Below are 238,745 nucleotides of genomic sequence, written 5' to 3'. Positions count from 1 at the left end.
GGTCACGACAACATCTATAGAATAATAAATAACTTAAAGGGGCAATGTATTCTCTTGCGCGCAGCGCATATTGCCAAGACTCAAATGTCTGACACTGTCTTGCCTCTGTAACAAATATCTTGTTGTCCGCGTAGGGAAAGCCCATGCAATATGGTTTTTATGTTTAAGCTATTAAAACTGCTTGGTCAAAGAACTACAATGTAGATACATTCTAAATCTCTAAATATACCTGTATGAAAGTTTCTAACGAGATCAATTTAGACAATTATAGATATGTTTTATGTATTACTGTACTGACGTCAAATTTAAGTTGTAATCTTTTTTGGGAAATTTACTGTTCATGAAACTTTTATCACTATGCATAGATGGCTTTAACCAGATTTTGGTACATTTGTTTTTAAGAATTTTAGTTTTTTTAATCCTTTTCAATTTTCTAACTAATTTGGCCTTTCAACCGTTTTGATAAGATCACCACTGATGGATGAGTCTGTGTACAAAATCATAAGCGTTGTATCCATCGAAACTTTTAACAGCAACTTGGCCAATGCAATTGATAGTGGACGTTTCGTTTCCATGGGTACATGTAAACCCAGCAGTCAGAACTCCTGAACTGGCATGAAATTTCAATTATACAACATTTTATGGGAATTAGCTGTTCATAATACTTTTAAATCACTCGAAATGCTACGGTTTTTCTACCATTAAAAAAAAAATTCCTTTCATATAATAATTAAAATTTTAAGCCTGGTATCTTTGATCAGCTTTATAGTTCTTAGAATTTATCAAAAGACGAAAACTGCGATCTTCTTTCACTCTACTATATACATAATTTAAATAGTCCTGTCACACAACATTACATCGCTGGGTCTGAAAACATCCTTTCGAAACCTTTTTTCCGATTGCACACACCTATTATACGGAGTATATATCTCCCAGTTGATACGATACTCCAGGGCTTGTATTTCCTATCATGATTTCCTTGAAAGAGGGTTGCTGCTCACAAGGAAGCTATTAAACCAAGATTTCCAAGTGGTGAAGTTGAAATCATCCCTTCGTAAATTTTACGGACGCAATCACGAGTTGGTTGGCCGTTACGGAATATCCGTTTCACAAATGATAGCGGATATGTTCCTAATGTCGTAACTACAATCGCGTCTCCTTTTCCCGAATGTGATCTACCGAATTAGACTTATTACCGGGTTTGTACTTACATGAGCAACACGACGGGTGCCACATGTGGAGCAGGATCTACTTACCCTTCCGGAGCACCTGAGATCGCCCCCAGTTTTTGGTGGGGTTCGTGTTGCTCAGTCTTTAGTTTTCTATGTTGTGTTGTGTGTACTATTGTTTGTCTATTTGTCTTTTTCTTTTTTAGCCATGGCGTTGTCAGTTTATTTTCGACTTATGAATTTGAATGTTCCTTTGGTATCTTTCGCTCCTCTTTTACGTCACCAATGTAAACTGAGCTTCTTAAATTATACCCTACAGGATGATGTAAATCAGATGTGGATGCTTAAACATTCCAAATATATGTTGCAGAACAATTACAATCAATATAATTCTCTCTTGGTTGTTCAAATATCTATACCCGCCCATCCTTTACGCTATCATTCATTATTCTGTATTTATTCAAGTCTGGTTAAAAAAATATGCTCAACTGTTTTTATGAACAAATAACTAACGTTAAAATACGTTCAATATATATATGTTTGTTTTAGTATTGAACAGAGCAAACTTTGCATGCACTTTGATTCCAATAAAACTTTTTTTTTTTAAACCGAAATCATCGAAAAATGATTTTTTTAAATTGAAAATATGTGTACTGTGTTAGTGGAAAGCCGGTACTCCACTTGTAATTCTTAAATCCGGATAGTTCTTTATTAATTGGAGGCCGAATTCATCATATAAAGGTTTCTCGAGAAGAATTAAAGAAATGTCATGTTCCACTGTTATGAACTTCCATACAACAGATATCATTATACTTGTAACAGGTTCTTATGAGAAAACCACATTGTCTACACCGGGACTCGAACCCGGGACCTTTGTGTTACAAGGCAGCGCTTAAACCGACTGAGCTGAGCTAAAGAAGTAATTCTTTAGCTCGACCGCTTATGGCTGACTAAGTATCTACTATTCAAGGGAAGCAGTCCAGTCGCATACTGAATAAATTTTAAACTGATGACTATTTGGATCGTTTCTATTCATTTTTGTTTTAATTAAGGGAAACTTTGAATAGGCTATGGTATTGAAAAATCGTATGATACCAGTTTCTGCAAGCATGTCACATGCTTATGCAGTTAACATTTTCATTATAATTTCAATAACAAATCGAACAGCCTTCCATTATCGAGTGTTATTCACATTATTGTTATTCCCCCTCCGTAGGCAATAGGGGTATTAAGTGTTACCCTTGACGTTCCGTCTTTCCGTCTATCCCATTTTCGTTTCCGCACTCTAACTTAAGTTTTACTCATCCAAATTTTATGAACTTCATATCCAATTCTATGAACCTCAACACGCAGACAGAGTTCGAATTTTGGTAGTGAGTCATTTACAGTTCTATATTTATGCCCCTTTTTAACTTGAAAAATTGCAAAGCTTGAGCGGGGGCATTCGTGTCCTCAGACACATTCTTCTTTTATTTTATTTAGTTTAACTGTATTGTACTTTTGAAATTTTCTATTGGAAGGATATTATGTATCCCTGTCCTCTGAAAACTATTTTCATTTCACAATATGGTAAGTATACCTTCAAACAATCGTTCACAGTTGCGAAACCCCATGTGGCTTGCAATCTCAGATGAAATTATTGAATCAAAATTATTCTTTCATTGTTATTTACTTTATATAATAGTATGACAATATTTGCTTTTTATTAACACAAAGTACAATAATAATGAGGAATAAAAACGGTTATCGATTTATTTTATTACTCAAAAGCAAACACGTGTTTCCTTCAGGACCAGTTTTTAACTTTTACTTGAACTTTTCGTTTTATTTTATTCTTTATTTGTATATTTATGTTGTCTTTGCTTCTTGATAATAGGCTTGCAAATTTGTTTAATTACTGAAGAGAAGTTTGATTATATGTGCTTTCTATGTGGGTTTACTTTGAGCAATTACATAGAGCAAAATGGTAACAGATATGCTTATCGATATCTATAGCATTGTTGTGACGTATCGACATTTTACGAACAAAAAAGAAAACATTGGCCGCCCCCTCCCCCCATTTTTTTTATTGACAAATCGGGAGGCTTTGTTGTGCTCGAGTCCCCAGTCGAACCCCTACCCGACCTGTCATTATTTTTCTCTCTCTTTTAAATCAGAAATGATATTAATATTTTTGAATTGCATAGTATAAAAACATTTTCCCATAAAATTATTTACCTACGAAAGCCTATTAGGGTCACAAAAAATATTTATCTCGTAATTACGAGATAAATATCTCGTAATTACGAGAAAACTATCGCGTAATTACAAGATAAAAAATGATTATCTCGTAATTACGCGATAGTTTTCTCGTAATTACGCGATAATTATCTCGTAATTACGCGATAGTTTTCTCGTAATTACGAGATATTTATCTCGTAATTACGAGATAAATAATTTTTTTGTGTGACACTAATAGGCTTTCGTATTCACCTATATACAATATAGATAAAAAAATCTTTACATGATAAGTTTATATAAAATTTAAAATATGATATGCGCGATGTAGCAGGCATAGTTGTCTCGTATACATTCATTTTTCGTTAACCCAGTCTGTATTGTTTTACAGACCATTCCCCCACCAAACAAGTTAGGCTTACAACTACATACACCGTTTTTGATTGGACGTTTAACAGACAACAGTCAACCGAGACCTATCGTGAACATCAATCATTATGAATAAAAGGCATACTTTTCAGGGACGATTTATTTGCCGGACACTTTGATATATTAGAGATCTGAATATTTAACTACTATAACACATCAATAATTTTTCATCTGTTATATTACAATTATATGTTTTATTGATCATTTATATATTTCTAAGTTGTGACACCCCCCCCCCCCCCCTCCAAATGGTGACTAGAGAATAGAATATGGCCACTTGGTCTTCTGAACATATAAATCAAATGTTTGCTGCTGGACGTTAAGCAACCAACAATCAATCCATCAGTTTAAGTTGTGATATTCTGAATACCTTTTGATTTTTTAATTGATTGTTGTTTGCTAAACGTCCAGTGGCAAATATTTCATAAATATCCAGACGGCAAAAGGAAGATAAATCTGAAAGAAATATGTACACATGCAAAGTGGGTCTACAAGGATGAAAGGTGAGATGTGTGAACTGGCACAGGTAGTTGAGGACATGTTGGAGAACTTTGCTTTGTAATGGGCTAACCGAACGGACCAGAAAAAGTTGTCAAAAGGATTCAAAATTTTGCAAAGGGCGTATCTTACGCAAAACATCAGATTATTATAACCGTCCCCATTAAGACAGGAGTTGCTGTGCATGAGTGTTTACACATCATTCTCAGCCAAAAGGATTTGTTCTTTAGTCCACCCACTGCCTCTCAACTCTCTTCCATTGACCGTTTTTCGTTCGGCCTTAATTTGAGCACCTCACCTACTCCAGACAAAGGTGTTTCTGGTTCCGCCTCTGATTGCCACATGAAAATAAAACTGTTTAAAAGGCATATCTAAAAAATGAGAAGCAGATAAAATTCTTACAGATAAAGAAAGAAAAGAAATAATTATAACACAATCTACATGTAAATACTTTTTCTGAATAATGCCAATAGAAAAATTAACACGAATATACATGAAATTCAGAAATTTCGAACTATGCCAATTAACGTGCATGTAGTAAGGTAACAAATTTATTATGTATACTGCAGCTAAAACACTTCCTGTTGTCTTTATCTCCCAAATATAGTAACAAAGTGATATTTCGTGCAATGTCGATTTCATGTCACGTTATTTTTCTTCACAATTTCGGGTTCGTTTAGGGGTGGAAATACGTTTTATTTTTTGTGTTAACATTTTCATAACTATAATTGAAATCATTTTCAGCTGCAGTATAAACACAATATTAGGTCAATGTCAGAAAAATATCAACGTTTTTGTATTCGGCACGAAACAGATAATAAAGGACTCCAGTTTCTGAGTCTAATACAGAAAAGTTGATATTTTTCTGGCAATGACCTAATATTGTATATATTTACGTTTGATATTTAAACTTCCATATGAGTTTATTTTAAATTTTGTGTAACTTGAGCTAGTAATTCCTGAAATAAATGTGTAAAATATCAAACTAGAAAATATTTGGTTTAACCATTTATATGTATACATTGTATGTGATTTAAAAACGCAAACGAGAGGCGAAAGATACCATAAGGATATTCAAACTCATAAGTCGAAAAAAAAACTGACAATGCCATGGCAAAAAAACGAAAAACGACAAAAAGACAAACATTACACGTACCACAACATAGAAAACTAAAAACTGTGCAAAACGAACCCCATTAAAAACCGGGGGTGATCTCAGGTGCTCCGGAAGGGTAAGTTATATCAAGTGATTAGACATCACGCAATAGCGGATAGGTAATTGACTCTCATCTAACCCTAAGACATCACCAAATTCTAGACCATCGGTCATGTAAAATTTCTAACCCTGAAAATTGACCGAATGTTAAATTTAAAAATTGAAACAATTTTTTACGACAAAGGATAGACGAGGCTGTTACCGGTATAAACAACACAAACATTGAAAAATAAAAAAAAACACAGAACAACACTAACTTAAAGTATTATAACTAAAACAAGAGTTACACGAGCCCTTTAAAACAAAACTAGGGGGATATCAGGTTCAAGAATGAAGAGGAAGAATGAGCAGGTTCTGCTCCCAATGTGGCACCCGTCGTGTTGCTCATGTAAATACAAACCCGATGAAAAGTCTAATTCGGTACGGCACATTCAAATTAAATTATTGAACTTTGACCAGGCTTTTTATTACTCGTGAATTGAGATGGAAGTATTGATTTTCATCCATTCGGCGCATACGCAGTTGTCTTATAGTTCCAGATTGATTACAAAAAATATAAATAACTATTTTTACATGCCGCATATTTCCCCAAAACAAATAGTTATTGCAAAGTAAAAAGAACCCAACTAGCTACAAGTGCATTTTACCGGTCTCTCCAACATTTTCACAAATCTAGACAATATCTTCAAAGAGCAGCATTACCGATTAGCAGGAATGTTATTTTGGTCCGTACACTTGTATTTTATTTTGTGAGTGTATTTGTCTTTTTCATTTGACTTTCTTCCTGACTTCAGAATAGCTGGTTTGGTACTTTCTACCTATGGGCTACATTGAAAATGAAAACGAACTGAAAAGGTAAATTTGTTATTAAACGATTATCTTTAAGGATTGAAATACAAAATTAATACATTAGCTTGTTATATTTCTTAATCTAGTTATAATCTTTCGAATTTAAAGTGCAGGCCGGTCACTTGTTACACTTTTGAGCTAGACAAAGAATAAAAATTAGGACATCATTTATTTTACTTCGCCAACTCAAAAAAAAAATCTAAATAAATTATCCTAGATATTTTATAAAGTGTAGAATATTTCTACCATATTGCCCTGCCAAATATTTACAAGTCGTGTTGAATGGTTAATGATGTCTAAAAGACTCTTGTCATAGTTGTTTTCTCGATAAATCAAAGTTAACGCATTGCTAGTAAGTCGTTTTTTTTTTTTAAATTTGTAGATTGAGGTTATTGTTACATTTTGTATGTTTTTCTTTTTCCATTTTTAATTTTTTTATCCGATTGTTATAAGGACAACGAGAACCGATCTCCCGTATGCACCCTAGGCGAGCAAGCTACCATGCATAAGGTCACCGATATGGTTTTACTTTTAAAAAAAGTCCTTTTTTTGCTTTTCAACATCCAGATATTACCTGGAATTTAATTAACCCAGAAACCGGCTTAACTATTAACAACAAATTTCACTATTGATTTAAGCTTCAGTTGTATTTCTATGAAATTCATCTATAACTACTACATTCTTTTTTATCGAGGTTAGGTTCTACCATGGTGTATTTAATCTAATTGTGTAATTAATTAACTCCTGAAAAATATCATGCAGATACAAATTTAACAGTAAAATAATTTATAACTTGTTTAACCAGTTATATGAACATGAACATATGTATGTCATCCAACATGCGAATCACCTTTCTTGTAAGGTGGTTAGGGATTGCTGGTGGTACAATGACTAGAACCAAAACCTTCATCACATATTTGAATTTTTTAGTAACCTAACGACACAATAAAATTAAGAGAAATCAATTACATGTATATGGTTTTTTTAATGAAGAGGAAGAGGAATTGTTTATACTGGTGAATGGTGATCCTAAAGAATGATTTAGTTTAAGCACCGACCATTCATCTTTTGTAAAGGCATTGGTTGCTTTCTCGGGACAAACAATTGTATATTTCTTTGATAACAAACTTTTTTCCTATTACAAACAGGAACAGAAAATATTTTCGAAACTCATTATCGCATTTTTCCCCCTTAATTTTCAACTATTTTTCCCCTTCACTTTTGAAAAAAAGAAATTCAGAATCATAAAATGTATTTAAGAAAAATAATATTGCCCCCACATAAAATGAATGGTTGCATGGTGACTTGTAGGATAAAATATTGTTTTAACCAATTGTAACTAAATTTATTTCCTTTCACTGAAATGTGTGAAAAAGAAATTGTTATGAAATAGATCTATTTAAAGTCGTGAAATAGGAAATAGTTCAATTAAGTTAAATGCCTTATGGTACTGTGAGTATTGAATATTTATATGTTTTTGTTTAATCCAGTACGGCACAAAAATCATGAAGAGATCGGTTTTATAACTGACCTATTTAAAAGTCCCACATATTGGCATATACATTGTATTTACCTATTTTCTGACCTGTTAATCATTGACAAAATATTTGGCACATATGCTCTACTTATTTATATGGTGTTTAAGTTCACCAAGATGTCAATATCGTGAAAAACGAATTAAGAGACTATATAAAATTAATTAGAAAACTTTGGGTTAGGCTGTTTAATTTTTGATATCTCTTAATTCGCAATATGACATTGGCAAAGATCGGCTTTACAGAAATCTATTTTCTGTGTCAATCTCCAACAGGCACGCTGAGAGCCAGATGTTTGAAAAGCAAAAGATCTATATGTTTAAATGCGAAAAATCCATACGTTTAAATGCAAAAGATCGGTATGCTTAATTCAAAACGATCAAAACAAATACTCAAGTTATGTTAGAAACAATGCAAATTTCCACATTTTAATTGCAAACTATAATTGCTTTCCTTTGATCGGCTTTTAATAGGCAGTCAGGACCAATTTCGTCTCCCTAATATTGTTTCGCATTGGGTTATACTTATATTTAATAAGTTATTATTTTTTCTCAAAATCACATTATCATAGATTCATAGGTGCAGCATTTTTGCGTTTTCCAACATTACAATGCCAAAATTTATAATAGATACCTAAAGATGACTAAAAACTAAAATTTTTAAACATTATGGCAACACTTGAGTAATACACAAAAATGCACAAGAGGACTCTGGAGTCGTAACAAAAATTAAATGGAACAATAATATGTAAATTGTCTTTAATATGATTTAATGTATTTTAGTTAAGAACAGTTTACATAAATATACATGTAACATGTGAAACAAATTGCAATATTTTCTTCAACAGGAATAATAATTCAGTTGTATTATCACCAATCACCAAATAATTACATACCATGTATGTTTCATTAGAATCCGTAATTATGATTGTCTGACAACAATCGTGAATACTCCAACATCGTATTGTTTTTCCGTATACAATACAACAGCTATGACTACACGTGCTATCCGTGACAATTATAAAACAATGCATAGAAATACCAACGAAAAGCTTGATATAACTCTTGATGTCATGGAACCAATGTCGTCTGCTTCTATTGCAACTTGCCAGGACATATACACATGTTTGTATATTATCAAGTACTGATATCGCTGACAACGTTAGAAATGAGTTCAGTTGCCGCTAGAGCAGCAACTAAGAAAAACGTAAAATCCAACATCCATTTTCGAGGAATATATCAAATTTCGCACAACGCAATCCTGGAGCTTTTGACGTTACGTCTACTAAGCAGCTTTTTCTTGGTTCTCAAATAGGATCAAGCCTGCATCAACCCTTCAACACCGATCCTAAAGCACTGTTCAGCGGCTTTAAGCCCAACTTTCGACAAGGAACAAACGTTGTCTGCTTTCTATTTCAACTTGCCAGGACACACTACCAAGTACTAATATTGCTGACAACGCCAAAGACGCAACCAAAATTAGTTTAGTTGCCGCGAAATCAGCAACTAAGAAACAACGTCAAAGCCAAACCCAATATTGGAAGAGTGCACCAAATTTCTACTAGGCAGCATTTTCTTGGCTGTCAAACAGGATTAGGCCTGAGTTTACCATTCAACACCGATCCTAGAGCACCATTCAACGGTTTTAAGCCCAGCTTTGGATAAGGAACCAACGTTATCAATTACTGTCCCTATTCAGCACAGCTTCAGAGAAGAAAGCATACCTAGCAACGTTCCCAGACTCTGGTGAGAAACACTGAACATATTGAGTATAATTAACATATCTTAAATGAACATTTCGAAACAGAGAAAAACACAAAATCAATAATTTCGGTCGAAAACAGACTGTGAAAGTCCGTTAACTTTTGACAGATGCACCGAAACATATAACGAATTTATAATTTATGTTATACTATTCGGTTATAGATTGAAATTTCTTGAGTTACCACAGAAAGATAAATTAGAGAATAAGTTTGTTAAATTATACTCCGAAAACCAAATTTTAGTTTGTATATCACAAATAAATGGCATGAAGCCAAATTTACAATCACTTGCATTTTCTATATTTCAAACATGTTTAGAACATAATATAGATTTATCTGTTTCCTGGGTACCTAGAAAGCTCATCGAGGAAGCAGAATGTATCATGGGTACCTAGAGAGCTGAACGAGGAAGCAGATTAGTTAACCTATTGACGTTTTGTTTTCTTTAAGACTTAATGACATTTGTTTGTGTATGTTGTCATTAGAAAAAGCTCGGGATTTGAGTGCTCTCATTGTTCAATAACGATAATATGGGATGTTGGGGCAAAGTGAAATTAGAATGCAAAAACAGTAAATTCGCCAATTTAGCGTTTTGTTTTCTTTGAAACTTAATGACATTTGTTTGTGTATGTTGTCATTAGAAAATGCTCGAAGTGTGAGTGCTCTCATTGTTCAATAACGATAATGGGAGATATTGAGGCAAAGTGAAGTTAGAGTGCGAAAAACAGCAAATTCGCCAATTTGGTGTTGTGTTTTCTTTAAAATTTAATGATTTGATTTTGATTTTTTGTGTTTTTAACGCCACTTTTAAGCACCGCTTTTGGGCTACTACGTGGCGGCCAGTTTTTATTGGTGGAGGAAGCCGGAGTGTCCGGAGAAAACCACCGACCTTCGATAGTATGTTGTCATCAGAGGTTGCTCGGGGTTCGAGTGCTCTCATTGTTCATTCATAATAATCGGGGATGTTGAGACATAGTAAACTGTTAGAGTCCAGAAACGGCAAATATGCCCCCCCCCCCCCCCCCCCCATTTATAAAGGAACATCATCATTATGAGCTCAAGAACGGTGAAAGTGATGCCGCCAAAATTTAAACTTAGCAAAAAAATTAAAAATTGATATTATGTTTATTCGTAAGAAATATGCATACGATCATTAATATTAACGTTTTATTCTCCTGGATAAATGATCAAAATAGATTTTTAAATCCGACTTTCGATTTTCGACATGACGCAATCTTGACAGCTTTCTCAGTACAAATTACCACGTGATATTTAAATACCACAAAGTCCCAAAAACAAGCATCACATACCAAAGTTTCATTCAGTTTCAAAATGATGTACATAGGTATATGGTAAAACTACTTTTATTCATTCCCTAGTGAATATCCCTAATTTGATAAATCAGCATGGCTTAATCAGTTATTGCCAGAGGTCGTGTAAAAGTGGCTCGTTCGGGTTTTCTAACGACTTCCCAACGACCTTACAAATTCAACATTACGCAATGTGGATAGCCATGCATCGCTTCTCGGCTGAGTGAACCAGTTGTGCACAGTTAAACTTTATAAAACATGCCATACCAAATGATGTCCGGTGTAATATACATGTACATCCTGTGTACAACTTTCTGTGTCTCATCCATTCAATCAATCCAGTCACGTCTCAGTCATTACAACTGAAAGGACGTGCTGGGTCAGCTCCACTTTACCCGCTATCTACGATGTTGGTTTACTGATGGATGGATCAACGACACACTACTTTCGTTGACAGAAACCAATCCAACGCTGTACAGTACGTTGCATAAACCTGATGTTTCGGGTAAATGGTCCGTAACACCCATTATAGGAGACATATTATGCCGACTAACGTCCGAGGGTCTGTATCGTAGGTGTTGGATAATGGACCGCCATTTCACAGTCTTACGACTTTGGTCCTGATAAAGCTTCCTGTCATCGTAATTACTATGTCCGAGACTCATCGACCAGTACTTCATCATCGTGGTTAGCGGGCTGCCAAGCTGACCAACCTGGCCCTGAAAGCAGCCGTTGTGAAGGCAGTAAACAACACCAAAATAGTCAACATACCAAAAAGATTTTACCAAAACCAAAATGGCGGCCGTCCTTTCCAACTTTCCATCGTCGCGCATGAAAATATTTAAACGCTCACCAAACGCCTTCGGGCACCGAGCCGACCGTGCGAGGGCTGTAAAGCCAGTCAAGGTCGTTAAACACTTCCATCATCATCAACTTTCTGTCTCGACTGACAGTAATATGCAAGATATGAAATCATACACATGAAATTGGGCGCATATCATTTAATTAGCACACTGTTTATGAACGACATGTTTAATGTTAAAGAAAGAAAATTATTTTTTTAATGAAATGAACCAGCTAAAAAAAGAGATGATATGAATATATATATATACATTTTCTTACGATTGAATTTGGAAAAAAATATAAAAAAGCTCGATATTAATAAATATTGACATTTTGAAAATCTTATGACAAATTTCGGTCAACATATCGATATTAACTGATATTTGACCTAAGAGCATAGAAACATATATATTTATCGCATTTATTACAGCTATTCATTTAAAAGTACAAAAACATTTTCATTTCCATTGTTAGATGAAGATCTATAAAATTTTAATCGTTCGAGGGCACCATGAAGCCAATTTGAAAGCTTGTTTTCTTTGCAATTGTTTAAGCATAATTAGTTATTTATAGTAGTCTCGGGCAAGGATTTGTATAGTACTATACCAATCCTTGTCTCAGGTTATTTACAAATAAATTTTTGGTTTTTAATGTGTGATAAATAAATTTAAAACATACAATCTCGATTCAAATTTTATTGTTAATCTCAATTATGTGACTAGCTGTGTGTCGAAATCTTCTTCACTTGAGGGACGGGGAACCCTCAGTACTTTCACTCTCAGAACTAGATATTTTTAGATATGATAGTATGAGACAATTCTAGCGGCCTTATACAAACTTGTTATAAAAAATACGCTCCAATCATATGAAAACAAAAATGTGAGTTAATCGGATGAACAAAATTGTCACCATTTGATCACGAATTGATTTCGTAAACAATTAGCTATAAATGAAATTTATTATAAAATAAGCTTGCTTATCTTATTGGAACTCATACCACATCTTCTTATATCTATTTGCTTATCGCTATTTTACGAAATTTTCCTTTGATCTTACTGACTGATAATTTCCTTTCTCTGCACAGTAGATTGATATGAAAAATTATCGGTAGAAACTAAGGGCGCACGTGCCGTTGTCAATGAATTAACAACGTCGTCATAGGTAAAATAGCGATAAACAGATTATCATTGGTCATCTCAATTCGATTGCTTTTCTCACTTTCGCCGTACCGGCTCAAGCGAGAAAATCAATCTCGTTGAGATGACCAACGATAATCTTTAAATCTATAATTTATTCTATAATTATTGAGATAAATATCGGCATTTTGCCAAAAAGAGTAGTCTTTTGATGGCTTATAAAAGAAGGACGCGTCAAAAGTTCAATACACAAAGATTCGAAATAATATTTAATTTTATTTTGTCTTTTGTTTTCGGTTCCATTTCAATTAGTCAATGTTGACCTAAGATAGTTTCTGAATTTGTTTTAACACCCTTAAGTCATATACATCAAGTATTTATACATGGCGATGTTTCAAATAATTCGATGAAGTTAGTGAAATGATAGAAGAAGTTGTATTTGATAATTATATAGAAAACTGGCAAAATAGAATATTGACACAAAATGTTGGTATAAATTACGGACTTACAAATTGTTAAAAGACAGTTATGGAAGTGAATTATATTTATCTAAAAATTTATCGTATAGATATAGAAGTGCATTTGCAAAATTTAGATGCGGAGTAGCTCCGTTGAGAATCGAAACAGGGCGGTATGAAAATAAAAATGTAGACGAAAGAGTGTGTTTTATGTGTAATGATAAAACAGAAGATGAAAAACATGTCATTTTATCATACCCGTTAAATGCAGATTTGCGTTTTTGTTTATATAGTGAAGCTATGAAGTATAATGTAGATTTTTATGATTTGTCTGAACAGATGATGATAAATTTGTGTATTGTTTTCAAAATATTAATTATTGTTATGACATGGTTGCCAAAACCTGCTTTAATATTTTAAGTAGAAGAAATACCTTTTTATATTCTTAATATAAAGTTATTTTAACAGTCGTATGTATTAAAATAGTTTTATATAGAATTCATTTTACAGTCTCTCATAATTCTTAATAGAATGGTACTTGTATTTTATATTTGTAAATTGTCTGTTTTATATTGTGTGTATATACTCTGTATGTACTGTATATTTATGTATTGCAAGTAGTGAGACTATAATAAAATATTGAATCTGAATCTGCACCAAATGATTATTTTTTTTTACTTCACATACATGTAACACATTTAATTTTAATACTAGGTCCCCGAGGTTAATTTAAATTGTTTTTTTCTCGTGCACGGTTTCGCAAATCTTCAACTTACCGATTTAACGGAAGTATTTAATAAAAATACATTTTATTTTTGGTATGAAATGACCTTTTCTCCGCATTATATAAACGATTTTATGTCCTTTCTACTCTTATCAAAACTCCGTTGTGCACAAAGGGGGTCATTTGCGGTGTTTAAGTTATTTTAATTTTTCTATTTTATTTTTAAATTAATAAATTATTTCTTTTCAACCTTTTCATATCGTTATTATAATAATATTGTTTATGTGAAAACACGTTTAATGTATAATCTTTTGGCAATGGAGCGTACTCAAATGATAATTAAATATTCCACGGCGAGCTATGCCCCCCCCCCCCCTTTTTCCCCGAAAAAAGACAATCTTTAAATATTTGTGTAATCTTTGTGTATTAAACTGGCACTTCTGTCTTATAATCCATCCGAGATGTTATCACACCTGGAACGGCTAATGCTTGAGGCTAAAATGCACTCAGGTGAAGATCAACAGAATAGATTTTCAGACAGTCGATTTTGAGAATAATACACATACTTACACAGGGGAAATTTTTGCTAGAATTAAAATTTCAGAATTGTGTGACACCACGGTATCAGTTATATATGTTTGTGTAACATATCCGTCAAAAAAAATATTTCGTAGAAAAACATTATAATACGATCCACTTTTAGCACATTTAACATATAAAATATCAGAAATTTATATGGGCCTTTACCATAGGAATTTTAACTAATAATGAATATAAAAAAGTTGTCCAGAAACGGCAAATATGCCATTTTCCCCATTTTTAAAAGGGACATAGCTCAAGAACGGTGAAAGTGACGCCACCAAAATTCGAACTTAATCTGTGCTTTGTGGTAATGAGCAATGTGCACATGTGTACATGTTTCATGACATTTGGTTATGGCAAAGTAAAGTTAGAGATCGGAAACTAAAAACCTAGAAATTTTTCCATTTATAAAGTGACATAACTCGAATTTTGTCTATGTACATGTAACATATAAAACAAATTACTATATTTTCTTCAACATCACTGTGAATTCAATTACAATATCATCAATGAAACTGAACTGTATTTTGTTCTCTCACTATTATTAAATTTGACAGAGTATGTTTTAAAGAAGAATTCATAACTTTATATGATATTATTTTCAGGGGATCATTTAATATAAGCAATGTAGCGTGTTTATGAGTCATTATCATTTATACCGTGTGATCTTATATTGCATGATGAGATCTCTGGAAAGAACCTATGCCGTATGAATGCAGCACAAGAATATAGAAATATGAACTCCAGCTACCTAATTAATCAGCTGTTTCACTAATTTTTGACCTGTTCGTGTATAGTATTTAAAAAAAAATCGTCACTTTTATTCATTTGAAATTTTTCCATTTATAAATAGACATAACTCGAGAACGATGAAAGTGACGCCACCCATATTCGAACTTGATCTGTGTTTAGTGGTTACTATCATTGCTCATTGTTGAAGGCCGTACGATGACCTATAGTAGCTAACTTCAACGTCATTTGGTCTCTGATGGAGAGTCACACCACATCTTCTTATTTCTATATTGTGTATATGTTTCATAGCATTTGGTTGAGGCAGAGTAAAGTTAGGTTGTGGAATAGTTTCCATTTAAAAGGGACAATGCTGGAGATCGACGAATAATATTGTGTACAATTTTAATAACATTTAATTGAGGGAAACAAAAATTAGAGAACGGAAAATAATTTCGGGATGGACGTACAGACGGACAAGGGTCACATTGAAAAACTATATGCCCTTTTGCCTGGTGGCGGGGACATACACATGTTTTTTTCGCCTTCCTGGACCACCGCTTCACTAGGCGTTAACGCATTTGCATTTGGTTGGTCATTTGATTTGAGTTGGTTTGCACCACCAATGCACCTCATTAACAGACATATTAAGCATATTATTCGTTGCAAAGCTTAATGTACGTTTTTTGGTACCAAAATGGATGTCTGCTTCCTTTTTGCCATCTTTAGAAGATAGCCATGGCAATTATTTACCATTATTGTCAATAATATTGAATACAAGAATCCGACAAAATGTTTAACTACTGCTTCTGACAAACACAGCATCTTTGCACTTTCACCATTTCAGAGTAATGTGATTGTTTTCAGAACAGACGCTTCCATTTATTGACTTCTTGTATAGGGCTCTTGTCATGAGCGTATAATGGCTTTTAAAGAAGGAAGGACTGTACTCCTAAAGGGAGGACTGTACGCTGTATCAGATGGATAAGTTATATGACGATGTATTGAGATCCATATATTTCGTACTAATGAACTTTTGTATATTATGTGATATTCTGAATATTGTGAAAACTGACATAAGTCAACTTTGAAACATATGGGTATTTTATAGTATTTGTATATTATACTATCTGTTTTAAAATGAATTAGGATATTATACTGTAAATTCAGAAATTATTGCGAGGTTTTTATTAATGTTAATAGTGCAACTGGGTGAGTATCTCAATATAATAATAAGAACTCTCATTCTCATATCTGATACATTGATCTCTATTCCAATTTTTCCTGATATCGCAATTATAATTTGAATCGCATTTTTGTCCATTCTTCAAAAACGCAATAATAAATGCACGCAACAATTTCTGAATTTACAGAAGATATATTTAATATAGTCTAAGACATAAATGTAATCACGCTCTCTTCTTTATCTAATGGGGCCCATAATTGGAAATAAAATATCTTATCTTATCTTATCTTATCTATCTTATCTAATCGTTATCATTCATTAATCTGATACATTTTACAGATACTGCAACATATCGATGTTACTGGAACGATGAAGAGAACTTCGGGAACCATATAGAATTTTCGAAGAGCGTTAAGATTTTACAGGATATTGTGAAAAGCTCGAAATCTCCTACAAACAACAAATATGACAATTATTTTTCTTAATTTCAGCACTAGTATTGAAAATTTTACATAATTTTTGTCTCTTACCAGCTGCAGTCTCCACAGCTGCTATGTTTTTGGGTGGTCTTATTCAACAATACGTCTCATTATCAGTTCAAGATGCATATTTTTATATATTTTTGTAGATTGTAGTATTTAAAATGGCATCACAAATTTTTCTCTAAAAATTAACTCTTGTTGTGATAATCTATTAACCCTAATTTTAGACAAAGGAAAGTTTATGTTATATCGGCCTTTGAGTAAAATTAAACAGTTTCATAATAGGACGTCAGTTATTACTTGCATCTTTTCTCTTCCGGTTTCTTTAGGTTTAGCTAATTGTCGCACATGCGCATGTCTGACCTTAAATAAATATCTTAAAGTAAAAATCCTTCAGAGTAAAACAGCTATTTAACATAGATGAAATTATGTGATCATTGGTAGGACTGGAAATAAAATCTGACTCAATAAGTACGTTTCCCTCGCGGTGTTGACGCCAGATTTAGATGAGTTTTTGTTCACAGCCATTAACTTTTAAATAATTTATAAACATCAGTATAGATCTAACAAATTGAAACCCTCATAGTACACCAGAGGAAGAGAAACACTTTTTTCTGCTCTCAACCAAATCGGTCTTGATAGTTCTAAGTTTGTATTGCATAGTTTGAGGTGCGACATGCAGCCGCCGCTAATATGAAGGTATCAGATAGAATTCTTAAAGTACACAAAGTGTCCTCGCTTTGGACATGTGACGTCCAAGATGTCAATTAATGGAGCATTTTGATGGTCGAGTAAAGTCAACTCTAAATCACTTCCAATGTCTGCGGTGGTCATTGTTTTCAGCAAAAACAATATCAAACCTTAGATCAAGATTCTGAATATTATAAAGTTGGTATTAAACAAATCGCAACTGATTTTTACAGTTTGTTCTTATGTTGTGCTGTTACACTACTGTCCCAGGTTAGGGGAAGGTTGAGCGCTCACAAACATGTTTAACCCCACGACATTCTTCACGTGTCTGTCTAAAGTCAGGAGCCTGTAGTTCATGGGTCTGTCATGATATTTTTAATTTTTTTTTTCGTAAACTGTTTTGTTATAAATAAGGCTGTTTGTTTTCTCGTTTGAATTGTCTCACGTTTTTCATGTCGGGACCTTTTATAGCCGACTATACGGTATTGATTTAACTCATTGTTGAAGGCCGTACGGTTGCCTATAATTGTTTTCATCCGCTTAATTTGAACTCAGGTGGATAGTTGTCTCATTGGCAATCATCCCACATCTCCTTATTTATATATTGATTACGTCAAATGTAGGTAACACGATACCACATGGCATATCCCCTTATTTTTAAAATGTTTGGCACACTGGTACTTTGAATCGAGTTACATCGGAGTATGAAATAAAAAAATGGGGGTCACCATTTTTGTTTTTTTTTTTGTAATTTTTATAAGAAAAAGTCAATTTTGGCGACAAATTTACATAGATATATAGGGAAAATGCATTTTTTTTTTTAGATTTTTCAATGGATGGCTATGTTCTTAGATACGGAGAAAGACTAAAAACTAACATAATATCCAGGACTGAATCCATGCATGTATAGAAACATATGTCACCATCCTTGTTTTTTAGATACATTGCTTCAAAGTTGACCAATACGCTTAGAATTTGGCAGAAAACGTGTGACGTTACTGAATACAGAATGACGTTAATTTTATTCAGAGGTATTGAACAAAAATTAACGGGATCTGAATGGTGTTTGTTATTTTATTTTCATTCCCCCTGTCGTAAATTTCCTAATAATTCAATAAAACAATCTACTGAGTTAATTTTATTTCGTCCTAACTGGTCCACTTTTAGCTTTTCAAAACTGAATATTCAACTTAACCCTACCAAACTTGACAATGGTGATGTCACCGATGTATCCATGCATAAATAAAATAAAGTGCTTCAAAACTTTCATTTGGTAAACAGTGATGTTGAAGTACAATTTGAATTGATTGATTAAATGTGGCTTAACGTCCATTGGCAAATATTTCATGCATTTTCATGACGATACAATACACTTTGAAATAGTTGTGTCTAAAAGATACATTTGATGCAGCCGTCAAACAGTCTGTTAGTTGTGAAAATTATAAAGAAAATCAACATCCTGATAAAATACTAAATATAGTATACTCTGCATGTTGTTAACGTGTGGTTTGTGTGCGTAGTTAGTCGGACAAACCTTGCAAACTGTATGCAAAATTTTAATTAAATAGACAAAGTTCAACATTCTGTCATTCGTGGAAAATTATTTAAAAAAAAGAATCCTGAGAATATATATTCACCCTCAATATAGGGAAAAAAAAACTCGGCGCAATATATTATCAGAATGCCAAATTCGGCAACCTGTCATAAAAACAAATAAAAATCTGACAAGATGCGCATCTTAAGTATATGTACTAACACCAGGTACATAATTTAAAAGTTTAAGCTTAAAAAACTGTAGTCCTAAGAAATCAGCCATATAAACCCTATATATCAAGTGCGGGACGGACTGTCGAAAGTACACGGGTAAAGCAATATGCTTCCAGCATTTTGTCAAGGGAGCAAAATATATATTAGCATATATGATGATGTTCTATTCTATAAATCATTTGGTGACAAAATATCTTTATGAATAAGCAGTTCATAGTGCAATGGTAATTGGGAGATCTCAAATGTAGCAACGTAAGCAAGCTAACATCTAAGTCATGTGGTCTTTGATGGAAAGTTGTCTCATTGGCAATCATACAACATCGCCTTATTTCATAATGGTTTGAGATTTCTCCTGAAATACAAGAAGTTTAAAGACTAACAAATACGTACTAGGAGACTGAAATATGTTCCTGTGAAAGTTAAAACCTGACTTTTGTTGTGAACATGTGATGTTATAATTTGATAGATTTAATACTTGCTATACTAATAAACTAATTAATTTTCCAATTCAAGGGATCAACAAATCTTTGCTAAAACTACAAATTAGCAGCAAATTAGTACTATTTCTAAACCGTACAATGAGCAACACAATTGGACAATTCGGTTATCCCGTAGTTATCATTATACTTCGATGAGGCACATGTATACCTTTGTTTTAACTTTTGAAAAAGCAGTTAAAATATATAATTCTTCTTTTAACATTTTCTTCTTCCTAATTTTACAATTGCATAGTTTGATATATTTTAAAAACAATTCTATTGAGTTTGAATCTTATGCATCTTTTGGGTTTTTAGATTTATCTTAAAAGTGACTGCTATAGCGTTGTGGCTGCCAAATATTCAATAAGTCAAATACACAAGGGGAAATAACTAATAACTCTCATATGGAGTCTTCGAATAACTTCGGTAAAAATTATTCCCGGCATCCTAAGGATGTAAAGAGCAATTATCAGAAACAAATTTTCAGATTGTTTTACGGTTGCAAAGGAGAAGCGGTTACAAGAAAAACAGTGTTGGGGAACGTAACTCCTACATAGAAAAAAATTCGGTTAAGCAGTGTCAGTTTCGAAAGCGTATAAACTGTAAAAACTGTTCGATATCATATACCAAATATCTAAGCGACATCTCGCGAAACAATAAAAACACCACAAAAAAAAAAAATACTGCAAAATTAGGCAGAAGAAAAAAAATAATAATCAGAAGAAAATCTATAGGTTTTTCCACTGAAAGGTGGAAAGGTGGAAAGACCTAATAATACTTGCGATTATACGTGATTCCGGATATGAAACTGTGAGAATTAAAAATCAATTTGAATTCAAGTAAATATGAATACCTATACAAAAAAATCATGTGCGCAGTTTAACTTTTGATATCAGACAAATACAGACAGTTTGTAAGATAAAGAACAAACACTCTGCATTTCGAAACAAAATAATGTTTATCATATGAAGAACCAATATTTCTTCAGTTCTCAATAAGAAATTATAGCTATACACAATAACATGAATGGTTTTTAGTTTCTTATTTGTAAAGAACCCTAGTAATATAAAAGTGCTATTCACAGTAAACCATGTCTTTGGTGGACCTGTCTTTAGTGATAATGAATTGAACTATGTATAAATAAGTGTTGAGTTGAGGTGATTCGTTATTGTATTGCATTTTCCCTTTAATTCATACATAATCAGTTTGTATTCTCATACAATTTAACCTAAATATTCTGTTACCTCGTTCCTCAATTTATATAGTTCGATTGATTATATTCTTAATCTGTGTATGTGTTCCTGACCTAGGAGGTTTATTCATCTTTAAACTGTATAAGAACTTCAAAATATCGTTATCATCGTTACCTATTCCCTTTCTTACACATATCTCGAACTGAACTGCAAGGTCATTACAGAACTAGAGAACATTTAAGGACAAACGTCATCTTGGACACAATTTGTGGCTAACCACAGATTGAGTTACATTAATTTCATTGTATTTGATGCCTTCAAATCGTCCATTACATATTTGAACTCTTCATCCGTGATATACTGGAAATTTCACTTTTATAATTGCAACTTTATTTCGCATTCAGTGGACTCTGCTATTATTTATATTTGACATTTCATACATTATAACATTAATTCAACACATTGTGAAATTGTATTTCATTTTGTATTTTCAGCTTATTACCATTTGTTAGATTGGTTCTTGATTAAAGTATCAGCACCTGATAGTCTTTTCTGCTTGAGCCCATTCGTCGGTTATAATTAATGGTCAGGCCATTACACTAAAAATGCACTGTTTTACATCTCAATAGACAGTTAACCACCAATGTGGGTCAAAACCTTATTTTGGTATATGATTAAGAAAGGCTACATATTTAACCGGTGTACAAAGTTCCAAGTTTGTGTGACCACAACTTCAGATTTAACTATAATGACTAAATCAATTGACCTGATAATGTATTATTTTCACTAACACTCTAATATTCTATGAACCATGCATTCGGGTTATTTATTAATCATAATGAACAGGTGTACTAAGTTCCAAGTTGAAGTTATTACAACTACATCATAAACAAGCTTTACCAAAACATATAACATGAGAATGTACTGTTTTCGCAGTCACATCTCCATGTTCAGTGAACCGTTAATTTGGAGTCAAAACCCTAATTTGACATACAATTGAGGAAGACAACATAACTAACATATGTACTAATATAAGTTGCAAGTGATATCAATACCTTACATGACCATAAAGTGTAACATGCTCAAGGATTGACGAACGAACAAATGAACGAGCTGATGCATGCACAGACCAGAAAACATAATGTCCCTGTACTATCATAACCGGAGCATAAAACAACCACAACATAGCAAAATTACCAGACATGTCACACTAGTAAGAGTTAAAGCAATAATTTGGCAAATACAAAAGCACTAACATATAATTACCAGCATTGAAAACAATTTATGTCAATAAAACGCAAAAGGCTCAGCGTGGTGTTGTCCCGGAATAACATGAACAATAGGTCAATAAGAAATAAAACGTCATCTTCATTTCATCCTTCTGTCTTCTTTTTCTTTACTTTTTGCCTCACGCATTACTTTTATTTCATTCCGGATAGCCTTACTAGTAGAAAACTGACATCTTGCATGAATTCCAAATATCGTCAGGCGCTGAATTCAATGAACGTCGTAAAACGTCAACAATGACACCTTTCACCATATTTTGACAATGTTACCTATTATGTTTTTTTTGTTCACGCATCGTTGTAAATATAACGGAATTTGATGCGACTGTCATACAAGTGAGAGGTTTAGCGCTATAAAACTAGGTTAAATCCACCATTTTCTACATTTGAAAATGCCTATACCAAGTCAGGAATATGACAGTTGTTGTCCATTCGTTTGATGTGTTTTATCATTTGATTTTGCCATTTGATTAGGGACTTTCCGTTTTGAATTTTTCTCGGAGTTCAGTATTTTTGTGATTTTACTTTTTTCCAAGACACAGTCTACATACCAGGCCGCGTTTTGAAAGTTCTCCTTCAGTTTCATATTAAGTTCTTCAGCCTGAGAAAAAATACACTGCTTACAGTTTATGCTAAATAAACATTTCTTGCACCAGAAGAATTTGTTCAACATGTATCCTGCTATTTCAAAGTAATCATCCTGAGAAATGTATTTATTATTACATAGCTTTTATATAGCGCCTATCTAATAAACATAATACTCTAAGCGCTTAACATATAAAACTGAAGGAAAATATTATCACAATGCATACAATAATAGCAAATATATATATATATATATGAACATAAGAATGAAACAGAAATTAAATAGAATAATGATGTAAATTAAAAGCATTGAAAGGGGAATTATATATCACAATGAATACCATAAAAACATATTAGAATATAACAGACAACCAAAATTAACTAAAATAATGATGAAAATTATAAGTATTTAATATACACAAGTAAAACCTATAAAAATTTGCATTAAAGGATTTATTCACTTAGCTAAGAGAAAATATAAGGTAGAAATTTAACCAGTAAAACACAGAGAAAAAATAAATAAAACAGTCTCTTAAATAAAAACTTTAAAACTAAAAATTAAAAATTTAAATAAAATAAAAATAAAAAAAAGGCCCTATCACTTAAACTGTTAGAATAATAAATAAATATCACAGGTCTTACACATCACAGTACGCCAGTCTAAAAATATGTGTCTTTAAACCTTTTTTAAAACGAGGAAGCGATTGTTCTTTCCGTAAATGAATTGGTAGGTCATTCCACAATGTAGCTCCAGCTCGGTCGAATCGCCTTTCACCGTATGTTTTAGTGCGGACATCTCTTGGTTTCGTTATGAGTCCTTCATTTTCTGACCGAAGTGTTCTAATAGTAATCTAAGTATTCTGCTCCAAAGTTACACATTTTTTTCCTATATAAACTAGTTGGTTTTTTTAAGAAACTGTGGTGTTCTGTGTTAAAGGGCTGTTCACCCTTCACAATAGTTTGTACGATGTTATCAATATCCGGCGTAAATATGACAGTGTGAAGTTCAAATTTGTTTTCGTTCATGGATTCAGTTCTGTAAGCCTCAATGACCTCGTGAAATATATATTGTCTGATCATACAGATCAGATGTCTGTGATGACCCCTGACAAGACGGCATTCTGATCTAGCATTTTCACGTATGAACAAACCATTGCTCCACACGACTTAGCATTCTGCTGTAAAGGGAATTTATTTGTAAACATGAGGTCTTCAATTTTCCAAACATTTCCAACGGAATTAAAGTTTTCAATGAGGTTTTTGTTGTTTAGAAAGATGCATAAGCAATTTAGAATTTCATCGGTTGGTTTATTTCCGAGTGTGTTAAAATGATAAATGAGTCTAGCTTTCGGAAAAATAACAGATAATAGCCAATGCTTTCTGTTTACATTCATGGTTAGAAAAACTGAGTTTTTGTCAAACCATGTATCTTTGTCCTCTGTTTTATTAGTTTTGCCAATTTCAATATTAGCTGCAAACCAGGATGCTGGAATCATCAGGGAATTGTCTACTTTCAGTGTCGAGAAGAACGCATCTGAACCCATCCATTAGATTAACATTACCATTTTCTAAATGCAAACTAAGATTATTGTCTGGTTCAATAAATGTGGTATCATCTATGATTTGGTAGTTCTTGATGGTATCCTCAACATCATCATGTTTGTCAGCAATGAGAAGTAAGTCCAGTATACATTGGTCAGCCACAGATTTAATCTTTTCCATTGTTACCTCGGTTACAATGTTGGCGGTTTCGATTTGAAGAATTTCAACCATTCTGTCTAAATAGGACTGTAAACATTGAACTTCTTTAAGAGTGAATTTAGAAATTATTTTAGAAAAACCATCAGGATGCAAAATGTCGGAATTGCCCTTAATTATTACGGTTTTTCCATACTTTAATATGCAATGCTTGATTTCCAATGAGCTTTCCTCTGTGCAAACTGGAATCTTTTGAGTTTGTCGTCGGTAATGCCTGATTTTAAAGGCATTAATTTCTGAAGGTTAAGGCAGTTGATGTGCGCTATATTTGTGGTAACATGTTAACAAGCCAAACAGTTTGTGTGTTTTAAAATGGATAATCCGTAATTGACTTCCATTAAAAAATGATAATTGCTTCATATATACGACAAAACAGAATTAGTCAGGCATTCAAATTGGTAACTGTCATTCAAGATGTGAACTTGGCCTATTGCCTATTCTATTAACCTGTATGCACGCCAGCTATGTGTAACAGTGCTTTCATTCATTTGTATCTGTTCCAGATGATTCAAAATCATTCTTGTTCTATTAAACACTGATACTCGAGACATTTTTCCTGGCATCAATAGTTAAGTTCCATCCCTTACATTCAATAAAGGCTATGATAAGATTTGGAGTATGTGAACGGCAAATATCTTCGTCTTGAGGATAACGTTCATATAGAAGCAAATTACTATCCGTTAAATGGTACGCTTCATGGTAAACTGAAAATTCATCATCGTTAATTACTATGGATGTTCCACCATCATACTTAAGAAATGTGTAATGACCGAAGCTTGGACTGCTGCCATGGTGAATAACAACGCCTGTCAGAGTATACAGGATGTCACCTCTTGGTTCTGTGAACTTCCCCAAGTTAATTAGATAATTGTTTCAAGTAATGGGTTTTCTGTTTTGACTGATCCGTTGTTCTTTATGCTGTACCTAATACGACATATTGACAGATCTGCTCGGAACTCAGAAATTGTTACATTTCTCAATGTTTTGTGGAGTCTTTACAGCAGCAAAATTCAATTTCCTCGGCTTCAAAATACCGATCTAGCAGTTCCTGAAAAATAAATATGAAAAGCACTTAAGATTGATTCGAACAAGTTGAAGAGTGTCTTTTTGCGCACTCATGATGCCTTGCAAAATTGATAAGGAAAAAGGGAACTTCATTCAGTTAAAAAAATGTTCCGGGTTTATCTGAGACATTAATAATAATATATGGTTTCTAAGTAAATTTCTGTTAAATAAGGGAAAAGAAAGAACCTTAGTGAGCGCGCTCACATACCCCATGTCCCCCATCTTCATTGAGGTAAATCAGATAACAAATGAAGGCGACAAGCACAATTCTATGACTTTTAGCTAAATCCCCCTCCGGTAAAGTGGTCCCCCTCAATAGATTTCTATTAAAATTAATCCATTCCAAGCTTTTTTTTATTACCAACATTTCATCCAAGTTCCACGTATCCCGACAAGCACAAATCTATGATATTTATCTAAGCCCCCCTCCGGATAAAGATGCCCCCCTCGATTGATTTTTATAAAAATCAATACCATCCAAGTTTTTATGGCTACCAACACTTCATCCAAGTTTCAAAGTAATCCGACAAAAAATGAAGGCGGTATCCAGGCGACAATAGCTAAGTTCCCCTCCAGATAAAGATGTCCCCCTCAATTAATTTCTATGAAAATCAATCCCATTCAAGCTTACATGGTTACCAACATTTCTTCCAAGATTCAAAGTTATCCGACAAAAAAATAAAGGCAGTATCCAGGCGACAAGCACAAATCTATGATTTTAAGCTAAATCCCCCTCCAGTAAAAGTTGTCCCCCTCAACGGAATTCTATAAAATATCAATCCCATCCAAGCTGTTATGGTTACCAACACTTCAAGTTTCAGAGTAATTCTACAAAAAATGAAGGCGGTATCCAAACGACAACATAGCAGTGATGACAGAAAGACGGACGGACGGACCAGTCAAAAACATTATACCCTTCGCAACTTAAATTGAAAATATGTTTATATGTACAATTAGCTTTTTTCAGGTTTGAAAAATTATCTTCCGGTTTCATCTAAAAAAATAATCAATCCTGAATCCTGAAATATATGGTTTGTAGAGACTTTTCTGAGAGAAAATCTGCCATTTCCAGATTACAGAAGGATACTTCTGTTGTTATCAGAACTCTCTAAATATCCTAATTCTAAAAATGGGTCAAAGACGCAATATTAATTTGCCGGATTGTTTTTGTAATGTTTGAATTAGGATCTTTAAATGAAAACTGTATGAGGAGATAATTACAAAAAAAATTACCCCGTTTATAAATTTTGCTGGAAATTAACCGCACAACATCAATATGAGTACAATCCTTCTGTAAAGTTTCAGAGATCTGGATTGAAAACTGTAGGAGGACTGAATTGATTACACAAAACTTAAACCCGCCTTAGTAAATTTGGATAAAAATGACTTCTTTCTTAAGTTTGCGGTAAAAAGACAGAGTTCCCAAGTCCGGAAAACTGGAAAAAAAAATTCAAACAATTCTATAGTAGCAGGTGCACAACTTCAACATATGTGCAAGCTTCCTGTAAAGTTTAATGTATCTGGGTTCAAAACTGTAGCAGGAAGTGATTACACAAAACTTGTACCCTCCTATCTAAAGTTTGCTGAACAATTACGAAGCTCCCAAGTCGGGAAAACTTTGAACATATATTTGACAAAATTCCAAAATAGTAGATGCACAACTTCAATATTATGTACAAGCTTCCTGTAAAGTTTCAGGGGTTGAAAACTGTAGGTAGAGTTGATTATAAAAAAACTTGTACCCAACCGTTCTTAAGTTTGCTTGAAAAGGAATAAGTCCGGAAAACTGAGAAAAAAATCTTCAAACAATTTTATAATACAAGGTGCAAAACTTTAACATATGTGCAAACTTCCTGTCAAGTTTCAGTGATCTGGGTTGAAAATTGTAAGAGAAGTTGATTACACAAATCGTGTACTCTCCTTTCTGAAGTTTGCTGAAAAGTCCTGAAAACTTAGAAAAATTTCTTTAAACACTTCCATCCTAGAAGGTGCACAACTTCGACATATGTGAAAGCTTCTATAAAAGTTTCATTGATCTGGGTTGAAAACTGTTGGAGTAGTTGATTACACAGAACTTGTATCGTCCTTTCTTCCGTTTGCTGAAAAATGACTAAGTTCCCAAGTCCGGATAACTGGGTAAAAAGTCTTAAAACAATTTCATAATAGCAGGTGCACATGTTCAATATATGTGCAAGCTTCCTGAAAAGTTTGGGGGATCTTGGTTGAAAACTGTAGGAGGAGTTACAAATTATTTCCTCACCACCAGCCGCACACCCGTCCATGATGTCCACCCGCCTGTCATCACCATACTATAGACCTGTTTTTGACTTCGAACTGGTAGTTGTCCGGTGTTAAACAGTATACAACCTTTCTTTGAAGCACATTTTCTTATTATAAGTTTATATCATGCCCTGAGATTATGCAATATTGTAAACTGATTCATTAAAATACCAATTTGCCTTATCGGTTCAAAGTAATTCATATTATGTCACATCATATCAACACGTTCTCATCCTGAATATGCAATGGACTGGCCAGAAGAAGCCATAATGGCATAATTCATTTTCATCTTTAAAAATTCGGTTTGGTTGCTATTTGTCGTCTACTTCCATTCACAGGAATTCATAATACATTTGTGACAAATTGGCAAGTAGATAGATGTAGACAAACTGTATACTTTTCCACTATTTCAAAGTCAGACAAATCATAAATTACGACGGTCAGTTTGATGTCTGACAATATTCATCAACAATCATCATTTAAGGTAGATCGGGTGTTTCCTCCATCTTGGATTGTAAAATAGCAGTACCCAAACGGTCTAATATGTTAAAGGTATATGCAAGGGTTTTAAGCATGATCTGCCTGCAATGTTTTTAAACATAGTGGCAGATCATGCTTAAAACCCTTTTAAACATCGAAAAAAAACAAGTGATTTATTGTATCATATAGACTGTTTTGGCAAATAACAAATATTTCTTTATGATGTATTATTTTTTCTAACTGAGCCATTAAGGGGAGATAACTCTGATAGAGTATTTTCATAAAGGATTGTTAAAGGAATTTCCATATTTTACATGTAGCTTTAAAACGAGTAGGTGAAACTTTTTTTTCTTTATATTTTCTGAAAGCACTGTATAAAAGCTATCTTCTCTTGTTTTTATTCAAAATTATATGAGTTAAGTTTCTTTCTATTCACAAAAAAGTATTTTTTCCATAGATAATCTATACAAAATTCTACATTTTTGCAGAAAGTGTAGGTGAATTTTATGTTTTTTTACATTTTTGACAAAAGCATAATTAAAACTACGTTTTGGCAAAGTATAAGAAAATTCTATGGATTTTGATTTATACAACCTTACATCTAATTTTTTATATATATATGTAAAAATGATATTAACAATCCGCCTCACATTGGAGTCCTATAACCAAATAAATATCCGTCATGAACATAAGAAACATAGGTCCCTTTTATTTAGTTCGCCAGACACAAAATGTCAAGGAAGCTTTTGAGTCCGTTTTCGAACCGACCCGAACGTCGTCGTACGTTAATTGTTGCAAAATATTCTCCTGTGAAACTTTTGGACCAATTAAAACTAAACTTGGGGTTTTTCAGTTAGTTTACAAAAATGACGAAAAATTATGAAAAATGTTTTTTAAAGGCCAGTAACTCCATTAAGGAGTCAATTGACATTCTTGGACATATTTGTATGTAAAAATTTGTTAAACATTTATTTCTGTTTACAGTTTATCTTTATCTGTAATAAGATTCAAGATGTTAATAATCATCAGTTTTATGTTTTTGGGAGTGATTACTCCTTATTCTGATTTTAACCTTTTTTAACATAATTTCCAAAACCATAGTAGATGCAGCTGACTTAGCATTCAAACTTTGGGCCTTTTCTTACTGGGCAAACGCTGTACTTCATATACTAAACATGTGTATTTTCAACGTGCTATATATAATAAGACATGGATTTGGTTGTTTTTTTTTCAAATTCGTTTTTTTGGGATGATAGTCTTGAAAAAAGGTGGTAAAGGTTTAGGCATTTTACATAATATGCATGTAGGTCACTGTAAAGCCTATACTGTAAGGCTAGTATTTCACACCATACGACCCATCCTAGACGCTTGAATAAAAAGGTATAACCCTCAATCAAGGTAAAAAACCTTACCCTTATGCCTACATCAGAAGGTATCGCTAACTGTATATCATTATACACTTGTTGGTCTCTATTTTGTGACGTTCCGCATACGGTACATACGTATGATTCGTTATCTTTAATATATGTATAAGAAAAGTTTGAAGACAATTATAAATTTAAAAATACACTTTAAAATCATCTGACAAAAGAACAAATTCCCGGATGTGCCTAGAAATATTTTTCGATTGGAATAGGGCATTATCAAATAGTAATTATGCATGACGTTCTTATATTTCTTATATTCAACAATCCTTGAATTTAAAACAGTTTGTAACAATTTAGAATACAAAAGCGCAGTAAAAAGTATGATAAGGCCTTTGAATTTGGAAACAAGTGTCTTAAATGTACATGCATATATCAAATACTAGTACTACTAGTATACATCAGATGCTCACAAGACATAAGTCTGTCAGACATCAATACATATTTTTATGAATTTTATCTTGCAAATTTACATTTTTCAATCAAACTTTCTCAATTAATGGTAAAGTTATAGAACCTGCTAAAATGTACAATTTTTATTTTTTGTGTGTATAATTTCTTTTTTAATCGTATATCATAGGTCAACAATGGTGCGCACTCTGTAAGAGAACGTCTGATCTTGCCGTTTGTCCTGCATGTTCTAACAACTTATGTCCACTATATCCTTAATATTACATTTGTCTAAATAAGACCAGTCCAGCTTAAGGTAGCACAATACAAAGATTTTTGTACTTCCCATCTCCAATATGTAATCACTTATTATGAAAAAAGTGGCAAAATTTCGGTCAGTTCACTTACACGAATTTAGCTTTGTCATCTCTGTAACTATACCGAAAATTTCAACGAAGTCTTAATCAACACAGTATGAGCTCCAAAAGGATTTCACAGATTTTCCCTATGATCATAAATCTCTAATTAGTGTAAACATCCTAACATCATAAGACTAGACAATGTTTGATTGTGTGTAAAATCTGAGACACCCTTTTGTAGATAATACTAGACCTAGAAACAACATATACTAAAATTATCCCTCTAGGAGTACCCATGTAGGAACTAATTTCAATTTTAAAACTAGGGTATTGGAGGTATAAAATCTTTGTATTGTGCTACCTTACGAGTAAGTTTCTGGTAGACAAAGCCAGCAAACTGTTTGTCATTTTCCCTTTTAATGTTCATGCTGGGACACGTACAGCTAATTTTTTTACGTATGAAACCACCGCAAAATCTTCAGATTCGTAGCTATTTACCATATATTTATTGAATTGTTACACGAAGACCTTTAGTGCCACATGTGGAGCAGGATCTGCTTACCCTTCCGTAGCACCTGGGGTTCGTGTTGCTTAGTCTTTGGTTTTCTATGTTGTGTCATCTGTACTATTATTTGTCTGTTTGTCTTTTTTTTTGCCATGGCGTTGTCAGTTTGTTTTCGATCTATGAGTTTGACTGTCCCTCTGGTATCTTTCGTCCCTCTTTTAGTGCAAATTGCGCCCTTGTACGTAAGTGTGGGTTAGCATACTATATATTCCAGATTTCAAGTATCTTGTTCGTACCGTTGTGACAATATTTGTTTCATTAATAAGTTTTACCTATTCTAATATATCTGTTTAAATACTGTAAACCGGAAAATTTTCGCGCCGTCTTTTTTTCGCGATTTTCCAACAAAATCTAGATTCGCGCCGTTTTGAATTCGCGATTTCCAGGTCGATGTCCTATATACGTTTTTTTCTTAAATAATTTGGAAACTGTACAGTGTTAATAAATGTATTTAAATCAAGTGATAAAAGCAATCAAAATTCCTTTTTGTCGGTTCACATTTAAAACTATTAGTCATGTTTGATTGTAAAAACACAATCACAATAAACAAAGAGGAATGACCTAATTAAGAGTGAATTAAATGCTGACAGAATTACTGCTTATTAGTTAATATTTTAATCTGATTGATCCGCGAAGCAACCGAAATGGGTAATCATTTTAAAATATAACTGTAACGATAGTTGTTTATTTAGCAATATCCGTAATGTCCACTTGGATTAATTACGACTATCATGAGATAAAGTTTTGATATCTAACACTGACTTTCCTTTAGAAATAAAGTTATGTTTTGCGGTATAGATCTGTCGTCTGTAAAACCGATATCTTAAATTAGCCATCTACATATCCTATTGACATACGTTCTTGTATGGTCTTCATATTCGTGTTTGGATTTCCGTGAAATATTCGCGGTCGTTTTATTTTCGCGTTTCAACTCTTACCGCGAAAATAGCGAAAATAAAACTGCCGCGAAAATTTCCCTGTTTACAGTAGGTTAATTACGTGAAATCTAATTGGTTACTTAATATGCTATTTTCCTTGGATAAAGTATGACTGGTACATCAATATTTAGAGTTATTGTCGTCATATATATTACACGAATGACAGAAGATATAAAGAATATATGAAGTTATCAGGAAGCCTCTCTGGCATTATCTGTAATATGGAAATTGTTATTGTACGTTTCTACATCTATGTCCATAACTATACACTATAGTCTGTAGAAAATAAATCAGATTTATTACATTTATATGAAACAGAATGAATGTATTCATTCCAACATCTTATCAAACACTTATGGTATATATTATCTCTTCATTTTAAAAATTCTGCAAATGGTCTTAAAATTTAACTATACCTTAATTAAACAGTCCTCTCCAAAGACATGAAAGACACATAAAATGTTCCATTCCCGTAGCAGTGAATTCGTATGCGTCATTTTGCTGTAAAAAATAGTGTCCATAAAGCGTATGCAGGTCATTCAGCGTTAACTAGATATGATTTGTAGTAATCTCTATTTCCTTTCGAATAATTCAAGTTAAACCATTGTCGTGACGTCAGCCTATTCATTTACCGTGGATTCTTTTTCTAGAATCAACGCTTCCTAAATCTGTCGCTGAAATGGACTCATCAAATTATATATAAATGTACATGTGACACAAGGGACACACAGGGCTTGTACCTTTATATATATATTCATAATAGGCAATCGTATAGTATAATTTGGTAGCCGCGAGGTTATCATAGTTAAGATCAATGTGTTAAAGAGTCAAGTTAAAGGTAGAGACTTGTCGGTTTAAGTTCGAATCCCTGTATTCTCTTTGTTGTCCCTATTCTTTATTTTTTTCCGTTTATTTTATTTTATTTTGTATGTAATTGTGGATATTTTTGTAGTAAAAACGTGTTTTCCCGTTCATTTTTGGATTTTTATTGGCTATTTTACATATTTGAAACCAAAATGATTACATTCAAATTCTCCATTTTTTTATAAATATAGTATGATTTCATCTGGTTTACTACATAATTTTCCAAATGTTTATTCGCAAATCCCTATGCAAGTAAATCATGATGTGCCTAGAATTAGGCTTCTTGCTAGAAATGTCGGTAACATACTTATTATATATACATGTACTAAGAAATAAGTTCGAATTTGTCTTATTTTGTAAATTCAGACGCATGAACGATTTAAAGACGGACGTGTTATTTTATATTTGTATTGATTTATTAATGCATCGTTGAGCATAATAACGTGGTTATTTAAACTCACTTACAATACCTTCTAATTAAGAAAAGGCTTTAATTTTGAAAAGAGATCAACACAATAGTTTAAGTTATAGATACAATGAATAAGCGTTGATTCATGAAAAACAAACCATTCGTCCTCCGGGCTCATGGTTTCTTTTTTAAGAATCAACGCTTATTCATTGTATCTATACTACAACACTTCTCAATTTCTCCTCATATGAAAGCTGGTGATTTAATTGTTGATTTACATTTCTCATGAACTTGGAATGGGTATAAAGCTGGACATCGGAGTTTAACCAGCAAGAGTTTCCAAGATTAATTAAGCCTGTTGTTGTACTTTACTGTACTCAGATAATCTAAATTTCGCTGGTCCCTTGCTTGAAATGTATAAATTTCATTAAGATACACACTATCCTTTAAACCAATTAATATGTTGGGAAACATAGCATCACTGACAAACAGCTTTGCTTACTGCCTTCTATTTCTTCTACCACCTTCTCATTCACATTTTCGATAACGTTTTCTTTCTCTGCATTTTTAGATTTCGTTTTTGCTTTTTTTGATACATCTAAATTGATTGTTGTCTTAGCGAATGTCTTAAGTGTTGATTCTTTTGGACATGTTTGGTATTTCCCAACAGTGTATTCTGCTGCTTTGAGGCCTTTTTCTTGTCCCATGCTTCCTTTATAGTTTTACTGCTCCGACCTTGTCTGGTAGTTTTTATGGACGTTAATTGCGAGTTGTTGAAAGGACACCATATGTTCTTTTAATCGGACAGAAAGTCCATCAAACCTGTCAAGGGGTTTACCATCTAGTTTAATATCTTTCAGGATTTGAAATCGTTTTTGAATGCTAGAATTTCCTCTCACAATGGAGGTTGGTAGGATCAATTTGGTATAAAGATCGGAAGTTCCATTTCTGGACAAGTCTCCAATCAGAATATTAGACCACAGCGGCAATGTTGGTATGAATTACTTCTGTATCTTTTCTTGAATGGTCTGTGAATATCTCCTGTTGATTGGCAAAGCTGTCATCTTAGAATCAGTGAGCTCTTCATTAAATTTACTTAAGATCTTTTCCCCAAAGGCTGCATTTTCGTTTTTTGTTGATCTCGTTGCGAAGTCTTCTTCTGTTTGTAGGTCTGGGTTTTGATTTTCCTCAAATAATAGTATGCTGGAATATTCTCCCGTGTAAATTGTGTCCGCGCTCATATCACTTAATGCAGCTGCATCTCTATCTAATTTATACATTCTCTTAAGAAGCAGTTCAAAGTGATGTATGACTTTCCTTTTCGCATATTTGCTAAGCAGAACACAATACATCGTATGCAATATCTCCTCTACATCAGCCAGGGTAGATGCATTCAATAGGATACTAAATAAGTACATACCAAACTCAAAGTTGGATTTGTAGTGCATTGATACAAGTTTTTTTAATGAGCCCATGATATGCGAAAGACAGGTATGGGGGAAGATTCCTCGTAAATCTCCTACTTTTGCTTTCCCAGTTACAATTCTATGAGCTCGGCTGCGAAAACTATTCAAATTTTCAGAATTAAATTCCAATAAGGCTGATTGTATGAATACCATGCTCCTATCACTTGTAACTTGGTAAGGAATGGCGGCATTGGCACGTCCAAATATTCGTTTTTCAGATCTTCTGAATTCGCCGTGCCAAAATTTAACAATCGGAGTGGAGTGGATAGAAGATACCATACTAGATACTTGAATCACTGGTTGACCAATCATGGGATTGGAGCATGCAAGTTCGTAATAGTAATATTTCCATTTATCTTCTCTGCTTCTTAGGACCTTTCCTGTGGCATCCCAATAGACTACACCATCTTTGGCCATGCCATGCCATATTCACATATGGTGGAAGTATGGAAATATGCTGTATAAACCCATGTATCTTTTTTCTTTCTATTTCTTGTAGTATAACCATACTTTCAAATTCATTCTTATCTAATTTGTTTGTATATCTGAACTCTAGATATTTCTTGCAGTGTTCTTGTTTTATTGCCAAAATTGGACAAATTCCCTGCTATTTTTACATCCATTGGTGTCTTCTTCATGTCTTCTAGGTAGTGCTTGAATGGTTTCTTCCCGGACTTGAATAGTTTATGCAGCTTTTGTCGTTGTTTTCCTCAAATAGGTCTGGCATGGTGTTTTGTTATTTGATGATTTACCTCAGGACTTATGGTGGCGTGCACAATTTTCTTGTCATTCATGTGAAACTGACATTTATTGTTACAATTAGTTATCTTGCATTAACCATACCTCTGAACAGTGGAAACTTCTTTGCTTTGGACTTGTGATTTGCTGTAGTTGTAACTTTATGCCATTTAAACATATATACACAATACGGATTCTTATGCCAATTGAAATGATGTGCTCCCATGTACCACTCTTAAAACATCTATTTTCTGTCCTTTGCAAAGACTATTCCAAACTGGACCACTTATAACTAGTGTTAGTTCGGAAGGACCGAATATCGAATACCAAAAATGTTAACCGGTTAACCGGACTTTTTTTTCAATTTTAATAGATTTGATATAAATGTGTATTGAAATCATTAAATAATTTTATTCTATATAAAAAATTATCGTCGTAGTAATTAATTTGACAGATCAATTGTCTAGTATATTGATTGTTATTGTTAATCCAAAACAACATAAAATTAATTAGAACTTAGACAACTTGTCTATCAGTTCGGGGCAAGATCTTAAGTAAACATAATAGTATATATGTTTTTTAAACAGTAACTTTAAATCAGTAATCCGATTAAATTTTACGATTTACTTCATTATTTTTGATCAAATATTGCGTACACCTACATCTGAATGTGCAACCTCCATCGTGCAAGGCTTTGTCATACTTTAAACGAAATGCCAACTAAAAAATTGTGAAATGCAAATCAACGTGAATGTAATTAATGTATACTTGATGGTAGGAGTGACAGGCTTAATCATTTCTAATTGAAACATTCCACATTATTTTCTGAGACATGAAAGAATCATCGGTTTCAGACATTTTCAATTCGACGAGATCAAGAAGGTTTTTTAGTGTTCAATCTAAGTTATTACAAACGCCATAGTAGATACGGTGTATTGGATTATTAAAAGTCATACTTCGCCAGGAATCCACACAGACAAGCCTTATAATGCCAAAGGACAAACTTCAATGTTCGTATTAAAAAAACGTACATTTGTAGGATACTATAAATATGGCCTTCAAACATCAACTTAAACTACTGGTTAATCGGTCGATCGATTATCCAAGTACCCGGTTAGGCAAAACTGTACGATTTGACAACACTACTTATAACAAAGGAACATACTGTAGGAACTTGTTTCTCAAAATAATTGTTTGGAACTGACATTCCTATGGTGCTATCTATTGTAGACTTACTTAAATTTTCAGGTTTTACAGAGGAATCAATAAAATTTTCTTCGTCCGTATTCCTATCAGAACTGTCACATTTCAAGTCAAAATTAACTGTCACTAATAATCTGTTATCTTTTTGAGGGTTATCTTTATCTTCCATCAACTCTGTGGTAGATAACACATCTGTCTCTGTTGCAGTGTCATCTTGATTTGTCTTGTGTCTGTCCTCCGTCTGCAAAACATATTATTTTGGAAAATTAATAGGGTACAGATTCTGTGTAGTAGCCGATGCTACACTTGAATCAGTCATTGCATGAAATATGGTATCGTCGAGCATTTAGTTGCCTCAAGCTTGCTTGTGGTACATGGGTCGATGCTTTCATTTACCGTTTCGTTCTGATCTTCTTCAAAAAGTTTTTTTCGCTGACTGTGTAGGCAATGAATGTGAAATAACTTTCTCTCCTTTATTGCTTTCATCTATAGATGCTCTATCATCAGATTCAAAGTCCGAGTTTACCTTATTTCGATCAGAAAAGTTGCTTGTCAAACATGGTTTGGTGCTTTCGTTTCCCGTTTCGTTCTGATCTTCTTCAAAACGTTTCGCTGATGTGTAGGCAATAAATGTAAAATCCCTTTATGTCCTTTATCGCTTTATTCTATAGATTCTCTATCATCAAATTCAAAGTCAACGTTTAACTTATTTCGATCCGAAAAGTTGCTTGTGTTATTTGTGCATCGTTATCATGAACTGGCGTCATATTATCTGTAATTTCTTTAATTCCTTGAAAATTGTTGTTTGGTCTTACCAACTCTATAAAAAATAAGTTGTTTTTGTTACTTAATCTTTATTTACATATTTTGTTTCAAAATGCTTCGCGTGATTTTTTTCAGTCCCAAAATTTCTTGCCCTTTTTAGATATCCCTTACTGTGTAGTGTACTACTCCTGGTACAAAAACAAATTGGTGCTAATGTTTCTGTACCAGATGCACATTTTAAAACCAATGTCTTTAAAATAATGCAAGATGCCCGTAATATGTATAACTTATTATATCAAAATTATGAAACTTCATCAGCTCTTACTCAAATAGGGTAAATTTTATTGAAAGGGAGATCTGAATTCATTTTGCAGCTTTAGATGTTCTCATTTTTAATAATGTCAACTGGACCAAAACAATAATTAAGCTTAGAGTAATGGCCAATTATTTGTATTTGGCACTAATAACATAAACGGCATATCGACAAAGCACATAAGAAAAATGAAAGACAAGAATACACAAAATGACAACAGCACAACAACACAATGGCGGGATGCATAAATACCGACCCCCGCTTAAAGAACATTACAAAAAATGGACTAAACAGTAAAGGTTAATAATTTGCAAAGACAAATAAAAGAACACTTTAACACGTAATTAAGATAATAAACAACGTCAGTACCTAATATCTATACTCCAAGACCATTAAGTATCATTTTTAAAGTTGATACGGAATGTTTATCAACAAGGTCTTGGTATCTTCCGATGATTTTTTTTTTAGAAAAAGGACGAGACGTTCTTTGACATAACCCTGGTGCATCAACCTTCTGCTCAGACACTGATGACGTTTTATAAAGTCTGAGTAGCAGCTGCAAGCTCTTGAATAACGAATGAGTTGGGAAATGAATATCTCATATGCAGGTGAAGTTGGTATATCGTTACTAAGGTGGGGGAAATTGATAGTTTCAAAATTAAAATCGTCTCGTTTGTCATAGATTATAGTACTGAGATGACCGCTTATGTCAAATTCGAGGTATAAGTCTAAAAATGAGGCGGAAGAAGTCTCTCATTATCTGTAATATGGAAATTGTAAATGTACGTTTAAACATCTATGACCATAACTATACACTATAGTCTGTAGAAAATAAATCAGATTTTTTACATATAAATGAAACAGAATGAATTTATTCATTTCAACTTCTTATCAAACACATATGGTACTACCTCTTCATTTAAAAAAATCTGCAAATTGTCTTAATATTTAACTATACCTTATTTAAACAGTCCTCTCCAAAAAGACCCATATAATGTGCAACTCCCGTAGCAGTGAATTCGTGTGCGTCATTTTGCTGTGAAGAATGGAGTCCATAAAGCGTATGCAGGTCATTCAGCGCTAACTAGATATGATTTTTCAGTAATCTCTATTTCCTTTCCGACCCTGTCAAATACTTCAAGAACACTTCTCAATTTCTCCTCATATGAAAGCTGGTGATTGAATTGTTCATTTACATTTCTCATGAACTTGGAATGGGTATAAAGCTGGACAATGGAGTTAAACCAGCAAGAGTTTCCAAGATTAGTTAAGCCTGTTCTTGTGTCTTTTACTGTACTCAGATAATCTAAATTTCGCTGGTCCCTTGCTTTAAATGTATAAATTTCATCAAGATACACACTATCATAAGATCTTTTCCCCAAAAACTGCAAATTCGTTTTTTGTTGATCTAGTTGCGAAGTCTTCTTCTGTTAGTAGTTCTGTGTTTTGATTTTCCTCAAATAATAGTATGCTGGAATATTCTCCCGTGTAGATTGTGTCTGCGCTCATATCACTTAATGCAGCTGCATCTCTACCTAATTTAGACATTCTATTAAGAAGCAGTTCAAAGTGATGTCTGAATTTCCTATTCACATATTTGCTAAGCACAACATAATACATCGCATGCAATATTTCCTACACACAAGCCAGGGTAGATGCATTCAATAGGATACTCAATAAGTACATACCAAACTCAAAGTTGGATTTGTAGTGCATTGATACAAGTTTTTTGAATGAGCCCATGACATGCGAAAGCCAGGTATGTGGAAAGATTCCTCGTAAATCTCCTACTTTAGCTTCCCCAGTTACAATTCTATGAGCTTGGCTGCAAAAAATATCCAAATTTTCAGAAATAAATTTCGACAAGGCTGATTGTAAGAATACTATGCTTCTATCACTTGTATCTTGGTGAGTAATGGCATGTCCAAATATTCGTTTTTCAGATCTTCTGAATTCGCCAAGCCAAAATATAACTATAGGAGTGGAGTGAATAGAAGATACCATACTAGATACTGGAATCACTGGTTGACCAATCACGGGATTTGAGCATGCAAGTTCGTGATAGTAATATTTCCATTTATCTTCTCTGCTTCTAGGGACCGTTCCTATGGCATCCCAATAGACTACACCATCTTTGGCCATGTCATGCCATATCCTCATATCATCTTCTGTCCAGTACATCACATATGGTGGAAGTATTGAAATATGCTGTATAAACCCATGTATCTTTTTTCCTTCTTTTTCTTGTACCATTTCACCAGATAGTTTAACCATACTTTCAAATTCATTCTTATCTAATTTGTTTGTATATCTGGACTTAGTGGCTATTTTTCATAGTGTTCTTGTTGTATTGCCAAAATTGGAGAAATTCCCTGCTGTTTTTACATCCTTTGGTGTCTTCTTCATTTCTTCTAGGTAGTGCTTGGATGGTTTCTTCCCGGACATGAATAGTTTATGCAGCTTTTGTCGTTGTTTTCCTCAAATAGGTCTGGCATGGTGTTTTGTTATTTGATGATTTACCTCAGGACTTATGGTGGCGTGCATAAAATTCTTGTCATCCCTGTGAAACTGACATTTATTGTTACAATTAGTAAATTTGCAAAAAAACCTTCACCCCTGAACAGTGGACACTTCTTTGCTATGGATTTGTGTTTTGCTATTGTAACTTTATGCCATTTAAACATATATACACAATACGGATTTATACTTTTTATGCCATTTGAAATGATGTGCTCCAATGTACCATTCTTAAAACATCTATTTTTCTGTCCTTTGCAAAGACTATTCTAAACTGGATCACTTATAACAAATGAACATGCAGTAGGAACTTCTTTCTCAAAATAATTGTTTGGAACTGACATTCCTATGGTGCTATCTATTGTAGACTTACTTGCATTTTCAGGTTTTACAGAGTCCGTATTCCTATCAGGACTGTCACATTTCAAGTCAAAATTAACTGTTACTAACAGTCTGTTATCTTTTTGAGGGTTATCTTTATCTTCTATCGACTATGTGGTAGACGACACATCTGTTTCTGTTGCAGTGTCATCGTGATTTGTCTAATGTATGTCCTTCGTCTGCAAAACATATTTGTTTTGAAAATTAATAGAGTACAGATTAAGTGTAGTAGCCGATGCTACACTTGATTCAGTCATTGCATGAAATATGGTATCGTCAATGCCTTTGGTTTCCTCAAGCTTGCATTTGATACATGAGTCGATGCTTTCATTTACCGTTTCGTTCTGGTCTTCTTCAAACAGTTTTTTCGATGATTGTGTAGACAATGAATGTGAAATCACTTTCTTTCCTTTATCGCTTTCTTCTTTATATTCTCTATCATCAGATTCAAAGTCAAAGTTTAACTTATTTCGATCCAAAAAGTTGATTGCAATACATGGGTCGATGCTTTCATTTCCCGTTTCGTTCTGATCTTCTTCAAAAAGTGTTTTCGCTGACCGTGTAGGCAATGAATGTGAAACAACTTTCTCTCCTTTGTCGCTTTCTTCTATAGATTCTCTATCATCAGATTCAAAGTCAGAGTTTATCTTATTTCGATCCGAAAAGTTGCTTGTGAAACATGGTTCGGTGCTTCAATTTCTCGTTTCGTTCTGATCTTCTTCAAAAGTTTCGCTGATTGTGTAGGCAATGAATGTAAAATCCCTTTATGTCCTTTATTGCTTTCTTCTATAGATTCTGTATTATCAAATTCAAAGTCAATGTTTAACTTATTTTGATTCGAAAAGTTACTTTTTATTTTGTGCATTGTTATCATGAACTGGCGTCAAATTATCTGTAATTTCTTTAATTCCTTGAAAATCGTTGTTTGGTCTTACCAACTCTATAAAAAAAATAAGTTGTTTTTTGTTACTTAAACTTTATTTCCATATGTTGTCTCAAAATGTTTCGCGTGATTTTGTTTAGTCCCAAATTTGTTTGCCCTTTTTAGATATCACTTACTGTATAGTGTACTACTCCTGGTACAAAAACAAATTGGTGCTAATGTTTCTGTACCAGATGCACTTTTTAAAACCAATGTCCTTAAAATAATGCAAGATGCCCATAATATTTAAAACTTATTATATCAAAAATATAAAACTTCATCAGCTCTTACTCAAATAGAGTAAATTTTATTTGAAGGGAGGTCTGAATTCAGTTTGCAGCTTTAGATGTTCTCATTTTTAATCGTTTCAACTGGACCAAAACACTAATTAAGCTTAAATTAATGGCCAATTATTTGTATTTGGCAGTAAAGGTGTACCCCTTGATTCCTATTTGATTGTTACAACATAAATAAAGTAACAAGTTGTAGAGTGTGCTGCTGATGTTTACCATCGCTTAACGTATACAAAAACAACAGAACGTTGTTGAGCAACAAATCTGAAAACGTAGGACTACGTATAGCAAGTTTCTGGTCAAGAAAGTTTTTGCTGAAGTTAAGTCACACCAACTTGAAACTTTGTATACATGTGTATCATTATGAGCTTCTTTTCTGTCAAATACCAAGTTATGGTCTTGACTCCAATTTCTTGGATAACTAATTTTACAATTGTATAGTTTGAAATTTTTTAAAAATAATTTGTTGAGTTTGAATCTTATGCATCTTTTGGGTGTTTAGATTTATCTTAAAAGTGGCTGCTAGCTTGAGCCTGGTATTATTGAGTCAGGGATTTCGTTACCACAAATTACTTAAAACCTTTACTAAATTCTTCCTTCCATAGATATAAAGATTTGGTTTTGAAGTTTGGTTGTACCTGTAGAAAACTTATTTCAAACGGGATAGCACATCCTAATTTTTACGGAGATTTTGTTTACCGAGCCCGGAAATTTAGATACGATCCGGAAAAACTTATCGATCCTTTAAATAAACTTATTTTAAAGGTTACCATTTCAACACTGTTATTAGATCTTTGAATATTGTTTTATGCCCCACCTAGGGGCATTATGTTTTTCGGTCTGTGCGTCCGTCTGTTCGTCCGTCCTGCTTCAGGTTAAAGTTTTTGGTCGAGGTAGTTTTTGATGAAGTTGAAGTCTAGTAAACTTGAAACTTAGTAAACATGTTCCCTATGATATGATCTTTCTAATTTTAAAGCCAAATTAGAGTTTTGACCTCTAATTTTACGGTCCACTGAACATAGAAAATGATAGTGCGAGTGGGGCATCCGTGTGCTATGGACACATTCTTGTTATTGGTATTTTAATTGATTTTGTTATTAGTAAATTAAAATCAAACTAAATGTTATTTGTATATACAGATGCACATTCATGGCGCTGCAATCTGTCGATACTTGTATCTTGGCATTGCACAAGGTCATGTTTTTCTCTGACTGTTAATGACGTCTTTACACTAAATCGACAATAACTGCGAGTACTCTCAGATCTGTAATTAGTGTTTTTTTGTTGTGGGGATATATAAGTACCCTGCCACGTCCACTCTGTGTTTTTGTTATATGCATTTCTGTTTGTATCCATCTGATGAGTTAAGCCTTTTTCAACTTATTTTTATAGTTAGTTCTTATGTTGTACTGTTACACCACTGTCCCAGGTTAGGGGGAAGTTTGGGCGTTCGCTAACATGTTTAACCCCGCCACATTCTGTATGTGCCTGTCCAAAGTCAGGATCCTGTTCTTCAGTGGTTGTCGTTTGTTTCTGTGTATCATATTTGTTTTTCGTTCATTATTTTGTACATAAATTAGGCCGTTAGTTTTCTCGTTTGAAGTGTTTTACATTTGTTTTTTCGGGGCCTTTTATAGCTGAATATACGGAATGGGTTTTGCTCATTGTTGAAGGCCATATGGTGACTTATAGTTGTTAATTTCTGTGTCATGTTGTCTCTTGTGGAGAGTTGTCTCATTGGCAATTATACCACATCTTCTTATTTTTATATACACAAAGAAATAACAATCTTTTTAATTTACATAAACACTCGTATACTTGTTGTCAAAACTCCGTAAAGACTGCGAATACTCTCGGGATTTTTTCGACGCCTATGTGAGCAATATGCCCATCCCCAAAAAGGCACCTTTGCTAATCGTCTGTGAGTCGTTTTGTCTCCCAACTTTGTGAAAAGGTGCGTTTTTATCAGCTGTACTTGTCAAACTCAAAACACCAAAAACACATCCATTCCAGAAGACCAAAGTTCAAATGTATATGAATCTAAAATCAAAATGATTTTAAGATCTCGCGCGACGCGTTGTGGGGGACAGAGGAATACCGGGCGTCCTTCCGTCCGTCCGTTTGTCCGTCTGGTCTTGTTACCTCTCTCACGTGTACAATTCTTGCCAGATTTTTATTGAACTGTTTTTTTTAATCATTTTGGTTTGGCCGTTTGAATAAAATAGGTTAATGAAAATATCTTTTAATAACTTGTTCGAAGCGCTTTTCTGGATTTACCTTCATCTAAGCATCTATCATTCATTTTATTGTAGGCTACAGGTTTTTAATGAATCGTTTAATTGTAAATTTCGAGAAAATAATTTATTTCAGAATGGAATTAAAAGAAAAAATTGTAACGGGATCAGAATGATTTAATTTTATTTCGTCCTAACCGAGTGCACATTTAGTGTTGACATCCCATATGTTTAAGCCTTTGTTAACTTTCTCCTTATTCCGATGTAGCTGTATAGGCTGTGCTTATAAGATTACAACGCTAGTAGTTTGTTTTAAACAAGCTTCCGAAACCATATCGGATTTCTGCTGTACAGTCCAATAAATTTCAAAGACTGTTTACACTTGAAATATAGGAAAAGTTGCATTAATTGTGGATCAATTTCTCGTATTTTCACACAATATCATGCGTTTCTATAATTTGGATTTCTACTTTCAAAACAAAATTTCATCTGGAAATGGCGTGCATCATTAATAAGAATGTACTGCCAAAAAAAAACCATCCCAGAATAAAGAGCTCTGTTTGTTATGCATAAGAACACATATAGATAAATCGTTCACATGCTTACTTATCATTAAAAACAGAACATTTAAAAAGTATATATTTAAATGTAAAGAATGAGAAGAAGAATTGGAGGAAGACGACGAAGCAATCAATGTCAAATAACGTATTGCATCAAATCCCTTGACACTCTGCATCTATGCAAAGTTACTATTGAAAATGTTTACTAAAAATAAAAGGTTAATTCATTATTTTTTCATTTCGCGACAAAAGTACAACCTACATGTATTGTGTCGTCAACCGCCAGAAACACGACGGAACCTGTTCCATTGACTGGTATCTATGCACGTTGTTCAATAACGTCAGGAACGATAACTCATAACGTAACGTCATTTGGTATCGTGTTACCTTAATTGTTTTTCTGACTATTACACTGCTTTAATGGCCTCTTGATAAAAAATAAAATGGTTGTCTCTTCGTAACACTTAGTATTTGCTTTAATAGCCTCTTGATAAAAAAATGAAACGGCTGTCTCTTCATAACACTAAGTACTTGCTATAATAGCCTCTTGACAAAATGTATAAAAATCGTTGTCCTCCTAATACCAAGTACGTAACAACCTAAGTACACGTAAGTACATGTACTTGTATATCGCTGAGATTCTTGCATGTTATTAATTTATCAATGACCGTATTTCATTATTTATATTCGCTTTTGTCATTCCAAATACTGTGAATCACAGTCTAAAATGTGTCAGGATGACAGTTCTACAGACTCCTAGAACAGTTCTCCTGACAGAGATCTCCACTGTGTTCAGGTAGGGATTTTAAAACAAAATCGCATGCATTTTCAATATGACGGGGGGGGGGGGGGGGATTAACAACCTTAACTACCCATTAGGGTCTTGCACGGTCGGTAAATTTTCAATATACTGTATCACCTGTTTTTAATTCTTTTCAAATTTCAGTCGATGTATTGGAAAATAATATTTCTAGTTGGAAGTTATATTCGACAGAAAATCTCAACATTGTTCCAGAATATCACAACCGATACCAGTCAATCTCAACCTGACATACTTTATAACATATTTAGCTTAATAAAATCATATTCGTAAAGAAATAGCAAAAAACTGTAACTATACGTTTATATTGACAAAGAAGAACACTTATACTACATATACTGATATATACGTTACGTGTTGATGAACTCATTGTCATTTTGTCAAAAACTCACTGAGCTAGTCGCACTTACCTGCGGGAGAAAAGTCATTCTGATGTCATTTCAAATCACATTGGTCCGAGTAATGAACAAGACAAGCTCTCATTCAGTTATCTATGGCATGACATTCTCCTATTTAACAAAATATTTACAGATTGACAATAAATTGATGAAAAGTCGACCTACCCTATTTATATTTTGGATATTTTGTACAAGAAAAGCTCAACAGGAAGTGCCAGTAAACTTTTTCTCGCTTAACAATTTGGTTGAGATTTGATGATTTACCAGGCATGTGTAATGAATTTTTCATTGAAAGGTTATGAATCTCAATATCATCCTTAATTTACAACATAAGGAATATTCGAACTAATTTTTAAGTATACATACATGTATCCTTTAACTTTACTTTCCGCTATAAAGATGATGTTCTCTCACTAAATAATTCGAAATTTGGTGACTATGTTGAACGCATCTATCCCATCGAACTAGAGATAAAGGATACAACAAATACAGTTAAGTCTGCCTCATATCTTGACTTACATCTAGAAATTGACAATGAGGGTCGGTTGAAAACAAAACTTTACGACAAATGAGATGATTTCAGCTTCCGAATTGTGAACTTTCCATTTCTATGAAACAACATTCCCGCAGCGCCTGCAAACGGAGTATATATCTCCCAATTGATACGATATTTCCGGGCTTGTATTTCCTTTCATGATTTCCTTGATAGAGGGTTGCTGCTCACAAGGAAGCTATTAAACCAAGAGTTCCAAATGGTGAAGTTGAAATCATCCCTTCGTAAATTTTACGGACGCCATTACGAGTTGGTTGACCGTTATGGAATATCCGTTTCACAGATGATAGCGGATATGTTCCTAATGTCGTAACTACAATCCCGTTCCCTTTTCACGAATGTGAGCTATCGAATTAGACTATTTACCGGGTTTTTACTAACATGCATGAGCAACACGACGGGTGCCACATGTGGAGTCGGATATGCTTACCCTTCCGGAACACCTGAGATCACTCCCAGTTTTGGTGGGGTTCGTGTTGCTTATTCTTTAGTTTTCTATGTTGTGTTTTGTGTACTATAGTTTGTCTGTTTGTCTGTTTCTTTTTTAGCCACGGCGTTGTCAGTTTATTTTCGATTTATGAGTTTGAATGTCCCTCTGGTATCTTTTGCCCCTCTTGTATACATTAAATATCTATAATCTACATCACGCTTTGCACTCCTAGTAATTTGTGGATATGCATTTGCAGAGATATAATGTATTAAAACAGAATGAATAAAATATATAAATTAAAAAAAAATGTGGATACATTGGATATTATCATTTTGTTTTGATTTACGTCCAATAGCCAATAATTAACAAAAAAGTCCCAATGACGGCAAATAAAAATTACAAATTTTTCATTACTTCCATTAGTGAACAGAAATCAGTAAATTAGCCTATAAAAGTTAAATGAAATTTTCAATAAACACACAAAGGAAACAACTAGATATAATTTGGTGAGTCTATTCGATCGACATATTTAAGAAGTGTGATTATAAAAAAAAGAACCCAGGATAATTGAACAGACTGCCGTAACAGTAATGGTTTGAAATAAAATAATAGTGATGTGCCTGCATGATAAGTAGAATTGTTGTCCTTTACGACAGGCAAAGACCATTGATATGCAAGTTCAAATTCAAATTAAAAAAAGTTTAATTTTAAGGATGTTCGCTACTCTGTTTCAAAATAACAAGCTATTTAAAAGACTGTTATAAATTGATAGTATATAAATAAAGGAACTAAAAAGGCAGAAAAAAATGAAGGCTCTATGTGCTTATTTTCGAGATATAAGCCATTGAAAATTTGGCGGGAAATAATTCTTTCTAGACTTTTCATACATTTGACAATGGCACCCTTTTTCTTTAAAAAAAATATGAAAAAATGACAAGGATTTCATTGCATTTTCAAATATGGCTTTTTACATATTTGTTTAGGGGCCAGCTGAAGGACGTCTCCGGGTGCGGGAGTTTCTCGCTGCATTGAAGACCCATTGGTGTCCTTCGGCTGTTGTCTGCTCTATGGTCGGGTTGTTGTCTCTTTGACACATTCCCCATTTCCATTCTCAATTTTATTTTAAACTATATGTAATAAAACTATGAAAAAAAAAGTAGGGGTTAGCGGGGAAATTGTTTTAATGGCACTACATGGATAAAACCAGAGGATTCCGAATATCTGGCAAAAATTCAAAAACAAGAGGAGCGAACATCCTTAAGTCGGCTAGTTAAATAACAATACAACATAAGCTCAAACATGTCTAACGAGTCTTTGAACCGACATACATAATAAATTATAGACATGCAAAGTATATACAGTGCTCGCAGGCACAATACAGGCCGTACAATAGTTTACACATACACGGTTATCACATTGAAAGGAGTAGTCAAGCAAAAAAGCACACAGAATTAAGCTAAGCACACGCATAATATAAACTAAAACTATAAGCTCTTGAAATAAGCAAAACTCACGAAGCAGAATAAACTAAAAAATAAACAAACAAAATAGGGTTTTTCAGATACGCTTCTGCAGTCTTCGTTTATAGATGAAAATGTTGCCAATATCTACAAACAACACAGGAACATGCTTTACCACTCTAGCACTGTCAAGAGCATGGACAATTGATTGAAATGTGAGCACCGTCTATATTCCTCGTTGGGAGAGTTACAGAGAACTGGAGCAGCATACCTAAAAGATTGTTAACCATGCCTTGTCGTTTTCTTTTGGGGACTTTGTAAGAGATCGGAGTATCTGAAATTATATATATATATATATATGGCTTGGATGATTATTAATCAAGTCGGATAAAACCGATGGGTGCAAATCATGTAAAATGTTGCAAGACTCCAGGGCCATGGTTCAAATCCTTCTTGGATGTAGGCTATGTATACCTGTATTAGCCTTGACTAAAGCTCTTCATATGTAGAGACATAATTACAATATACAAATCGTAATGCCCTTTCTTGAATTATTTTAATTTTCTTTGTGTTGTCAACAGAAAAAATGTTTAAAGACAGGGGATGAAAGTTAAAATTTGACAATATAAAAGTGTGAAAAATAGTAAGTCTACTTAATTACATAGATTCTTAGCAATTTTCTTCAAGATATATAGTTGTTGAACAGATTTTTCTTATGATTTTACATTGTAATATGGTTATACAAAGGCATCTATATCTATATCTACACGTAAAAGCTTGATAGTTTCCTCATAAGATCTATTACTATTTCCAATATTAAAAGAAGGAGATTTATCCGTTGTCTTTTAACCAACAGAAATAGCAAGGAATCTGTCGGGATTTGCTTGCATACAATTGAAATAAAAACAGTCAATTAAAGTATTGCTCTTAGATTATAAAACTGAAGTTAGTTCCTCATAATTTGGAGAATTGAAAGACAAACTATGTATTGTCGTCAGCATAGTTGTAAAAGTTACCCTTTTTAATAAAGTAAAATATATCGTTAATGAAAACATTATAAAGTAAAGGGCCTAATATTGATCCTTGGGGCACACCTTTTGGTATATTTGCCCAGCTACCAACAATACCTCCTATTTCTATCTGTTGTAATCTACTAGACAAATATAATAATAATTACTAAGTAGTGTCTCAAGTAGGCCATAGGAGAACAGTTTACAAATAGGAATACCATGTGGTAGGCAGATGTTTTCAGAGAAATCGGATAGCTGCTCTGCTAGCACTTTTTCAAAAACTTGAGAGGGGATGGGGAGAATGCTTTCAGGTCTGAAGTTAATTTTCACAAAAGGATCAGTCTTCTTAAAAAAATTGATAAATAAGGCATAAGGTTAAAAAATCTTTTTGCCTACAGCCATCATTGCATCTTTCTTGAAAATACATGTTTTCTAACGTGCGTTTTAGTTTATTAACATAGTTTCTTCAAACTTTTTCAAGTATGACAAGAAAAATGTGGTATATTTAGTTTCCACCGTAGTCACTGTCGATAATCTGAGTATGCAGAACATACTTGCAAGTTTAGAAATCTTTTGATCTCACAACCCTTAGAGTTTTCGAGGATAAACCAGTTCTAACAAGCGAATCCTCGCGGTTTCTTGGACTACGGAAAACTAGAATGGGGGATAAAAAAGTTATAAATGTTAGGAGCAAATCGGATCAATGGAAAGGGGCGATTCAAATCGTGCAGTGTTAATCACAGCAGCTGGATGTGTTGTTTCATGTTGAATGTAAACATGCGCAGCACCGTTTGTTGTGAATTCTTAATTTGCACGAATTTCCATGTTTTAGAATTATACAATGCTGAATCTATCCAAATATGGGATAGAGGGGCCCTGGCTTTAACTTTGTGAAGTGGCAGTCTCAGTTTGTTTTTGAGTTATCTTTCTTCATGAAGTCTTTGTGTAGATTTTATATTTATCAAATTACAAATACTGTGTATCTTCTACAGTGTAAAATTAGAATGTGGCAATTCACAATTTGCACGAAAGGTTGCTAAATATTTAATGGTTATAATGTGACATGGTTTTATATAATATAAAGTCAAATATTTCTACAAGCGTTGATCGGTTTTTAATTTTTAATTTGTATAAGGGAGCTACCATTTGATTTTTATGGGGGGGAGGCTAGGATGAAATTTGAAAAAAAATAGGCAGGACAGGATTTTGAGTAAAAAAAAAAAAAAGGCAGGATGACAATTTATGTAAAAAACTTAAGGATAAACTAAAAAAAAAAAAAGGCAGGACCGAATAGAGTGAAAAATAAAAAGGCAGGACAGAGATTACAACTAAAAAAAATGCAGGACAAAATTTTTCATTCTAGCCCCCCCCATAAAAATCAAATGGCAGCTCCCTAACGTTCAAGTTTTTTTGAAAATCAGCATAGATTAAGACGCCATTATACAACTTCATTCTGATAAAAGATATTTGTTATCCGTCGGAACAGCCGATTTTGCAAACGTGTATAAACGGCCATCGCAGCGACTATGAACGTAAGCCAGTGAGACATTCCTCTAAGTCGACATTTGCGACCCGACTGTTTATTACCATCATTTACCACAACATTGCATTGTCTATAGAGGAGATAACCACTCGGGAAAGATTTTAGAAAAGATAATTAAAAACGTTGGCACCCAATCGGATCAATGAAAAGGTGTTTTTTGAATCGTGCATTGCTAACCCCAGCACCTGACTGTGTTACTTTCATTTTGGGATGCATACATACGCAGCCTCGTCTATTGTAATTACTTAATTATGCCTGATTTTTTAGATTTCAGAATAATACAAGCGTTGTTCGAGATTTAATTTGTATTACTTTCAAGATTTAAAAAAAAAAGTAAAATCGATAAGACTCTAGATTACACCATATTGATGTAGAATATCTGCTATCCGAAATTTTTATTGATATTGTTTTTTATAGATTTTCTTTTTCTTTTTTTCTTTTTGGTGTTGTACCTTTTGAGGCGTTTTAAATATCTTAATTTAAGTCAATTTTTTCATATTACTGACGGTTAGAACTGGCCTGAACAGGTTGGGAACAACCCCTTAAATGAGGGACTGTCCCTCAGACAAGGGGTTCTTTCGCTGTTGTAGAAAAGAAAAAACATCGCCTTTTCTATTTTAAAGGTGGGACATTCATTATATTTGAAACAACTTTTCAAGAGGGGTCCTCTTATTTTCAATAATAAAGAAGATTAAAGTTATGAAGTTCCATGAATATTTCAAAATTCATGGACATGTTTTGTCAATATAATACCAGATAGAGATATTGTTCTTTGAGTTTCTGCAAATAATATAAATATGTGCCCTACTTATAAGTGGTTTAAAAAAAAATTATCACTTGAAATTTACCCCTCATAAAAGGGATAGGAATTACCTTAAGGGCTTGTTTCCAAAGTACTGAAGAGAAAGTATGATAAAGCCTCATTTTGGTCCGCTGAATTCGAAAATCAAAAAGGATTTTAAGTCTACCAAATATCATTCTTCAGATGTTCTTAAGACCATAGCCTGTGCGTCATCAGTATTCAATTTTTTAAAAAGAAATTTTGATACAAATGTATTTTACTAAGATATTAGTGTGTAAAATTACCTTTTGTGTGAAGCTGTTGCTCATATATATTTTGACCTAGAACTATCATAATACGTGAAATGGCAATTTTAAGTCAAAAAGGTAAATTTCGACATGTTTATGATGTCATAGTGACATCACACGGGACCTTCTTACACTAAAGTATCTAGACTATATTAACCTGTGCATTTATCACTTAAATTTCGGCGGAGGACATTTTAGCGAAAAAAAATCGGACGTTTTTAACGCCAAAGTATAGCCCAGAATAGCGCCAGATTGCTTACCCATTTTATCTTAGCTTAGTCTTTAGTTTTCTATGTTGTTTCATCTGTACTATTATTTGTCTATTTGTCTTTTTATTTTTGGCCATGGCGTTGTCAGTTTGTTTTCGATCTATGAGTTTGACTGTCCATATGGTATCTTTCGTCCCTCTTTTATCAAAGTAAGATTATCAATGTCTATTAAAGTGACAGAAATTTATTCCAAGCATAGTAAAATGATACATTTAGTATGATCAAGACAGCACAAGATAAAAAAAAATATCATGTCCATAATCATACAGCTCTTAATGTTATAAATGTTAAGTCAAAGGTTTGAGTGTCAATGTATGTCCCAGTAATCGTACGTTATTGGCTCTTGATGTACAATTAACCTCTACTTGTGACAGGAACTTTCCTTCTCTTTATCTTGTCGCGCAGATTCATCGATACTTCTTATTTTGATATATTCGATATGTTGTTATACAGTAAACGTAAACTGCTGGGTGACGTTAGCCATCAAATATACCACTTTTGGTTCCTTCGTTTGTTTCAGCAACAGTTATTACTATTATTGACCAAATTGCAAATAATATAAAAACTTAAACATAAGGCCAGCATAAATTACTGTTCACGGTTTTAGTATGCTGAGTTTAATTCATCCAGATAAGTTTTTTTGCTCAAATGGGCTGTCGGTAATACAGGTGAACGAAATAATCCGGCGCAAAAATGGGCTATAGTACCCGTCCACGTTCACTCTGTGTTTTTGGTTGATGTATTTCTATTTGTATCCATCTGATGAGTTACGCCTTTTTAAACTGATTTTTATAGTTTGTTCACATGTCGTACTGTTACACTACTGTCCCAGGTTAGATGGAGGGTTGGCGCCTTCAAACTAGTTTAACCCCGCATCATTCTGTATGTGCCTGTCCCAAGTCAGGAGCCTGTAATTCAGTGGTTGTCGTTTGTTGCTGTGTTACATATTTGTTTTTCGTTCATTATTTTGTACATAAATTAGGCCGTTAGTTTTCTCGTTTGAATTGTTTTACATTTAATTGTCATTTCGGGGCCTTTTATAGCTGACTATGCGGTATGGGCTTTGCTCATTGATGAAGGCCGTACGGTGACATATAGTTGTTAATTTCTGCGTCATTTGGTCTCTTGTGGAGAGTTGTCTCATTGGCAATCATACCACATCTTCTTTTTTATATATAGTGTCTGCGCTCAAATGTCCCTTAGAAGTAATAAATTTGTCGCTAAAATGTCCTGCGTCCATAAAAATTAGCATTATTTTGAAGGTTTGATAGTAACTGTTCAATCGGAGTCCTAGTGCATGAAATTGAAATGTTTAAATGAGACAACATTTTATACATAGTAATCTGGTGGGATTGACAACCAGGCTGAATCTAGCGTACAATAACTAGCGAACAATAAGGCGATATATCTAAAAACCGAAAAAATGAATAAGACAGCAACGGCCGTTAAATGAAAAATATTTAAAAAGGCAGAAATGGGGGTTGGCCTATTCCATGGCTTCTAGAGAAAAATAATGAGGGGTGTCACGAGGTATGACTATATAGGTCTTGTTGAGGAGAAGCAGGCACATCTTTTGCGCAAGGTATCGAAGGGCGCTATGTTAAAAAATCTGAAACTAGAGCTCAAAATTTGAAAAAAATTGTTAAAAACAGGCGGGTTGGCCTATTCCAAAGCTTCTAGAGAAAAAAAATGAGGGGTGTCACGGGGTATGACTATATAGGTCTTGTAGAGGAGAAACAGGCGCATCTTTTGCGCAAGGTATAAAAGGGCGCTATGTTTAAAAATCTGAAACTAGAGCTCAAAATTTGAAAAAAATTTGTTAAAAACGGGGGTTGGCCTATTCCATGGCTTCTAGAGAAAAATAATGAGGGGTGTCACGGGGTATGCCTATACAGGTCTTGTAGAGGAGAAACAGGCGCATCTTTTGCGGAAGGTATCGAAGGGTGCTATGTTCAAAAATCTGAAACTAGGGCTCAAAATTTGGAAAAAAAGATATAAACAGGGGGATTGGCCTATTCCATGGCTTCTAGAGAAAAATAATGAGGGGTGTCACGGGGTATGACTATATAGGTCTTGTAGACGAGAAACAGGCGCATCTTTTGCGCAAGGTATTGAAGGGCGCTATGTTCAAAAATCTGAAACTAGAGCTCAAAATTTGAAAAAAAATGTTAAAAACAGGGGTGTTGGCCTATTCCATGGCTTCTAGAGAAAAATAATGAGGGGTGTCACGGGGTATGTCTATACAGGTCTTGTAGAGGAGAAACAGGCGCATCTTTTGCGCAAGGTATCGAAGGGCGCTATGTTCAAAAATCTGAAACTAGGGGTCAAAATTTGGAAAAAAAAAGATAAAAACAGGGGTGTTGGCCTATTCTGTGGCTTCTAGAGAAAAATAATGAGGGGTGTCAAGGGGTATGTCTATATCGGTCTTGTAGAGGAGAAACAGGCGCATCTTTTGCGCAAGGTATCGAAGGGCGCTATGTTCAAACATCTGAAACTAGAGCTCAAAATTTGAAAAAAATTTGTTAAAAACAGGGGTGTTGGCCTATTCCATGGCTTCTAGAGAAAAATAATGAGGGGTGTCACGGGGTATGTCTATAAAGGTCTTGTAGAAGAGAAACAGGCGCATCTTTTGCGCAAGGTATCGAAGGGCGCTATGTTAAAAAATCTGAAACTAAGGCTCAAAATTTGGAAAAAAAAGATAAAAACAGGGGGGTTGGCCTATTCCATGGCTTCTAGAGAAAAATAATGAGGGGTGTCACGGGGTATGTCTATATAGGTCTTGTAGAGGAGAAACAGGCGCATATTTTGCGCAAGGTATCGAAGGGCGCTATGTTCAAAAATCTGAAACTAGAGCTCAAAATTTGAAAAAAAATGTTAAAAAAAGGGGGTTGGCCTATTCCATGGCTTCTAGAGAAAAATAATGATAGGTGTCACGGGGTATGTCTATAAAGGTCTTGTAGAGGAGAAACAGGCGCAAAGGTATCGAAGGGCGCTATGTTCAAAAATCTAAAACTAAGGCTCAAAATTTGAAAAAAAAGTTAAAAACAGGGGGGGTTGGCCTATTCCCTGGCTTCTAGGGGTATGACTAAATAGGTCTTGTAGAAGAGGAACAGGCGCATCGTTTGCGCAAGGTATAAAAGGGCGCTATGTTCAAAAATCTGAAACTAGGGCTCAAAATTTGGAAAAAAAAACAACAGGGGGATTGGCCTATTCCATGGCTTCTAGAGAAATATAATGAGGGGTGTCAAGGGGTATGTCTACACAGGTCTTGTAGAGGGGAAACAGGCGCATCTTTTGCGCAAGGTATCGAAGGGCGCTATGTTCAAAAATCTGAAACTAGGGCTCAAAATTTGGAAAAAAAAAGATATAAACAGGGGGATTGGCCTATTCCATGGCTTCTAGAGAAAAATAATGAGCGGTGTCACGGGGAATGTCTATATAGGTCTTGTAGAGGAGAAACAGGCGCAAAGGTATCGAAGGGCGCTATGTTCAAAAATCTGAAACTAGAGCTCAAAATTTGAAAAAAAAGTTAAAAACAGGGGGGTTGGCCTATTCCATGGCTTCCAGAGAAAAATAATGAGGGCTGTCACGGGGTATGACTAAACAGGTCTTGTAGAGGATAAACAGGCGCATCTTTTGCGCAAGGTATCAAAGGGCGCTATGTTCAAAAATCTGAAACTAGAGCTCCAAATTTGAAAAAAAAATTGTTAAAAACAGGGGGGTTGGCCTATTCCATGGCTTCTAGAGAAAAATAATGAGGGGTGTCACGGGGTATGACTATATAGGTCTTGTAGAGGAGAAACAGGCGCATCTTTTGCGCAAGCATTAAAGGGCGCTATGTTCAAAAATGTGAAACTATAATGAAGGGTGTCACGGGGTGTTACTATATACTAGTAGGTCTTGTAGAGGACAAACAGGTGCATCATTTGCGCAAAGTTTCGAGTGGCGCTAAGTTTAATTATATCTAAAGGAACTAAACTTTAGCTATGAATAAAGCCAACTGAAATGTCACATGAGAACGTAAAAACCGTGAAAAAAGACATATCAGAGTTACCAAAGACTAATTGTAAAAATTTATGGTCATATGAAAAGTCGAAATGAAAATCCAAAATCCCCCATTCGAATTATATAATAAAATAGCTTATGGACGTAAGACCGAACGGTGGCATATAGTTGTTAATGTCTGTGTCATTTTGGTCTCTTGTGGAGAGTTGTCTCATTAGTAATCAAACCACATCTTCTTATCTTTATATTTAAACCTTCTTAAGGAGACGATTGAGTACCTACGATGCGCGATCCGATACAACACAGATAAAATACAGATAAGAGGAAAGATGGTCTGTTGGCACCTTTGCTGAAATTTGTCGGAATGTCAATTGTTTGATGAAGTGGTGTTCTCGTTGCTGCTATAAATAAATAAAACATGGTAAACTAACTTGGATTCTATGGATAGGGAGGGATGATCATGGGTAGTTTCTGCGAAAACAGGAACATGAACGACAACCGTATCATCATTCTGAAAGCTCCGAGGTCCAGTTTGAATGCTGTAATGAAACGGTGAGTCATTCAAAACGTTAAAGACAGCACGTATGCAACCTAGTGCGACCAGATTAAAACGGATATAAAATGGATGAAGATAGAATATGATGCAGCAATCAAAGAAAATGAGAAACAAATAATGGACAAGGTGGGCAAGTGTGAATGTGTTTCTACCAACGGGGGAACACCAACACAAACTTAAATATCCAGAACCAATTGATTCGTGAACTTCATGAATATAAGATGGCAGAGGACCCGGTGATGAATGATTGGTATGCAAAGAAATAGGAAGAACAAGAAACTGTTCATAACCTTTACAGTCTTGGCGAATCGTCAAGAATATAAAGCTTCCTGAGAGGTTGTGACCCCATGTTTAATTGTTTGATCCAAGAATTCATTTCACAAAGAGATCATTTACATCACTCCGATTTCGCATTCGCAATACCTTATCGATGCGGTACGAGGTCTTCTGAAGTTCGGGAACCCTGTATCTCCTCATCGTTGAAATCGTGGGAATTGGTAAACACGCGGAATCGACCCTTTCTGTATGGGAGGCATGTCAGCATACAAGTTAGAGTACACATTTTTTCATATTCTTTATGACTTGCGGCCACATGAGTCATTTTGATCGATCTTTGTTTGGTGGTGTTTTTGTTGGTGAACGAGATCATCCAAAGTACCAATCATGCATGTGCGCGTAGAGTTGGCTTTAAAGTATTTGAACATCTTCTCCTTCATTGTGCGGTTCCAGCTGTCGACAACACTCGACTTTCCTCCATTCTGGCGGGATCGGTAGAGTAAATATTAACGTCGTGTTTTCGGCATAACACCTTGACCTCTTTGATGTAGAATATTGTAACCTAGGCCGTCCATAGTTTCATGAGAATGCGTGACTTAAAATGGTGACCTATAGCTGTTAATTTCTGTGTGATTAAGTCTATTGTGAAGAGTTGTCTCATTGGCAATCATACCACATCTTCTTTTTTATATTAAATACCGTTTAAAAAGCAACCTTGATCGTCACACCTTTCTTGGTCTTTGGGAGATACTAGGCAGTCGTATATGGAAAAAAAACATTGATGATGCTAAGAATTAACGTGAATTCTTTGTTCTTTTAAGAGAAATCAGTAGTACAAGTTTCATCTAAACCTACAACGATCACGCATCGTTTCTCGAATTTACGTCGAAGTGTTTTGTGTAACTCTTCCACTAATTCATCTGTCCAACGAACTTTTCTATTGGGACGCTCAGACCAAATTGTACTTTGGTGAAGATGAGGGGTCAAACGATGCCGCGTTTTGTCCTATTTCTCATTATTGGATTATTGCTAGTGTCCAGTTAACAATGCATGTTCTTGTCACTGATATAGTTGCGAGTTGTTGTATCCTTATGTTGAGCATCGACAGCTCATTTACACGGCTCGGTTCCACGTGGGTGACAAGGTTCGAATCACAAAGAAGAGAGGTACATTTCAGAAGGAATACACACCTTTCGGTGGACCAAAGAAGTGTATAAACAGCAGAGATCATGACGATACGCAGCTTGGGCGACTCTTTGATAGGTATAGACCAAGGTTATGGGGTTCTAACTGAATGTAATCGTTTATTCAGCTTAGTACCAGGTCCCGTGAAGTTGTGGCCCAAACGATGCATCTCCACCGGAGAGTTGTTATTCAGTTTGTTCATGAAACATCCACTGGTAGTACTCATGAAGTAGAATTTCCTTGATCCACCCCTCCGTCGTTGATCGTTGCTAGTTGTAAATTCGAAGCGACTGTTTGTCTCTGTATTCCTCTTACTCCTCAGACTGCCGTAAGACAAGGCTGCTAAACAACCTACTCCTCCGGTCGGGGTGTTTATGTTTCGATAGTTTGTACGTCTTTGGAAAATCTTGCATCTATCTCAACCTATCTATCAACTCCTGCAATAACACTGGGGAAGAGGTTCTCAAAAGACGACATAAGCAACCTCATGTCCGTTATTATATGGGTAAGTGTCCCACATCACTCATCGATGTCATTGACGTATTTTCTTAACCAAGGCAGCGTGGCAGCGTCGATGCGTTCGTCTTCGAATATACTCTCGGGGATTGACACCAACCATAAGATCTTGGTGATTTTTGCTGACTTGGTGCTGAGCAAGCAGAATCAGTGCGAAGACTTCTACGTCCGAGTTGGACGCAACAATGCCGACTGATTCTATCTCTGTCAAAACTACTTCAAACTCTTGCGCAAGACGATCCAACTTTGTGTGTCAAGATCTCTTTCAACAATAAAACAAGTATTTTCAAACACAATCACCGTGACCTATGTTCAGACCTAGCCTTCAAGGAGTTCAAAACCTTATGCAACATCTGCTGGTCTGGTCTGAGCCTTACGGGTTTGTCACCATCAAACGCTAAAGTTTGGTTTTTTCAAACGCTATCAAACACTAGACGATGTTTTCTAAAAGGCTTTCAAACTCTTAAGGGAGTTTTTACAAACGCTTTACATAATTGCCGAACCCAAGCAGTATGAAGCTCTTCACAGTAAGTTCCAGGATGAAAAGCACACCATCAAATCTAGCAACTTACATTAATGATAATAATAATAATAATATATTTATTTAGAGAGAGTAACTCATTTGGATTACACCAATTTTCAATAAGGCTCTCTTAATACAATAATAATTACATTTAAAAATAAACAATACAAATTCAATAATAATGATAAATAAAGATGCAATACAATTTAAATTCAATACACAATTATTATATTGCATTACAGTACACATATCATACACATATCATGGTAATGTTAAAAGTACATAGATTTGTAGTTATGCTTAAATTCTAATACTGTGTTTGATTTTTTAATTGTACATGTATTAGGAAGAGCATTCCAAACTTTTGGTCCATTATACGTGAAACTAGACTTATACAACTCTGTATTTGGTTTTGGAATTATAAAATTATTTGAAGACGAAAATCTCGTATTGTATTTTTGGTTTGCAGAAGCTGATGAAATAAGACTTGACAAATATTCTGGAGCTTAACCATTTTTTACCTTATACATTAGTAATGATTTATGATAATGTATTCTTTGTGTAATCGGAACAATGTTACATTCGGGAAATAATTCGCTAGAAGGTTTGGTGTAATCATGTTCGTCTAAAATTATTCTTGCTGTCTTTTTCTGTTTTAGTAAACTATCTAAAAGAAAGTTGTTGCAGTTTCCCCATATTGAACAACAATAATCTAAATGAGGTAAAACGTAAGCGTTATAAAACAGTTGTCTAGCTTTGTGATTCAAGTATTCCTTTATCCTTTTTAGTAAAGCTAAAGAAGAGTTGACTTTTTTTATTATATGATCATTATGAGAAGACCAAGAGAGAGATGCATCAACAAAAGTACCTATAACTTTTTCACATGTACGTTCTTTAATTTGTTGTCCATTTATGGCAATATTAATGTTTGCATATGATGTAACAGAAAGCTTCTGTTTAGAGCCAATACATATAGCTTTCGTTTTAGATACATTTACAGCCATTTTATTGTCATAACACCAGCGAAAAATATCTTATAAAAACGTATTAAGTTTTTGACTGATGCAACTTTTGTTTTGTCCAATGATTGATATAGTGCTATCATCAGCAAATAAATCAGTTTTATGATTAGGATTAGATAAAGGAAGATCATCTATAAAAATCAAAAACAACACAGGTCCTAAAACGGATCCTCGAGGTACACCGTTTTTTGTTTTTGTATGACTGAAAATGTATTTGAAATAGCTACCATTTGTTATCTGTCAGCCAAATATGATGTAAACCAACGTAGCGAAGTATAAGTAAATTTGTATTACTAGTAGTTTAATTTTTGAAGAAGCAGTTCATGATTGAGAAGATCAAAGGCTTTTGCTAGATCTAGACACACTGCCCCAACAAGATCGCCATCATCAATGGCTTTAAGAAATTTATCCAATAAAGCTGTTAACGCAGTTTGACAAGAATGGTTTGCGCGAAATCCTGACAGCATTCTATGCAATAAATTGTATTTATTAAGATAATTTACTAAGTGTGTCTTTACATGTTTCTCAAGGATTTTAGAAATGAATTGTAAAATTACCTTTGGTCTGTAATTAAACATCCTGTTTTGAACCTTTGTTCTTATAAACTGGTATGACTTTAGCCAGTTTAAATGAAGATGTAAAAATACATTTTTTAATACTTAAGTTAAAAATGTGACAAAGTGGTAGTGAAATAGCATGAGAAGACATCTTTAAAAACTTTGCACTTATGGTATCAAGACCTGTTGCTTTTGATTCATCTAGTGCTTTTAGTTGTAAAAACACAAAGTCATTACTCATAAGTGGTACAGAACAATACACGTTATCTGGTACATGACCCGATATGAAATCATCAAGTTTGTTAAAACAACAATGGTTGATGTTTGGATTTATATTAAGATTATCTGTGATATTTCTGAAATAAGCATTAAAACATCAGCAATACTTTTTGGATCTACAATTCGCTTTTTGTTACAATCATTTATGATTTTAATACTGGTATGATTGTCGGTTCTGCTGACAGTATGTAGGTGCTTCCATAATTTACTACTGTTGCCCTTTTTGTGTTCTATGATATTGGTATAATAATTTTGTTTTGAGTTTTCGATGAGATATTTGACTTTGTTTCTCCAGAGTCTATAACTATACATATCTTTTTTCTTATGATAAAAATTACGTTTTCTCATGCTATCTAGAATTTCATCATTCATCCACTCATTTTGATACAAACGTTTTACTCTCTTTTTTTAAGAGTGGAGCATGATGATTTAATTCTTCAGTAAAAATATACAAAAATGACAACAATGTTTCTTCGGGGTCATCAATTTCTAATACACTATCAAATGAACACTGTGATATGTGATTGATAAAATCATTTTCATCATGTTTAGTAGGCCTGTAGGTAATACATTCGTGTATATTCTTTTTCGATTTTAACCCTCTTTTGTGAGAAATGCATACTGGATAGTGGTCACTGATAGAGTACTTTGGAAAAGAAATAAAATGAGTACTATCGGGTTCATTAATATAAATATGGTCTTCCAAAGTGGAAGATGTTTTTGTGACTCGAGTGGGAACCGAGACTATTTGAGACAAGTTACAAATGTTTTTCAAATGGGACCATTTAGCTGGAATTTGCTCGACGCCAAATCAATATTAAATTCACCAAAAATAATTATTTCCTTATCTTCAATATTAACATTTGTCAACATTGATTCAAATTTTGAAATACACTGTGCATTACTATTTGGTGGTCTATATATGTAACCAAGTAAAATAGGTTTTTGATGAACATAAATAAGTTCGATCCAAATATACTCTATAGCATCCTTTTCCAAATCATATAGTCTAATTGTGGTTAACATGTTAGAAATATAAATAAAAAAATCACCCCCAGATTTTCCAATTCTGTCTTTTCTGTTTGTATCATAACCCTTAATATCTATTTCTTTATTTTGGACATAATTTGACAAAAATGTATCCATTTAAACACAACACATCTGTGTTAGATTTTGATAGCAAATATTCAATTTCAGAAAACTTTGGCAATATATGATTTATGTTTAAGTGACATATATTAAGTGACTTGCGTGGAAATATAAAAGGGTTTGTAAAAGGAGATGATTTTGAGTTAGATAATAGAATATATGTTGAAGTACATATATACAAAATAACAATACTGATAAAAGAGGGACGAAAGATACCAGAGGGACAGTCAAACTCATAGATCGAAAACAAACTGACAACGCCATGGCCAAAAATAAAAAGACAAACATAGAAAACTAAAGACTAAGCAACACGAACCCCACCAAAACCTTGGGGTGATCTCAGATGCTCCGGAAGGGAAAGCAGATCCTGCTCCACATGTGGCACCCGTCGTGTTGCTTATGTTATTACAAAGACGGTAAATAGTCTAATTCGGTAAGTCACATTCGTGAAAAGAGAAGGGTATTGTAGTTACCACACCAGGAACATATCCGATATCATCTGTGAAACGGTTATTCCATAACGGTCAACCAACTCTTGATGGCGTCCGTAAAATTTACGAAGGGATGATTTCAACTTCACCATTTGGAACTCTTGGTTTAATAGCTTCCTTGTGAGCAGCAATCCTCTATCAAGGAAATCATGATAGGAAACACAAGCCCGGGAATATCGTATCAATTTGGAGATATATACTCCGTATGCAGGCGCTGCTGATAAGATTTCCCAAAATGAAGTTACATTTTCTGGCAGTATAAAAATTATTGTGATCCGTTACCTCCAGTACGTTTGACTGAACACATTTTGTTGTTGAGTTGTTGTGTTGAATGGTATGAATCTCCTCCCGGTTGACCTCACCGATTGAAAATTTGATTGAGTTTCTGATGTACAATCTGACAAATTAAGCAAATGTTCAAGAATGAGATAATGTTATGGCTTAAGACTTTGGCTCCAGCAACATTTTTACGAACATGGTATGCAAATGATGTAAGATTAGGCTAGTCTCCATACAGAAAGTCTAAGGTATTGTCTAGAATTTCCAGATGCTGTTCCTCTAGTGATAAAAGACGGTTGTTGACATCAGAAATTGTACGGTTAGCTTGATAATGTGTTGGACTCGGTAGGATTGAGGAAATTTCCAGCTTAGTTCTGTCTTACTGTACAAATTTAATTTATATAGTCGTCAATGATAGCGTGAACAGAGTCTCCATCTGATACGTTGTTAGTGCCCAAATGAACAACAATGACATCTGCACAATCAAGTTTGCCTTCTGAGCTGTACTGAATGTCAATGTCTCTGATCCGTCCTCCTCGAATAGTCTTTACTTAGTGTTGATTTGGTCAGTTGACATTTTCCTTGGAGACATTCTTTTGAGTGTTGAACTTCCAACAAAAATAAGTTTTTCTTTTCACTAGAACGTAGAAAACGCAGATAACTAGAGTTTACTTCACTGTCTGTTTATTCTGAATTTAGTTGTGACCTTTGTCTTTCCATATAGGTATGATTTTGCGTATTATGGTGTTCCCCGCGGTTTGTCCTATTTAGAGAAATTGGCTTATTTGATCTGCTTAGTATTCCACTTTTAACAGCATACATGTATGTTCCAGGTGTAGTTTTATTTGTAGCAGAAATTTTGTGTTATTATTAGAATATGGCTTGACAAACAAGGTTGAGTCGTGATCTAAACAGTTTTTTAACCAGTCGTAAAAGGTCAAAAGAACAAAAATGCTTCTCAGACCACCAAGACGAATGAAGACCTCCTTGCAATCTTACCGCTACCTGCACTGCCTCCTCCACCTCCTGATTTGCAGATACATTACCTATCGAACCAGCTCAACGTGCTACCCTTGGACATCGTGCACAGGAGTACCCGGAATACCTACAACTCAGTATAACGAATGATACAGATATGGACTAAGATCTGAAAACAATGGTATTTACATCGGATATGCAACCTTTACCTTTGAAGGAGATAATATTTTTTGAATATGAATAGAGTACGATACAGAGGAACACTTGTATTGTTGGAACTCATGGTCAAGAAACGCCATGAAACATAAAACAAGAAGACTTAAATGCCTCTTTAGATATTGTGAAATCTACAAATGCAATGCAAAAATATTATGGCCCATAGTCCGGACCTAAATCAAACGTTTAGAAGTGCATCGTGTTGCATATGTACAAGAAAAATAAGTTTGGTGGTGGACGACGAACCGTTTTTATACCATCAGACTTTGGTCAGCTTCTAGGTCAACTGGACCTGTGCGTTGCCTCCTTTCGAGATGGAAACAATGGTGTAAGCAACGGGATCGTATCCATCCTCAACGCAATGAAGAAGCTTGTTATAATGGACAGCGGGAAGTACAAGCTAGCACATCGTAACATCTTATACATAAACATATAAACGTGGTAGGTGGGCGGGGCCTTTCTATTATTTGACCAATTAAGCCGGACGCATGTTCGCCTCCTCTGTCGTAAAGGCATTGGGTACTAAAGTCATGGGTGCTGTCACTAATGCAACCCTAAAAGGTGTTGAAAAGGGAGCTACTAAATCTGTTAACCATGTCGTTGACAGAGTGACCAGCTGAAAGAAAACAGCCGTACCCAACAAAACCCCTAAAACCAAGACTTCTCCGCAGCAAGCCCCTTTAAGAAAAACAATATTATCTCAGGAAGCGATATTGCAACTATTCGCTATTTCGTCCAGTGCTATACTAGTAAATACATAACAATGTCTGAAATACTTATCATCAAAGAAGGTATGTCGTTCGATGAAAATTTTCAGGATTACGAAATATTGTGAAAGTACTTCTATTCGTTGGATACCAATTTTCGTGATTTTCGTGGATGACTTTATCAACGTATTCAAGTGTTCAACGAACTATAAAGTGTTATCCAAATCAGGACATGGAAAGATGCTAATGTATGTTTGACTACATGGCCATAGATTTGGCCACATAATCTAGAGTTTACATCGAATATCAGCAACTTCCCATAACATTTTATCTTTAAAAACAAACCTAAACTGTACGATTTTTAACCTTTTAATTTTCATGAAAAAATAGTTTTGTTCGATGCAAGTCAGACTTCCGGTGATGATATGCGATGATGAAGTTTTAATTTTTTCTGTCCTCATAATTTGCATAGGAAAGAAATATAATTTCATATTGGGTTTGCTTTTTTATTTCATAAGAATTAATTCTACGATTAAAAAGTACTTTTGTAGCATTTTTTATGTTACCATTTTCTTTAAGTTACAAGTTTATTGCTCAATTAACACCTTTGATGATCGTTAATCTGATGAGCGTTCGATCTCGGGTTAATTAGTGTTGTCACTACTGATTACATATGTGCAACAAGTAGAATGTTTACTTTGCAATTACCTTACCAAGGTTATATGAATCAGCTTATTTTCGAAAACAATTATTGGATTAAAATTTGATGAATGTTGTCAGTTATGAAAGACGAACAAGTAAGTAAAAATCATTATAAAACAAAATACATGTATGATTAGTTCCCAAGACTCTTCGTTTCTGATGGCTTCAAAATGTTCACTCGGATTTTTTCTCAGAAAAGTAAAATCGATGAATTTAAGAACCCACGAAAATAAAACTTAACTTTGCTTAAACTACGACAATTGATGCCCACGAATAAAAAACTGTCACAGTGCATGAATACGAGCCTCATTCCGGAGCTCCCTTGAACAGTTCTGTCGCAGAGATACGAATTAACATTGAGAACCAAGATATGTTTGTCCATCTTGATGAGAGTTATCTTGATTAAAGGACAAATTTTAAAGAACGACGGCACGGTTGAAGCATATGCAGATCTTAAGACACTTGTAAATAATGGCACCATTTACCTTTCCAACAGTCTTGGTTACAGACTGTCAGGACACCGAAATGAACACGTGAATGATCAAGGTATAGATAGTACCATGTTGAGGCTGTTGACTTAACTTGACGACTTCGACTTGCGCTATTCGCAGGGTCTCAACCACTTTTGGTAAAAAGATTCGAGGCCGAAACCGTAGCCGACAACATTGGCTTTGCAGCTAGGCATGGTTACATCGTTATGAAACCTGCGAGCAAACCCTGTGTAAAGAACAGCGGCAGTCAGCAATATGGCAAAGATCGTCTTGAGTAAATTATCCTGGTGTTACTCGCGTTGTTCTCTTCGATAAAAAACAAATTGAAACAGTACAAAACAATCCAGAGCAAGAATAAACTCAACTGTGGTTTTCGCATGAAATAGTATAATTCCATAGTCGTTCCAAGAGTACACAATTCAGCTGGCAAGTTTTAGCCAAAAGCGGTTGAGAAAAACCTATATTGATCATCGTAGCCTTCCAAACCGACAAGTGTAATGACTAGACTCATAACGCAGCATTGGCGTTTGCGAAACATCCACGTCATCATCAACGAACAACGCTACCCAATCATGTACTTCAATGCTGCCTTAAACCTAGTGCAAAATATTTAGGTTGTATAAAGATGCAGCCAACTTTCGCAAGAAGTTCTTCAATATGGATCATCTCATCAGCAACAGTAAAATCAATCCTTTCGACTTGTCAGGCCTATATCCCTTGTGCGTCATCGATTTGATTCACCAGTCAGAGAAATTGAAAAAATCTGAGGATGACAATTAAATCAGAGCAGAATTCGAGCGCAATGTCCCAGCAAACACACAAACGTTTTGCAGTTCGAGTTTGACAGACAAAAGATGAATGTTGTGTTTAAAGTAAATAAATGGATAACGAGTTGTTATGACCAATCGTCGACAGCACATCTCCTGAACAAAGGTTTTTTTCATCGCGTCCGGTTATGACAAAATCGACACTCGGTTCAATCAACCCATTCACCTCAAAAGTGGAAAGAGTTACGAGATAGGTCTGGTAAAGTTGTAGACTTACTATTCTTTCCCAAACACTCATGCGGGGAAAAACAGCTTTCGTTTATTCGAACGATAAAAGTAACTCCTAGACGTTGATCTACTATTGCGTTGAACCCTGGTTTTTACACTATCGAAGACATCAACGACGTGTTGCGAAGACAACTACGACTCAACAAACACCCAAACAAAATCAACACCAATGCCAATCGAACTATGCTGAGTGCGACACTAACCTAATCACAACATTACATAGTGGACTTTAAAGTTGTCAAAAAACAGCTAAAACAAAACATGCAAAAGAAAGTTGGATTCTTACCCATGTTAATAGATTTAGCAATGAGAGCGCTTCCCGTGTTAGCGAAAACCGTACTACTGTGGATTCATTAGTTTTCGTGGGTTCCAATTTTCGTGGTTTGAGGAAACTTAGTATTTTCGTAGATATTTGATTTCGTTGTTTTACTAAGGTTTGCATACAGGCCTATACAATATTTGTAATTTGTTGAGCATTTCGATTCGTGGTTCACCTGTATCCACGAGATCAACAAAAATTGACATCCCACGAATGAATCCACAGTACCTGCCTTGGTTGGTTGGTTGGTTGGTTGGTTGGGGGGGGGGGGGGGGGGGGGGTTGATGAGTTGAGTGGTAAAGGAAGCGCTCTATCTTAAACATGGAGGTGATGTTTGCTGTGCAAATGCTCGTTGTAACGATCTGTACCTCATCCCAGGTAAATAATCTTCCATCTATGGAAATGGTCTGTACTCGAAACAAGGAAGACATCTCATTCTACGATGGTGAGGGGTTGATACAATTTCATAACAGTCCTTTTAAAAAGTTCCAGTATGCTCCTATAGAAGTTAAATGAATGATTGAAGTAGACACTGGATAGCAAACGTACCGAAAGGCTCGCATCCAATGCATCAAGCAAGAGCTTGGGACCTAGATTCATAAATACGTTATTAAAACCCTACAACAGACATAAAAAGGGTGTTTTCAACTGCATTTTGAACCTGTTCTGTTTTATAAGTCAATTGCAAAACTAGTACACTCAGCACAGCTGCAAGAGGAATATACGCCATCGCATGCATGCCTTCTTAGTTCGTAAACTGTCCTCAACCATATCGTAATGATTATGTTAACGGTGTTATAAAAACAAATCGACAAGAAAATAAAATAAATATACTGTTTACCTGGTTAGTACCTAGGTACTATATAGATCCAAGATCGAAGATACAGTCAGCAAGGATTTGGATAATAAGACATCAGCGAAACAGAATTAACAGCTTTTGTTAAAGGTTAGTTTTTTACTATGATAAAAAATAAAAACTGTGACAACTTTCGACTACATTTAGCAAGGATCTTCCTGCACATGTACCATAGTCCCCTCACTCAATATACCACTCCACTACGCTTTGATTTGCCACTTGTTTCAGGGTTCACACCAATTCATAGTCGTTGAAATCATACCCTCTTTGCGAGTACTGTATTCAATAGTTGAACACCTTATACTGCCGGCGTAGGTTTCAATTTCCCCTACCGCCCGATCTCTTTGCTCGGCCGACTGTACGCGCAAACATAATCTTCTCTCCTCCCCAGTCCAAAATCAACGTATACTTGCCACCATCCTTCACTCATTTTGGCAAACCCCTAACGTATAAAAGTACAACACATTAAGCTGATCCTAAACTAAAATACCACCGAATCTGTATCATGTGTATATGGGGACGACCATTCGATATTCGGTTTGGGGAGGAGGAGAGGGATTGTTTGCAGATTAAGTAGTCATTTCCATCTGTTGCTGCGCGTTCTTAATCTTTTTCGCTTTGCCGTTTGAAAATTTATTTTTACATTTGTACAAAACTATTTTCAAAATTTCGTATTGCAGAATATGCATTATGATCCTGTCTGGTGCAAGATTATTTATTTTCAGGTTCTTCCAAGGTCAGGATATTCATTTTCAAAATTAAACTGTCTCTCCCTCTCCCCTGAAAATCAATTGGCCGTCCCCTAAAACCATGGCGTTTTGAGAGGTGATTATGATTCTGTCAGTTATTTTCGTTTGATCAGAAACCAGTTTCCAACCTAGTAAGGTATAATGACACGCTTACTTCGGTTTGAAGAACAATCCTTTGGGGGGATTGGTGTCGGGAACTGTTGCAGAACATTTCTGTCTTATTTTTTTCAATGGCAGCCAATAATTTTCCTCCTTAATTCCGGACCTACCATTTTGCAGAACCTTCTTGATTTACTGTTGGTGATTACAACCCGAGGGTTGACTTGCATATAAATTTTGGCAATCCTAGACTCCGCCTTTCGACAGTTTACCCATCATGGTCGCTGTCTTTTATAAAAATGTTTTTCGTTTATTGTTGGTTTCTTTAATTTTTTCATTTGAATTATTTTACATTTTGTCATTTTTGGGCCGTAATACGTACGGTATGAGTTTTTGTTAATGTTGAAAACGGTATAGTGACCTAATGTTGCTTAAATTTACCACATTTGATCTCTGGTAGAAAATTGTCTCATTGGTAATCATACCACATCATCTAATTTTTATATTTGTGACCGTTTGGTAGAAATCAGGGGTGTAGAAATACACAGCAATGTCTTAACGGAATGTGGTTGTTAGAATTTGTGTTTTTTTTAGTAATAGAACCACGCTTCAAAGATCCATTCCAACAAGTCTTTCATTGGACATTATTGTCATTGATGGCTAAAATACATTACAAATGAAATTAAGCAGCATTTTATATTACAATGTTGATATGTGCATATCTGTCCATATATATATATATATGTGTATTTTAAAGATGAAAACATGAGAGGCATTACACTTTTATTTGTATATTTCAGCAAGCTCACTATTTCACTGCATCTGTCTGGTGTACCTCCACAACTACTATTAACTAGACATAAACTATAACATGGACAGGGTTTCAAATTTAAAAAAAAAATATTGAAGAACCAGTGGTCCATAGGGTCAAAACACCAAAAGCTTAAAGATCAACACAAATTTCAATTAACAAAAAGCTTTATAAATTTCGAGTCCTAGTTTCAGATTTTTTAACATAGCGCCACTCGAAACCTTGTGCAAACGATGCGCCTGTTTCTCCTATACGAAGACCTATATAGCCATACTCCGTGACATCCCTCATTATTTTTCTCTAGAAGCCATGGAATAGGCCAACCCCGCGACTTTTTCCTCAAATTTTTCAAATTTCGAGCCCTAGTTTCAGATTTTTTAACATAGCGCCACTCGAAACCTTGCGCAAACGATGCGCCTGTTTCTCTTCTACAAGACCTATATAGTCGTAAACCGTGACACCCATCATTATTTTTCTCTACAAGCCATGGAATAGGCCTACCCCCGGTTTTTTTCCCAATTTTTTCAAATTTCGACCCCTAGTTTCAGATTTTTTAACATAGCGCCCTTCGATACCTTGCGCAAAATATGCGCCTGTTTCTCTTCTACAAGACATATATATACATACCCCGTGACATCCCTCATTATTTTTCTCTAGAAGCCATGGAATAGGCCAATCCCCCTGTTTTTAACAATTTGTTTCCAAATTTTGAGCTCTAGTTTCAGATTTTTGAACATAGCTCCCTTCGATACCTTACGCAAAAGATGCGCCTGTTTCTCCTCTACAAGACCTTTATAGTCATTCACCGTGACACCCCTCATTATTTTTCTCTAGAAGCCATGGAATAGGCCAACCCCTTTGTTTTTAACAATTTTTTTCAAATTTTGAGCCCTAGTTTCAGATTTTTGAACATAGCACCCTTCGATACCTTGCGCAAAATATGCGCCTGTTTCTCCTCTACAAGACCTATATAGACATACCCCGTGACACTCTCATTTTTTTTCTCTAGAAGCCATGGAATAGGCCAACCCCCCTGTTTTTAACAATTTTTTTTTCAAATTTTGAGCTCTAGTTTCAGATTTTTGAACATAGCGCCCTTCGATACCTTGCGCAAAAGATCGCCTGTTTCTCTTCTACTAGACCTATATAGTCATACCTCGTGACACCCTTCATTATTTTTCTATAGAAGCCATGGAATAGGCCAACCCCCCTGTTTTTATCTTTTTTTTCCAAATTTTGAGCCCTAGTTTCAGATTTTGAACATAGCGCATTTCGATACCTTGCGCAAAAGATGCGACTCTTTCTCCTCTACAAGACCTATATAGACATACCCCGTGACACTCCTCGATATTTTCCTCTAGAAGCCATGGAATAGGCCAACCTCTCTGTTTTTGGCAAATTTTTTTCCAAATTTTGAGCTCTAGTTTCAGATTTTTGAACATAGCTCCCTTCGATACCTTACGCAAAAGATGCGCCTGTTTCTCCTCTACAAGACCTTTATAGTCATTCACCGTGACACCCCTCATTATTTTTCTCTAGAAGCCATGGAATAGGCCAACCCCTTTGTTTTTAACAATTTTTTTCAAATTTTGAGCCCTAGTTTCAGATTTTTGAACATAGCACCCTTCGATACCTTGCGCAAAATATGCGCCTGTTTCTCCTCTACAAGACCTATATAGACATACCCCGTGACACTCTCATTTTTTTTCTCTAGAAGCCATGGAATAGGCCAACCCCCCTGTTTTTAACAATTTTTTTTTCAAATTTTGAGCTCTAGTTTCAGATTTTTGAACATAGCGCCCTTCGATACCTTGCGCAAAAGATCGCCTGTTTCTCTTCTACTAGACCTATATAGTCATACCTCGTGACACCCTTCATTATTTTTCTATAGAAGCCATGGAATAGGCCAACCCCCCTGTTTTTATCTTTTTTTTCCAAATTTTGAGCCCTAGTTTCAGATTTTGAACATAGCGCATGTCGATACCTTGCGCAAAAGATGCGACTCTTTCTCCTCTACAAGACCTATATAGACATACCCCGTGACACTCCTCGATATTTTCCTCTAGAAGCCATGGAATAGGCCAACCTCTCTGTTTTTGGCAAAATTTTTTTCAAATTTTGAGCTCTAGTTTCAGATTTTTGAACAAAGCGCCCTTCAATACCTTGCGCAAAAGATGCGCTGGTTTCTCTTCTACAAGACCTATAAATTCATACCCCGTGACACCACTCATTATTTTTCTCTAGAAGCCATGGAATAGGCCAACCCCCCTGTTTTTATCTTTAGTTCCAAATTTTGAGCCTTAGTTTCAGATTTTTGAACATAGCGCCCTTCGATACCTTGCGCAAAAGATGCGCCTGTTTCTCTTCTACAAGACTTATATAGACATACCCCGTGACACCCCTCATTATTTTTCTCTAGAAGCCATGGAATAGGCCAACCCCCCTGTTTTTAACAATTTTTTTTTTAATTTTGAGCTCTAGTTTCTGATGTTTGAACATAGCGCCCTTCGATACCTTGCGCAAAAGATGCGCCTAATTCTCCTCTACAAGACCGATATAGACATACCCCTTGACACCCCTCATTATTTTTCTCTAGAAGCCATGGAATAGGCCAACCCCTTTGTTTTTAACAATTTTTTTCAAATTTTGAGCCCTAGTTTCAGATTTTTGAACATAGCGTCCTTCGATATCGTGCGCAAAATATGCGCCTGTTTCTCCTCTACTATATAGACATCCCCCGTGACACCCCTCATTATTTTTCTCTAGAATCCATGGAATAGGCCAACCCCCTTGTTTTTATCTTTTTTTTCCAAATTTTGAGCCCTAGTTTCAGATTTTTGAACATAGCGCCCTTCGATACCTTGCGCAAAAGATGCGCCTGTTTCTCCTCTACAAGACCTATATAAACATACCCCGTGACACTCCTCATTATTTTTCTCTAGAAGCCATGGAATAGGCCAACCCCCCTGTTTTTAACAATTTTTTTTCAAATTTTGAGCTCTAGTTTCAGATTTTTGAACCTAGCGCCCTTCGATACCTTACGCAAAAGATGCACCTGTTTCTCCTCTACAAGACCTATATAGTCATACCCCGTGACACCCCTCATTATTTTTCTCTAGAAGCCAGGGAATAGGCCAACACCTTGTTTTTATCTTTTTTTTTCCTAATTTTGAGCCCTAGTTTTAGATTTTTGAACATAGCGCCCTTCAATACCTTACGGAAAAGATGCGCCTGTTTCTCCTCTACTAGACCTATATAGTCATACTCCGTGACACCCCTCATTATTTTTCTCTAGAAACCATGGAATAGGCCAACCCCCCCTGTTTTTATCTTTTTTTTTTAATTTTGAGCCCTAGTTTCAGATTTTGAACATAGCGCCTTTCGATACCTTGCGCAAAAGATGCGCCTGTTTCTCCTCTACAAGACCTATATAGACATACCCCGTTACACCCCTCATTATTTTCCTCTAGAAGCCATGGAATAGGCCAACCACTCTGTTTTTAGCAAATTTTTTTTCAAATGTTGAGCTCTAGTTTCAGATTTTTGAACAAAGCGCCCTTCGATACCTTGCGCAAAAGATGCGCCTGTTTCTTCTCTACAAGACCTATATAGTCATACCCCGTGACACCACTCATTATTTTTCTCTAGAAGCCATGGAATAGGCCAACCCCCCTGTTTTTATCTTTTTTTTCCAAATTTTGAGCCCTAGTTTCAGATTTTTGAACATAGCGCACTTCGATACCTTGCGCAAAAGATGCGCCTGTTTCTCCTCTGCAAGACCTATATAGTCATACCCCGTGACACCACTCATTACTTTTCTCTAGAAGCCATGGAATAGGCCAACCCCCCTGTTTTTAACAATTTTTTTTCAAATTTTGAGCTCTAGTTTCAGATGTTTGAATAAAGCGCCCTTCGATACCTTGCGCAAAAGATGCGCCTGTTTCTACTCTACAAGACCTATATAGACATACCCCGTGACACTTCTAATTATTTTTCTCTAGAAGCCATGGAATAGGCCACCCAACCTGTTTTTAACAATTTTTTTCAAATTTTGAGCTCTAGTTTCAGATTTTTTAACAAAGCGCCCTTCGATACCTTGCGCAAAAGATGCGCCTGTTTCTCCTCTACAAGACCTATATAGACATACTCCGTGACACCCCTCATTATTTTTTTCTAGAAGCCATGGAATAGGCCAATCCCCCTGTTTTTAACAATTTTTTTTTCAAATTTTGAGCTCTACTTTCAGATGTTTGAACATAGCGCCCTTCGATACCTTGCGCAAAAGATGCGCCTGTTTCTCCTCTGCAAGACCTATATAGTCATTCCCCGTGACACTCCTCATTATTTTTCTCTAGAAGCCATGGAATAGGCAAACCCCCCTGTTTTTAACAATTTTTTTTCAAATTTTGAGCTCTAGTTTCAGATTTTTTAACATAGCGCCCTTCAATACCTTGCGCAAAAGATGCGCCTGTTTCTCCTCTACAAGACCTATATAGTCATACCCCGTGACACCCCTCATTATTTTTCTCTAGAAGCCATGGAATAGGCCAACCCCCCTGTTTTTATCTTTTTTTTCCAAATTTTGAGCCCTAGTTTCAGATTTTGAACATAGCGCCCTTCGATACCTTGCGCAAAAGATGCGCATTTTTCTCCTCTACAAGACCTATATACACATACCCCGTGACACCCCTCATTATTTTCCTCTAGAAGCCATGGAATAGGCCAACCCCCCTGTTTTTAACAATTTTTTTTCAAATTTTGAGCTCTAGTTTCAGATTTTTTAACATAGCGCCCTTCGATACCTTACGCAAAAGATGCACCTGTTTCTCCTCTACAAGACCTATATAGTCATACCCCGTGACACCACTCATTATTTTCCTCTAGAAGCCATGGAATAGGCCAACCACTCTGTTTTTAGCAATTTTTTTTTCAAATTTTGAGCTCTAGTTTCAGATTTTTCAACAAAGCGCCCTTCGATACCTTGTGCAAAAGATGCGCCTGTTTCTCTTCTACAAGACCTATATAGTCATACCCCGTGACACCACTCATTATTTTTCTCTAGAAGCCATGGAATAGGCCAACCCCCCTGTTTTTATCTTTTTTTTTCCAAATTTTGAGCCCAAATTTCAGATTTTTGAACATAGCGCCCTTCGATACCTTGCGCAAAAGATGCGCCTGTTTCTCCTCTGCAAGACCTATATAGTCATACCCTGTGACATCCCTCATTATTTTTCTCTAGAGGCCATGGAATAGGCCAACCCCCCTGTTTTTAACAATTTTTTTTCAAATTTTGAGCTCTAGTTTCAGATGTTTGAACATAGCGCCCTTCGATACCTTGCGAAAAATATGCGCCTGTTTCTACTCTACAAGACCTATATACACATACCCCGTGACACTCCTAATTATTTTTCTCTAGAAGCCATGGAATAGGCCAACCACCCTGTTTTTAACAATTTTTTTCAAATTTTGAGCTCTAGTTTCAGATTTTTGAACATAGCGCCCTTCGATACCTTGCGCAAAAGATGCGCCTGTTTCTCCTTTACAAGACCTATATAGACATACCCCGTGACACCCCTCATTATTTTTCTCTAGAAGCCATGGAATACGCCAATCCCCCTGTTTTTAACAATTTTTTTTCAAATTTTGAGCTCTAGTTTCAGATTTTTGAACATAGCGCCCTTCGATACCTTGCGCAAAAGATGTCCCTGTTTCTCCTCTACAAGACCTATATAGACATACCCCGTGACACCCCGTGACACCCCGTGACACCCCTCATTATTTTTCTTTAGAAGCCATGGAATAGGCCAATCCCCCTGTTTTTAACATTTTTTTTTCAAATTTTGAGCTCTAGTTTCAGATTTTTGAACATAGCGCCCTTCGATACCTTGCGCAAAAGATGCGCCTGTTTCTCCTCTACAAGACCTATATAGACATACTCCGTGACACCCCTCATTATTTTTTTCTAGAAGCCATGGAATAGGCCAATCCCCCTGTTTTTAACAATTTTTTTTTCAAATTTTGAGCTCTACTTTCAGATGTTTGAACATAGCGCCCTTCGATACCTTGCGCAAAAGATGCGCCTGTTTCTCCTCTGCAAGACCTATATAGTCATTCCCCGTGACACTCCTCATTATTTTTCTCTAGAAGCCATGGAATAGGCAAACCCCCCTGTTTTTAACAATTTTTTTTCAAATTTTGAGCTCTAGTTTCAGATTTTTTAACATAGCGCCTTTCAATACCTTGCGCAAAAGATGCGCCTGTTTCTCCTCTACAAGACCTATATAGTCATACCCCGTGACACCCCTCATTATTTTTCTCTAGAAGCCATGGAATAGGCCAACCCCCCTGTTTTTATCTTTTTTTTCCAAATTTTGAGCCCTAGTTTCAGATTTTGAACATAGCGCCCTTCGATACCTTGCGCAAAAGATGCGCATTTTTCTCCTCTACAAGACCTATATACACATACCCCGTGACACCCCTCATTATTTTTCTCTAGAAGCCATGGAATAGGCCAACCCCCCTGTTTTTAACAATTTTTTTTTAAATTTTAAGCTCTAGTTTCAGATTTTTTAACATAGCGCCCTTCAATACCTTGCGCAAAAGATGCGCCTGTTTCTCTTCTACAAGACCTATATAGTCATACCCCGTGACACCCCTCATTATTTTTCTCTAGAAGTCATGGAATAGGCCAACCCCCCTGTTTTTATTTTTTTTTTCCAAATTTTGAGCCCTAGTTTCAGATTTTGAACATAGCGCCCTTCGATACCTTGCGCAAAAGATGCGCATGTTTCTCCTCTACAAGACCTATATACACATACCCCGTGACACCCCTCATTATTTTCCTCTAGAAGCCATGGAATAGGCCAACCCCCCTATTTTTAACAATTTTTTTTCAAATTTTGAGCTCTAGTTTCAGATTTTTTAACCTAGCGCCCTTCGATACCTTACGCAAAAGATGCACCTGTTTCTCCTCTACAAGACCTATATAGTCATACCCCGTGACACCACTCATTATTTTCCTCTAGAAGCCATGGAATAGGCCAACCACTCTGTTTTTAGCAATTTTTTTTTCAAATTTTGAGCTCTAGTTTCAGATTTTTCAACAAAGCGCCCTTCGATACCTTGTGCAAAAGATGCGCCTGTTTCTCTTCTACAAGACCAATATAGTCATACCCCGTGACACCACTCATTATTTTTCTCTAGAAGCCATGGAATAGGCCAACCCCCCTGTTTTTATCTTTTTTTTCCAAATTTGGGCCCAAATTTCAGATTTTTGAACATAGCGCCCTTCGATACCTTGCGCAAAAGATGCGCCTGTTTCTCCTCTGCAAGACCTATATAGTCATACCCCGTGACATCCCTCATTATTTTTCTCTAGAGGCCATGGAATAGGCCAACCCCCCTGTTTTTAACAATTTTTTTTCAAATTTTGAGCTCTAGTTTCAGATGTTTGAACATAGCGCCCTTCGATACCTTGCGAAAAATATGCGCCTGTTTCTACTCTACAAGACCTATATAGACATACCCCGTGACACTCCTAATTATTTTTCTCTAGAAGTCATGGAATAGGCCAACCACCCTGTTTTTAACAATTTTTTTCAAATTTTGAGCTCTAGTTTCAGATTTTTGAACATAGCGCCCTTCGATACCTTGCGCAAAAGATGCGCATTTTCTCCTCTACAAGACCTATATACACATACCCCGTGACACCCCTCATTATTTTTCTCTAGAAGCCATGGAATAGGCCAATCCCCCTGTTTTTAACAATTTTTTTTTCAAATTTTGAGCTCTAGTTTCAGATTTTTGAACATAGCGCCCTTCGATACCTTGCGCAAAAGATGTCCCTGTTTCTCCTCTACAAGACCTATATAGACATACCCCGTGACACCCCTCATTATTTTTCTTTAGAAGCCATGGAATAGGCCAATCCCCCTGTTTTTAACAATTTTTTTTTCAAATTTTGAGCTCTAGTTTCAGATTTTTGAACATAGCGCCCTTCGATACCTTGCGCAAAAGATGCGCCTGTTTCTCCTCTGCAAGACCTATATAGTCATACCCCGTGACACCCCTCATTATTTTTCTCTAGAAGCCATGGAATAGGCCAACTCCCCTGTTTTTAACAATTTTTTTAAAAATTTTGAGCTCTAGTTTGAGATTTTTTAACATAGCGCCCTTCAATACCTTGCGCAAAAGATGCGCCTGTTTCTCTTCTACAAGACCTATATAGTCATACCCCGTGACACCCCTCATTATTTTTCTCTAGAAGCCATGGAATAGGCCAACCCCCCTGTTTTTATTTTTTTTTTCCAAATTTTGAGCCCTAGTTTCAGATTTTGAACATAGCGCCCTTCGATACCTTGCGCAAAAGATGCGCATGTTTCTTCTCTACAAGACCTATATACACATACCCCGTGACACCCCTCATTATTTTCCTCTAGAAGCCATGGAATAGGCCAACCCCCCTGTTTTTAACAATTTTTTTTCAAATTTTGAGCTCTAGTTTCATATTTTTTAACCTAGCGCCCTTCGATACCTTACGCAAAAGATGCACCTGTTTCTCCTCTACAAGACCTATATAGTCATACCTCGTGACACCACTCATTATTTTCCTCTAGAAGCCATGAAATAGGCCAACCACTCTGTTTTTAGCAATTTTTTTTTCAAATTTTGAGCTCTAGTTTCAGATTTTTCAACAAAGCGCCCTTCGATACCTTGTGCAAAAGATGCGCCTGTTTCTCTTCTACAAGACCTATATAGTCATACCCCGTGACACCACTCATTATTTTTCTCTAGAAGCCATGGAATAGGCCAACCCCCCTTATCTTTTTTTTTCAAATTTTGAGCTCTAGTTTCAGATTTTTGAACATAGCGCCCTTCGATACCTTGCGCAAAAGATGCGCCTGTTTCTCCTCTGCAAGACCTATATAGTCATACCCCGTGACATTCCTCATTATTTTTCTCTAGAGGCCATGGAATAGGCCAACCCCCCTGTTTTTAACATTTTTTTTTCAAATTTTGAGCTGTAGTTTCAGATGTTTGAACATAGCGCCCTTCGATATCTTGCGAAAAATATGCGCCTGTTTCTACTCTACAAGACCTATATAGACATACCCCGTGACACTCCTAATTATTTTTCTCTAGAAGCCATGGAATAGGCCAACCACCCTGTTTTTAACAATTTTTTTCAAATTTTGAGCTCTAGTTTCAGATTTTTGAACATAGCGCCCTTCGATACCTTGCGCAAAAGATGCGCATTTTTCTCTTCTACAAGACCTATATACACATACCCCGTGACACCCCTCATTATTTTTCTCTAGAAGCCATGGAATAGGCCAATCCCCCTGTTTTTAACAATTTTTTTTTCAAATTTTGAGCTCTAGTTTCAGGTTTTTGAACATAGCGCCCTTCGATACCTTGCGCAAAAGATGTCCCTGTTTCTCCTCTGCAAGACCTATATAGTCATACCCCATGACACCCCTCATTATTTTTCTCTAGAAGCCATGGAATAGGCCAACCCCCCTGTTTTTAACATTTTTTTAAAAAATTTTGAGCTCTAGTTTCAGATTTTTTAACATAGCGCCCTTCAATACCTTGCGCAAAAGATGCGCATGTTTCTCTTGTACAAGACCTATATAGACATACCCCGTGACACCCCTCATTATTTTTCTCTAGAAGCCATGGAATAGGCCAACCCCCCTGTTTTTATTTTTTTTTTCCAAATTTTGAGCCCTAGTTTCAGATTTTGAACATAGCGCCCTTCGATACCTTGCGCAAAAGATGTGCATGTTTCTCCTCTACAAGACCTATATACACATACCCCGTGACACCCCTCATTATTTTCCTCTAGAAGCCATGGAATAGGCCAACCCCCCTGTTTTTAACAATTTTTTTTAAACTTTTGAGCTCTAGTTTCAGATTTTTTAACATAGCGCCCTTCAATACCTTGCGCAAAAGATGCGCCTGTTTCTCTTCTACAAGACCTATATAGTCATACCCCGTGACACCCCTCATTATTTTTCTCTAGAAGCCATGGAATAGGCCAACCCCCCTGTTTTTATTTTTTTTTCTCCAAATTTTGAGCCCTAGTTTCAGATTTTGAACATAGCGCCCTTCGATACCTTGCGCAAAAGATGCGCATGTTTCTCCTCTACAAGACCTATATACACATACCCCGTGACACCCCTCATTATTTTCCTCTAGAAGCTATGGAATAGGCCAACCCCCCTGTTTTTAACAATTTTTTTTCAAATTTTGAGCTCTAGTTTCAGATTTTTTAACCTAGCGCCCTTCGATACCTTACGCAAAAGATGCACCTGTTTCTCCTCTACAAGACCTATATAGTCATACCCCGTGACACCACTCATTATTTTCCTCTAGAAGCCATGGAATAGGCCAACCACTCTGTTTTTAGCAATTTTTTTTTCAAATTTTGAGCTCTAGTTTCAGATTTTTGAACAAAGCGCCCTTCGATACCTTGCGCAAAAGATGCGCCTGTTTCTCCTCTACAAGACCTATATAGTCATACCCCGTGACACCCCTCATTATTTTTCTCTAGAAGCCATGGAATAGGCCAATCCCCCTGTTTTTATCTTTTTTTTTCCAAATTTTGAGCCCTAGTTTCAGATTTTGAACATATCGCCTTTCGATACCTTGCGCAAAAGATGCGCCTGTTTCTCCTCTACAAGACCTATATAGACATACCCCGTTACACCCCTCATTATTTTCCTCTAGAAGCCATGGAATAGGCCAACCACTCTGTTTTTAGCAAATTTTTTTTCAAATTTTGAGCTCTAGTTTCAGATTTTTCAACAAAGCGCCCTTTGATACCTTGTGCAAAAGATGCGCCTGTTTCTCTTCTACAAGACCTATATAGTCATACCCCGTGACACAACTCATTATTTTTCTCTAGAAGCCATGGAATAGGCCAACCCCCCTGTTTTTATCTTTTTTTTCAAATTTTGAGCTCTAGTTTCAGATGTTTGAACATAGCGCCCTTCGATACCTTGCGAAAAATATGCGCCTGTTTCTACTCTACAAGACCTATATAGACATACCCCGTGACACTCCTAATTATTTTTCTCTAGAAGCCATGGAATAGGCCAACCACCCTGTTTTTAACAATTTTTTTCAAATTTTGAGCTCTAGTTTCAGATTTTTGAACAAAGCGCCCTTCGATACCTTGCGCAAAAGATGCGCCTGTTTCTCCTGTACAAGACCTATATAGACATACCCCGTGACACCCCTCATTATTTTTCTCTAGAAGCCATGGAATAGGCCAATCCCCCTGTTTTTAACAATTTTTTTTCAAATTTTGAGCTCTAGTTTCAGATTTTTTAACATAGCGCCCTTCGATACCTTGCGCAAAAGATTCGTCTGTTTCTCCTCTACAAGATCTATATAGTCATACCCCGTGACACCCCTCATTATTTTTCTCTAGAAGCCATGGAATAGGCCAACCCCCATTTCTGCAAATGTGTATCTTAGTTCAATTAAACAATGACATCAAAGGTGCTATATTTTACAGAGAAGGACTACTTTTACATACGTTCTAAATTGAAGTAGATGCATTGGTGGTCTTACACCTACAAATAATCCGTTGACAGATGCAGATTTATTGTGGTACTGAATATTAGCCTAAAAAGAGATGTGACTAGTTTTATCAATGGATGGGATAAATACCAAATCATGATAATTTTGAAATTGCAATATTTGGACGGAATTTCTGCCTTTTTAAATATTTTTTTATTTAACGGCCGTTGCTGTCTTATTCATTTTTTCGGTTTTTAGATAGATCGTCTTATTGTTCGCTGGCTTATTGTTCGCTAGTTATTGTTCGCTAGCTTCAGCCTGGTGGATTGACAAAAGTAAATTTCTAAATATAAATCAGACTGGTAGCTACATGCGACTTATTTTTTCGTGGTTAATTTGAAAGCCATACGGGTTGCCGAAACAACTTTGTGGGTAAGTATATAATCACATAACTAATTGTGTCAATATCTTTTGGACTAGAGTTGTGTCGTAAATCACTTCTTACAAGACAAAGATTCTAACTCTGTTAGAAATCGTCATTTTATTAAATTGAGGGGACAATCATTTAAATTGAGGAAGGGGTCAGATGATTTGTCGTGGACGAAATATTCGTTTTCACATGTTATTCTGTGCAAAAAAAATAATTATGTCTCACATTTTGTGGGACAGTATATTCATTTCCATCCTGTCTTGGGCAAGATGATTGATTTTCAATTGTTACCCGACCAGAATATTCATTTTCAATATTCCTCTCCTTCAAAAATAGTCGTCTCCTTACTCTCAGTTTCATGGAACGTGGAATTTAAGTGAGGCGCTAGAGCGATATATATTTTTTTTTATGTTTTCCATGCGTACCCATTAGTCAATTAAACTTTGTCATAACGGTTATTAAAAAATTTGGTGTTTTAATCTTTTTAATTTTATAAACGTTTAATAAAAAAAAATTTCACGTTTGTTTACCCTTTCATTCATCAAGGTCTTCCCCTCGCCGTGACTTGCGCTGTGCGATTAGATGTTAATTGATGCAGATGATGGCTTCATCGTTGTCGTCGTTATCGCCCTTTTCATCTGGATTGTTGACCTTATTATGGTTACTTCTTTGAAACCAAATCAACTTTTAACCATCAGCGGTTGAAATGCTGGGTCGTCGTTTCATTTATGTTTTGCAGTCTACTATATATTTTCTTCAGCTTCTTTTAAATGAGTAGAACTTTTCCCTACACTGTGTCGAACTTGGGGAAGTAGCGCTATCATTTTGGCCATACATTTAGAAACATCTATCCACATTTTTTTCGAAATCATGAAGTCCATACCAGATGCGTTTTTTTTATCTGCCAAAAAAAAAGTAAAAATAACAAAAATACCGAACTTTAAAATGGAAAGTCCTTTATCAAATGGCAAAATCAAAAGCTGAAACACATCAAACGAATGGAAAACAACTGTCATATTCCTGACTTGGTACAGGCATTTACTTGTATGTAGAAAATGGCAACAGATTTAACAATTTCCTGGTTATTGTGTTCTTCAACACATGTCTCCCGCTGGCATTATCATCTTCTCCCTCATGGTTGGTCACAGATATATGGATATATATCATCTTGATCAGGCAATTATTATTATCGGTATCACTTTCTGTTGTATTTAAACAGCAAATAACACTTTTGGGAGGGCAACTTCTCCATTTACAATTTAAAAATAAACGGAATTTTCTGGCAGTTCTGGGTGTAATTTTCTTTGGGGTTGCTCTTGAACATTATCTGCATCTGTAAACACATATATTGACACACATTTGATCTGTAAACACATATATTGACACACATTTCATTTTAGTTTTCTCTTAAACTCTGTTTTATTGTCTCATCTGTTTAGTTTAGTGTTTATTTTATTTGTTGTGTGTGTATGTACATGTATTTGTAACGGGAGTTGGTTTTCCACTGCTTCGTTTTCTGTCAGTTGTTTCTGGTATATTGAACAAATTATATCAATACCAACAAATCGTGTATTAAGTAGTCTTATGTGTTGCAAGCCCTAATAAGTTTTCCATATATGAGAGCAAAAGTTTAAGCGTCTGATCATTTCAAATCCAAATCGTAGACAGTCCAATTATTCGGTGAGTGACGTAACATTTATAGTTCCTAAAAGGGATAACAAGCCCAGCCGGCCGGATGTCAGGCACGTGCAAGAAACAGGTAGTAAGCCGACAAGAAGATTTACATGACCGGTCTCGGTAGAAATAGTTACGGAACTACAAATAGTACTTACTTTAACCAATTTCCCGAAATAAATAACCAAAACAAGTCAACAAAGTGCTCACCGTCACTATTGCATGCTAAACCACAGATGTATATGATAAGATAAGATAAGATAAGATAACTTTTATTTCCAATAGAGAACCCATTATGGGCATAAACAGTACAGTGTTTTTTTTTATATTAAACAATTGCAATATAGACAACACACGAGAAAAACAACTCAAACATGAAATATAAATTGAGTAAATAATATATATAGCCATATAAACCATAATGTTTAGTGTTAATTGACCATGCACCAGAGGCAGTACATATCCATTACAAAAATAGCTTTTATGAGTTAAGTCCTTTGTAAAGAGTCTAAAAGTCAAGGAAAGCCAATGTCATATGGAGGCGAAAAAGACTTACAGGCTAAAATATGTCTAACAAAATCAAGTAATGGCGCTGATCATATATTTTGGGCCTTTTCCTTTGGAAAATGCAACTTAAGGCTTGTTGATGCCTTGATACTACATGTAGTAGCTAAAACGTTTTTTTTTTTTTTACAAAACTTACCGGTTGAATATACTTACTGTCAGAAATAAAACTTTATATCAGCTAGATTTATTAAGAGTTTAAAGATTTTCCTATCGTGGATTTGAAGTTGAAGTGGAAAAACTGAAAATGCAAGATCTTGTACAGTTGGAAGTGTCAATCTTGTTGCTATTTTGAAAGAACTTACCAATCGTAACTTCACTCTAGTCAGTCTGTTAAAATGATAATATAGTCGCACAGGATCTTCAAAGTGTGATTTGAAAATGATAACATGGATAATTTCTTTTTAATGAAACAAAATTCTTTTCAAATACTGTGAAAGTACTTTTATTCGTGGGGTATCAATTTTCGTGGTTTTCGTGGATGGCTTTATCCACGAATTTAACTGTCCAACGAATATAATAACTGTTGTCCAATTCCAGACATGGAAAGATCCCCATGTATGTTTGATTACATTGATACGGTCATATAAACCAACGTACTATGAACTAAATATACATTTTTTTTTGTACAACTTCAGACCGGATTTTACCCATTTAATCTTTAAAAATCTAAAATGTACGACTGTTAACATTTTAATTCTCATGAGAAATAATGTTTTATCGATGAAAGTCAGATATCCGGTGATGATATGCGATAATGAAATAATCCTTTTTTTCATAATTCTCATACGAAAAAAAAAATACTGATTTCATTTTGGGCTTGCTTTTTTATGTCATAATAATTGATTCTACAATTCAAAATATTATGAATTTGTTATTAATGAAGGACGAACAAGTGAGTGAAAATGAACACCTTATTTAACAATGCTCCACAAATCATTATAAAACAACATATGATTAATATCATGAATATTCGATTCTGAAGTCTTCAAATTCGTCACTCGATTTTTTTCTTCTTCAGAAAACTAATATCCACGAATTTAAGAACCCACGAACATGTAACTTTTGCTGAAACCACGAAAATTGATACCCACGAATAAAAATACTTTCACAGTATCTAATTATGAATTTAAAAAACAAATTCTGCAACATACAGAAAGAAATGGTTCATTTTACCTTTTTTGTAGTTATTAAAAAAAATCACATTTAAAAAGTAACCAATTTACTTAGATTTATAAATTTTTTCGCGATTAACCTTCCCAAGCATAGCATGAACTATTAAAGATTTCGAGATTAACTTTCCTCAGCATAACATGGACTACAGTGTCATAAAGTTTGGTCAACGTATCGGATTTGTGGTCAAAATTACAAAATCTTTAACTCGGATAATTTATCACGTTATATTATTGATATATAAAATATAAATCATATTGCTGGCTACAGCGGGATGCATAGTAATAGGTTGTTTATCAACAAGCTATTCTGACTAAAAGTGTACATAATTGTATATAATGATATTGATTACTATTCCCAGATGAAATGTCGTGTATTTATCTGTGTTTTACTTCATGTCCCTTCATTTTTGTTAATATATAGAATTTCGACGAGGCTTGTCTGGAAACGACAGACTTTGTCATCTCTGAGAGTCAAGTGATATCGATGACGGATATCATTCATTATAACGTGTAAATCCTTGGATGCAGAGAGAAAGAATATTTTAACGGAATATTGCAGTAAAAATCCTAATAGATACAAATTTAATGGTTAAGTTAATTCAGACAATTCAATCATTTTAGAAAAGGTTATGTAAGTTTTTAAAAATAATACACATATAAATCAGTCCTCCAAGTTAAGTTAAGTTTGTTCACACACGTGCATGTTAATGTATAATCATGTTAATGTATAATAGATATTATGTATTTGTAAATATCAAATTTCTCAGTAACTATATGACATTTAGTTAGTTTATTCAAATTTCGAACGATTTGGTTTTGCTAGAGCGTGTTTTAGTAATAAGTACAGAAACTGTAACTAAACCAAACATTCTTTCCTCATTTCTTATTCTAGAGTGTTTGAATAGTATAACTTTAAACATGAATACTCATATTGATCATAGTCACTACGTAAATGTCAACACAGTTCTTGATAATAATGATGTCATAAACCCCTCAAAGATTGTCAAACTGTTTGTTGTAAATTATGAAATATGAAATTAAATAGTCTTGTCTCTAAGTTGTAAAGACCAATTAAATTAGACCACACTGTTAAAAATGGTGTCGTTTGGTCAATATCATTTTAATTATTCATAATGATTTTTCGGTTCCTTACATATTTGACTACAAACTACCTAATTGAGTTTTTAACATAAACATACAGTCATGGATCCTCAATACTCTTTCTTCTACTTAATTCGTACTTTATTTGGTCTTTTTAACTTTTTTGATTCGAGCGTCTCTGGTGCGTCTTTTGCAAACGAAACGCTCGTCTGGATTACAAAATTGTAAGCCTGATATCTATAATGAATAAAATGTATGTTCCCAAGTTTCAGTTTCAATAGAAAAAAAAACATCAAATAAAGGATACTTTGTACAATTAATGTAAGGAAAATAGATAGGCAATACATCTTGATGTCTATATTGATGAAAGGGTCATCATGTTACAAAGTACAAGCACACGCACATGGTTTCAATTTTAAGAAATAATATAATGTATATATATATAAAAATGAGGAGATGCTTGTGGTATGATTGCCAACGAGACAACTATTCACCAAAGTTCAAGTAAAGTGGATGTAAGCAATTATAGGCAACCATAAGACCTTCAACAATGAGGAAAAACCCGTACCGTATAGTCTGCTATAAAAGGTCCCGACATGAAAAATATGAAACAATCCAATTAAAAAACTAACTGCCTAATTTATAACAAAACAATTTACGAAAAATAAATTTGACAGACGTCAACCAACGACAACCACTGAACTACATTGTACAGGCTCCTGACTTGGGACAGACACATAAAGAATGTGGCAGGGTTAAACATGTTTGTGAGCGCTCAATGCTCCCTAACCTGCGACAGTGGTGTCACAGTATAATATAGGAACAAACTATAGAAACCAGTTAAAAAAGGCTTAACTTATCAGATCGATACAAAGAAAAAGATCAAACAAACAGACAGGACGTGGAAGGGTAGATATCCATCCCTCATCCCTAACAACAAAAAAGACAACTACTTTTTTTTCTGTTGTCATTAACCAGAATAATGCTGTCCCTCTCTGTTATTAATCTCTCCTACTTGCTAGGATTGACAGGGGGTTAATGTAGCCATCAAAGAGTAGCGAAATATAACGACTGAATTATTCAGGTTATGCTATCATGAAATATTTTAAACAGATAAGAAAAACAGTGTCATTAAACAAAGTGTATCTTCAGTACACTGTTGTGGCACAGCTTAATTTTATATCAACATTATATTTTCCACATGCTAACGTGCAACAGTCTATACTATTGCTATTGCTATTGCTATAGCTTCAAGTTATTGACGTCACAAGTAACAAAATTATGTTTAGTTATTGCATGACTAATAGTGATTATTATGTCTCGAAGAATACATTTTGAACTCGCAAGCTCGTGCAATATAAAAATATACTCAAGACAATATTCACCAATGTTCATACAATCCTTTCTTTTCTATCATGATAGTAACCCTAACGTATAATTCATATGTATTTTGTTCATCTTGCATAGCCTTTGAAATAGTAATAAATATGGATTTTTCTAGCAATACAATATTTGTAACAATTAAGTCGGCTTCAGATTTCAAACATTTTTTTCTTGTGAAAGCACAACTATAAATCTAATACTATTTTGTTAAACATGAAATATGTTATAGGAGCATTTGCTACGATTAAGACAAAAGATTATGCTTTTTTTTAAACATTGATAAAGAGGAATATTGAAATAATAATTATTCGCTACATGTATAAGCAGTCAGTTTGATTCATTTTTGTAAGTATACGCATATTTATATCGCTGATATATTATTGTATTGCAAGACAATAATTTGACCTCATTTTGGCCATATGCATGCAACCTTTAGATTAATTTTACTCTTGTTTGAGATTGGTTGCGCATGTGCTTAGCATATTCGGTGATTAAAATGTAATTCTAGTAAATATTTTAGTATGTTATAAATCAAATTACAGAGCCTGCTTCAATTTGGCGGTGATACGTTTGGCTCGTAAAAGGCCATTCAAAACATAAGGTTATTCCGAAAAGAGTTGCAATAAAACAATAACATTAAATTATCTTGATCTCCGTAAATTTACATGTATAACGTTATGTTTTGCATATTTATTACATATTGTCCCGACATACATTGCACTAAATATACTCTGATTATATATAATAAGTGAATCGTTCATTTTGTAATTAAACTGCATTCAGTATGTTTTTGTATCGTAAGAAAACACGATCTCAGAAAGGATTCGATTAAAGATCGATGACAAACCGGTTACATTACAGGTAAATTTGTCACCATAACAACATTGGCAACAATCCATCATCATCCCAATTAGTGATTTTTAAAAATAAAATCTGTTCTTTTCCAAATATTGAGACTCTCACACATAGCGGCACTAATTATTAAATTGTACGGTTAATAATTTGATAAATACCAGTGCTAGTTGAATACATTTACAGCTTCATTTATTTCTGTCAATTGTAAAATTAACACCTTTCCAAGAAATAAAGGGAAATAAATACATGTATGTTGTCTCTAGTAATTGATATGTATATTACATGTACAAAATTATTGATTGGGACAAGGATGTAAATGCGTGTCAAAACTTAGATGATAGTTCAACAGTGACAGACAAAACATTTTCAACAGATAGAATTAAACACCCTGAGTTATAGAAATGCTTATTAGACACTATTGTTTGTTTATAAATCAATATCAAGGTAGATACACTAATTTTTAACAAAGTATTTATTGACCATGTTAGGGTGGCGTGTGGAAGCATATTAAGATAGTAATGAAATAGCTTTTAAGTATTATAGATTTTTCTTTCATTATTTACATGTACAATAATAAATAAAAAGTATGACTTACCTGACAAAGGAATATAAGCTATCGGATGTGAAAAAGAATCTGTTATTGTAAGTAAACGTATATCTATTATAGCTACCAAGTTTAATGTTTAATGGTTTAATGGTTTAATATCATTGATATGGATGGAGAGTTTTACCATTCCTTCTATATATAGGTCCTAATGGTCAACAGAAATTAGTGTTTTTGGTAGCTCCATATACATTGTCACTGAAACAAAGCCTGTCATGTAATTTTTAAAAGTGAAAGGTAAATTTTAATCTGTTGAACGAATTCAAAGTTAAAATGTTTTATATAAATTACATGTATAGGCAAAACGTCTGTATACGACTGAAAATTATTTACTCTCAACTACTGTTTAGAGGGGACACGTCAACAAAATATTTATTCGAATTTTTTTATTGTTTTAATTTTCTACATTTATGTAAAACGCATGTGTATCGTAAATGGTTTGTTTTCATGAATTGTCATAAAGACTACATACATCTTACCATAGACGTTCACATCCGTATGGAAAAGTATCTTATTCCGTATATCATTATTTGTTTGTGTTATTAGATGATGTGTATAGGGAAGCTTGATTCATATCAAATTTATCACTTAAAAAATTGTAACACATTTTGATGAGTTTTTACGCTGATACATATACAAAAACACACTTGATCTTTTCTGCGAAACTTTGAAATAATCAATAAGGCTAGGAGTGGGATTAACGTCAATGTGACAATAACCCAACGACAAATAAAACTGTCAGACATCTCGAGTTCAACATAATGGTTTTTGCCATTAGACAAGTACATATGCAATATCTCAATCTCTAAATGACCTAAATCTAAAAAATAGTTTGAATGAATTTTACAGAGACTATCTATCAAGATCTTTTACGAATACACATTTCCTTAAACTACATTTTATTTTGTTAATGCACATTTCCAAAAACAACGACTGACCAGGTTTCCTGACGTTGCACATGCACATGAATATGCAGATATAATATAAACAAATATTTTACTTACACACAAACAATAAGGAAAAAAAAAAAAAAAAAGAAAACAAAAAAAATGGTTGGATTGAATTTGTTTTATGATGGCCCGTTTGAATTATATATTTGTATGAGTTAATAATGAGAATATAAGTAACCGTTTTATTACCGTTAAAGATCTTATTATTTAAATAATTTAAATAAAATCAAATACTAAGTAAATATTGATATTTTCAACTTTAATGTCAGTTAAGTACTAATATTTAACGATTTACGATTGCATCCATTTAACAAATGATAAGACAATTCAATGGTATCTTGAATAAACTGTTTGAGGCAGTTAAAATACGTATATTTGACTGGACTAAAAAAATCTTCACAAGAATCACATAGAAATACCTCAACCTTGATCGATTTGCTTCGCTACCCGTAAATACACCCAAACAATGTCTATACGCGTAGTTTTTTTTTTCTAAAGCAATGAACCGGCACATTTTTAAACGAAGGTGTGATTAAATCTAGGGCGTAGTTTCTCGACTGATCAATGTTTCATGGATTGGTTATTTTCAGGATAGATGTGACGACTCCAATGGTAATCGATAACACCCTTTTCTGATGGAACTTTGGAAGTGTAAAAATACTTATCAAGATGCGGCTATATGTTATAAAGCGATATGTTTTCTTTCTATTTCTTATGACGACCATAATTTTGATATCTCTGGGTCTACATGGAAACATTGTAACACAACAAAACTCCTGGACAGGAACAGGTGCGTACATTACACGTAGCATTTTTTAATTAAGTTTGTAAAGCAAATTAATTGTTCAAATCCTTTTCCTTTTGTTACATTGTACTCCCATACGTTTTATGTATGTATAATTATAATATATCACACTTTATAGTCTCAGATCATTACTGTTCATGGTGATTATAAAAGGCATACCAGTCTTTTGCGCTAAAATCTACCTGTATCATGAAACAGAAGGCGAAACTTATGTTTACATTTTTGTGGTTTCAGTCTTGTGTACTGTTAGCAGGCAGGCTTCTTCTCTTGATTCAATGATTTAGTATTTTTCATTTATAGTAAACAAACAAATAATAAATTTAGAATTGGGGAAATAAATGATACTATAAAGACGAATGTAAACAGTTTGAGTGTAAAATACTAATGGCTATTCGCAAACAAAATCGTGACATGAATCTTATTAAGACTTTTAAAATTTAAATACTTTGTCTAGTAAATGATAATGGGTGTTTTTAAATTGAGAAACCATACGTATTCAACCGAATACGATCGGAATTTAATGACCCGGATAATGAAGAGGGATTGTTGTGAAACTCAATAGACACGGTTGAATTTTTGTAACGTATTTTGATTTACTGAAAACCACACCCCTTTAATCGTACAAAATAAAACTGATTAAAATCCGGAATCGTAACCCTATCTGGTTTAAGGTTATTTTTAATGATGATGTTCCCAAAAGCAGGTTGAATACATGTACTTATAAACATTTAGGAATTTTAAGCAAGAAACAACCGATCAATCATAAACACTTTGTAATAATCATAGATATACATGTGTAATGTTATTATTGAATACAATCATATTTAGAAAAAAAATAGATGTGGTACCGGTAAGATTATCAATAAGACTACATATACTTTCCATTAGAGACTAAACGATGAGGATGTTAACAACTATTGGTCACCGAATGGCCTTCAACAATCAAGTTATTAAAGGCCCCGGCATGAAAAAATGGGAAATAATTCAAAATAGAAAACCAACGGCCTGATTTGTTCTAAAACAATGAACGAAAAACAAATATGACCCACAGCAATCACTGAATTGCAGACTCCTGACTTGGTATCGGTACTTAAAGAAAATTGCGAGGTCAAACATGATTTCCGCGCTCAATCCTTCCCTGGGACAGTGTTGTTACAGCACAACAGAACAACTTGATTGGAACTCAGCAACAATGTAAAAATACACATTTTGTACTGATCTTTGGTAACCGTAGTCACTTTTCAAGGGTTAGGCTAATTTCCCTTGTATATATTTTAAAGCAAGGTTATTTTTAAAGATTCCTCACATCTTATCTATGATGCACGGTATCTCTTTTTCTTGTACTTGGCCAAAATATATATAAAAAGTGACTAAAATTGAGAATGGAAATGGGGAATGTGTCAAAGAGACAACAACCCGACCATAGAACAGACAACAGCAGAAGGTCACCAACAGGTCTTCAATGCAGCGAAAAATTCCCGCACCCGGAGGCGTCCTTCAGCTGGCCCCTAAACAAATATATATACTAGTTCAGTGATAATGAACGCCATACTAAACTCCAAATTGTACACAAGAAACTAAAATTAAAAATAATACAAGACTAACAAAGGCTAGAGGCTCCTGACTTGGGACAGGCGAAAAAATGCGGCGGGGTTAAACTTGTTTATGAGATCTCAACCCTCCCCTATACCTCTAGCCAATGTAGAAAAGTAAACGCATAACAATACGCACATTAAAATTCAGTTCAAGAGAAGTCCGAGTCTGATGTCAGAAGATGTAACCAAAGAAAATAAACAAAATGACAATAATACATAAATAACAACAGACTCCTAGCAGTTAACTGACATGCCAGCTCCAGACTTCAATTAAGCTGATTGAAAGATTATGTCTTCATCATATGAATATCAGGCACAATCCTTCCCGTTAGGGGTTTAGTATCATACCATCATAACATATATGAGAAGAACATAACCCGTGTCATGCCAACAACTGGTTTTTAAATAAATGTGTTTAGTGCCGATGCAAAGACCCTATAAGTGAATCAATATTTAAGCCAAAATATGCAATCTTTAATGACCTGACAACAGTATCGTAACTATATCCCTTCTTAATAAGTCCATTTAAAGGTTTTGTTAGCTTCAGAAGTGAATACTGACATTTTTGTGCTTTATAAAGAATATTTCCATAAAAAATTGGATGTGAAATACCTGAACGTATAAGAAGTCTGCATGTTGAGCTATATTTACGAATGAAGTCCTTATACCGATGATAAAATTTAGTAAATGTTTTGACTAGTTTATGATATCGAAAACCCTGGTGTAAAAATTTTTCAGTAATACATAAATTTCTCTCGTTAAAATCTAAAACATTGTTACATACACGAGCGAATCGTACAAGTTGAGATATATAAACACCGTAAGATGGTGACAAGGGAACGTCACCATCTAAAAATGGATAATTAACGATAGGAAATGAAAAATCATCTCTTTTATCATATATTTTAGTATTAAGCTTTCCATTAATGATATAGATATCAAGATCGAGGAAAGGGCAGTGGTCATTGTTAGTATTAGCTTTATTTAAAGTAAGTTCAACAGGATAAATTTCTTTAGTATACATACTGAAGTCGTCATTATTGAGAGCCAAAATATCATCCAAATATCTAAAAGTATTATTAAATTTGTGTATCAGATGTTGTTAGTATTACAGATGACAAAAATTGCAATTCTAAAAGACTTTGGATACATTCGAGAATCTGAAAAAATAAGAATAGGATGTGCATTCTAACCCAATTACATTCTATGGAAATGAATCTAGTATTTAATGAATTTCGTGATTCGGAAGCGCTTTTCTCGATTTTCTTTCACCAGGAACGCCAAATCTAAAAATCTGAAATTCAGGGATGTGAAAACTCGAAGACTAAACGTTGGGAACTATATGATCAACAGGGACCTAAAAATAATAGACAAATTTATCTAAGGTTAACTTTACCAGCGAGAGTTGGGACCTTAGTTATAATGTTATCACTAGAGAAGTGTATTTTCCTTAAGGTGTCAATTAATTCATTTCCGTTCCGGGTGTTCTTTACAAACTTTTTAAAGCCATAAAATGTCAATTCAGATTTTTATGCCCGACCTACGATTGTAGAGGGGCATTATGTTTTTTCGGTCTGTGCGTCCGTTCGTTCGTTCGTTCGTTCGTCCATCTGTCCCGCTTCAGGTAAAGTTTTTGGTCAAGGTAGTTTTTGAAGAAGTTGAAGTCCAATCAACTTGAAACTTAGTACACATGTTTCCAATGATATGATCTTTCTAATTTTAATGCCAAATTAGAGTTTTGACCCAATTTCACGGTCCACTGAACATAGAAAATGATAGTGCGAGTGGGGCATCCGTGTACTATGGACACATTCTTGTTTTAATATAAAATTGCCTTGAACAAAAATGTGTAGGGTTGAATATTTATTTTGATTTCATGAGTATTTGTTAACATGTTGAAAAATATTTGCTCTATATATAAAAATAAGAAGATGTGGTATGATTGCCAATGAGACAACTCTCCACATGAGACCAAATGACACAGAAATTAACAACTATAGGTCACCGTACGGCCTTCAACAATGAGCAAAGCCCACACCGCATAGTCAGCTATAAAGGGCCCCGAAATGACAAGTGTAAAACAATTCAAACGAGAAAACTAACGGCCTAATTTATGTACAAAATAATGAACGAAAAACAAATATGTTACACAGCAACAAACGACAACCACTGAATTACAGGCTCCTCATGACTTGGAACAGGCACATACAGAATGTGGCGGGGTGAAACTAGTTTGTTGGCGCCAAACCTCTCCCCTAACCTGGGACAGTGGTGTAACGGCACAACTTGAGAACGAACTATGCAAAACAATAAACGAAAAGCAAATATGAGAAACAGCAAAAAACGACAACCACTCAACTACAGGCTCCTGGCTTGGGACAGGCAAATATAGAATGTGACGGGGTTAAACTCGTTTGAAGGCGCCAACCCTACCCTATCCTGGGACAGTGGTGTAACAGTACAACATAAGAACAAACAATCAAAATCATTTGAAAAAGGCTTAACTCATCAGATGGATACAAATAGAAATACATCTATCAAAAACACAGCGTGGACGTGGGCGGGTACTTATACATCCCCACAACAAAAAGACACTAAGTACAGATCTGAGAGTACTCGCAGTTACTGACAGCTAGTTCAAAGCCAATATCAACTAATACAAAAAAATCATGCATCTAAGACTAAATAAAATATCAATCAGTACACACCCAACATCCAATGGATTTAGTTTAAAGACGTCATAACCCAGTTTAACTTTCTGATTTTATCTCTGCAAATGAAACTTGTACATGCTTAAAATTCATGCCTGAAATACACGTGTAGACTATTTATTTACTAAACTATTTATTATTGAAGACATTGTGTTGGCCTCTAAATTTCGTTTCTGATTCGTTTGTGTTGCTAGGTTGCTGACTAATTGACGTATATATCACATAGTGCAATTCGAATAATTTATCCATTGTAGACTGCGATTTCATCTGTGAAATTATCTTTTATATAAAAAATGCAAACGATGAGTACATATTTAAAAATATTTGTTCTATTTTATTCATTTTACAATTTTACACATGATTCGATTTTTTTCTTATAAACAGTTATACTAACACAAAAACACAATGCATATGATAGTCCATTATTCTGGATGAAGGAAAAGAAGTCTTTTGTTTGAAGGTTAAGGCAAGCATCTTGTTTATTGATAAAATTATCAACCAGTCAAGTACTTTTGTGTAAATAAAACTCATAAAACTAAAGGCTTAAGAATTACATTTTGCTTTTGTTTTCATTGAAGGAGACATGTTGATCCGACACACAGATGAAAAGGTAAATCAGATCTTTTATTATATTGATTTATCATGTAATAGTAAAACATCATTTATAATTCCCCACGTTTGCAGAGTATTGCTATGTCATTTAGATTACACGAAAGTCTCTCCTACAGTGAATTCTAGCTTATATATATATAAACAAGAGGCTCTCAAGAGCCTGAATCGCTCACCTGTATTTCAGAGGAGAAGATTTTTAAATGTTAGCAAACTTGATGAACAAATTGTGTAAAATTGTCTTTAAAGGGCAATAACTCCTTAAGGGGTCAATTAACAATTGTGGTCATATTAACTTTTTTGTAGATCTTTCTTTGCTGAACATTATTGCTGCTTACAGTTTATATATATCTATAATAATATTCAAAATAATTACAAAAAACTGCAAAATTTTGTTAAAACTACCAATTCGGTGGCAGCAACCCAACAATGGGTTGTTCGATTCGTCTGAAAATTTCAGAGCTGATAGATCTTGACCAATTGAACAATTTTATCCCATGTCAGATTTGCTCTAATTTAATTTTTGAGATATAAGCCAAAAACTGCATTTGACCCCTATGTTCTATTTTTAGCCATGGCAGCCATGTTTGTCGATGGATCAAAACTTCGGATACAATTTTTAAACTAGATACCCGAAGGAACATTTATTTAAAGTTTGAAGGTATTTGGCCCAGTTGTTTCAGAGGAGAAGATTTTTGAAATAGTTTACGACGACAGACGACGACGACAAACGACGGACGCCAAGTGATGGCATAAGCTCACATGGGGCCCTTTGGGCCCCGGTGAGCTAAAAAATGCAAACAACACTTTATAAATTTCAAGTGTCTAAATCGATTTTCTGGTTTCCACCAGGAACACTCACATCCCAACATTTGGAAGCCAACTTGAAGGTTGTAAAAGAACCGAAACAGTTTAGTTACATGTAATGACCAAAAAGGACATAAAAATAGCCCAGTTAACCTAAGGTAAACTCTGCCTGATCTGAGTGAGTTGAAACCTTGGTTTCTTTATAATTTAGAAATTTATGTTTATTTTGCTTCCGTACTAGCACATTTAATTACATTTAGAATGACACCTTTTGGTAGTAAATTAATAATAATAAAACTCCGTCAGAAAAAGTTTACTCTAAGCTATTTTGACCCTCAGTACTAAATGTTTTATTACTTTGACTTCTCAAACCTATCTCGAGCGTACACGTACAAATGTACCTGCTACATGTAAAGGCCATTAAAGAAAAAAAAAAAAAACGTCATTGACACATAAGTCGTTATCGTAAGTTTTTGTTTATTCCTCTTTCCTAATATGTACTCTTTGACAGGGAAAGAAAATTAATGATGTATTTGTACTGAAGTCTTTGGTACAGTCTTAAACGACTACAAATACTTTTCATTATATCGTAGTTTTTTTTAAAAGCATTGAATGATCAGCAGAAGGTGTTATTTTTGGGTCGTTTTAGTTTTGTTTTCAAGGATCTGCACTACAATTGCATATGCCTTCGAGTTCTCTCTTTCCAACTTAAAAAAAACAACAAAAAATAGCATATTTAAAGTGCTCAATAACTCAAATAAAGTTAAACGATTGGAACCGATAAAGATTTTCCCCTTACAGTCTATTAATAAGAAAATAAGGAGATTAAAATCATTTCAAAGAATAAAAAGTTGTGGAATTAATGTATAACTGAATAACAGAAGTGAAGCAAAATAGACATCTACAATTGACAAGCACCTATGCCGTAGTGTAACAGTTACTCTGTATTGATTTTGAAAGTAAAATAATAAATTACCCAAGTTCCTTTGAATAAAAAGAAACATGTAGAGACAGCGAAAACCAATGACGTTATTCGTAAACATGTGGCGATACGAAACATAGTTTTAATAATTACTCCTTGATTATATTGCGTGATTATCCCCCACTTAATTTGATCATTAACGTTATAAATCGGTACTATAACACAACAAAAGGATTTTGAACTTTCGACTCTGCCTTTGTCATACGAAGCTTCCGTAAATTGACAATATAATTAATTTCCGATCAATGACAATAGATAACATTAATATTCAAGTGTACAATATAGTATGAATTAGAGGTAACAAAAGTTTACCCATGTTCAAATCTCAGTAATCTATTAAGAAGTTACAAACCAAAATAAAAACAAAAACTTATGGAATCGTAACTATAACAAAAGGAGCGAAACTGGCCATCACACAACATGATAATCCACACTAAGTCAAAATATCACAATAGGGACAATCGGTTTAAAGAATCTTTATGGTTTAATCGGATTGATCGGTTTCCAAAGATTATAAAAATCATTTTATCGATAGATGATGATGATGATGATCAATTTGGGTTTAACATCCAGTGACAAATATTACATACGTATCAGGACAACAACTCATTCATATAATAATTATAATTTTGGGGAATTGATATCGATTCACGCATAGGGTCTTTGCATCGGAAATAAACGCATTTATTCTAAAACCAGTTGTTGGCATGATACGGGTTATGTTCTCGTATAAATTATGATGACATGATATTAAATCCCTAACGGGAGGGATATGTGCTTGATTTTTATATGATGCAGACATAATCTTTCGACCAATTGAGACCTGGAGCTGGCATGTCAGTTACTGTTAGTAGTCCATTGTTAGTTAACTTGCTGAGCATTGTCACTTTGCTTAGTTTCTTCTGTTATCTATTCTAACACCGGACTCGGACTTCTTTTAAACCGAGTTTTACTGTGTATATTGCTGTGTGTTTGTTTATTCCACATTGGTTAGAGGTGAAGGGGGAGGGGTGTTTAACCCCGCCGCGTTTTTGCGCCTGTCCCATGGGAGGAACCCATAGCCTTTGATAGTCTTGTCTGGTTTTTAATTTTGATTCATTTATATGTTTCGGATTTAAGTGTGGCGTCAATTTCCCTGAGCTAGTATGCATTTTTGTTTAGGAGTTTTCTCGCTGCGTTGAACACCCACTGGTGGCCTTGTCTGTTTTTCTGCTCTTTGGTCGGGTTGTTGACTAAGAAACATTCGGCGTTTTCCATTCTCAATTCTATTATATGTATGTAATCGCCTCTTGCACTGTTCTCATGATCACAGTGAAAACCGATAAAAAAAAACTTCACTAAAAATTTTAGTGAAACATAAGACGTCAAAAAGTTGGATGTTAATGAAAAGCAATTATGCAATCTAAATTGTATAAAAGAATTAAAGAATTTCCAAAGCACTTTTTGATTGAGACTCAACTTATACCTTTGTATACACTTTTATCCATCACTGGCCCAAAAATATTCACACAATATCATCACGAACTAGTGTAGATGTTTGCACAAAATCAAATATAATAATAAGAAAAAAAGTACACATGAGCTTAACTTCAAACTACTGCATATTTCGGTTGGCATACTTGATGGATCTTTTGTAAACGCGATATGTTTTTTTGGAATAACCTTCATCGTGTCCTCAAAATATCTCTTAGGCTAAATGCTTATAACATCGTGAAGCATAAACTAAAAAATACACCAATAGGAATATTAAAAATGCCTAAGAGAATTAGAATCTTAATTTTATAACAATTACATAATTAACAAACTAAAAATTTGCAATGCCGATGTGTCATTAAAATGATGGGAGGACCGAAAGTACTAAGCAGACGACACCTGCCTGACCAGCGATAGCAATAATACAAACTTGGTGAAAGTAAAACTTACGAATGTCACCGATTTAAGTGTGCATGATAATTACTTTTGAATTCATCTTTATCAAGTACCATCGAGACTTAAATATTGGCGGCGTAATAGATTTCGAGAGTCATATACATTAAACATTTTGGATCATCAACACGTAAAACAGTCTAAACAGCATTCGGCACACCTCGGCAGATCTTTTAATCTTAGATAAGATGTAGGGTACCGGAATCTGCCTAGGTTTGCCGATAGTCTAGACAGAACATAAACAAGTAATATTATCAGAAGGAATTGCGACCTTTAAAAATTATGGTATAATAGCATACTTTAAAAAAAAAATGAAAATTTACAATCATGATGTACCACATTTGAACAAGCATATATCAGCTAGTTTGTAAATTAATTTATCTGTCTTGTTCCGACCATCTGCAAAAAAGTTGCATGCTATTATGTCCCTGGTAGAACGTTTAATCATATTTGAAAAGAAATCTAATAATCTTAGCTATGATGTAGGATACCGGAAACTGCCGAGGATTGCCGATTGTCTAAACAGAACTTCAAAAACCGTTTTATAAATAACATTACCGGAAGGAATTTGCGAACATAGTTATGATTTGATAACACAATAAAAAAGATACAATCATGATGTACCACATTATAACAAACATATATCCTAGCCAAACTAGTTTATTAATATAAACACTGTCTATTTAAAGTAGAAAGATTTATATCTTTTGATATTGAAAACTTTTTATGTTCTTTATCTGATTCCGACCATCCGCAAAATGTTGCATGTTATTATATCCTTGGTAGAACGTTTAATCATATTTGAAAAGAAATCTTTCAATAAATTGAAGAATATATTTTTCTGACTTTTTTTTAATTTTATTTGACAGATTCAAGAAGATCCTAATTTGAAAATATTTAAAGATAGACGAAACACAATGATAGATGCTTGCAGTAGTAATGAAACAAGCTATACAGCTAAGAATACAGAGGGCACTCTCAGGAACCATTTCGTAATAGATAGAAAACATAAATTTATATATTGTGCAATGGAAAAAATTGGTTCGACGTTTTGGAGAAGATTATTTCAGGTAATAAAAGTTGAAACAAAAATTTAAAGTTAAGGATTTTACAAAACGTAATCACGTATTGTATAAATGGTTCACGTTTCTGATACTGTATGTTTGTAGAATACTTCGTGTGTATCTACGTAATTTCAAATAAAGTCCAACAAATATGGGTCAACATGATACACGTACACTGTAATGAATAAGGAAAAGTAGCATACGCGTCATTTATATAGCAAACCAAAGACACAAAACTTTATTTACAGATCTTCAACAATAAAAAATGGTTATACAATTTATAAAACTCTAAGTTGCTCAGAGTCTAGATAACGTCACGAATTAACTAAACAGTGACTATCCGAGGTCTCCAATATTGCCAAATTCCAAAAAAATACAGAATACCATTAAGATAAAACGCAAAAACAACCAACGGCAAGGTTCCTGACTTTGGACAGGCATATACACATTGGGTGGAGCTAAATTAAGGTTTGAACATTTCAACCCTCTACATTTTTAATCTTGATAAGTGGAATAACATAAAAAAAGAAAGAAAAACACAGTACATGAAAATACTTGAAACTGTTATAATACAGACAACAAAAACTCATGAACCATAGTGTATTAAAGAATTCTAGCAGTTGCTGAAAGCAAACTTTGCGTATTTTACCCACTGAAAAACATTAAACAAAGGTCAAACTAAAGACCATTAAAATACGTCTAATAAATATAGCCTAATGTGGACAACCGCAGTTGTGCTAGAATGATAACCACAACATACTTTAACATTCGGAAAACGAAGTCAAAGGTAAAGGTTGAAAAATAAGCATAATACCTTGTTTGTGTTAATATATGTATGAAAAAATCCAATACGACAATTTATTCCTAGGAAATGCAACGGGATAACATATTGAAATTGTAAAATTCACATACATGTACATGTATTCGACCCAATCAGTTATGTTATTAATAATTTGTGTATTTACAGATTATTTCTGGCTCTTCGAAGAAAACGAGTCCATTCGATATTCCTCCTGGTGCTGCCCTTGGAGGGCATCAAGAGACTTTCAAAACATTATCATTTGATGATATTCATTCAGTTCTTAGTTCATCGAAAAAGTTTATAATTGTAAGGGATCCTTACGCACGTCTTTACTCGGGATATATGGACAAACTTTTCTCAGCGAATCTTATGTTCTGGGAGAGCATAGGAAAATTTGGTGTGGAAACATTTCGAGATAAGCCGTCAAATATTAGTAAAAAATGTGGACATGATTTGACGTTTACAGAATTCATTAAATATTTCATACATTCTGAAACTCATAATAAAAGACGAGACGGACATTTTCTTCCAATGTACGACCATTGCCGTCCATGTGAAATTAAATATGATATCATAGCAAAAATGGAATCCATGTCAAAAGATACATTGAGCGTTCTGGAAATATTAAATATGACAGAACTACATGATACCCTTGAAAAACAATTTACCGAAGATACTCGTGAAGATTCGTTTATTGATCAAACTAAGATATTATTTGGATCCTTTGCAAAAACTAAAAATTGTTTAAGTATTTATGAAAACCAAAAACGAATGTGGACGAAGTTTAAATCAAGAGGCTTAATTAGTAAATATGCAGAGTTTCCATTTCATGAAAGTGAAAGTGAAAGTCTAACAAAAGAAAAATATATAAAAGCGTTAAAACAAGCTGTTAAAGAATCGAAAGACAACGCCAAATCCAAGCAATATAGAAATGATTACTTACAAGAAGCATTTATGTCAGTGCCAAAAGATGTTCTCAGACGGTTACATGTTATACTACGGACGGATTGTCAAATATTTGGATATGATTGTGATAGTCATCTTTGGATAGAGAATGCTTTCCATTGATAACTCTTTCGTAGTTCATCAATAATTTTTAAGAAATAAAGTGGTAAAAAATGTATTTGAAAAAATCTAAAGTTTTTATTTTTTAGTTTTGCATACATAAACACTTGCTTTTTAATTACTATCAGCATCTAAATATCTATATTTTTGTCTACATTCATCTGTACATTTCGACATAATTTCTCCTTATTGTGCTTCTGTGAATTGGTATGTTTATGTCTTCACACTTAGTCTGTTCGTGTGTTTTTCTAACTTGAAAGCTTAAGCCAACTGTTATCCTTTCATCAATAAGATAGGGTCGTCATCAATTTTCAGAAGTTATAAATGTACCTTTTTATCTTTAAAGCATTTTTACAAAACAATCTTTTTTTGTAGAATTAGTAATAATACACTGACTAAAAATTAAAAAAAAATATTAATGACACACATTCATGTCAAAAAGAAAACACAGATCAGAGGACAGATTTCTATTCATGTTTTGTTAAGTTTCTGTATCATTGACGTAACACTGGTAAACAAATTTTGATCTGAAACGGTCATTTGATCTGAACATCTCTTAAAAAAGACTGAACAATAATTTATTAAGTCATTATTAGACTTTCAGTAAATTTTCAGACTAAGCAATTCCGACAAAATCAGTACTGACCAGACAATTCGATTGCAGTCAATTAAGATTCGGTCAGTCTATGTTCCGAATTTTCAGTAGTTGCTATTAACCTGTACACATCAACACCATACTGCATTGTCTGAAAAAAAAACTACCGAACAGAACTGAATTGACTGCTTGGTAATTGTCTGAATAGTACTGAACTTACCGCAGGGGATAAGTCTGAAAATGGACAGAATAGCTGAACAAGACAAAATATTTTTTGTTCAGACTTTTCAGATGATGACCGTTTCAGACTAAAATAGGTTTACTAGTGTAAACAACCCCAAATTTTCTTTTTTATTGTCATTCATCGATATCAATAGATCAATTTTCAAAATTTCAGATTTAATGATTGATCTACTACTGTCGATATAGAAATTAATATTAGAGGTTTACCAGTTTATTTTTTTCAAATTTCGATTACCTCCCCTTATCCGATATATCAAATTGAAATATTCATAGGCCTCATAAAAGATTACACAACGTGTTGGTGAAAGGAAGACATCTTAAAATTACCTAGTCACCCATTGCACATTTGTCATGCGTATAACAGTTCTACTGCGTTGCTTCTAATGGTATATTTAAAAAAGATCTAATAGAAAATGAACGCATCATTGGGCCTAAATGAATTTTTAAGATATGCGAAAACGCAGTAATGGCTTTGTTATATTCGTGAAATTGCTTTTATATCTGTTATTGGTTTCTTGTTATGCAGTCTGAACTATTGCATAATGTTCTATATTGTTCCTTTATCTTAGCGCATTTTGGCGAAAGGGAAGAACATGCAATATTTATCTGAATACTTTCGATATTCTTCTTTCGTTCTAAGTTTACGACACTTGCACGGTTTAATGTTTTTCATCCCTCTTTAATTCAATTTCCTTATATTTTGGCCGGTTTACACGCAGTGAGTATAGTTTTCTTAGAAACATGATTTTTGTTATCAGTAATTGACTTTGAACAAGCTTTGAGTAACTTCGAGTGCTAGGGTTGTTTGTGTCTTGAGAGTGCTTTTGTCAGTTTTTATTGTTTTTTGTATCGATCTGATGAGTTAAACCCTTTTCAATTGAATTTTATGGTTTGTGCTTGTTGTACTGTTACACCACTGTACAAGGTTAAGGGTGCGGTTTGGGATCCCGCAAACATGTTTAACACCGCCACATTCTGTATGTGCCTGTCCCAAACCTATAATTCAATGGTTTCCGTTTGTTTCTGTATGTCATTTGTTTTTCGTTTATTGTTCAGTAGATACATCAGGCCTTTGGTTTAAACGTTTGAATTGTTTTACATTTTGTCAAGTAATCTCCGTTAACAATTTACAAACGCCATCACGACTAGATTGACCATTGCGGAAAATTAGATTTGCAAATGACCACGGATGTGCTAATAAAATCTTTCTCCTTTCTGGTTTATGACTAAGAACCGAGTGAAACTAATGACAATGAGAACAAAACTTTACGACCACAGAGATGATTTCAGATCCAAAGTGTGATCTTTCCATTTCTATGTAGCAACATTCCAGCAACACCAGGACAAGGTGCATATATCTCCCAGATGATACGATATTCCAGATGGTTGCTGCTTACAAAGAAGCCTTTTAGCCAATAATTCAAAGAGGTGAAGTTGAAATCATCCCTTCGAAAATTTTACGGACGCAATCACCAATTGTTTGACCGTTATGGAATCTCTGTTTCATAGATGACGACGGATATGTTCCAATTGTTGTAACTTCAATCAAGTCCTCTTTTCCTCGAATGCGACCTACCGAATTAGACTTATCACCGGGTTTGTACTTGCATGAGCAACACGACGGGTGTCCCTTTAGTCTTTTTATTTATAAATTTCTGATATGACAAAGAGGAATTATGAAACTTTATTCGTTGAAAAGGCAACGAGCGTATTATGCGCTCATGGCGCAGCTCTTTATTTGCCATTGCATTGTCAGTTTGTTTTCAACTTATGAGTTTAAATATCCCTTTGGTATCCTTGGCCTCTCTTAACGAACGGATTTTTACATGCAATAAATAACAAGTCGAATGCTATTAGAAGAGCAAGAATCGCATACCTTTTAGAGGTAATTTAGATAATCCTAGATGTTTGCTGGTGTTGATATTGTTCAGTCTCAAGTTGTCAGTGTTTATTGTACTATTCTTTGTGTTTTCTTCTTTATACTTTACCCACGGTGTCGTCTGCTCTTCCTTTTCACGTGATTGACGTGCCCTTTTGATATATTCTGACCTTTTTTCCATTGATTAAGGACATCTTGGTTTAATAGTTTGGTTGTTTTTGTGTTGTGTTGTTCCTGTGTTGTGCTGTTGCACCACTGTCCCAGGTTAGGGGGATGGTTGTGCGCTCAGAAACATGTTTAACCCCGCCACATTCTTTATGTGCCTGTCACAAGTCAGGATCCTGTAGTTCAGTGGTTGGTGTTGGTTCATGTCTGTCATATATATATATATATTTGTTGTTTTTCATTAATTGTTTTGTTATGAATTAGGCCGTTAGTTTTCTCAATTGAATTGTTTCATATTTTTCATGTCGGGGCCATTTATAGCCGACCATACGGTATGGGGTTTTCTCATTGTTGAAGGCCGTACGGTTGCCTATAATTGCTTACATCCACTTCATTCGAATTTTGGTTGATAATTGTCTCATTGGCAATCATACCACATCTCTTTATTTTTATATTGTAAGTAGTACTCTTCTATCAAGAAAAACTTGCTAGGAAAGAGAAGCTTTGTGACATCGTAAAAAAATCACATATTATTGGAGTGCTGTTATATAAAAATGTCCACAGTCGGAAAGGTGAATAAATCTTTTTTGTTATAAAGTTCAGTTCTAAAAATTTCTTCACGTGAGTTCACCCCCTGTATTGTGTGAGGTTCGTGAAAGTCAATCTTAAGATTTTGTCAAGTGTTTTGCTGACAGTTGTTTTACAGGAGTTAATACTAATTAGGTTATGGGATCAGTTTACGATTAAGATTAGGCTAAAGACTGTTTTGGGTAAGGACTAGTGTTAGGACTAGGCAGGGGTAGGGCTATGTTTAGGCTAGGATTAAGTTTAGGCTAGAACTAGCTTAGTAAACTAGTAGTTCCAGATGGGGATGGACCAAAGTTTGATAAGCATTGGTATTTTAGTGTTATCAAATCATAGAGGCATCAGTATCTGAACATTAAAATCATACCATTTACTTGTAAATTGATAAAATCATGTTCTCGAATTGCATATAATAAAAAAAAAAAACATGACATTTGTGACGACTGTTACTATGAAGGCAAAGCTAATGAAAACAATATTGACAATTTGTGTTCCTTTTTAAAGGGGACTTGAAAATATTTTATTACAATCTCATTAATTAAGTCTCCCAAACGACTTATTGGTTTTGCTCAGTTCTTATTATGGAACCCTCAACGAAGTTGGGGTGACGTATTGTTATTATGTCACCCGATCGACAATGTCGGGTGACATATTGCTTTTCCTCCGTTTCTTTTTTTTATTATGGCACCCTCAACGGAGTTGGGGTGACGTATTGTTCTTCTACGTTTCTTTTTTTCCTTATTTTTCTTCCACACATTTTGTCCGCGCGAGTTCTTGGAATCCAATGGACCAATGTTGATGGAACTCTACTATAATGAGGACCCCCATGTAAAGTTGTGCACCTTGCTATGGAATGGTAAAAAATGGCCGCCGTTTCCATGGAAACAGCAAAAATGCAAAAAAAAATCAAAGTGTTCCAAACTGGAAGAAACTCCACAAGAATGGAAACTGGCATGTGCTGATTTGCAGTTTGACTTCGGAATTTTCAAAATGGCTGCCGTTACCATGGAAACAGCTAAAATATCAAAAATTCTAACTCTTTCGTTATAAGACCCAACTGGATGAAACTTTATGAAAATGTTACCCAAAAATGGCTGCCGTAACCATGGAAACAGCAAAAAAGTTCAATTTTTTCAAAATGCTCCAAACTTAATGAAACTTTACAAAAATGATAATTTGCAGATGTGTAGATGCACTCTTTGACTTTGGAATTTGCTAAATGGCTGCCGCTCACCTGGCAATCGGGGAAGGGTGCCATCCGCTATTGCTTGCAATGGCAAATCTAGTTATTATTATTATTCTTCCACCTTATTTTGTCCTGCAGTTTTTTCAGAGCCTAATGCACCAATCTTAATGGTTGTTCACTATAACAAGGAACCCTAACTTACGAGTTGCAGTGCAACTTTGGCACTAAAAAATGGATGCCATCACCATGGAAACCAAAGAAAGGTGAAAAAATAAAATTTTAGAGTTTGGTGGATTTTTTGGATATGCATAAACTTAGAATCATGATATTTTAATACAATGTAGGTGCCCACTATATACTGGTTTTGGATGATTTTGGCAATCACTGGAACTACTATGTTGCCATGGAAAGTACACCAAAAATTTCAAAAATATCAAAATGCTCAAAATTTAATGAAACTTCACAGTAATGATGAGCAACATTGGTAGATATGGAATTTGGCGTTGGAATTTCAAAAATGTCTGCCGTTACCATGGAAACAATGCAAAACAGGTCAAAATGATCCAAAAACCTAAAAGTGGCATTTACATTCTTAAAATGGTATGTCAAATCCATTGAAATTTTAATGGTATGTTCCCTCCCATGTACCAATGTAGCACCTGTCATTAAATTTTGGGAATGGTCTCTGTTACCATGGAAACCAGCAAAAATGTCAAAAATTTCCAAAAATTACAAAATGCTACAAACTTAATGAAACTTTATATGATTCTTAACTGGCAAGTCTAGATAAGACTTTTGACTTTGGAATTTTCAAAATGGCCACCGTTGCCATGGAAACTGCAAAAATGCCAAAAAAATTTAAATGATCAAAAATGCTCTAAATATTCTGAAAATTTACAGAAACATGTATAGCCATGCATATATAAGCATCCCGGTTTAACATTTTTGAAATGGCTGCCACTTAGTGGCAATGGGGGGAAGAGTGACATCCGCTATTGCTTGCAATGACAAATCTAGTTCTATATTTCTTTTTTTTTCTTATTATTATTTTTCTTCCACACATTTTGTCCGCGCGATTTCTCGAAATCCAATGGACCAATGTTCATTGAACTCTACCATATTGAGGACCCCATGTGAAGTTGTGCACGAAGCATGGAATGGTTAAAGATGGCGACCGTTTCCATGGAAACTGCAAAAATGTGAAAATTTTCAAAATTCTAAATCCTTCATTTTAAGACCCAAGTGGATGCAACTTTATGGAAGTGTTATCTGATATGCCTAGATGTGCATGCAATATTAAGAAGTTCCAAAATGACCGCCATTGTCATGAAAACAGGGCAAAAGTTTAACATTGAGCCTATGGAAAAATACATAAATGCTGCATTTTCTTAATGAATATTACATAGAGATGAATGAAACTGTATTGATATGTAACATGGCATGTGCCAATGTGGCGTCTGCTTTTGGAATTTTGGAAATATCTATCGTTAAAATGGAAACATAAAAAATTTCAAAAAATTTGAAATGCTCCAAACTTTCTGAAAATTTACAGTAGTGATAACTGGCATATGAAGATAAGATGTTCCACTTTGGAATTTCCAAAATGGCCGCCGCTACCATGGAAACAGCAAAAATTTCAAAAATTTCAAAATCCTCAAAACTTAATGAAACTTTACAAAAATGATAATTTGCATGTGTAGATGCGCTCTTTGACTTTGGAATTTTCGAAATGGCTGCCAATCGCCTGGCAATCGGGGAAGGGTGCCATCCGTTATGGCTAGCAATAACAAATCTAGTTATTATTATTATTATAATTATTATTATTCCTCTTCCTCTTCCGTCGCTTTTAAATTTGAACTTGTCCGCACCCGTTCTCCTAAACCGCTTGTCCGATTAACTTAGGGTTTCACAATATGTTAGACTAACATGTCTAGCGGTGCAATCAGGGTTTTGTTTGTGCATTGGGGTTTATAAAGGGGTACTTTAAGGGGCGAAAAGAAAGGAGGGTTTTACTATAGAACCCTAGGGGATTTTATTTTTTAAAATTTTCAAATGATTATAAATTGAAACCCGTGTGTGATAGACACAATCTTTTTAATTGAAAATGTTCTAAATGATAAAGCACATTAAATGAAATACAGGGTTGGTCCCCAGGGGTCACACCCACCCCCTGCCATTTAAGAAAGTTCTAATATCTTTTAAGTGGTCAAGATCCCCACCCCTAAACCATATATATTCTGGTTTGTCATACTAAGATGGTTTGAAGGAAATACAGGGTTAGTCCCCAGGGGGTCATCTCGACCCCCTGCCATTTGAGAAAGGTCTAATATCTTGTAAATGGTCGAGATTCTCACCCCTAAACCATATATATTCAGGTTTGTCATGATAAAGCACATCAAATGAAATACAGGGTTAGTCCCAAGGGGTCACCGCCACTCCCTGTCATTAAAGAAAGTTCTAATATCTTGTAAGTGGTCAAGATCTCCACCCCTAAACCATATATGTTCTGGTTTGTCATGCGAAGATGATATACAGGGTTACATGTAGTCCCCAGGGGTCATCCTGACCCCCTGCCATTTGAGAAAGTTCTAATATCTTGTAAATGGTCGAGACCCCCACACCTAAACCATATATATTCCTGTTCATCATGTCTCGAATATTTGAATGACGTATACGGTCAGTCCCCAGGGGTTCCTCCCACCCCCAACGTTCAAATATCTTGTAAATGGTCGAGATCCCCACCCCTAAACCATATATTCCTGTTCGTCATGTCTCGAACATTTGAATGACGTATAGGGTCGTTACCCAGGGGTTCCCCCACCCCAATGTTCTAGTATCTTATAAATGGTCGAGATCCCCACCCCTAAACCATATATATTCTGGTTTATCATGCCAAGATGATTTGAATGATTTACAGGCTTAGTCCCCAGGCATCACTAATGCATATAACTTTACTGGACCAAACCAATTTTCACTAGAATTTGCCCAATGTCAGGCCACCCTGGGAATTACGAATTATGGGAGCATCGTTTGGGAGACTTCGTAACAGCATCCATAACAATTATTTCTTGTTAGAATTGAAACAATAACACGTAATATTTAAAAAAAAATATGCAAATCTGGTTAAACGAATGTTATTTACTTTACAAGAAATCTTCTATGTTACATGACACATTTAAAGAGGAATTGCCATCTTTAATTGTATTTGTTTCACTGATTTGATCAAAAGTGGAAAGGAGTATTTAAGTGGATTCTATTTCCAGGTCCTTCGTTCCTTGACTGATGATTTCCTTTATAGCGGATTGTTACTTTCAAGGAAGCCATTGAACCAAGGGGTTCAAATGGTAAAGGTAAAGTTGAAGTCATTCTTCGAAAGTTTTGCGTGCGTCATTATGATTTTGTTTACCATTATTGAATATATGTGTCACACTGTTATAATCCAAATGTCACAGCCGCAATCTCGCCCTTCTTTTCCTCGAATTTGACATTAGCTAGTACGACTTAACACCGAATGTTTTCTTGTTTTGAGCAACATGACGAGTTACAGTAATGGAGCAGTAATAGTTTACACTGAATTCACCCCGGTTTTTGTTCGTGTCGCAAAATATTTTGTTTTCTTTGTAGTTTTCTTCTGAACTGTTGTTTATCCTTTTGTCACTTTCATGTTTGGAAATGATATTTTCTGTTTTTCTCAGACCTACGGTTCTTCATTGCTTCATTAGTATCTTCCTACCAATGTTTTTAGGAACACACAATAGTAAAGTGAATACTGAAATGGGCAACACAAGTTACAAGTAAATACAAATACAGGAGAATAAAAAGTAAAAGATAAAATTGTCAGAAAACTGCATTTATTCAAATCATTGACAACAAATGTAGAATATTAATATACATTTCCATTACACTGTTAAGCAAACCCATTCCAATTTACAATTGAACATAACAACAATATGAACTCTATGATTATTTTGTGTTTGTTAATTTTTTGCATACATGATTATATTTATGCATACTAAACGTTGGTTTTATTCAAACACATATGTTTTGTCGGAATTGTTTGCGAATATGGGCTTGATATACCAAAAACAATGATGTAAAAATGAAAAAAAATCTTTCAATACAAATAAAAGCCATTTATATGTACACCTTTCCCCTTCTGTAGAAGCTGAAATTCAGGATGAAAAGTACATGAACATTGTTATTGTTACATAGGTTCATCCAAATGTAAGTTTCTCTTTCACTGCATCCTTATTAGAAAAATAAAATTTAAAGAATTGTGTGCAGGTATCTTTTTCAAACAGATTGTTAACAAATTAACTGGAATGTACCGATACCCGTAAATATTGTAAGCAAATGTAGTAATGCATAAAATAAAGATAGATATTTTGATTTCTGAAGACAAATATGTTACAATTTAATTTGTAATGCATTACCTATATTAGTTAATTTTGAATATTGGTTGCAAAATTATCAATTCGCGATTGGAAAGTCAAAGAGGTAAAGATAAAGTGCAAATTTCTCTTAATTTTTTTCACAATAATGTCCAGTTTCGAATATCAGATGCAAAGTCATCAAAATTGAGTTAACAGAAAGTCGAAGAGGTTCAAGAGTAAATATCAGTTTTCTCATATTTTTTCACACCTGTCCAAATTGAGTAAACGGAAAAAAGAAATGAGTAAAACGTTTTCTCAGAATAAGGTTTACGCTAGGTTCAATTCCAAAAAAAAAGTTCTCGAAGTTCTAAACACCATTTTTTCGTATTCTTGCATGGAAAATTTAATTTAGGAAAATATTACACATGAGTCAATACTTGCGTTGTAATAAAAGCCACGACCAGTCATTGGAAATAATTACAGTAATAACATAACTTTATATTAAGATATATAATGCATATAAATGATATCCATTATATTTTCACTATCAGAAAATGAACTAAACCTCGTAAATCACATGAGTTTGAGAACTAACCATCTACATACCCGTTTCTAGTAAGTCACACTATTCATGAAACTAATATCACAATATTTTATCAGGCATCAGTTATATTACAAAATGTTTTGACAGTAATAAATATGGTTACATGTATGCATAATATACTGTCTGTACTTTCTATGCTCGATTTGCTGACCTTATTTTGAAAATGATTAACGCTTATTTGATAGATAATGGCACTCTTGTTTTCATTTGCTCCTGTTCAAACTTGACATGCATTTGATTCTGAAAATTGTAATTTATATAGCAGCTACACCATCCAAGAAGTATTCATCAAGTTAATTAATATCATCTTGTGTCTTACTGATAAGACCAGTAGCTCGTTTCACACAAAAATCTTACGACTAAAATTGATCGTAAGTTATGCTGAAATGTTCATGACTTACGAGTATTTTTTATCGTAAGAAATGTTATGAAATTAGTCCCAAAGGATAAATAAATCTATGTACATTACAAATCATTTTTCAAATATATATACAAGTTATATTTTAACAAGTCTAAATTGAAAACATATTTTATACACTGTTTGGCATTGTGTCACATGAACGAAAATTTGACGGTATAAAGCCATAATTAATTACAAAGGTCAATCGGTCAGACGCTCTTTGAACTTCCAATGATTGATTTCAATTTGCACTTACAATGTACAGTTATTGCACACACAACGTACAATTTAAGGCTTTATATCAATTAAACATATTTTGATATACGTTTCAGTACTGGCCAAGGATAAGATCCTACCGAGAGGAAATTCGCTAGTAAAGTAAGGTAACCATTTAAAATTAAGAATTTGCAAGTTTTAGCTTTCGCTGCACGATTAAATCATCTATCTTTCAAATTTAACATGCAGTACTTGTATAAGTAATATTCGATCGACCTTGCACGGAACAAATACAGTTTGCACCAGAATATGTAAGTGCAGTTATTAAAAACATGAACATGCATTCATGTTCTTTTGTTTCTTGAGTTTCAATAAAAAAATCAGGTACATATAGTCATATAACCTAACGTAAGTCATAACTGATACACATCACGAGGAGTATAAGCACGTTTTATACTATATAACATTTCTACGGTCTCTCACAATAAACTCAAATGAAATGTTAAGACTGTATATTACAATATCTACATTGACCAATTAATTTTTTTGAAGTTAATTGCATAATTATATATATATGTTATGATGTATATATGAACTCCATCACAGAAAAGCAAGACTAGATCACTTACACAATTTCATTATGTACACATCACAATATATATTTGTTTACACAACCGTTTGTTCTGCTTTGGGACTGACTAGACCTTCATTAATAAAAGGGTTTTTACTTCTATTATCAATCAGTAAAGACGCCATTTCTGAAGTTTCGCTTTGTTCACGTTTTGACAACGTAGAGTCTGAAAAACTCGTGTTTGTATCAATTGGGTTTGTTAATGCTGGCGTAAGATATGAACTTCCACTGTTCCTGGAGTCGACAGGTGTGTGTTCGGAATGTACAGGTAAAGGTCGACTGCCAAGAATAGAAATTCCTAAAAATAAAAAAAAAAACATATTGGTCATAATAACATAACTATAAAAAACAAAAAGAAAAGATAAAAAATCTACAAAACACTATAAAGTGCACCTGTCCTAAATCAGGAGCCTGTTGTTCAGTGGTTGTCGTTTGTTTGGTTTGTATCTCGTTTCTCGCTTTTTATATGTATTAGACCGTTGGTTTTCCGGTTTTAATTGTTTTGCACTAGTCATTTTGGGGCCCTTTATAGCTTGCTGTTCGGTGTGAGCCAAGGCTCCGTGTTGAAAGCCGTACATTGACCTATAATTGTAAACTTTTTATACATTGTGACTTAGATGGAGAGTTGTCTCATTGGCACTCATACTACATCTTATTTATATTAAAAACTGGGCAATATGAACCCCACCAAAGATCTCAGCTTCTTCTGAAGGGTTATAAGATATTGCTCCACTCGTGGCACTCATCGTGATGCGCATTGCAAGTACAAATTCGATGTTTCAATCGAGCAAAAGAGGCCGGGATTATAGCTTAGACAAATAGAACATATCCGTGGTCATTTGTGATATCGATATTCCATAACGTCCAACCAAATCATGGTGGCGTTCGTAAAACTTAAGACGGAACGACTTTGGCATAACGAGCCCTTGACCGTCAGGAATAGGTCACAGTTGGTAAATTTAAAGCTTATTTGCTGCCTTTCAAGCGTGGCCTAAAGTTGGTTTTAAAAATAATATTTTAGCAATTGCAAATGCCAAGTAACATAATTTAAAAAATGATTTGTAAATCCGGCTATGATTTATATCAGGTATACATTTATTTCTGTTCCGTTATATTTGATTTTTCCCTTTTTTATTTTTCTATATTTCGAATTCTTATAGAACCAGTATGGTTAATTTTTCAATTATAAAGCGTTGTGTTAGTACCGTTTAACCTGCACGTATATTTCTATTTCAGATGGAGTCCTGTATTCATATTTATATAAGTCAGATAAGTGTATATGGTGTATATCGAGTTGCTCACAGCAACTTAATGCAACTCGCTTGAGATGGAAAATTATCGACAGAAACTGAGGGCGCACGTGAAGTTAATGTAAACACCAACGACGTCATAGGAAAAATAGCGATAATCAGATTATCCATGGTCTTTAAATCTCGAGGATGTTTCTCACTCGTCGATGAGATCGTAGCTGAGAAGCACCCTCTCGTTTGAAAAACCATCGATAATCTTTAAATATCACTTTGCTTTGATGGGCAGAAGGGCGTGAGTAAGGGCACCAGGGGTGGGCCGTCCTTTAATTTTTAGACAGGCGGGAACACCCATGTATATATATGACAAATGTTCCAATTCAGAAGAATTAAAGAAATAATATAGAATATATAAATAAGTCACCAGTCATCTCAAAAACAGTGTCAACCAACTCTTACTGACAACCATAAAACGTTTTCAGTGGTGTATCAACCACATACGTTATGAATGATATGTGTTTGCCAAGAGATATCAAGCATATTCACGTTCAAAGAAATGTAAAATATCACAATTAAACAATTTACTCACCCGATACTGAGGGAGCATATCGACTACCAAAAAGGTCTGATGTGTCATCCTCAAAACCACCCGTAAGTTCTAGATACTCCTGTAATGAAAGTTTTTTAACGTTTTATCATATGAGTATTTACGGTTTATACACTTAATTCTATAAGTCTAATATTTATCTAGGGGAAACTCTTAGGATGACTTGAATGTTTAAGGCGTATCGAACTGTGGCCAAGCCAGTAGAAGTATTCAAATGGTTTTATATAATTATATATGATATATCTAAAAATGTCTATACTGTACTGTTCTCTTTGCGACTGGTGCCAAGTGATCTGCGACCATTTTAGATTTCGAAAACGAGTTTAGATAACATATAACGCCAACAGAAACGACTGAGGAAAACAGATGATAGGTGATTGTGGAACATTAAGCAGTATACAATACATTTTAACTAACTTGTTGGTGTGCCGTAAATACGATACTTGCTTTGTACAATACTTACAAGTTGAAAAGAAAATGTATGTGCTATCTTTGAAGAGAACGGGAGAATTGGAAATTGTTTTTTTAAAAAGAAAGCAATAAAAGTCGACGAAAGAGAGACATCCGTGTAAAAAAAAGACAAAAGGACAAGTGATAGTTTATAAAGTCTATGCATCTATGAACTAAGAAATGCAGCAGCATGAATCCAAACAAAAACCAGGGGTGACATCAAGTGATCCGCCAATTGTTGCACAGATCATGTTGCGCCTGACTTAGAAAAATAATTTTTAATCTCCACCATAACCATTATCAACAGTTCTAGCCGATTTATACTTTGCAAAAGTATCAAATAATATAGGAGTTCATCATGAAATTAAATCATTCCGCTAAAGTTCAACTGAAATATGTCTGCTTGCTATATCTACATGTAGGTTCACATATGGGAAATACTTTATATATCTATTAAATCATACCGTTCTTTGCTGCAACATTCTATCAAATATATCTGCAAGTTTTGAAAATGTTGGTCTATCCTGTGGGTCTGTTTTCCAGCATTTTTGCATCACAGCATATCTACAATCAATACATTTATTATCTATTACATCTATATTCTTGGACTACATAATTTGACATACATAAATAATACGATTTTGCAAAAAGTTAAAGGGTTTTGTTATATCTAAGTGTAGGACTTGAAAAACTTGAAAAAGAGATAATAGATAATATGGAAGTAGTAAAAACCAACCACAGCAAATAAAAAAGAAGACTGCAAGACAAACAACAATAACAAAAACGCTGCACAGAAAACTAAAGATTGAGGAACACTAATCCCTCCAAAAAGGGACGGCAATATTTGCTCCACTAGTAACACTCTTGTATTATATATTGATGATTCATATCTAGTGAAAAGCGGACTGATAAATCTTTTATCTGAATCTAAGACATCATCAAATGCAAAAGAAATCGGAACATGCAAGTAAATTATCTCACCCTTAGATTTGATTGAATGTGAAAGTTTGAAATATATACCAGCTCAAATAATGCCATCCGTCATGTACTCATTGCAAGTAAAATTACAATGATAAATCGAATTACATTATGTCACAATATGGAGATAAAAGGACGGGATTACGGGTACTACCAAGTGTAATATATCAATGGTCATATGTGACACAGATATTCCACATGTTCCATAACAGTAAACTAAATCATGATGGCGTCTGTGAAAAGATCGAAGAGATAATTCAACTTTAGCCCTCGGAATCGTAGGTGCAATTGGTTTCTTGTAGGCAGTTATAATGTATCAAGAAATTCATGGATAGGAAAAGCATGTCATGTACTATCGTATCAGCTGGGCGATATATACTCCATTTTCATGCACTGCTGTAATGTTACTACACAAAAATGAAAAGTTCAAAATTGAAAAATTTTAATCTTTAGAAGTAAAAACTAGTTGTAAGCCCATCCTCATTGTCAATTTCTAGATATATAATAATATATAAATCAGGCTTAACTTCATCTGCGGCATGCATTGAGATAGATGCAGTCAACTAAGACACCACACTTTGAATTATTCGGCATCGGCCATATATCGAAACGTGAACTAGACATGTTATTATATTTGATCAACTCATTCATATTTACATCCAGAAAATGAAAACAAGTAAGTAAATCTTAAAAAAAACAATCCGTTTAAATACATTGAAAGATACTAGTTTCGTCTGTCTAAAAAAAAAAGACCCAGCAGTGACGCTTGAATCAAAAAGTTAAAAGCAAATAAAGTACGAAGTCGATGAATAAATTAGATCAGCGTTTAATGACTATTAACAAACAACTTTTGTACTTTTAATAACATTAACAGTACCATTTGTTCTGCTTAAGATGCACATTTGAACAGTTAATGTCTCTTCAATGATTCTCGATGTCAATATATAAATATATTTTTATAAGAATGTAAAAAACGTTGAAGAGCTGACACAACCTATATGGACTAAAAGGGGAGACTTACATTTGGGCGAATTTGAATTTTGACAGTTATAACGTTTGCACAAACAAATGGTTTTATGTTTGCTCGAACAAATGGTTTTACGTTTGTACTAATTTACCTGAGTTTTTACTAGTGTTTTAAACCTGATAAATACAAAGTCAAGATTCGTTAGTTGATAATTGTCATTGTCTGTACGTTTCACAAGATAGGTTATCGCTAACGTGTATTTTGGTATACGTAGTAGCCTGAATTTGCCGTATGATCAGCAGGATGAATTGTTGTCTTTCTCATTTACGTTCATTACTTTAACGAGTGTGCTCATTGTTTTGCCGTAAGAAAAACTTTACATTCTCAATAAGTTCTTATCCGATATTTGCATATTTTTATCTCCAGAAAATGTTTCCATCTTTAATCAGATATGTACGCGGAAATCCATCAAATATCAAGGATTTTTCCCTTTGTTTGTCTCCATCTTGAACGTCCATTTTCACCTTGTCATTTCACTTTATTATTATTATTATTATGTTTCTTTTTATCTGTGTCGCTTTATTTCAGAAATCATTATTTTATAAATATTATTGAAAATTCTACAATGTTTTTATTACTTCATTGATAGAAAATTTAATTAATCTGTGCAAACGTAGTTACTTTTGAACAAATAAATTTCGTGCAAATGCAATGGGTTTTGTCGTGCAAACGTAAACATTATTTCGCGCAAACGTAGGACAAATGTCGCAAACGTAACCCGCCGACCAAAAGTAATGCCAAACCCGGACAAACTACCATTATCTCATACTATAACACTCATATTCATACAAATAGAGGTACAATTTAGATTCGTTTGTTCTGATTTAAAATAGTCAAATTACCGTAGTGACAATTCATCTAGTATTAAGTTTCGAAACACAGAATAGATATTCTGGCGCAAAACATTTTGTTTTGACATATTTGTAGCTTTATAGATTGACAATTGTCATTTTAGAATACAAATCAGCAAACTAAACAAATCTAATGAGACATTTTTTTTGCCAGAATTGAATTGATGGTGCAATTAAATTGAAAAATTAGCGATTTTATATAGGATTGTTTCTAGTTTATTTCTGGTAGTTATTTAAAACACATTACATTATCTTAAAATGGGTCTTTTCATGAAGAAGTTCATATTTTAGACGACAAAAACGTGTCTGCTGATTACAAAGTAATAAGAATACTAAAATACAATCTCTTGTCACACAAATAAAATAATAGGATTGGTTTTCTTTTCAATGCAATTACATATTTTGGTTTTTTTTTTTAGAATTACATCAAAATAAAAAGAAATCATTTAAATTAACATTCGCTTGATATTCAAAATTCTAATGATTTAATATTTGAAAATTAAACTATCACTGGAATCTTCCGAGTTCTCATAATGCTAACTTGCCTATGTTTGTAGAAACTATTTCGTTACTTATCTTTGTCACATATTCAGGTCGTCCATAGTTTAATATTTATTTTAGGTTCGATTATTAATTTGTGATAACTGCGTGTATATGTAACATCCTTTTTAAAATAACCCAATGAATCATGTAAAACTAATCTCCTGTATCAGAAAATACAGCTAGAAAACCAGTTTCTTTTGGGTTTTTTTTATTCCACGAACAAGGATTAATATTTCAACTTGATAAGCCTACACATCCTGAATTTTAAATGAAATCTTTATACAATTATGACTTTAATTACAATTTTTGATGTATAATAGAAAAACAAAGGATATGGGGTATCCATCCGTGAATGTTTTTCAGAAGACACTTACACTGTCGACGTAATCGATCTCGCACCTTTTGGAGCTCATGCGATTCTCAAGTTTCTGTTTGTTACCTCGATTTTTGTCTTCTCTATCGATTTATGAGATTTGAACAACGGTAGACGAATGTTGTCTTATTAAACTTACAGCTCATCAGAACAATTTTCAGGTCTGTCCATGCGATAGCCCGCCAATAATAGGTTATAAAGACGTTCTGGTGGTACACCCGGATATGGAGGCGCTCCTGGTATAAAATTAAAAAAAAAAGATGTTAAAGTATATGAATGATAGTTTTAACTGTGCAAAATAAGAAAAATGTATGAAACTTATCCATTGATATCAAAATTGCAAAAATAAAATTTCTTTCTACCAAATAAAATAATTCACAGTAGATGCAGTATTTTTAAACCTTAAAATCTCATCAACTTTAATCGAAAAGTGATGTGAAAATAACACGTACCAACTGTACTGATTTTGATTAGCCTTTCTAGATTTAACATTGTCAAAAACGCCAAAGATACAACCAAAGATATATAAAACCATAGGTGTATTATGATACAGATTGTATTGTCAGAGAGCTAGATAGCAGAACATAATTATTTGTAGTTGAGCATTAACTTTACTGGATGCATATATGAATTCAAACTGGTTTAGTTTCTTGTTTAATATATCATGTATATCAAGAAATATATTTTACTTTGAAGCCTATTCAAGTTCATTTGAAAGTATCTTAACTACCATGGAAAAAACCTATTCTGATTTTTATTACTATTATCATCGATGTCTTCATACCTTGCCTGAGGTATATACTTACCGAGAGTAACAATTTCCCATAAAACAATACCAAAGGACCATCTAAAAAATAAACACGATTATATGACGATCATTTTTAATAAATGTTGAAAGACATATCAATTATAACATTCAGTATTGGTCATTTGAAGGATGTTGTTTCCTGTTTTATTTGATTTTATCACCCATCATCTTGGGCGGAACAACCTAAGTTTCATCCATCAACCTGACTGTTGTTTCTCTCTTTTGTAAATTTTATTGCCTTTCACTTCAGATGTTAACCATCCTGTACAGAACAACCTCATTTTCATCTATAAACATGACTGTTGTTTCTCTCTTTTGTAAATTTTATTGCCTTTCATATCAGATGTTAACCATCCTGTACAGAACAACCTCATTTTCATCCATGAACCTGACTCTTGTTTCTCTCTTTTATAAATTTTATTGCCTTTCATTTTAGATGTTGCCATTCTGTACGGAACAACCTCATTTTCATCAATGAACATGACTATTGTTTCTTTCTTTTGTAAATTTTATTGCCTATCGTTTCAGATTTTGCCATTTTCTTTCTCTTTAATAATCTTGTCCGTTCTCCTTTTTGATTTACGGTTTGTGAATAAAATTTGATTCTTCAACTTAAATGTTCTCCAAAATAAAGAAAATTTTGCTATTTATGGGTACATACTTACACGTCACTTTGTGTGGTATATATTTGTGCATACAGTGACTCGGGTGCTAACCATTTTACTGGAATTCTTCCCTAAAAGGGATAAAATAATTATCATCTCATTTTATTTAAAATGTAACATGTGAATGCATACTTTCACTATTAAGGATCATAAAGCAGCGTTTAGTTGTTAATTTCTGTGTCATTTGGTCTATTGTGGAGAGTTGTCTCATTGGCAATCATACCACATCTTCTTTTTATATTTAGATGTTTTGTATAATTTTTGCTTTAAAAATGTATGCAAAATTGTCACTTTAGTGTGCAGAACTTTTGAACGTGTGAAATGAATATGAAAATGTTATATGCAGTAGAATTAATTCTGGATCTGGATCGATCAGTTTAAAAATTGTTCTCATAAGTAAAGACTACTTATAACAAATATACAGTCAGGTATACTCTAGTTAAACTGTAAAAAGTGAATTATGTCTCACAAATAAAATTGTAAACGGGAAATGTGTACCTTGCTTTGTTTAAGATATGTGTCAGCTTCATATACATCTCTAGTTAAACCAAAGTCTGATATCTTTAACACTTTGCCTGAACCAACAAGTACATTTCTAGCTGCTAAATCTCTGTGTACAAGCTTCAATATAAGAATATATATGTAATGTCAACTAAACTAAAACAAGTAACATACCTACATCCTACTAAATTAATAAATCCATACTTAATACAAAATTTTCACTTTATTAATAAACAAAATGATGCATTTTTTTTTATTATAAACACCACCGATACGATACTAATATAAAGCCTTCGTAAATCAATGAATATCGAAATAAGTTTTTAATGTTAATGAGCAATTTCTAAAAAAGGATCGAAAAAACAGATGAGAAGCAACAACAACAAAACATGTAGAGTAATTGCTCAAAACAAACAGATCAATTGTAAAGCGATCAAAATATATCTGCACTCTATAACTGACTTACTTTGATTTCGCTCAGATATTTCATCCCCTTTGCAATCTGCCAACCAAAGGATAGCAAGTCCCGTATTGTTAGAAGTTCGGGCGGTTCTTTTGGGTTTGATATATGTTTTGACGGTTTATACCGCTGATTAACATAACCATTCTCTTCAAGTCTAGAATTTCGTAAGTAACTAAGCAAAGATCCATGTTCACAATACTCCACTATAAGATATGTTGGACCTGTTTAAAGAAAACAATAATTATTAGAATGAGCGCTTTGTTCAATAAGAGTTCTAAAGTTTGCACAAAATCCATTTTTATTTAAAGACGAAATTCGATCTTGTAATTTGTATGGAAATCTACTGTGTCTGAAAAAAACCCACATCAAGAATGTTTACATTTTCCAAATCCTGATTATTGTCGTACAACTGTTATTTTCATATTGATGGTGTAACTTTGTTATGTCATCATGCTTCCGATATGCTATGTTAGTTTCCTGTCATTAGTGAATTACTCACCATTTTGAGTGCATGCGCCCAGTAATCGTATAACATTAGGATGTTGAACATCTTTCAGTAAATTGAACTCCGACCATAATGCTTGTTGTTCAACTCCAGAGGCACAATCTATAACATTTAAAAACGTATATATATAAGCTCAATTAAAATCATTTGAGTACAAAAATAGCAAACTCCAAATCTAATTCAAAAAAGGGGAAGTCCATACAACTGACAAAATCAAACATTATCACTCAACGGAACATGTTAAAAAAACAACTGCTATAATCCAGACTTGGTGCAGGCTTTTTCCGAAGAAAATGGTGGGTTAAACCATGTTTTTATAGCTAGCAAATCCTCCCAATTATATGACATAATTGTAATGAATATTTTTTTTCACATATAAGGGAGAATAAGATAAAGAGGAACTATTAATTATCATGTAGAATGTTAGAATCCAATTAATGCAACTGTTAAATAAAGTGTTGAATTGTTAAGAATATATTAAAGAAATGATCAAATATTGTTAAAGTTTAAATTTCGAATGAAGGAAAAGAAAAATGAATTAAAATATGAAAAAGACAATAAATGAGGATTTATTTAGTTAATCCTTAAATCTTTTTTCAGTATAAAATTAAATTTGTACATATAAATTAATATTTACTTTTGAGCATTTTTACTGCTACTTCAGTATAATTTTGTTTTCCGTCTAAGTTGAATGCTTTAGCTTTGACAACTTTCCCAAATTCTCCTTCACCAAGAGTTGTGTCTAATTGTAAATTTTCCCTTTCAAATTCCCATTTTGCATCTTCGGGGGACTGCAATAGAAAAAAAGAAAATTTAAACGTTGAAGAAAATATTTAAGAATGTAACAGGAGATTTCAATTGGGAAATGTATTTTCAACACATTGTACATGCACTTTTTTATTTTTATTTCCATAACCAACTTAAATAATATTGGAAAAACAATTTACAAAGAGTTCCAGATCTTACAATTTGTCTCCTTTCAAAATATCAATAAAGATAAAAAAAAAACAACAAAAACTCCTTAATATTTTTACCATATAAATTCCTATTATTTATATAAAATTCTTCACAGTGAGTTCGTATTATTGGTTCATATGAATACCTACATTATTATCCTGTTCACACGCATGCTAGATTCAAATCGGATTATATGAAACTTAAATGTAGAATTCGATTTATGATTGATTTATTTATTTGTGTTTAGCGCCATTTTCAGCACTAATGTGCCATTTCGTGGAGGTCAGTTTTTTTGTTTTTTTTTGGTAGAGGAAGCCGGAGTGCCCGGAGAAAACCACCGACCCTCGGTAGGATAACTGACAATCCTAGTCAATTTAGTTTGGAATCGAGAGCACCTGCCACGTGCGGGATTCGAACTCACAACCTCAGTGTTGAGAGACTAGTGATATAGTATTTCGACTACTTAGACCACTCGGCCACCAAGGCCCCTTGGATGTATGATATTGGAATTGAATCCACGTTCATACGTGTAATTTGAAAATGTTATTCTATATCAAATTCTGCAGAAGAGTGAAATGAATATTCATGCATGCACGTTTTTTTGTGGCTCACAAAATAGGAAACAAAATGGTATGAATCCTCTAAAACATGCCTTTGATATAAAACCGGTATAATATACAGAGTAAACGAAAATTAAAAGACACACTTATAAATTGATAAATTTTGAAATTATAAAGAAACTAAGGTTTCAACTCCCTCAGGCAAAGTTGGCCTTAGATGAATTTGGCTATTTTTTTAGGTATTTTTGTCATATAGCTCTTCAATGTTTCGGTACTTATACATCCTCGGATTTCATATTTTTGGCTTTGAGCTTTCCTGATGAAGGTAAATCCAGAAAAGCGCTTCGGACGCATGAAATTATTAAACGTGTTGTTTTCAATTTTTTATATTCCATACAAGGTGAAGCATACAGTGTAGTTACTCAAAAATATAAACAAAAGAACAATTCAAAAATAAACTTTAAAATATGTTAGTATACGTGATTAGCTATAATAATTCATTGAAAGTCTAAACATATCAATGTACCATTTACGTATTCGTCGCGGAAATTTTATTCTTTTCGTGGACATTTTATTATGAATGTCGAGAGGATATTACTGACTTCGTACAGTACACACAATAAAAAAGTAAAATTATTATGAAATAACTCTTTGCATATAGCTCTCGAATCAAATATTTTAATATATAAAAATATTACCACGCTGCTATTGTACGATTCTTTGTAATATGGGCCATACTGTGGTGAAGAGTGTGTCGTCCTGTAATCCCTATCGTCAAAATAATCCGAAGGTATAACAGACATTGATGCGACACTTCCGACATGTTTTAGTGTTTTATTCCTCTGACACTTAAATCTTCTTGTTTTCCATACAAGAACAAACAAACATGCAAGCGCGCTGATGCATCCGCATATCGTTGCTATGGTAATTTTACAATCTATATCACAGATAGTATGATCACTGTTATTAAGTTTGTCTGCAAAATATAAACAAGCGTTGTGACATTATATAAATGTTACGACAATAAATTTAGAAAATCTAAAATCAGTTTTAACAAAAAATGGTAAATGAAATGCAGATAAAGTCGACTCCTTTCTTCATTCCCTAAAGAAAGAATTTGAAATTTCTAATGATTTAATTCATAAATATATGAAGTTTCAATTTTTTTTTAAATTCCGTTGGATTAACAATTTTTTTTTAAATTTCGTGGAAGTAACAAATATTTTAATGACGTTTAACTAATTGATGTATTCATGTACTTGAATTAAATTCAACACAAACAATCATCTATTCCTGAGCTATCATCCGTTCCTGTATGTTTCAATTTTCTAATTTTCAAACTTTAAACTAATCAAAAAATAATTTCAAAATGTAAATTTTTTTCATATGGAATAAAAAACTTATGTCAAGTACAGCAAACTGGATTAAAAACAATACATCAGACTGTCGAAGCAACCTAAAAATACGTACCATCCAATACTGGATCAACTCTAACATTATCTATGGTTTGGTTCCTATCTTTTGTACTACTATTATGTATGCCAGGTTTGTAAATCACCGTACTTGGTGTAGTTGACTTAAAAGGGGGAGGTTCAAAGCAAGAACATTTCCCATTATAATCACACCAACAAGGTCCAGTAGCTTGTAGAATACCTCTACCTGTCAGAGGATCCTTCTTCACTATCCCAGCAGATTCAGCTGAAAATAAAACTATATCTGAAATCAAATAAATTGAATACATTGCAAACTTTAAGTGAAGTCACAAACATTCGCACTATTGTGGTTTGGTTCCATTTAAATGTAGATCGTCTAAATGTTTGCGATTATACTTGTCAGGAGTTGGAACAAACATAATCTCCTTATTTTTATATTACTAGTACTTAAAGTCAGATAATTGGTTGTACATAAATCACACGTTTCAGGATAAGTAGAGGAAACTGTTGTAGGGTTGTTTGGGAATATATAGGTCGAAAAGAAGCATATATACTTCATAGTACTTTTCTGATTCTGGTTGGTACCGTTTGTAATCTATAAATTACGAAACTACATAATAACATATAGTTGTCTTACTTGTACAATCTTGTGGACATAATAAATGAAATGCCTTTTCTAAGGGGTCACAGACTTGATCTGGACACGTATGTAAAGTTGGAGAACATGTTGAATATTTAGTTTCAAGACCACCTCCATCATTTCCCTGACGCCAGACACATTTCCCATTTGGTGCACCAAGGCCACAACCAGTTTCACAATATTGCTTATACATAAAGCGAGAACAAGACTCATCTATAAATATAAATATATATGTATATAATTATATATGAAAAGATTATACCTATGTTTAACGTTGTCTGACCATTTAACAAGCTCTTTTAATAAATTACACACGATTGCTTTATTTTGGCCTACAGCTGTGGCTTTAACTTGAATTCAAAAACAACTACATGTTCCATGTGTAGATTTCCATGGTTAATTCTTCAATCATTATTGGGAACTTAGGTTCCAAATTCCTCAGGCAAAGTTGACCTTAGATGCTATAATTGTTATGTCCCTTTTGAGTCGTATGCATCCTTGACTTTCAAATCTCTCCTGATGAAGATTAACCCAGAAAAGCGGTTCGGACGAATAAACTTCATTAAGCGTTATTTTCTATTTCTTTTTAATTGTTCTTTTTTTTGTGAAACGTTTTGTGGCATATTGTTTGTAATTTCACATTTGCAATTAGCCACAATGTTTGATATAACACTCAATTTCATGGTATAAACGTTAAAAGTTTCGTCAACTTTAGATATCATATGCCTTATTTTACAAATAACTTTGTGTCTTTTGTTTGTTTGTTAGTTTGTTTTGTTTTGTTTTAATTGAGTGTTTTTCTTTTAATATATTTTGATATAATATTAAAGACAATTTGCCAAATAAATGATCACATTCATGTATCTTCACGACATAAACATATAGTTTAGATAGAGCTAGTATAAATATAAAAAAGAAGATGTGGTATGATTGCCAGTGAGACAACTCTCCACAAGAGACCAAATGACACAGAAATTAACAACTATAGGTCACCGTACGGCCTTCAACAATGAGCAAAGCCCATACCGCACAGTCAGCTATAAAAGGCCCCGAAATGACAATGTAAAACAATTCAAACGAGAAAACTAACGGCCTAATTTATGTACAAAAAATGAACGAAAAACAAATATGTAACACATAAACAAACGACAACCACTGAATTACAGACTTACTACATGGCTTGTCAGTCTTCAAGACATGATACTGTCCTATGACAGAGATAAACAAATCTGTTTGGAAATTATCCGGGTGTGAGATAACTGTTATTTTAACACCAATATCGCTTTGTCGTAACGTTTCAGCATTAGCAACGTAAATTATACCACTTGTTATATCAAAGGCATGCTTTGGTGGATTCATCACAAAGACAGTTTTGTTGATGTGTTCAGGAAACTTGTATACCTGCAATTAAAATATGTTTACAAAACTCCCTTTTAAAACAAAATATGTTTAATGAATTGCAAATTATAAATAAAAACTTACCTTAAGAGTGAATGTTTATTCCCAGATGAAAACATCCTACTTGGTTTTGATAAATAAATTTACGGTCAACTTGACTTTATGAAATCGATGATCCACTGCACTGGTGTTAAACTGATAATCGTAACTGGAATTACGACGATCCCAATATGGCGACGGCAGAAATAGGTAAAATCTTTTCAGACATTTTTCTCAAATGTAGCCCGTTGTTGTCAAGAGTTACTCAGCTGCAAGGTTTTTCTATACCATTAGATCATATTTGAATCGTAACGGTGCACTATAATTGTCTAAGCGCTTAGAAAATTGCCGTCGAAAAATTCGGGATGGTAATTCGATGGGATTTTTCTTGTTGGATAATAGTAATTTCTTCATGGGATAATAGTAACTGAAAAATAATAAATGTGTCTTCCAGCTTGTCAATGGAATTTTGTGTGTAAAAACGGCAATGTCCAGTTAAACGATGACATTAACGCGCAAAATAAAAAATAATGAAGCAACTTACAGGTTATTATTTAGGACAAATTTACTTACATGTATATATATCTCGATTTATAACTGACGACAATATGCATAACCTTTTTATATATACATGTACCTGTTAAAGATATGGAAAATGAAGCAGCTGTCGAGTCAGTTATTGTGGTAAATAGATAATTTAAATTCTTTCAAAGTTTCAATGTTGTTTTCGCTTTTAGGGTTTTTTGTGGAAGTGGGGAAAGGGGGGGGGGGGGGGGGGGGGGGGGGGAGGTATTAGCATTATCCCATATCCCAAAAGTTAAATCCTTTCAAATGAAAGTCCCGTATACCACATTTCAATATGCCATATGTTTTGCTTCAAATATTGCATATATCCAATCGACTTTTAAATCAATAAAAAGGGCAAGTTACCCTCCCCTATCTCAATATTCCCTATACCACGGGGGTGGCTGTGGGTTACCTCCTATATAAATATATAAGATATAACATGGATCAGATTTTTGGTCTTCGGCAATATATGAAAGGGGATATATTTTTTTAAATTTCAGCTGCACGCCAGAAGTGACACCACCCCTTCCCCTGTGCCTTATACAGACCTTATTTATCATAAGATCGCTGTCAGTTTTGAGTTCCCTGTTGTTTATATTCGGGGATGGGTCCACAATTTATGTAAAAGGGAAATGGGGGGGGGGGGTGCTATAAACTGAACGTGTATACTAAATTTCTGCGAGAAATGAACAAAATTTTCCATCAGTTACTTAACTGCATTATTGGATTTAACAGTTGATACTTTTGCCCTTTTCCTTATATTTCAATAGAAATACATATAGTTTAATTTTGGAGTGAAATGTATCCCGGTTAAAATAGCCGTTCGTATTTTTCAAGTGAATTCACTTTTGTTCTGTTTTACACTGATATTTATATGATTTTAAAATTAAATTCAAATATTTTGATTAAATACTCATGTATTTTAGGACGTTTCTTTAAACAGGGTGGATGGTAAAGGATCTAGAATAGTTACCAGTTTATTCTTACTATTGTTTTTTGTTACTTGTGTTTATTGTTACTATTGTTTATTGTTACTTGTGTTTATTGTTGCTTGTGTTTATTGTTCCTTGTGTTTATTGTTACCATTGTTTATTGTTACTTGTGTTTATAGTTTTACTATTGTTTATTGTTACTTGTGTTTATTGTTCCTTGTGTTTATTGTTCCTTGTATTCATTGTTACTATTGTTTATTGTTACTTGTGTTTATTGTTCCTTGTGTTTATTGTTCCATGTGTGTATTGTTCCTTGTGTTTATTGTTACTTGTGTTTATTGTTTCTTGTGTTTATTGTTTTTATTAGCCTAAATGGCGCGTATAGTCTTGCAAAGCATTTGAAGGACTGAAAAAAAAACCACAAATATATATTATATAGATATGTGTATTGGTCCTCAGAAGGCATAATATGTAGATCATCACGGTCGAAACTGGTTAAATTTCAAAGACTTTAATAGATAATCAAACAAATATTTTATGCTTCAAAAAAATGCATGACAATTATGAAAGGCTAATTTTTGTTTTCATTTGATAGAAAAGTACTAAGTATAATTTTATGGTAGTTATGCAAGTACAAAAATGTTCTTTGTTACCTTCAATATTTTTTTCTCTACAATAACTTCCATGCATATGTATGCAGCATATTTTTCATATACCAAGTATTTATGATTTCTTGAATCAGTTTGTTTCTGATATGGCGGAATATGCGCTATGATTTCTTAAAGTTGCAGTCATTCTTTGAATAAATATAGCTTGTAAGGTAATTTAAGGCCACATCAATTTGATTTCTTGATCTTTGGGCTTTTGGCCAAACTATTAAAGAACACAAATCCATGTTTTTGCAATGAACTCCACGTCACCATGTCCATAACACACAAAGCATTCCAACTTTTCTCTACTCTTATATTATCATTAAACGTTTTAAGGATGTCATATTATTAGAATGCCAAACTAAATTTGTGTTGTTAAAATTTATAGTTATTTTCTGAGATATCGAAATGTCAGTGACGGTCATGAAGTAGCTAAGCATTTTTATAGTATTTATGGGCTATACAACTTTTTACACATTCAAAAAGGTGTGACATTTGTTTTCAAGTCCGTATTTAAATAGAATACCAAACAATATTTCTTTTTAACTCTAAACATGAAGAGATCATGATGACATTTTTTAAAATTTTCTCCCATATTTTGTGACGGTCCTAGTTCCTGGAGTTTTCAGTATTCTAACATAGTTCGTGTTTCCCCATTTACAAATTTATTGAAGCTGGTCCCCCTTCCAATTTTATGATATATACTAGTATGTAGCTGTTTACATTAGAACTGTTAATCATATATGCACAAAAAGAAATGTCATAAGATGTGGGAACGTTTTCGTGATTAATTCATCACCATATTTTCATCTTATGCTATTAGATAGACGTTTTTCGTGTCAATACCAATCAAACACTATCCAGTTACGATTATCTTCTTATTTATGAATACTGAAATTACGATTATCATTTTTGCGAGTTACGATTATCATCCCGAATTTTTCGACGGCAATTTTCTAAGCGCTTAGACAATTATAGTGCACCGTTACGATTCAAATATGATGTAATGGTATAGAAAAACCTTGCAGCTGAGTAACTCTTGACAACAACGGGCTACATTTGAGAAAAATGACTGAAAAGATCTTACCTATTTCTGCCGTCGCCATATTGGGATCGTCGTAATTCCAGTTACGATTATCAGTTTAACACCAGTGATCCATTTCGTTTCAATTCTTGTTCATTCCATGTTTCCATATTAATATTTTATATACTGTTATTCATATGTATTTTATTTTGTTCAGTTACCGGTATTTATTATGTGTATGTAATAGAGAAGACGTTCTAAGTTGCAAACCTAGTGTCTGATCCTATTGTCATTGTTTTTAGAAAATAAAATATGTTTAATGATAATGTACCCTTTTGCTGTCTCAATGCTAAACATATGGAAATTTTATAAAAAAAAATCGTCAGCCTTTCCCATTGAACTCATATATTCGAAAATTCGTTGCTTAATAGATACAGGATTATTTAATTGTGCACTTTTATTATATATTTTTACTGTTTTGATATTGTAGCACTTTGAATATTTCGTAATAAACAGGCCTACAGAAGAGGTCATTAACCTTGATCTAAATAATTACATTTTTATCAAAATAATTAACAGGATGAAATATTTATATATAATTCACAATTCAGATTGTAAAATAAACTTTCCTGACATTTCCGAATGTTTAATATCTAATGATCAACATACTGGATAACAGAAATAACAAAACCTGTTTAAAGGACAAATTATTTGAAAAAAGGATTTGAAAAAACCGGATCTTTTCAAGCGATATAAAATGGGTAATGTTCAAAGGAATCTACGGTGACCTGTAGTTTTTTACATCTTTTCCGTTCATTCCGATGGTCTTAGATTGGTAGTTGTCTCATTGACAATCATACCGCATCTCCTTTTTGTGTTTTTAATATGAAAAAACACGTATTTAAACAAAAAGTTACAAGGTATGAGTTTTGTTTTTTTATGTTAATGTTGATGTTGATGCCCTTTCAGGATTGTCTTGGTGACAAAAACTTTTTATATATCTGACAGACAGCATGCATTTAAAATTGTTAATTGAAAATGGAATGTTCAAATTTCCAATGAAGATATTGTTGTTACTGAAAGTAAACACAAACATGCACAATGCTGTAGTGATATAATACTAGTAAGTTATTCTTAAAGAATTGTACCTGAGTAAGCTGACTTGCACTTCTATTTATTCGCAGCTGAATCATTTTGCTTTTATTGTTAGCTGCCGTTGTACCTTTCTGCCAACGTAACTCTAAAATTACCTATAAAAACGATATATCCTGTATTCAAACGCCATCCTATATTTTAATTATGTACAATTGCATGTTTACTATGCCTGTTTGTCTCTTGTATTTGTCAACAAATAACAGGTAATAGTACTGATACGATGTTCAAAACATGTATGACATAAATCCATTCTAAATTCACAAACCAAAAAGAGAAAAGAAGGAAAGAACTACAAACACGCGAGTCGGGGTGCGTCGACATGGTAAGCATGTATTAATGTCCATGCAAATCCAGACTCAGTTGAAAAGTCATCATAGCGAACAGAACACATTCAGTAAATTTAATGATTTTACGAAGATTCTGGTAAAAAAACGTTTCTCTCTTAAGTTGAGACAGAGACACATTGTATCGGTCAACCAATTCCTGATGATAACCATCAAATTAGTGAATTGTCGATTTAAATCGTTCTTCCTCATAATCCTGCTGCAAGAGTTTTGAGTCATGTTGACCTACTCTAATGAAGCCCGAATAAAGTGATTGTGCACTTTTTTTATCTTCCCGTTGCAGTATTACACGCACAAAATATAGTCTGTGTATTTGACTTCTTGTTTTAGATTTCATTTTATAGCCATTTTAATCAATCAATTTGGTTTTATTGTGTGTGTTTTTAATCAATCAATTTGGTTTTATTGTGTGTGTGTTTGTGTGTTTACTCTCTTCTTTTTTTGTTTAGTTTTGTATAGGTTTTTTGCGTTTTTTTTCAATCTGTACAAATACTAAACGTCCCAAATTACTTTCAGGAGTTTGTTCGATTTCTCAAATGAATCTCCAATAATGTTAAATCAATGACAAAGGTCATATACCAGGAATGACGTAAACATCAACATCAATTTAACTTAGTACATCGTTTTTAGTACTAGTTTTATTTACTTTTTTCCGATGGCTATCAGCTTTTCCTTGGAGCTCGACTTTAATTCCGAAAGATGATCGCATATGGAACTTACTCTATCGGATCTTGTCTCATTTGATGACAGCATATATCCTTCGTCGATAAAAGCAACATTACACGTATATTCTTCCGGAAGTGGTACTTTAGGCCTGGTAATATTAATGTTAACAACTGAAAGTAAAATTAGGCATTTTCAGTAAGTCGAGATTATTTACAAAATTACTACTTTTTATACTAGTTTACATTTTTGGTTAACAGATGTTTACGGTGCATTCTGTTCCGTATTTTACACATTAGACACATTAAGTTATTTCGCTTTTATCATATATTTTCCTTATAGAGTATAGATTTGTCTTATCCGATAGTTAAGTTATTGTGTTCAGAGGTGACAATAAAGCAATGAACACTCTGGAAATAGACCAAATAATACTTGAGTGACTGCACGAAAACATCTGAGTAGTATAATGGGATTCCCCATAAATTTTCTGGAGGATCGAACACGACTAAATAACTTTCAGATTGGTTGAGATAAAAATATTCGTTTCGTTACAAAATGCTTTGTGATTGTTTTTATTCCTATTTGTTAATGTACGATCAAAGTTTTGCTTGTTTCAAATTATGTACAATGTATTTGTATTTCACACCTATTTATTTCTAAATAATAGTTTATGCAAGCAAACCATGATTGCCTATTGTCTTTCCTACAATTTTAGGCAATGGTTTAGTATTGTAAGTATTATGTTATATACAACTAGATAACATTTTTACTGTATTGACAAATGTTCTTTGGTAAAGAACAGGTACACTGAAATATCCCTAGAATAGCAAGTTGATGTAACTCAAAAGAGTAATAATTTGTCCCAGTCATTAAAAAAAAAAACATTCAACAATTATAAAAAAATATTTTGCTTTTATCTTCATAAAACTCATCAGGCTTATAATTTGGTGTTTTGAATAATACATTTGATAAACAGTAAATTTACAGCAAACAGTCTCCACTAGACACAAAATAACGTAGAAGTTAACTACTATCGGTCATCCCTTCAATAATGAGCAAAGCTCATACCACATAGTAAGCTATGAAAGGTCCCAAAAGAACAAATGTAAATCAATTATAAAAGAAAACTAACTACATGATTTATGAACATATCAAAAACGAAAACAAAATACGATAAACAGCAACAAACGATAACCACGTGCACTGAATATCAGGCTCCTAACTTGATACAGACACAAATATAATGTGGCGGGGTTAAACATGTTTGCTGGTGCCAAACCCTCTCCCTAAACTGGGTCAATGGGGTAACAATTCCACGTAAAAACAAAATAAGTCCGGGGTAGAATTTTTTTAGTGATTTGAATAACTTTTACTGAGACTTTCTAAATTCAACTGCTCTTACCAAATTATTGTAAATGCGACCACGTGGTTTGAAACAAACTTATATATACCAATGACTTGATAACAAAATGTAAGATGCATAATCACGGAGTAAAGGGACTTCACGAGATGAAGAAATTAGATGTAAAAAAATTGCCGCAGCTTGATGCCAGGAAGAAAACACTGCACATTTTTGTAAGTGTTTATACGATTTTCTTAAAAAAAATGTATTTTGCAGGGGTAGTAAAGGTAAGAAAAATTATATATCTAGGATCCAAAAACAAGCAAAGTTTCGTTTACAAAACTGTCTCGATTTCCTTATATCAGATATGCTTATATTCACCACACAGGCAAAATTCAGTTTTTAAAGCTGGAGGTTTTATTTAATATTTTGTTCATGAAGATATGAGTATTTGAAAAAATATATAAGGTAAATTCATCAAGGGCGGAAGTTCATTAAACCTAACAAAAACAAACGCTCGATTATATTAACCAACCGAACAAATTGTTAAAGGTAAAATAACAAAAATACCAAGAAAAAGTTCCTGAACAAATGGCAAATTCAAAAGCTCAAACACATCAAACGTATAAAAAACGACTGTCATATTCCTTATGTAGAAAAAAGTGGATTAAACAAGTTGTAGTTAGGTATTTAGTTAGTACTTTATCTATAATATTCAAACGTTAATAAATCAATAAATATTTAAGAAACAAAGGTTCTAACTCCCTCAGAAAATTAATTTAGGTATAATTTAAGGTCCCTTTTGGTCATAAAGCTCTTCAAGTCTTTATGTCTTATACATCCATGGGTTTCAAAATATTTGTGTATGAGCGTCCCTGATGAAGGTAAATCCAGAAAGGCGATTCGGACGCTAAAAATTAGAAATAAAAGTGTGATTTTCATGTGATAGTAGTAAACGGTGCCGTCTCTTTTGCACTAAATAGCTATGATAGCATCCGTTGTCCAAAACGTATCATATATATCCAAATAGTATCGACCTAAATATAAAAGATGGTCTTGTGTAGTCAATTGTATTGCCATTTCGTTTGTGACCATTTCGGTATGCTCTGGGACCTGTATAACTTACGATTTCAATACTGCTGAGTGCACTCCTATACCGTTTACATTAACCTTCTCTTTTTTAATTATTAACATTGAAATGATTTATACACTTACTTAATCTACAAACTGTTTCGTTTTGTACCCGGAATCCAGTAGGTGGTACAGCGTGACAAATGCCCAGAGGGTCTCCGAATACTTGTACAGAAAACTTGGCACATTCAAAATCATCTTTATCTATCACGATGAAATCAATAATCTGTAAAAGTAAAATTGATTAAATGATTGAAACTATAATGATAATATACTACGAAAATAAAATGACCACTGGATTGACCGTTCTATTCATTATTTAGTTAATTGCTTCAAACTTGCAACGTTTCATTTTTAGTAGTAAGTTGCCTTAGATTTAGTTGTTAAAAGTGAGAAAATCCGTTTGATGTATCAACTGAAATTCATGAAATAGAGGCAAAAGAGACCAAAGGGATATTCAAACTCATATCCATTACAAACTGACAACGACATGACACACAAACGAAAAACGACGAAAAGACAAACAAAATTCTACAGAACACAACATAGAAAACTAAAGATGAGCAACACGAACCCCACAAAACCCTAAGGTGATCCTGAAGGGTAAGCAGATCCTGCTTCAAATATGGCAAAGAGGACGGGATTGTGGTAACGATAATTAGAATATATCCGTAGTCATCTGTGACACAGGTATTCTATAACAATAAACCAACTGCTGACAGCAACCGTAAAACTTTTGAAGGGATGACTTCAACTTTACCATTTGGAACCTTTGGTTTAATATGTTCCTTGCAAGCAGCAACAGGCTATTAAGGAAATCATGATATCAAACGCAAACTCTGAAATATCGTTTCAACTGGGAGATATGACTCCCTATGAAGGGGCTACTGGAACGTTGCCACATAGAAATGGGAATTTAATATCATCTCTTTTGTAGCAAAATGTTGTGCTCAACCGACCCTCATTGTCAATTTCTAGATGTATTTCAGAATGCATGCATGAGGCAGACTTTACTGCATCTGTAATATCCTTTATTTCGAGTTCTATGGTATAGATGTGTTCAATAAAGTCTCCAAACTTTACATTATTTGGTGAGAGAATTGAGCAGCATTCTACATAACGGAGCGTGAATTTAGAGTTTAATACTAACTTCTTTTCGTTTTTCCTAAGAAGCTTTTGTATGAATTCTGCCTCATATGAATAAAGACAAGCAGAGGAGCACAGTTGGTTCCCATGGGAATGCCGATTATTTTTTTTAAAAAGACTTCTCCCAAAAGTTACAAATATGTTTTCAATCAAGAAATAAAGCATCACGATAATGTCCGTTTCAGTTATTTTTGTTTGTTTTAATCACATTGACTCTTTTCAAAGTATGATTTATCCCTCCCTAAAACAAGATATTTGGTTTTTTTTTTAATATAAAAATTTTGTTTTCAAATCTCTAGTTATGAATGGGGGATACTTGTGTAAAGGCTAGCAAGTCAAATGTTTGTATACTAGTGCAAGAGGAAAGAGACTTAGATTGTATGTACCCTAGCATATCTTTTGAAGTATTTTAGCATCCATATCAGATTAACACCGACCCTTGAGCATTTAGTTTCACAATAACTCCAAAGTCCTGCTTTGAATGCCGATAAAATTAATGTTCATAGCGTGGAAGTAGGTTTTGTTGCGCACTTGTAGGACCCAGCAGCATAGCGTCTGTAAGGCCCATTACGTTATTTAGTTATCCAATACAACGAAAGAAGATTCATTTCTTCATTTTTGGTCGAAATTTCAAAGGAACGTAGAACAGACATATGATTATTCAGGATCTGATCTCTAGTAAATGTCGTATTAGTATATGATGAGTTTTCTAGTGAATTGTTAAAACCTAGTTTCTGTATCAAGCGATTTATTTGCGCACAAAAAAAACTGCAACGTTTGTGGTTTCATCTGCACGGACAACATCATATTTGGCATACGGTAGAACAGGTGCTTTGAAACATTTGGGTCTTTCGGTAACATGAATATTCATAGGCATAGACCTATTAAGTTTTTAAATTTTAATTTGTAACAGCGACCTCATTCGGAAATATTATCTGCGTATCCTTTTTCGCGTAAGGCCTATTCATAAAAATGGTATTTGACGTTTAATATATAAAAAAAAATGCCTTGCACATCTAAAAGTGCATATAACCCTGTACAATAAAAAGATAATGACGAAGGATTCAAATGTCAAGTTTATTGTAAACTTCTTTAAAATTTGATGGGGTGCCTTTTTATTGTTTATGAAATACACCTACGTCAATACACCGGAAGTTGCATCATATTTCACAGCACGCATATCAATGTTAATGCTGTTGATCAAATGTAAACTTAATCAATTATGAAAATTTTTAACTATCTTCATCTATCATTTTCGTTAAAAATCAATATCATTATGAAATGCATGATAATTTTACTGTCTTCACACCATGAGCAAATGTTTTCCCGCATAATTTTTAATCGTTACATCCGGATTGCTATTATATCATATGTTGACACATAATAATAATCGTAAATTATAGGAAATTCAATAATGCGATATTAAATGTACTTTTTCAACTGGGATGATATCACGTTGGTTGATGTAAACTTGACGGTTTTATGACAATTTCATTAATCAGACATTTACTAGGTTTAATATACCCGTTAACATTTCTAGATGACAGGGAAAAAACCTGAGCGCCTCTTTATTAAACTGTATGTCAACTGTTCTTGAATACTGAAGCAATCATCATCTTTCCTAATTTGATGAATGAATTGTCCTTGTTTTTCGAGTTTTTATGAAAAAAACAAATTGTTTACTTCGTGCTTTAGAATATGCGTTTGTGATAATTGTTCCTCTTAAGACAGGTAAACAAAAATATCAATTTCACATTTTGTCATGGCGGGGCCCTTAAAAGCTCGAATATAAAATACGGTATGGGTTTTGCTCATTGCTGATGGCCGTACGTTGACCTATAGTTGCTTACGTCCACGTCATTTGGACTAAGGGTGTTACATGTAGTTGTCTCATTGTCAATCATGCAACATATCTCTATTTTGATTATAAATTATTATGGAAAATAGAGACGAAAGACACCAAAGGGATATATTCAAACTCATAAGCTGAGAACAAACTTCAATGCTATGGCAAAAATCGAAATTATGAAATGAATCTGAAATAATAAGCATTGTGCAAATAAATGCTCAAATCAGAGACCTTTAATGTCAGAACAGATCAGCAACGTAATTATATGGACGTTTTATCTTGTCAAAAATCACACGGCTCTCTCAATAAGTTACAAACTACTTATGCACGTTCTGACATATCAATTTTGCTTTCATGAATATATTTCGGAATATAGTTAAAAAAGTTTTGATAAAATAAGGATTTTATTAACAATAGAAGTAAAAAGCTAAGTAAACATCAAAATATTCAAAAATCAACAAAGTCACACAGAAAGGAGTGGTGATTAGACTTTTTGTACTTATGTATTGTGTTTGATAGAACAATAATGATGTCATAAAAAAATGAAAACGATTTTTCTTGAAAGTGTTTGACAAGTATTTTTTTTTTTGTAATTTTTGAGATATTAAAGATTTAACATTGCATTTTTATTCACGTTTTCAATGAATTTTCGATGCCCGAATGATTTCCTTGCTTAAGTGAATATAATTTGTTTAGAACAAAGGATAGAAAAAATACGATCTATAACATTGTTTCATAAGCGGTTAAAACATAATAAACATATCTAATAACGGTGATGAATTTTGATAAGTTAGACATTGTTATTTTGTAATTCACTTTATCGTTAAAATTAAATTTACCTGCAATTACTTATACGTTACTTCTTTGTGAATCAAATATAAACTCTTAATAATATAGATAAATTTTGTAAAAAATAAGAATAGTTCTGCAATGCGAGTAAAAATAAGAATCGTTCTGCAATGAGAGTAAAAAATAAGAACAGTTCTGCAATGAGAGTAAATATCATTATAAATTTGATAAGATGATACTCATTTGATAATATCATTTTTTATTTTAATTACCTGAAGTCGGTTTTACAAAAAAAACTTACAACTAAGATTGATCATAAGTTATGAACAAATCAGTATACTTACGATCAATCTTAGTCATATTTTTTTTTTTTTTTTGTGAAACCTACTCCTGGTAAAAGTCCAACATAGACAGATTGTACTTTTGCCGTTCGCTCCCGCGATAAGTGTGTTCAGGTGTTCTTTCAATCTTTTGCTTTACACTGCATTTCAAAAGATCCTTTTTTTATTTCAATATCATACAGTTTAATTGCACTCTAAATCAATTTTTATCGTCCTAAGTTGATTGATGGGTTTTGTAGTCGACACGAAATAAAGCAGTATAGAAGACTTGTTAAGCCATTTCACAATATCCGTTGAATCTTGGCGTAGATGGGAGGGATGAAAAGTGCAACTACATGCAATACACTTATTTGTAATTATATATTGAAGTTTCAATGGTATTCTTAAACTTAATGTACTTAAATAACCTTTAAAAGAAATATACCTTTTTGTCGTTTGTGACAAGTATTGACTTGATTTGTGATCCGTCTTGAAAAAGTGGCGGACTGTCATTCAGATCTTGAACTATGACATTCAAGTTGGCAGTGTAATTCCTACTTAGCTTTTCTTGTGTCAACTGGCATATGACCTTTAATGTCCAGAAAATTTTAGATTCATAGTCCAGTGGTGTCAAAATAGAAAATTCTGAGGTTGTTGAATTAATCCCAAAAAATGTTGAACTCTGTTGATCTGCTGAAATAAAAGAAAGATATAGCATTACAAATGACATATACTGAAGATTAAGAACACTTGTACTGTATAATAGAGAAAGTATTAATACATCTTAGATACAACAACAACAAAAAATCACACGAAGTTACAAAATTTATCTATATTATTAAGAGTTTATATTTGATTCACAAAGAAGTCATGTATAAGTAATTGTAGGTAAATTTAATTTTAACGACAAAGTGAATTACAAAATAACAATGTCTTACTCATCAAAATTCATCACCGTTATTAGATATGCTTATTATGTTTTAACGAGAGTTGCCGCTTATGAAACAATGTTATAGATCGTATTTTTTTCTATCCTTTGTTCTAAACAAATTGTCTTCATTTCAAACTTTAAAGTGAAATAACATGCAATCTTCAACAATAGACAAAATAGTATTCCTTAGCCAAGCTCTAAATCTTCGAGTGTATACGAATTATGCATACATTTACGACTATCAAAGATCAGCCATCAATAAGAAAGTCGCTAACGGGAAAACATATTAAGATATACGTCATCGAACGACCTTCAACAATGAGAAAAATCTATACGTTTGACTTTGCTGTGAATGACCCCAAAATGACAGGATATAAAACTTTTAATCTAGGAAACTGCATGATTTATGCTACATCCATTAACGAAAAATCAAAATATTAGACTGATAGCCCTCCACGAGCACTACAGGTTGTTCGTAGATACATTTATACCACATAACACAATACATAGATACGTACATCTACATACATGGTAATCATCTGCTGCTATATATGCCACAGTCGATTCGCTATGACTATATTAAGGTGTATGTTTGTGTGTGTGTATGTGTGTGTACACAAGTATATACAAAAAAGTCCGGCATTTGTAAAACGCGCACATTACAGATTATGACTGAACATATTAACCTTGATTGAGTTTCTAAAACAATCATTTTCTCGTCGAAGTAATCATTATGAATATATGATCTCGGGAAGCGAATCAACTGTAATATGTCAACACCAACCACAAGGGACACACTTTCACGAGATTACGAAAAGGAAAGTTAATGTCGTCATCTGTCATAAAGATGAGTCCTTAATAACCTGACAAGAATAAACTAATGAAGTAGAGAAGGCATCACATCAAACCCTATTTTAAACATACTTTATGAGATACCTCGAGATATTCGGTATACAATATGCATGTAAATATATGAATACATTATTATAATGATGTTGAAACAAATTAAAATGTTTCCCTGCGTGAATAAACATTGCGGTTTGTATATTGTTGCTTGTCTTTAGGTCGTTTTTCGTTTCTTGCCATGGCGGTGTCAGTTTTTTTTTCGACTTAAAGAGTTTGAATGTCCCTGTGGTATCTTAAAGCACTAAAATTGATTGAATAGGGTTTTTATTTCAAAATAGCTGATGCTTCCTAAATATAAATAGACGGAGAGGTCGGACATACAATCGTCTATTTAACATGTCAACATACAGACCTCTAGAGGATAACATGCAGTCATCTAGAGGACAACATGCAGACATCTAGAGGTCAACATGCAGATATCTAGAGGTCAACATGCAGACATCTAAAGATCAACATGCAGACATCTAGAGGTCAACATGCAGACATCTAGAGGACAACATGCAGACATCTAGAGGACAACATGCAGACATCTAGAGGTCAACATGCAGATATCTAGAGGTCAACATGCAGATATCTAGAGGTCAACATGCAGACATCTAAAGATCAACATGCAGACATCTAGAGGTCAACATGCAGACATCTAGAGGTCAACATGCAGACATCAAGAGATCAATATGCAGCCATCTAGAGGTCAACATGCAGACATCTAGAGGTCAACATGCAGACATCTAAAGATCAACATGCAGACATCTAGAGGTCAACATGCAGACATCTAGAGATCAACATACACTATGCAGTCGTCCGTTATAGTCAGCGACTAATTTCACAAAAGCTCTTACGATGAAAAATACTCGTAAGTAGTTAACATATCAGTAAAACTCACGATCGGTTTTAGTTGAAAGATTATTTGTAAAAAGAGCCACAGTTCATCACAACAATATCGGACGCTACGATTGAACAATAACAGTATAGCCATAACGTTTATGCGCCAAAATCATTAGTGAATTTTCGCGGAATTTTATTTTATTTCAAATTCATAGATATTCTTCAAGTTCTAATGTATTATTACGAGTTGCCGTCGTCAATTAGGATTTGAAAACTGCATTTGCGATCATCAAATCGCCAATTTAGGACGGCAACTCTTCAACTACAGTACTGTTATTCCTTGAAAAAACAGTATAATTTTAGCTTAAAATGTTCACTGACAACACATTATTCATACTTAAACTAAGACTATATAATCGGACAGAAGGTAATCTATATCTGGAACACAGAAGTTATTTCAAATTTCGTTATTAGTATCTATGCAAGTAGTAGAAGAGTGACAATATAGAAAAGGGCGTTTAGTGGTCAAGATTCATGGACCGGCATACGTGCAAACGGAAAATAATATTTTTGCAAAGTGAATAACATCAACGGAACCAAATGCGCATTTATTAAGGCGTTTTGGGATTTATTCATAAACCACTATTGTGTACCTTTTCATTGTTGACACATATATCTTCGAATATACTTTTTTTGTGTACCTTTTTATTGGTAACAAAAATATCTCCGAAAATTCTTTCAATCGCATCTTTTAAGTTTTTCATGATAAGACAGTTTTGATAGATATCTTTTAAAATAATTTTAATTTCCTATTTTGACTATACTATTACCTTCGTATTATTTTGTGTGTAAAGTACACAAAAAATAACAAACTGAACTTTAAAAATGTTAAAAGTATTAGGTGCTCGAATAACAATTGTGTCTATGCAAAGTAATTTCTTTTATTGTAGATAGGTCAAGTAGTTCTTGACATTTTAGTATTCGAATCGGTGTTTTTACAACCTTATTCTATCTGTTTCTAAAGAGAATAAGGATTGCAATTTGAAATTAAATTGAAATTGTAACCCGTTTGTTCTGATAATTCAGAAGAGATAGCCTTTATCATACCTAAATATCAAACAGAACTCGTTTCTTTCTTTGCGAACGCTTAAACATGTATGTAACACCAGAAGAACATGATCTGCTTATTAAACCAAAAACAGAACATGTAATTATACCAGCACCCCTTCTCCATCCCTCGGATTAAATGGCGAACTTTTCACCAAAGTTTCCTTTGCCAGTGATTTGTATGGTTTTAAATAATAGGAGTTGTCTGGTTTACATCAGGGAGACAGTAACCCAACAAAACAAACAAACAAGACCTGTGTAAGTCAACAATAGACAAAGGTCTATGCAATTTTTCAATCTCTTCATCGACTCAAATTTCGAATAAAATCTCCAAGATTTTCAGAACTCTTTAATCAATATCTCATTCAGTAAATGCCGAAAAGAAACTTAAAATATAACAACGCGGTTGCTGCCAGAGGGGTAGGCAAACGATCAAGCAAGAAGGAGGGGTAAATAAGTTTTTCTAAATGTCAATATGCATAATCTACTACGTTTTTCCCTCCTTCTCCTAACTTCTAACTTTTAACTACTTCCGAGGCCCCTGAGATCACCCCATTTTTTGGCGGGACTCGTGTTGCTCAGTCTTTAGCTTCTTTGTTGTGCTTTGTAGACTTATTTGTCTCTGTATAAACTTGGTAGTTTTTCGTGGTTTTCTTGCCATATGTTGTTGTCAAAAGATATAAGAAGATGTGGTATGAGTGCCAATGAGACAACTCTCCATCCAAGTCAAAATTTATAAAAGTAAACCATTATAGGTCAAAGTACGGTCTTCAACACAGAGCCTTGGCTCACACCGAACAGCAAGCTATAAAGGGCCCCAAAAATTACTAGTGTAAAACCATTCAAACGGGAAAACCAACGGTCTAATCTATATAAAAAACGAGAAACGAGAAACACTTATGAACCACATCAACAAACGACAACTACTAAACATCAGATTCCTGACTTAGTCTGTTTTCGATTTATGTTTGACTATTCCTTTCATTGGTATCTTCCACCTCTCTCTTAAATTTGTCGATTTCGTAATCTACACTTATCTTGCAGTAAAAAAGATAACACGTATCATTGATACTGACATTTATTTTATCTTGTTACAGTTAAACACTGCCATTGTTTGGCATGACATTGATTTTACGAACAGGATCAGAATCTACAGAAATGTTATTAGACGTAACCTAAAAAGCAATACTGTACCAATGAATCTAGTTTAGTTCATACATTTCTAATATTGTAAAACAATAAGCTTTGAAGAAAAAAAAACAGTCAATTGACAAGCATTAAGGTCAATGAAGAAAAAAAAACCTAGTCAATTGACAAGACTAAGGTCAATAGTCTATCTGCATATACTGTATATGAATGAATTTTTTAATCAACAAAACAAATTTAGTTAAGTAATCTATCAGAAAGGACATCTAAAATTAGGTTACTAACTAGCAGTGTGGTCACTTTTAGAACTTCATAACCATCCTTAATTTAACAAACAACCGACACAAATCTTATTTAACGGTAACAGACAGAATATAAACAAGACCTTATCCGTTTTCTAATAATATTCAGTAAATAATCTAATTTTAGTTTCTCATCATTTTGTACATATAAGATTTCGTTGAGCGAGATTTGATGATTTGCATTTAAACCCTTTTATTTCATATAATGTAAAAAAAATATGATGACAATTTCATTGTATAAGACACATTTATATGGAATAATCATAAGCACTAGGTCTGTTCAAATCTGAAAGTAAGAAAAGACAAATTAATATTTAAAGACATCGATCGAAACCACAAAAAAAGACTGCACAAAATAACCGAAATCGTCTTATGCCAACTATTTCATCAAGAACAACTAATATCCTTACCATATTAAAAAATAACAAGAAAAAAACCAAACAGATCCATTAAACACTACACAGAAATCTAAAGTTTGAGCAACACGAACCCAACCAAAAACCGTGGATGAACCTAGATGCTCTAAAATGTCAACATCCATTGAATTTGCCTATTTAATGAAGATGTTTCCCTCAATAGCGTGTTGTAAACGAACCCTAAAATATTGCTTAATTGATAAATCATTGGTACATGTAAATTGTATAACCCTTGTACGAGACCGAATATGTAGTTTGAAATGACCACAGATTATTTTTGACATAGGATAGACAGTACTGTTAGCAATAGAACACCACATACTACACAGTGTGCTATAGTGACCTAATATTATATGTACGGGGTCAGTAAATTCCATATGGGGCAAGAGCGAGTGAAGCTGACCCCGTATATATCTATCGTATTAGGCCTCTAGCATACTGTGTAACGAATGTATCTTAATGACTATCTTAACATAGGGAATTTAGACGTAGCTTTAAACTTTGATATCACAAATGTAACACAACATTAAACAGAATTTTCAACTATTTACAGTGAGTAAGTAATCGTCTCTAAGACATAAATTTGTATAAAAGCATGGAAAAAATATAATTATGCATGCATGTTTACAATGTTGTATGTTAACTTGAGAACAACACCGTTTGTTTTTTTAAAAGGAAACAGAGAAATATATATATATATATATATGTGTCTCTGAAGGAACGTTACTCTACTACTAACCGTGTATTTAAAATAAACACCGCCCACTGACCTAATGTTAGATATAGATATAAGAAGATGTGGTATGAGTGCCAATGAGACAACTCTCCATCCAAGTCACAATTTGTAAACGTGTTCGCTTTTAACCAATGACATTGTAAGATGCACAGAGACAATTTAACACAAAAACTAAATCAAATACAACTGGAACCTTCTTTTAAAAAGTCGCAGTGAAATCTTAAGGTTAACCAGTTCCGATTTTACTATTGTAATCCGTCATGTTGCCTATGGCATGTTAATGCTGGGTGACGACAAATGGAACATATCCATGGCTATCCGTGACACAGATATCATACAGCAATCCCATAATCAAATCAAATATTCGTTGATTATTTATCAATCTTGAATGTATAGTAAAAACTGGATAGTTTTTTTTTCAAAATTAAAATATTAATGTTATCAATTTTCATCACAAGTCAGATCCGCATTAAATAACATTTAATTTTTTCTTAAGAGTATGCATCCTACTGATAACTTCTTTTGTCACTTGAAGGTGTCGGTTTCTATACATAACTGATTCGATTTTAATTACCAGGAAATCTCTTCAAAGCCATTAACCATCAATAAAGGTTTGACAAACTCTATTCATAAATGCTCTGGCACTTTATCTCTTTATCTTGAATTATAGAAGTGCCTTGATTATGTTAATCAAAGTACTGAAGTACTGAACATCGGATGACCGCAGGTTCTTGTGTATGGTCAAAAGCACATGTCACAGAAACAGATCACATCTCTATACCTGAAACTGAGGTTAATTTACAGAGATTTTTTTTTCTGATACAAGTTCCTGCTTGGATGATGAATAAATGACAGGAAATTCAACCTCACCGTAATAACTATTATATTGTAGTGATACAAATCAGTATACCTTAGACTATTATACTAATATAATAATAGTTCCAGAGAATACACTGGTTTGTTGTTATATATTATATTAATATTACGGTTGCATGTATATATAATTTTCATCTATTTGTATATCATTCTATTCTACTATTATTATAGTGCAGTGCAAGTGCATGGTGGACACTCTTCTGTAAAAAAAATCAAAGCCTTAAAGGCTGTAAAAGCAATTGCTGCCATGTTAATGCTTTGTGGACTTTTATTTTTCATCCATATATATAAGAATTAAACCTGACAGGACAGGAGTGTTGACTAGTGAGAAGCAAGACGGTTTTAACTTTATGTCAATAAAAGACTTTAGCAGGAAATCATTTTAAATATGTTTTATATTTCACAAGGAGACAACAAGTTTACAAGGCTAAAGTTGGGGTTAATTATACATGTGCTGAAACATATAACTAAAAAAAAAATCAATATGGATTGTCCCCTGGTAGTGTTTGTAACTGGGCAATAATTTCCTTTATTGATTTAATTTTAACAATTTTCATAATTAATTTAAATTAACCATTCAGTTAAAACATTTCAACTTTCCAGACGCAAATGTTGAAAAACGGGCAAGAAATAAAATATCTTACAAGACATAAATATGTAAAAAATAAAAATATATTTCAGCTTACTAAAAATATTTTCATAATGTTACTTTGACATCATTTCTTAAAACTAAGTCCCAAACATAATTGCTCAGTTGATATGTGTCTTCCTCATGCGATACGAGATAACTATAATTCTGATGCAATCCCGAAAAGGGGGGTCATCACAAACAAACATGACATTAAATTGTCATTATACGAACTAGAACAAACAGCTCTATGTTGCTTTGATATTTATCAATTTTCAGGAAACATGTGAAATAAATTTCAGGTCCATTTCATTATAGTGCCTAACAAGATTGTGTGACTACATAAATTTGGGATTTATTATTATTATAATATTCTAATGAAACTGAAAATTGTATTTTTTTGTTAGGATAAACAACAATTTTACCTGGCGTAGCCGTGCATAAAATGTTTTTCTGCGAAAAATGGCGTATTTAATGGAATAGAACGTTAATACAGTAAACTTTCTCTTTTTTCTCCGCAATAGGCTATCAAAAATAATTTATCTAATGTGTATGTGGAAAATTATGTGAAAAGATAAAAAAGTGGCAATTGTTACCTTTCATACCTATTCATATGCCGCTATTATTGTTGTTGTTACCAATTATGTAAATCAATTGTATCTGATTTTATGCCCTTTATGGGCCCTGTAATTTGGAAAATACAAAAAAAAAATCTATTCATGGATAAAACGTAATATGGACTGGTCCAGTGTCCAGTTTGCAGGTCATTTAATTTACTTTACACATTCATGCACGCTCTGATTTAATCGATATACTCGTACGAAAAAGCATGAACAGTTTGAAGGTAATCTAGTAATAACTTAATCCAATCAAATTGCATAAGATTCAATAACAATGTCCAGTCCACATCATAATGAGTAATAGGGGTAAACTTGGTAGGGAGAAAATGACAGATATTTCAAGTTAATATTTATGCAATAACGAATTAAAATTTGTCAACCAAAAGTTTTGCTACAATTTCAAAAACATGTCGTTCTGTATGGGTATAGTTTTCGGATCTTTCATTAGCGTATTTAAGGCTATAAAAAGTTTGGGCTTCAAAAGTTCACACAATTATTGACTTTATACAGAAAATTCGTCCTTGTAAAACATTTAATAGTTCACAAATGATACGCGATTTTAAAGTAAAATTATTTCTTAAAACACTGCAAAAAATTTCATTCATATTGATAAAGTGGTATCGTCATAAAGTGCGTTGAAATGAACAGTGGTATAGCAAACATCGAATTTCCTCACAAAATGTTATCACACACTATAGTAAGGGGAGTCAGTTAAGTTTGTTTACTTTTAGATGACAGGTAATCATTTGACATTACGTATACAACCTGTGTGACCTGTGTAGTGATTTTGATTTTACGATAAATTCATGAATGACTGAACGATAATTTTATGAATGAACATGAGAACTTGACCTCTTTCTTAAACACCAATTAAACATATAAAACCGTATTTAAAAGGAGATAATTCAGTCAAATTTTCAGTACTAAACCAACAACTGAAATGATTCCATTTTTTGATGAAACATCGTACGAACGGAAAACGGAATCGCAGGTATAAAAATGCACTTTTTTCCCTTGTAATGACCGCGGATCTATAATTTTTATAGATCGGTTGAAATCCCAAAACTAATTTGCATAATGGAAATTTAGGCGATAGCAATACATCGGAATGACCTGAAGGTCATCCTCTGTAAAAAGCTAATTTCGCATCGCAGTACTTAAACTATCGTAAATATAAAAAATGCAGCGCCTAAATATACAGATTTTCTCGTTTGAAATGTTTTACATTTGTCATTTTGGGGGTCTTTTAGAGTTGACCATGCGGTATGGGTTTTGCTCATTGTTGAAGACCGTTCGGTGACCTATAGTTGTTAACATCTATGTAATTTGGTCTCTGGTGGAGAGCTGTCTCATAGGCAATTATACCAGATCTTTTTATTTTTATATGTACACTTGAAGGTTTTATTGTTTTATGAAAGATTAACACAATTACATTATAAAGGCATTCCAAATAAGTGTTCAAAAGATCGAAAAACAATAACAAAATTGTTTTAATAATTGCTACTTGCATCAAACCTCAACCTGCCTCAAAATATATGTTCAGAACTTAAAAAAACACTGTAGGTACACAATACAACATTTGATAGTGAATAATGCTTTTTTCTGTGAGCAATATCGAATAACTCAAAAATTTTAAACCAAATACACGGACTTCTTAATGAACATTCATGAGACATTTGCCACTGGAGGGCGTTAAACAAACAACAATCACTCAATCGTCACGTGTCCAAAATGTAAGACACAACTTTTTTAAAGTAAGATACAATTTTCTTTTGGAATGGCAATATTGTATTCTTATCAACTTGTTCTCTAGATATAATTGAGCGAGTTTCTGTCGTTCTTATTTGATAAACATCATGTTCAATTTCATATAATCATCGACAATAAAACTTGTTGCTTACTTTTTGGACACGTGATGTTTGATTGATTGTAGTTTGTTTAACGCCCTGCAGTGGCCAATGTCTCATGAATATCCAAGACGACGACAAATAAATAGCGGGAATATGGACCTCCGATGGAAAATGAGGGTACGTTGAATAGAGGTAGAAATTGTGCCTCGGTCCCCTCGTTGATATGTTGGACGGTTCTTTAACGTGCAGAGAGTTCGACACTCTCCTATCACGATGCATAGGATTTATATGTGTAGCCGTTCTTCACAACGGACGTTGAAGTGTGTTTATAGATCAGACGTGTTCATCTAATCAGAATTATCATGACATTTCAAATTCATGTTAAAATGTTGTCGAACAGTAATCTAGCTGTTTACGTTTAGAATTATTTAAAAATGTATCTGTAATGTGACTTGTTACGCACACTGCTTACACTGCTAAGCCATTTAAAATGCAAATGACAAATGCAGAATTGGAATATAGGCGTAAAGACAATTTCGTCCTACAGTTTTACTTCCACTGTAAACACTCATGTAAATGAATTAAATTAGTAAATCAATTAACAAAATGGACTTTGTACTTTTAAAATGCTACATAAAGTAGAATGAAATTACAATAACATATTGTAAATAGTAAAACATGGGTTAATTTCACGCTTTATTGATAAATTGCAAATGTGTAAAAAAGGTACATACAGAAAGGTTCAACAGAACTGCAATACACGAAGATAATATATTTTTGCTTCATTAAAAGGAATAGGTAAATATAGATTCAAATGTCACGGTATTAAACATGAAAAATTTCCTGATAACGAAATTACTTAATGCACCATATGAGCATTTCGAAAATGTATTTCTCATCGGTGTTGCTCTAATTCACACATTGTAAATCACTAAGTTTGAAAGAGTAAAATACCAAAAACACGGCGTTTAAAGAAGACAAAGTTTAAATCAAGCTAAGGAACACCTGTGCAACGGTATTATAACGTTTAATGATTTTTTTCTTGTTTACAGACTGAAAATCTCATAATATCGACATCAAAGTAAACTTAAGCCAGTACATGAGCCAAACCTACACATGCGACATGTGTAGGAAAAAAAGAACGACCGTCTAATAACAGTACAACCCCTCCTGTTTGAGAGAGATGAAGTAGAAACTCTAGATCTCCAAAAAAGGCTGTTGCTCATATGTATTTTAACCAAAACATATGTGTTGAATGGTCATTTTAGGTCGAATATATATCAACATGTTTATGACATCACATTGACATCGCATGTGACCCTTCTGCACTAAAGATTATATTAACCTGTTCATGCATCAATAAAATTAATACAATTTAGAACGCTGTGAGTAGTTAGGAATAAAAACACTAAGTACTAACCCCATTGGTTTCTACGTTAAATTCTGCAATTTCAAACATTCATGGCTACTTTGTCTTAAGTTCAATTAAAGTGGCAGTCAATGCATGTCAAAACTATACCCTAGCCAGGAGCCTGTTGTTCAGTTGTTGTTGTTTGTTGGTGTGGTTCATAGGTGTTTCTCATTTCTCGTTTTTTATAACTTTTAAATATAATACGTGTCCTCAACCAATCCAATGAACCATGCAGAGGCTTAATTGATCCGTATTGGTACATATGAATGTTTGATCAATTGAATCTCTTCATAGATTCAAATGATTATAATCACATGTCTGGTCTATTATTATTTGATACACCTGGTGTTTCGGTTTAGGCTTTTAGCCAAGGCATTCCTCATCAGGTACCCCTAACCCGTATTTTTTAAGTCTAGTTTTAATGATTGTATACATTAGATACTGAATAATATTACTGGGGCACGACACCTGGCGTATTCCTAGATTTTCAAAGTATGGTTTACGTTATTAGCTTTGTTTCATTCATTAAATTATCTGAGTTTTGATGATGTAAGCATCATGTCCTTCAAGCTATTTTGCTTCTTGTAGGCTATAATGGGTGGTCTCTGAAAAAGCTGTTTAGCAGTTTCGTCTTTTTCAATAATGTGCCAGTGCTTACGTATTGTTTTGCCTAATTGTTTAACCATGGGATTGTATTTAGTTATAAAGCATAGGGGAATATTTTCCCGTGATTTATTTCTATATGTTAATGTGTTAGCTCTTCTTATATCGAGTGCATTAAATATCAAGGGATCTATTTCTTGTTTTTTGTATCCTCTTTTTAAGAGTTTACTTTTGAAGAGCGAAATTTGAGAATCTAAGTCCTCTTTATTATTTGAAGATCTGATAAAGCGAATTGTTTCACCAATTATAAAACCATTAAATACAGATAATGGATGAGCTGGTGATCTGTCTAAGAATTTGAAATTATCAGTTGGGTTTCGATATAGTTTAAAGTCCAGGATATTTTGTTCAAGGAATCTTTTTCCCTTGAAAACTGAAATATCTAAAAATTGTATGCTAGTTTTTGATATGGCATGTGTAAATTTTATAAGAGGATGTTTGCTATTGGCGATTTCGAAGAGTTCAAGGAGATTTGTTTCCGAGCCTTCAAATAAGATGAAGCCATCATCCCTATAAAGTGATAAGTGTGCGATTGCATTTGCATGTCTAAATCTGTTGAAAATATCGGTAATTATTTCAAACATTCGTAGATCTGCTAGACTAGGAGACATTGGTGCTCCTAGTGGTACACCAATTGTTTGTCGATATATTTTGCTGTTAAATTCAAATTCATTATTTTCTAGTGATATTTTCAGAAGTTCCAGAAAATCAACTTTTGGCGGTAATTTCGTAGTGACAGGATTCAATTTTTGGCCAAGCTCTATTTACTGCTTCTATTATTTCAGTGTGATAAAGGTTATAGTGTTCATGCTACTTATGTCAAAAGTAGCAAGTAAAGATTCATCTGGAACTTTAATTTTTTCTATTTTGAATTGTTTTACACAAGTAATTTTGGGGCCCTTTGTAGCTTGCTGTTCGGAATGAGCAAAGGCTCCGTGTTGAAGGCCGTACTTTGACCTATAATTGTTAACTTTTTATACATTGTGACTTGGATGGAGAGTTGTCTCATTGGCACTCATACCACATGCTCTTTTTCATATTGTACTGAAAAATTAAACATATCTTTAATTGCATATTAGAGCGCAATGGTTCCCGGAAGTTAGGTAGTACAAAAACAGGTACTTCTGATCTGAATAATAGGGCAATTGTGCCCTTCTGTTATAATTCAATATATTTTTTTTATTTTTAAAAGAAACTTTCAACAAGGGTTCTACAGTGATCTCAAGTTCTTAAGCTTTCATTTAATACCAAAATTACCCAACTACTTTATTCATTGACAAAGTTACAGCTTTGCGTAGGAACTATTTTGTTTAACAAAGGCAACAGTAGTATACCGATGTTCAAAAGTCATAAATCGATTGAGAGAAAACAAATCCGGGTTACAAACTAAAACCGAGGCAAACACATCAACTATAAGAGGAAAACAACGAAATAACAGAACACAGAAGTGCAACAAAAAACAAACAACAATGTAAAATATCTACTACTTGTTTATATGTTCTTTCTGACCGAGACCGAATTAGTGTTTTTTTACCTTTATCATACCTTCTCCTGTAAAGAAACGCCCATTTAATGAAACGAAAATAGTGTTCCATTCATTGATACAATGTACCTTATTTATTTAATCTAAAGCACTTTTTTTGCAAGTTACACATTGCACATTAGCAAATTTTCTTCAATTTTCAGAAACTTTGCACTAGAAAAACAAGCTTCTGAAAAACTCATAACCTGCAGTTTTTCTTTTACACTAGACCATTGTCAAACAATGGATCCCCTAGAGCTTATGTTTCGTAGTTTATAAGTTAATAACTATGTCGAATCTATATAAAGCTTTCGTATATTCAAGCTTTTTAATGTTATTCTTTTAAATGAAAAACCACTGTTTTACACATTTATTTAGTAATCAACATGAAAAGTTTATGATATTTATTACATGAATTTCTATTAAATGGTGGACTCAACATCGAATGATCACACTGCAAAAGTATCTCCTTACTAGATTTTTAGCATTAAAAACTAAATTGTAAAAATGTTATGAAATGTTTATTGTATTAACATAATAAGAGAAGGTCCATTAGGTCACACAGTGACAATAAAATCATAGAACAGATTGGCCATAGACAGATTGATTGGACTAAGTACAGCTAATAATTTAAATCATACTTTTAATATACACGTACTTAAGATTATATCATTTCTGTAGACCCTAGACTTTGTGGTTTCTTATAGATTATAAACAAACTCAACAAAAAATGGAATCCACTTATTGTCTCCTTATCTTTGTCAGTAGAGAAACGCCAAACATATCCAACAAATATACGCATTTTAGGCCATGATTTGTAACCGTATTAGCAGGCAAGTAAATGTCTTTGCCTTTATAATACCTAGCTGAGTTTGCCTGCACCGGTATACCCTTTGCGATCCACGAACCGCAGTTCATAGTGGTGACTTAAGGGCATACGCTACAGTTTTGATCCTACGGTGACTTTTTTACAAAAAAAGTGCATACAAGCTATTTTTCACTTAGTCAATTCAAATATGTAAAAAAAAAAATATTACTATACTATATGTGCTAAATTTAGAAATAAATGGGTCCGAAATATTAGACATTTACTGAAATTTCGGTTTCTTGGACATTTCTTTCCTTTGGACAGACATACTTATCTTTTTTGTGTCAAAAGATAAATACATGCGAATTTTGGTAAAAAGATATAAAATATCTTCTTTTCAAAAGTATGCTCTTAATTAGTTTAACAATTCTTTTTAAAAATAATTTTTATTACATTTTCATGATTTTAGAAAAAAAAACGGAATTTTTGCTGCATATTTATCTAATTTAAAAAAAAAATAATCGGTGATTTTTTCATAAAAAATGGAACAAATAATCTTCATACAGTATCAAGTCAAATGTCATTTTTCAAAGAAGGGTCCATGAACTCGTTTTCAAGCTAATGATTAAAATCACTCGAAAAATGCATCTTTTCCCGATATATGGTAGTTTGACGTCGCGAAAAATAACATTTAACGTTAGCTAAACAATATACCAGCTATTAGATGTTTTATCGTATGGAATATCGTAATAGCCTTTTGCGTATAAAATTCATTTTAGTCTAGTTCTGTTAATCAACCCATCTAGTGGTTATAATTATTAAGAATTTATTGACACATAACATCTGAAATGAATGTGAATTAGTTGATTAAGTTGCAGTTATGAATTATTCAAATAAAACAAACCGCAATTCTAAATTATAGTGATAACAGACAGCGATAATTACATCAACAAGGTCGAGTTTATTTATTATTAGTTTCTTCACGTAACAATTTGAGGAACAAAGCGAAGAACTGAATTGTTCAAAAGTTGTTGTTCTCCGAATGACACCATTAATTAAGCATTTCCTTTTCGCACTGTTATAATGAGTGCAAAATGGTTGAACAATTTCATATGGAAATTGAAATGTATTGCATATAAAGGTTTATTTAATTAGAAACAACAGTGATTCACAGATCTCATAACTCAATTAAAAAGATATAAATGAAGGTAAAAACCCAAACTGAGAGAACCGCATAATCTCCAAAAGGAGCAAGACTCGTCGGTCAACAAGGTAAGATTCACCTGCTATGAATGCATCGTCCGCTGTGTGAATAGACAACTTTCGAGTTCGATGCATTTCCGTCAAAAACTCTGGTTTTAGTGAACATCATTCGTGCGTTTGGAGGCATCGTCACTTCCGTTCCAATGTTGAGCAAGTGGTTGGAAAACTATAATGCTATATTGCACGAACTATTCGGCAAATTAAATTCTCATAATTGACAATCAGCACTACTGTCATTAGGGAATTGTGATTAAGTACTTACAAAACAAACAGTATTTCTAGTTTATCCTGCACAATGACGATCACTAAGACGCTTGATGAACGTTAATAGTGCAGGGATACAGGCGATCCCCTCTATCTGGTAAATGACGTCATAAAGGCGCGCATAATTGACGAGTTTTTTCCGGTGAAGGATGAACTCGAAAGTGGTCTATTCACACAGGGCGTCCGTGGCCGTGCGGTCGAAGTAGTTCATCTACAATATCTTCAGCAATTACTAGCCTGTCAACGTTGCAGTTGTGAGTTCGAAACCCCGCACATTGCAGGTGCGTTCGACACGGATCTTAATTGATTAAGAGATTGCCAGTTTTCTTGCCGAAGGTATGTGCTTCTCACCAGGTACTCCGGCTTCCTCCATAAATAAAAACTGGCAGTCACGATAGAGCTTAGACTGCTAAAAGTGGCGTTAAACACTAACAATTAATCAATCAATCATCGATTCCACACAATATCAAAATGTTGCAATTAAGAATAGAACACTATCGGTAAAATCACAGATCAGGCCACTATTCTGGTAACTAAAGATCATCATAACTTACTAATTAAAACAAAGTGAGATTAGGTGCGTCGACGAGAAAAAACATAAGACCGATTAAGTGGACAGGTTGGATCTATGACAAAATTAAAATCACTAATGAGATGAGAAACTGCGATGTTCTTTATAATCTTGCTGGAGTTGCTATTGTTAATCATTGTATAGATTTGTTTGTGAAATCGTTATTTGTTTTAGAGGGAAAACATATTTTATTTATTTTCCATCCTATGCTTTTTATCCTTTATTAAATATATTTTATATATATATACTCTTGCTCAAGAAAATCATACTACAAATTAAAAAAAAAAGTTAATATGCAACAACTGCGCTTTATCTCCTAACAACACTATACAATCGCAGCTTAAGTTTAAATATAATTTGTTCTTCAATTGTGAAATCTCTGCCCTCAGATATATTTTGCAACAAATCGAATGTTATCAATTTAAAGAGGATTATTTGTCTCCAACTGCTTATCAAATTGTTTTCCAATCTTTCATTTTTTAAAGTCTCTATTATAGCGTCAGATTTTTAATATGTATTTCCAGTGTATAAAGGTATTATGACAAAAAATCACTGTATCATAATATAAGAGATTACGAGGTGCTATGCACTTATGAGGGTCTGGATTGGGCTCCTTCATTTCTGTATTCTTTAATTTTTTAAGCAAACTTTCTCTTTTTTAATTTTTTTTCTTATTATTCTCTATTCATTATATGTAAGTACCGAATCAATCCCTCTTCTTTTTCAGGAGGATATTTTTCTCTTTTTTCTATATATTTTGACCCTTTATTCTGTTTTTTGGCACTTTCCATCTATTCTGTAAATCCCATCCAAACCTTCACTTATATAGGGAGTGAACATAAAAATAAACCTCCACAAATAGAAAAAAAATGACGATGATCTGATTATTTTGTTTACAGTTATGAACAGTTTGAAACAGATTTCCTGAATAAATGTTCTAACAAAATATTGTACACCGATTTATATTCAATAAAATATAATTACAGTTCCAGGAAGTACGTCTATATTTTGTATAATGCCCTCACTAATAAATTGTGCTAACTTTTGTAGTGTTTCCCTTAACACTTCATTGTATCTCGAAATGGTTATCTAAATAACATGAAAAAAAGAACTAATAATGGAATAACATGATACCAGTTTAAGAAGTAAAAGTACGACAATTAGATACAAATACAGAAAATAATGATCCAATACTTTGTATGTCTAGTGAACGATAAATAAAATGAAAGACTACTGGTGGATATGTCCGAGTTTAGGGGAAATGCACTCGGGTACATGTAAAGATTTGAAATGTATATTTAGAAACAGCCGACAAAACAGTAGCCATATATTTATTGTCGCAAACAGACCACAAACATGATCAGAAACATAAAGATTTTTATTATAATCAAAACATACAAGTTCTTTCTAAATATACAATCTTCCGCTAAAAGAAGTCACTGTAACGTATATAAAGAACATACTTAGGGAAAGATGGTTATTGTTTCCTTGATAACATTATTCCAACCCACATAGATTCAACTTGGTATGAATAAATGTTTTACCGCCCCAAAATACTTATGCAGTGTCGAGCATAATTTGTACAAAGGCTCCACTGGTCATTCAGATTAGTTCTATTCAGTTCAATGTGTTTTATTTTTCAAAAATCAAATTCATGTCAAGCTAAAACGTATTAGACAAAATCAAAATCTCTACAAACACTTTCCAATACAAGATTGATTGAACAATACAATAACATTATGTATAATTGTATCGACCATTCATTTGGTCAGTGGAGGAAATTTCCCTTTAAGAACATTTCACGGTTGTTTTTATTCAAAGTTTATATCATTTCATTTTCATTTGCAATTATGTAATAGTCAAAAGATAAATTCAAACATCAAGTGAACTTACTGCAAGAGAGTTTATATACTAATATATGTAGGTGTTGACATACCCACAAAACATCTGCAGCCCTGTATTCAGACGTAGACTTTATCTCTTGAAATGGCTTTTTAAAAATAAATTATTTATTTTCTGTGACTGGAGAGAAAACCAATCTTGTTCTTCTTCATATAATGTCAATCTTTATGCGCGTACCTTTATTAACACATATTTCAATTCTAGCATCGTTGGCTTTCCGACTGTTTCAATTTGAGAGCCGCTGATGAGTCTTGTGTAAACGAAAAGCTCGTCCAGCGTACAAAATTATCAGCCTGATATCTTTAATGAGTTTTTTTTTTTATTGTGTAGACTCAATTATATCTGATTCTTCTTTTGTGAAATGATCCCTTATAAAGTATAAATATCCTGTATTTGATTTGTCAATCTAGCTGGCGCTGCACATTTATGCCCAGGCACGTAAGTTCTGACATGTTTTGCAAAGATGTATATAAAACCATAAATGATGGTTTGACACTAATAAAACATTTTCTAGAAAAATACATGCTATTCTGATAAATGACGGTAAATGGGTTCGAGGCCATATTGTGTATTTACATTTAGTACTGTACATATAGGTCTAATAATATCAGGCGATCTGAAATAGATCACTCTTAAGATAAAAATCCACGCTCGGTTTCCTGAGCAGGAACTTAAGGCACTGCTCCAAAGAATGCAAGAAAACAGTATATTTATCTTTGTCTTTGTAATATGGTGCAACAGTATGGTGCTCTTACAACACTGTAACAGTTATATCAACAAACTGGAATGATTCAACGACATGCGAATATATATCAAGAGAGGATGAATGCCTGAGCCAAATAACTAATATTTTGTACAAGGTGGTTCCAGCTCTCGATCCAGACTTTAATATTTGATGTATGGGTTCAACTTTCAGCTCTCTCACGAACCGTAATAAAAATAACGCCATCCTACCCTTCATTGTCTTAAAGCCAGTTGAGGTGTCTTCGCCGTATCCACACATACCAAAACCCCTAAAACGGACTATAAAACAAATTCATGAAACCGCTAAAGTAAATCCTGAAATTGTAGCCTGCTGTAAGACTGCTATTATAACCAGTGCTGAAGTTTAGGTGAATTGTTTGAAAATAAATAAAACCATTTTATTGGTTTGATATTTTAATTAGGCATTGGATAGTTGTGAACTATGTTGATATTGTAAAACATAGTGTTCCAGTGACTGATCTCACAATGAGAAAATGTTCACATGAACTTGGAAATAAATTAAGTTTACAGCGTCTGACCTATATGAGCTCTTAACCATGATATAATTCTATTACACAATACTCCTAGATGACGATGCATGCAAATAAATTAAAATGCATAATTTCCACACTAAATTATTCATAAAATCCAGTATACTTCTTCCCAAAATATTAATTACCTAGTTTGGTCAATAAACGGGAATAAAAAATACTAAGTCGAGAGTTGTAATCGTTGATAAATCAATTTAGTAAATTATAGATTCGACCGTAGTTTCTTGTGTTTGAAATGTAGTTCTTATATTATATTGATCAGATTGGCATCTAAGGTCTCTGGATTTGAACATTTTTGTTCTGGACTCTCAGGAGAAAAGATTTGATTTGGTTGGATGGGTAACATATAAAGATATTAAGATACGGCCTAAATCTTTTGAACTCTGTTGTGTTTTCCTTGTGAAGGAATTCAAATATAAAGTTTATTGTGTCATCTATATTCTAAGCTTCGATTTATCTAAATCTCTTTTATTATGTTATAAAAATTCTTCCAGTTTTTGCATGATTAACAATCTGCAAGAAGTATGTTATGGCTCTTTGTAAACTAACATGCAATGGTAGTTCTTAAGAAAGAATAGTTGTATTCATTAGATACATAGATCAGATTTAAAAGGTCGTTGCTTACGGTAAAAGCAAATTAAAGCATCTTTGGAAAGCTTGTTCTGATAAAGATAACTGACTAAACTTTCTCTCGATAATTTCAGCCTATTAAACATTAGTCCAGCCCTGGCCTCAGTGACTTATTTTCATTTTTTTTTATCACTGAGTCCAGCTCGCCCTCCATTACCTTCAATGGTGCAAGCTCCCGGGTAGATTACCCGGGGACGATTGGGACAATGCCAGAGCGCTGAAATACGAAAAATGTATAACAAATGGCAAAACTTGATAAAATAAACAAGTTACATACCTTAAATGCTTTTACACTATATGGAAACTCATCTTAACAGGATGAAATCCCTTGCAGTCGGAGCTATGGGAATCTTGTTTACATCAGTAACGCTATATTACGGAACGTGACGTTTCTACGCTATAACGTAGACGAAACGAATTTTATGTATCGATAAAGATTTTCAACGTGTAAACCCGTTAAATCAACGATTTTGCACCTCATACTTTTTAAACGCGGACTTTACAGGCACTGAATGCTGCTGGTAATTATGACACTTATATTATGTGTACCTTCTGTTGTTTAGTTGAGGTTTATTGATTGTGTTTTTCCCTTCCAAGCTACAACAAGTAGTTATGATGTTATTCAGTAACCGCAGAGGTTTAATTTTCCAAGTACATTGTTTTCTATCAATTTTCTATGGCAACATACAATTACGGTTAACATTAAGCCAACTGAATCACACGCTCATTATTTTTTATTTTTTATAAAATTCCGACCCCGATTTAGATGAATAAATGTTCTTCCTGTGAATACCAAGCAATAGTTAAAAAAATCAATTGAAATTCTCTACCGAGAATGATTTTAATAGTCCGTACTTTTCTAATGGTATTATTCATTTATTTAATTTGACCAAGGGATATATAAATATTTATTCATCCCATACAAATTATTTCTAAACTGATCAATGTTTCCAGATATCCATGTCACAGATGCAACAGCACCGTGAATTTACGAAATGATTCACTGAGGTGACTTCAAGAATTGCAAAGTTGGCAAGAGTAGCTCGTCGTACACATGATGTGCTCTTAACCATATCCACAACATCTGATGTTATATTTTTATGCAGAGATCTTGCATATGCATAACAGACAGCCACGCCGTCTTTTCCATTACGTGCACAACGACCTACGTCTTGCCAATAACTCAAAATAGATTTTGGTGCACCCCAGTGAACCACATTACGAATGTCAGGTATATCGATACCCATACCGAAAACAACGGTTGCTATAACACATCTGATTTTGCTATCAGTCTTTTTAAACTCCTCTGGAATATATTTCTTTCTATCCCCTGGAATTGCAGAGTGAAACAGTAACAATAAATTCACATTCAAAAAGCTTTTGAACGAGCAGTTCATATATAAGTTATCGCAAAGAAATGGACAGAGCCGCCTATCCGCCGTACAACCCCAAATCAATATTCGGAATTTTTCCGTTGAAATTCGGGTTGAAAAAATAAAGGGTGATGATTAATTGATGAAGAAATTTCTTACTGTCCCGTCATTTACTGAAAATTTACGAAGACATGGACTATGATTATTGATATTAGTTTTTTAGTCCTAAAAGAGATGGCCAATCATGATAACTTTCCTTTAAAGGTGTGAATGGTTTTTTACCCGCAAAATTAAGGCAGGATATGGTTTGGAATTGAACTGTAAATTTCACTGGAGGAAGAGGGTCCAATTTGGAAATGGACCTCTTAAACGAGTTTTTAAACAAAGATTTTATAAATTCATTACACATGACGGACAAAACGATTGACAGACACGGACGTACTCAAACTTATTAATCATTTAAAAAAAGAAGATCTATTTAATTATCATGGGGGACGAACTTATAAATCATTTCAGAAATTTACTCTAAAATTATGTAATTTAATTGGATCCATGTTAACAAAATTTGAAAGATTGTCAAAAAAATAGATAGAAGGAAGAGTATTTTGTAAATCAAATTATTTCGATTTTAATAAGAATATTACAAGAACACAAAAAAAACGAAAAATCGTCGACGAAAGGAACCATGATATGTCGAAAAGTTTAAACTGATTTTGTTTCTGTCCCTGAAGGAAACAAACACAATCAGTAAACCTCAACTAAACAACAGAAGGTATTCATAATTTAAGTGTCATAATTTACCAGCAGCATTCAGTGCCTGTAAAGTCCGCGTTTAAAAAGTATGAGGAGCAAAATCGTTGAATTAACAAGTTTAAACGTTGAAAATCTTTATCGACACATAAAATTCGTTTCGTCTACGTTATAGCATAGAAACGTCACGTTCCGTAATATGGCGTTACTGATGTAAACAAGATTCCCATAGCTCCGACTGCAAGGGATTTACTCCTGTTAAGATGAGTTTCCATATAGTGTAAAAGCATTTATGGTATGTAACTTGTTTATTTTATCAAGTTTTACCATTTGTTATACATTTTTCGTATTTCAGCGCTCTGGCATTGTCCCAATCGTCCCCGGGTAATCTACCCGGGAGCTTGCACCATTGAAGGTAATGGAGGGCGAGCTGGACTCAGTGACAACAACAAAACAAAAAATGAAAACAAGTCTCTGAGGCCAGGGCTGGACTTATTAAACATTAGATATCATATAGTGCAAAAGAGAGGCGAAAGATACCAAAGGGATATTCAAACTCATAAGTCGAAAATAAACTGACAACGCCATTGCAAAAAAAGAAAAAAAGACCAACAGACAAACAGACAAACAATAGTACACAAATCACAACATAGAAAACTAAGACTGAGTAACATGAACCCCCCCCCCAAAAAAAAAAACAGGGGGTGATCTCAGGTGTTCTGGAAGGTTGAGCAGATCCTGCTCCACGTGTGGCATCCGTCGTGTTGCTAATGTTAGTACAAACAGGTAATAAGTCTAATTCGGTAGGTCACATTCGGGGAAAAGGGGACAGGATTGTAGTTAATCATTTGGAACATATGGAGAAAGGGAAAAAGATGTTAATGTTGTCAGTATTGTGTAATTGTAAATATTTTGAAATCTAACGTAAATTGTTGCAAATGAAATAAACAGTTCAAAGATTTAGATTTCGTGCGACCAGAACTGGTTTTATCTTCCTTAGTAACAAGCATACGTAAACATTTAAATACATGTACCAGGGATTCGTAAATACGCTGCAACGTTTAAACCTATATGGTCAAAATGGGAAAAATAGTAGCCAAGGTCATCTAAGGTCAATTTTGTGTGAGGGAGTTTGGACTTTAGTTTCTTAATAACTTCTTAATTTGTGAACAGGGAAAATTTAAAATATATTAAGTATAATCTATTAATCATGTCACTGATTACTGAGCTGATGAAAACCTCGGAGACTAACAGTCCACTAGCAGCGGTATCGACCCAGTGCTAGTAAATGAAATAAAAACGTTATAACCAAATCGAGGTGACGTAAAGTGGTAGTCTTAATCTACATGTATTTGGAAAACTTACACATAAAGTATTACTTTAAATAAATCCATTATATCTTGTAAACGCCATACTATTAATGAATATATAAAACTACAATTCAATGTATTCAAACTTTTACTTATATAAAGAATGAGAAGATATGACAAGATTTCCAAATGAGACGCCACTAGAGAACAAATAAAGTAGAAGGTAGCAACTATAAGATCACCGCACAGCCTTCACCAATGCTTACATAACCGATTATAGTAGTTTTTTTATAAGATATGTTTGATGAACGAACTATCATTACAGATACGGCTATTTTCAAGTTCGAATTAGCTGCGCATTTCAACCACTTCTTTGTTAATTGATTCCTTTGTCATTGACTATGATCCGGTTGCGCTCACATAAATGTAAATATCCGAGATATCTTACAAAAAAATCAGGTACTGGGAATGTAAAATTATAATCTGACATAATCATAAGCAATAGATATGGTTTCAGTAGCCTAAAATCTTCAAAAACAAAGCATGTTCAAAACACAAAGATAGAATTTAAGTACGGCTATTTATCGAATTTCTATCGGGTTTCAAATATTACGTAATTTACAGACTTTTTTTAATTTTCTGTTTAATAATGAACATGTTTGCATGCCGGAACTCTAGTGTCGGAAATCCGTAAATCAATCCATATGCAGGTACCTCATAATTTAGGATCGTAAAGTGTACAAGTTGTCATATTAGGACTTACACACGTATATTTTAAAATATATTCCTATTTTCATTCATTGGTTGTAACCTTTCACATTAACGTAAATCAGATACATAAATGTATTGCATTTTGATCGTACCCTTTTAATAGTGGTTGTATCACAGTACTTGTTCCTAGTCGAATTGTACCCCGGGGACAGAAAGTCCACAAGCAACTGTACCGACCCAATGGAGGCAATTTTAACGACCTATTGATTGATTGACTTGTGGTGTTTAAACCACTTTCAGTACTGTTTGCTATATATCGTGGCGTCCAGCTTTTATTGATGGAGGAAGAGGGAGAGACCACTGAGCTTTGGCAGGAAATTAGGCAGTCCTAGTCAATTAAGATTGTGCCGTGTGCGGTTTCAAACTCACAACCTCAGTGTTGACAGGCTAGTTATACAGTATATGAAATAATTAGACAAATTGGCCACCGAGGCCCATTGTAAAGAATGAAAACGATTACCAACTATTCCAAATCACAAATTCATACATTGAATTTGCATCATCGGTTTTCTCTTGACCAATCGGAACATTCTTATTATCCTGGCCCAATAAATATTAAAGACTAGAATTTACATTAAATGGCCTCATCATCTCGTGAAAAATGATAATACGGCTCTCATTAATTTTGAAATTCCAATTTCACATACTGACATACACGTTTGCGAGGACAACCAGATCATACCGTTTATTTCACGATTTGTCTGATTTTCAGTAAGTTTACAAATATGGGTTAAAATATTTGAAAAAAACGAGCCGTTCAATTAGTTTTGTCAATGACAAGTCTTTATGTAGACTAAACACACCTCTGGCCAATTAGCTTGTTAGCCAGCTGGTATCTTTTATGAGTTTTGTAAGTTCTTAAATGTCCCTGATTTTTTCATAAAAAAAGTGTAGTTACAAGTAATACAATGATTAACGCAAAACAAATATGTAACCAGAAAATGTATCTTCAATCTGAATATCATTACCACAGAATTAAAGATAAACCAATACACTCTAATGCCTTTAACTGATAACATTAAAAGATTAACTGACCAAATACTAATAGAATTAATCCAATTTTGCCCGACAATGTAACTTGCTCCCATCATATTTACCATGTTTTTATAGGCTGATTTATCCCAAAGCCGAGAATATGGTTCCACTATAGCTTGTCATATGTAAAAACAAATTAATGATAAAAAATAAAAAATCATTTAATTAATTAATTATTTCCATAAAGTTCCATTAATATATAAAATGATCAATTGACTTTGCAAAATCGAAATAAGGGATGAACAATTATTAAGATAAAATTTGATACTAAAATACATAAGATTAATTTATTCATACTTGGAAAATACGATAAATAAATTACCATATTTTCAAAAGTTTTACAGAATAAATATTCCAGTTACTATGCGGGGAAATGCCGTAAAGGATTTTGACTTTTGTATAGCTTGCAACTGGATTGAGTTAAGAGTTTAAAGTTTATGCGGGCACAGTAAATGTAATAGAGAAACATATTTGTTTACTTGTATTAGTGTTTCCATATACCCTTTTGATTCAGGGGTATGTTATGAACTTATAGATTTGTCCCGTATTATATATCATGGCACATGCACAAAACTGGCAAGTTCCAGTGAAAACAATGCGATCCTCTCTCCACGTTACTTTATGTGGATCGATATAGCACCGCGATATTCAAATTAGCCGATTCCAAACCCATCTTTCCCGCATATTTATACCAAAAAAGTTACATAATTATGTATCACAGCACATATCCCATGTACTTATTCATCAGACTCTTGTTAGTGTAAGAGTCTTTTGCGAAATGAACAACCAGACCATCTAACGTCTATCAAAGTTGTAAGTATTGTAAGAAAAAGAAGTAGATGTAACATTTCCTTCAAAAAGACTTTAGTCCCTCTTTTAATATAACTTGATAGTGGCGTGGCGTTATCGGTTTTCGCTATACAAAAACTGCTTAAGAAATGTTTATTCAGAAGTCGAAGAATCAATATAGCTGGCAAAGTCCCCATAGCACAAGCTCTAAATTTCTTTTTATCTATATATGTTGTTAATGAATTCAACAAAACGACCAAATGTATAATGCTCATTCAGCAACAACAAATTCTCAAAGGAGAAATGATAAAAAATAAATTTAAACTTGACTGTTTACGTTTTTAGCGAAATTACCACGAAATATTGGGCGAACTTCTGTTTCTTTATAATTATCCTTATCATTAAAAGATTTAACAATACAAAGTGGGAAATATAAAACTTTTCTAGCAAAAGAAGGAACGACATCTCAATTGCTCAGAGACAAAGAAAGTAGAGAAAAATAACAAAGGAGCAACATGGACCCATACGAAACTGGTTTATCGCAGGATTTCCGGAAAAGTCAACAGTTCTATAGGTTGCACTTTGTAAATACAGCTGTTTCACAAACCACGGCTCTTTTGGGGAGATATATAATATTCGTAGATATTTTGTTTTGTTTACCTATGGTTCCCGGATATGATCTCTATGTTTCATCTCGTAGAGACATAACTTGGGAATGTTACCAGTATAAATACACACGGATAGCAGCTAAATTGAATTTTGCGGCAGACCCAAAGTGAAGGGCGGGGTAGTACAGAATTTTAGTTTAAACTCTTTGAAGTTCGAGGCATATAAATGTTAAAAATATGCCGCAGAGACCTATGTTTTGACCTTTGAAAAAAAATAGCAGTGCATATAAACTTTCCATTCTAAGATATATTTTTTTACGAAACTTTATAGTAAAAGTGGCATTGTTTTAGCCGTATAAGGAGTTCCTATGGTAAATTGCATTGTCTATTTTCACAGAAGTGATACCTGTAATAACTTGTGATACGACGTCAATAAAGAAAGAGTGGGATTGTGACAAAGGGATTTAATTAGTGAGTATTTGTGATACATATATTGTGTAACTGTTATTTAAGTTCAGGTGAATCTTCTGTCGAAGAAACACTTTCAGCTAACCTTGTTTTTAACGACCCTCAATGCTACATAAAATGGAAAGTTCACTATGGGAAATTTTAATAAGTTTGACTTGATGTAAAAGACTTTTTTCGGCAGTGCAATTTAGTTCATGTTTTTATCAATTGATAGATTAATGATACTTAAGTTACGTCTTATTTGGGGCTTAATACCACTACTGCTTACAAAAGAATTTCGAAAATCGTAAACTTCATAATAGGTAGAAAACATGGCAATACTATCAAGCTCAATCAAAACATAATTATCACGTCTCGTTTGTCATAACCTTGTGAGAAGACTGCCAATAGTACATTTACTGATAGTCCATACAGAGCTACAACTATTTAAATTATTTCCAGATTATTTCACGAAATCCAAGTATTTCTAAATTCATTTATAATGTAATTAGTATGTTCCAGTATAAAATTTTCCTCATATATTTCATACTTTAGATCATAAATGTGTGACACGTGCCCTTATGACACATTTATGTTTAATAAATAGCTGCGAGACTCAGAAATATCCTATTTGTGATAGCGAAACTATCTTCTACAAATTTTGGAAATTCATAAGAAATGAAAATCATATAGTCCCTAGATATTAATTGTAACTATTGACTTGCATTTCATCTTTTATATTAAGTAATATTTTATTGCTATTTCCTGTATCATAGTCTCCATTCTATATTAAATGATCGTTCATTACGTTTAAGCAATAAATGCTACATAACAACTATAATATTTCATAAGCTGTTTACTTACTTTTAACAAAAAAGTACTCTCTGGTGAATCTGTTATTAATTCCTGAATATACAGATAATTTTCCCAATACAGACTTCAAAACGTTTTCTGTAATCGTAAAATTTATAAGAGTTCCGTCAAAGCACAAAAGGTTCTTTTTATCTGTTGGCACTGAAGAAGGGTCACAGTTTGTAATAACATCAGCCAGAGCAGTTGCTTCCCTTTTGTGTCCATTTTCTGTGCATGTTGCTTTAATTATTAAATCATTTATTCCTAAAGCAAATAAAAGGTCATTTTTACCAATTCAAGACACAAATATTCTAAATTATACATCTTTAACAGTCTATCAGTATATATTAATTGGGTTAACACTATAAGATCTTTATTCTTTAGTCGTCGTACAGTATTTTGTTTTTTAAACCAAATTGCTAACTTTGAATGAGATTCGTTTATACATTTTAACATATCACTCACTTGGGTGAAAAACTTTTTAACAACTTAAGGTGGTACCCAACACCTTGAGTAATATTAATTTGGCTCGTTTAATTTTCATAAAATGTTTACTTTGACCCTTTGACAAAAATATAAAAATTTCAAAAAATTTGAACCAACCACTTTATCAGAAAAATTTCATTGGTTATATAGCAGTTTGACAAACACTAATTTTGATCATTGAGAAGCTTAATATTTCCTTAACAATACAACTTAATTAAAACGTTTAGCTGATTTTTACAGAGTTATCTCCCTGTAGTGTTAGGTACCACCTTAATATGCCTGTTATCTCAAAATACCAGAAACCAAACAAAACAACAGGACGTATGACTTGTGTATGGAATGGATTAACTTAGTACGATTTGTTTTCTACCTAAATAAAGTAAGTTTTTAAGAAGTGCGACATAGTATTATATTACATGATTTATACCATAAAGATCTGCGAAAAAAGTTCCTAACCTTTACATAGGTGAAAATTAAAATAACAAAAATATCGAACTCCAAGGAGAATTCAAAACGGAAAGTCCCTTATCAAATGGCAAAATAAAAATCTCAAAAACATCGAAACGAAAGGAAAACAACTGTCATATTCCTGACTTGGTACAGGCATTTCTTTATGTAGTTCCTTATCACTTATTGTATCGTTACTGGACATTGTCTGAAAACTGTATCCTACACTAATGCATGCAAGAGAAATACTGTTTCTTGTAGCAAGAAGAAAATATATCATCTATTCTGTATCGGAACAACCGAAGTAAGACGCCTGAATGTATCTAATAAAGGACATCAATATCAAAGCTATATAAATAGTCAATTATTTTTTCGTTCGGTACTTTTTTCTTCAACATAGATATACATGTTTTTCTTTTTAAATCTTATATTTAACTAGCGTTAAGCGACACTAGCAAAAGGTGGATGTAAAGTCCAAATCCGCAATTAGTTATACTATTATTGCTATTGATGTTTGTTCTTGTATATGTCTTTTACCTTTTGCTTCCTTAATATATATCTTTAAGTTAGAATATTGTATCAAATTGACAATCTTCATCTTTTTTATAGGAATGCATGAACATAATTACCTTGTTTGGCATGAAATGCAGTCACCAAACCATTTGAATCTATGGTGAAAGCATTACGGGAAACAGTATATTTCAGAGATCCTGGAACACACAGAGAACTGTCTACTAGAACCTGATTTGAAACGGTAGGACACAACTTGTATCTGTATTGCTTAAAGTACAAACACTGAGCACCTGCAAATAAACAAGAATCGATACAAATTTGTAACATTCATCTGTCTGAATTAGGAAGTATTACATTAGTTTCCTGCACTGAATAGCTGGAGTGCAGATATTATAGTTCTGTTAAAGGAATCAGGTCTGTAAAGTCGTAAATTATGATTTGTATTTTGTGATTAAATAATATGAAACAAATTTGACCCATGTGCAATTTTACAATATGACTGACATTCCATATTGTACATACGACTGAAAAAATATTTAAGAAATGACTGTAACATATAAAATGTTAACACGATACTTAACTCGACATATTAAGATCAATTTATAGAGCACTTATTTTCGAGCGATCTTAATAATCCAGACAATTAAAGAACAAATAATTTGATCTTTAGGGCAAAGTCCTTTAATCATGTATGCAATCAAAGCTTATATAATGACTCTTGATAGCACATATAAAACCATCAAAGGCATCCGAAGCATCATCTGATGAAATATTTATTGTCCTAAACACATTAAAAGATCAATGAATGTTCATCATTAATGATGAAGATAGAACTTCTTCTTTCCGATATCGAGGGAAAAGCATGCTTAAATAACAGTGATTAGTATTTTTTAGAGTTTGAGGTTTCATTTCGAAGGATTTTAAAAATTCTAGAGGATCTTTGAGTAGTTGTAAAACGTACAATTTATATAAAAAAGAAAGTTGATATAACAAAAAAAACTCATTAAAGTTGAATGATCGAGTAAAATCAATAAAATTTAAAAAGTTCAGATAGTTCTTTAAGTGTAAGAGAAATAAACGACAGAAACATTATCCATGGTGTTTTTTTTACTTATTTAATTTTTTGTAAAGTAAATAATAATCTGTAATTATATTTTTGGATTATGAAGTGGAATTTTTAATAGAATTATCAAGTATAACAGTCCAGTTTTTTGACAAGTTATCCATAATCTCAACAACGGAGTCACATAAATAGTGTACAAATCAGTATGACATTCATTACATTCTTACACAGTTATTAAAAAACGTTGTACGTTTCACTCGTGCATGTTAACACAATACAGACTTTATTAACAGGGATCTGGGCATTACACTTAAACTGCTCTAACACAGTTACGAGGCAGAATAACTGAAATCGACTCTGCATTTTTATGCACCCGTCCTAAGTCAGGAGCATGTTGTTCAGTGGTTGTCGTTTGTTGGTGTGGTTCATAAGTGTTTCTCGTTTCTCATTTTTTATATAGATTAGACCGTTGGTTTTCATGTTTGAATTGGTTTACACTTGTCTTTTTGGGGCCCTTTATAGCTTGCTGTTCGGTACGAGACAAGGCTCCGTGTTGAAGGCCTTACTTTGACCTATAATTGTTTACTTTTTACACATTGTGACTTAGATGGAGAGTTGTCTCATTGGCACTCATACCACATCTTCTGATTTATATCTACATACGTGTTATGGTCACCATCACGAATTGATTAACAGATACTATATGTCTCTGTCTTAACTCACTAGAGACATGTTTTTGCAATCTTTGATCTTAAGATACAAAAATAGTCGTATAAATTGCAATTTTACAGATTGTATCCTATTTTTAATTGTGACATTTTGGCTGTGGCTAAAGGTGGACTATGCATGCATAAATGTAACAAGAGACGCTTACCCTGTCAACGCACATGGGCTCGCTTCTTTTGGGGTTCATGTGTTTACCTCTGTTTGTGTTAGTTACCATGATTTATCTTCCTAATAATTTTATGAGATTTAACATTGGTAAACTACTGTTGCCTTAGTTTAATTGTACTTCATTGAGTTTAAAAACGTAATGATACAAAACAAAATTGAATTAATGTATGTTTTCGGTAAACAAAAAAAAAATGAACACAAAGGGATTAAAATCCATACATTTATTATTATACAAAACATGTGTGAAGTCCATTGGAATCGTTTAATCTTAGTACTACAGAGTTAGCCATTTTAAAAGTAGGTAACTAGGTCAATAGAATATTTAATGGAAGCATAAAACATTTGATTCATTATTAAAGTGTCTATATTAAAATTGAGAATGGAAATGGGGAATGTGTCAAAGAGACAACAAACCGACCATAGAGCAGACAACAGCCGAAGGCCACCAATGGGTCTTCAATGCAGCGAGAAACTCCCGCACCCGGAGGCGTTCTTCAGCTGGCCCCATAACAAATATGTAAACTAGTTCAGTGATAATGGACGTCATACTAAACTCCAAATTATACACAAGAAAATAAAATTAAAAATGATACAAGACTAACAAAGGCCAGAGGCTCCTGACTTGGGACAGGCGCAAAAATGCGGCGGGGTTAAACATGTTTTTTGAGATCTCAACCCTCCCCCTATACCTCTAGCCCATGTAGAAAAAAAACGTACAACAGTAGGCACAGTAAAACTCAGTTCAAGAGAAGTCCGAGTCCGATGTCAGAATGGGAAACAAAAGAAAATAAACAAAATGACAATAATACATAAATAACAACAGACTACTAGCAGTTACTGACATGCCAGCTCCAGAACTCAATTAAACTGATTGAAAGATTATGTCTTCATCATATGAATATCAGGCACAAACACTCCTGTTAGGGGTTTAGTATTATACTATCATAAAATATAGGCGAAGAACATAACCCGTGTCATGCCAACAACTGGTTTTAGAATAAATATGTTTAATTCCGATGCAAAGACCCTATAAGTGAATAAATATTAAAGCCAAAATATGCATCTTTAATGAACTGGCAACAGTATCGTAACTATATCCCTTCTTAATAAGTCTGTTTAAAGGTTTTGTAAGCTTTTGAGGTGAATACTGACATTTTTGTGCTTTGTAAAGAATATTACCATAAAAGATTGGATGTGAAATACCCGAACGTATAATATGTCTGCATGTTGAGTTATATTTACGAATGATGTCCTTATCCCGATGATAAAATTTAGTAAATGTTTTGACTAGTTTATGATATCGAAAACCCTGGTGTAATAATTTTTCAGTAATACATAAATTTCTCTCGCTAAAATCTAATACGTTGTTACATACACGAGCGAATCGTACAAGTTGAGATATATAAACACCATAAGATGGTGACAAGGGAACGTCACCATCTAAAAAACGCATATATTAATCTACCATAACAATGAGTAATAAATAAATGCATAGACAGATTTATTGCGTCTTTACAACATGCTGCAGCAGTAGGTCCATCAAGTAAGAAAAAAAGTAGGTTACTTACAATTTAATGAATTATGGGAATGTTACCGTACGAACTGAAATCGATTTCTGGTTCATACTTGTATATTACTTAACCATGCGTTTATTCTACTAGATAAACAAACTATCGCAGTCAGTGCTTCTGAGCCGATTTAAATTAGTAGGTAATAAAAGTCAAGTAAATGAAAATAATACTTAATGAATTGTATTCGTCCGAAACTCTTTTCTGATATACCTTCGTCAGGAACGCTTAAACTTCGTACTATATTTGGCCTGTTTAACTTTTTTTATTTGCGCGTCACTGATGAGTCTTCTGTAGACAAAACGCGCGTCTGATGTACGAAATTTGAATCCTGGTATCTATGATGAGTTTATTTAACCCAAAAAAATTGAAAGTCAAGGATGACTGTATAAATATACTAATACATGTCACTACTAATTCTTCACTTGAATTGAGGTCTGTATTATAAACCAGTCAAATATTAACTGATTGTTTGTCCTAATGGCAAATTAAAAAAAAAATTTGTTTTAGCAATAGTTCTTATAAAAATGAGAGGTGTTCCAAACTAAATGCAAAGGTGGTGTACTTAGTTTACTAAATCTAAGATGAAGTCAATCGAGCCAAATTGTTTCACCCCAGCAACATTGTGTTCAGTAAGTTATCGTTTTTTTAGTTTTCAATATATTCAAAATTATCTAAAGAGGCTTGTTTAACAGATTTAGTGTTTAACTTGTAAGGTCAAATACTGCTACGGTCAAACTATTTTTATATTTGTAGATTTCACGGCACATTCGTCGAAATTAAATACAGCATTAGGGTCAATAGGCACTGTACGACAAACTCTAAATTTTCCTTGAAATTCATTCACTGATTTTATAGCGAGACATGAAAATAAGAAAGGTGTATAAACCAGCAGACTTGTTGTGGTCTTAATATATGTAACATTTCTGCATGTTGCAATTCGATTGTCGGGCAATTTACGTTATTTTTTGTTAGATTTCTTGGCCAGATATATTTTATAATTAATTTTGCTGATATTACCCTGCAGCTGAGCTATTCAATGCACACATGTACAATGTAGCATGATGATGGCCATCTAGAAAACAATTCCGCTAAGACCGACGGTATGGAATGTATTTGATTTTCAGTATCAAACGCCAAATGAAAAGTGAATTTAACATTTTTTCTATGTTGAACAATGTATAACTCTAATAGGGGTCAACCAAACAAACTCACTGTAGTCTTGAGATGAAAAACAGCAAATACTATTCCTTTGCTGCTTTTCATGTGCGTGTAGTGATTTTGTGTCATGAATTGCTTCCTTTCCATTGTACGCGGGACTACATTTTGTAGTCTTCAGAATAATTAACAATCAAATATATTTCTCGCTGTGTTGAAGACCCATTGGTGGCTTCGCTGTGTTTTTTACTCTTTGGTCAGGTTGTTGTCTCTTTGACACAATTCCATTCTCTATTTTATATCATTACAAAAATCAAAACTTTGGAGTACATTAATGAAATTCTAAGTCATACAATGAAAGATTTTCATGGAGATATGTTCAGCTCTTTTTTTCTAGCATATTTACATATTATTTTTTCAACATCTGTAAAGTTTGCCTGTATTATCTAATTAAAAGAGAAATTTCAAAGATAAATTAGACGCCATCGAAATATACATATCAAAAACTCTAGTTTCCATTAGGATAACATTTCACAAAGAATATACGCGCACCCGTTATAGATGTTTAATGACTATTATAATACCTATAATTGTATAAATAGGAAACTAAAACTGTGATTCAAATAATCATATTCTTTAAACGAAATTATCATGTAAGTGATGTATTTAATGTTATATCTTACTCTTTTGTAACTGAGATGATGAATTATTTACTAAAATCTCGGAGGACTGGAGAGTTTATTTGAGAGAAATTGAGACAAAATATCCAATATCTTTCCTTAGAAAAAAAACGTTCAAGGAAAATGAACAGCATCAGAGGTTTATAATTGTATATGTAATTCAGTAATGCAATACTTGTCACAATAATTGTATGATATAGTTATTATTCTAAATCTAATTGTTTAATAATCATAATTATTTTCCTCAAACTACTGTCAGCAGTGATAACACAACAAAGATACTTAAAAACACAAAACAATAACAGCTAAAAGACTGACAAAAGAAGCCCAACGTATAACTTATACCCCACATGTGGACTTGTTCGTCTTATTGTTTTTTTAGTTTTGAATATCCCCTAAGTATGTTCCGCCTCTGTTTTATAATAATTTATTTTTAAAAAAGTTGAATCGATTACATAAAATTTGTATAGTACAACCTACTCTGATACTCGGTTATGAAGACTATTTACTTTCTTGGCCTGTCTATGAAAATTAACAAATTACAGTACCAAATGTAAACAGTAGGAAAATCACAATGCATAGATGCTGACTGACACATGCTTTTCATAACAAAAATCCGGAGGAATATGAAAAGAGCTCCCGTGTTACGTGTTTTGAAGTTAAGTTATCTTTTCATTACAGAATACTTTGCTAATTGGCGGCGGATATACATGTACTCTTGAAGAAATTTTCGAAAAAAAATTTCATGAAGTATGCCGTGGTACTGAAAGTAAATCAGTAGTCATTGGGGCCCAAGAAAGCAAGTGACGATTACATTTTGTATGAAGCACGGAAGCGTTTCATAAAAATATGATCATCACTTGCTTTCATTTCGTAGGAATTTTTAAAATTACACCACTCAATTTTGTATATTTACAGATCTCCGAAATAAAAATATATATATATGTTATAACATTTTGTATCTGAAATTTAAAACAGAAAACTTCGGCAGAAATTGTCTAGTGAGACGAACACACTGTCTGTATCATTCAAAGTGAATTTCAGCCTTCATTTTTGTCTATATACATCTTTTAAAAAAAATATATAATGTAAATTACTTTTTCAAAGGATAAAATTTTGCGATTTATTATAATAATATAACCGTTTGCACGGAGTACACGAGCTATGTGTAAAAATATTGTATATTTTTTTTTTTCATCTTGGGTTGCTTTTTTACACATAGGTTGTTTTCATTCATATTGGAAACATGTAATGAAATCAAATGATTTATCTTTCAGCCAATAAAGTAGGGCATTTTTATGAATTTATATCTACTGTAAATATCAAATGCTCAATCCTTCTTAACCGTTCACAGTTTGTTTTGCAAAAATCTCAATAATAATTATCCCTCAACTAGTGCACCATTTAAGTTATAACACTGAAATACATGTTGACATCTCAGACGCTAGTTCATTTGGAATTTCAATGTGATAAATATTTGCTTTTGTCTCCATAAGGGATCAGATGGACTTGTTTTATTGGGTGTCTTTTTCTATTCGGAATTAGATTGACATATTTCGTGTGATGTCTCTATTCTGCTCAGATGTTCTTGACAATCATGCAATACTGTAATTGAAATTTATCGGAAATAATATGCTGTAAGTTGTTGTACAACGGCATATAGAAAGTGACAAGGGTAAATTAACAGATAATTCAGTGCCGATCTAGACCAATTCATAAAACAAGCTTATTGATCCTTTGAGGATGCATGAGTATAACCATTGATTCCATTGTGTCTAGTTCAGCCACCTACAGAGGGAATTCCGCTTAAGATATAAGACAAAATGGGTGACAAATCACAGTTATAAGTATGTCAGACAAGTTACAGTACATATCCCACAATCGCTTGCAAAATCATCATGGTGTCTATTCTTTAGACAACTAGACAACACCTCAGAGAACTTAATTACCCGAAGCTATGGCGTAAGAGTAGGCTGAAAAGGGCGGGATATAGTCTTGCTCCGCCCCCATATTTTGGAAGAGGGCCAATTGTTCCCTAGCTCCAAGGCTCCTATGTTCCTGGCATGCAGATTTCTATTTATTAAGATATTCAGGTGTGGGTAAGTGTAAAAGAGTATCTCATAAGTGAGTGCACCTTTGAAGGTTTCTGAATATGAATTTTTGGTAATGTTTGAGAAGCTCAAGTACAAAAATCACAATTTTTTATTAGGTTTTAGTCTGCCACATAACAAAATGATAGTAATGTTCTTGCATAAAAATTGTTTAATTTGTGTGAAGCTTCGCTGGATTTATCAGTCATTATGTTGGCGTTTCAAGTTTTTTTCATTCCACCTATATACATTTGTACTTGTAATATGTCTAAAATTTGATTGTAAGTTTAAATGGAAGCTTTCAGATATATTATGACACTGTTAAAATACAATTATAAGCTAATTCAGACATGTCTGTAAACTAGGGAGAATGGTACCTTTTGTAATTGCAATGAAACACTGATCATTTACAAATAAATCATTGTTTAACCAAGTCCCCAATCGATCTTTGTTTTTAACTAACATATCAAAAATCACATATTAAACCATAAAATCAACAGGCATTAGTTTTAACGCAATATCCAAGAAGATTCTTGCACTTGACAATGCAACAGAGGCAATAATTCAATTTATCCATTTCTCCGATTTAAATTGATTCTAATTACGCCTTAATCAGTTCAAATGTGTCGACTTTGCAAGATCATACATCACACAAAATGTATGTTCGTAGGAAATAAAGGAATGCGTGACATTAAGGTTTGTTCCTGTTTCTGGACTAGTAATTTTCATGAATGCGAGGCATATTACTAACAGCATATATTAAATAATCTCATCGTAGATACCAGGCTAAAAAGTGTGTACGCCAGACGTGCGTTTAATTGGTTTGAAGTTTTGCTAAATTTTAGACTAGGACATGTCTGAAATTTGATTTCAAGTTTGAATGGAAGCTTTCAAAAATAGTATGCCTCATTTAAATACAAATATAAGCTAATATATCTGCATGCAAACTAGGGAGAAACAGTATATACGACATTTTCTGTTATGTACAGTACTTTTAAACAGAAATCTAATGAGAAGCCAAATGTTTTTCTGGTCTTATTTTACAGTAGTATAACATCTGTTTCGTACGGGTCCTACTTGAGCGCGTTTTAGCTCACCGGGTCCCGAAGGGCCCCATGTGAGCTTATGCCATCACTTGGCGTCCGTCGTCGTCCGTCGTCTGTCGTCGTCGTCTGTTGTCGTCGTCGTCGTCTGTTGTCGTCTGTCGTCGTCTGTCGTCGTAAACTTTTTTCAAAAATCTTCTCCTCTGAAACTACTAGGCCAAATACCTTCAAACTTAAACTAAATGTTCCTTAGGGTATCTAGTTTATAAATTGTATCCGAAGTTTTGATCCATCGACAAACATGGCCGCCATGGCGAAAAAAAAGAACATAGGGGTCAAATGCAGTTTTTGGCTTATATCTCAAAAACTAAAGCTTTTAGAGCAAATCTGACATGAGGTAAAATTGTTCAATTGGTCAAGATCTATCAGCTCTGAAAATTTCAGACGAATCGAACAACCCATTGTTGGGTTGCTGCCACCAAATTGGTAGTTTTAACAAAATTTTGCAGTTTTTTGTTATTATTTTTAATATTATTATAGATATATATAAACTGTAAGCAGCAGTAATGTTCAGCAAAGTAAGATCTACAAAAAAGTTAATATGACCATAATTGTCAATTGACCCCTTAAGGAGTTATTGCCCTTTAACGACAATTTTACTCAATTTGTTCATCAAGTTTGCTAACATTTAAAAATCTTCTCCTCTAAAACTACTGGGCTAATTTACCTTCAAACTTTAACTAAATGTTCCTTAGGGTATCTTGTTTTATGAATTGTATCCGAAGTTTGTATCCATCGACAAACATGGCCGCCATGGCTAAAAATAGAACATAAGGGTCAAATGCATTTTTTGGCTTATATCTCAAAAACTAAATCTTTTAGAGCAAATGTGACGGGATAAAATTGTTTAATTGGTCAAGATCTATCGGCCCTAAAAATTTTCAGACGAATCGAACAACCCATTGTTGGGTTGCTGCCACCAAATTGGTAGTTTTAACAAAATTTTGCAGTTTTTTGTTATTATTTTTAATATTATTATAGATATATATAAACAGTAAGCAGCAGTAATGTTCAGCAAAGTAAGATCTACAAAAAAGTTAATACGACCATAATTGTCAATTGACCCCTTAAGGAGTTATTGCCCTTTAACGACAATTTTACTCAATTTGTTCATCAAGTTTGCTAACATTTAAAAATCTTCTCCTCTGAAACTACTGGGCTAATTTACCTTCAAACTTTAACTAAATGTTCCTTAGGGTATCTTGTTTATAAATTGTATCCGAAGTTTGTATCCATCGACAAACATGGCCGCCATGGCTAAAAATAGAACATAAGGGTCAAATGCATTTTTTGGCTTATATCTCAAAAACTACATCTTTTAGAGCAAATGTGACGGGATAAAATTGTTTAATTGGTCAAGATCTATCGGCCCTAAAAATTTTCAGACGAATCGAACAACCCATTGTTGGGTTGCTGCCACCAAATTGGTAGTTTTAACAAAATTTTGCAGTTTTTTGTTATTATTTTTAATATTATAATAGATATATATAAACTGTAAGCAGCAGTAATGTTCAGCAAAGTAAGATCTACAAAAAAGTTAATATGACCATAATTGTCAATTGACCCCTTAAGGAGTTATTGCCCTTTAACGACAATTTTACTCAATTTGTTCATCAAGTTTGCTTACATTTAAAAATCTTCTCCTCTGAAACTACTGGACTAATTTACCTTCAGACTTTAACTAAATGTTCCTTAGTGTATCTTGTTTATAAATTGTATCCGAAGTTTGTATCCATTGACAAACATGGCCGCCATGGCTAAAAATAGAACATAAGGGTCAAATGCATTTTTTGGCTTATATCTCAAAAACTAAATCTTTTAGAGCAAATGTGACGGGATAAAATTGTTTAATTGGTCAAGATCTATCGGCCCTAAAAATTTTCAGACGAATCGAACAACCCATTGTTGGGTTGCTGCCACCAAATTGGTAGTTTTAACAAAATTTTGCAGTTTTTTGTTATTATTTTTAATATTATTATAGATATATATAAACTGTAAGCAGCAGTAATGTTCAGCAAAGTAAGATCTACAAAAAAGTTAATATGACCATAATTGTCAATTGACCCCTTAAGGAGTTATTGCCCTTTAACGACAATTTTACTCAATTTGTTCATCAAGTTTGCTAACATTTAAAAATCTTCTCCTCTGAAACTACTGGGCTAATTTACCTTCAAACTTTAACTAAATGTTCCTTAGGGTATCTTGTTTATAAATTGTATCCGAAGTTTGTATCCATCGACAAACATGGCCGCCATGGCTAAAAATAGAACATAAGGGTCAAATGCATTTTTTTGGCTTATATCTCAAAAACTAAATCTTTTAGAGCAAATGTGACGGGATAAAATTGTTTAATTGGTCAAGATCTATCGGCCCTAAAAATTTTCAGACGAATCGAACAACCCATTGTTGGGTTACTGCCACCGAATTGGTAGTTTTAACAAAATTTTGCAGTTTTTTGTTATTATTTTGAATATTATTATAGATATATATAAACTGTAAGCAGCAATAATGTTCAGCAAAGTAAGATCTACAAAAAAGTTAATATGACCATAATTGTCAATTGATCCCTTAAGGAGTTATTGCCCTTTAAAGACAATTTTACACAATTTGTTCATCAAGTTTGCTGACATTTAAAAATCTTCTCCTCTGAAATACAGGTGAGCGATTCAGGCTCTTGAGAGCCTCTTGTTTATGTAATACTACGCTGGTTATTGGATATCAAATGTACTTTTAAGAGGGTACCCAATACTTACCTCGTTGGCTCGTTTAATTTTCATAAAATTTTGATTAAATATTTACTTTGACCTGTTGACAAAAATATACAAATTTCAAGAAATTTGAACCACACAATTTTCAGAAATAATTTCAATGGATATATAGCAGTTCGACAAACACTTGATTTCTTATTACTAATTGTATGTGATTAAAACTTTCAGCTGATTTTTAAAGAGTTAACTCCCTTAGGTGTTCTGTAACCCATTAATGCTTATATGGAACGTTTATCATAATATATCTGTTTTTCTAAATATAAAAAATATATTATATATATGATAGTGAAATAACTTTTTCATTATCCCTTCAAAATTTTTAATGTAAAATATGAAAAAGTATGTTTTCATAAAAAAAAATACTAGATAAGATCATCGCAATTAATGCTGATCAAAATCTTTATAGCATTTCAAGATGACAATTGTCCGGTCCGAAATTGAAACTTAAAATCATTATTGCACTACATGGTGATGATTTCCCGTTCCGTAATTGAAACTAATAGCTGCTATAGTTCAACTCAATGTATTCTGATGCTGTAAGAATAGACCAAAATAAAGAAATAGAAGCTAGAAAACAATAAGATCTTTTTGATGTACTAATCACACTGTTCCTTAAGAATTGTAATTCAAATTAGTATGTCACGAATAAAGGTCTATTCGGCTATAATAAGCTTTTTCAATTTTCAATTTTCTTTTTTTTTTCTCACTTTTACAAAATGAACATGTCAATGTTGCGTGATTGATGAAGACATACTTTATTGATTCTAGTGGTAGATGAGAAGAAAAGAAAAAGCATATGTAATTCTTTCAACCACTCTTTAGAAGCAAAGCAGTTGTAATTTATTCAGCAATAATTTAACAGGATTTAACCTAATATATTCATATAATTACATATTTTGCTTTAATTTTTTTTATACTGCAACTGCTTTCTGAAACTACAAGAAAATTTGAAGGCCAAGGGCTAATATGTAAGACAATATTCATAATCAGGAATACTGATATACAATGTACATGTATGTAATCTGAGAAAGACTAATGTGTAAAAATACGAATGGAAGTTTTTTGAAATTTTTTTTTATTTTCGTATTCAAGGGCAAAAAAAATGGCCATTAGGCATACAGTCTTCTTACAAATAATATGTCTTATTCAGTTCTGTTTTGCTTCTCAATATTAACAACATATTGTATTGATACGTGCATATATATATATTAGACATGTTAGTGTAAACAATAGTTTTATCAGGAAATTTAATACATCATATACAACATGAATTCACATTGTGGCAAATAGGATTCAGAAACAAGCAACAAGTGCTTATATTAATCTAGACATGTTCAGTGATCAAAAGTAATACTATTACAAAGATTAAAAAAAATAAATAAAAAAAATATAAAATATTAAAGTTGATTATAATGTTTTAGAAATAAGTGCACATGCACTATATACGATTAAAAAAAAACGGAAGAGAAAAAGATTAAACCGTTATCGATTTCTCAATTTCTTGAAAGCCATACAAGTTTTACTTTAGAGCGAATCATGTGGTTCTTAACTATATGCACTAACAAAAACAACATTTTCTTCATGTTTTCAGAGAGTTATTAGAAATGGTTATGTGTAGATTAGTTATAAGATAAATTTGGTGGTCTTATAGTAAAAACCAATTTTCTAGGTTGTCGCATGTAGCGCAAGAGCTGCTTACCTTTCCAGAGCACCTTGGCTTCACCCCGGTTATTTGGTGGGTTTCGTGTTGCTCGATCTTTAGTGTTCTATGTTTTGTGTAATGTTGTTTGTCTGTTGGTCGTTTTTTGTTTATTGCCAGTGCATTGTCATTCTGTCTTAGACTTATGAGTTTAAATATCCCTTTGTTCTTTTTCACCTCTATTTTGGTCTATTTTTGTAGGAAACTTTATAATCAACATCCTGCACGTCTTTAAATAACTTCTTACAGGTTCAGCGTTAAACCTTACCTAGGTGAATCCAGAGTGACGAAAGAAACATATTTTTTTCAGAGTTGATATGACTTTTTAGTTTACCGCTCCTCCTGTCTCAGCTAGAATTGAAATAACACTGTACGTACAAAAACCTCTGTAAAATTTTATTATGTTCAGACGAAAAAAATAAACAATACCGCGTTATTAATTCAAAATGTGTTCCTTACTAAGGTCAAATGACTACTGAAGCAAATGGATTTATACAGCAAATATTCCAAAAATGCATGTCATAAATGTCCAGGAATGTGAAATGAAGTAAAAGTACAACCTGTCATATTGTTAAACATAAATTCCTTTCAATGCTGTTAAATACTTTGATTTAGTATGAAATGAACTACAGGAATGTCAATCAATAACTCACATCAATATTCATTATCCTCTACATTTTTTATGAACACAATTTATGTCTGCTGAATCAACAACTTATAGAATGGGAACTGCAAAAATACTTTTTCTCCAATTACCCTAGGTTAAACTCTTCTTTGATCATTGGCCAAAGATGAAATAGATTAGCAAACAATCATCTGTTTATTTCATGCGCCTCTTTTCATTTAAAACAACATAAAAAGCGGTAACAGAAAGGAACAAAAGGGACTTCAGTCGCTTAAATTTATGTCATTTAGACTTATAGGTTGATTGTTGTCACATTAGCAATTATAGAAAAGTATTAAAAAAAATATCGAATTCAAAAATCAAAAAGGGGAAGTCCATAGAAATGACAAAATCAAACGTTATATCAACCAACGGAACGAGTGAAAAACGACCGTCATATTCCTGACTTGGTACAGGCATTTTCCGAAGAAAATGGTGCGTTAAACCTAGTTTTGTATCAGATGATAAAATGTTAAGAGTGGCTATTTTTGATACTTGTTAATTAGAATTTCTGTATTATATCTGCTTATTTTATCAATATATTTTTTCGAGAAGTTAAACTATAATTTAAAGAATTTATAAAGCGATTGTGGAGTTTATTTTAACTCTTTTTTAGTATCGAGCAAAAGAAAAAGTACACAAAATTCAAAGACAAATGGACGGATGAAGAGAGATGGTGACCGTTAAGCATCAATAAAAAACTAAACTACAATAATTTTCAATCATTATACTTCATTCATCGCAACTTAAACGAATTCAAGCTCTTGGACACATTAAATAAAGTGCGAACAGTAACATGGACTCATCGTGCGATACCTGTATTAGTAGTGAAGGTCTGTAAACACTCCAAAATCAGCATGAGATTCTATACATCCAATATCGCTGTTTTGACATTATTGATTTTATGTTGATGGGGCAGCTTAGATTAAACACTAATCAATCAATCAATTAATCAATCAATCGAAACTGTTGCTGATTGTAACATTTTCTATCCGGTTTTATTATGTTTAGCTGACCTCGCTATACTATTTTTATATTTACTTAAGACTTAACAATAGATCTGTTCCAAAAGTTCAACGTCCGCCCTAGTAAATTACATTGCACAATCTCGCCGTCCTCCTACATGTAAATATCTTTATATATAGAAGGAAATCCATATGTCTGGCTACTTTCAAACAGAATATATATTTAACGTCCAATGGCAAATATTACATATAACAAAGACCCTACAATAGATCTTACAGATTCCGCACATTTGTCGATGCATAATGTAACATATATTTCCTATAATAATCTTTAACAAAATGCATCATTTTGTTTAATCTTGCACTTTTACAGATGTAGGAAATCCAATTTCTATTACATTTTAGTAATCTAACTTTTTACAATTAAAGAAACAGCTGCAGTTCGTTGAACGTACGGACATTAAGTAGTTAAGTTAAACACTCAAGTTTATTTCATGTCAAGGAAAGAATTTTTCATTGAAAATAAGACGTCTGAATGATGCTTTCTACATATTACGAAATTTAATTTGATTTTATTGTGTTTTTAGTAGACATTTGGAAAAAATTGACTCTAATGGGTAATATTTCTTGTCAGATGTTCACATCTTCGTCTTAGATGGCTAGTGCCTGAAATAATGAAATGCCACGAAGACTTGACGTGTATATGCACCTTCCAAATCACAAAATTAATCTAATTGTGAACTTACTAGAATGGCATGTACTATAAAATACTAGAATGACATGTCCTATAAATACTAAACTGACATGTCCTATAAAATACTAGAATGATTTGGCCTATAAAATACTAGAATGGCATGTCCTATAAAATATAAAATACTGCAATGATTTGGCCTATAAAATACTACAATGATATGTCCTATAAAATATTACAATGATTTGGCCTAGAACATACTAGAATGACATGTCCTATAAAATACTACAATGACATGGCCTATGAAATACTAGAATTACATATCTTATAATATCAGAAACAGCAGTCATCGCGCCCGGAACTATTTTTTTCCCTTCTTGATGTTTTTATACGTCCGTTATAGGCTGTGGTGGTTTAATTATAAACGGTAGCCGTTATCCGCTTTAAGATACTGGATCTTTACATATATATTGCGCAATTTAGTGTGCTCGAATCGATTAAAAGTTATTGGACTTTAGCTGCCTTTTTTGCGGCATAATACTAGCTTCTGATTTAAAGCCTATTAAATTTTAAAATATCCCTTTTTTTAAATGCATAGTTATGTGTAATCTTGCTCTCCTGGAGCTGTTTATTGTTTTTGTTTGTTTTGATCGGTTCGTTTTTTTTTTTTTTGTTTTTTTTTTTTATTATTCTTGTCTAAACTTGTATATGATTATCAGCATAATATGTAATATTAGAAGAACTGTAATAGATATTGGAATTAATGTATTTCGGAAGAAACCGGATGGCCAGGATGATAAAGTGCGTTAGCACGAAGACATGTTCTCTGTTCCTCTTCTTTGCAGAACTCTGGGATACACATTTCATATTGTACCATCTAGTAGATCCTTGATAGTTTCTGTTCTATTCGTTTGCAACTGTTATATTCTCGACACGATTTAGAGCTTGAAATATTATTTTGACACCCGTCTACAGTTAGATATAAAAATATGACGATGTGGTATGATTGCCAATGATCGAGGCAACTATCCACCAGAAACCAAATGACGTAGAAGTAAGCCCCCTAGATGTCCTTTCAATGATGCGTAGTTGTGTTGCTGTATTATTGGCGCATACACCATATCTTCTTTTTTTCATGTTAAGAATCTTAAATATGCATTTAGAGGTACATTGTACGTATGGATTCAAATGTAGATGCATTAATAAATCTATTTTCATGTACATCCTAATTTTGCAGATAAATAAATTTGTGATTTTAAATTTAATGAAATTTTATGTGGCAAGTAATGGCTTTTACTACAGATTTTCAATACTATTCATTATTCAGAACTAAATGTACTTCAATCTCGTATAAATATACAAATATGCATACTGGAAAATGTCACTTGCTTAGTATGGCAAGTATTCCGAATTCAAATTGAGACATCAAATTCATGAAAGAATTTATTCAATGGACCATGGAGTACACAACAATCAACTCATTCGATATACTTCGTGCACTGCTTGAAGCTGATTTCATCAATTATCAACATCGTTTTGATCAAAACAAAAAATCAGCTGATTTATAATTATGATTGAAATGTCTCCGCCTTTTCTGCTGGAAATTCATAAGAACGTACCTATAAATATTTCTGAAACAGATTCTGACCATCAACAATTATACAGGATGGTCATGGATTATATGTACAATGGGTGTTTTTAATAAGGTTGCATATATACGGGCATATTTTTGCATATAGCTGTAATATAATCCTCTTTCTGTTATACTATATTTCTTTCTGCTCTTCCTACTGATGTCCTTGACATTTGAGTCGAATACTATTTGAGTAGGCCTGAACTTTTCTAAGTCTTACAAATTATCGAAGTGATAGGAGTTCGAATAAGATCTTCCGAACTTTATGCCTCGTTCACACGTTCACACGTACATTTAATTCGAATTGAATTCGAATCGAATGCGAATCGAATTCGCTAATCGCGTTCACACACTCTTCTTTTTTAATTCGAATTGACTCGAATTGGCTAAATCGCATTATCCAAATTGCATTAGAAATGCGTTTTTGTTAATACAAATTAAAAGTTAACGTCGTTCGGACAGTAAAGCTAATTTGACGCGCATTGCAATTCGAATTAGAATTTACGTTTGGACGTAAAACGTTTCGAATGCGAATTAAACTAATTCGAATTAGTTAATGCGAATCGAATTCGAATTACGTGTGAACGCAGCATAATTTCATAAACTTGGGAGGTAAGTGCCGCAAAACATATATAATCATAATATCAAATCTAGAAGAAATCTTGTAGTTACCTGTACCAAGTCAGATTTTTTTTTTAACAAAATTACTTAAGTTAGATTTAAAAAGGGAAAAGTCCATAAAACCTGATAAAATCAAACGCTAGATTATATTAACCATCGGTAGAAAACAACCGTCATATTCATAAATTGGTACGGGCATTTTTCGAGTGAGGGGAAAATGGTGCGTTAAACCTGGTTTTATGCCATCCTTAACCTCCCACTAATATGACAGTTTTTATAGTTCTGTCATCATCTGGTCATATTGATAACATAATTGCGTGAGCAACCCAAACAAACATAATTGGTTGACGTTACAATAATCGGGAATTATCAAGTTATTTCGGTTGTTTTAGTAGTCTGTGGTACGTGGTGATTCCTGATTTTGTCGGTTTTACAGATGAATTTAAAAATAAATATCTTGCAAAAGAGGGACGAAAGATATATGTACCAGAGGGACAGTCAAACTCATAGATCGAAAACAAACTGACAACGCCATAGCCAAAAATAAAAAGACAAACAAACAAATAATAGTACAGATGACACAACATAGAAAACTTTTGCACTTTTCAAAGAATTGACAATGGATATCTGTCTGTATACTAAAGGTTTATGAGATACGATATTCGATTTACAACTAATAACAAACTTCCTGTTTGCATGCTTCATTTCCTTAACATTAATCGTTTATATATTATTCATTGAGTAGTGTACATACTCGAACTATTCCTCAAAATTTTCTATGAAACCATTTCAGGTAAACATTAAACAAATTCTAAATGTAAATAAAAGCTGTTTACTTTAGTTTGTAAAACTAAAGGTGTTAATGCTTATTTATATGTATATACAAATAATAAAGTAAATATCAATTATGATCTAATTTGAAAATCTATTTAATTATATATGTATAAGATATAACAGTTAAAAAGCCAATTGATAACAGGTCACTTTCGGATCATCAAAATTCGAAAATACCGTTAAATGAAGATATCAATAACCATAACTAATTGACATGTTCTTCAGTCATGGCGCTTTTGGTCCTACAATTTATTGATTTTAAAGCACAATAGATATCGTTAATAATCTTTACATAGTAGCTGTGAGCCAAACCTTACTGAACGAACAAGACATGGCCACTGTGTAAGAGGTTTTGGATTGGGGTCCTTCATGTCTGTGTTTTGTGTCATTTTTCTCTATTCTTTATACATATCTTTTGCTCATTATTCTCTGTTTTTATTTTCTTCTATTTTTTGCCCATTATTCTTTATTCGTTATATTTTAGAACCCCGTTATGCTCTTTTCTTTCTATTTTTCGCCCATTATTCTTTATTTTTTGTATTTTAGTACCCCATTATACTCTATTTTTTATTGTTATGGCCAATTTTCTGTATTCTTTATTTGAATTGCCCATTTTTCTGTAGATTTGGTCCATTATTCTTTGTCCTGTACACCCCATCCAGATCCTCGTATACAGTTTAATCGATGGGATTCAAATATCATTTTGGATAAGGCTGCTACTCATGAAATTTAAATATTGTTAAAAACCGTGTTCAAATGATATATTTTAGTGAAAATAAATCAACGCCACAGATGAAAAGCGTATCTGAAGTCTTGTGGGTTGATGGGTTTTATAAATCATTGCCCACGTCGGGTGGGTAGTTATTCTTAGCTATAGCTGGAGATATGAACACAATAAAATAAAGAGGAAGCATATCGATTAGGAATCGTATTTCAGGTGTTTTATTTTTTTGTATGACATAAAAGAAGAAATATTATCAGGTCTTATTTGATAGTCATGTAATAATAACCAAGTTCTGCTATATGTCAGACGAATATAAATTTTGCTAAGGGCAAACACCAGGGTTCTCCTGGTACATGAGGATCTGGGTGGGAGGTTTTTCATTTCTGTATTCTTTGAATTTTTTAGGCCATTTTTCTCTAATCTTTATACTTTTTGTCCATTATTCTCTTTTCTTTACACCTCAGAATTCTCTATTTTTATTTTTCCATTTTTCTTTATTCTTTACATTTTTTGCCCATTATTCTCTATTCTGCAAACCCCTATCCACACACACTCGTACATGCCTGAAACTTTTCATATATCTAAACTCACGGCTTCATGTTAATCAAATATAAATTTTACCGAGTGCAACGTTATAGTTTGTAGAAATGCTATTAATATTGTATCATTTATGGTATTCAATGTTTATCTGGAAAATAAATATTCCCGTATATCCACATTTTTCCAGATAAATATCAAATGTTTTTTTTTTATATCTAAAACAATTCAGAAATATATTGTCTAACAACTCAATTATATAAACATTGCTATCTAAAGCAGAAAAGCCATTGACTGACTTCATCCACAGACAGGCAACAGCGTATTGTAATACTGTAAAAAGGCGGTTAAACAATACGGGCGCTTGATTAAGCCAAACACTAGAATTACTTGTTGCAAAATAAACTACTGCAAATCATACGGATGGGATGAAATAATAGAATGAATGTGTTTAGACGTGAACCCAGTTGTTGGTACAAAACTTTGATAGTACAATCATACTGTTCAGAAATAATTTCAATTATTCCAAGTTTTAACCTCGGTATCCTTATTACAGTGTGACTATAAAACATGTCAACAATAAAAAAAAATTTCAAATCAGACCACAGTTTTCAAGATATCGACATAATCAGCCTCACACTGGAGTCGACTTTTCTTAGTATTCATTCATAATAATGCATTTTGCGTCTATATCTCTTATCTGGTCAAATAAAAGTTAAATTGACAGGTGGTGATCAAAACAATTAGCAGACTGATACAGCAACTTTAGTCACGAAAAAATGCTTGAAAATTTTGGGTTTCTTATTATTTGTGGGAAACCAATGTTCCTCGAAGTCGTGGGTCATAGCAAACCACGTATTAAAGAATTCAACGACAAATAAACACAACATTTGAGTTTTAGTTTTGAAAACAGAACAGCTTATTTTTCAGAACAGCTTATTTTTTTTTTTTGCTGATCGATGATTTACTTTACGTTTCTATTCGTGTTCGATGTCGCTTTGCCTTGGAAAGTTGGATGAAAACCGTTGTTGAATAATGAAAAAAAAACAATTTTGATTTTGTTTCGAAAAATGTGTAAGTCTGTAATTAAGTACGTTGTTCCGTTTTTGTTGAGCAACTTTTGTACGTTGTTTTTATGTTCGACAAACATAGCAACGAAACACGCATTTTTGCAAGTAAATTAAAAAAAATATTCAAGCATCAAATTAAATTAATTGATATAAACAAACTTTTAAAGATTATCTCGTAATACCATCAGTACCATAAAGTGTTCACGTCATGCTATTCTGTCTTAACAAAGACATTTTGATACGTTATGCATAATATGTGCAATTAAAAACAGATCTAGATAGGAACTATCATTAATGGTTACATGCAATATTTAAAACAAAAAACAGCGTCATGTAGCATAACAGGGACGACATCTCATTGTATTGATTGCAATTAAAACACCCTTTTCCTTCAGATACTTCTTTTTCTGAGAAAAAAAAGTCTAGTCATGAAAAATAGGAAACACTAGAAAAAATTTAACTGATGGCCAATACTTTCTGCCCTCAGAATCTATCAATTCATTATCTTGTCATTTTAAACGAAGGCAGTTAATTCATGTCCATCAAAACAGAGCAAATAAATACGTTTCAGACAGACCGGGAAAGACCTCAACAACTTTTGAAGGCCATAAGAATCATAATTTATTCAATTTTATCACATTCCGTTACTATTTTTATCAAAATTTAAACTAGGGATTTGTCAACGTCTAGCGGAAAGATTAAAACATAGATTTTATAATAAAGTACAACAGTCTGAAGTTCTGGTAACCTTATATGGACCAAATCAACCATTTCTAATGTTACGACGGTTTTTACTTTATACATTTTAAAAGATTGCGCTTCAGTCATGCGGGCATGGATGATATGAAAGATAAGAGTATGATTCTGATTTGAATTAATTCGTACGATAAGTATTCTAAATTACAACCTTCATCAGGCACGCTTGAAACCGAAAGATTGTGAATCCATGTGTTAAAACGTTCGGATGAATCTAACCCAAGAAAACACGAAAAGAAATATCAAAACCAATGTAAGATTTGACTGAAAAAGTTACAATCGTACATAATCTATCGGCATCGATACCTTTCAAATCAAAATATGATCATGTTTGTGGAAGCCACATCTGAAAGATCATGAAGGTCATCAGAACACCATCCCTCAATTTTTAGCAACCGATCATTTTTAAAGTACGCAGATATTTCATTTATAATGTATAATAACTAAAATGTTTTTTGATAAAGTTCCAATTGCCATTTCGTTTTATGCAAAGTTCACACGTAAGAGGATCCATTTCCCCGTAAAAATATTTCATACCAGGGCCATTTTCAAAGAGTCTTTTAATCTTTACAATATAAATATAAATGCCTAAAGATTGCACACTTTTGAGTTTGTAACCAAAAATGATTGAAAGAAATTGTCAATCAAAACCAATTTTTTACCAAAAATAAAGCTATATCGATAATTGTTCTTCACAGATATATAATACTTTTGGTTACTGATGACCTTTGATGACGAACTTTCCTTAACATGTGAAGAGGGTCTCTATGCGCAAAAATCTGTTCCATAATCTTCACCTTTTAAAGTCTGACATGAGAACGAACTCGCCTCGAGCAAACTTTAACGTTTGAAAGGTACAATAAAAAATCTATATAATGCAAAATGATGGCGTTAGATAAATAAGTGATTTATCTATTTTCATATATGCCAAAAAAGCCTATTTTTCTCTATTTTTTATTTTTTTGGCAATTTATTCAGACTGGTATTTTTTGCCCATTATTCTCTTTTCTGTAAAACCCATCCACACCCTCATAATAGAGTCTCAGTGGTGCTTTCTATTCAAATGTTTGAAAATGCATTTAATTTGCATTGACTCTCATTTAACTGCACATAATCTACTTGAAATAGACAAACATGCTAATGTATGGATACAGTTCCCTTTTGTGCATCGTCTATGTCTGTTCTGCAGTAATATACGTCAAATAGAAGGCATGTTTGTGTATTTGAATTTCATGCATTTTTAAGAGTAAATTGACAATTACATTTTGTATTGCTTTATGTAACGATTATTGTATTGGAACCGACCTCGTTTGTTTAAAAACAAGTTTCATTCATTGTCAATTTTCTTACTTTGAAAAAATAAAATAAGATTAAAGTACATAATATAGTTCGAAAAATGGAACCAGAAAAAGAACAAGTATCCTTAAAAAGATCTAAGAAGCAATACACAAGAACAATGTCTAGTCTTGGAAATGTCACAGCATTTAACGAGTTCTCTAATAGCAATTAGTAAAACGCTGATCTGGGAATTTTGGTTCGACATATTTCAATCTAAAAATAATTCTTGCGATTCCATTTCAGCTCTAAATGAATAATAGATTTTTAAGAATTTTAAAATTACATCTACATGTTCAAATCTCAATAATATAGTTTTACTTCTGTTCCCCCTTTTAACTTCAATATCCCAAGGAACACAAATGCTTTTTTTAAAATGCATGATCTTTTAAGAATTTTTGTTTTGTTTTGTTGGGTTGCTTTCTAATTGGTCACGGCGTGTATACCAAACATCACCATTTATTGATCTCCATGTTCTCAAACATACAAACCCCACATGGAGACCTTTCACACGCCGTTGCTTTCTTTTTTTGTTTTTGTGTGTGATCTTAGAGAGCATATGGTATTATATTATTAAATTCTCGCTACCATTAAATATGAAATATGTTAGGTATTTACTTAATTCTTGTATGACGAGTAAATATCAATAATTTAATAAAGCATACAATATTCAATTAAATAAAATGACAATACTCCGTTAAACTAACACTGCTTAATGCTTAATCGATGAAATATCTTCCCGTAAGGTCATAAAAATGAATAATATGCCATTGTTTGTTGACTGTATTGAGCTTTTCATCTTTTCTTTTTCCACTTAATGATTTCTTTCATTAAAACCGTAGAAAATTGCGGTATAAGTGTCATAAAACATATAAAAGATTTTGTTAAATACCTGTTGAGAAAAAATATAATATTACCTTTTTCGATAAAATTGAACATGAACAAACCACAAAGAATAAACCCCATTTGTTATAAATTTGAATAGGTTATCTCAACCTAACAAAATGGACCTTTTTGAAAATTTGATATTATTTATTATGCTTTTTAAATATCAAACATATGATTGTACTTCCTGCTCAACTGTATCTATACGAGTGAAAATTGTTGTAAAGACAAATATGATTTACTTTTAATCTATTCATGCATGTGGTCTAAAATTTGATCAACTGTAAGCAATAGTATTTGAATTACCTTAAAAATTGTCAGAATATTGTTGCTCAACAAAACTGAAAAGGGGTTATGAAGTATAAAAGAATATTTGGGTAATTGAGAGTACCATTTTTTGTACTATTAAAAGGACTTTAGTTTATATGTTACACTTAAATGCTGTAATAAAACTGGACGGAGTGGAATATTTCAGCAGACCCAATCTAACTCGAATAATTCAATCAGTCCCCGTATTTGACTTTCCTACTTGCGAGGTTAATGTCGCGCATGCGGAATATAACGAATGGATTATTCGGGTTAGACCCAGTCATGTTTCAAGTCCAAATATCAAATTAGAAACGATTAAATTCCTATAATAATTGCATCATTATATAGTGATAATTATAGTCACGTTTAATCAAACAGAATCATTGTTTCAAGTTAACTTCAAGTCTTCTTGTAATAAAGAAGACGCACTTTTAGTGTCTAGTTGAATAATTGTGCTTGTCCGGTCTTGTCTACTACCAGGAAAGAAGTTAAGATTGTTGATAATTTCATTTAAGAAATGTGTGAAGTAAAATCGTATATCTATAAAACAGTATAGGCTGAATACAACTTTTTCTTTTTCTTTTTCTTTTAGTCAGCATGATGTGTCTACCGTTCTCTGATTAATTGTTTTTAGGCCTTTTCTTACTTTTTATTTTACCAATTATATGTAATTGTTTAGAAAAAAATAAAGATTTTAACCTATGTTGAGTTTATCTTTGTAAAAGCGATCTCATGAAATTTCGATGATTGTTCTAGTCAGCCTGAAATCGCAGATAGTTTTTCACGATATACATATATCTTTAGTATAAAATCGTCCAAAATTATTTGCACCTCACTCCGCTCGACAGTATATATTGAATTTTTATATACGGTAATTGCACCCCCATTCAAATATCCGGTATCAGCCCCTCAGTGTGAGTGGATTTGTTTAAAAATGTACTAAGGTACAGAGTATGAATTTGGGCCTATTTGATCTTAAATTTGAGATATTACAAAAAAATTGTAATTTTGCGTAGAGTAAAACACTGTGGACTGGAGCACAAATGCGCGCTATTCTTAGGCATCCAAAAAACATTTGAAAGTTGATCGAAATCAAGACATTTTCATCAAAAGATTTAGAAATTGGTTTTTAATGAATTCATAACTCAATTTAATTGTAAATTGGTGAATTCTTAAATACGTGTTCTTTAAATTCTCATTCATGCTCATTTTAAACTAAAGCTTTAATGAAACTATAGGCCTTCCCAGGACCCTTATTTCACACTGTCCTTCACACAATACTATCTTGAGGTGGCTTCCAAATACTAAGATCTACATCTCGGTTAATATATATTTGTTTATATATAGTAATTGGTGTTACGCATGCTGCAAATTTTTGTATTTGCATGGATATGATTGATAGATTTTTTGTTCACGACGTTGATATATGCTAAATATACTCCGAAGTACATCTATATTAGAGTATAAATAGGTTTGGTTTCTATATAAAGTTGATTAAACCTGCAGAAACAAATTTTTAAAGTTTATCAGATAACGTAATGTCTTATTTTTTCTTTCAAAATGGCTTTGGAAGCATTTAATCAAAATCAGAGTATTCTTGTTTGAAGTAACACCCACAACTCCGATTTAAGGTTATCATAAAACAATATTATGAATAACAATTTGAAAATAGCTATAAATATAGATTGATTTCACTTGATATGGCTTAGCCCACCTGTTGCCCTTAAAGAGGATAAAAACACCTTTTATTTTACTGTGTTAGAATATAACAAACAAAATAATAACTATTGATCGTTTATATTCGACTTCTTAGAACTTACGAAAATATTTATGTTATTTGGTTTGTCCAACTGTTGCTACAAATACTACATGAACGCATATATTATTAGTCGTTGTGTTGAATGGAAACTTTTTGGAAAATTTGACCGAGATAACGAATTTTACAATAACTCTGAAATTATCATTAACTAATCATATTAATGAAAGATTTAAAACATTTACAAAGTAATTCAGATATTTAGATTGTTTAATAAAAAAGTTATGATGAGACTTGCAGGTAAAAGTGCTATAGCAAGACATTTTGGATAAGACTTTGACAATCAAACTAATGTTTTTATATCAAAACAACCCTCAAAGCCTTTGATGTTATTGCAGATCTTGGAATTAAAAAAAGAGGGGGAAAAGGGGGGTGGGGCGTTTTTATTGATTAAACTTTTATTAGAAACGCACAAAACCTAAACATTTGAAAGCAAGAGATGTATCAATACGTAGAAACATTAGGAGTTGTACGATCAAAGGGCACATAAAAAATTTAACCTTATTAACTGAAACAGTAACTCTTTCGGGTAATCAACAGGTGACGTTTTGTAAAGTTAAGTTATCAATAGTAAATATAGTATGGGGTTATTTTTTTCAGTGTAAGAGGAAATGTAATCATCCCCGCTTATTTATAAGCTCTGGTGATGTACAAACGGCCTCATATTAACCGTTTTTTATATAATAAAAAAATTTAAAAGGTAAGCTTTAACCATAAATATCATTGTTAATAACCCACTTCAATATTTTAATTTTTGGATTTGAAGTTTGCTTCCTATCGGTCTCATGTTTACGTCTTTTTTTTTTCTTTTTTTGAGTTATGCCTGTTTCATATACTAGAAATTTTCCGTGCGAAAAGTAAAAATGAATCCTTTGAACATGCCATAGTGTATAACTTTAAATTAATATAACAGTATAATAATAAGAAGATGTGGTATGATAGCCAACGAGACAACTCTCCACCAGAGACCAAACGAGAAAACTAACGGCCGGATTTATGTACAAAACAATAAACGAAAAAACAGACATGACATACAGCAACAAACGATAACCACTGAATACAGGCTCCTGACTTGGGATAGGCAAATACAGAATTAACATTTTTCAGTTATGAAAACCCGGTCTAGTATCATAGATATTTTAACAAAATTTAAGAAAAAAAGCGTGAGAGGCTTTTAGCATCATTGTCATTCATTGAAAAATGTAAGAAGCAAATTTGATAGGAAAACTCTAGAATTGAGTATCAAATTTGCTTCTTACATTTTTCAATATATCTAAAAACAGTTGGCTACTCTTTTTTCAGTATTAAAGAGTAGCCAACTGTTTTCAGATATATTGAGTATTTGGTATTATATGAGGTCTGGATGGGTTGACAGACTAGAGAATATAGACTAAAAAATGAAAGAATAGAGAAATATAGGCAAAAAAAAAAAAAAATAGAGAATAATGGGGTGCTGAAATATAAAGAATAGAGAATAAAAAATACAAAAATAAATAAATAAATGAATAAAGAATAGAGAAAAAATATCTAAAAATTTAAAGAATACAGAAACGAAGGACCATCTTTTCCAGACCCTTATATATGTCGGCTTATGTCTAGAAATCAATCTACTTGCCACAACCTGCCATTATCTCTTCGCCACATGGAAAATCATATTTTAATATATCTTGGTCTGATGCATTTAACTTTTTCGAATGATTGTTTTTATCATGGAAAATGCAGGTGTAAATTTAATTAAATCAATACGTTTGCAGAAAATAGAAACAAAATATCGATGCAGTAAAGGATGCTGACTTGACAGTTTTAAAATATATGTGCTCGTCAAAGAAAGATTAGTTCTGAAATTACAAATGTCTGAAGGAACGTCATGTTGTCTTGTAGAAATAAATAGAAATCCAGTCTGTGTAATTTGTCTACTGTTTTCTTCGGCAGAACAATTAATATTATATGTATTGACCGTCTGTATCGTGTGTCTTGACCGTCTCTATATGGAAAGGAATGCAAAAGCACAATACAAATCGTTAAGGCAGTGCGCAAAAGGGACGTTTATTTTTGTATTCTTTAACATATTGTTTTTTTTCTAAGCAATACTAGAGTTAAAAGTAAAATGATAGGCTTGTATGATTCACTTGGTATTTGATATAACTCGAAAAAGTAAAGAAAAAGAGGAAAACAAATCTGGTTGAAAAATTGGGGAAGAAGGAGAACGAGTTTTGTTTTTGTCGTCCCTAACCGCTAGCATCTAAGAATTTTATTTACGTACAGAGACGGTGCGAGATGTATAAATACGCAGCCACGTCTAGTCAGAATGGAGATGTAAAATCCTATGTGTGAGATATATCTCGTTGTAGCTTACCCAGTTTCAAAGAAAAACACGGACTCATATTAAACATGTTTAATGATTAATATTAAGTCAATTTATTCTATTTTTTGTAGTACATATTGAATGGAGACTTATGAATATTGATCATCTCCAACTTGACATCCAAATTTTATATAAAATATCACGTTTAGAAGTGCAAACATTTCGAGCCGAATTGATAGCGGATTGTCGGTAGCAGATATAATCATTAGAGTCATAAATAAAACCTATATATAGTAGGTCAATATTGTCATTTTCTGAACTTTCGATAATTATCATGCTTCATCAACCCTCTGTTTTTGCGTGAGTGTGAAGTTTGAGAGCAGAGACATGATAGAGAGTGGGTGTTTTAGTATGTTTTTTTACTGACCTGTTAAATATAAAATGTTTTATTGAAGTTATATTTACCATTGTTTGGACTCGGATGATTATCTATCAATTTATTGTATACAGTTGCTTTAACAGAAATTTTCTTGTATTATCCATTTTTGGAGAAGGAGTACACGTATCAAATGCATATGTATAGTGAAGTACATGTAGTTGATAGAACTAATGCGCAAAAAGTCCTAATGGGGAGATCGAGATGCCTTACGTTCGGATTCTTAATGTTTTTGATGGTATCGTAGATGCATTGATACTGGTATATAAACCAATGGATGCTAGCTGTGAGACCTGGTCAGTTTCCCATATTTTAGTCATTACTTCAAAGATTTATTTGAAAAAACAGTTTAGTCTAAAACTGCAACGACTTATATTCAATTTATAAGTAATTTGTTTTTTGTCCTGAGAATGCCTAAAATATCTGCTATTGATTTTAAGCAAGCAAAATCAATCAATCAATCAATCAAGATTTACTATTCAATGTGACTGTAGTAAAATGGTCACAATTGATTTAAAGTTTGTTCTAATGTTGTGTTTTTACACCACAGTACCATATAAGGGAAGTTTGCGCTGTCAAAAAATGTCTGACCCCACCACATTCTTCCTGTGTCTGTCCTAACCTAGTAGCCAGTGGTTGTTGTTGCTTACTTTCTGTCCTAGATTTTCAATGATATCGGAATCAATCAGGGTATTTTATAGACATTTCTCTTTTGAATTTACTTTACGGTATGTATTTTGATAGAAGTTGAAGGTCAATCGTTGGTCTGTGGTTGTTAAAATACTTGACCTTTGGTCTTTGCCGATAGTTGTCAAACTGACATGCAATCATACAACATTTCCTTATTTTTTATAATGCATGTTTTAAGAACAATCTCTCTTAGGCAATTTTCCTATTATATTTCGAATCATGTAGCATCTTCCCACATCGGTTTACTAACAATAAAGCCTCATTTATCCTAACGAGTCACACTTTATTGGTATTCATTATATATGGTTTGGCACAAAAGTCACAGGGGGGCATTGTTACTTGAGTATTGACAGATATTGCGTGAGGCAGAACATATCTATTCGTTTTAATATCAGAGTGATAAAAACACTATCCGATAAAATTCAAATTACATAAAGGTCATGTAGAACGTTTATTGTTTTGTTAACTGATAATATCTGATTATGTAAAATAGTAAGACATATCGCATAAAACGGAGTTTAGTACAATGTTCTATTCAATGCGTGCTACGGAGAATTTTCAGTTTATTAAAATAACTTAATACATAATTCTGCCGATGTGCAATCGCAGCAGTCGCTCTTTTCTTCAAAAACAACAACAACAAAAAACTTAAAAGTAAACTTGATCGTTAGTTGTAGTAGAGATGACCAGGATATTGACGAACGAACTTATCTCGACGAACGAACGTAACGGGAGCGGTAATTGTATGTTTACAAATGTACTTAAAACGTAAAAGATGTTATCATGTTTAAGGTGTATTTGGATGCAATCACGTTAATAGATAGAAACAAATAAAATATACCGATTTAAAAAAAAAGGTTTTCATAATATAAATGAAAGACGTTTACAAGTTTCCAAAAGTGTTACATATCATACGATACAATGTGATTGTTTGCTATTGTTAAAAGCACGATGAAATGTACATCACACATAGAATTATTCGAGTGCAACGACAACTTTTGCAATGTTAAAACAAATACGAATGCAAAATTTTGATGATTTGATATAATTTACAAAGTTATTGTTGTCCGACCGTATGTTTGCTCTGTGTTTTTATTGGGTATTCAAGTTTCAGGAAAAAATCTATCAGATTATAATAAAAAAAAAGGAAACCTATAGCGTTTTGTACCAATTAAAACAAAAAATATTTCTGTTGCAAACAATTTTTTTATCATACCTGTCATCCTCTAACGATGGAAAAACTTTTTTAGTGTAAAAAAACTAGTCATAAGAGAAAATAAAGTATTTTTTAAGGGAAATAACTAGACTAAAGGCATTAGTGATCCATTAATGACGCATACGAAGACATTAAATTTATTTTTAAAGCCTTACAACTATTAAGATGAAGAAAAAATATATGTCAAAATGACGACAGGCGCTTGTGGGGTAGAATCCCTTTTTAAGTGTTTAATTTCTATTAATTATTCTTGATTAAAACATTAAATTTTCTATGATTATACCACTTATCTATCTCTGCTGCGTATGTCTCGCCTAGTTTCGAGTGAATTTACCACCTCTGTTACAACCCCTTATTTTACCATCCATACTTAAAACAACATTTTAGTATGGATATCAAACCATGTCAGAGGAGATGCAATGAGTAAGTGCATAGTGGATAGGATGCAATGAGTAAGTCCATAGTTGATAGGATGCAATGCGTAAGTCCATAGTGGATAGGATTAAAATTTATGAAGTCCAAACACCTGTTCCTTCGGGAAAATTTATGTACCGTAAAATACTTCGTCTGATATATATATATGGTTTGTTTGATAAACATTCAAAATTTTGCGTAGATTGTTGAAGTACGTTTCACTGAGTTGAGTATTTAAACTATCATTGATTTGAAAAAAATAATCAGAAAGCAAGTAATATGATTGATAAGAATATCATTTAGATGATGGTACGTCAACCTTTGTTTATTTTGGAATTCAGATGCCTTTCAGTTTTGCTCAAATCATGGGTATTCTGTCCTTCCCAAGGGACTAGTCATTTGCATCCTGAAGGAGGGAGGAGGACATTAAAAGGGCCTCGAAAATTTTGGGTTTGGGAAAGGGTGGTATTTAATATTTCAATACTTCAAAAGCATCGAAAAAAATTTACAATATTTTAGCTGTTCTGTATTTCAAACATGAACAAATTATAGCTAATTTGATAAAATACTTTACATCAGTATCTGACTATTAAACAGAAATGACTAACACTTGATTCATATGTCATATCGATAACTATTGTGTCATAATTTTTGGCTTCAAACTTCATTTCAATGTTTAATGTTATATTCATGTGAGTCTTGACCATCGTCTGTTTGTTTTTTGGACATGGAGAATGACAATAATAGGGAATAATGGTTTGATTTCTTTCAGGTTTTTGTTTAAGGTTTTTCTCGACATTCTTCTTAATATTATACCCCTTTCCATATCATAAAAGCACTGATAATATCAATAGTTGTTTCGTTACATGGTTTATCGCAAAACTTATGATTGAGCATATATTTCGATGGTTCAAGATGATATCTTGGCGTCAAGTGTTGCATTTTTAATACGTCTTAACGTTAATAATTTCCTTTATGACCTGGAGGTATGGAGTCAGGCGACCCACAACCAACGCTTCCCCTTACAATAAAGAAAATAATTTATTTTAGCAGGAAAGACATACATTTGTTTCGCCTCGCTCCACTCGGCTCAATTGTTCAGAAAAACACCTTAAAGTCTAAACATGTTCTTCCAGGAATGTATTTTTATCTGAAGTTTAGTTATTAACTCTTTTAATAAAGAATATGAACAATGTGCTGAAATTGAAAGATAAAAAATAAAAGTAATTCAGATGTTTTCTTCCCCACCCCAAAAGAAAGAAAAAGACCATTCCCCAATAACAAACCTTAGATTATTTTTAACTTTTGAAATGTGGAAACGATTTCGTTTAGTTATATACGTATTTATCATCAATCATATTAATATAGTAAACTTCAATATCTATCCTATCACCTTTTCCTTACCCCTCCCCCCCCCCAAAAAAAAAATCATTAAAACCCCTTTTGAAACCTCAATTGTCAAAGCAGAGGCTTGGATATTGAGTGCACCATTTGCTATTGTAGAAAACATTGAATTGTTAATGAGAGGAGTTGGATACAGATACAGGTAATATCTTATTTAAACTTCATGCAGACGATGCAAATTACTAAACTTCTGTCGTTCAACCAGGGTTTTTATGATAGATTTATACATTACTATGTATAAAACAACAGCTCCCGGTTCGTACGATTCGTCAAGTTACGCTTTCGTAAGTTCGTTCGTCAATATCCTGGTCATCTCTAATACTTAATTGGTAGTGATCGTATAGTACTTTTATTCGTAAGATTTGAGTTTAAAAATGTCAAATAGATAAATATAAGAAGATGTGGTATGAGTGCCAATGAGACAACTCTCCATCCAAGTCACAATTTGTAAAAGTAAACCATTATAGGTCAAAGTACGGCCTTCAGCACGGAGCCTTGGCTCACACCGAACAGCAAGATATAAAGGGCCCCAAAAAAGACTAGTGTAAAACCATTCAAACAGGAAAACCAACGGTCTAATCTGTATAAAAAAAACGAGAAACGAGAAACACTTATGAACCACATCAACAAACGACAACCACTGATCAACAGGTTCCTGACTTAGGACAGGTGCAAACAGTCTTTTATTGGTAATACAGTACTATAGGATGTTTATAAAACAACGTACAAGAAAACCTTTGATTTTTCTCTGAATTGATAAATTCAGAAATTCAACTTCTGCCTTCGGAAATAATTTTCCCTGACGCTGATTATTTTTGTTAACACCAAGATCTATGTTAAGCTGAAGTTTTAAGTTCCAGAAGTTAAAACATAAGAATATTGAGCTGAAATATATATTAGATAATCTTGAGTAGTAAACTGTAAATATATATTAATACATACTGAAGATAAGCTTAAGTTGAAATTCAACATCGTTAGGGGGACCATGAATTTTGTATGAACATTATTTTATTTTAGGTTTATAACCTACATTATTATATTCTACTACAGTAACTACTTACAAAATTTTCAACAAACATAATCCTTATTTCCCACGGGAAACTGTGCGTAGGCAAAAGAACTGTTTATGAATGTGCACGTAGTAAAGTAACCCTGTTTTCCTTTGGGAAACTGTGCGTACTAACGCGTTATAACAATTTGTTTTTAAATTTGGGACTTTTGCACTTGGAAAAAAAAACCTAGATGTCGTCTGGTGACTAATACAATATTAGATTGCCGTTCTGATTTAGACATGATAGCAAATATTCTACAATAAAAAGTCTCCAAAACACTAAACATGCAATACTTCATAGCTATTTCAGTATGATAAAACAGTTATAGCCTTCATCAAAAGGTATCATAGACGTCGAGAAAATAACCTTTTCTGTATTAAATAATTTTAGATATTAACTTTTGAGGAAGGTCATAATTGTATATAAACAGACGATAAAAAAATGCTCTGTGGTTATAAGACGACAAAAGAGCTCAAAATTAACCAAAACAAAAACAAAAAAGAATGCGTCAACTACATTGTACAAATGTAGGTCGATATTCGCGATCGGTTTCTTCTTTTTATGGTGTATGCCGATTCCCCCTCGTATAGAGTGGTTTAAAGCACACATTTAATTTTAAGTTGTATGTTACAGGATTGATTTCAGCAAGTTCTATTATATTTTAAAAAAATATATTCGTTGTCTGCCATTCGCAGACATTTAATTACATCACAGTAATAAAGAAAACAATTGTTAACAAGTTTGTAAGGAACTCAACCTGATGCATGCACTGAAATCGGCATTTTGGTTTATATTACTGCCTTTTGGTTGGTTCCTCTACATGATAATTTCTTTTTAGTCTCCTACACTTTCTTTCTCCTGGTAGAAACCAGTATTTGCATAATTTGAATGATGAATTTTGACTGCAAATTTCAGTTTAAGATTATGAATATGTACTAACATCATTTGAACTCCCATGCGCAGGCACAGTTGACTTAAGACGTTCTTCGCTTTTTTGTCTAGGCACGTTTTGTTTTGATACTCACAGACACTTTATACATTTGGCTTCTAAACGCATTTGTCTTAAGCGCACCTGATTAAGATTATTTCAGAAATACGTGCCAATTTTGATGCCCAAAATGCACTTAAAAATGTCTTTAAAATGATGCTCGATGCAATTGTAATGTTGTTCAGACGGTGCTGAGGATTTTCGAAAAGCAAAAACATTTAACAATGATGAAGAACTATACAACTGAAAAAGACTGCAATACTAGATGTTTTATATGTTTTATGCAGTGAAAGAAAACACTATATAGCATGTTAGTTTATTTCATCCTTTTGTTATTTATGGAAGTCAATTATATTTCTGCTTGATCTGCAACGAATTTATAGTTTCCTCATTCTTTTGATGTCTGGCTTTGCATATATTTTATTGGATGACTGTAAAATATTCTACAGAAATATTTTCGTGTTCGTTTCCGTCATTGACTTTTATGAAATGTCAAGGGAATTTTTTCCATTTGCTTGTATTGTTAATGACAAATTTGTCTTCAGATTATAACCGACTGTATGTTTTTCTAAAAGTTTTGTCAACTTTCATCATCTTGTTATTAGGATGAAGCTAAATATAGTTTTCATAAGAGGGAAATTATATCATATCGTTAAGAAACAAAAGCTTCAGCTGTCTTTTACTATATTAAGTGAATAGTGATAAATATACAAAATCACGCTATGTAAGGGAATATCTGTTATAATTGTCTTCCATTCTTAGATTTCTATATAAAACACATCCATTTTGTTATTATATTTTTCCATGTTTTCTTTTGACATGGTAAACTAATTGTGTTCTTCTGTTTATTAAGCATGGTAAAATATTCCAAGCTCTCGAGATTTAATTGACCTATTCCCACTACAAATGAACACAATCTGAGAATCGAATCTCTAAGAATGAAATTCTGAATGGCTTAATTTTGATTTATTCATTCATGCTGAGACATACGCTGATTCCTCAGTATTGTCTGTTACATTTGTCACATCTGCCTTAATGTCACAAAAACAAAAAACAAAAACAAATGAATAATAAATAAAATAAGATGTGGTATGATTGCCAATGAGAAAAATCTCCACCAGAGACCAAATAAGGTAGAAGAAAAGCAACTATATGTCACCGGACGGACTATAATAATGAGCAAAACCCATACCCCACAGCAAGGCTCCGAAGTGACAAATGTAAAACAATTCAAACGAGAAAATTAACGGGCTGACTTTTGTACAAAACAATAAACGAAAAACAAATATGATATACAGCTAAAAACGACAACCACTGAATAAATTTAAAACGCCCCTGAATTGGAAAGTTGTGTAACAGTACAACATACGAACAAACTATGAAAATCAGTCGAAAAGGGCTAAACTCATCAGAACGATACAAAGCACAAAAACAACTAACAAAACCACTAAAGATTAACTCTGTTCTCAGACTGTCCTGTGTATAAGAGCATATGCTTTATTGGGGCGGTTACGAGCTTAACATTTTATAAAGACATCTGTATATGGTTGGAGACCGTATGATAAACCCTAAATGCTCATTATTATTTTGTATCGGTGAGTTTTGTCTCTTTGACATTAACGCAGCACAAGTCTATCCTTTTATTGGTATGTTAATTCTGCATTACAAAATAAGGAGATGAGGTATGATTGCCAATGCAATGAGAAAACTATTCATCAGAGTCCAATAAAGTGGATGTAAGCAATTATAATAGGCAACCGTACGGTCTTCAACAATGAGCAAAGCCATGCCGTATAGTCAGCTATAAAAAGTCATGACATGACAAAATAAAAAAAAAATTCTCTCAATTCTAATTACTATATTTGATTGTAAATGGAAGCGCGCAATGTGACGTAATAATCGTTAAGGACATGTTGATATCTTCTGCATAAATTGAGTTTGTAAGTAACAATTCTTTCAATCTTTACGACTTTTAAATATCACTTTAGTTCTTTTGTGCAATTTCAGATTTTCGATTTTATTCTATAATTTTAAATACATTTTGTCGTTCCTGAGTACACTTGATATAAACAGAGGCTTCCGTTGAAAGCGGTAATTGGAGATGAACTAACTTTACTCGTTAAAATACCTTAAGTTTTTTTTTATCTATACGATCATTGCAAAAAATTGCAAGCTACTCTTGATTTATCGATAATTTAACAGATTTGTCTTCAATTTACATGCTTAAGGTTGGACGCTATCCTGGGCACTCTGGTTTTTTCCAACAGAAAGATTAACCGTCATATTCAACGAATGTCAAGAAAATGATATCAAGCCCCAACAAATGAAAAAAATATATAATAAAACTTACAATAACCTTATGTTTTCTTAGAGCGTATAAATATTACCGTCATATTTTACGAATGTAAAGGAAATGACATTAAGCCCAAATAAATGAACAAATAAATAATAAAACGTATAATAACTTTATTTTTTTCTCAGTATGTATAAGTACTACCTTGGGACTTAATACTATTTGTTACAGCTGATTGAAGAATGGTATGCAGAAGTCAGTTTTAACCCACTGTCTTATTATTGATCAACATCATGTAATTGTGGATAACTCTTATATTCGTTTTTTAATAGTTTCAGACACTCTTAAGGTCAAGTGTTATTTATCAAACGTAGTTCTTAATGAAGTTTACGAATCTATTCGTTATTGCCTTATTAAAAATGGAAAATTATTCCAAAACCTTAGACTTCCATACTAAAAGCAATTCGCTGGTACCGTTGCTAACATTAAAACTGAATTCATTACGTCAGGGAATGTTTTCTGATTGACTCTGTTATTAAAAATAGTGACATTAAGATTTGTGAAAATATGTTAGGAAAGCTAAAAATCTTTTTTTTTCTACAATTTTAGGATACTCTGTTTGGATTTCTGTTTCGTTGAACGGTTTATTAACTTATTACTTAGTCATTTAAAATATTTTTATGTTCTTTCTAAGTTGAAAAGGAAGAAACTATATTAATGAGTATGCCGTTTGAACAGAGTGGCACAGCAGTGTGCTTAACTAAATAAACACATTGTGATATACCAAGCTGAATTCATTAGGTCAATGTTTCAAGTCAATTCCACCTTTTAAGGTAAAACGTTGTAATAACTTGTACCACTTATTTCTACGATGCGTAAACATATTTCATGAAATTGTAGCAAAATATATGAATATTATCTTATTAAATAAATGTAGGTTGCCAAAGTATTAAAAAATAGGGGAAACGTTATTTGAACAACAACCTACATAACTGAAAGATAGAGGACTCGGTGGCCGAGTGGTCTGTGTAGTGCATCTACTTTATCAGTAGCCTGTCAACACTGAGGTTGTGAGTTCGAACCCTGCACGTGGCAGGGGCGTCCGACTCTAAACTTAATAGACAATGATTGCCTGTTTTCCTGCCGAAGGTCGATCGTTCCCTCCGTGATCTCAGGCTTCCTCCACCAATAAAACTGACTTCCACGAAATAGTCAATAGTGCTGAAAGTGGCGTTAAACACCAAAAATCAATCAATTAATAATTGAAAGTAGTCCATAATGCAAAGTTTAGCTAACATTTGATGAACAACTTTTAAATTTAGATAACTGAAATGATTGGTTGGTATTTGGATCGGCAGCATGTTTTGCTTTTGTGTTGTTTTTTTTCTCTCTTTCAATTACTATTTCGCATGTGTAGGTCAATATCATCCAAATGGTAGATTTTACATTTGTAGGGCTGTTATCTTTATTAATCGTGCAATCGACCTTTCTTCTATACAAATACAGGGTGGCAGATAACATGAAGCGATAAACGTGAATTATACGTTTACAGTCTCCTGGTACCCTGCTCTCTGATGTGAGCGAACGGTTATGTTCAAATTACTGTTTACATCACAGTTCAATTTGGGGTCATCATTGCGGGTTCACGTTGAACTCGTGCCGATTTCCTTCAAAAACAAATTCAACGATCGGGATTGGAAAAAAAAATATAAGTTTAAGCTCAATGTTAAATTGCAGGATAAAAATAATATTCGTACAGAGTAGAAAAATATAAAAGCTTTTCTCCTGTATCTCAGCCAGTACAAATACATGTTATATTTTCCTACACTGTACGAATATTGTATATATGCTAGTTAACGCATCAAGATACCATGTCTACAAAAGACTCATCAGTGACGCTCGAGTAAATAAAAAGTTAAGAATACTTTTCTTGTCGTGAAAGACTGTAAATTGATCGTTATGTAACTTTTAATCTCAGTTCGAAGATGTCCACATTTTCCACTTTGGACTAAAAAGTAATAACACATCTGTGTGTTTGTTGGTGAACAACGGTACGCCACGTCTAGCTACCATGGCTTTATCATGGCGGCCAGGTCTGTATTGTTGGAGAAAGCACAGGAGTACCTGGAAAGATCCGCCGACCTTTGACAGAAAAACTGGTAATCGCTGTCTATAATAATCGTAATCGAACACATCTCGCAACTCACAACCTCAGAGTTGACAGGCTGGCGATCACTGAGTATAAACAACTTATTAGACCATTCGGCCACTGAGGCCCTATAACTTATCTTAAAATAATCAAAATGTGTGGTGATACAAGATAGTATTCACACTGGGAGTTAAATGTCAGTATATTCGCGAACTTGTGTGAGGCGTATGACAAAGCTACTATTTTTAAACTACATGTGTTATTACATGAATTTAATACGAGTACCTAAAAATAAAGCTAATATCAAGTTTGCATTGCGTGTTCAATTGTATAGTTAATATTTCCAATATCCTCAAACCAATTTATGTATTCAGAATTCCACATGCGAATCCTTTCAGGTGTGATGACTTGAATGTAATTAATGAAATTCAGTGAATCATAGGACGTTTCAGTGCAGTATCGTACATTAAAGAAATAAAAACATAAACAATTCATTGATTTTGTCTACAATTTTTGAAATTAAGAAATAGCAAAGACTTACCTTGAAATAGGACTAGTAAACACAATAAATAGAATCTCATAATGTATCCTTATCCAAGTGAAAAAATCATTTCTTAGAGTTAAAGTTATAAATTTACAATTTATTTTCCAGTTTATAAAGTATTATTACATTTTCCTTGTTTCATATCGTAACACCTGTGAATACGACAGAAGTCAACAATAAAATATTTTTCCAATTGAAAACCAATTCCTGGAGTTTTACTTCATTATTGATATTTGTTAAAATCCTCGTGTGGTCGGATCAGTATATAAAGCCTGTAGCAAATGAAAGCAAATATTTCAATATGTTCATATAATAACGCTAACCGGACCCCAAATACCGTTAAGTGTAAATTACCAATAATTCAATAAAGATCTCGTTGTTGGTTAGTCAAAAGCGTATTTAAACGTTTCTTTTAAATTTACATGCACTTGATTATATTTTTCTCCACACCTACGATCCGACTTAATTATTGGATTATCGGCCTATCAGTTTCAGCAATAATGACAAGCACTATATTGTTCATATTTGAAATTAACATTCAGTCAATATTTTAACTGATTGAAATCCAATCACGGTTACGGTCTGCTGCGTCATGTATCTTTCAGGAGTGCGTGGAGCGGGTATCCTGTCGTTATTACAACAAAACTCCATTTTATGACTTTATGTTCAGATTATGCTTCAGTTACAGCCGTAAGAATGTACTCTGAATAATATTGAACATTTTTAACAGCACTGCAGCTGGATAGATTCCTTGCAAAGCAAAGATGAAAGAACGATAAGTTAATCAGTTCTTCACAAATAAATGAACCATAGAACAGTGGTGGGTGTCACAATAATTATTTTCTGAATAGAATGAAATCACATTTCTAGGTACATGCGATATTTGTTTTCAATTTCCTTATCGATGTTAATATCAGGATAAAAAAATAAAACGTCCCGTAATTCACACGTTTAAGGGCAACATTTTCTTTTTATTCAGGGGAAACTATCATTTCAAATCAATGGTAAAGGTAAATTAATTACCTGAAATTGACAACTTCGATGCACTTGTCAATAAAATTTGATAAAGGTATCGATCGTTGCTATTTTCTGTTTTAAATGACACGATTATGAGAAAGAGGATTGCTACTACTTTTTATGGAAATATCATTAGTATTAATATATTCAACAGCTTGCAAAACTTCTGTTGTGGTTGAGACAATTCCACAAAATCGTGACACATTTTAATGTGATTTTCTTCGTGGTATTTATTGGCTATGAAATAAGTGAAATCAGAGAAAAGAATATTAGAAAAAAACATTTTTGTGTAGCGCTTCCTCTGAACTGGACATCACAATATTTTGGCAAGTCATTGCTAAGGTTATTACTTATGATTACAATAAATTCAAATTGAGAGATAGGTTTATTCGCTTGAAGATGATTTATTGAATTAAGTAAAATTTTTCACTGAGAATGCGTGTAAAATTGGTAAAAGATATCCTCCTTCATCCAGCACCGATTCATATAAAAATAAGAAGATAGGGTATGATTGCCAATGAGACAACTCTTCAGGAGAGACCAAATGACACAGAAATTAACAACTATTGGTCACCGTACGGCCCTCAACAATGAGTAAAACCCATACCGCATAGTCAGCTACAATGTATAAAAGGCCCCGAAATGACAAATGTAAAACAATTCAAATGAGAATATATGTACATTGTACTTGAGTTTTAAATCGAAAATTATTGTCTTGTCGGATAAAATTCCCGTTTTGTCAAGGTAAAAAATCATACCTCTTTAATCTTTACTTTTTTTCTTGTTTAAGGAAGTGACAAGTCATATATTGTATAGCATGTATTTAAAAAGAAAATAATAGTCAGCATTATTCGTCAATAACCACTACTATCTTCTCTTTATAAAACAAAGTTTTATTTTAATGCTCTTCAACTCGTACTTTATTTGGCCTTTTAAAATTGATTCGAGCGTCACTGGTGAGTCTTTTGTAGACGAAACGCGCGTCTGGCGTATAATATTTAAATGTTAATCCTGATATTAATAATGAGTTTATTTGATTACAATGTTGGTAGTTTCTTTTTTTTTTTTGAAATAAAGGACCAACAGATATATAGTCAGGTCCGATTCATAAATACTACGGTAACCAGCTTAAAATATAAAAAAAAATATGTAGCTCATTCGCAGCACGTACGTCGTAACTTGTATATCTTCCAGTTGATAAAAAAAACCCCAACAACTTACAACCAAAAGACATGCAACAACAACCTTTGCCAATATAGTCGATATGTAGTAAAAGTAAGACCCACAATGAAAAACATGCACAGCGCACTAACCAGGATGACTATTAACTTGAAAAAAGAAGTAAAAGACGGCTCAAAGTTTAATAAAAGCGTCATAATGTTTTTTTCCATCTTTAAACCAATTTCTTATTTTGTTTGTTATGCTCTCGCCGCAGCGGAGGGGATATTAAGTGTTACCCTTGACCATTTGTACGTCCGTCCTTACGGCTGTACGTCCGTACGTACGTCCCAAAATTGGTGTCTGTTTTCTAACTTTAGTTTGCTTGACCAAAATGTTATGAAACTTATACATAATGCTTATTACAACACAACTCAGATCAAGTTCGAATTTGGGTGGCGTCACTTTTACCGTTCTTGAGTTTTGGTCCCTTTATAACATTATTTGCAAACGGGGGCATCATCTGTGTCCCATGGACACTTTCTCTATTTATCTTTATTAATATAGATTTATCCAATAATTCTGGAGTTTTTGCACTTAAAAATGTATAACTGAGGGAGATTCCGAACAAATAAAATTTTAATACTCTAATTATAGCTTGCAAATTATATACCAGCATATAATAGTTTAATACTGGTTTTCCTTAAAATAATGGTATTATAGGACTTTAGTTTTTACGTTCATTATCAAATGGGTCAATCAAATATGTCTAAGCAATTTTTTATCTAGTTAATATAACAGTTTACTAAGAGTTATATAACTAACCCTTTATTGCTGTTGGATTCTCTTTATGGATAAGTTTGCCTCTGTCGTGAAGATAGTTAACTCTTCTTATAGCTAATCAATATGTAAAAAATGTGACAATAGCTATTTTCTAGGTAAGGAATGAAAAACAAAGTAATATCTATTCTACAAAGTAAGTCTTCAATATGAAGGTGCAAATTGTGAAATATTTAATCTGGATTGGTTCTGTAGTATAAAACAGATCACCTGTCAATATAAAATTTGTAAAACACTTCATTTTGCTGATTTTGTTGATCAATGAAAATAAAATTATATTAATTTCGTGCGTCTGAAACACTTTTCTGGATTTGCTTCCACTAGGAACACGTAAAACGAAGTATTTGAAAGTTGGGAAACCAAAACCAAAACAAGTTAACAGCTTAATGACCGAAAGAGACCTTAAGAATAGATAAAGTCATCCAAGGTCAAATTTGCCCGAGGGAGTTGGAACCTTAGTTTCTTGATAATTTCTTTATTAATCAAAGAAGAATTATAGAAAAGTTTGTAAACAATCATGACGTTAAGTATGAGGGAAAATCCAAAACATATATTATCAACAAGGCTTATAATCTTGAACAATTCTGGTGTCTTTGCACTTAAATGTAGAACTTATGGGAGAATCCGAACAAATAACATTTTAATGTACTAATTTTATCTTGCAAATTATATATTTTGATACTGGTTTTCCTCACAAGAATGGTATTATTTGACGTTAGATTTTACGTTCATTATGAAATGAGGTCATAAAATGTGTCTAAGTCACTTTTTATCTAGTTTATATGACAGTTTACTTAGAGTTAACAAACCCTTTATTGCTGTTGGATTCTCTTTATGAATAGTTTGTTTCGGTCGTGAAGATAATTAACTCTTATAGTTAAGCAATTATATGTAAAAAAATGTGACAATCCATATTTTCAAGGTAAGGAATGAAAAACAAAGTGATATCTATTCTACAAAGTAAGTCTTCAATATGAAGGTGCAAATAGTGAAATATTTAATCTTGATTGGTTCTGTAGTATAAAACAGATCACCTGTCGATATAAAATTTGTAAAACACTTCATTTTGCTGATTTTGTTGATCAATGAAAATACACTTTTATTAATTTCGTGCGTCTGAAACACTTTTCTGGATTTGCCTTCACTAGGAACACGTAAAACGAAGCATTTGAAAGTTTAGAAAACAAAACCCAAACAAGCGAACAACTTAATGACCGAAAGAGACCTCTATCTTGCAAATTATATATTTTAATACTGGTTTTCCTCAAAAGAATTATTTTATTTGACTTTAGTTTTACGTTCATTATGAAAAGGGGTCATAAAATGTGTCTAAGCAATTTGTTATCTAGTTTATATGACAATTTATTAAGAGTTAACTAACCCTTTAATGCTGTTGGATTCTCTTTATTAATAGTTTATTTCTGTCGTGAAGATAATGTATTCTTTTTTGTAGTTAAGCAATATTAAAAAAATGTGACAATCCATATTTTCAAGGTAAGGTCTGACAACGATGTGTGAACAAAACAAACAGACATAATAGGTAAAAATGTCAAAAATAGGGGTACAGCAGTCAACATTGTGTTATAATCTTAATCACTACAAAAACAAGCAAATATGTCAACAAAGACAAACAAAAAGGCATATAGACAAAGCACATTAGCAAAAACGAAAGACAAGAATACAAAAATTTACCATAGCTCAACAACACAATGACGGGATGTACAAGTACCGAGCCACGTCAAATGAATCACTACAAAAACAAGCAAATATGTCAACAAAGACAAACAAAAAGGCATATAGACAAAGCACATTAGCAAAAACGAAAGACAAGAATACAAAAAAAAAAAATTATCATAGCACAACAACACAATGACGGGATGTACAAGTACCGAGCCACGTCAAATGGATACTGCCAAAATAGGATGAACAGTAAAAGTAATAAATTACAAAGACAAATAAAAGAATACTATAACACGTTATTCAGATGATAAACAACGTCAGTACCTAGAATCTATACTTCAAGACCATCGTGTATTATTTGTGAAGTTGAAACGGAATATTTATCAACAAGGTCTTGGTATCTTCCGATGAACATTTTTAGAAAAAGGACGAGACGTTCTTTGACATACCCTTGGTTCATCAACTTTCTGCTCAGACACTGGTGACGTTTTACAAAGTCCGAGTAGCAGCTGCAAGCTCTTGAATACCGAATGAGTTGGGAAATGTAGCATTTGAAAGTTGAGAATATAGAAAACCAAAACACGTGAAGAGCATAAGGACCGAAAAAGACCTAAAAAAAATAGACAAAGTCATCCAAGGTCAAATTTTCCTGAGGGAGTATGAACCTTAGTTTCTTAATAATTTCTTTAATTTAAGTTGTTAAGTATGAGGTAAAATCCAAAACATATATTATTAACAAGGCTTATAATCTTTAACTTTAAACAACCTGAAAAAAAAATGAGAAACAAAGTATACAATTTCCAGAATCAAATCTTGAATTTTAGGTTTCTTTTTTATAAATGAATAAACGGTGATGTGTGATATGAACCAATGAGACAATCACCTTACGACGCAGATGACCAACATATATATACATTAAGGTGAACATTAATTTTCTAATCAATTTTTTCCTTTTAGTAAGGGATATCTGGGCAAATAGTAACTCTCAATTTGTGCCTAATTTAGGACCAAATGTTGGCCTAATTGCCCCCAGTCTTTTATGCCAAAGTTGGGTCATCTATTTATATATTTTCCATAAGTCCAATGAATGTAGTCTATTAATCTCGACTACTTGAAATGCAACACGATGAGCTACGTATACATGTACATGTAAATGGCACATGTTATTTCAAAAGAGAGGCGGAAGATAGCAAAAGGATTTTCAAACTTGCAACATTCCAGCAGCGCCTGCATATGGAGTCTGTTTCTCCAAATTGATACAATATTCCAGGGCTTGTATTTTTTATCATGATTGCCTTGATAGAGGGTTGCTGCTCACAAGGAAGCTATTAAACCAAGAGTTCCGAGTGGGGAAGATGAAATCATCACTTCGTAAATTTTACGGACGCCATCATGAATTGGTTGACCGCTATGGAATATCCGTTTCACAGATGATAGCGGGTATGTTCTAAATGCAGGAACTACAACCCCGTCCCCTTTTCGCCGAATGTGACCTACCGAATTAGACATATTACCGGGTTTGTACTAACATGAGCAACATGACGGGTTCCACATGTGGAGCAGGATTTGCTTTCCCTTCAGGAGCACCTGAGATCACCCCCAGTTCTTGGTGGGGTTTGTGTTGCTTAGTCTGTAGTTTTTTATGTTGTGTTATGTGTACTATTGTTTATCTGTTTGTCCTTTTCTATTTAGCCATGGCGTTGTCAGTTTATTTTCGACTGATGAGTTTGAATGTCTCTTTGGTGTCTTTCGCCTCTCTCTCACATTTCGATTAAAAAAGTTGACAACGCCAAGACAAAACACAAACGACAGTATACAAAACCAACATAAAAAACTAAACATTAAGCAACACTTCCCCGTAAAAAATGGAGATTATCTCAGGTGCTTTGGAAGAGTAAGTGGATCTGCTCTACCATGTCTACATGTGTCAAACCATCGATAATTGTCAGTTATTATTATGTCTTTTTTTTCAGGACATGGACCTCACATCTTGGACGCTACTGCTTGGAGGTCATTGTTATATTTCAGTTTGTGTTATCTCGAAGGAAGATCAACACATGGGGAACTTTTCATGTTCATTTGCTGGCAGTCAATTGAGGCTCGCAGTGTCAAACTATAGATTATGGAGGTACCTACCGGAAATAACTATCTACATGTAGCTGAGCAGCGTATCTAGCTAACTCTGTTTTGATTTCCTTATGAATTATAATACGTCCTATTTGTATAATATGTGACATTCAATCTCTTTAAAATGAAATTAGCACTGTATAATAATAAACACAATTGTTTAAGGGAACGACCATTTAACTTCAAGGAGGGGGAAGGGGGGTATGTTTTTTTCCTAAAAAAATATTCTGATCCCCAATTTCCCAATTTGATGAAACAAAATATTGTGGTCAAGCAGATGACATAAAAAAATATTCTGAATCCAGATTTTCCCCATACCTTATAGTGTTAAATTTAGAAAAAAATAATTTCATTAGCGTCGAAAAACTTTTAAAAAAAATTCTGACTCGGACAAATAACCATAACCCTCCCCCTCTCTGAAGTTAAATGGTTGCACCCTAAATATTATCTTAAAATAAACAAAGTTGATAGCCGAAGATTTATAAATACTCGAGGAGTAATAGAACTAATAGGGACATTTTAAAAGTGTTGCCAATGAAAATCAATTTACCATGACGTTAAACTTGATACTTTTTTTCTTCGATAGAAAGCCGTCGTGTCGAGAAAGAAATATGAACGCCTATGGAACGCCACAGCTGTCTTATGTGGAACTCTTATATTACGTTATGTTGTTTTATTATTACTTGATGATATGTTGTCTTTACATAATGATGTTTTGATATAACTCAATATGGCATAGTCATTACTTAATGATATTTCGATATTTCACGATATGGTTTCGTATTGACTTGATATAGTTTTATCATAACTTGATATGGTTTTGTCATTAATCAATGTGGCTTTGTCATTAGTCGATGTGGTTTCACCATTATTTAATGTGGTTGTTCATTTGGCAATGCGGTTTTAACATTACTTGATGTGTATGTGACTTAACGTAATGTAGTTGTTTCATTACATGATGTGGTTTTGTTGTTTCGTAATGATGATTTGCCAATTCTTTATACGGTTTTAACATTACGTAATGATGTTTTAAAATTTGACGATTTGACACTACATGATGTGTTTGTTTCAGTATTTGATGTGGTTATCATATTACGTGGTGGAGGTAAAACCACGTGACCATTTCGGAAAAACTAGTTCTATTTTTAGATCATAGATTTCTATGTTTTATGTGCCTCGGATGAGTGTGGCCATCCATCGAGTTAGAGTTTAAATTAAAGTTTCGAATTAAACTTAGAGTTTAAATTAAAGTTTCGAATTAAACTTAGAGTTTAGATTAAAGTTTCGAATTAAACTTTGAGTTAAGTCTTCGATTTAAGTTATAATTCAAGCCATTATTAGAATAAAAGTTCTAGTAGCATTGAGTTTCGGGATCAATTTCAAGATTGAGTCAAAGGTAGCGTTCGAGTTGCAATAATGAATTCGACTTCAACTTTGAATTTGAGGACCTTTTGGGGTAGAGTTTGAGTTAGAGTCGAATATGAGTTTCGTTTAGAGTAAGATTTCGAGTTGAAATTGGAGTTATCTAATATGAGTTCGTCACGGTATTTAAATTTTTCTATCGAAGATCAAGGGCTTATGCTCGGGCTTCCGAAAAGAGGGCTGAGGGGTATTTGTACAAAACATAAACATTGTTACAGTATACAAAACACAACATAAAAATTGAAATAAAGTTGGATGTGTAATGATTGCCAATGAGATTACTATCTACTAAAGTTTAAATGTCACACTAATGGATGTAAACAATCATAGGCAACCGTACTGCCTTCAACGCACCGTATAGTAAAAAAAGGTTACAAAGGCCACCACGTGAAAATGTGAAACAATTCAAATTTATAACAAAACAATCTACGAAAAACAAATTTGACACACATTAAACAATGACAACCATTGAACCACAGGTTCTTCAAGTGTCTTGGGCAGGCACATACAGAAAGTGCACGTGGCGGAGTTTGACATGTATGTGAGCGCTAAACCCTAACCTAAACTTGGACTGTAATGTAACAGCACAACATAAGAAAATGTAAAAAAATGTTCCAATAGGCTTAAATCAATAGATCGGTATTACTGGGTAATATAAATCCATTGGCGATGATCTCGCGTGCTCCAGAAGGTTAAGCAGATTCTGCTCAACATGTGGTAGCCGTCGTGTTATTCGTGAAAGTATAAACCCAGTTATCTGGTTTTATTTGGTAGTTCCCGTTCGAGGAAAAGATGACGGGTTGTGGTACGAAAACTGGAACATATCCATCGTCACTTCTGAAACAGATATTCCAAAAAGTTTGTTGTTTCAATTAGTGCGATATATATCAGAGTGTGCAATTTATATTCGTATATGTTCAAATAATTATACACGCTAAAAAAATAAAAGAATTCATATTTTATAGAATTGATGTTTGTCGCTTATTCCGATCCCCCCATTTCCCTGTAACTTAAGTGCGAGTTGATTTAAAGTGTCTCATTGCCTACAATAAAGTACAAGTCTTTTGATTTTTGTGTTGAACCTGGGACATTAATGTAGCGGCAGTGAGACACAACAAACCTATATTTCGTTGTGGTTAATTGCGTCGGCGTCTTCGTCATTTAGATTGTCAGGTTTCTCGTTTAAATTGTTTTTACATTTTTCATTTCGGGACCTTTAATAGCATACTATGTGGTATGGGTTTTGCTCATTGTTGAAGACTATATAGTCAAATATAGTTGATTAAAACTTCTACGTCATGTGGTAAATATTTGGTTGAGAGTTGTCTCATTGGCAATCATACCACATTTTCTTATTTCTATATAGGTTTTTTTGCATTAAATATTACCGAATTAGACTGTTTGGTATGATAAATTTGAAAAACTCAATTGATTAGTATAAAACTTGTATAGGAGTTATTCGTCAAGATCAAGATAAAGCATCTACAGAAAAACATTTCTTTTTTTAATTTTGTATTTACCGATAAATGTACAAATACGCTTTTACACTGACAGCAGCAATATCAGGCGAGACGAGAATTCCGTGGAATCTCTCACAAACTATTATATATACTGCTTCCATTTGAGAACTAAGAAAGAAAAAAAAACGGCAGTATACATGTACTATAAAAGAAAATTTCAGAAATATCTAAAAATTTCTGAAATTTTCTTTTATACGACATGTATATAATGGTATTGACAAACTTTTGCCACGTGCGACAGTTTTTGAATTGTCAATATTAAATACAAATTCTTATATTCGTCATTTTTATACATGAGATTGTTTTACAAGAAATTCATGATAAATACTATCTATAAGGAAACTGTAGAATAACAGCTTTTTCACAATTCTGCAACTTTATGTTATATGCATTTTTTAAATATAAGTTTAAATTTTCATATATACATCCATAAAAGCTATCTAGATTTACGAGATTTGAACATCGGTAAACTACTGTCGCCTTAATTTACTATACAGATAAGTTGGATGTTTTTTTCTGTTGTTGTCACTTTCAGAAATTTGCCATCTCTCCCCCACTTTTCAGTCTTCTTATATACCACTGTATCTTTTATTAAAACAGAATCTTGCTTGCTTGCTTTATGAAATATACTGAGGCACAGCTGGCATTACTTAAGTGCCAGTCTTTGTAAGAATCTGGCAGTTACAAAAAAATCAAAACATGGTCATCCTGAGTTAGAAATGGTAGGTATTTCGTTTCTGCGTGTCTGGCAATTCGAGAAATATCTAAAAAAAAAATGGTTAGAAGGATAGCAAATTACGGAGTGTTCTCCCCAAAATTGTTATTTTCTTGTGCATTTCAACCAAATTATATTTTAAATTACCAGAATAGGGAAAGGAAACGAATGTTATATTCGTGCACCATTATACATTCTGAACTTTGATTAATGTAAAATTCAGTTGGTTTTTTTTTTTTTGTATGCGTGTTTTCACCACTGCCTGATTCTTAGGCAGATTGGCACTTAAGTGAAGGTTGGACTGATTTCTTAACATATATCACAAGGAGTTCAATTACAGTAACTGTATGCATTCTTTGAATGGTTATATTTAGTTTTACTGTGTTTATGTCGTCCATCATAAATATAGAGCTAAGTGTTTATTCTGGCTACAGTTGTGTTGTTCATTTAGTAATTCCACTGAACGAGATTAAACGTTGGGAAATTTGAGTGGTGTTCAAACAATTTAATTTATAACAACCGTATTTCTTTGTGCCTGTCTTTGTCATTGATTTTAATGTGTCGTTGACCCGCTGTCTAAATGATTTATACAATCAATCTTCTTTTATTGATGTGCTTTTGGTCAATACAGGTAAGAAAATACTTTTGTCAGGAAAGACAAATCAGCCGAACCACTTTCCAAAATGAAATTGAATTCCTACAAGTCTAACACAATGTTTATATAAAACGAAAACACTTTTGCGGTCATCAAAAAGTCAATCGTCCTTTAATATACTCGATTACGTCTGTTCAATAGATTAAACTGCTGAACAGTAAACAGCAATTCCTGAGAAATATAGTACACTGTTGTTATTTATGTTTTATTCTCATATTTAATCGTTTTCAAGTGTTCATATCACTACAAATGTCAATTCCCAAGGGTACATGTAGCATTCACCAAACTGGTTCTTAGGTATTAATATGATTTAAATGATAAAAAAGTCATATCAGATTGATAATTATTTGGGTGTTTTTTAACTACGAAATTGCATCTTACCTTTTATGTCTGTTTGTGGAATTTTATGCGACTGTCATACAAGTGAGAGGTTTAGCTAGCTATAAAACCAGGTTTAATCCATCTTTTTCTACATAAGGAAATGCCTGTACCAAGTCAGGAATATGACAGTTGTTTTCCATTCGTTTGATGTGTTTGAGCTTTTAATTTTGCCATTTGCGTAGGGACTTTCCGTTTCGAATTTTCCTTAGAGTTCGGTGTTTGATGTTGATTTACTTTTTACGTATGCGATGTTGACCATAATCCATTTTGACTGTTCTACTTATGCCATCAAAGATTTCGAAAGTCATTAATAAAATCAAAATACATCTAAAAATTCAGCATTCAGTCTTCAACGACAGCAAGTGTCCATTTAAAAACAAATTATAAATCACCCGAGCTTAAAAATGTTGTGACTTAGAACAAAAGAGATTACCAAGAAAAGAGAGGCGAATGATACCAAAGGGACTGATAACGCCAAGGCTAAAATAAAAGACGAACAGAAAAACAGCAGTACACAAAACAACATAGAAAAACCAAAAACTGAGCAACACGAACCCCACAAAAACTAGGGGTGGTCTAAGAAGCTCCGGAAAGGTAACCAAAGATCTCCAATCAATAAAAAAAACTCTACATGCAACCGAATAAGATATCACAAAACAGAATAACAGACCAGATACCTAACTTGACAGGCAAGTAAACATACGGCGAGGTGAAACTAATTTGCTTGGATCTAAACCGTCTAATTTAATCTCTATCAATGGAAACAAAAGTTACATGAAGTATCAAATAATTAAAATCAGTATAGGAAGTTTACAATAACGGTAGAATACACAACAAAATTTAAGTACATACAAAACAATTGATAATATTGTAACACAGAATGCTTGTAGTAGCGGAAAGCTGCTGATATGAAATTCTTTCGTTGTATACACTCTATTGATTGCTGTAGAAATCTACTCTGAAGCACAACAGTCAAGTCTTAAGTGGTCATAAGTGAAGGACGGTTTATGTGTATACAGGTGTAATACCACCATTGATTTTCCCCTATTAGTCTTTGTTAAATTTGTACTTTTCAAAAAATTGTGCAGAATTTATCTTTGTTTCAAATAAAGAAATACTTGGCATGAATATAGTTTTATCCTGTCCAGTACTACAGACAAAATTTCACATAAAAATTTCATTGCATATAAGAAAATAACCATCACTGGAAGTTAACCAATCAAATTTTCACCCCTTTTTTCCCTGTATACAAGCTTTAGTAACCATGTAACTTCAAGTTTCAAAAATATTCTATAGAAACACAAAAAACAAATAATGGTGCTTTGAAACACCCAAGATAAATGTTTATGACTCAGAAATTTTTTACTGCAATTAAATTGTTCACTTCAAGGGGAAATTTTTTTCGACCCTTTTTTGTATGCAACCGGATGTGACGTACTATGATTTGGTGGTATTACACCCACATATATCACGTTGAGTTTACTTTCAGTTACTGAGAGAACTCTTTGCTATGGAATTAACTAGTGATGTGTTAATCCACCATTTTCTACATAAGGAAATTCCTGTACCAAGTCAGGAATATGACAGTTCTTTTCCATTCGTTTGATGAGTTGGAGCTTTTGATTTTGCCATTTCATAAGGGACTCTCCGTTTTGAATTTTCCTAGGAGTTCGGAATTTTTGTTGTTTTTCTTTTAATGTATACTTGTGATTTGGTCTTGTACACCGGTATTATAGAGATAAATGTTTTTTTTATCGATTAAGCTTTATTGTTTATTTTTGTGATTCCACTGAAATTACTAAGTGTGGTGGTTGAGTGATAAATTAATAAATATATACCAACAACATGAAACTGTCTCATGTCACTGATGTTTTGTGTCTTTGACTTATCAACTATTACTAATAATCTTCTTTTTGTGGTGGGATTTTGTTAGGGATGATATTCAATATATTAAAAATCACAAAAGACATGTTTGGAGTTTAGTTTTTACAAAAAAAAATCAACTAAACCATTTTCTAGAAAGAAATTGAATTCCTTGAAGTCTAGAACCATGTTTATGTAAAAAGAAAACACTTTTGTGTAGTCAAAACGTCAATCGTCTTTTAATACACTAGATTACATTTTCCAAATGCAATAAAACGGATAATCAGTAACCAGATACTTCAGCGGAATATAGTACACTTGATATAAATGTTTTATTTTCTAATCAAATCGTTTTAAGGTGTTTATTTAACTACTACTATCAATTCCCTTGGGTATATATAGCATTCCCCCAACAGCTTGTACTTAGATAGTTGAATGATTGAAATAAAACATGTTTTATTTGAACTTTGGTGGATAGTTGTCTCATTGGCAATCACACCTCTGCTTATTTTTATATTTATAGTTATTTGTTGAATTAAGAAGTTGCATCTTATAATGACAAATTTGAACATAATAAAGTCTGGCTTTGCTACGAAGGTTATCCTATGTTTTGATAGTAAAATAAAAAAAAAATTGCTTACACTCTTAACAAAACCAACATGTTTCGATCAAAATGACTGCTCAAGTCTGAAATTTGTTTTCTTCTAGTAATCCCAATTTTTTTCCAGAAACACATGTCCTACGCACTGAAATCGGTATGATAGTTTATACACACATGTAAACTACTTTTTATTTTATTTTTTTATTTAATAAACTGATTACTAGGATTGAAAGAAGAATAATCATATATCAATACCTAGTAGATGAATAAATCCACGTCAAAAAGACAAAAGATGGACAGAAGGGAAAAAAAACATGAACCCTCATAAATGTTTTGCTAAACTCAGGTGCTCCAAAAGGGTGAGCAGTGTCTGCTTCACTAGTGTCGTGTGGCTAATGGCGACTATATTTCCGTTGATAAGACGCTTTCTGTGATGTCATAAACGAGGAAACTCACTAGCTTCAGCAATTCATAGAAGAAGTATTGTAAAATTTATGTAAAAAGAATAACACGTTTCGTATCCTTTAAAAGTAGGCAAAAGTGTTAGGGTCATCAGAGTCTGGAGAAGTCTGAATAACCGCATACCATAACATAACGCCACCATATAACGAAAAAGAAAAATTTAAGCTACAGTTGATATAAAAAACTGTCCCGTTAATTATGAACTAAAAAATGCGATGGTTTCTTTTATACCATTAATCTATCTCCCAGTTGATACATAAGGGCAACAGTAGTATACCGGTGTTCAAAAGTAATAAATCGATTAAGAGGAAACAAATCCGGGTTACAAACTAAAACCGAGGGAAACACATCAACTATAAGTGGAAAAAAAGGAACAACAGGAACACTGAAGTGCATGCAACAAAAACAAACGCCAACATACATAAAAAACGAACTATTTGGTAACAACTGCCATATTCCTGACCTAATACAGGACATTTTCAGAAAAAATAGTGGGTTGAACCTGGTTTAATGGCTAGCCAAACCTCCCGCTTAATGACAATGATAAAAAATATCGCTAAAATGACAACACTACGTGACCGAAATATAGCACAAACACATAATATAGTAGTCGACACAACATGCAAACCGCAGAACAACAACAAACATATTCCATCAACGACAGACACCACAGGAAATCACAAACAGTGACGCGCTTACGTTATTAACATGCAATTTCGAACTTTATACAATTATTTTCATAATACTCGTCCAAACAATTTTCATGACCATGATGTTATGGAAAGGCAATTTTATAATTATTTGGACTACAAAAATACGATAAGAGATAACAGATTATCCAACCTTAACCATAACAGAAACATCAAAATGAATACATGAATGTTGGATGAACATAATACCGAGACACGTCGTGTAGCAATGCAAATTCACACTCGGTATAACAATCATATTCGGGAATATGACAATGATGGTATTGAAGGGCAATTTTATAATTATTTCGAAAACAAACGATAAGATATAACACATTATTCAACCGAAACTATAACAGAAACATCAAAAATATAATTACATGAATGTTGGATGTACAAAATACCGAGACACGTCGTATAGCAATACAAATTCACACTCGGTATAACAATCATATTCGGGAAAAGGTCACGTTCGGTACTAAGTAGACAGACGACATAGATGTTAAACCACAATCTAAGACGTGGTAAAAATGTCATTAGGTAGTTTAGACACAGACACATCGTAAAGATCAACTAATTCGTGATGGTGTCCATAAAATTTACGGAGTGTCATTTTTAATCTTTCCTCCTCATAACTCTGTTGGAGCAGTTTCTGCGTAAGGAGCACACTCCTGTATATGAAGTCAGTATAGTGTGAACATGCACGAACATAACGTATCAATTGAGATATGTAAACACCATACGACGGAGCAGAGGGTATGTTACTGCTGAGAAATGGGAAATTGATAATTGGGAAGTTGAAATCGTCCCGTTTGTCATAGATTTTAGTGTGAAGTCGTCCATCTGTGTCATTATAGAGGAAAAGATCAAGGTATAAATCAGTCCTTATTGTATAGTAGTATCCTTAATTTCAAGTTCACTGGGATATATGAGATGCGAGTACTGACTGAAATATGGGTTATTCAGTGATCATCAATATATCTGAAAGTAAAATTAAATAATTTTGCAAGGTACTTTTTCTTTTTATCTTTTAGAAGGTTCTGAAGTATTTCTGCTTTATACGAGTACAAAAACAAGTTGGCCAGTACGGGTGCACAATTAGTACCCATTGGAATACCGACTGTTCAGATATTCAAGGGCTTGTATTTCCTATTAAGATAGAGGGTTGCTGCACACAAGGAGTCTATAAAAACCAAGAGTTCAAAGTGGTTTAGTTGAAATCATCCCTTCGTGAATTGTCCTGGGCGCCATCACGAGTATGTTGACCGTTATGGAATATCTGCTTCACATATGACGACTTAAATGTTCCAATCGTCATAACCACAATCCCCTTCTCTTTTCTCAGAATATGACCTACTGAATACGACTGATCACCGAGTTTGTTTTTACATGAGCAAAACGACGGGTACCACATGTAGAGAAGGATCTACTTACCCTTCCAGAGTACCGGAGATCACTCACGATTTTTGGTGGGGTTCGTGTTGATCAGTCGTCAGTTGTGTGCTGTGTTTTGTGTACTGTTGTTTGTTTTTTTGGCCTTTTCCTTTTCTTGTCATGGCGCTGTCGGTTTATTTTCGACTTATGAGTTTGAATGTCCCTCTAGTAACTTTCGCCTCTCTTTTAATCTAAGTGATAAACATTTAACATATTCCATTTGTAATAAGCGGGAACGCTTTCATGAGTTATGCTCGTAAATTTTATAAGTGCATTTTAGCCGTGACGTGATTTTTTTTTTCATTTATAATTTTACACGCCATTTGTATATTTACATAGATGAATAATTAAAACGATTCATCAATGAATTTTACCTTTTACCTTTACCACTTATAAATTTGGTGCGTTCGAAGCGCTTTTTCATCTTTTACCAGGAACGCTTAAACACAAATTTAAAATCCAAGTATGTACGAATAATACATACTTGAGTACTTATACGTAATTTGGTCTCTGGTGGAGAGTTGTGTCATTGGCAATCATACCACATTCTTATTTTTATATTGAGGATATAACTGTCCTAATTAACCAAAATATTTACGTTAGATCAACTTTGCTGGTATGAGTTATATTCAAAGTTTATCAACGGAGAATTTGAGAAAAGTGGATGCTTATTCTAAATCATGTTGGTACTGAAACACTGACTAGTACCCAAGAAGCAAATATATCTGATTATTTCTTAATAAATACGTCGATGGTCTTGTAATACTTTAGGAAGTCCGATTAAATCTTATTTTTCCTGAGAAAATTGTACGTTTACATTTCAGAGAAACATGTTGTTGTTCGTGATTCAAGGCTAATAAAACTGATAACCAAAATTACCAAGATTACTTTTAGATAATCAATTTTATATTTTTAAAATATTATGTTCATATTACCTAAAGGTTTAAGATTTGTTATTTATCAACCAGCAGCACACCAGAACAATTTAACCAAAAGTGCACATCTGTTCGGCAACATATTACCTTCGTCATTATCAATGCATATACCATAATAATAGAATTTGTAAATGAATTAAAGAAAGAATGTTTAGGAGCAGACTTTATCAGAAAAATCAGTAAACGTAAAAGCAAATAAACGTGTGTTGGATTTTTACTACATGTATATGTAAATATGCAATACCCACTTTTTGTTATTTAAAAACACCAGTTAATGTGAGAAAGGAAAGAAACTTGATTATCAAAGTAAAATATATCCTTTTATTTATTTTTTAAGTTTAAAATGCTTTTGATTTTTGGTTGTTTACTATGTAAATAAAGTAGTATACCGCTGTTCAATAGTCATAAACCGATTAAGCGAAAACAAATCCGGGTCACAAACCAAAACCGAGGGAAACACATCAGCTATAAGAGGAAAACAACTGAACAACAGCAACTTTGCTCAGGATGTTGTATTGTCTTCGTGAAAAGTTTTCTCTATGTAAACTTATTATATTTTTTTACAACCTTTGTTTATTTACTATGATACTCCGCGTTTGATTTAAGTAAATAAACAAACAAATCGAATGAATGAATGAATGAATAAATTGACGTTTTGATTATTAGTTTTTCCTTTTCACAGGCTGTAAAAATTTGTTTTCTAACTAAGCAATTTGTTTTCCCAGACGATCAAACCCTAACTTATTTAAAGGATATTTCAAGACCCAATTCCAAGATGTGAATTCTGCTGAATTATCTTCTCATCCATTTGTTTATGTATTTTGGCCTAAATGATGAACGATGGATACAGATGATTTAGAAAAAAAAAGATTAATTTAAAACTTGCTTTCTAGACGAAATAGTTCTATAAATTGATCAACACAATTTTAGTGTTGTCTGATTCTTAATACCTAGACAATCTCCTAGTTTTACTGTTCTAGAATGTAGTCAATGTTTTATAATACTGTTTGTTTGTGTACTTACTGCTTGCATTTCTGATAGATTGTAAATGTATTCGATTATATATAGGCTGTTAACCAGGACCCATTAACGTATACGTTATTATCACGGCTATTTGGATCAAGTAAAACATGTCCTTATATTTCGAACTTCAGATTTGTTTTCGCTACTTGCTACAATGTCACCTTTGTATTATCATGATTTCCTTGATAGAGGGTTGCTGCTCACAAGGAAACTATTATACCAAGAGTTTCAAGTGGTGAAGTTAAAATCACCCCTTCGTAAATTTTACGGACGTCATCATGAGTTGTTTAACCGTTATGGAATATCCGTTTCACAGATGATAGCGTTTGTGTTCCAAATGTCGTGACGACAATCCCTTTCCCCGAATGTGACCTACCGAATTAGAATAATTACCGGGTTTGTATTAACATGAGCAACACGACGGGTGCCACATGTGGAGCAGGATTTGCTTACCCGTCTGGAACACCTGAGATCATCCCCAGTTTTTTGGTGGGTTCGTGTTGCTCAGTCTTTAGTTTTCTATCTTTTGTTTTGTGTACTGTTGTTTGTCTGTTTGTCTTTTTCTTTTTTAGCCATGGCGTTGTCAGTTCGTTTTTGACTTATGAGTTTCAATGTCCCTTTGGTATCTTTCGCCTCTCTTTTGTATCTTCGGACCTTTTTATTAACAAATGTTCCCTGAAAATTCACTATACGAACTTTAAAACATGAAGACATTGTAACGAACCCAGTTCTCAATTCATCTATAAGTCAAGAGTCTATAAAAATGGAAAGAATAACAAACAGGTATGATACAGATTAAACAAACTTGATTGTTTTTAAAATCTAGTTTTATAATGCACAGAGTTTAGGTTTTTATTAAAAGGGTGTGTTGGGGTGTGTGGGGTAGTTACGACAACAACAAGAATTTAAATGGAATTATGAATTTTTAATTAGTTGTATGGAATTGTTTTTAAAATGTGTAAACTGGAAAATAATTATGTTGCATGAATGTTTATTGACAATATTTAATAATTGGTATATCTTCACGTTTTTTGGGTGGTCATGTTATGTCTTGCTTACCATAAAAGTCACCTTACTGTGGATTCATTATTATTCGTTGGATACCAATTTTCGTGGGTTTCGTTGTTACAGGTGAACCACGAATTTAAATGTTCAACGAAATACAAATTTCTATCAGGTTGTATGCACTTTTGCAAAATCACGAAATCACGTATCAATGAAAAGGAAAGTTTTCCACAATAATTGGTACCCACGAAACTAAATGAATCCACAGTATATGTTACAGTTCAGTACAGTGGCAAAATGTTAAAATTAGTATGGTAAACTAGCATTTTTTGGTAATTGAAACATGCGATATTTTTGCTTATTCTGATACCTCCGTCGGCTAATAATTTTAGAAGTGTTGGTTTTAAAAATTAACCTTCCGCCATCGCTATAGTTACTATTGTCAATAATAATACTGTTCTATAATTAATCAGTACCAGTGGCATTGAATGTTTTCTTTTCAATTACCCCCTGGCTTCTCGGCTTCTGGAATTTCAGCCCTGTAATTAGCTGATTTCCTCTGGTAATGACTACCAAAAAATATTTCAGAAAAAAATTGTTAACAGCATGATAAACCTATAGGTTCTGATAAGAATTTCTATTTTGTCCTTTTATTTCTGTATTTTGTCCATTTATTTCTTTATTGTAACATTCTGGATTCTCGTGGTAGTTGAAACATGCAAATCGGGAGAGTAGTACCCACTTTTGCTTTGTTTGCTGTTTACTGGATTACTTGACGTGTTTTGATCATCATGAATATATTACTTACTCTTATTTAGGAAAATAGGAAAATCATATAGCATACTGAACACATAGCGATCAGCAATTTTGAATGTTTACAAGTTCATTGATAATTTTCATGTTGGAAAAAACTATCTTGTTGTTAGATTTCTGAACTCATAATTCCATCAAATTCAAAGTAGAGGCATTTTGAAAAAAAATAAAAACCATATGGCTACTAGAGATTTTATCGTATAAACTGTTGTCATTAAAACTAGGGGCTTTGCTAGCTTGAGCTTAATCCAAAGTGTTTTTTTTTTTTGTAAACTTTTTTGATATATCAAATATCAAACATAGAACAAAAAGAGTTTAATTTAAATTTTGAAAAACTAAAAAAACCGTCATAGCTCAATTTTGAGAAACTAAAAGGAGCGAGATAAATTTTAGTATATAAACCTGTGGACAATTATGTTATTTTATCTTATAGGAAATTAATCCTTCAAAAATCAATATGTCGCTTGGGTATCGTTTCTGTGTTTTGTATCTATTTATTTATACAGACATTATCAGTCTAAAATATAAGGGGGTTACAGCTGAAATAATTGATGTTATCGTACATTGAGCTGTTAATTTTCCTATGTTGTGAAAGTAAAAAAATTGAAAGAAAACCTGAACGGAAAATCCCATGATCGACAAATTGTATACTATATACGGTATGTACTATATATATCTACGACAAAAACTATTTTTATTGTCAAATTACTATCTACTACACATCTTTTGTTGGCGTCTTTGTTAGATTAATTTGTATGTTTGTATGAATTTTTTATTTAGTCAGTTGTGCTGTATGTCTGTGATGCAAGTTTACACAGTTTTGGCTGCTGGACCCTAATTATTGTCTCATTAACCTATAATGTCTGTTTGGGTTCCTCAACCAATATGGCAATATAACGGAACTATATAAAGAAAAGCTGTAATTCAAGTGGGAGGTTCAGCTAGCTATAAAACCAGGTTTAACCCACCATTTTCTTCGAAATTGCCTGTACCAAGACAGGAATATGGCAGTTGTTTTGCACTTGTGCCGTTGATTGATAGCGTTTAATTTGGCAGTTTTTATTGACTTCGCCTTTATGAATTTGCCTTTGAGTTCGGTATTTTTGTTATACTTGTATTTGGATAAAAGCTCCGGAAAACCTCAATTCCAAGATTATTATGTTCATATTTAAGTCATCTAATGTGATCTGTAATAATATACCAAGTTATTATCTTACTGATATGATAACATGAATGATGTACGTTCCTAATAGTCTTGATTCATATTTTTTCCTGTATGTTTTTTTACATTAAGTACATTAGCGATAACAGATGGCGATAGTAATCATTACCTGCCACTTGATATCAGCAGCTATATATATGACATGTAACCATAAAGCTGTAATGACTGTGTACTTTTACATATCCATATTGATCGATACTTTTATGAAAGGAAATAAATATAGATAATAAGAGGTATGATTGTACTCAATTTTTTTAGCGACAAGATTCAATTAGCAAAAACCCTAATCAGTTTCAGCAAAATTTAAACATGTCCAGTACATATATCAAAGCGAAAATAGTTTGCTGAAAAAATGTTAAATGATTTTTGTAATTGGAAACATGTTAAAATTCAAGGATTTTATTTTCTAGGACAAAATGTTTTGTCTTGCTGTTTAAATAACTGAAGTCTTTGATACATTCTTTTATATTTTGATTTTTCCGGTGTGATATATTTTATGTAATTGACGTCAATATAACGGAAAAGGAGATACAATTAGGAATAATATTACAATTTAAGACATATTTCATCGTTGTTTTCCTATTAGTCAGCAAGGTGTCGGCCCATGAGATAAAGATTTGTCTAGATAAGGTTCAGGATGTGACAAATAATAACGTCTTATAGAATCAAAAATACTTATATAAAATCCATTCTTTATGTTAATAAAACTAAAGTCATGGACACATTGTTTAAGAATGTACTTAGGTCAGGTTTAGGAATTCTTGTCAGATGTTCAGATTCCTTGGTTTTTTTTCCTACGATACAGGGTAAAATATTTTGCCCCATAACACCCATTTTCTTTTCATATAAGACTTCAATAGCTCATAAAAGGTCATTTACCAAAATTAAAGCAAATTTTAGATTTCTTTTCTCTCGATTGGAGACCCAAATAATACCAATGTAAATATAAGGTAAAAGTCCGAGTAAGCTTTTTTCACGTCATTTTTTTTTTTAATTAAATATCTCGAAAAGGAGCCTCATAACCTATCATTTTTTTAAGCTTATTTTGTTCCTTAACCAATGCTCTTCTGACTTGTAGCATCAATTTTAAATTCTAGATTTTTTAATTTCACCCTTACATCCTTAATATTTTATTTTGTCCGATGTAAGATATCTTATGTAATTGACGTTAAGATATCGAAAAAGGAGATACAATTAGGAAACATATCAAAATTAAAGACATATTTTATCATTGGTGTCCTTTCAGTCAACAAGGTGTCTAGCCATTAATTAAAGATTGTCTAAATAAGGTTCGGGATGTAGCAAATGATAAAGTCTATATAATCCAAAATACTTATATAAAAATCCATTCTTTATGTTTGCTATTCTGATGCATGACTTTCTATTTTTTTAAATTGATCAGTTTTTAAAAAAATGTATAACCGGCTTATTATTGTGTACGCCAGACTCACGGTTGATCACAAATGACTCATCAGTGACGCCCAAATCAAAAACGTTAAAAAGCCAAAAAAAAAAGTACGAAGTTAATGGTATAGTATAAGAAATAATTGTTTGTGAAGTTGTAAAGATATTGAATGTTTATAACAGATACAAATAAATTCCCAAAGGATATATAAATACATAGTCAAGAGATATTTGAATACATCCGAAGGGATTAATAAGTACATAGCCAATGGATATATCAATGCGTATTAAATGGAATACATTTAATTAATAAATTGATACAGTTAATGGATATTTAGTTACTACCGTTGTGTCGAATGTGATACAATATTTCTCCACTCGAGACAGGTAAATTTTAAAATTTAAATGTCTCGAGAGGAGAAATATTTTCCTGCACGAGATTTGATGGTGGAATATGTCTCTCTAATAATTTTTAGACGATATGGAGACTAATTTAATCCTCCTTTTTCAATGATCCTTAATGTGACGTTATCTTACACGGTCGCGTTTTTACGTCACAATAGGAAATTTATAGAAAAGCAAAAAGTTGACGTCATAATTGAATTTTTACCAGTGAAGAATTGAGATCAAACGAATCATACTTGATTGAATGAAAATAATCAACATGTAAGGAAAAAGAATAATACGGCTAAGAATTGGAGTAATATGAATAAATAGTCATGGAATATATGAAAAAAAAAAACTAATTCAAGGCTCATATAAATGCATAATAAATGGATATATAAATATATAGGTCAAGGGATATATAAATACATAGTCGAGGGATATATAAATACTAATTCAAGGGATATATAAATACATAGTCAAGGGATTATAAATTCCCATTCAAGGGATATATATAGTCATGCATGATTGTCCCATTTTATTTAAACTTAACTTTCGGTTATATTCTGGAGACACAAGGGATATGTAGGGTATACGTACAATGAGACATCAACCTAATGACAAAAACAATCAAAAGATATCTAGAGGGCAAAATACAGTGTTCAGCAATAGACAACATGCCAAGCTCAAAAATCATTTAAAATCTAAAAAAGTTATGATTAATGAAACATTAAAAATCAGAGATCATCAGCACCAAATTATCCACACATAAGAAAATAAGATATGACATAAGATAATCACTGACGAGATGCCTGAATTAGGAAAGGTGTTTTATGTGTGGAGGGATTAAATTAGATTGTTGATGTCAATCAGTGGACTATCCAAACGTACGTACATTAAAGAACATATATAAAATCATCACAGGAAAAGCACTTTACTCCAAAATAACGGAATACATTTATGTAACAGTAATTATACGATGATTGAATTTCATAAATCGATTAAGAAAACAAAACAAGGTTACAAAATGAACTGTGGAAATCGCATGCACTCCAAAAAGAGCGATATCGGGTGCGTCGACAGGATATGCGTCTCCTCCTATGAGTGCACAATCAGCAAACCATGCGAATCCGCACTCAATCAAATATCACAATCTGGAATAGGACACAATCAGTAAAATAACTGTTAGTAGATATAAGAAGATGTGGTATGAGTGTCAATGAGACAACTCTCCATCCAAGTCAAAATTTATAAAAGTAAACCATTATAGGTCACAGTACGGTCTTCAACACGGAGCCTTGGCTCACACCGAACAGTAAGCTATAAAGGGCCCCAAAAAATTACTAGTGTAAAACCATTCAAACGGGAAAACCAACGGTCTGATCTATATAAAAAACGAGAAACGAGAAACACTTATGAACCACATCAACAAACGACAACTACTGAACATCAGATTCCTGACTTAGGACAGGTGCAAACAAATGCAGCGGGTTTAAACGTTTTAATGGTACCAAACCTTCACCCTTTTTCTGAAACAATAGTGTAACATCACAACATAGAAAGACACACTGTAAAATATCAACTGAAATAGACACGTTAATTCTTGTATCTAAATATCTAAGACTGCAAATAATATAACCGAGACACAAAACAATCCATAGTTATATTGAATCCTACCAGTTAATAAGAGCAAACTCATGATACTTAACCTGCTAAACGTTGCATGTCGTTCTACACTTAATATCGGTTGATTTTCTTCAAAGACAATTTCATACAAGAACATATTGAACAGTACAGAAAGGCATGGTCTTGTGAAATGTTCAACGCAAACAATGTATAAAAACAACAGAAAAAAAAACACTAATCAGTTTTTCATTAAACTATAAATAAGCGACTTGATATCATCCTTAAAATACCAAATTCAGTGATTAAACAAGAACAGTATTAAGTATTATCCATATCAATTACTCAGTTTAGCTAAAACGCAAGATTTGAAGAACAATTATTTAACGTGTTAGTTCTAATAACAGTATTACCGTAGAACGGTATATGCAAAAACTCGTTTTTTTATTTTATTAAATTTTCGCAGTTAATCATTCTACCATAGTAAATCTCTATATTAGCGACAAAATTTGTTAAAGTTTGCAACAATATATGATATATATATTTGCTATACAACTTATATGTACTGAAAAGTCATAAAAATACTATATGCATTGGAATCCGAGACGTCGCTCAAAACACGCGCATATCCAACTACCTGATATATTTACAATATATAAGAAGGAGCAAGCAGAATATCACCACTATGGAATTGTAAATTATCAATAGAAAAGGAAAGGTCGTCCCGTTTTTTATTATTTTGATATGTATACTAGCATGAGAAATTATAATCATAAGGTTAAAAAATGTACTACGTTCACAATTTATGTTTGATTTAGTAAGAAAGAGTACAGTAGAATGAATCCATTTAACTGTATGAATTTCAAGTTTACTTAAGAAAAAGTGTACATTTAGTGCAATAAAGTAGAATAAATGGAAATACAGAAAATGCTTCAATAGTTTTATTATATTCCAGCGAATTAATCACTTTAACATTGTTTGAAGCACAGATCGATCATATGTTGTTTTTTTTTTTAAATCACGTCGAATAAAGCTAAAGGAAAATAGCCATATCTGATTTAACTTCATTATTAAAAAATAAGAAAGTTTAAAAGTTTCAACATAAAGAAATTGCGAAATCATATGTGGTATCACTAGTACCAATGAAAATTTATTATTTTTATCAAAAATATTCATTGAATTTTGTTTTTGACTATTTTTTTTGTTGATATTTGATATTATGGTAGATCTTTAAGGCGCAAAACGTGGTACATATCATGACGTACTAGGATATTGATACTAAGTTAATGAGATCGAAAGTCAATAATAAAGCAACATTAAATTTCGTACATTATGAGCACAGGCTTCAATGCATCTTCGTTTCACATAGCAACTAATTTAATAAAAGTTAATAAAACATTTCGTTATCATAAGTTGCTTAGAACTTTAATCTAATTTTACCATCGATATAAACAAATCATTAGAAACTCGATTAACTTATAAATGCATTAGATTCGACTGTTTAATTTGTAAGCATATGAAATGCTCCTATCGAATGTATGGTGTCTCCATGACCTTGTGGTAATTGATTCAACTTTTCCAGCTAATTGTGAAGACCCAGAAGTACTTTTACAATAAACAGAAATATAAAAGTGTCATTTCTGTATTAATTTTCCTGACATTACTTGATGTTCCAGAATTTCATTGGATGTGACTTCATGATTAACAGCTGTCAATATCTTTTTCAATTTTTCACTGGAAATTAATAATAAGAACCGAACACCGAAACAGTAGAAATGTCGCCTAAAGGTCAAGTATAAGGAGTTGTTCTGACTGAGCCACTTTTATAATGCTTGGGCCCGATTATTAGAAACCTTCAAGGTACAAGAATGCCTTTGAGTTACAATTTATGACTAAAATCAGCAAAGACCCATCGAAACAACATCTGATACAAAAATTTAACAATACTTTTAGATATTTGGATGATATATTGGCTCTCAATAATGACGACTTCAGTATGAATACTAAAGAAATTTATCCTGTTGAACTTACTTTAAATAAGGCTAATACTAACAATGACCACTGTCCTTTCCTCGATCTTGATATCTATATCATTAACGGGAAGCTTAATACAAAAATTTATGATAAAAGAGATGATTTTTCATTTCCTATCGTTAATTATCCATTTTTAGATGGTGACGTTCCCTTGTCACCATCTTATGGTGTTTATATATCTCAACTTGTACGATTCGCTCGTGTATGTAACAACGTATTAGATTTTAGCGAGAGAAATTTATGTATTACTGAAAAATTATTACACCAGGGTTTTCGATATCATAAACTAGTCAAAACATTTGCTAAAATTTTATCATCGGTATAAGGACATCATTTGTAAATATAACTCTACATGCAGACATCTTATACGTTCGGTTATTTCACATCCAATCTTTTATGGTAATATTCTTTACAAAGCACAAAATGTCAGTATTCACCTCAAAAGCTAACAAAACCTTTAAACAGACTTATTAAGAAGGGATATAGTTACGATACTGTAGTCAGGTCACTAAAGATTGCATATTTTAGCTTTAATATTGATTCACTTATAGGGTCTTTGTATCGGAATTAAACATATTTATTCTAAAACCAGTTGTTGGCATGACACGGGTTATGTTCTTCTCATATATTTCATGATGGTATAATACTAAACCCCTAACAGGAGGGAATGTGCCTGATATTCATATGATGAAGACATAATCTTTCAATCAGTTTAATTGAGGTCTGGAGCTGTCATGTCAGTAACTGCTAGTAGTCTGTTGTTATTTATGTATTATTGTCATTTTGTTTATTTTCTTTTGTTTCCTATTCTGACATCGGACTCGGACTTCTCTTAAACTGAGTTTTATTGTGCGTACTGTTGTGCGTTTGTTTTTCTACATTGGCTAGATGTATAGGGGGAGGGTTGAGATCTCAAAAATCATGTTTAACCCCGCCGCATTTTTGCGCCTGTCCCAAGTCAGGAGCCTCTGGCCTTTGTTAGTCTTGTTTCATTTTTAATTTTAGTTTCTTGTGTATAATTTGGAGTTTAGTATGACGTCCATTATCACTGAACTAATATACATATTTGTTTAGGGGCAAGCTGAAGGACGCCTCCGGGTGCGGGAGTTTCTCGCTGCATTGAAGACCCATTGGTGGCCTTCGGTTGTTGTCTCCTCTATAGTCGGGTTGTTGTCTCTTTGACACATTCCCCATTTCCATTCTCAATTTTAATTTGTCAAATATGCCTTTGTCAAATGTAGCAAAGTTTTGGAAGTGCAAATAAAATAGTACATTGTGATCTTCATACGACGTTAGGGCCTTTTTTCTATGTGTAGTATCGATATAGTGTTTCTGATGATGATGATGATGATGATGATGATGATGATGATGATGATGATGATGATGATGATGATGAGGAGGAGGAGGAGGAGGAGGAGGAGGAGGAGGAGGAGGAGGAGGACGACGACGACGACGACAACGACGATAAGGAGAAGGAGTAGGAGCAAAGAAGTCAAACGTTACACGTAGAATTCAAATTCGTCATTACCAAAAAATAGTCGCTTTTACGAGTTGGAACTTATTTATTCTACTTTACCTTGTCTATTTCGACTATTTTTTTTTTATCAAAATTGTTATACAGTTCATCAAAATTCTTTGCCAATTTCATAAATTATATCCTGCCAATTTATCTAACAAATTTCTGATGTGACCCGTGAAGGTGTACATATCTGTATTGTTTCTGTATTTTGTAGTTCTCCTCTTATATTTGATGTGTTTCCCTCAGTTTTAGTTTGTAACCCGGATTTGTTTTTTTTCAATCGATTTATGAATTTCGAACAGCGGTATACTACTGTTGCCTTTATTTTGCAGATTGGCGGGCAGTTAAGAACCATACTGATAATGTTTTTACTTGTTTAGTTTATAATTTGTTGATTGACCCCGCAAATGTGGTTTTCAACAAACACAATCGACATCTAATAACGAATTTGGCTTAAACGGTGCTAGTAGTCTTGAACCAGCAGTGATATGTTAGCGTTTGATCCGTCCTGCCTCGCTGTAACTTTAATGTGTCAAAGATTTTGAGTCATGAATGATTACACCATATCCTTGGATGTTAAAAGCATTTTACTGTTTCTTATTTAATGTTATTCTTAATGTTGTACTGAAGAAATTTTGTTTTTAAAACAACATATATTCAGCTTTTGCTATTAATGTTTGAGTCCGATGTCAATTTTTACCATTCCTGATTGTTTCAGTTTTATATTTTCCCACTGCGATGTATCTCTATTTATTTGATTAGTTACAAAAGCCATATAACAACTCAAATATCAGGATGAGTCTTTTCGTTTTCATGCTGTTTTACAATATGATTTAATCTAAGGATGTCAATGTAATGACAGTCTTTATCACAAAATATTTGTTAAGCAACCAAGTTATTCTAAT

General features: G+C 33.2%; 2 protein-coding genes and 1 long non-coding RNA gene across 26 annotated transcripts; 1 reads left to right on the top strand and 2 right to left on the bottom strand.

The window, feature by feature from the left end:
• Nucleotides 1-71,560: 71,560 nt before the first annotated feature.
• LOC127710231 (uncharacterized) lies at nt 71,561-83,840 on the bottom strand. Of its 21 annotated transcripts, none has more exons than XR_007986074.1 (9): nt 81,308-83,840; nt 80,756-80,953; nt 79,154-79,171; nt 77,954-78,091; nt 76,682-76,719; nt 74,468-75,067; nt 73,831-74,114; nt 73,355-73,655; nt 72,266-72,303 (listed from the first exon to the last, which is right to left on the bottom strand). It is a non-coding gene; the product is annotated as an uncharacterized LOC127710231 (long non-coding RNA). The 21 variants fall into 21 exon arrangements; XR_007986073.1 differs by lacking the exons at nt 77,954-78,091; nt 79,154-79,171 and adding exons at nt 80,071-80,207; nt 80,385-80,560 and having other exon boundaries at nt 80,916-80,953; nt 81,483-83,839; XR_007986083.1 differs by lacking the exons at nt 77,954-78,091; nt 79,154-79,171 and adding exons at nt 80,071-80,207; nt 80,385-80,560 and having other exon boundaries at nt 80,916-80,953; nt 81,659-83,839.
• Nucleotides 83,841-89,628: 5,788 nt separating this feature from the next.
• On the top strand, nt 89,629-103,141 carry LOC127710230 (carbohydrate sulfotransferase 11-like). 3 transcript variants are annotated; one of them, XM_052215995.1, is made up of 5 exons: nt 89,629-89,795; nt 91,298-91,497; nt 96,397-96,428; nt 101,012-101,212; nt 102,174-103,141. In XM_052215995.1, exons 2-5 carry the CDS (start codon nt 91,377-91,379, stop codon nt 103,074-103,076), a joined length of 1,257 nt encoding a protein of 418 aa, XP_052071955.1. In that variant the 5' UTR covers nt 89,629-89,795; nt 91,298-91,376; the 3' UTR covers nt 103,077-103,141. The 3 variants fall into 3 exon arrangements, with proteins under 3 accessions (XP_052071955.1, XP_052071956.1, XP_052071953.1); XM_052215996.1 differs by lacking the exon at nt 89,629-89,795 and adding an exon at nt 89,976-89,994; XM_052215993.1 differs by lacking the exon at nt 89,629-89,795 and having other exon boundaries at nt 91,171-91,497.
• Nucleotides 103,142-111,560: 8,419 nt separating this feature from the next.
• LOC127707428 (proto-oncogene tyrosine-protein kinase receptor Ret-like) lies at nt 111,561-209,804 on the bottom strand. Of its 2 annotated transcripts, none has more exons than XM_052211941.1 (21): nt 209,312-209,804; nt 170,077-170,250; nt 168,527-168,778; nt 140,353-140,600; nt 135,888-136,029; nt 133,388-133,503; nt 132,317-132,418; nt 127,731-127,959; nt 126,556-126,771; nt 125,956-126,183; nt 125,184-125,461; nt 123,606-123,759; nt 122,963-123,070; nt 122,467-122,684; nt 121,998-122,120; nt 121,500-121,570; nt 120,833-120,873; nt 120,166-120,262; nt 116,719-116,818; nt 115,787-115,865; nt 111,561-114,248 (listed from the first exon to the last, which is right to left on the bottom strand). In XM_052211941.1, the coding sequence occupies exons 1-21, from the start codon at nt 209,349-209,351 to the stop codon at nt 113,986-113,988; spliced, it is 3,279 nt and encodes a 1,092-aa protein (XP_052067901.1). In that variant the 5' UTR covers nt 209,352-209,804; the 3' UTR covers nt 111,561-113,985. The 2 variants fall into 2 exon arrangements, with proteins under 2 accessions (XP_052067901.1, XP_052067902.1); XM_052211942.1 differs by having other exon boundaries at nt 140,353-140,597.
• Nucleotides 209,805-238,745: the final 28,941 nt, after the last annotated feature.

This window comes from Mytilus californianus, unplaced genomic scaffold, assembly GCF_021869535.1.
Source record: "Mytilus californianus isolate M0D057914Y unplaced genomic scaffold, xbMytCali1.0.p SCAF_7, whole genome shotgun sequence".
Lineage (NCBI taxonomy): Eukaryota > Metazoa > Mollusca > Bivalvia > Mytilida > Mytilidae > Mytilus > Mytilus californianus.
This window is presented reverse-complemented; position numbering and strand designations above follow the sequence as displayed.

Excerpts from the sequence above, each read along its gene's own strand:
- LOC127710230 (XM_052215995.1), top strand. The coding sequence starts at position 91,377 with ATGCGGCTATATGTTATAAAGCGATATGTTTTCTTTCTATTTCTTATG. Across the intron at positions 91,498-96,396 it reads AAACTCCTGGACAGGAACAG|GAGACATGTTGATCCGACAC; the intron begins GTGCGTACATTA and ends TTTTCATTGAAG. Across the intron at positions 96,429-101,011 it reads TCCGACACACAGATGAAAAG|ATTCAAGAAGATCCTAATTT; the intron begins GTAAATCAGATC and ends TTTATTTGACAG.
- LOC127707428 (XM_052211941.1), bottom strand. The coding sequence starts at position 209,351 with ATGAGATTCTATTTATTGTGTTTACTAGTCCTATTTCAAG. Across the intron at positions 140,601-168,526 it reads AGAGTACTTTTTTGTTAAAA|CAGATCAACAGAGTTCAACA; the intron begins GTAAGTAAACAG and ends CTTTTATTTCAG. Across the intron at positions 120,874-121,499 it reads TATACCACACAAAGTGACGT|ATGGTCCTTTGGTATTGTTT; the intron begins GTAAGTATGTAC and ends TTTATTTTTTAG.